The sequence below is a fragment of the Magnolia sinica genome, chromosome 11, assembly GCF_029962835.1.
Source record: "Magnolia sinica isolate HGM2019 chromosome 11, MsV1, whole genome shotgun sequence".
NCBI classification, from domain to species: Eukaryota; Viridiplantae; Streptophyta; class Magnoliopsida; order Magnoliales; family Magnoliaceae; genus Magnolia; species Magnolia sinica.
The window spans coordinates 19,267,301-19,533,627 of NC_080583.1; the positions used below are offsets into that span (position 1 = coordinate 19,267,301).

The 266,327-nt window shown below is 39.4% G+C and overlaps 6 protein-coding genes, 3 long non-coding RNA genes and 1 other non-coding gene across 11 annotated transcripts; 3 read left to right on the top strand and 7 right to left on the bottom strand.

Annotated features, from left to right (window-relative positions):
- Positions 1 to 13,663: 13,663 nt before the first annotated feature.
- LOC131218046 (KH domain-containing protein At4g18375-like) lies at positions 13,664 to 14,742 on the bottom strand. The gene is made up of 2 exons (XM_058212728.1): positions 14,201 to 14,742; positions 13,664 to 14,110 (listed from the first exon to the last, which is right to left on the bottom strand). The coding sequence occupies exon 2, from the start codon at positions 14,099 to 14,101 to the stop codon at positions 13,664 to 13,666; it is 438 nt and encodes a 145-aa protein (XP_058068711.1). The 5' UTR covers positions 14,102 to 14,110; positions 14,201 to 14,742.
- A 33,851-nt stretch (positions 14,743 to 48,593) lies between these two features.
- LOC131218288 (uncharacterized) lies at positions 48,594 to 49,217 on the top strand. Its single transcript, XR_009157612.1, has 3 exons — positions 48,594 to 48,687; positions 48,770 to 49,018; positions 49,129 to 49,217. It is a non-coding gene; the product is annotated as an uncharacterized LOC131218288 (long non-coding RNA).
- Positions 49,218 to 54,066: 4,849 nt separating this feature from the next.
- LOC131218901 (uncharacterized) lies at positions 54,067 to 54,998 on the top strand. The gene is made up of 3 exons (XR_009157915.1): positions 54,067 to 54,458; positions 54,591 to 54,623; positions 54,747 to 54,998. It is a non-coding gene; the product is annotated as an uncharacterized LOC131218901 (long non-coding RNA).
- Positions 54,999 to 65,445: 10,447 nt separating this feature from the next.
- LOC131219840 (small nucleolar RNA R71) lies at positions 65,446 to 65,552 on the bottom strand. The gene has a single exon (XR_009158482.1). It is a non-coding gene; the product is annotated as a small nucleolar RNA R71 (small nucleolar RNA).
- A 6,627-nt stretch (positions 65,553 to 72,179) lies between these two features.
- On the bottom strand, positions 72,180 to 223,855 carry LOC131218898 (protein pleiotropic regulatory locus 1-like). Of its 2 annotated transcripts, none has more exons than XM_058213776.1 (17): positions 223,650 to 223,855; positions 223,370 to 223,394; positions 206,691 to 206,814; positions 189,182 to 189,263; positions 188,985 to 189,053; positions 187,219 to 187,306; positions 185,427 to 185,519; positions 179,056 to 179,119; positions 178,437 to 178,522; positions 178,222 to 178,323; positions 177,929 to 178,012; positions 168,363 to 168,423; positions 168,224 to 168,290; positions 168,001 to 168,078; positions 164,897 to 164,961; positions 163,831 to 163,908; positions 72,180 to 72,718 (listed from the first exon to the last, which is right to left on the bottom strand). In XM_058213776.1, exons 1-17 carry the CDS (start codon positions 223,781 to 223,783, stop codon positions 72,546 to 72,548), a joined length of 1,473 nt encoding a protein of 490 aa, XP_058069759.1. In that variant the 5' UTR covers positions 223,784 to 223,855; the 3' UTR covers positions 72,180 to 72,545. The 2 variants fall into 2 exon arrangements, with proteins under 2 accessions (XP_058069759.1, XP_058069758.1); XM_058213775.1 differs by lacking the exon at positions 72,180 to 72,718 and adding an exon at positions 163,067 to 163,739 and having other exon boundaries at positions 223,650 to 223,854.
- On the bottom strand, positions 73,512 to 77,410 carry LOC131218900 (protein pleiotropic regulatory locus 1-like). The gene is made up of 4 exons (XM_058213778.1): positions 77,311 to 77,410; positions 77,172 to 77,238; positions 76,949 to 77,026; positions 73,512 to 73,923 (listed from the first exon to the last, which is right to left on the bottom strand). The coding sequence occupies exons 1-4, from the start codon at positions 77,393 to 77,395 to the stop codon at positions 73,806 to 73,808; spliced, it is 348 nt and encodes a 115-aa protein (XP_058069761.1). The 5' UTR covers positions 77,396 to 77,410; the 3' UTR covers positions 73,512 to 73,805.
- LOC131218899 (uncharacterized) lies at positions 197,005 to 198,029 on the top strand. The gene is made up of 3 exons (XM_058213777.1): positions 197,005 to 197,172; positions 197,312 to 197,442; positions 197,565 to 198,029. Exons 1-3 carry the CDS (start codon positions 197,019 to 197,021, stop codon positions 198,012 to 198,014), a joined length of 735 nt encoding a protein of 244 aa, XP_058069760.1. The 5' UTR covers positions 197,005 to 197,018; the 3' UTR covers positions 198,015 to 198,029.
- Positions 217,523 to 222,236, bottom strand: LOC131218902 (uncharacterized). The gene is made up of 2 exons (XR_009157916.1): positions 221,994 to 222,236; positions 217,523 to 221,888 (listed from the first exon to the last, which is right to left on the bottom strand). It is a non-coding gene; the product is annotated as an uncharacterized LOC131218902 (long non-coding RNA).
- A 14,871-nt stretch (positions 223,856 to 238,726) lies between the features above and the next one.
- On the bottom strand, positions 238,727 to 240,750 carry LOC131218903 (uncharacterized). Its single transcript, XM_058213780.1, has 3 exons — positions 240,452 to 240,750; positions 240,058 to 240,104; positions 238,727 to 238,980 (listed from the first exon to the last, which is right to left on the bottom strand). The coding sequence occupies exons 1-3, from the start codon at positions 240,660 to 240,662 to the stop codon at positions 238,852 to 238,854; spliced, it is 387 nt and encodes a 128-aa protein (XP_058069763.1). The 5' UTR covers positions 240,663 to 240,750; the 3' UTR covers positions 238,727 to 238,851.
- Positions 240,751 to 253,024: 12,274 nt separating this feature from the next.
- On the bottom strand, positions 253,025 to 253,982 carry LOC131218289 (uncharacterized protein At2g29880-like). Its single transcript, XM_058212948.1, has 2 exons — positions 253,709 to 253,982; positions 253,025 to 253,624 (listed from the first exon to the last, which is right to left on the bottom strand). The coding sequence occupies exons 1-2, from the start codon at positions 253,955 to 253,957 to the stop codon at positions 253,265 to 253,267; spliced, it is 609 nt and encodes a 202-aa protein (XP_058068931.1). The 5' UTR covers positions 253,958 to 253,982; the 3' UTR covers positions 253,025 to 253,264.
- Between the last annotated feature and the right edge of the window lie 12,345 nt (positions 253,983 to 266,327).

Here is a 266,327-nt window from a genome sequence, read left to right on the forward strand (position 1 = left end):
CTTGAGTCGAGTCGGACTCACCCAAATCAAGGGTCAATCAGCCCGACTAGCCCTAGTTGGAGGCAACTTAGGAGCGTGACTTATGTTATCGGGCTCGATCGGGTCCAAGCTTTTAACCATGTACTCAATCCTTTACATGTAACAACTCGGCCTAAGTCACACCGAGTGAACTCGCCTGAGTTTTTAAATAATTCTTGAAATTCAACTGCAACAAGTTTCTACTTTTTTTAAGGAAGCAAAATAAAATAGGGAGATATTTGATACTCTGGTGGCATATGATACTCAGGAACTTAGAAATGGACATGTGGCATATATTAATCTCATCTAAACAGCCTAAATTTTGGAACCCAATGTCGTTAAGTTACAGTAGGAAAAAAAAAACACACACACACACACACAGGTTGGTTGAACAATCCTAACTCCTGATTTGTGGACACTTTTTTGAAAAAATGCTATCAGATTTTTTTTCATTTCTAGTTGTCCATTGCATGTCCAATAATTTAATATTTCTGTAATCCAATAAAAGTAATTTTTTTTGTTCATGATACATTGAAACTGTCGCTCATAAAGTGGACAATTTATTTTGAATTATCTATATGCCCTGCCTGAGTATCATCCATCACACTATCAGAGTATCAAATGTATTTTTAGAATAAAATATTTGGAAATCAGAAAACATGGGAACTAGTGTCCCTTTGTGTGGGAACAAATTCTATATCACTCAATAAAAACAAGTGAGTCCTTTTCCTTCTTTAGACAATATCTTATTAAAATTCATATCAGTCTTCCATAATCCTTGTTTAACAATGACTGAGTGGACTGCTTAATCGCCTCCGGTGTGTCGTTTATCCTCTGTTTTGCTGCGTGAGCCGACAACCATTGATTTCATCGCTGTCATTGGTTCGCTGTCATTGGGAATTAAGCTAGACTAGGAGATACATCGCGTATGGCAACACAATCAACCGTCCATGTTGTAGACATATTTAGATAGCTTATCATTCAAATTTTAAACTGATTTAGTGATTCTAATATCTTATTAATGAACATTTGTCTGTTTAATTTAGACCATTAATTGATTGTTTTCAATCTAACCATCCATCGTATTTAACTATCAGTCAAGTTAAATTTTAAATTGATGTAATTTTCAGTTTAAGAGCCATATCAAGTCTAGCTGGTGATTTGAAAAGTCTAGTTTGAGTTTATTACATGACAGAGACATTTTTTATATACACCCATTTCAAATACCATGCCATGTATAGAGTATTGTTAGAACAGATTAAGATGGTCTTTCTAGATTATTTTTTTCTTTTTCTTTTATTTTTTTAACTATATATAATTTATTTATTGTATTGAGATATATATATATATGCTGAAATCCAATTCAACAAGCTATGTTCGCTACCTACCTCAGAGTTCAGAGAGGAGACCTCGGGAGTGCTTGATTGACAAGTGAAGCTGAGCCCACCCTCAGCCCCAGGCCGAAACCCGTCTCAGCTCCTAGCCTCTATCTTTGTCAACAACTAGTCAAGGACAGAGGCTTGGGATTGGAAGCATCTTAGTTCGAACACCTAAAGCCCGAGGCCGAAGCTATATATACACATTCCGGACGCTGAACTGAGAAACTTCCTTACGCAGACATGACCGGATATCTCGCCCTCAAATACGCTCCTCTAAGATACGATACTCTACATAATCCCTAAATTACGTTCGAAATCTCCACGATCACAGTATCCAATTGATTGAGTAAATCGTGCTAAGATTAATGGACGCAGATCACCTAATACGCAGATATAAATATGAGAGGGCCTCATTGATACAGGTACACAAAATCTCGCCCCCTCTCTCTACATTCAACTTAGACCCAGATTCCCTTGACCTGACTTAGGCATCGGAGGATCCCCTGGCTCAGCTAGGGTCTCCTTTGTTCACCACTTATGTAGGACCAGGGTTCGTCGGAGGTTCACCGCATTGAGTAGAGGGTAGTCTAGATTTTGACCTCAACATTTTTTGGCGCCGTCTGTGGGAATCTGATACGAAAGGTCAGGTTCCTATTCTTAAGTACAATGGTAAAAGGAAAGAAGAAAGCCGCTCGAGCACCAGCTTCGGTTCAAAACCCTCCCCCGACCCAAATCCGAGTTCCATCCGGAATCCAGCAACTCGGGTTCCAACGAATGCCTCGGTCACCTTGGCCCTGGCACCAACAAATCTCCGTCATGAGTTGGAGAGGAAGAGGAGAAGGAGAACTCCCGAAGTAGAAGACATCCAAGCGATAGTGGCTGAAAACAAAGATCCGTGGAAAACACAGTTTGTGGAACTCAACAACAAGATTCTGACGCTAGAAAAGAATCAACAGTCATCATGTGGAGGCTTATCGTTCATGGATGCAGATCTAAACAGCGACGAACACGATGATATGTAGGGGGTTTTCAATCACACTCACGGGATCTGCTCGAAGTTGGTATCGCCAGCTCAAGCCCAATTCCGTTGATTCCTTTGCAGAACTCAGCCGATTATTCCTTACCCAATTCATAAGTAGTAAGAAGAGTCAGAAACCGAATACTCATCTGTTCACCATCAAGCAAGAGCCTAAGAAGTTATTGAAGGACTACATCACTCGTTTCAATGAGGAAGCATTACAGGTGGAAGACTACGATAACAAGATAACACTCTCTGCAGTATTTAGCGGTCTTGGCTCAGCTCATCACCAGGGCTCAAAAGTACGCTAAAGCCGAGAAATTCTCCAACACCTGCAAAAATGTTCAAGTAATAGAGCCGACTGACAAAGGGAAGAGGCCAAGGAATGAGGAACCTTAGTCATCTGGCAAAGGGCCAAATGATCGCTCTCCCTGCGATCGTCGTCCAAGCAAAAAACCAAAGGGTAAATTCTGTTCCTACAACCCCCTCAACATGTCTATCTAGCAAATCTTACTAGACATTAGAGGGCAAAAGCTTCTGAATTGGCCTGTTTGCATGAAGGCCAACCGAGATCATCGCAACAAACGCAAGTATTGCCATTTCCATTGAGATCATGGCCACAACACAGCTGATTGCATGGATCTCAAAGATGATATTGAGACCATTATTTGTAAGGGTCATCTACGTCGGTATACCAAGGAAGAGAGAACAGCTCGAAAAGAAGAGCGAGAGCAGCCGAATAACACCGCAGAAGAACCGACCAAAATCCGCACCATATTCGGTGGCTCATCTCGTGGAGGAGACTCGAACAGGGCTCGAAAAGCTCACTCTCGAAAGTCTGATCTAGAACACTACATCGACATAACCGAGCGACCGAGCAAGGAACTCCGGGTTAGCTTGTGCAGCCTAACCTTCACGGAAGATGATGCGCGCGGAATCTAGATCCACACGACGATGCCATAGTGGTTACTATGACCATAGCCGACCACAAGGTGTACTACATCCTAGTCGACACCGGAAGAAAGACAACATCAACTCACCCTCATGGTAGATTTCCTCGTTGTCAATGTGTCATCAGTGCACAACGTCATTCTAAGCAGACCTTCTCTCAATGCAATAAGGGAAGTCGTCTCCACCTATCATCTGATAATGAAATTTTCCGCCGAGGGCGGAATAAGCTACCTCTGAGGCGATCAACGCAAGGCTTAGAGATGTTACACGATAGAAGTGAAGAAAGGGTCCGTGAAGCAAGCGTTCACCGTCAACGTCCTAAATCCCAGAGGACCTACAGATGATTCATCTGTGGAAGACCTGGAGAAAGTACCGCTCAACGAGGCAGACCCGAGCAAAACTATTCAGCTCGGGACGTCATTAAATTCTAAGCAGCGGTCCGAAATGCTGACTTTCATGCGACAGCACAGGGATATCTCTGCATGGTCGCATGGAGACATGCCCGATATCTCTCCCGATGTCATGGTTCACAGGCTAAATGTAGACCCGGATCACAAGCCAGTGAAACAGAAGAGAAGGTTGTTTGACGCCAAACGGTATGAAGCCATAACCGATGAAGTCTCTGTATTGCTCAGTGCAGGCTTCATAGAGGAGGTACATTTTCCTGATTGGATTGCAAACATGGTCCTTGTTAAGAAAGCCAACGGAAAATGGTGAGTCAGCATAGATTACTCGGATCTGAACAAGGTCTACTTGAAGGATAGCTTCCCATTACCTCGGATCGATCAGCTGGTGGATCTGAACAAGCCTTTCACAGGAAGTTCTTGCGCTGGGAACATAGGTGGGCCCCAAGGTGATGTTTTTGAGAAATCCACTCCATTCATCTATTTTGTGAGCTCATTTTAGTTTGTAATGCCAAAAATGAGTCATATCCGATACTTAGATGGGCCAAAAACGTGAGTATTGAATGTCAACAGTTGAAATATTCATGTTGCCATAGAAGCTTTGAATCATGATAATATTTGTGTTTTCATTTCATCCCAATATGAATGATGTTATAAACAGTATAGATGTCATATAAACATCACTATCGATGCCAGGAACGTTTCAACGGCAGGAATTTCCCTATACACATTTTCCTTTAATGCAGCCCACTTGAGTCTTGGATCCTGCTCAATTTTGGTTTCAAGTCCTAAAATGATCTCACAAAACAGAGGGACGGGGTGGATTTCTCACAAGCATCACGGTAGGCCCCACCTAAGTTTCCAGCACAGGAACTTCCTGCGAAAGGATGTTGTAGAGGAAATCCGCGTCTGGAGCGTCAGTACTCGTCTTCGCACAACACATACCTACAGGCTACAGCAACTATATAATTGGTGTGTGGTACTGAGTAAACTCTGTTGGGGCCCACTGTGAATGCATGTGGTTTATCCACTCCGGATCGGATCGGATCGAATCCATTCGGATAGGGTTTCAGATCGAATTGGTTCGGATTGACCACGATTCGAACTCGATCCGAAAAACATTTGGATCTAAATGGCCCAACTCGATCCGCACTAATCCAGGCCATCGGTTCGGTTCGAATCGAGTCGGATCGACCAAAACGGGTCAGACATGTCCAGCTCTACTTGGAGGTCCTAAAACCAAAACTCAAACCATCAGGAGAATCGTAGCAATGGGGTCCTTACTTTTGCTCCGGTGGTAGACCCTCGGGGGTTTCAACACCTAGTTAAGGGTTCAAGTACCCATAGCTGGTGAAATCCCACTACGATGTGAGTGTGTGGGGTTGTGTGTGCATGTGTTTAAAATAATTAAAATAAATAAATAAATAAATAAATAAATAAGAACAACAACAACAACAACAACAAATGCTACTAAAGGACTTCTGGGAAAATAAAATAGGTAGTTTTAACAAAGTCTATCAATTTCCTCTTAATATCGAAAGAAAAACCCATAATCCAAGGGTTAGGATTGCCGTGGAGTTTGAGACAAGAGCCACCTAACGTAAAGGATTTTTCAAGCATTTATGATAGATATTATTCAATTGATTTTCCTTTTAGGTATATTCCTTGATTTTCATTAATATCTTTTCTTGTATACATACTGGACATCTCTATATAAACTCTATTTGGAGTTAAACACAAATATAAAAAATCATAAGAAAATTTTTTAAATTATTTTAAGTTATCTTGGCATCAGAGTGGTTCCTTTGGGCCATTTTTTATTGACTTGTTTATTCCTTGTGATTATAATCATCGACGTCTAGAGATTGCCTGTGCGCACAGTTCACGCCATCTTTGCCCAAATTTGGTTGTGTGCACCACCCAAATCCACTCGACCCAAATGAAGACTCAATCAAGTTGTTCGAGTCAATGCAACCCAGATGATTGTCCAGCTGAGTTTCATTTTCAAGTTTTTGAACTAAGCTCCTTGTATTAGAACTAGGGTTGTACATTGAGCCGAGTCAAGTCGAGGTGGGCCAAGCTCGGCTCAACTCGTCCATGCTATACTCGAGTTCGAGCTCGAGCTTGAGCTCGCCCTCAAGCTCAACATTGAAGCTTGGCTTGTTTGCCAAAACTTTCGAGTCAAGCTAATGGTTCAAGTCAAGCTAATGGTTCAAGTCAAGTCGAGTTTACCTCAAGTCGAGCTATGCGAGTTCTTGGAGAAATTAGGAGAATGAGAAAAGGAGAGAGATAGAGAGGGGCAATAGGGCAGAGAATTGAAATGCACCATGGTCGAACTCAGTTCAAATTCAACTTGAGCTTTAGAAAACAAGCTTGACTTGCCCTGAGTCAGCCTTTCAAGTCGAGTCAATCCGAGCTTACTCGAGCCAAGTCTAGCGAGCCCTGACTCCTGTAAAGCCCTAGTTGGAACATTTGCAATATTATAATATTCTGAAACACTTTAACATGACATAGTGTCATAACATTTAACATGCATATATGGACCAACAAAACAAAATAAGCTGATGGGTAGCATTCAATTGGCGAAATTCCAATAATCCCACGCTTGGGATCTTCTCGTTGATGCAATGTGTGAATGGTGATCCATCATGAACGGTGGAGGTTGGTGAGATCCAAGCCAAGGTTTCCAAAGCTACTGACCAATGTTCTTGAAGTGGAATGTTCACATGCAACATACTGTATGGAACTCCACATCATTGTCACCAATATAGCCTAGATTAATCAGAAATATTTGTGATGTCAACAATTTTGATTAAATGATACTAACATGAATTTTTTCAAATTTTAATCCTTTTTTATTTTTACAAGTACGAAATTATCATGATTTTAACAAAAAACACTTAAGTAAACTAATTTAGTTTATAATTTATGAAGAAAATTTTATTATACATATCAAATTTACTAAAAACCTCTCCTTGACTCAAAAGTACCGAAGTAGTACTTTTTGAGAGGGAAGCTACCAGAGTACCCCTAGGGGTTATTATTTTATTAAGGTAATAAAATTAGAATGGTGACCACCGTTCCACCGTATTATATATATACCACCGTATTTATATATATATATATATATATATATATATATATATATATATATATATATATATATATATATATATATATATATGGAAAAGGTACTATACACTCGACCGTATGGAACCATTCCATAAGGTCGGGCGTTGTCACCACCTAAGCCGTTGGTAGGGAATCGATGCCATGACCTCGGTGTTAAAACTAGGTATCTTTCACTCAGTCTACCACTCGACCGTATTATACCTTCCATAAGGTTGAGTGTTGACGGCACATTATTCGTCGGATGGGAGATTGTATAGAGAAACTGTAGAAGCAACATGTTATTAAAATACCCCTCCACTTTTATCTCTCTCACGCTTATTTTCTGTAAAAAGCCTTGTGCTAGAAACTTAGGTGAGGCCTACTGTGATTTTATTTTTTTTGTGAAATCCACCCCATCCATCTATTTTTTTCATATCATTTTAGGATAAGAGGCCAAAAATGAGCCGGATCCAAGATTCAAATGGGCCGAAAATATGAGGATTGAACGTCCACAGTTGAAATATTCGTGGGGCAATAGAAGTTTTAAATTAGGATAATATTTGTGTTTTAAGTTCACCTCAGTAGGAATATTACTATGAATGGTATGGAAGCAATTGAAACATCACTTTCAACCCAAAGAGGTTTCAACGATAGGAATTTCCCTACCGAGCTTTTCCTTTAGTTCAGTCCACTTGAGCCTTGGATCTGGCTCATTTTTGGCCCTATGTCCTAAAATGATCTATAAAAATTGATAGACGAGGTAGATTTCTCACAAACACTAAGGTTGGCCCTTACCTAATACTGTGTCAACTCTAGAATTTCTCAATGATAAAAGTTCAATTCATGTTGTTTCCATCCACTTCGTGCGCGGATTAGATACCGACAGGTTGAGTAACTAGACTGGCTACTGAAGTTACGTCACCAAGTTCCGTGAGCCCCACCATGATGTATGTTTTATATCCACACCTTCTATGCATTTGGAGATATTATTTCAGGGCAATATGCAAAGAATGAGTTAAATCCAAAGATCCAGTGGGCCCAACACAAAAAACAGTGAGGATAGTGACACCCACCATTAAAAACTTCTAAAGGCCACAAAAGTTTTAAATCAAGCTGATATTTGTATTTTCTCTTATTTCATGTCTTTTTAAACTTTTGAACAGGTTAGATTTCAAATAAACATTATAGTGGGCGTTGGGATAGTTTCAATGGTGGGAATCACTCTCCCCACTGTTTTCTGTAGTGGGGTCCACTACTGATTTTTATCTGCTTCAATCTTTGACTCATGCCCTAAAATAATATCTCAAAATGGATGGATGGTGTGGATATAACACATACATCATAGTGGGGCCCATAGAACTTGGTGACGTAACTTCAGTAGCCAACTCACTACTCAACCTGCCAGTATCTAATCCGCGTACATCCACTTAAACGCGGATTGTGTCCTACCCCGCTCGGACGGATTAATGGTGTTGTGGGGCCAACGTGATGTAAGTGTTTTATCCACGCTCGTTCAACAATTTTGTCAAATCATTTTAATAAATGAACCAAAAAATGAGGCAGGTCCAAGGCTTAAGTGGACTATAAGGTGGGGATTGAACGTCTACCATTAAAAACTGCTTGCGAGCTGGATAAGTTTCGTATCAAGTTGATATTTGTGTTTTCACTTCACTCACATCTACATGACCTTATGAATATATTAGATGGTAAAGAAACATAACACTGGCACTTAGAAAGAACGGTGAGTGTCATTATCAGTGCAACCTCCTTTTTCGTGGTCCACTAGAGTTGTGGACTTGCCTCATTTTTAGGATAATAACTTAAAACGATTTGAAAAAATCTTTTAACAGCGTGGATAAAACACTTACATCATGGTGGGCCCCACAAAGCCCTGCTCGGGTGGATTACTGTCTATGCGGGGTAGGACACAATACGCATACTATTAAAAGTCGTAATGGACTCGCTAGACGTGGATTCTATGGACAGGTTACGTCACCAAGTTATCTAGGATCCACCATAAATGTATGTGTTATATCCATACTGTCCATTCAGTTGGAGATATCAATTTAAGGCATGAGACAAAGAATGAGCTAAATCCAAAGCTGGAATGTACCCTCCATAAAAAACAGTGGATAAAGTGACGCCCACCATTAAAATTTTTTTAGGGCTACAAAAGTTTTCGATCAAGCTTAAATTTGTGTTTTCCCTTCTTTCATGTATGTCTTAACTTATGAACAGGTTGTATCTTAGATAAACATCATAGTGGGCCTCAGTAAGGTTTCAATGACGGGTGCAAGACTTTTGCAGAAAATATACGAGAGATAAAAATTTTACCATCCGAAGAATAACATGCCACCATCACTCGACCTTATGAAAGGTACAATACGGTCAAGACGTATAGTACCTTTTCCCATATATATATATATGTGTGTGTGTGTGTGTGTGTGGTGGGAGGGGGTGATGAAAAGGTACTATACGCTCGACCGTATTGTACCTTCTATAAGGTTGAGTGCTGGTGGGATGTTACTTGTCGGATGATGAAAATTTTAAACAAATCAGAAAATTTTATAGGGCCGCAAGTAATTTATGTGCGAGCGTTTCGTTGTTAGAAGATCATGTGCAAGGATTCTGTGTGGGGCCCACTATGATGTTTGTGAAAAATCTAACCCATCCATCCATTTTTCAAAATCATTTTAGGACATACAACCAAAAATGAGGAGGATCCAAATATTAAATGGGCCACATGCAAGGAAACAGTGGGGATTTAGTGACCACCATTGAAACATTCACATGGCTACAAAAGTTTTGTATTGGTTTATGTTCGTGGTGTTTTCAATTCATATCAGTGAAAATGACCTTATAAATGGTTTGGATGGAATATAAACACCAAGGTGGAGCCTAGGAAGGTTTCAACGGTAAGCATTTCTTTCCCCACTGTTTCATCTCGTATGGCCCACTTGAATTTTGGATCGTCCTCATTTTTGGTATAATGTCTTAAAATGATATCTAAAAATGAATGGACGAGTTGAATTTCACACAAAGATCACAGTGGGCCCCACACATAATCCTTTCGCGAATCTTCATGGGAAAGGCTTTAGTAGGAAATCCGCGTCCCTGGTTTGGGAAACGGACTGGCTACTCCCCTGCAAATGGCCAATGGCGGGTGGTAGGTGTTATGTGGGCCTCACTATGCTGTATGTGTTTCATCTATGCTGTTTATATGTTTTTCTAGATCATTTTATGGTAATGAGACCAAAAATGGAGTATATCCCAATCTCAAATGGACCACATTACAGGAAACAATGTTGAATGGGCATTTACTATTAATTTTTTTTAGGGGGGCATAAAAGTTTTGGATCAAGTTGATCTTTGGTTTTTTTCCTTCATATGGGTCTGTATGACCTAATCAACAGATTGGATGTCAAATAAACAGTACAGTGGGCCTTAGGATGATTTTAACCGTGAGCATCACTCTCCACACTTTTTTCTATGGTGGGGTCCACTAGAGCTTTTGATCTGCCTCATTCTTTGGATAATGCCATAATATGATCTCTCAAAATGGATGAACGGTGTGGATATAATACATACATCATGCTGGGACCCACAGAACTTGGTGACGTGACTTCAACTACTCAACCTCTCATTAGATAATCCGTGTCCCACTTCGAGAAGGAAGCAGATTGGCTGGTGTACCACACACCAGCTATATCACTGGGGTATTAACATTAACAAATTTTGTGGGTCCCATCATGAGGTATGAGGTATGGGTTATATCCAAAACGTCCATCCATTTAGCAAGCTCGTCTTAAGGCTTGAGCCTAAAGATAAGATAGATATAAAGATCAAGTGGACCACACTGCAAAAAGCAGTTGAGGATTGAACGTCTACCATTGAAACCCTTTTGGGGTCACAGAAGCTTCCGATCAATATGAAATTTGTTTTTCCTCTTCATCTATGTATTTGTGATCTTATTAATAGATTAGATGGAAAATAAAAGTTATGTAGGCCCTATGAATTTTTAACGATGAAAATCATTGTCCTCACTGCTATTTTTGGTGTGGTCCATTTGAGCTTTGGATATGATTCATTTTTTTGTTTAATGGTCTAAATTAATCTCGAAAAATGGATGAAGGGTGTAGATATAATAAATAAATCATTGTGGGGCCATGTAACTTTGATCTCCTTTGAACCGTTCGTGCAACTCGGAGCTCGAGGAGCATCGGCACTTGTCTTCAAGCAACACGTATCTACACCAGTTATATAGCTGGTGTGTAGTACACTAGCCAATCCGCTTCCCTCCTAGACGGAAGGGGCACTACAAGAAATTTCACTTTTACCTACGAAAAATTTCGTAGGTAAATGATATTATTTCGTAGGCAAAGAATTTTACCTACGAAATATTTCGTAGGTAAATTCGTTGGTAAAAAGCCGTGGCTAAAGACTTTTACCGACGCAAAAATGTCATCGTTGGCAATGGGAAGACTTTTACCAACGAAATTAAAAACTTTGTTAAGACTTTAGCTACGAAGTGTTAAAACTTTTCCCTACGAACATTTCGTAGCTAAAAACTTTGTTAAAACTTTTACCTACGCACATTTTCGTAGCTAAAAACTTTGTTAAAATTTTCACCTACGAATTTTTTCATAGGTACAAACGGTGTTAGGACTTTTACCTACGAGCATTTTCGTAGCTACAAACTTTATTAAAACTTTTAGCTACGATATGTTTCGTAGGTACAAATTGTATTAAGACCTTTACCTACGAATGTTTCTGTAGCTATAAACTTAGTTGAAACTTTTACCTACGAATTTATTCGTAGGTACAAACGGTTTTCAGACTTTTACCTACAAACGTTTTCATAGCTACAAACTTTGTTAAAGCTTTTACCTATGACATGTTTCGTAGGTACAAACTGTATTAAAACTTTTACCTACGAACGTTTTCGTAGCTAATAACTGTGTTAATACTTTTACCTATAAAATTTTGCGTTGGTATAAACGGTGTTAAGACTTTTACCTACGAAAGGTTTCGTAGGTACAAACTGTGCTAAGACTTTTTACCTATGAAATTTGACGTAGGTAAAACTGTTGATGAAACTTTTACCTACGAAATGATTCGTAGGTAATAAAATGTGAATGAACCTTTTACCTGCGAAAAAATTCGTAGGTAAAAATGTCGATGAAACTTTTACCTATGGAAATTTTCGTAGGTAAAAGTCTCTTTTTTTTTTCTTTTTTTCTTTTTTTGTAAAAATTCTTGTTATACACCTGTTACAATATATTTCATTATATTCATATTTCCATTTTTTCAAACAAACATAAACTACATCCATCCAAACACAAATCACATCCATACATACACAAATAGTCTTATCCACATTACATTCATCCACGCACAAATACATATAAGTTTAACATTCTTATATAAAATAAATCATAAATAAAATATGACAAATCACAAAGATGAAGGCGGAGGTAGTGGGGCATCGATGGGTAAGCGTGCAGCAAGAACCTGTAATATCTCCTGCATCCGTCGCTCATGCTCCACCCGCATATCCTCCATCCTCCTCTCTTGCTCCTCTCTCTACCTCTCCTGCTCCTCCTTTTGCCTCTCATGCTCCTCCCTCTGCCTCGCCAGTTGGTCTTTGATCTCGTCAACGGTGCCCCGTAGATGTTGAACCTCTTTCTCTACGATATCAGCTCGGCGTATGACGCTCTCGCCAGCGACGGATCGGCTGGATGCAACTCTAGCGGGTGCCATAAGCTTGGCACCATGGCCAAGCCCACGCACATATCCAGAACGTGTGCCAAGCACCTCGCTCAGGATCTCTGGCTCACTCCGCTAAGTACCATCGGGAGTGGGCTGACTGCGTATGGCGTCCATCGCCGCCTTTGATGAAAACATGAATTTTCATAACAAATAACATTATTATAATTCAATGCAATTAAATTTTACAATGTAACAATTTTTACCCAATTCTCGCTAGCTGTAGGATGTACCCAAGATCCCGTCGCCTGCCGATAATGAGTCTCTCTATAGAAGTCTACTGGTTCGGGCTCCTGTCCAGTGACGGAATCTCGCTACACAATCAAAATGACAATAGAGCTAATATAAATGCATGGAAAAATATATCAACTTAATAATAACCAGTAACTTCTTACCATGTCGCGACGAAGTTGTACAAATGACTTTGAACCAGCTATATGGTTCACTTCCAACTTTCCCCTGTTCGCAGAATTTATTTTTCTCCTCTTCTGAACACATTATTCATAATATATTATTATTAATTACGAATTTAATTGTTACCTTAAGATATCGTAAATATGTAAATATTACCTGAAAAGACTCAGACGAAAATCTCTCACAGAGTATCCGCCAATCGTCAATGGTCACGTGCGGCGGTGCGGTCAATACGGCCTCCTCGAGGCTCCTGCACTGCTTGTACCACTGGTGTAAATCACTGCGGTACTCCTTAAACCGCTCCTTGATCATGTCATCGACGGCATGGGAAATGTACGGAACACTCAAATCCAAGATAAATTTATCCTGTAATTTTGTAAATAATGGATTAAGGTAATAAACTTATTAAGAAAATAACTTAACCATAAATTAAATTTTACAAAATAAAATTTAATTTACTAAATTTTACTGTAAGGCGCTGACGGATGTGCTGCCGCACATCATCTGTCACGTCTACCCAACTGGGGGTGGTGGTAGGGATCAAAGATCGACATAAGACACCGACCTCCGATGTAAACAACCTGGCATTGTCCCCAACAGGTCTAAGGCATTCCTGTAATTTGACGAGTGCCCATGTCGACATCTTCTTCACCCGCCACCTCATCAGCAACAAGCCTCTCATGTATCCTGAAGAGAGCATCCTGGGCCGGGCAAACAAAGTCACCACTATCTTCAAATGCATTAGTTTCCTGGCTTGAACTAAAGATAGTTACAACGCGCTCCTCACAGCCCGGCACAGACTCGCCAATCCTGATCTTGGATTGGCTCTCCTGCCTCAATTGCTTAACAATCTCGCCACCCCTCCCGATGATGCTTCCTATCTTCCGCCCAGGACACAAGTAACGGTAGACAGTATCATCTGGTCCCAGAGCATATTGTTCTCGCTCCTCGCCAGGATTCCTTCTCTTACTTCCACCATTGTCGGAATAGTCAGATTGAGAGTGGGATCGTTTACCATAGTTATTTCTTTGTCCAGCCATTCTAACTTACTTCTGTATCAAATAATTGATTTATTAAAGTCACATTTAAAAGGTAAAACAGTACATAAAAATACGCAGAGGTCTACTTAAGAGCTGTACATAGCTGATGAATAAAACCTCCTAGAGCTATACTCGAGCAAGTAGGGTACCAATCATATCACTGCAATGCATACCGCAAGCCAGATCTGGCTCTTCCATTTTATAGGTCACCCTGGATATCTACCTTTACACCAAAATCAGGCAGCTCAGCTCAGCACAGCAGGCTGCCCACATGCATACAGAAAGAATATACAGTTTTGAAAAGGCTGACCGACAGTCCACATTCAACTTAAAGTGTGGTCCGCCCAGTCAACATGGTGCCCTCGGGCACAAGGTCAGCTGCCCAGATATTGCACGTGTGTCACAGCAACATATGTTCCTGGGTTGCATTTGTACCATACCTGCTCGATCAGCATTTCCATTTCCTCTTGAGGAAGAGAATAGCAATGATGTATTCACGTTGAAAATACATAATAGAATATCTAAGTTCTAACTAATACAGAAGATAAACTCAGTCTTCAGAAAAAGATGGAGGATGGTAACAACCCCAATGTGTTGTGTTGTGTCGCACTACGGACCACCCATATTTTCTAATAGATGTCCCTTATAAAATGGAAATTGTTAGATCGGACAGCATCTTGTGGATTTCTTCTCAATGTTAAAAAGAAAAAAGAAAAAATAGCAACAACCTTTTGTTACTAATTGCATAAAAGAAACCAACTTCATCAATAATGAGAAATATTTACTTATCTAGACTAACATAATCACAAATCCAATAGTGCATTTTAGAAAGGGAAGAAAGAGAGAGGGATGAAAGAAACAAAGACATTCCGAATCTAAAATGTAAGATTAGAGGAAGGGGACAGAAAACACTAGATTCCATATGCATCTTTACATAGTAGCAATTAAAGCTGCAAAGAGTTCAAAATATAATAGAAGAACGAGATTTACCTTTGAGGGTTTTCCACAAACCCTAGAATGGAACCAGAGAGGGACGGAGAGATAGAGAGTCTCTCTTCTTCGGACACATGTGCTAGGGCTAATGAATGGGAAGTGAATATATGTTTACAGGGGCTTTTGATTGTTCTAGGGTTTTTTACTGCATTCCTCAGCTACAACAGCTCATCGCACTTGTACCACTGCATGTGCCGGGATGCGCGAAACTCGGACCTATTTTTTAGCCCAATAATGTCTCTCTTGAAAACAGGCTAGGCCGGGCTCCAGCACGGGCCTAACCAAGCCCAAACCATAAAGCAGCACCTAGAACTAAGCCCAACCCTTGACAAGCCAGAACATATAAGCATCAGCCCCAGCCTAATATGTATTCGGCTAGCACAAGCCCAGAGCCCCGTCCCATGGCCGCCAATCAGCCGATTAGCATCATCTATTCCATGTGAGAGCCATGACCAACTTTCAGGTAGAATTTTTATTAATGTTTATATGATTTATTAAATAGTTATGATTGTGCAAGGATTCTATTAAGGATGATTTCCTACTCCCCTCTTCATTAATGAAGAAAATTAGGGACATGTCCGAGGCGCCCTTGTCGCGGGACATGTTATAGAGAAGTTGTCACGCCCCGAACTCGGAAACCGGGCTCACAAAATTCCCGATCACCGAATCCGGTGCCGACAGCCTCCGTAGAACCCCATTCTCGGATCCCGACACCCATTTACCAGGTTCCGATCCTGGGATACTACAAGGAGGGTTTCAAATCATTAGTCTGATTCATAATGAGCATAACAAAAGCATAACCCACAATCAATAAGCACAAGAACACCACTACAAAATCCACTATGATCAAAAACTTTTTAAGTACAATACGACTGAAAGAAAATAAAATACAATGTAACAAAAGAAACAGAACTCCAGAAGCTCGGCTGCACGCTCCAACTACAACGAGACTATGGCTGCGATTGCTGGCGTCACCCGCACGCATCAATCGTGCATAAGCTTATGGAAAGCTTAGAGGGTGGTGTAAGTGTGTGCGCAATATAAACGTGCTCAAAATGCAAGGTCAGAGTGATGCGGAATCATGGTGATGAGCACATGAATGCAATCAGCCGTACAAGGCTATGCGGTGCAAGATATGAATGCTATCGGCCATAACACGGCCATGCGATGCAAGATGCAACTCAAGCATGCCAATCCTCAACATGTATCAATACAGTTCTCATTCGGATAATCACCGGGGTCCAATACACTCCAAATGGCACTGTCGCTCTCCTAGCCGCCCGCCCAAGTAAGCGTAAGAAACCTCACTATCCGCCGAGCCAATAGTCTGAATACCTATCGGTACGTCGATAGCGGACCCATTCACGAGCTGGTCAAACTCGGCCTAGTATTGCCCCCTACCCTCGGGCGAGTAAGGCCACACTCCATTCCCACCGACCACGCCACCGTGGGAGACGCGGCCTCCAGGTATTCGGCCCTCGCGCGCTCATCTATCCACCCGGTCTCGACATCGGAGTCATCCACCGGTCCCAACGGGTTTAGGGATTTTCACCCAGAGATATCTATGGCGCCCGTATGCTAAAACTAAATATTTTCAGTCTCCAATCCTGCCATCCACGATGTATCTGTGGAGGCTATGGCCCTGATGTCGCTAGGGCACATAGTAACTATAATCACACAAATGCAAGTGCATGAGTCACATTATCAGTCATGCAATAATCTCGTATGTACCATGCACTTATATGGGGCAACTCCGCCTATCAGGGAGCCCATAAACAGTCTGCCCAAAGGCATATGCTATGATCGGTCACTCCTCACGTCAGGCATACATATGATGCGAATGATCATGAACCATGGATCTATACTAAACATGCATATAGGGATGGGCTCTGCGTATCACAGAAATGGGCCTAGACGGCCTGCAGAGTATAAATATGAACCTATCAGTGGCCTTAAGGAGTATGACAATGCGGACATTTAACCAACATTGTCCTTACAATGTGGACGTCAAACCAACATTGTTCCCAAGGCTTAGCCCGCCATAAAGCACCATTACACAAACCATAGGAAATCACACATTGCAATGGACTAATATACATCTCATTGGGCCTCGACCCATAGTTCTCAGATACATTAAATGGGCCATCTCCTATGGGCCTTATATAAATCAAGTGGGCCGCATTAGTGGGCCTTATGTACATTGCAATGGGTCATACTCCATGAGCCTTTGAAAACATCACAATGGGTCTCGTAACATGGCCCTTTATATATATCAGAGTGGGCCTCGACATCGGGCCACCAATACGTCGAATGGGCCTAACCTCATGGGCCTTATATATATATCAAGGTGGGCCTCCCCAATGGCCAGAAATACATCAATATGGCTCCACCACATGGGCCTAGGGCCCACCATAATATGTATTTGAAATCCAACCTATTCATAAGGTCACTTGGACCTTGGGTAAGGCCCACTGAAATGTTCATTTGAAATCCAACTTATTCATAAGGTCACACGGGCCAGGGAGGAGGGGAACAACAATTTTCAGCTTGATCTGAAAATTCTGTGGACCCAGAAAGGGTTTCAATGGTAGAGTTCAATTCGCACTTTTTCTTGTGATGTGGGCCGCCCGAGCGCTGGATTGACTGATTTTTGAAGGGGGTCCATGTCAAATAGTGGCCCACCAAATGGGCGGTGTGGATACAAAATATACATCATGGTGGGGCCAACGGATGGAGCCGTGGGTCCCTGCCTCTTGGCCGCTAAAATATTTTTTTTTTTTTTTTTTTTTTTTTTTTTTTTGTTTTGGGGCCCACCGAGATGTGATTCACAATCCAGCCCATTCATTATGTGGGTCTCATCTAAATGACCGTATAGACCAAGTTTAAGCAACATCCAAAACTCAGGTGGGCCCTGCCAAATGATTTTATATGTTTTAGTATGTCTTCACATGATTTTCAATGATGTGGCCCACCGGAGTTCCATATACGATTGAATTTTGGATAACGGCTGAAATATGGGGACCCATCAAATGCAGGTGTTGATGACCGAGATGCACCAAGGTGGGACCACACTGGGGGCCGTGAGCCCACTGTCCGTACGGCATGGCAGCAGCAGCGTCAGCGCTGCTGCCTCCCTTCTATTCTTTTTTTTTTTTTGAAAATCCAGTTGTTCTACGGTTTTTCCTGGGTGGGGCCCGCTTCAGTACAATCCACTCCCTCCATTGGTTTCTGTGGCTTGATACCAACCCATAGAGTCTAATATTGAGCTTTTTCAGATGTACAGGAGCATCAGGGAGCAAATCAAAGGTAGGGACACTGTTTCCTATGGTACGGCCTGCCAGAAAATGGGATCCACTTCATTTTTCGGCTCAACGCCTAAAATGAGTTGAGGATCAACATGGACGGCTCGGATCTTACATATACATCAAGGTGGGGCCTGCATGAGTGGCCCACCACTCCTTTCTTCTCCCTTCTTTTTTTTTTTTTTTTTATTTATTTAAACAGTCCATTGTTGCAACGTCCAGCGTCCAGGGACGCTGGACGGTTGTATATATTCACAAAAAATGTGGTGGGTCCCACGTGAATGTGGCCCACCAATATATATATATATACATATACATTTAATGTTTACCTTATATTGTATATATATATATAAGTACTTATTATATTATATATTATATACATAAGTATATAAAATATAACATACATATATATATATATATATATATATATATATATATATATATATATAAAAGATGCATTGGACCCATCCCAACAGTAGAGGGTGCGGATCATCACCTATAATAGAGTGGGCCCCACAGTCTGATGTAGATGGACGGGGGAGATGTAACACCTATCGGTGGGATCCACACCATTACAAAGAAAGAATGAGAGAGAAATCAAGAGAGAGATACACGGTGAGATAGAGGAACCCCGCCACTATGGGCCCTCTTGATTAAATCACATACATCCAAATGGGTCCCACCAACAAGTGGGCCCTAAAATTTAAATTAATGGAAAAACACCCACCTTATCTTCCTTCTCCTAGCTCCCTTGGACACCTTAGCTCCTTACCTTCACTTTTAATGGAGATTGATGAAGGATGAATGGTTGAGATTGGAGATGAGAGGGTGGGCCACACTTGAAGTTGAGAGAGGAGTGTTGGATGAGTGAAATTTCTCATGGGATTTGGAAAATTTGCTAGAGAATGAGAGGGAGAGATAGAAATAATGGGTGGAGGGATGGGTGGAGTGATGGTTGTAAGAAAGAAGTGATGAGGGGTATGGTTTAGTTTGAAATTGGTGGAGAAGAGGGATGGTTGAGGTTGAAAATGAGAAAAGAGGAATGGTGAGGTGGAAAGATGGTGGACTTTTGGAAAAAGAGGGAATGGGTGAGGTACTTTGAGGTATGGTTGCATTTATGTTTAATTAGTGGGACTAATTGTGTAGAGATTCCCTCGAAATCCACAACGCGCGGTGTTTCTTCGGAATAAACGCTGATCGGCATCTTCTTACCTGGGTATCGGTTCGGTGCGCAAGTCACGGCGTTGGAACCGCGGCGACGACGCGATCACCAAGACATAAGTTTCGGATCGAGCCGACGTCGGTGTGCGGGACCTGGCTTAAGATCGTGCGCAAATACCGAATACGGTGCGAAGGTTGCCGGAATTTGACCGGAAGGACCGCGGAAGCTAATGAAATGGTACGGATTAGGGCACGGGTCTTACAGAAGTTGTAGTGGATCATGACTCTTATTTAGTGATTGCTAGTTGTAAAGGGAAATAATGTAATATATGTGGTGGACACATCCTTTGGATACCATACATCGGTTTTAAAGACATGTTGCAATCTCGTGGTGCAATCTCGTGGTCTATCACATGGTATAGACAACAACGATTGCTTGTGCGGGAAAATGATGTTTTCCAATAAAATAGACAAGAGGTTGTACAATACCTTTAGATTCTCGGCTTATTTTATGATGTTGTGTGTGGGGCCCGCCGTGATGTAGGGTCCAAATCCACTCCATACATAAGGTGCATCTCTTCAATTTAACACCGTTTAATAAAAATCAGGCCGACCCAAAACATGTGTGTGTCACTCCACAGGATAAGGCTGGGACATTGACACCCACCATTAAAACATTTCAGATTGTGTTTGGGCTCCACCGTGTTTTACATATGCCATTCAACCCATGAATAAGATTTATCCCATCCGGATGAATGAGTACTCCAAAAATCAGGCCATTTCAAAACTGAGGTTGGCAATACCACTTGGTTTTACAGGTTTTGGGTATGATTTTACATGTTGTGGCCCCACCAATGCTTTAGATTGGTCTGATTTATTTGGATCTAAAGAGGACGTGAGGATTGCATATGATGGAAATTTCGGTGCCGGCACTTATCATTGCATGATGCCATTTGATGAGTCCAGTTCACAAGATAGACCAGATTTCTCTCTGAGATAAATTGCTTACTGCACAACACAACTTTTAATGTGTAGAACTTCTTCATGCCCACCATGATTTTTGTGTTTGATTCACACCGTCCAACAATTTTCTAAGATAATTTTAAAGCATGATCCCAAAAAGGAGTTACATCCAAAGCCCAAGTGGACCACACCACAGAAAAAATAGATTGATACAGTCCATCCATTTTTTTCTCATATCTTTTAGGGCATGTGACAAAAAAAGAAGAAGAAAGGGACTGAAGTGAATTTAAAGATGATGTATGTCTCACGCCCTATTCAATTTCAACGCTCACTCACCATACGATCAGGTCAGATCATGAGGAGGTGGGCCTACCAAGCCAACTGAAAATTGTAATTCCTCTTTCATTTTTCTAAGTTGAAACTCAAGTGAAAATATATGTACCTGAAAAATCTTCACTCCCATGGACTTGAATTCCTGTAGTAACTCTAGCCTGGATTGTTATCATTGAAGGGGAGAGGATGCGTGAGAGAGAGAGGGCCGAGAGAGACAGAGAAAGATAGAGGATGCGTGAGAAAGGACCGAGAGAGAGAGATAAGCGAGGAGTCGCTGATGAAGACGAACGGACGCGGATTTCCAATTTTGCACAAAATTCTGTGTGGGTCCTACTTAGTTGTTTGTGTGAAATCTAACCCCTCTATCCATTTTTTAAGCTCATTTTATGACGTGGGACCAAAATCTAGGAGGATCAAAAACTCAAGTGGGCCACACGAGAGGAAACAGTGGATATTTAGTGACCACCGTTGAAATATTTATATGTCTATAAAAGTTTTTGACGATATAATTTTTTTGGTTTTTTCACTTTATCTGAGTGAAAATGACCTTATAAACGGTTTAGATGCTGTAAACGGTTTATATGGCATATATACAGCAAGGTAGAGCCTAGGAAGGTTGCAACGGTAGGCATTCCATTCCCCACTGTTTCATCTCCTATGGCCCACTTGAGTTTTGGATCCTAGTCATTTTTGGTAGAATAGCTTAAAATGAGGTCGGAAAACAGATGGACGGCTTTGATTTCTCACAAACATCGCAACGGGCCCCACCTAGAATCCTTGCGCCGGAAGCCATGCGAAAGGCTTCCGCTGGAAATCCGCCCGAGGCGGATTGGTTACTCCCGCTGGCACCGGCCCTGTTGCTGGTGGTCGGTACTTTGTGGGACCCACCATGATGTATGTGTTTCATCCATTCCGTTCATCCATTTTTACAGATCATTTTAGGGCTTTATACAAAAAATTATAGAGATAAAAATCTTAGGTGGACCACACCATAGGAAAAAAAACAATGATTGGATATCTATCATTAAAATCCTCCTAAGGCCCAGTGTACTGTTTATTTGACATCCAATATGTTGATTAGGTCGTACAGACCCAGATGAAGGGAAACAATAAAAATCAGCCTGATCCAAAACTTTTATGGCCCCCAAAACATTTTTAATGTTCAACGTTCATTCAACACTGTTTCCTGTAACGTGGTCCGCTTGAGATTGAGATATACCTCATTTTTTCTTTCATGCCATAAAATGATCTATAAAAATAGATGGACAGAATGGATGAAATACATAAATCATGGTGGGGCCCACAAACGACCGACAAGGTGTCAAGGGGAGTAGCCAATCCGTTTCCGTCGCTGTGACAGTGGGCGTCTCTTGGACGCCCTACGTCAGTGACGTCACCAAGTTTTGTGGGTCCCACTATGATATATTTGTTATATCCACACCGTCCATCCATTTTGAGATATCATTTTAAGTCATGATCTAAAGAATGAGGCAGATAAAAATCTGTAGTGGACCCCACCATAGAAAACAGCGGGGATAGTAATTTCCACTGTTGAAACTATCTTAAGTCCCACCATAATGTTTATTTGAAATCCAACCTGTTCAAAAGTATAAAAATACATGAAATATGAGAAAACACAAATATCATCTTCATATAAAACTTTTACTGCCTTTAGAAGTTTTTAATGGTGGGCGTCACTGTCCCACTGTTTTCTGTGTGCTGGGGTCCACTAGAGCTTTAGATTTAACTCGTTCTTTGGATATTGCCCTAAAATGATCTCTACAAATGGATGGAAGGTGTGGATTAAACACATACATCATGGTGGGGCCCACATTGGCTAGTGTCAGGAGAAGTAGCCAATATGTTCCCCTTCTTTGTAGTGCGGTCCATTTAATCTTTGGATATGATTTATTTTTTGGATAATTCTCTAAAATGATCTCGAAAAATGGATGAACAGTGTGGGTTGATCCCAAATTTTCGGTAAATCCAAAACTCAAGTAGACCATGCCACACGAAACAATGTGAAATAATGATTTCCACCATTAATACCTTCCTTGGGCCCACAATAATGTTTATTTGTCATCCAACCTGTTCATAATATCAAAAAGATATGAATGAAGAGAAAACACAAACATCGGCTTGATCCAATACTTCTATGGCCTCCAAGAATTTTTTCAATAGTAGAGGTTCAATCACACTATTTCTTGTGGTGTGGTCCACTTGAGCTTTGGATATGATTCCTTTTTGTTCTTTAGATCCTAAATCATCTGTTAACATGGATGAACAGAGTGGATAAAATAAATAATTAATGGTAGTCGCCACAAAGTTAACTCAGGGTAATTAGTAAATCACCTAAATAGAGTGGAGAGGGGTTTCCTTTCATAATCATATATTGGGTTAACCTAAATGTGATTCAGATATCCAACCCACTCATTATGTGTCCCACTTGGATGAGGGGTCAGACCACATGGGCCCCACCAAGTTCTTTTATATTTTTTAGGATGTCTTCACATGGTTTTAGATGGCATAGCCCACCTGAGTTTCGTATACGGATGATTCTTTACATATCTCATAACCTGAAGGGGACACATTAAATTCATGGTGTTGATGTTCGACACACATTATGATGGGGCCCACAAAACTTACATCAACACTTAGGTTCTCATGAGGTCAATAAAGTTGGTCACAATTTTGACCAAAATATTTGCCCCATTTTACCTGTCTGGTCTATTCACTCTATTTTTCTGATCAATACTCAATTTCACTAGTTATTCGTTCCGATCAGGTTACATATGAAAAAGATATTGAGCATACAAGATTGATCAACAATTTTAATGAAATTTGATTTAAACATTTAAAGTTATTTACTCTTCAATCTAGACTGATTAGATTTTCCAAAATTGGTTGAAGGTACAATTAGTGGATGTGCCTAATAATTTAGTAATTTTTTTTTCATACCTAAATTTTAATTTCCATTTAAAAATAACATTTTTTTATAAAATGTATATTTTTGAAAACATTTTAACAAAAAAACATTTTTATTATAAATTATTTCAAAAAAAAAAATAATACAAATTCTGAATTTTTATTTTCAAATTTTCAAAATATTTTCTCAATAATTTCAAAATGCCAATTTTCTTTTCTTCAAAAGCATCATTTTATTTTCAAAATTTTTCTCAAACATTGTTAAAATTTTAAACTTCTCAATATTCTTTTTCATATGATATTACAAATCATTTAAATATTACTTTTTAATTATAAAAAACATAAAAATTTCCACTCATATGATATAAAAACTATATATATGAGTAATGCTCACACACAACTAGTTGGACAAATCAAATTGGTCCAACTAGCTGTGCATTTAATAGCAAAAAATTACTTTCTATCCCAAGTGATATACCACATGTGAGATCCGTAATATCAAGTTTTACATAAGTATGATAGAAATTATATGTCAAAGATCCGGCCTGTCCATTAAATAAGGCATATTAATTATATTTTATCTATTAAAATTTAATAAACGATCATCATCAATGAAGCCACAAATACAAGTTAAATGTATACGGCTAAAATGAATTTCTAATATCTCCATTTTTTTTGTAAATAGATATCATACCATTAATCATTAAAAATAATAATTTATGTCCTTCACACGTTTAAAAGAACTCCTACCTAATTAATGGACTAGATTTCATTTACATTTACTACATGCATAAATATATTACATGTGTGCAACTTCCTAATTCATCCCATTTTCTCTTGAAATCCATTGCCTATTTTGGATATCAACTAATGTTAATAAATCCACTTCAACCATTAAGATGACACACTAAAAATCTATGCCTAATGTCCAAAAATTAGGGGCATACGTGATTCAAGTGGGCCAAACCAATGAAAATAGTTTGGAGAGTGAGTTTTACTTGCACATTGTTTTCAATCATGTGGTCCATCTGAACCATAGATGATGCTGATTTTTTAACCCATGGTTCTAACACCGGGTGACTCACAGGATGGTTGGGGTGGATTTCACTTTAACACTAAAGTGGGGCCACCACTGGTGTCTACTTTTCCTCTTAAAAATAACTTTTCTTAATATTAAATAGCATTAATTGGTCCTTGAATTCATCAACTAGTTGGACGAAAATGCAATGTCCAACTAGTGTGTGTGAGCATTTCTATATATAAAATAAAAACAAAGGATTATTACCAATGGCTTCTTTTTGTCGGTAAAAACATTAGCGACGGTTATCTGCCGTCGGAAAAAATTTAAATATTTATTTTTACCAACGTGGGAACCTTTTCCCGACGGTTTTAGTTTGTTGGAAAAAACTGACATATTTTGGCGGAACCTTTTTCCGACGGTTTTAGTTCGTCGGCAAAACTGTCATTAGCGGGAACCTTTTTCCGACGGTTTAAGTTCGTCGGCAAAACAATCATGCCATGGTAGGAACCTTTTCCCGACGGTTTTAATTCGTCGGCAAAACTGTCATACTTTCGGCCAAGGCGGGAGTCTTTGGTCCCTGGCGGGAACCTTTTTCCGACGGTTTTAGTTCGTCGGCAAAACTGTCATACTTTCGGCCAAGGCGGGAATCTTTGGTCCCTGGCGGGTAACCTTTCCCCGACGGTTTTAGTTTGTCGGAAAAATTAACATGCTTTGGTAGGAACCCTTTTCCGACGGTTTTAGTTCGTCGGTAAAACGGTCATGCTTTGGGCTACAAATTTATGGGATTTATTCCGACGATTGATATCCGTCGGAAAACATATTTTTACTGATGCCTGTCCATCGATATTTACATCCTACCAGATTTTTTCCGACGCTTCAAGTCCGTCGGGAAAACACCGTTACCAACGACTAGTGCTTTGCGTTGATTATAAAATTGTATAGGACTTTTACCGACGATTGATGTCCGTCGGTAAAAACACATTTGCCAATGAAACTATTTCATCGGTGCTAACAATGTACCAGATTTGTGCCGACGTTTCATGTCCGTCGGGAAAAACACATACCAATGACGATGTATTTAGTCGGTAATTAGATCATACCAGATTTTTGCCGACGGTTTATGTCCGTCGGGAATAACACTTTTACCTACGAAAATTGATTTTTGTTGGTAAAAGAAAATTTTTCGTATTTTTTTTTTCAAAAAATAAAAATAACCATTACCAATGAAAAGTTACGTTGCTAAAAGTTTACTTTTACCTACGAAATTACAATTTTCATCGGTAAAAGTAGACTTTTCCCTACGAAATTAGGATTTCGTAGGTAAAAGTAAACTTTTACCAACGAAAATCATTTTCGTTGGTAAAAGTCCTTTTTTACCTACGAAAAAAAAAATCGTAGGTAAAAGTTTCGTCGGTAAAAATCCTATTTCTTGTAGTGGGGATTGCTCAGCTTACTAAGAAAACTGTGTGAGGTCCACCATGATTTACAGATTTTATCTTCTCCGTCCATCCATTTTTCCAGAAAATTTTATGACTTGATCCTAAAAATGAAGTATATATAATGTTCAAATGGACCACACCGCTTGAAACAGTTGAATTGAACTTCTATTGTTGAAAATTTCTTAGGGGCCACATAAGTTTTGGATCAAGCTTATATTTTTGTTTTCCGTTCATCCATGTATGTATGATCTTATGAACAGGTTGGATGACAAATAAACATCACTATGGGGCCTAACAAGGTTTCAACGGTGGAAATCATTATCCCCACTTTTTCCTAGGCAGGATGGACTTGATCTTTGGATATGCTTTAATTTTGGGCTCAACCCATTAAATTAGATGGAAAAAACAGATGGATGGCATAGATGAAACACATACATCATGGTGGGGCCCACATAGCACCAACCACCCACCATCGGCCGGTGGCAGGGGAGTAGTTCCCAAACTCAAAACCCAGGGATGCGGATTTCCTGCTAAAGCCTTTCCCATGAAGATCAGCGGAAGAATTTTGTGTGGGGCCCACTGTGATCTTTGTGTGAAATCCAATCCGTCCTTTTGTTTTTAAATATTATTTTAGGACATTATGCCAAAATTGAGGAGGATCCAAAATTCAAGTGGGTCATACAAGATGAAACAGTGGGGAAAGGAATGTTTACCGTTGAAACCTTCCTAGGCTCCACCTTGGTGTTTATATTCCATCCAAACCATTTATAAGGTCATTTTCACTGATATGAAATGAAAACACCATGAACATAAACCAATACAAAACTTTTGTAGCCATATGAATGTTTCAACGGTGGTCACTAAATCCCCACTGTTTCCTCTCATGTGGCCCATTTAATATTTGGATCCTCCTTAATTTTGGTTGCATGTCCTAAAATGATTTTGAAAAATGGATGGACGGGTTGGATTTATCACAAACATCATAGTGAGCCCCACACATAATCCTTGCACATGATCTTCCAACAATGAAAAGCCTTCACATAAATTACTTGTGGCCCTATAAAATTTCTGGTTTGTTTAAAATTTTCACCATCGGACAAATAACGTGCCACCAGCACTCGACCTTATAGAAGGTATAATATGGTCAAGCGTATAGTACCTTTTCCCATATATATATATATATATATATATATATATATATATATATATATATATATATATATATATATAGGTTTCAAAGCATATGCATCCAACCAATATAATTACACTGATGAAAAATCTTTCTCATTTAATCACAAAGTAGGCTCCACGTGTATTTTAATGATTCTAAGTGATGTGCATTATTGTTCATGGTGTGTCTTATCTTATTTTAGATAAACCAATAAAAAAATTTCTTCCAAACATCACGGCCGATTACAACTATTAGACGGGTTGAATAGCATAAAAATGTCATCCGGCCAAAATTCTCCACCTTCCCACTCTCTACATAAAAAGTGTAGAGCATGCATTATGGTATTTCACCACTCAAAAAGCACTCCTAAAAATCCTTACAATTTATATTCAATTTATTTTTTTTATAAAGAAAACATTGGTAATTTATAATAAATATTTTAAATTTTTTATTTTCATCTATGCTTTCACCATAATCTTGTGAGAAAATGTTAAAATATGATAATCTCCAAAAACATCCTCATGCCAAGAAATGGTCATGAATGAGTATGTCTTGTGGTCCACATATAAAACTATTTAGTAATTGATAATAAATATTTTAAATATATTATTTCATCTATGCTTTCATCATAATATTGTGAGAAAAATGTTAAAATCGGATAATCTCTAAAGAAATTCTAGGCCAATAAATGATCGTGAATGAGCATGTCATATGGTTCACATATAAAATTATTTAGTAATTTATAATAAATATTTAAATATTTTAACTTTAGTTATGCTTTCTCCTAATATTGTGAGCACATGTTATAATCAAATAATCTCCCAAGAAATTCTCAGGCTAAGAAATTGATGAGAATGAGTATGTCATGTGATCCACATACAGAATTATTTAATAATTGATAATAAATATTTTAAATATTTTATTTTCAGCTATGCTTTCACCATAATATTGTGAGAAAAATGTTAAAATCTGATAATCTCTAAGGAAATTCCCAAGCAAAGAAATTGCATGCCGAGAATGAGTATGTCATATGGTTCACATATAAAATTATTTAGTAATTAAAATAAATATTTTATATTTAGTTATGCTTTCACCATAATATTGTGATAAAAATGTTATAATCAAATAATCTCCCAAGAAATTCTCGGGCTAAGAAATTGGTGAGAATGAGTGTGTCATGTGGTCCACATAAATTTATTTAGTAATTTATAATAAATATTTTAAATATTTTATTTTCGGTAATGTTTTCACCATATTATTGTGAGAAAAATGTTATAATCTGATAATCTCCAAAGAAATTCTTGGGCTAAGAAATTGGCGAAAATGAGTATGTCATGTGGTCCACAGATAAAATTTAGTAATTTAAAATAAATATTTTATTTTCAGTTATGCTTTCACCATAATATTGTGAGAAAAATGTTATAATCTAATAATCACCAAAGAAATTCTCCGGCAAAGAAATTGGCGAGAACAAGCATGTCCAATGGTTCACATATAAAATTATTTAGTAATTTATAATAAATATTTTAAATATTTTATTTTCAGCTATACTTTCACTATAATATTGTGAGAAAATGTTAAAATTTGATAATCTCTTAATAAAAAATGAGTACATCATAACGTCCACATATAAAATTATTTAATTATTTATAATAAATATTTTAAAATTTTACTTTCAGCTATGCTTTCACATAATATTGTGAGAAAAATGTTAAAATATGATCATCTCTAAAAGAAATTCGCAGGCCAAGAAATTATGGAGAATGAGATATGTCATATGGTTCACATGAAGTGCATCCACGCGTGCCAATGTGTCCCATCTTCTGCTACATACAATGTATGTGTAACATTTTAAATATTTTATTTTCAGTTATGTTTTCACCATAATATTGTGAGAAAAATTTTATAATCTAATAATCTCCAAAGAAATTCTCTAGTAATTTATAATAAATATTTTACATATTTTATTTTCAGATATGTTTTAACTATAATATTGTGAGAAAAATGTTATAATCTGATAGTCTCCAAAGAAATTCTCTGGCCAAGAAATTGGCGAGAATGAGCATGTCTTATGGTTCACATATAAAATTATATATTTTTTAGTAATTTATAATAAATATTTTACTTTCACTATTATATTGTGATAAAAATGTTAAAATTTGATAATCTCTTAATAAAAAATGAGTACATCATATCGTCCACATATAAAATTATTTAATAATTTATAATAAATATTTGAAAATTTTATTTTCAGCTATGCTTTCACATAATATTGTGAAAAAAATGTTAAAATATAATAATCTCTATAAAAAATTGCGGGCCAAGAAATTATTGAGAATGAGATATGTCATATGGTTCACATGAAGTGCGTCCACGCGTGCCAATGTGTCACATCTTCTAATACATCCAATGTATGCGTAACATAGGCGCCAACATGATGATCCCATAAAAAAAAATAAAAAATAAAAATAAAAATAAAAAAATCTAGACCCTTGAATTCAACAGACATGCGTGGCCCTTCCTGATGCATTTTGGCTGGCTCAATTTTTATGACCGTTGTTCGCGGTGGGCCCACATTTTGGAGGCGGCTAGGTGTGAATGCAAGTACCACGTACCTTTTCCTCATAATTTTAAAAAAATAATAATAAAAAATAAAAAATACTGGAATATTTTTCTAGATAAAATGCCCATTTCAGCTTTCAATGAATATTCAAGGCCAAATGCATGTGCCCATGGGCCCAACATGGCATGTTGATGTAGCACCACCACATTAGTAATCAATTCAGTACTTTGAAAAAAAAAATGAAAGATGATAATGTTCATGAACCAGTTGTACCATCCAACAATGCACGTGCTTCCCCATCCAGAGCCATCCAATCAATGGACCATAGCCACAATTATCAAATTATATTAACCTTCCTTTTATTGACTTTCTTCTTCTTTTTTTTGGGTCGGTGTGATTGGACAGTTAGGAATATCTAATTAGAGTGATAATTTGATTATGGCCCACTTAAGGGGTGGCCTACCAATGGATAGAATTCAGACACATGGACAGTGAAGATGGGCTATACACTGAGTTTTAATGTATGTACACAGTCTTCTATGCACAGGATCATCCAACCTATAAGTATGAGTGGGTCTAGAGATGACAGGACTTACTGAGTCAACTTGATTGACACGACTCATAGACCAGACTCATTGGGTCAAATGAAAGCATGGTCTATGACTCTTTGCTTCTACTATCTTCACCACAAGACTAGTAAGACTGGAAGTTGAGCCGGTTTAACCCGTCGGACATTGGGTTGGGCTCGGACAGGATGTATGGGGTTCGGTTTCAAGCTTGGAATATACAAACACCAACTTGATAAAACTTGAGCCGGGCTTGGGTTAAGCTCTTGGGTTGCTCGACCCAATCCGAACCCAATGTATGAGTTATTTATAGATTATAGTTGAGTGTGAATCTTCTATGTTAAAGGCACATGAAATTCTAATGCCTTCTAGTCTCATTGGTCCACGCCATTTCTGATGACTCAAGCTAAAAAAATACATGACTTCTCTCTCCCAAACAGATCATGTGTTGCATAACATGACTTTTAAAGTAGTTGTCATATATTTTAACTTGCTTGTTTAGAAAAAATGAAGATTTTTGCGATAAATAACTATATATATATATATATTCATTCGTGTGTACAAAAAATAAGCCGACATATAATAGATTAATGTAATAACGAAAAGAGCTAATCTATCCACCCGATCAAGCATGCTTGGGTTGAGAATTTCTGACCCAAGGTTGGGTTGAGTTGGATTAAGGTTGAGGTATAAGAACCTTGGGTTGGGCAAAGGCCCAAGGTTGGGTGCCAACCCGCCAAACCTGCCCGACTTTCTGCCCTAAAGACTAACACTCTCATAGTGCTCCTAGTTGCATTATAACACTTGAACATTCCAATAAATTTATCTATACCGTCCATTAGATTCAGCATAGATTTCATGGGCTACCATAAAATAAGGCACCAATCTGATAGTCTAACCGTCTGATCATTAGCTTTAATATGGACAGTGGAGACCATTTACACAGAAATAGGTCCAATCAATATATTTGTCGGGGTCCATCATATATTGCTTATGATTCCAAATAGTCACTTTTGTTAGGTAATCCTAACCATTCCATCCATGGCACTAGAAAAGAATGGCTAGAGAAAGGGATGGATTGGATCGGTGTGATTTATTTATTTTTTTCAAAAGGAGCCCATTAAATGTATTCTACATTTTATAGACGGTTTAGATCAGTCAATTGGACTGTCCAAGTGTAAGATGCTACTAGGAGCACTATAACTTACAGTACTCTATGCGCACTGGAGCATTTCTATCATTTAATTATTAAGTACCGAGTCAAGTAAAGAATCGTTCGAGTCTTCGACTCAACGTGACTCAAGTGGGCATGAGTCGAGTCACACCAACCAGACAATAGGCGTCACCATCAGACCATTGGTGACGGTGGTGGGCCTGGACAGAGATGGGATGACACGACATTCACTATTTAAAATCAAGGGCTCTAAATTCAATTATCTTAATTGTCATTATCATTGAAATCAAATTAATTAATTAGACCGTAGGATTGGGTACAAGGACTTTGATCTATATTTTACATGAAGTTTGTCAGCATGCATTCCGATGTACCATCATAGTGTACATCAAGACTTTAGCCCTTGGATCCCAAGTCATTATCCAATGATCCAAACCGTTTATCCAATAGTTCTCACCCTTGATGGACAAGAACCTAAGAAAAGGATGGGATATTTAAAATGTTGATCATTTGAATCTTTTCTTTTAAATATAGATCATCTCCTTGTCTTTAAAGATTAAATAGTTGAAATATTTAAATACGAGAGACTTTTTAGTTATTCATCATCCATGGTGACGAACTACATATAAACAATTTGAGTCATCATAAAAACCCCGATCCAACGCAGAGGGTCTTTTAAAATATCTGACAACGTGGAAGAATCTGATTGTGTTGGATTTTATTTAAAGACTTTTAAGTAATAATACAGGACAAATAAAAATATTTTATTTAGTTTAAGGAGCCCTAAAGAAGAGGGAATGTCTATAACATCTCTCACGCAACCACCAACTCCCACCCCAACCTCCAAAAAATCAATTAAAAAAACTAGCCCACCATTCATTATTTCATGCGGTGCGGTCCACCTGTTGAGCCGATCGCGAAAGGATTTTTTTGGCGAGTGATATTCATGTGAAGCCAACCATTTGGACGGGTAGGATGTTGTCGATACATACGGACGTGGATTGCATGCCGGCACTGCCAGTAGCCAGTCACTACCGGACGGTACTCTGTGTCCCCCACCGTGATGTATGTTTTTTTATCCATGCCGTCCATCCATTTCTATGGATCATTTTAAGGCATGATCTCAAAAATGAGACAGATCCGAATGTCAGGTGGACCACACCACAGGAAACAGTGGTGATTTAATGCCCACCATTAAAAACTTCTTGGGGGCCACAAAAGTTTTGCATCAAGCTGATATTTGTGTTTTACCTTATTCCAGGTCTGTGTGACCTAATCAACAGGTTAGATGGAAAATAAACATTACCAGGTGCCTTAGGAAATTTTTAATGATAGGGGTTCAGTGATCACTTTTTTCCTGTGGTGGAGTCCACTTGAGATTTAAGTCTACCTTAATTTTTTGGTATAATGCTCTAAAATAAGCTTAAAAAATGGATGGACGATGTGGATGGAACAAATACATCATAATGGGGCCCACGGAGCACCGACTGACTGCTGGTAGTGACACTATGCAATCCGCTCGGCACGTGCAATATATGGACTGAGAATGCAGCTTGCAAGACATGGCAAAAGCGCCGTAGAAGCTGTTGTAAAAGGGAATTCATTTCATTATAATAGCACATTTGCCACACGTGGGAAGAAGGGTGGAGGAGAGATTGAGTAAAGGTAGTTATTTGATACTCTGGAAGAGTATGATCCACTTAGAACTTGCACATATGACATATACTACTCAGTTTTAATCAATCAAATCGTTGAAAATGGGTCGCAGTTCAAAAATCATGATCTCTGCAGTCCTTGTTTCTAATTGGCGGACGGATTTTTGGTAAGTTCATGCTATACCGTGTGTTAAACGTCCACCAATCAACTATTTATATAATGAAATCAGAATAACTTTTGGTTGTGTGGCCCACCTTAATTATGTCTCGCAATTTGAACGGTTTAATTTCAGTAAACCCAATGATTGTGCAGCAAATATCATGCTCCTGCAGGCTATCAAAGATTTTCTCATCTTAGAAATAGCTAATTTGAATATTAGAGATACATGTACACATGCATCAGAGACATGAACTTGATTTTGATACTAGGATGCCTCAAAAGGAGGGCAATCCCATCATCAAGTGCCACGTGAATTTGAGGGTGTAGGGTAGCTGTCTATTGCTCTCTATGGTGGGCCCACGTGAATTTGATAGTGTAGGGTGGCTGCCTATCGTTTTCTATGGTGGGCCCATGTGAATTTGAGGGTGTAGGTTGGTTGCCTATTGATTTTATAGTGGGCCCACACGAATTTGAGGTGTAAGGTAGATGCTGTACACGAACTGAGTCAGATCGTTAGCTAGCTGGACTCAACTCGAAAAGGCTGGATTTAACTTGGTTCGAAACTAAGTTCGGTCGAGCTGCGTTGTTTTTTTATCTCAAAAAAATTTCAGGCTGGGTTTGAGCTTGACTCAACTTGGATTGAACCCCAGCTCAAAATGAACTCAGATCGAACCAGTTTAGTGACTCGGTTATTTTGATATTGATGTTGCTTATCAAGTGTTCAATGAAATGAAAAGCGTCAGCAGGTGGCGAGATGGATATGAAATAAATACCCTTGTATCTTGATTTTGATGTTGTTTAATGATGTCTTTGATGAAATACGTGTAAATTGTTACTGTTTTTTTTAATACGGTAAGAAAATTGAAGGTGCACTTCTTTTGTTTGAGGAAATGGCACATGGGCTCGATTCCAGCTCAAACTGGCTCGAGCTGCAAACCGAATCAAGCCGAGTTGGCCGGTCAGCCTTGACCGAGTCAAGCCAAGTTTAAGCTGGAGCTAGGTAATGGTCGAACCAAGTCAAGTTGTGCCAAGCTTGACGCGATTCAACTCGTGTACGGCTCGAGTGTAGGGTGGCTGCCTATTGTTTTCTATTGTGTGGCCCATGCTAATTTGAGGTGCAGGGTAGTTGCCTATTGTTTTATATGGTGTGGCCCACCTTATGGTTTTATTAGGCTGATATTTTGGGTATCCCATCGTCATAGCGTGGCATAATTATTAGACGGTAGGATGCCATGCACTTGCCGTGTGTCGACTGCGTGATATATCGTAATAGTCCATTACATATGAGAAATGATGCAGTGCTTTAGTGCACTATGAATTAAAATGCTCCCAGCTTCAGTGAAAAGCTGGACAGTCCAGTCAATCGACCTGTACCATTCATTAGATTCAGCATATACCATACAAAAAATCACACTAATCAGATGACTGCTTTTACGTTCTGGGAATATCCTGTGCCATTGGATGGATGGATGGATGGTCGGTATTCCTTCATAATAGAAAGTGTTTAAAACGATAATGGGGTCCAACAAATGGACGGTTCAAGTTGTTGATTGGACCAACTTGTAAGCAATCGTGACCATCATTTTAGAGGATGTTGATTGGATATTTAAAATTGTCCGATCCCATCATGTTGAATGTGTAACTAACGTAATGAACAGTCGAGATCGATCAATCAAATTATCCAAGGGTCCTTACATAATAGGATCAACCCTGATCTGAGTATCAATCATGGTGAGCCCGTATCTACCTCGCCACTGTCACCTGCTATTCCTCCGTATCATGTCAAGGCTTTTTTGTTTAGCCTTGGAAGGTTACAGTAGTTGGAATTATTAGTAAATAGTATCTTCGCGCGTATCTTTTTTCAATTCTTCGCTCCTTGTTTTCTTCATTTTACTCAATCACGCCATTGGCGTGCTAGCTGCGTGTGATGTGTACAAGCAAGGGACCGTGTGATGCACGGTGCATATGCCATGGTGAATAATCGATCGGGTCCATCCATCCATTGGGCCAGACAAGGATGGCTTAAATTTCTAAAATATATTAGAGGTGGTGCGCTCATATGGTGTGGTTCTAGGCTTCCGTGGGGTCCACCTCAACTTTATACTCGATCAACACTGTTCATCGTGTTCTCCCTGTCATGGTCATGATAGAAACAAAAAATTAGATAGACTCAAAACTTAGGTGGGCCACCATGCAAAATCATGCATGAGAACTCTAAATTCACGTGGTGTAGTCAATCTAGGTTTTGGAGTGACCTGATTTTTAGTACATCCCTTCATCTTAACGGGGAGCCTCTCATGAATGGATTAGATGGCATATAAACAAGAAGGTGAACCCCACAAACAGTGGAGGAGATTTCATTGGCCAGGAGCTGGCGGTTGTGGACAGGTGGCAATGGAGGCCACCTGCCGTTGCACGTGACTCAGGAGGAAGAGTGCCACCCACTATCTTTATTTTAGGGTTGTCAACAAGCCGGGCCTGAGCTATGTCTCAGCCCGGATTTCGAATGTCTTAGGCTGGGCCGTTGTGCGAGCTTTATTCAAAATTCTGATTTCTAGGCTCGAGTTTGGCCCATTAACACCCCTTAATTCATTTTCCTTGAGCACGTGGCCTTCACCTCAGGACCGCGTCCCTCCCATTGGACAACGAATACGTGCCTCCTCGGTATCCATACCCTTCAAGTCATGTACCTGTGGCCTGACTAAAGGCCGACGCACTTGCACCTTCGAGATAGGCTGCACTTGCGTTCTTAACTAACAGGATAGGTACTGTCGCCTCCATTCAGTGGATTGATATAACGTCTCGGAAAAATCCATACAAAGGCCCGAGTATCACCTTAGGCAGAAATCACTAAGGACTGAATCCTTTAGAAATTAGACGAAAGTTAATTAAGTACTAAATTGAATTGATTAGTAGATTAGCTTGAACTGCTTTCTATACGAACTGTAAGGTCGAAAACCAGTAAAATCGCTAACTCTACATTACCTAAAAGCTTAGGATCGATCTCAAAACCCAGTTGCTCATGGGAGCACATTGAAACCCCATATCGGACTTGGACCGCGCGTCATAAGTCCGATGACCCCGAAACTATACGGTTATGACCGCCTTACTGGGCTTGACAAGCATAGCAGGAATCGAGTCTAAATAGTATCCAAAAACGCACAACTTGAGCCTAGAGCGAAGTGTGTGAGAAACACGAATATCTTTAGAAAATGAACTCAAACCTAAGTGAATTGGGCCATTCGCTTGCAGGTCAAATTTAAGGTTTCGGACCGTCAGATCTTGACCCAGCTATACCTTTGGATCAGGAAAATTTTCCTGCACCCATTGGCATACTTGTGGCCCTGATCGAATAACGATGACCGTTGAACTGAAACGGGTCTTCTACGATCGATTCACTTATCCGATCGGACCGAAATCTTAACCTGACATAGATCCATTGTCAGGAAACTTTCTCCGGACCGTATGCAGGTAATGGACTTCCAGATGAGCTCCATTGGCCCGAAACAGCCACCCTTTGGCTATACCCTAAGTATACCATGGCCCTGGGGCCATTTACAACACTTCTGTGCGTATAAAAGGGCCTTAATCCACCCCTCTCTCATTCCATACGAATTTCCTCCAAACCTTAGGAGAGAGAAGAGAGAAAAGAATAGAAAGGTGTGAGGAGAAGAGTGAAGGTTAGGGAGATCGAGGCGGTGGTTCTGTCATACAACTACACGCCCTAGATCGCATCTTTGCTACGCCACTCAACTCGTTTCGACTATAATTTGGGTAAGGAATCCTAACCCTAATCTCGTTTTAGGAATCCAAATAGAAAAATATATGAAATAGCTAACTTATCTCAATGTATAGGTACCCGTTATTCCGTATTCGGGAACATAAGATTCAAACTGAGTTCGATACGAGTATACCGGTGCGAACTATAAACGTTTAGGTTATGGTTTTTAAGGCTTTCAATGTCAATTAATGATTTATGACTGACTTGATTTGCTATCACATATATTTAGATGTGATGTTTCCCGTATATTACACATATATATATGAACTATGTTGAATATAACGCATTCCATGTGTTTGTTGAAATGTTTAAGTAAATATAGAATCATGATTTGTGCTTGCCATGATTATTGATTAAGAATACATGATTGTTGCATGGGTGGCAACTCCTTGTGAAAGGATTTGCTATAATATATGTTATAACAAATTTATTACATGTATGTTGATATGTATAGTCTAAGTGTTTGACAAAATGCCTGAATGAGAAAATGCTTGTTGAAATGTATTTAATGAGGGTGTTGAGATAGGATTCTCAATTACCTTATCTATAGTTACAGTTTCCTTCATGTAACCTATCGTACTACTACGTGATTTATGGATGAAATGCCTATATATGACAACATGTGTACTATGTGTTTGTTAAAATGCTCAAATGAGATTATATTTGAATTGGTTGTCATATGCTACTTGACTATCACATATGAATGCATATTGTGTTTGAGTATAATTGGACTAATACGTAATCCAGGCAATCAGTAACGGTTTATGATCAGTGGCCTAACTAGTTCGTCACAACGGATACGTTCGATAAATCCGAGTCATACGATGATTATCGACAGTGGTTAGGCCATGAGGAGTGCGTATGCACTCCATGTCGACTAATTCAACATACGCTCGTACCAGTCAAACTTGTCATGTAACCCGATTGGCCTAATGTATGTTCACCATGTATGCACGCTACTGCTTGAATATAAGATACCACTTACCAATGAAAAGCCCGTTTAACCTTGGTACCACGATCCACTAAGACTCATGAGCTGGGCATGGTGGTATGGGATACCGTGGTTGAGCTACCATGGTCGAGCTGTTGGCCTACGCTAGAGTGACGAGCCTCCCCATAGTGACCAATGAGCAACCCAAACTCGTGAGCCGAATACGGTGGTATGGGACACTGTATTCGAGCTGTCGGCCTACGGTAAGGTGACGAGCCTTTCCGGTAATGACCTCAATTATAAACTAGGCCTACACCGAGGTGACGAGCCTCCCGTAGTGACCTAAACTTGCCTGTCCACTGCTCTTAAATTAGGGGTAACGTTGCCCTATAACTTACCTATCGTATGTGATTAACTAGGATTGACGACCCTAGATGGATCATTGTTTGGGTATATGATATAAAGGGAGGTACCTTAGCTTCCCGAATCTGATGTATGAATAATCTTAATTAAGAACTCGGCTAACGCGATCATGCACCGCATTGCATGTACCTTTGGCATAAAAGAGTTCAGTGAGAGTAGCATGTGCGACCGTGAGATGGTATCGCTAAGGGAGTGCAGCCGAGGGCATACATCATTATAGCATATCATTCCTGCATTAACAAGAGTACTTAGGACATGAGTGTTGTACTTCTTTATCATTACTGCTTGATTGAATTGATAACATGTTAATCTTTACCTTATAGTACCACTGAGTTAATCACTCACTCCCCTCTGGGACGGTGTTTTAAAACACCAACTAGACTCTGTTTTAGCTGCAGACAATGGTGATGCTTATGAAGCGGAGCCTGAATTTTACGACAATGAGGAGTTCTCCTATATGCAGCTATCAGACGGGTCTATGTAGACCATGTGCTGATCGACGGGATTACAGGGATATGAATTAGCTGGACATTACACTTTGTCATTTTGTATATTTTGGAACAAATATGTATATATTGAGCCTGGTGACATGATCATACTCTAGGGGTTTATAACCACTTATATACTTTATATATCTATCACAGTCTTCCGCTTGCTTAATTTAATCATCTTTGTAGTATGGTATGCTGATTTGGTATAATCTCACTCCTGTTTAATGTACTAATATGGACAACATTTAATCATCATTATCTATGTTGCATAAGTGATGCGTTGGAATTCGAGAGTTGAGCTTCTGCTCGACCCCCAATTTTTGGGGCGTTACAATTAGCCACTTACCCATGCTTCTTCTTATGTAGAGCGGTCGCGGATAATTTCATAGCCAAGGTGGATCAGAAAATGCACTATCGGATATAAAGATGATTTGGACTGTCACAATTTAAAACGAAAGTATCTCGTAAACTGGAATGAGTTATCATACATAAAATATATGATTTTAGAGTAGGATGAGATACTTTAGCCACCCAACTCTGCTAGGCCAGGTTGCACAAGTTGGATTCACAAAATACCATCAGACTAATGGTAGTTTCTCTATTTTAATTCCGTTTTTTCTATAAATAATAAGTTTTAGTTTGATTATAACTCTTCATCCATTGGGCTTTAGGAGTTGCGCCCAATATGAAAAGTGCTTAGAATAATTAGGAAAACAACGTGGTGAAGCCAAATAGGACACTTACTATTTTTTACCGAAAACACTTGCACACTAGTAGACATCACAACCATCCATAAATAGTAAGTTTACTATTTATAGTAAGTTGCAAATTATAGGAGTTTTAGTTGTAATTTGTTTCTTAAATTTCTTTCATTGCTTAGTATCCTTATTTAAAGGGTTGTGAACTCGTTTATTTCATTCATCAATCAATTTCGAATTTTATAGAATTTATTTTCTATTTTCTTATTCTTTTCCTCGTGGATTCGAGGAGTCTCTGTGAGGAGTCCAGAGAAGTTCCCTGGATTCAGAACAGTTATCCTCTTGAGGAAAATGGTGCTCCACTTCACGTCCTTCCCTATGTCAGTTTGTTATCAATGCGAGGCTTTTTCACAGATATATATCTTCTAACGACGGGTCGGGCAACAATCTCATAGATGGTGCTCTAGGGAATTTACCTTTAATGGCGGCAGCTTTCGAAACGGTGCAGTGAGAGAATCGGAAAGCCATGTAAGGGCTACAGGCTTCCATCGATTGCATAGCGGATTGCATAACGAAGGCCCTAAGGCAGCTTCGTGTTCATGGTGGTAATCCACTACAGTTATTACTGGAACTCCTAATTACCCTGATCGCGGGATTATACCAGTAATGAACTAAAGCATCATTCCTGAGGAAGAAGGATCCAGCGATGAGGAGGTCGACGACATAGTCCTCCAATATCTCAAAGAAGGTGGCGATCTAGTAGATCGGACAGACCGGGAGTTCAATATGAGGGTTGATATTCCTAGCTTCAATGGACAACTACACATTGAGGATTTCATCAATTGGCTTTCTAAAATTGAGTGATTCTTTGACTATATGGACATCGTTGAAGTAAAAAAGGTCAAGCTTGTGGCCTACAAGTTGAAATACGGAGCTTCAACTTGGTGGGAACAACTACAGCATTAGTATATTACAAAGTTGTTAAGATTTGTTATATATGATATATTTATTGTGAGTGTCACCTGACTATTGTTACGGAAGATTCATTTATTATCCTTTTAACTTTTATTATTCCAACTATACCCAATCAAGTGAAACTTTTAGTTTGAACTAATAATAACCATATTACCCTTGTGGCAATTAATTTATATAATGCTAGTTTGGATCTTTTAAACTATTAATGACTGTGCATGTGTGAATATTCTCCATAAATGAGATAGCACACCTCTAAGTACTCTTCTCTATTGCATTTTGGTTAAGCGTGTAATATTAATTCAAGTATCAGTGATATTATCGATAATATCCCTAATATTATTTGTATCTCGAACTCGGCGATATCCATAACATTAGTAGTATAAAAAAATTTCAAGTATCAATGAGCTAATGTATCACCAATGTTTTTATAGTGTAAATTCCAAGTGTCACTTGTGTCACTAATGTATTAGTGATATTTCGATAATAGATAATATTTGTTAATGTATCGATATCGCCAAAAATCTGTTTACTAAAAGAAATCATCACAATTATTTTGTAAGTACATGGAAATATAATAAAATATATGCTTGTATGTGTGTATGTATGTATGCATGGATGGATAAATTGATTAAGGATGAATGTATGTATATATGCATGTATCAATGAATGGTTGGATGTAATAATCATAGTAAAATTTAGGGTTAAACATACATTTTTTTACATTAATCCATCCATTAAACCTGACACTTAACCATTATATTAACTAGTTATATTATATGTCTGTATCTCTAGGCATCCAACATTTATCTATCCATTGATTAGCCAAGCATTTATTCATCAAATTTAATTATTTACTCCATTAATTATTAAAGTATTAGACCATCTAACGGTTCATTTACCAATCCAACTATTCAATGACTTATCCAATCATTCATCTAATCATCCTCACATTCATTTATCTTTCTATGCATTCTTTTTCTATTAAAATCAATCATTCAATCACGAGATCATTTATTTAACCGTAATCTAGTTGGTAATTATAAATTTCGACCGTATATATACAATAATAACTAGTTTCGATCATGATCAACCGTTCATTTTCAATTGCAACACCATTTATTTTTTTAGATGTTTTGTAAATTTTTATATTATTTTGTTATTTATTTTTACATGAAATCATCTCTCACGCAACTCCCTGTGAATATCTTTTATTATTTTGTTATTTTATTTACATGAAATCATGCTATAGCTGCTTTTTTTTACATACTAGATGAAGTTAAACTTTTGATCGTGTCCAATCTAGACAATCTTGTTGCACTACTAAAAAAATGATCAAAGGCTACGGACTATGTTAGCTTTTGGCTATGGATATAAACCGTAGCTAAACTGCTACGGCTTAAAACCGTAGCTAAAAATCCCCAAACCGTATCTAAAAGCGACCACCTTCACACGTCCGTCCAACCTACATAGCCCCTTGAGGGACTCTACGAGGCCCATTAAAATTTGTGTCCTCCATCTAATACGTCTATCCATTTTGAAAAATAATGTTAGGGCAGGATCCAAAAAATGAAGTAGATCGAATGATCAAGTGGACCACACGCTAGGAAACAGTGGAGATTAATACCTACCACTGAAAGTTGGTGTGGTTTAATTGGACAAAATGTTTGTAGATTTGTTGGGCTCATTTCCTATAAAAAAATTACAAAATTAATGAATGGAGTGGATTTGTCAAATGCATCAAGATGGACCCCACAAATAGAATAAAAAATCCATCCGTCCAGATCCCACCAAACGTGTGAACGCCGAGGGGTGGTTTCGGACGGAGCAATAGCTACGGCTTTATGGACTTTTAGCTACGTCTTTAGACCATAGTAGTTCCGTAGCAGGTACAAAATGCGGAAAACCGCGCTCCTTTTTCTTTTCCCCCTCTCCCAGAATTTTATTATTTCGCTCTCAAGTTCGTCCCTTTCTCACTCACTCTCACGTCCGTCCCTTTCTCTCTCACTCTCAATCTCCCACTTCTCTTTTCTCTGTCTCTCTCGATCTCCGGCACCATTGTTCCTGTCCCTTTCTCTCTCTCTCTCTCGATCTCCCGCACCATTGTTCGAAACAGAAAAATCATCATCGGCATTTCTTAGATTGCATTGTCAGAGAGGATTTTGGTATGCGTTCTTCTCTCTCTCTCGATCTCCGGCCCCTTTTCTCTGTCTCTCTTGATCTCCGTCACCTTGATTCATTGCAAATCAAGCCTCATCCCAATTTATTGGATGATGAGGCTTGGATGATGATGAGATATGCTGCAATAAGTCATTGGACTGTAGTAGTCATCCAACCAATGGCATGAGAAAGGAACTGTTCACTCAAGCAAGAAGCATTGGTTGACGGGCTGTTGAAGATAGAGCCTAGGGAGTGGTCATGGGATGATCAGAAATCCAATGGTGGGATTTCAAAGTGGGATGGGTTAAAAAATCAAACCTCAATCATAGCAAATGCCATGCAAGGATAGAAAGTTCTTTGTATGATTACCTGTTGCCTGTGGAGCCTTTGTTTCTGAATCTTAATTGCACAAATGGGTTTTCTGAATTTTTTACCTATATACACTCATGGGGTGGCACACCAGATCAATGATTTCAATTACTAGAACTCATATGAAGTGTTCTATATAGTATTTCTCTTTATTTCAATTACTAGATCAATGTTTTCAATCACTTGATTTCAATGAATATGAAATTTTTGTGGAGTTGGTTGTTAAAACATGCAGGGGAGTTGGTTGTTAAAATGTCAATGAGATGTGATTTTGTGGAGTAGTATATTTTCAGTTTGATTGTATTCTCTCTCTATCCGTTGATGGAATATACTTTCAGGGTATATTGTTGTTTGATACTCACAACAGACTACTATTTTGTTTGATGATGCTAGAATATTAGTAAAGGGTATTGATGTCAACACCTAACCTGATTGATTTGCTTACCCTCCATTTTCCATTTTGGGCATTCTAAAGAGTACATTTGTGGTAATATTTCAAGACCCAAAATTGAAAATAAGGTGCAGCTAAATCAATTGGAACAGGCGTTAATAGCGCCTCCCTTGGTTAATCCAATAACCTGCAATTGATTGCTTTCTTTTAACTCAAAAGGAATGCCATAAATTTATAGTAGCCGCATGAATCCCTACTTTTAAGGTGCTGGCCCACTTCAACCACTCATGGTCCCACTACCTCTTGTTGCAATTCCTGCTTTCTTTCATTTCTGGTAATTAAATCACATATATTCAACTCAAAGAACTTTGCTACGTCAATATAGTAGTTACACAATTACAATAGATAGCTTGAACAGGGAACTACAAAAAGGGAACTACGATTTTAAGTTTCTTTAAAACAGAAACAAGGAACCAAAGAAGCAAAGTAGGTGTGGAAGCAGGGAACCATCTGTTTCAAAATGTTGTCAAGTATAAACAGCTAGGAAGCAGGAGCAGCACACTGTGTGACTGTGTCTAAAGCGAGAGAGAGAGAGAGAGAGAGAGAGAGAGAGAGAGAGAGTTAGAAGGATCCTACAACTCAGGAAAAACACAACAGTGCAGCATTTTGAGTTTATTTTGAGTCGAACATCTTTGGAATCTTTTCTGCATTCTTTCTTGCTAGAATTGTTTTGGCCATAACCAATTAATTGTGTTGTAGGTCTTCAAGTTGTACCATCCATTGGCCTTGAGAGATTTCTTGATAAGCACGACCTACCAATAAATTAAGGTCTATTTGGTTGACGTTCATCTGGCCAAGCTGACAAACAACATTCTTATCAATGAATTGTTTGATGCACCGTTGAATTCTTGATAGAAAACACTTAAAAGGGATATTCAGAACCTTTCCTTGAAATCCTTTATAGAACCTTCCAGTCTAACCATTTCCATCAATTTACTTGGAGCCTCAACTAATAATACAACAATGGTGGTGGCCCGCACTGGGTTTTAAGTCTTCAAAGATCTCTTTTCATGGCAACGAAGGAACTTTTGCCTTGGGTAACTTGTTGTGCTTGTATGGATGCTAATAGATGATCTTTTTTCATTGTATATTAATAACAACAATGAACCATTTCTGACTAGCATTTTAACTAAGTACTTCAAAACTCTTTGGTGTTTTAGTTGGTTTCAAATCAAGATCATAGATGCATGTGTTTAGAATTATATTCGCGAATGAGTGAAAAATACTTATTAATTATTTTTTTAGTAAGGTGCAGGTTCAAAAAGGACCCTTTGGTTAATCGAGTTTCGCCTGTAATGGATAGGGAGTGGATAACACTAAGTTTTTCGAACCCATGTTTTATTTCTGGAATGAGAAGTTTTTTTAAAGTTTGCGCGAGATCACCTTCCTGGTAGAGAAACCATTTTTTGTCCATGCACCACTTGCAGATGTGCACGTTTACCGATTTCTTATGATGATTTGGAAATACATCTAATGAAAAATGGATTCGATCCAAGATATAGGGTTTGAAACATGCATGGTGAGCATGTATCACCTGAGTGCACTGAACGTGCATCAAGTTCCCAACAATGCCATAGTGTCCCAAACTTAAATGATGTTCACAACACGATCGTTCAAGAACTCGGTGGTAATAACCTAGATAAATTTATCCAGGATGAGCCGAACGTGACCCCTATAGTCGAAGGCGAATTTAGGGAAAATGAACGTAATGATTTTGAAGCAAATCTACAAGAAGCAATGACTGAGCTATACCCTGGGGCAGAAGATTTCACCGTGCTGACTTTCATTGTACAGCTTTTTAAATTAAAGGTGAACCATGGATGGAATGAAAAAAGCTTTACAGAGCTCCTTCAACTGCTAAAGAAGGTGTTACCTTCTGGTAATAAGGCCCCAACTAATACCTACCAAGCGAAGAAGATTATTACAAATTTGGGTCTTGATTATGTGAAGATCCATGCTTGTCCAAATGACTGCATCTTGTACTGGAGAGAGCATGAGATGAAAACTAGTTGTCCAACTTGTAACGCTTCTAGGTTCAAGACAGAAATGGATGATGACAGAAAACAATTTCAAGTACCTGCCAAGGTGTTAAGGTATTTTCCATTAACACCAAGGCTACAAAGAATGTTCAGTGTGCCATGGTTGGCGAAAGAAATGTCCTGGCACTCAACCAGGAAATTGCAACATGAAAAGATGGAGCATCCAGCTGATTCTATTGCATGGAGGAATCTCGATGATAAGTATACGGATTTTTCAGCTGAGTCTCGTAATGTTCTATTGGGTTTGGCTACAGATGGGTTTAACCCATACGGCACTTATAGCGCTTCATATAGTTCATGGCCCGTTATGTGTGTGACGTACAACCTTCCACCAAAGCTTTGTATGAAACCTCAATTTACTATATTGACTTTGCTCATTGAGGGACCGCGACAACCGGGAAAGGATATTGACGTTTACTTACAACCATTGATTGATGAACTTCAAGACTTATGGCAGAAAGGGGTCATGACGTTCGACGCATACCATGAAAGCAATTTCAATATGCGTGCAGTTCTACTCTAGACAATCCATGACTTTCCAGCATATGGCAATGTTTTCGGTTGTAGAACCAAGGGTAAATATGGTTGTCCTGTATGTGGTCCCAACACAGATTCCTTGCGACTCAAGTATGGAAAGAAACATGTTTATATGGGCCATAGACGGTGGTTGCTAATGTTGGACCAGGCTAGAAAGGACACAAGTGCTGGCACTTACAATAAGAAAGTGGAGATATGACGACAACCGATCCGTCTGGATGGGATTGAGGTCAAAAGACAAACTGCGAACCTCAATATGCGGTGGGGGAAGTCTAGGAATAAGAATAGAAGGGGTATTGATGGAGGCCGACAAGAGCTAACCGATGACGTTGAATCACCGTGGTTCTTCAAACGGTCTATATTATTTGATCTGGAGTATTGGAAAGATATTCCCGTGCGCCACAACCTTGATGTTATGTATGTCAAGAAAAATATATGTGAAATCCTTATCGCTTTGATGTTGAACACGCCTGGCAAAACCAAGGATGATGTTAATGCGCGCAGGGACCTGAAATGGTTGGGAATTAAGAAGCGTCTATGGCTGAAAAAGAGCAATGGCAAGACGATTTAGAAACAAGGTCCTTTCTGTCTAAGAAAAGAAGAGAAAAAGCTTTTCATTCAGACTTTACATAATCTGCGTGTTCCTATTGGTTTTAGTGTGAACTGGAAGACCATTGTAATGGAAGATTACATGGATTTAAAGGGAATGAAGTCTGCGGGCTGTGGTGCAGATATACATGTAACTATTAAAATAGAAAGTGCAGACTCCACACCAAATCTGCATTCTATCATTTCTACATCTGATGGGGTAATCAACTTAATCATTCCATTGCCAATCTTAAAAAATGTTGTTAAGTTTAAAAAATATTTATCTTTCTGTTTGAACAAATGCTTGTTTCTTTTGTACTGTCTTAGTTATCTTTCTGAACAAATGCTTGTTTCTTTTGTACTGTCTTAGATATCTTTTCAGAGGCTATTGAACAAGCACAGTGGAAAGCGAGCTACTTGGGAGTATCCATTTGCTGTGGTTGGTGTAAATATCACATTCATGATCATGCAAATGCTAGATTTGAACTCCCATAAGAGTCATCTCTCTCTCTCTCTCTCTCTCTCTCTCTCTCTCTCTCCCCTTCCCTCCCTCCCTTCCTCTGTGTGTGTGTGTGTGTGTTCATGTGTGTGTTCTTTGTGACACACACCAATAGGTCCCAAGCCTAGGTAAATTTGGACGGTTGGTGTCAAATGGGCAGCTCAGCATTCTTAAGAAGCTGACCCGAAATAGCTGAGACAGCTATGATGATGACACACATATACATATACGTGGAATGAGTGTTTTTCCTTTTTCTTTTTTCTTTTATGTAATTATTGCCATGGATATTAGTAATATTCTCAAGGCATTGGTATCATCATATCATGATCTTGGTATGAGCACTGCATGAATAATGTTGTGTTCAATTCATTGCTATCTGAATCTGGGTTCCGTTTTTCATGAAACCAAAAATGGCAAAAAACAAAAAAGAAAAGAAAAGAAAAGGACATGGCACCAATCTCTGCATCAGTGTTTGTAAATGAATCTGTCATAGCCTATAAACTTGAAATTCTATGGAATGTGTAGCTACCTGATTGAGAACTTGTCACTAATGATGGCTTATATATATTTGCAGCAAAACGAATCTGTCACTAATGATGGCTTTCAGGTTAGACAGAAGTGTCTATGGCCCTCAGACCTGAGAATATGTTTTTATACGTGGGGCAGGCCTGTGAGATTTATTTATTTTTTCTAGTTACGCTGTTTGTCGAAGATCCTGAAATTTGATATGGTTACAGGAATTTGCAACCCCAAACAAATCATTGTTCCAAAATTGAAAGCCTATGAAGGTAAGTTGTGTACACATCCCTTTTGTACATAGCTATTTACTGGTTAGCTTTGTATCCTTGCTAGGTCTAAAAATGAAAGTATTGGCTATGTGCTGTAGGTAGGATCTGCTACACTCGACACATGGCTTCTAGAACAGGTTGCATTTATTCAAAGTAAGCATGCAGAACACTTCTCAGCCTTCTTTATGAGCTTTTTAATTACCGCAAATCTGCCTACCAATGAGGACAGCTTCTTAGCCTTCTTTATATTGATTTTAATATTGGTCTTACTCTTTTGGTTGTATGCAACAATGGGAAATGAGAAGTCATAGATCAGATTACTTTCTTGAATTTCTCTATTTTGAAGTTTTGTAGCTAAAAAACTTTATTTTTTCCAACCGAACTATAGGAGATTCAGGCAAAAAGAGCTCTTCAGAACTCTGTATTTCCAGCTGTAAGCAGAGTTTGGAATTTTATTCTGTGGAAAATAGGATTTTTTTTTTAAGACTTACAATTCCTTTTCCCTTTTGAAACAGGCACTGGCAATGAAGAGGTGGAGTACAAGCCTCTCCCTGGTGGTTTAAGAAATGGTACTAAAAAAGAGACTAGGGCATCTGGAGATGCAGAGGTGAGTTTATGTTGTTAGTTGTATTCCCATCTATCTAAGTTGTTGGAGTAATTTCTTGTAACCATCCCAAGTCCCAGTTCTTAAGAATGTTTATTGGAATGACCTCATCCTTTTTGTCTCTGTCTGGATTGCATTCCTTGCACTACAGATTGCCAAAGTGAGAGCTCTACTATGCCTCATTTTCATGTTCAAGTGTGGTAGATTTTCCTGTATTGTGTTTGTTAGAACATGAGCAAACCGATCAGTAGCTTGACCTGTTTGATGCAGCATTACACGGCAACCTGTTCGATAGCATACTGGGTTTTGAACTTATTGCAGGTACGATCTTGCTCTGATCCTTGGTTTACACACATTTTTGAAATTACAGAGATGTGGTTACAAAATTTAAGTACAGTAGTTATTTGATTTAAAAGAATTACATTGTTTACATTTGGGACAACAGATAGGAATGTTATCTCTTTACAGTTAGTTTACAAGAATATGTTATAGTTTGTTTTCCATAATTTTTTAGTACTTGGGCCCCATTTAACTTAACCTGCATATTTTCTGACCGAGCAACTCAAAGAGTTTTTAAGATTACTTTGATAAGAGATGAATGCTCCTGAGAAGCCTGGTTTTTAATGTGTTGGAGTATCAAACGTCTGTCTATTGATATCTCTCAGATCCTAGTTGTGTTGGGGTGTCTCTACGTGAGGTAGTTAGCTTATATAAAGGTAGAAGAGTAATCGCAAATTTTGTGGACCTATGAGTAACTTGAAAAAAAAAAACAAAAAAAACAAAATCAGGTCTAACATTGTGGACCTATGACTAACTTGAATTTTAAATGGGTAAAAAGAAAAAAGAAAAAAGAAAAAAGAACCATGATCCATTTAAAACTAGATCAGTAGTGACCCTGATCCACTTTGGACTGCTTGACTGTAAGCAAATTTTGTGACCTTATGAACAAGTTGGATGGCAATTAGCCATCATAGTAGCCCTGTGAATGTTTCAAGGTGGGTGTCATTATCCCTACTACTTCCTGTGGTGTTGTCTACTTGAGCTTTGGAATTGCCTCATTTTCTGTTTCATGTCTAAAATGAGCTTATAAATTAATGGACGGCTCTCCATTCTCATTTTTCTCATGCCTGCATTAAGAGTAATAATAGCACACTAAGAGAATGCCGCCTCTCCATTCTCATTTTTCTCAGCCCTGCAACCCAAAAGAAATTAGCAACATATCAGTTGTTTGGATGTGCCAATCTATGAGAAAAAGAAAACACAAAAGAAGTTCTGAGTACTTCCTGACAGCTACTTCTTGAAACAGTTCACAATAGAAAGCTGAGGTGCATACAGCTAATTAGTTTAGAGGATATTCCACAGTGGGATGTGAGAGTTCTCGAAACTGCAATTAAGAGAACCGAAATTCACCATAATCCATGGGCTGCAATCTATGTTAAGCATATCTTCATGTCTCTGATGCCCCACAGAGCTTGTACATGTTGGTGTTCATAGACAGAATAAAAGATCATAGACTTGTGAAGGAAATGTTAAGGCCCTTTTCGTCAGAGGCCTGAAAATGAGTTCATCCCATTTTAGTTAACAGTAATTATGTATTACAGGTCCTGATCTGTAATACATAATCACTATTAATAAAGCAATTACAAAGCAATTATATTGCTCTGATCCTTGAAACGACAAGCCATAGGTCAACCGTATGTGTTCATGCAATCCACAAACCAATTGGCACGTAAACACGACAAATGTTTGACCAGCTTTTATAGCTTAAGACACAAAGGAAAATACTAAGATAGACTAAACCACAATCCTTTCAACACAAATGGGACCGATCACAAAGATAACTAAAGGACCCATGAAATCATTTGGATGCATGCCCATTGGGACACATGTGGTCCACCAAATTGACTAGACAGTCCATTGGTGGGATCATGGCACACTTTGTACTGCACTAAGACTACAACAAATGTCATCATCTCAAACTACTTGTAAGATGGATTGATAAAATTCGTATCAGCTCACAAAGCTTTCACCCATGACCCAACATAGGGATGATGGATATCTTCTAGAACAACAACCCAATCAAAAGACTGAGATGCTGCAAATGAAGATCGCTTATATTGTTGACATGATTTCTTTTTGCACCTTGCCGATTGGGAATGTTTTCACCCTATGGAGTTATGAAGAAATATATTCTCTAACAATGTCATTGAGTGAAGAGATGGACATCCTAAAGGTATCACCCATTCTAAGGACGATGTATGCACCATGTGGTTGTAGGTGAAGTCCTTCCTAGAATGATGGAAAACCTTCAAGAAGACCTAAAGAATCCTTAGATCAGGATCCTTTTAAAGAATATTTCAAAAACCATGCCATAATGAATGATTTGACCCAATTAGACATAATCAACAGTATAGCCCCAAAACCACTTGACTGGCATTCTGCAAATGAAGATCCTTTATATTGCGAACATGATTTCTTCTTGCTGATTGAGAAACCCTATGGAGTTATAAAGATATAAACTCTCTAACAGATTCATGGAGTGATTAGACAGATAACCTAAAGGTTTCACCCATTCTAAGGACAACGCATATCATGTCATTGCAGGTAAGGTCCATCCTGAGATGATGAAAATACTTGTAGATCAGGACCCTCTCAAACAATATTTCAGAAACCATGGCAGAATGGATGACTTAACCCAGTACATAGTACCAAATGTCTAGCCCCAAAAAAGAACCATGATCCATTTAAAAACTTAAATAGGACACAAAAGTTTTTGATCAAGCTGATATTTATTTTTTCCATTCTTTCATGTCTATGTTAACTTGTGAATAGGTTGGATTTCAAATAAAAATCATGGTGAGCCTTAGGAACGTTTCAACGGTAGGCATCAATCTCACCATTGTTTTTTTGTGGTGGGGTCAACTACATAGTTGGATTTGCCTCATTCTTTAACTCATGCTCTAAAATTAAATCTCCAAATAGATCGGTAGTGACTCTCGCTATTCAACCTATCAGTAGCTAATCTGCGTCCAAGTAGGATGCAGATTGGTTGGTATACCTCACACCAGCTTGGGTCCCATCATGAGGTATGTGTTATATCCAAATCATCCATCCATTTGGCGAGCTCGTATTAAAGCTTGAGACGAAAAATAAGCTGCAAAAAGCAGCGGGGGATTGAACGTCTACCATTGAAACCCTTTTTGGGGTCATAGAAGTTTTGGATTAATATGATTTTTTTTCCCTCTTCATACAGGTATTTATGACCTTATGAACATATTGGATGGAAAATAAACTTAAATAGGCCACAGAAGTTTTGGATCAATATGTTTTCACTTCATCCAATTGGGAATGACCTTATAAACAGTTTGGATAGCATATAAATATAAGGTGGGCCTTATTTGAAGGTTTTGTTGCTATTGGGGTTCAATCCTATACAACACAGTGACAATCTTCCCTCTAAGAGGAATTGAGGGCCTTATGATGATATTTTAGTTTTTTCTTAAGTATTTTAGTTTATTTGAATTAAATATAATGAGTATATATATACCTTAGGTGGGAAAATAGCTGTGATGCTTTTCGGGCAGAAAAGCTGGATGAAAATTGCTTAGTTTGTCCCTGGCCGAACTCAAGTTCAATGTAGAGAGAGGTATTTCAAAATAATTTCCAAAAAATTTAACCTGACTAATTGCTTAAAACCATTAGTTACTATTCTGCCCCTATCTTTGATATACAAATTCTCTCATTCTTATTAGTAGTAGCTGAGCATTTTAAAGTACTATTCTAATACCACAAATAGTCGAAAGGGAGGCACATGCATAAAAAACAAGGGTTGTAGGATTCATTCATATTATATATATATATATATATATATATATATATATATATATATATATATATATATATATATATATATATATAAGAACGAACCATTGATTTGACTAAATTGCAGAGTCTTTACTGTGGTGACAGGTGGGTCAACACTCTGGATCCATCTTTAAATATGGAACCATGGACTGAGGAAGAGGACCCTAAACTGAAAGCAACAATCGTTGAACATGGACATTGCTGGTCCAAGACACACCACTTCTTTTTTCTCTTTTTGGGTTATGCTGTATCAGCAATTTGGCCGGTCTAGATTGCGGGACAATTATCCCATGTGTATGATTGAATAGGAGTGGCAATGGCTGTGGTCCAGTCGTGTATGGATAGGGCTTGGTCCCCTTGGTTATTATTATTATTATTCTGTATTTTTGCTCTGCAGATTCTTGAACTGCCAAGTCGTCCTTACTTGTTGGTGTCCAGTTTCATGCTGAATTCAAGTCGAGACCAGGAAAACCTTCCGCACTTTTCTTAGGTATTGTCTCTATTGGCTAGTAATCCTTGTAGTAAGTAAATGACAAAAAATTTGTTGTTTCTTCAATTGAAGCATGTATTAGTTGAAGTGCATGCCTCCATGCAGAGTGAGATGATGTCAGAATTGCTTGACAATGTCTTAGACAATGATGAGGCTGAAGAGGAAACTGAGGAACTGACAAACCAGGTAAACTTCGCCTTTATTTAATAATGGAATCTGCTCTATGGAGCTAACCCAAAAAGAAGCTGTTCTATCAAGAGATATCCATCTCCTGTAGGTATTTGCTGCTTCTTTTTCAACTGAATTGAACTACGGTTTGTGCTGGTTTTTCTTTTACCTTTTTTTTTTTTTTTTTAAATGCTAGGAAGTGATACATCGGCCAGTCCCAAGCCCAGGTAAGGGAGGACTGATGGCAAGTGGGCAGCTGCTGTGACTTGCACAAGTGGAGATGCTTCTCCAGATTGTAATTGTGTACTGAAACTCCATATATCTTGGGTGACAAACACCCTTTCTGAAAATGGACAGTCAAGTAAGTACTGTGTCACATGCACTAGAGAGTACCTCTTCAATATTCTGATTCATGGTAATGTCACTGTATGTGTGTGTGGGAAATGTTCCTATAAGGTCGAGCTTGACACCACGAGTCAGTGGTGAAAATAGGCCCGACTAGAACTTGTCAGCCCTTGAAATGGGCGAGTCATGACTTATTCATCGACGGAATGAGTTGGTCCGAGTCGGCCTGTCAAAGACCATGCACGTCTTAGAGTAGAAAAATGCACTAGCAAAGATTTGAGTTTTATTGTTTTGACAAGATTATAATCCTTTACTGGATATTCACATTTCTTATTTTTTTTCTTTCTTTTCTTTTTGGTACTAAGAGAATAAAATTGTGTTTTCAGGTTTGCTAGCGACACATGTACGGCTGGGACTGTTAGGAGAAAATATTCATTGGTGATAGTTTGAAAAACCAACTTCTCTTTTGATAGTTGGAAATTAATGTATGCATGGTTGTTCGTGAGGATATATCCACTACAACACAACGAGTGCACTGTCATTATCTTTTAGCCACTTTCTATACAGCACACCATACTGAATTTTGAATTGCAATTTGTGCTGCTATGGTCTTTGTTTTTAGTATGGTGTAGAAGGACAGACGAGCTTGTTGATGGCTTGGTTTTCATGTTCATTTGGATAGGTTTTGAAAGCCATTGGAGTAGACCCCATCAAGGGGTTTATAGATTTTCAGGTGTTGGCTTGAGTTGCAGTCTACTTTGTAATTACCGTGACTCTATTCGTCATTTTTAAACTAAGGAATTTGGGTTCTTGATGGTTTAGCTAGAGCTTCATTCTGGATCTCATCTTTATTATGTTTATGCAGGTGGTGGAAAATGCAAAAATCTAGGCAGAAACGGTATGGATTTTTTTTTATAAAAAAATAAATCTGGTCTTTTTTTAATGGCCAGAGAGAGTTCTATATTACAATGGTTCTTTTAACTATATAGTTAATTTCATTTTTTTGCTGACATTGTTGTAGGTGGCAGCCATGATACGATTGGATATGAGTGAATATATGGAGCGGCAAAGAAAGTAGTTGGCAAGATTAAAGTGGAAGGTTAGTTTTCAATGGTATAAACCGAATTTCATGATGTTTGGTGCAACCAACTGCACCCTATGCTACACTTATTTTCATTGGTACAGAAATTGTGAGTAATAGTCTATCTTAAATCAGACGTTAAAAAGTCCTAAGCCATCTTAGAACATCTCAGGTTGTGTTTATGTTTGTATGAGTCCCGACTTTTGAGTTTTGGAACATCTAAAGTTTGAAATTTTCATTATAGGGTATTTCTCTGTGCTTGTAATGTAGTAAAATCCACCATTACTTACTTGCATTTGTGTATTGTATGTTAATATCCCAGTACTCTCACCTGCATTTATGTATTGTATTTGAAGACATGTTTAGATGTATCCTAGAATGAGAATGAAATCGAGTATGCATCAGCTGGTGCATATTCACTGGATTGGAGCTGTTTGGCATGATTCAAGAGGCTGATATTGGTGTTGGTATCAACAACATTGAAGGCATGTAGGTTTGTTGTTCCTACAATTAGGCTGCCCATATATCTTCCTAACTATAAGTCACATGTCATATATTTGAGCCATGCTCATACTATAGGATCTTGGAAGCTCTACAACAAGGAATAACAAAATCGCTAACTCTTAGATTAATTTGAGTTACTTGTATCCCACATATATCAACCATCACATCTTGCAAAAGTTGTTATGCCTGAAAGCTACCTCTGTAGAAATACTTTACTGGTAAATATATCCCTTGAGTTTGTGGATGATGTGATTATGACAATATATCTCATGATTTACAAGATAAGCCTATATTTTCCTCATAAAATGAGCTTATGGTCCAATTTGCTTATAATTGATTGTTCCTCAATACAAGTCTTTAATTACAGGATGCTCTTGGTGGAAATTCAAAAACAACATTTATTGCAAATGCCAGCCCATCTATTTGGTGTGTACCTATTTTCCTAGAGTTCTCTAATTTACTTTTTTATTTGTTTCATATTTAGAATTATATTTGTTTTGTATTGTGAATCACAAAGATAATTGTTTCCGTGCTTGGTTCTAGCACAAACCAGTCCATTCATCTAGTCTGCTCCAGGTTTTACATCCAGTCAGCTTTTAAGGTTCTTTGGGTTATGCCTTGTTCTTTGCGTTAGTTTTTCATGATGTGGCGTGGTGGTTTCCCACTTTCCCTCTTCTTCCAAGAAATGGAAATGGTGTAATTTAGTTTTGTTGTTCATTTATTCTGTTTTGTTGTCTTATATGTAATATATTTTTCATGATGTACTCCACTATAAATTATAGCTAATGCCGAGTTCTTCTTCTTTGCAGATGCTTTTAGACAACCAAACAAGCTGTAGTTGTTCATCAGCCAAGCAAAAGTTATACCCAAATCTTGCGTTGTGACTTTGTATTATTTGTGGAACTTAATGTTGTGTAACAGTTTGATTAAGTTTGTTTTGAAAACTTTAACTAGACTGTTGTAATTGTAATTGATTGAATGAAGGATTGTAATTGATTCATTATTGAATGAATGATTGTAATTGAATGAATGAAGGATTGTAATTGATTCATTATTGAATGAATGATTGTAATTGAATGAATAAATGATTATGCAGGTGGTAATTGAATGAATGATTATAATTAAATATTTTCTTAACAGTGAGCATTAGCTACGGCTATTAACCGTAGCCCTTTGTTGAAAACCGTAGCTCATGCTAAATTCAGTTTTTTGCTACGGTTCTCTTTCTACTTTTAGCTACAGATAAAATCCATAACTGTAAGCAGTTTTAAACTATGGAAAATATTGCTACGGATCTAAGCCGTACCTATAGTTTTATTAGCTACGGCTATTAACCGTAGCCTTGTATCTAAAAACCATGACTGTTGCTAATTTCAGCCTATTGCTACGGTTCTTGGTCTACTTTTAGCTACAGATATAATCCGTAGTTGTAAATACTTTAGTGCTACAGAAGCAACGGCTACAGATTTAATCCATATCCACTACATCTATGGCTACGGATTTGATCCGTAGCCATAGCCTTTTGACCTATGGCTAAGCACCAATGGCTACGGTCGTGCTACGGATTTTAACCGTAGCTATATACTTTTAGCTACGGTTTTTATCCGTAGCCTTTTCCCTATTTTCTAGTAGTGTTGACTCACGCATAGGATGATGTACACCTTGGATCGTGATCAATCTGGACAATCTTGTGGATCCACACATGAGATAACATACACCTTTAATTGTGTCCAATCTGGAGAGTCTTATGAAACTACACATGTGCCCAATCAAGATAGTGGATTGGATTGAAAATGTAGGTTAACATCTCACTACCCAAATCTAGACTCTTTAATTAGTATTTCAAGATACTAAAAATGAACCATCATCTGATGTCTAAAAAGTTGTAGATTTGGACTGTTCATCTGGCGATCATCGAGGACACAATATGTCCATCTATTGCTGATCAATTTTATTCTCTTTAGGTTTCATGATTTTTTTATATTTTCTTACGAAATTAAATGGTTATTTATCTTTTTTCGTCTAATAGTATTTGTGTAAAATGTTATTATATATGCAAAATTATCCAACCGTAAATTTGTTCATTATGAGCAGATGGATGGACATTGTAATTCGTTTATTAGGATTATATATTAGGCATCTGAAATATCACATAATTGAATCATCGGATGGGCGTCTTTCAGTTACCAAAATGAACCTTAAAATAGATACACAACACAACCTAATTAAACCTCCAATCTGGCATCCACGATTACTAAATCTAGACACTAAGGTCTTGTTTAGGCAAATGTGTTAGGGTGAAATACGAGGGGTAAGATTGTAAAATCGACCCCGTTTTCATCCCTTACACATTTGGGCAACCCCGTCATCCCTTCCATCTAATCCATCCAAATACGACTGTCAGAGGAGAGGGATTCGGATGATCTGGCGTTGGGGACCGAATGGTCTTTCGACGACTTCTTGAGCCCATCCCGCAGTGATAGAGGACCTAGAGTACAGACACCGCCGAATTTGAAATCCCAGCCAGATGAAGAGGAGATGTTGGCTAGTTATGGTGAAAATGGCTAAAAGATTTGGTCGAATTATACCGCTGCAACTTGCATGTTTGGATGTGGAGAGAGAGAAGAGGGCTCCTTCTTCTCAAATGACAACCAGTGAGAAAATAGGTAAGCCCCTTCATGAGACCACATGATTTAGGATTTTTTCACGAAATTTCAAGTGGACCACATTACAAAAAATCATGTTGAATGATTGTTGGTGGTTAAAGCTCAGGTTGTGGGCCATAAAAAGCTTATGATCGACCTGTAGTTGATTTTCGTGAATCTTAGCCTTTTTTACCTAATCAATATGGTGGATATCAAATAAAAGGAACAGTGGGATTTTTAATAGGTGTTATGGATTTAAGATGTTTTTTCCTGTACTAGGGCCCACAGCGAATGTATGCGGCTTATCCACGTTGTCCATCCATTTTTCCAACCGGATTTGAGGCATTGAGTTGAAACTTGAAGCATATCAAAAGCTCTACTGGAACATACCATAGGAAAGACTCGGAATAATGATTCCCACCGTTGAATTCTTCTTAGGACCCATAGTGAGATTTATTTGTCATCCAACATGTTCAGAAGATGTCAAGGACATATATGAAGGGAAGAAATCAAATATCAAATAGATCAAAAACTTCTGTAGCTGAAAAAAATTTTTGCAGAGAAGTTCAATTCATACTATTTTCTGTGGTGTGGTCCACTTGAACTCTAAGTGTGCTTCAGTTTTCGACCGAACACATAAAATTATCTAATGAAATGGATGGACGGACTGGATAAAGCCCATAAATCACGGTGGGTCCCACATGACATCCGTACAGTGGGTGAAGTTGTAGGGAGTGACGCCGTTTCTGAAATCCAGTTGAATCCCATAGGAAATCGAAACAACCCCATATGAGATAACCCTTGGGATGGTTGCAATCCCACAAAACCCAAACACTTCACCGACTGCGCATGGGATAGAGGTGTACACCATATGCAATCGACAATCGACTGCAACTCATAAATGCAGGTTCAGACGTAATTCCATCCCTTGTAATCCACTGTAATTCATGCGGCCAAACAGGCCCTAAAATAGTCTAACAAGTGAATAAAATCTGGACCCCTTAATGGTCTTGTATATATATCAATTAAGTTTAAACTTCTTAAAGTCCAGCTTAACTGAGTTCAATAGGCCACATGTCAGCCTATCTTGATGAGTTAAAAACATTTTCAAAGTTGTCATCCAATGGGGCTCATAAGTCTGTCCAAAATGGATAGCGTTTAAGGCCCACAAGCTATCCAGCATGTGGGCCCAGACATGTTCATTTTTTACCACTTATGGGACCCCAACCCCCGTATAAAATAACATCTTCTTTAGCAATGCTTGGGATCAATTAGACCCTGATCATGGACCATGAAAATATGTTAGATTGGGTAGGGACTAACCCATAAAAACTTGTTTGTGATGGGTAGGTTTAAGCCTACAAACTTGGGTAGTTTTAAAACCGCAATCATGTAAAAGATAAGCCTTGTTTGAGTAATTAAATTGGGTCACACTTTAGACATGTGTACCTAAGTCGAACCTCAATCGGACAACCAATTCAACCCACTAAATGGCCCAATCATGCTAGGCTGATCCAACCTACTAAAAGGACCATTGTGTAAAACAAGTCTGAACCACTCATAGCCATTAAGAGGAGTTCAAATTGTCCAACTTTGGACATCGTGCAAAGACCTAAATCTAACAAATTACTTAGTGTTATATGTTCTTACATACTTCTTTACATCTTGTAATTTTCATCTGCAATGTACCGATTAAAATATTTAAAATTTTGGACCTTTAATGTCTACAAAATAAATTCAAACTTAGACCAATAAACAAATCCACAAAAATATACTTTCAAGTGGATCATGTTTGATTATTATAATTATATAATAAAGATTTAAATATCATCCCTAAACTCGATCCATTTGCGACTATTTTTGGACACTACAGAATCCTAAAACCATATTATTTGTTGATTTACATTTAATGTACAAAAGTATCCTTTATCTATATATGTTCATTCATTTATAATTTTTTCGAAGTCCTAATCTAGTAAACATGTATTTTTATATTTGTATGCAAATATGCCTGTACAGGCTTTTAACGTGGCATTAGATCTATAAATAAATGACGAAAAACTTGGCATTGATTAGATATTTTATAAGGATCATGGGATTATTTTTATCAAAGTTACATAGCATATTTTAAAAATCTAGAAACTATTTTAGAACACCAGAAAAATAGGTGATGCGATCAAGTCCCTTAAGTTGAAAGTCTCTAAAGCATAAAAAGTAGGGGCAACTTAGACCCCTGAGTTAAAAGTCCATGAACCCCAAATTAGTACCATTTTGACGTTCATTAATCATGATCAATTGGGTGAGCATATTGAAAAGTGCAAAATACCAACTACGCAAGTCGGGTAGAGAAGTAGCCTGACTAGCTAACATATAAATGGCTCCCCTCATTGATTGAGGATAGCTAAGTGAGAACATTGAAGAGTGCAATAAATCAACTATATATTTTTTTGTTAGCTTGTTAGTACACCCACTGTCAGTTCACACTTCACTGTTAGCCACCCCCACTAGGGAATCGATACCAATAAATCAACTACATAGGTCAGGTGATATGTAAGAAATGTTGAAGCCAGTTGTTGGCCATGGTGTTCAATGCAAATCTATCATATTGATTATTGTGGCGAACCCTCCAAGCATTTTTCATGCATCTATGCTACCATAGCGATGCAAAATATATATATATATATATATATATAATAAAATAAAAAGGAAAGGAAAGAGATCACTTTCTTCTTCATGAGCATGCATCCTTAAATTTATAAAGAAAAAAAATCTTTCAAAATGAAACTATAAGCAACCAAAATTTTATATTAAATAAAATACTCCTAAAAAGTAAACATTGCAACTGTAAATAAGCGTAACGCACACCGAAAATCCAAATTCAATTAGACTGGACAATTTTTCAAAAAATAAAAATAATAAATAATAAAAATTACAATGATTCTAAAATCTCAATCAAAATTGTAAAATAATTATAGTGACATAAGTTATAACACTAAAAATACTCAAACGGGCAAAAGGAATCGACAACCACAAAACTTAATAAAAGTATGTTCTGACTTAGGACAAAAATAACCTAGTAAATGGCATTTTCACAAAATTCATCAAAAGCCTATAAAGCTTGTCGAGACATTTCTAATGATATATTATGAATAAAAACTCATAACAGAGTAAAAAGTTATACTCATTAGAACCCATGGTGTACAGTACTTGACTGTTCTTACCTTAAAATGAACTTTTCAACCCTTATTTCAATCCAAATTACCAATAAATCCTTCTTTTGCAAGCTTTATCGGCTTTCCATAGCTCAACTGGCAGACTAAGTGGAGATACCTCGTTTCAACACTTGAGGTCTTGGTATCGATCCCTAGCGGGGGTGGCTAACATGGAGTGTGTGTACTGACATGGGTATGTACTAATAAGCTAACTCAAAAAAAAAAAAAAAAAAAAAAAAAAAAAAAAAAAAAGAGCCTTCTTTTAATCATTTTGCATCACTACCCATGCTTTATGGGACAAAATGTTGGGCAATTAAGGAACAATATGTTCATAAGATGAGTATAGTTGAAATGGGGATGTTCAAATAGATGAATTGCAAAGTAAGAAAAGATATTATTAGAAATAAATGCATTCAAAAGAACTTACAAGTAGCACAGATAAGTGTTGAGGGTCAAATACTGCATATTAGACCCCGATTATTTCCTGAATTTAAAAGCATGATGCCGGTTAATGACCTGATTTAATCGTATTTGTGATGCAGAGTATGTTTACAAGCATGGGCTGGAAAGGATGTTAAAAGCATGGATTTAAAGCTCAGGCATTACCAAGGGCAAGGGACGGACTCCAGGGGACAAAGATCGAAGAAATTACACGCCAGGGGTCCGAGAAAATTGAGAAACTGAAGCTCAAGTGGCCTGAAAGTCAGCTAGATTGCAAGATCACAAAGTTTCCACCATCCGCTTGGTTCGAAACTTCATACATGGCCTGAGGACCATAAATTAACCGTACACGTCGAAAATCAGCCATTGGATCTTTTTGGAAATGTCCCAACGGATAGATCAGCCCGCAACTTATCAATCTGGGGCCCGCCTAATATCTTGAAATACTTCAATTTTGGTGTCAACCATTTAAATCATATGGCAACCAGGTTGGACGGAGCTGATCTCTCATATACATCAGCATGGGACCCACATGTGCATTGCACATGTACAGCATGGGTGCACCAGGCGTGCACGGAAACTCCAGGACGGTCAAACCGTCCTGGACTCGAACTCTTTCACAAACAGAGAAGGAAACAATCTCTGTTTTTCTTTCACGCGCAGCCGACTGCGGGAAGTAGCAGTAGGCCACCATCATCATGGATTTAGATGATCCACACCGTTCATTCGTCCAGTGGGGTAGTTATAACCCTCATCTAAGTAACCTTTTGGTCCCATGCAGATGCAAACACGAAGATCGATGCACAACATAGGATGAACGGTGAATTGAGTGAGTACAATGGGCCGCACAAGAACCTACGAAAACTACTCCTCCCCGACTGTTTTTTTGCCAGTATTTCAATGGACAGTGTGGATTTCTCCATAACTATCAAGGTGGGGCCCACCGACCATCACAGAAAGATCCGCAAAGCTCTGTTTCGCGAAAGAGCTTGTGGTTTTCCTTTGTGGGCCACCACCGTACACTAACGGTATAATCCGGACCGACCATCAGGAGTGGGCTCAGAAATCAACCAAAGTCTGATCAATTCCTTGCAACTATGTAAACGATTAAGAATGCGAAGACTGGATACTTCTGCCACGTTGATTAGTGGTGTGGTCTACCCAAAGCTCGGATCCACTTCGAAGCTGGAAGATTGGCCTAAGTAGACCTTATGAATCTAACTATCGACGCTGATTCACTGGAAGATCACCAAGAGTGGCTCCCACGAGGTCCAGCGCAGCTGCCGTGCGCAAAGCCAGCGTCCGCAAGTTCCGGACGCTGCCCCGGCTTTTATGGCCCATTGAATGATCTTGGAGGTGATTGGTTGAAAGATCGACACCGTCCAAACTGTTGGGAGGGAAATTTAGACCCTTCCCAAGTTGACGGAATGCCCGGACGTGATCGCATGCTAGTCCAAATCTCATCCAAACACAAACCGGTCTCGCGGTTTTGCTGCGACAGAAAACGCTGCTGTGCGTAAGAAATTCTGATTTTTCTCAGCGTAAGCAAGGTCGATTCCCTGCAACCGACCTCCCCACCATCTTCTCTGCTTATAAAAGAAAGAGAAGAGAGAGAACCGGAGGGGGGCGGACGTCAGGGAGCATTGGAAGAAAAGCAGAGGCAGCCGTGTGAAGAAAAGAGGAAGGCGGGGACGTGGAACTTGGCTGCTGGAACGTAGAGGCTAGAGGTTTCTTTCCTTGTTTTTTTTCTCTTTTTCTTCTTTTTTCTTTTTCTTCTTATTCTTATTTTAATTTGTTTTTTTTCAAGAGATCCAGCCCATCCATGTCTGGTTGAACCTCTTAGCTAGGGCTAAGAGGTGAAGCTTGTAGTCTGATGGTGGAAACTTAGCTTGTGCCTATTGTTTAGATGGACTGATGTTGATTTTAGTTTAAATTAAAATGAATACTTTCAGTTATCTTTAAGGGTTTGTTGTGACTGAATTTATAATGGATCTGCGATGGTTTTGAGTATTTCTTTTCTCTTTTTATGTTTATGAATTCAGGAAGCCCTGTTGTTCATCATTGTTCCATGGGCATGGTAGGATGACAGTACCCTTCCTGAACTTCATACATTATTGGTTGGTTGGTAATTAGTTTAATTCTGTTGTCTACTTTGTCTCCTGGGCATGGTTTGGTGATAGAATCCATTCTAATTCATATACCTGTCATCTCTTGAAAACTATATCAAAGAAAGTCTAGTTAATTTTCATGATTTTTGAAGCAGGTATAAGATCTCCCTGATCTCTACAAGTGGATCCTCTGAATCCCTAGTTTCCTTCCTCTGAATTCCTTAAGTTTTACATTAATCTCTCACCATTATTCATCAATTTACATTTGAGTTTGATTGCATCTTAGGCTAGTTCTATTTCTACCTAGTTTCAGGAAACGTACAAGTTTCAGTCCCTGTGGATTCGACCTCGGTCTTACCAAGTTATTACTACATCACAACCCTATACTTGGGGAGTGAACAAGTTTTTGGCGCCGTTACCGGAGACTGATGGCTACGTTTTTCTGAAATTAATTAGTTTTAGAATTAGGTTAGGATTAAGATTTTACTTACTTTAGGATAAAAGTTTTTGTTTTATCTTATTCTATTGTTTTTAGAACTTAACCTGTTTTCCTGTTTTATAGGATCCTGACATAAGTTTCTAAATTGGTAATTTCTTCCTAACCTCTCTACTTTTTCTACTTCTTAGAATTAGGGTTTAATTTTTGAAAATTTTTAATCCTAGTATTTTTCTATTTTTAGGAAGTAGTTTATTTTTAGAAACTTTCCTCTTTTGTTTTTAAGTTTCTAATTTTAACCCATTTAGAATCTAAACTTTGTTTCCTAAATTCACCTTTAGAAATTTTCTACTTATAGAATTTTTGTGTAAAAACTAACCTTCCTATTTTGTAGGCCTTTAAGATAGAAATTTCTAATTCGGTAAGCTCCTTCCCTACTTTCTATTTTTTTCAATTCTCTTTTAGTAATTTACTTTCTAGTTTAGGACTCTCCTAATTTATTTTAGAAATTTTCACTTTCTTTTAGGAATTCTTTCTTTTAGAAGCTAGTTCACTTCTATCTTTCTTTTAAAGGATTGTTCGTCTCTTTTTAAAAATCTAACTTATTTTATTTTATTTTGCAGGTTTTAACTTAGGACTCCAATTTGGTAATTTCTTTCCAACTCTCTCTTTCTTTCCAGATTTTCTTTTCCTTTCTTAGGATTAGGTTTTTAATTGAGGGCTCCGAGTGTTTTCATGCCCAAGTGGGCCCGTGACAACACTCGACGTCTCTTGACTGAAGGAGGATTGGTTGAGGGGTTGACTATCCATCGCAGGACTAGACACCGCTTGAAATTCCCTGAGTTAACTGAAGTTATGGCTGAAGACCAACCTCCTCTACCTCCACCCAGGGTGGAGGATACCCAAGATGAAAATGAGGTGCAACAGGCACCCCCGCCTCGTACTTTACGAAATTATCTACAACCGGCGGGAGTGAGTACGCCCTCATACATGATTTTCCCTGAAAACACAGGACAAATGGATATTAGGCCAGGAGTTATCCAACTCCTTCCCAAATTCCATGGACTTGAATCAGAAAGCCCATATTTACATTTGAAAGAGTTCGATGAGATTATAGCTACATTATGTTTTCCTAATGTATCTGAGGATACAATTAGGCTGAAACTCTTTCCTTTTTCCTTAAAAGAGAAAGCTAAGACATGGTTATATTCACTGCGTCCTAGATCCATTAGCACATGGAACGACATGCAGAGGGAATTCATAAAAAAATTCTTCCCACATCATAAAACGATTACCCTCAGAAAAGCGATCATGAACTTTGCCCAAAAGGAAGATGAAACATTCTTCCAATGTTGGGAAAGGTTCAAAGATTTGGTCAGTTCATGCCCACAACACGGATTTGAAATGTGGCGCATTACAAATTTTTTCTATGATGGACTGACATCTTCCATGCGCCAAATGGTCGAGACGATGTGTAATGGAGAGTTCATTAATAAAGATGTCGACGAGGTATGGGACTACCTCGACAGTCTGGCTAAAAAAACACAATCTTGGGACTATTACCCAAAGTCGAACACCACATCTAGGCCGACTCAATTAAAGGAGAAAGGTGGATTATATCTCTTGAAAGAAGAGGATGATCTCAAGTGTAAAGTGACTACGCTCATAAGGAAAGTTGAGGCCATGGAAGGAAAGAAGGATAAGGTCGATGAAATTGTTTGCGGCATCTGTGATTGCAACATTCACACAACTGAAAACTGTCCTACAATACCCGCCTTTCGAGGAGTGTTGAATGAACAAGTCAATGCCGTAAACAACTATCAAAGACCTTTTACTGGACCTAACTCCAATACATACAATCCTGGCTGGAAAAATCATCCAAACTTTAGTTGGAGGAATGGACAAACGGCGACCCCTCCAGGTTTCTTCAATTAAAATCCAAATCAAGTAAAACCTCAAGAGGAACCGGTTCAAAATCCCATACAAGAGCTGGCTCAGGCAATGCGGGGAATTACAGATTTTATGCAAAAGATAGATTCTCGTATGACGGTTATAGAAAAGGGGATGCTTCCTGCACAACCTCTCCCCAATCCTAAACCGCAGTACGAGATTAATCATCCCAGCTCTTAAAATCAAATGGGGCATGCTAAATCCATCACCACTCTTAGGAGTGGGAAGATCATTGATAAAACTCTTCCGGTTAGACCCGAAAAACCTCAAGAACCAGAAAATGACAATAATGATGGAGCTAGTGATGCCCCACAAAAATTAGAACCGGAACTTCTAAAGAAGCCAGTTGCTCTGTTCCCCCAACGGTTGGTTTCACCAAAACCTCTTTCTAACTCTCAGGATATCCTAGAGGTGTTGAAACAAGTGAAAGTCAACATTCCTTTACTTGATGTCGTGAAACAGATTCCTTCATATGCCAAATTTCTGAAAGACTTATGCACGACCAAAAGACGGAAAATTATTCAAAAGAAAATCTTCTTGACTGAGAAAGTAAGTGCCATCCTGAAGCAAGACGTGCCGCAGAAATTCAAGGATCCCGGTAGCCCAACCATATCATGTGTAATCGGGAACCATCGAATTGATCACGCACTTCTTGACTTAGGAGCGAGCGTCAATTTGATTCCCTACTCAGTATACAAACAGTTAGGTTTGGGTGAATTAAAACTCACCCTAACCACACTACAACTTGCTGATCGCTCTGTTCGTGTACCAAGAGGGATAATTGAGGATGTGTTAGTCCAGGTCGATATATTTTACTACCCTGTAGATTTTATCATCCTGGACACTGAACCCATCAATAACATGAGCACTCAAATTTCCATCATTCTTGGTCGTCCATTCCTTGCCACGTCAAATGCAATTATCAATTGCAGGAATGGTGTCATAACTATGTCTTTTGAAAATTTGACATTGGAGTCAAACATTTTTTTCAATAACGGCAGCAATTCAGAGGATGATGACGATTTCCACGACATTAACATGATTGACTCTTTCGTGGAAGATACGACACGGCTGCTTCTACTTTTCTTCCAATGCTCCCTGACGTCCGCCCCCCTCCGGTTCTCTCTCTTCTCTTTCTTTTATAAGCAGAGAAGATGGTGGGGAGGTCGGTTGCAGGGAACCGACCTTGCTTACGCTGAGAAAAATCGAAATTTCTTACGCACAGCAGCGTTTTCTGTCGCAGCAAAACCGCGAGACCGGTTTGTGTTTGGATGAGATTTGGACCAGCATGCGATCACGTCCGGGCATTCCGTCAACTTGGGAAGGGTCTAAATTTCCCTCCCAACAGTTTGGACGGTGTCGATCTTTCAACCAATCTCCTCCAAGATCATTCAATGGGCCATAAAAGCCGGGGCAGCGTCCGGAACTTGCGGACGCTGGCTTTGCGCACGGCAGCTGCGCTGGACCTCGTGGGAGCCACTCTCGGTGATCTTCCAGTGAATCAGCGTCGGCAATTAGATTCATAAGGTCTACTTAGGCCAATCTTCCAGCTTCGAAGTGGATCCGAGCTTTGGGTAGACCACACCACTAATCAACGTGGCAGAAGCATCCAGTCTTCGCATTCTTAATCGTTTACATAGTTGCAAGGAATTGATCAGGCTTTGGTCAATTTCTGAGCCCACTCCTGATGGTCGGTCCAAATTATACCATTGGTGTACGGTGGTGGCCCACAAAGGAAAACCGCAAGCTCTTTCGCGAAACAGAGCTTTGCGGATCTTTTTGTGATGGTCGGTGGGCCCCACCTTGATAGTTATGGAGAAATCCACACTGTCCATTGGAATACTGGCAAAAAAACAATCGAGGAGGAGTAGTTTTCATAGGTTCTTGTGCAGCCCATTGTACTCACTCAATTCACCGTTCATCCTATGTTGTGCATCGATCTTCGTGTTTGCATCTGCATGGGGCCAAAAGGTCACTTAGATTAGGGTTATAGCTACCCCACTGGACGAATGAACGGTGTGGATCATCTAAATCCATGATGATGGTGGCCCACTGCTACTTCCCGTGGTCGGCTGCGCGTGAAAGAAAAATAGAGATTATTTCCTTCTCTGTTTGTGAAAGAGTTCAAGTCCAGGATGGTTTGACCGTCCTGGAGTTTCCGTGCACGCCTAGTGCACCCATGCTGTACATGTGCAATGCACATGTGGGTCCCATGCTGATGTATATGACCAAAATTGAAGTATTTCAAGATATCAGGCGGGCCCCAGATTGCGTTGGGACATTTCCAAAAAGATCCAATGGCTGATTTTCGACGTGTACGGTTAATTTATGGTCCTCAGGCCATGTATGAAGTTTCGAACCAAGCGGATGGTGGAAACTTTGTGATCTTGCAACCTGGCTGACTTTCAGGCCACTTGAGCTTCAGTTTTTCAATTTTCTCGGACCCCTGGCGTGTAATTTCTTCGATCTTTGTCCCCTGGAGTCCGTCCCTTGCCCTTGGTAATGCCTGAGCTTTAAATCCATGCTTTTAACATCCCTTTCAGCCCATGCTTGTAAACATACTCTGCATCACAAATACGATTAAATCAGGTCATTAACCGGCATCATGCTTTTAAATCCAGGAAATAATTGGGGTCTAATATGCAGTATTTGACCCTCAACAATAAGTAATGAGATAAAGGGAAGTAAACTTAGATAGTTTAAGCAATGTACTAGTTAAACTAAGTCGGTGCAAGTTGAATGCTTACAATGATAAAATGAAGGCCAAAATGACATGAGCAGAGGTATGTAGTAAGCAAAGACTTGATAACCTATGATTAGGGCGGAAATGCAGAAGGGAATTCGTTGGATCCATAAATACATGACAAAAAATTTGGTATTGATTAGATATTTTATAAGGATCATACGATTATTTTTATCAAAGTTACATAGTATATTTTAAAACCCTTTAAACTATTTTAGAACACCGGAAAAATAGGTGAGGCGATCAAGTCCCTTAGGTTGAAAGTCCATAAAGCGTAAAAAGTTAGGGCACCCCTAGGTTGAAAGTCCATGAACCCCAAATTAGTATCATTTTGTCCTTCATTAATCGAGATTGATTGGGTGAGCATATTGAAAAGTGTAAAATACCAACTACGCAGGTTGGGTGGAGAAGTAGCTTGACCAGCTAACATATGAATGGATCCCCTCATTGATCGAGGCTAGTTAAATAAGCACATTGAAGAGTGCAATAAATCAACTGTTTACGCAAACTAAGATGTAAGAAATGTTGAAGCCAGTTGTAGTAAAGTGGTCGCGGCATTCAATACAAATCTACCGTATTAATTATTGTGGCGAACCCTTTAAGCTTTCTTCATGGATCCATGCTACCATAGCAATGCACAAAAAAATGAGAAGAGATCGCTTTCTTCTTCATGAGCAAGTATCTTTAAATTTATAAAGAGGTAAAAGTCTTTCAAAATGAAACTATAAGCAAACAATTTTTTCTATTAAATAAAATACTCTTAAAAAGTAAATATAACAATTTTAAATAGGCGTAATGCGCACCCAAAATCCAAACTCAATTGGATTGGACAATTTTTCAAAAAATAATAAAAATTACAATGATTCTAAAATCTCAATCAAAATTGTAAAATAATTATAGTGACGTAAGTTATAACACTAAAAACACTCAAACAGGTAAAAGGAATCGACAATTACAAAACTTAATAAAATTAAGTTTTAACTTAGGACAAAAATAACCTAGTAAATGGCATTTTCACAAAATCCATCAAAAGCCTATAAAGCTTGTCGAGACATTTCCAATGATATATTATGAACAAAAACCTCATAACAGAGTAAAAAGTTATACTCATTCAAACCCATGGTGCACACTTGACTGTTTTTACCTTAAAATGAACTTTTCAACCCTTATTTCAATCCAAATTTTCAATAAAGCCTTCTTTTATTCATTTTGCATCACTACCCATGTTTTATGGGACAAAATGTTGGGCAATTAAGGAACGATATATTCATAAGATGAGTGTAGTTGAAATGATGTTGTTCAAATGGATGGATTGTGAGGTAAGAAAAGATATGATTAGAAATAAATGCATTTAAAAGAACTTAGGAGCAGCATGGATGGATAACGAGATAAAGGGAAGTAAACCTAGATAGTTTGAGCATATACAAGAAAGATTAAGAAATGTACTTGTTAAGACTAAGTCGGTACAAGTTGAATGCTTATAGGGATAAAAGGAAGGCCAAAATGACATGAGCAGACGTAGTAAGAAAAGACTTGATGACCTATTATCTAACTGAAGTTATAGGTCTTTGATAGAGTATCGGGGCAGAAAGGTAGAAAGGAATTCATGTATCCAACCTCAATTAGTTGTGACAAAGCTTAGTCGACAATGACCATGATGATCAGCTTACAAATGTATTAGAGGGAGAAATAGTGACTATTCAACCTTAACAAATGCGACACTCATGAATGATCTAGATCATGCAAATTCTTGGGGACATCATATGGACTATTTCCAAAATCACACTGATCAGGTAAAGCTAACCATAGTGAGTGGTGCTAATACCAAGGGAAAATCAGTTGGTAAATACCACTAAATTAACTATAATTTTTTTATTATGATACAAGAATAATTGGGCCGACAATTTAGACGGTCTAGATTGCCAATAACTATGCTCTATGTGGATGGCAGAAATGTTAAGGTGTGAAACTAACACAAAAGTCCAGTATTTTTCATTTTAACCACGGACTTGACTCGGGTGAGAGGAATCCCCGTAGCCTCAAGTTTTGTAGGCCCATTGTGATGTTTGTGTTATATCCACTTTATCCATCCATGTTGCAAGCCAATTGTAGAACATGAGTCCCAAATTGAGGGATATACAAAGCTCATGTGGGCCACGCCACAGGAAACAGTAGAAATATAATTTCCCACTGAGCGTTCAATTCCTTTAGTTTCTTGTGGTGCGGCCCACTTGAATTTTCGAACTACCTCTTGTTTGGGATCACGTCCAAAAATTATTTGGCAAAACGGATGCGTACATGACACAAAAATCAGGGTGGATGTACATTGACAACAGATGGCTGTAAGCCCTGGTAAGCAAGTCGTGTCCCTCAACCAGCATGCAAAAGCAAATCGCCCCAAATGCGTTTCCTACTGAATATTTGTGGCGTCCATGTGGGAGACTTGAAAAACAAACATGCTTACACAAAAATACTTCACATCCCTGACTTAAAAACTGTTCTTTGCTCCAAAAGATGCAACCCAACTGTACATGGCCCCAATCTTTGAAGAAAGCATGTTCATATTTTAGGAACCACTTTCCGAGTTAGATCTTGCACACTTGTGCTATGCAAGCACGTGCCAGAGCTCACCTCTTCAACAAATGCTCCTGCAACAACATTGGATTTGCCAACAGAAAAATGACTTTTGTGGAAGGTTCATCCAACACCAAAATGTCAAAATCCATGAACAGCCTATACATACATCCAAACACAACATCTTGACAGACATGTCCCAGGATCAAAGAACCATGGACACATCCTGCAACAACATTGGCTTTGCCAGCACCAAAATGACTTCTGTGTGGAAGGTTTATCCAACATCTAAATAGACATGTCCCATCAGTTCATGTAAACAAAGTACCCCTATCAGATGGTGGAAATCAATGAATGGAGATGTGGACTATGGACATTTCCCTGGCAAGATTTCCAGCTGAGTCTCTTGGAAACTCGGTTCTGGGTCTGACTCGATCCTGACTCAAGAAGACTCATCTATTCAACTCCGTAGGACTCGTGCCAAGTCGCTCAGCGAGTCGTAGCGAAGGGTGAGAATCAAGCCCACGACCTGTCCCACATGACGCACGCTCTTAACCAGAGGGCAACTAACAATTTTATAACTCTTTCTGTTTGAACAAAACTACACAGTTTTAACTCTCTGACATCGATTGGTAGCACTTTAAACTGTAATTATAAAATATCGAGTCGAATCAGGTCTAGTCTTCAAGTCAATCCAACCTGGCTAAAAAAAAAAGAAGAAGAAGAAGAAGAAGAAGAAGAAGAACATAAAGCTATCCAATTAAAATCCACACTTTGGTGCTAAAAGAATTCCCCAAAGCATGCTTTTTTACACTTTCTCCATTCATGTTTTCTCAAACTCTGATAGCAATTGGTTCATTACTCTAATTAGCGATCCAGCATGGCACACTCCTCACTCGTGGCATGTTTTTAAGATCTGCATCATTCGTCTTGTCAGCACCAGTTGGCAGGCCTGATTTCCAGGCCATGGTGCATACACTAGGACTCAACTGATTAACGTCATGGATCAAGCACATGACACCATGAAACACATGGGGAGAATAACCGTAGATCGCTCTGAGTACAATACCGTTCGGTGTAAAACAATACGAATATTGCAGACTTGGAATTGCTCTTTGACAGATCATCAGAAACGGTGGAGATCCTTCGGTGGCTTGAAGTTGAGAGGATGGGTTTCCGGAGTGGCCATTTCATCTTGTTTCCACATCTTGATTGTCTTGTCAGCCTCACATGTCACCAGCCTTGAACCTGTAACATCATACGATAGAGCATAGATTCCAGCTTCGCTGTCCAAAGACCCTGCGATAAAACATGCAAAGATTTATTGGTTGCCGCTGCAGGAATAGTAGCAATATCAGAAACTAGCGTCTATGTGTAGTATGATGTATACCAGGCTGTACGATCGTCTGGGACTGCTGGAAGTTATGGCCGCTCTTCTAATCCCAAAACCACATGCTCCCATTGACACCTTCGAAAAAGCAACTTCACTAATCATAGCAAGAAAGTTATCTGCTTGCGAATAAGAAACATCAGTGGGCTTCGACTCTTGGGCACACATGCTAGTGGAACACGTGCAAGAGATCTGGTTCATTTATCAGGCATTCTCCCTTTGGCAGAGAAAATCAAGCCAGTCCATTTAACAGGTGGGTTGCATGTCCACAAAGAAAATGGACAGTGTGGCTCACCTGATGAGCAGAGTGACCTGATTTTTAGGCCATGGGACCATCTGATGAATGGCCCAATTCTCGTGTATTGCATTTCTCAACATACAATGACAAGGTTTAGTGTCTGTAGACAGTTCTGCAGTGTCAGACAGCGACCCTGGAAGAATCAGTGTTTGAAATATCATTGTGTACCATATACTCCTTGGGCAACACCAAGACATGGACTACCATCTTTATAACCACTACTTGCTTCATTTATATAGGCTTTTTGTTTGATTTTTTTTTTTTTAAAGGCTACAAAATTTAGAATCATTAAAATTGGCTTCCTACGAGAGAGATTTTAACGTGTCGCATGATTTTAAAGGTCCTTTCGTCCTCATCGCCATGTCCCACCTTGGTTGGACTGGCTTGGATGCCTTAATGCCTGTCCTTACTCTAAACCCAGATTAATTAGGAGGTTAGCTGTTACTTAATGAAATGAAAGTTCAGCAGTCAAGGCTCGATCCCAAGGCCACTACTGTGCTGATTCCTTGGATTCTCATAATTCTAGCATAAGTATTTCCAGCTGGAATGGATCTGACCAGCAGTTGGACCAAAGAGCCCAAGGAAACAGGTTAAGGTACGGTCAGGGTTTAAAATATTATATTTGCATTTTACTTTGATTGCATAATCCAGTTATTAGACTTAAGATTCAGTGAGCCCTGATATCACAACCCAGTTGGTCAAACCACTTCTGTTGATTCCAAATCAACGGCGTAAACGAGACTCAGCTTGCCTCCCGTTGCCATCACACTGTCTTCATTGACTTTCATGGAATTTATGATAGTTTTCTGCTGGGAGCTGCAGAAAGAAAATGATATTAGAGTCCTAGGCAAATGCACAACAGTTTTTTTGTTAATTAACATAAACTTTTGATGAATATTATATAGGCGAGAGCACATTAAAGGAAGGAGCAAAGAGTCCTATGCATAAAACCAATCTTGTCAGACTATCTCATTTAGGGTGTTGATTTCATTTACTTCTTATGGCACATCCACAACTTTGAACATAGAAAAAATGAAACAGTTTGCTTAACTCAAACTTGACTCAGTTCTAATCAATTCGACTCGGATCAGGTTCACTTAATATAAATATTTATATATTTAAATAAATTATATATATTATATATTATACATATTAAAACCCTAAAACCTAAACTCAAACTCAGCTCATAGGCTCGAACTGGAACTCAGCTCGAAAGATCGAGCTCAAGCTCGGCTCGAACTCGGCTCTACCTGGCCTGAACTGCTGACCGAGCCGAGCCGAGCTGTCCAAGTCAGGCTCGAGGACCGAGCCAAGCCAAGTTCGAGCTGGGTTAGACTGCTGGCCGAGCCAAGCTCGACGTGGTTCAACTGGTGTACAGCTCTAAGGGTCAACATTAAACTGAAAAAATGACAAAGCTCGGTGGCTAGGGTCTCCAACTTGAGAAGATTTTTAGGCAACGGCCCACAGCAGGTAGCATCAGACCAATGGTCTAGATTACTAAATGAGAACACCACTTGTATAAACTGAAACCAAGTGCACTCTACACATCCTTGGTTGAGGATCCTATAATTTCTTAAAAGAAACTCACTTTAGAATATCAAATATGAACTTTAGATCCAGAACAGCTTGAATGCATGAGAACACAAGTAATGTAGCATTCATCAAACTCATGTTCCCTATTTCATTCTAACCTCTAAATCATGAGCCACTCTAATTCAATTTCTGGTACTTCTAACCATTGAAATAAAGGAACAATCCTAGGAGATTCCTGTCAGTACACACCAGTGCTTTTATCTGGACAAGTTGTTATTCCAAATCTTCAATATTTGTCCATGTAACTCGGATAAAGGCATCATGTGTTGGACATGGACATGTGTGGGTGTTAGACGTAGACATGGGAATGAGGGAACCCAAATCCCCAGGCAGCCTTACAATATATAGTGATATTTAAAAAAAAAAAAAAATGTATCTAATAAATTTTAGTTCATAAATGCATAAGATACGGAAAAAGCATGTGAATGACCCATAATAAATTGGACTACACAAACAGTACATAAATACTAAGTTAGCTAAAGGCCACTGGGTATCATCTGACACCCGAGTATGACATTTTAGTAAATGACTTCCTAAAAGTGTGCACAAGGGTACCGTCTGCATGCTTAGCAAGTATTAAGCCTCGAGATGAAAGGATGAGCATTCTGTCATTCTTAACCTACTTCGTCACCACTTTTACATCATCTCTAACCTTTTATCTTTGAACTATAGTCCAAAGGTATTACCAACCGAGACGATTATGGATCCAGCAAGGAGCAATGAGTAAACTAAGGAAGCTTCAAATGCGGGAGAGATCCACAGGTTTTTGGGGAGTTTCCGCAGCTATCATCATGATGTCATGCTGATGTTGTTCAGACCTTGATTTTGTCCAAGAAACAGATAGGGAAACATAAATGTATATTTTGATGCTTTCAGGTTACTCAACAGGCATTTGCAACATGTCTAGGTTTGAGTTTCGGAACTTCCAATTAGGGAAACAAAAGCTTCTTTTCTGCCTACTTAAATAGACAAGTTGGAATTAGCTAGGCCCGTTTTAGGGCTGTTTTCCAGGGCTGAGAATAAGACGAATGTTCAAAATATTGGTATCGTGTCACGTATCACATCCTTGGAATACAGATACGTATCAGTTATCGCATGGGATATATTGTTTGTATAGGATAATTTATCACTCGTTTTGGGAAACGTGGGGAAACATTGGGAAAATGTCTAATTTTTCAATGAAACTTCAGGGATTGTTAAAAATGACCTTAATACACACTTTTAAATCATAATAAAAAAAAAAAAAAGTGCACATGATAGGTTTCCTTTGTATAGGGTCCTAAGCTGTAAGTTGTCTGACTAAACTAAATGCAACTATATTCAAATTAAATGCATAACAATTAGAGTATATGTCATGATCATTTCATTGAATACTCCTAAATACTTTGAAATTAGTCTCAATTGACAACTAATTGAAGGGAAATTTTGAAGAAAGAAACCTAATATTTTATAAGTTTTTATTAATTTTTAATTAAAAAATAATTTTTATTTTTTGAAAATTGACAATGACTTGACAAATCAGTAGATTGGCCCTCATACGTGCTTGATTTCATGTTTGGAGTGCAACATCACAAGTAATTTCGGAGAAATTGGGAAATATTCGAATTTTTCCTAATTTTCTCCAAATCGGACCACCTACACCCAAATTTTGAAATTTGAGTGTATGTGATAATCATTTCATCAAATACCCCTACTCAAATTTAGCCTCAATTGACAGTTGGTTGAAGGAAAATTTTGAAAAATACATGGAGAACATGAAAAACCTTTTGATATCGAAATCAAAGCTCCAACTCCATGATTTTTCATTTGAAACATGAAGAACTAATGGATTTGTAATCATTTGACACTGATTTAACATAATTTCAACAAAAAAAAAATAATTGGAAAATGAAAATGTTCATCGGATCAAACATGTGGGATGTATCGGCACTACTAGTGTGTTTCGTATCGCATAGGCGGGATACAAGATATATCGTGGGATGTATCAGCCACTATCGTCGATATTTAAAACATTGAATAAGACATATCAAGGGGTAAAACAAACTAGCTTTTGGTAGTTTTCTACATTTTCTTTTCAATATTCGCTTTATGCTTCTTTCAAATAATCAAGAAACCAATGAGGGAATGATCAATCACTAAATTATTGAAAACAATGAATATCATTTAAGAGCTCTCAGGGTCCAAAAGCAAAGACATGCACAAGGATTTCCCAAAAGGCCAAAACTCATCCAGTTTGGTGGACACTTACAGCATATTATGCAGAAACTCTCCTCGAGGAAGGTTGAATTTCTTTATGTTGTCTGCTGATGCAGATGCAAAACTGTTCCTGATAAAAAGACAGATGAGGTTGATTTCAGGAAGAAGCCACAAAATCAAAACACACAAATAAGTAATTCAGCCAGCATATATCAACATAACTTCAAAGAAAAGGCACTCTAAAATATTGCAAACAGAAGAGTTCAGACTCATACTCTGTAGGATGCTGTGCCATTGCTCGAACAGATTTCTTATGATAGGTAAGGGTTAGCATTGATTTCCCTGCAAGTAGGCATCAAACTGCCTTAGAGAAGAATTTGTGGAAACAAATCGACCTCTAGAACCCATACTTACCACCTCTAAGATCCCAAAACTTAATGGTTGTGTCATGAGAGCCAGTCACCACCTGAGGATCCTGTAAAGTAAAAACATTTATCATGTTGAATATCAATGATAACAGTTACTTCTATAGTAAACACTAATTAAAGTTCTAAGGAGCTTTACTATTCAAGAAAGAAATCAAAGGAGCTTCTTGCGATACTAACACTCGTTGCGTAATATGAGGGTGAACCAGTCTGTTTCAAAAGTAGGGGACTAATACACCCCGTATCAGCACCAATTTAACCATAAAGGGCACATATCAAGAAAGGAAGGAAAAATAAATAAATAAATAGACAGCTTTACTCTAGTTTTTTCACTTGATCCTTCATTTCAACCATAGAGAAAGCTTAAAAACTCATTTTATACTAGATATGGGTGGGTTATGTTGGGGAAACACAAGATTTTAGTGATGTTTGATGAATTGAAGTGGGATGAACAATTTTGGGAAAAATTAGAAGAAGAGGAAAACTATCTTTTCTTTTCTTTTTCTTTTTTTATCTTCTTTTTATTATATTTCATTGTAATGTAACCCTAATCTATCAAACCATGTTTGATTTGTGTTTGATTAGGGCCTATTTGGTTGACTTTCAGCAGGTCAAGCCAACAGACAGCAATTGTGTCAATGTATGGTCAATACCCCATTGGATGCATGTTATAAACATTAAAAAAAAAAAATGATACTTTGGTATTTTACATTTTTCCTCTTTTCCTGATAATTTTTCATTTTTTTTTGGGCAAAGAAAATTTTCAGCTGTCCAATACACCCCGTATCGTATCCTTTTTTGGCCCAGCCAATACGGTGACTGATATCATTATTTATAACCTTGCATTGTAGCCTTGTCCCATCTATCTGGATCGGATCCATGAATCATGTTTTACCAGTCGTTCATGCTACAGCCCTATCCTCAATAAGCAAACAAGCCTTAATATCCCATATCACCAGCTCAGTCCAAGTCCTTCCGAGTCTTCCTCTCACCCACTTTTCAAGCCCTTCAACGCAAATCAGTCTTCCCCTCCTTAACGGAGATGTCTCTGTGCTTCACTGCTCTCCATCATTTTATCTCTTATTGTTACGACTCCTAGGCTGCTTAAAACGAGCTAATTCCTAGTTCTACTTACCTAGTTTTCCCACTACTCAACATCCTCGTCGCTGCAACACTCAAGTCTCTCATTCTAACGGTCGGACACTTTGCCCCATATAGCATAGCCAGTCAAAAAACTGTCCTATAAAATATTTTCCTTAACGTATATAGGCATGAGGTGACTACACAACGTTGAACTGACGCGAAATCAGTCCCCAATTTGAAAGCACAATGATTTCAAGATAATGAGATTCTAACATGAATTGAGGGAGTTCTAGTCGATTTACAGGGTTGTGATGGGATTCAGGTGTACTTGAGCCATTATTAATATTTTATTAAAATTGATGGTTAAGATTAGAATTAAGGCTAGGATTAGATTAGTTATCTTTTGCTTTATGTAAAGCATATATCAATACAAAGAAGAGGTTTTCTTCCCCAACCAGTTTCCGGCCACTCCCTAGCGATGCCTGAGGTGGGTGATTTGCATCATGGTCTGGTTCCAGCCAGGTTTGAAAACTAGGGGTGCCAGAATTTAATTAGTTGCCTGCGAATTGGTGGGCTTCATTTAGAGTTGAAGGTTAGGTGGGGTGGGGAACAAGTTCCAGCTCCTTAAAGAGAAGATCAAGTGGTGGAAAGGGTAAATTTTTTGGAACAAGCAATGAGCAGAACTGATTAGCCCAAGCTAGCTTTCCAACTCTAGGTCCCAACATGTATCAACCATATGACTGTTGAGGCCATGACCACAATCACTACCAAAATTTGTGCCACGACCAACCCAAGTATCCCGCCTCTAACACGACCTCCCCCCCGCTAGATGCATACCATGATTCAAACCAATTAGATGATGAGGAACCCCATGTGATCATATTAGTTGTACGTTAAACTCTGGAAAATGTCTCTATGACTTACGGGATCTCACTTCCTCTAAGAATCTAAGCTCTCATGGGTTCAAACCCAGGTCGCAGGTTAGAGAGAAATTTGGCGACACATAACTCCTTCCTTTGCCTTTTCATTGTCTCAATGTTTGTTGACATTAGTTGATACACATTCAATTCATCCCACATGCCCCGCGGGACAGAATAATACTCTCCCCACCATCTCCCTGGTGGAATGAAAATATATTCTATAGAAGCTCGTATATACGACTTAGGTTCTTCACACCCGAATAAATCACCTTCAAGTTATCTCAGACTCCTTTGGCAGTCTTGGAGAAGATAACATTCTCACTAATATGTGGCTCCATCATAGATTGGAATATCAATATCGTATTGACCATTATGATCGTATCGTATCCGTATCGGTCGATTACAATACGCAAACAGGTCCGTATCGGCCCGCGGCTCTAGTTGTTCTCTCTCTCTCTCTCTCTCTCTCTCTCTCTCTCTCTCTCTCTTCGTTTTCTCCTTTTGATTTCTTTGCAAAGAGGGATTTTTTCAGAGGCATTTTCAGATATGTTTTAACTATAATATTGTGAGAAAAATGTTATAATCTGATAGTCTCCAAAGATATTCTCTGGCCAAGAAATTGGCGAGAATGAGCATGTCTTGTGGTTCACATATAAAATTATTTAGTAATTTATAATAAATATTTTACTTTCACTATTATATTGTGATAAAAATGTTAAAATTTGATAATCTCTTAATAAAAAATGAGTACATCATATCGTCCACATATAAAATTATTTAATAATTTATAATAAATATTTCAAAATTTTATTTTCAGCTATGCTTTCACATAATATTGTGAGAAAAATGTTAAAATATAATAATCTCTATAAAAAAATCGCAGGCCAAGAAATTATTGAGAATGAGATATGTCATATGGTTCACATGAAGTGCATCCACGCGTGCCAATGTGTCACATCTTCTAATACATCCAATGTATGCGTAACATAGGCGCCAACATGACGATCCCATTAAAAAAAAAAAAAAAACCCTTGAATTCAACGGACATGCGTAGCCCTTCCCGATGCATTTTGGCTGGCTCAATTTTTATGACCGTTGTTCGTGGTGGGCCCACATTTTGTAGACGGCTAGGTGTGAATGCAAGTACCACGTACCTTTTCCTCATAATTTTTTATTTAAAAAAAAAATACTGGAATATTTTTCTAGATAAAATGCTCATTTCAGCTTTCAATGAATATTCAAGGCCAGATGCATGTGCCCATGGGCCCAACATGGCATGTTGATGTAGCACCACCACATTAGTAATCAATTCAGGACTTTGAAAAAAAAAATGAAAGATGATAATGTTCATGAACCAGTTGTACCATCCAACAAATGCACGTGCTTCCCCATCCAGAGCCATCCAATCAATGGACCATAGCCACAATTATCAAATTATATTAACCTTCCTTTTATTGACTTTCTTCTTCTTTTTTCTCCGGTCGGTGTGATTGGACGGTTAGGAATATCTAATTACAGTGATAATTTGATTATGGCCCACTTAAGGGGTGGCCTACCAACAATGGATAGAATTCAGACTCATGGACAGTGAAGATGGGCTATACACTGAGTTTTAATGTATGTACACAGTCTTCTTTGCACAGGGTCATCCAACCTATAAGTATGAGTGGGTCTAGAGATGACAGGACTTACTGAGTCAACTCGATTGACACAACTCATAGACCAGACTCATTGGGTCAAATGAAAGCCTGGTCTATGACTCTTTGCTTCTACCATCTTCACCACAAGACTAGTAAGGCTGAAAGTTGAGCGGGTTCAACCCGACGGACATTGGGTTGGGCTCGGACAAGATGTATGGGGTTCGATTTCGGGCTTAGACTATACAAACACCAACTTAATAAAACTTGAGTCAGGCTTGGGTTAAGCTCTTGGGTTGCTCGACTCAATCCGAACCCAATGTATAAGTTACTTATAGATTATAATTGAGTGTGAATCTTCTATGTTAAAGGCACATGAAATTCTAGTGCCTTCCAGTCTCATTGGTCCACGCCATTTTCCGGTTACTCAAGCTAACAAAATACATGACTTCTCTCTCCCAAATAGAACGTGTGCTACATAACATGACTTTTAAAGTAGTTGTCATATATTTTAACTTGCTTGTTTAGAAAAAGTGAAGTTTTTTGCGATAAATAACTATATATATATATATATATATATATATATATATATATATATATATATAAATAACTATATATATATATATATATATTTGTGTGTACCAAAAATAAGACGACATATAATAGATTAATGTAATAACGAAAAGATTAGCATATATCCACCCGATCAAGCATGCTTGGGTTGAGAATTTCTGACCCAAGGTTGGGTTGAGTTGGATTAAGGTTGAGGTATAAGAACCTTGGGTTGGGTAAAGGCCCAAGGTTGAGCGCCAACCTGCGAAACCTGCCCGACTTTCTGCCCTAAAGACTAACACTCTTACAGTGCTCCTAGTTGCATTATAACACTTGAACATTCCAATAAATTTATCTATACCGTCCATTAGATTCAGCATAGATTTCATGGGCTACCATAAAATAAGGCACCAATCTGATAATCTAACCGTCTGATCATTAGCTTTAATATGGACAGTGGAGACCATTTATACAGAAATAGGTCCAATCAATATATTTGTCAGAGTCCATCATATATTGCTTATGATTCCAAATAGTCACTTTTGTTAGATAATCCTAACCATTCCATCCATGGTACTAGAAAAGAATGGCTAGAGAAAGGGATGGATTGGATGATTGGATCGGTGTGATTTATTTATTTTTTTCAAAAGGAGCCCATATAATAGACGGTTTGGATCAGTCATTTGGACTGTTCAAGTGTAAGATGCTACTAGGAGCACCATAGCTTATAATACTCCATGCGCACTGGAGCATTTCTATTATTTAATTATTAAGTACCGAGTCAAGTAAAGAATCGTTCGAGTCTTCAACTCAACATGACTCAAGTGGGCATGAGTCGAGTCACACCAACCAGACAATAGGCGTCACCGTCAGACCATTGGTGACGGTGGTGGGCCTGGACAGAGATGGGATGACACGACATTCACTATTTAAAATCAAGGGCTCTAAATTCAATTATTTTAATTGTCATTATCATTGAAATCAAATTAATTAGACTGTAGGATTGGGTTCAAGGACTTTGATTATATTTTATATGAAGTTTGCCAGCATGCATTCCGATGTACCATCATAGTGTACACCGAGACTTTAGCCCTTGGATCCCAAGTCATTATCGAATGATCCAAACCGTTTATCCAATAGTTCTCACCCTTGATGGACAGGAACCTAAGAAAAGGATGGGATATTTAAACTTTTGATCATTTGAATCTTTTCTTTTAAATATATATCATCTCCTTATCTTTAAAGATTAAATAGTTAAATATTTAAATACGAGAGACTTTTTAGTTATTCATCATCCATGGTGACGAACTTCATATAAACAATTTGGGTCATCATAAAAACCCCGATCCAACGCCGAGGGTCTTTTAAAATATTTGAAAACGTGGAAGAATCTGATTGTGTTGGATTTTATTTAAAGACTTTTAAGTAATAATAAAGAAGAAATAAAATTATTTTATTAAGTTTAAGGAGCCCTAAAGAAGAGGGAATGTCTATAACATCTCTCACGCAACCACCAACTCCCACCCCAACCTCAAAAAAAATCAATTAAAAAAACTAGCCCACCATTCATTATTTCATGCGGTGTGGTCCACCTGTTGAGCGGATCGTGAAACGATTTTTTAGGCTAGTGACATTCACGTGAAGCCAACCATTTGGACGGGTAGGATGTTGTAGATACATGCGGACGTGGATTGCATGCTGGCACTGCCAGTAGCCAGTCAGTACTGGACGGTACTCTGTGTCCCCCACCGTGATGTATTTTTTTTATCCATGCGGTCCATCCATTTCTATGGATCATTTTAAGACATGATATCAAAAATGAGACAGATCCGAATGTCGGGTGGACCACACCACAGGAAACAGTGGTGATTTAATGCCCACCATTAAAAACTTCCTGGGGCCCACAAAAGTTTCGCATCAAGCTAATATTTGTGTTTTCCCTTATTCCAGGTCTGTGTGACCTAATCAACAGGTTAGATGGAAAATAAACATTACGATGTGCCTTAGGAAATTTTATGGAAAATAAACATTACGATGTGCCTTAGGAAATTTTTAATGGTAGGGGTTCAATCATCACTTTTTTCCTGTGGTGTGGTCCACTTGAGATTTAAGTCTACCTTAATTTTTTGGTATAATGCTCTAAAATAAGCTTAAAAAATGGATGGACGATGTGGATGAAACAAATACATCATAATGGGGCCCACGGAGCACCGACTACTGGCAGTGTCACTATGCAATCCGCTCGGCACGTGCAATATATGGACAGAGGATGCAGCTTGCAAGACATGGCAAAAAGCCAGTAGAAGCTATTGTAAAAGGGAAGTCATTTCATTATAATAACACATTTGCCACACGTGGGAAGAAGGGTGGAGGAGCGATTGGGAAAAGGTAGTTATTTGATACTCTGGCAGAGTATGATCCACTTAGAACTTGCACATATGGCATATACTACTCAGTTTTAATTTATCAAATCGTTGAAAATGGGTCGCAGTTCAAAAATCATGATCTCTGCAGTCCTTGTTTCTAATTAGTGGACGGATTTTTGGTAAGTTCATGCTATACCGTGTGTTAAACGTCCACCAATCAACTATTTATATAATGAAATCAGAATAAATTTTGGTTGTGTGGCCCACCTTAATTATGTCTCGCAATTTGAATGGTTTAATTTCAGTAATCCCGATGACTGTGCAGCAAATATCATGCTCCGGCAGACTATCAAAGATTTTCTCATCTTAAAAATAGCTAGTTTGAATATTAGAGATACATGAACACATGCATCAGACACATGTACTTGATTTTGATACTAGGATGCCTCAAAAGGAGGGCAATCCCATCATCAAGTGCCACGTGAATTTGAGGGTGTAGGGTAGCTGTCTATTGCTCTCTATGGTGGGCCCATGTGAATTTGATAGTGTAGGGTGGCTGCCTATCGTTTTCTATGGTGGGCCCATGTGAATTTGAGGGTGTAGGGTGGTTGCCTATTGATTTTATAGTGGGCCCACACGAATTTGAGGTGTAAGGTAGATGCTGTACACGAACTGAGTTAGATCGTTAGCTAGCTGGACTCAATTCGAAAAGGCTGGATTCAACTTGGTTCGAAGCTAAGTTCGGGTCGAGCTGAGTTGTTTTTTGATCTCAAAAAAATTTCGAGCTGGGTTTGAGCTTGACTCAACTTGGATTGAACCCCAGCTCAAAACGAACTCAGATCGAACCAGTTTAATGACTTGGTTATTTTGATATTGATGTTGCTTATCAAGTGTTCAATGAAATGACTTGTTAAAGTGTCAGCAGGTGGCGAGATGGATATGAAATAAATATCCTTGTATCTTGATTTTGATGTTGTTTAATGATGTCTTTGATGGAATAAATGTAAATTGTTGCTGTTTTTTTTAATACAGTAAGAAAACTGAAGGTGCACTTTGTTTATTTGAGAAAATGGCACATGGGCTCGATTTCAGCTCAAATTGGCTCGAGCTGCTAACCGAATCAAGCCGAGTTGGCCAGTCAAGCTTGACCGAGTCAAGCCAAGTTTAAGCTGGAGCTAGGTAATGGTCGAGCCAAGTCAAGTTGTGTCAAGCTTGACGCGATTCAACTCGTGTACAGCTCGAGTGTAGGGTGGCTGCCTATTGTTTTCTAATGTGTGGCCCACGCTAAATTGAGGTGCAGGGTAGTTGCCTATTATTTTATATGGTGTAGCCCACCTTATGGTTTTATTAGGCTGATATTTTGGGCATCCCACCGTCATAGCGTGGCGTAATTATTAGACGGTAGGATGTCATGCACTTGCCGTGAGTCGACTGCGTGATATATCGTCATAGTCCATTACATATGAGAAATGATGCAGTGCTTTAGTGTACTATGAATTAAAATGCTCCCAGCTTAAGTGAGAAGCTGGACAGTCCAGTCAATCGACCTGTACCATTCATTAGATTCAGCATATATACCATACAAAAAATCAATCAGATGACTGCTTTTACGTTCTGAGAATATCCTGTGTCGATTGGATGGATGGATGGATGGTCGGTATTCATTCATAATAGAAAGTGTTTAAAACCATAGTGGGGTCCAACAAATGGACGGTTCAAGTTGTTGATTGGACCAACTTGTAAGCAATCGTGACCATCATTTTAGAGGATGTTGATTGGATATTTAAAATTGTCCGATCCCATCATGTCGAATGTGTGACTGACTTAATGAACAGTCGAGATCGATCAATCAAACTATCCAAGGGTCCTTATATAATAGGATCAACCCCGAATCTCATTATCAATCATGGTGGGCCTGTATCTGCCACGCCACTGTCTCGTGTTATTCCTCCGTATCATATCAAGGCTTTTTTGTTTGGTTTTAGAAGGTTACAGTTGTTGGAGTATAGTAAATAGTATCTTCGCGCGTATCTTTTTAAAATTCTTTTATCCTTGTTTTCTTCATTTTACTCAATCACGCCATTGGCATGCTAGTTGCGTGTCATGTGTACAAGCAAGGGACCCAAGACTCAAGTGGGCCGCACTAGAGTAAAAGGTGGGTAGGAAAATTCCTACCGTTGAAAATTTTCTGAGGTAGAAAGTGATGTTTACATGACATCATACCGTTAATAACGTCATTCATACTTGGATGAACTGAAAACACAAATATTAGCCTGATTCAAAACTTCTGTGGCCCACAAATATTTCAACTGTGTACCTTCAAGAATCACATTTTCGGTTATTGGCATGCTAGTTGCGTGTCATGTGTACAAGCAAGGGACCGTGTGATGCACGGTGCATATGCCATGGTGAATAATTGATCAGGTCCATCCATCCATTGGGCCAGACAAGGATGGCTTAAATTTCTAAAATATATTACAGGTGGTGCGCTCATATGGTGTGGTTCTAGGCTTCCTTCCGTGGGGGTCCACCTCAACTTTATACTCGATCAACACTGTTCATCGTGTTCTCCCTGTCATGGTCATGATAGAACAAAAAATTAGATAGACTCAAAACTTAGGTGGGCCACCATGCAAAATCATGCATGAGAACTCTAAATTCATGTGGTGTAGTCAATCTAGGTTATGGAGTGACCTGATTTTTAGCACGTCCCTTCATCTTAATGGGGATCCTCTCATGAATGGATTATATGGCATATAAACAAGAAGGTGAACCCCACAAACAGTGGAGGAGGTTTCATTGGCCAGGAGCAGGCGGTTGTGGACAGGTGGCAATGGAGGCCACCTGCCGTTGCACGTGACTCAAGAGGAAGAGTGCCACCCACTGTCTTTATTTTAGGGCTATCAACAAGCCAGAAAGCGTGGAAGGTGAGCCCTCAAGATCTGACGGTCTACATTAGTTTTGGAACCATTACAAAGCAGAAGAATAATGCTCCAAAGGCCCACCTATCTACTACTGGAGCAGATGGATCTATTCACACCTCTAATCCTACGGTATAAGTGGCCCCGGATTGCGATATATGGATTAGATCGTCCCAAGGACAAGCCAAAATGGACAGATTACTGTGCACACTATATCTTTCTGTATACTCTCAGTATTTCTTATGATTGGTTAAGCTTTAGGAGAGAAAAGCTATCCCTTTATATAGGAAAGGAAGGAGATAGGATGAGACCAGATTATCCGATCTTCTCCCTTTCTCCTATCCAAAATCAAATTCAAAATTGAATTTGAAATTTAAACAGAAAGGAAAAAGCCGGAAGAAGCCTAAACATATGGGAGCCACCCACTAGTGATTGCTTACCAATGGGCCCCACTGGCCTACGTCTAACATCTCCCACTCAATCACATTGTGGGATAGGCACAAAAATTTGTCCATCTAACTCGCCTAATAACAATCAAAGACCAAATATCGCAATTAAAAGAATCAGAGGCGTAAGACCGGCTGGATCACCATAATCTTCTCATAGGCGCTTAAGTACTAAGTGACCACCTAACTAGTACTCAATAACCCAAGCTTTACAATGCCTGTCCTAGTCCGCATGACCACACCGGATGAAGTTAACACCCAGTCAGGAGTACTTGGCCAACATACGCACTTATCCAACTTATCGAGTTATTCTAAAAACTTGATTTTTCATAAACTTCGACTAAAACTAATTCAAAGCAATACTCATATACATACTTATATATATAGGGAAAAGGTACTATGCGGTTGAGCTCATGGGAACTTCCCATGAGGTCGAGCTATATGGGCCCCACCGTGATGCTTGTCAAATTACCCCATCAGTCAGATGCACCATTCCATTGTGGGCCTAGGTTTCAAAAATCAAGTCAATCCATGACTTGTGTGGGCCACACCACATACAGAAGTTGAGAGGGGCTACCCTCCATTAAAAAATTCATAATTATTTGTTGGGCCCACCGAGATGTGGTTTGTAAATCCAGCCCATCCATTATGTGTGTCCCAGTTAGATGAGGGTTAAGACCAAGTTTCAAATGCATCCAAATTTCAGGTGGGCCCCACCAAGCGTTTTTATATGTTTTAGGCATGTCTTCACATGCTTTTAGATGGTATGGCCCACCTGAGTTCCGTATACGGCTGATTTTTGGGATATCCCATAATTTAAAGGGGACCCATCAAATGCACGGTGTTGATGGTCGACAAGCATCACGGTGGGGCCCACACAGCTCAACCTCATGGGAAGTTCCCATGAGCGCGACCGCATAGTACCTTTTCCTATATATATATATATATATATATATGATTTTTAAGAAAAATATTGTTTGCAAAAGTCTAATAAAAACAAGTCGATACTGCCGGCGGATAAGTCTTCAAGTGCGTATTTATAGTTCTAGAAACTTGGTGTAGTTATCACGGGATCTTCCCCACGCAGATGTGTAATTTGGAATTAATCAAGTCGCTTTCCTAGCGTAACCAAGTCTGGCCAATCAAGGACTTTTCGTCATAGTATATTAAAGTAGCGACACTCAATCTCATCCTCATATACACAAGAGGAGGGTAGCTAAGGACACAAAGAGTCACCTACGGGACTAGCTACTCGCACGTTGAAATGATTAGATCGAATCAAAGCAATCTGTAGGTAAAAAGTCCCCGCTCGTGGTTATAATCCACGTCGTAAAGTAGACAATACTAGGTGAATGTCGAGTTTACAATATGCAGGTCATTCTACATAAGGTATGACTCATCTCATAACCTCATAACCTGGCTTTAAATTCAGGCCATAACATTGATCGCATGTAAAGGAATGGTGCAATTATGTTATTCGACTTTATCAGTCTCATCTTCAATCTTTATAAGATTGTAGGCGGATATGACTCACTCATATCCTCATCCTTTATTATTCAAAATAAAGAGAAGTTCATGCCTCAGTGTATGAACATGGACCCAAATGTACCTCTCTTGTACATTTAAGGTTGGTCAACCCGTGCGAGTGGGTGACCAGCCTGCCGACAAAAATAGAAATCCTATATGATCTCAAAATAAATGCTGATGATCTACTTACCTAGTTTATATTAGTGTTCAATACTAAATAAATGGAATGTGTTATTCATTAATGAAAGATCAAAGGTACTACAAAATAAGTACATCAGTCAAGCTTTCCTCAATCCCATATCCATGACGTGAACCTGAAATAGATCTCTAGCTATAGGTTTCGTCATGGGATCAGCCAACATCTCCTTAGTAGGAATGTATCTGAGGGCGGCCTTCTTATTTCTCACTTGATCACGGACGTAATGATACTTGATCTCAATATGCTTAAATTTCTGGTGGTGTTTAAGGTTCTTTACCAAGTCAATGGTAGAAATATTGTCTATCTTCAGTGATATAGGCTGACGAACACTCGGTACAACACCCAGACTCAATAGAAATCTACGAACCCATACACACTCCTAAACTGCAGCACAACATGCAATATACTCGACCTTCATAAATGAAAGAGCTGTGGATGTCTGTTTCTTACTCGACCATGAGATAACTCCTCCTCCGAGTAAGAATACATATCTTAAAGTAGACTTTCCCTCGTCGGAGTCATTACCTCAAGCAGCATCAGAATATCCTTTGAGTTCGAGGCTTGTGCCTTCATAACACAATATTAGGTCTTTTATTCCTCTGAGATAGCAGAATATATGTTTGATGGCTTGCCAATGAGACTGTCCCGGGTTACTCTGATAACGGCTGACTATGCCAACTGCATAACTAATATCCGGTCTGGTACAAAGCATAGCATACATTAAGCTCCCTACTACACTTGCATAAGGTACTGAGGACATAGCCAATTTCTCAGCTTCAGTCTGGGGACATGATTTTCTATCTAGCTTGGTAGCTTTATCTATAGGGGTTTCAACAGCTTTTGAATTTTCTATCCTGAACTGCCCTAAGATCTTCTGTATATAAGTGGCTTGAGACAAGCCTAAAAATTTCTTATTGCGATCCCTGATGATTTTTACCCCAAGAATAAAGTTGGCTTCACCAAGATCTTTCATCTCAAAGTTTGAGAATAACCAATCTTTAGTCAATCTCAATAATTGCATGTCATTATTAGCTAGCAGGATATCATCTACATATAGAGATAGTATCAGAAAAGATCTTATAGACCATTTCATGTATACACAATGATCTTCTTCACTCATCGTGAATCCAAAAGTGGTGATGGCCAAGTGGAACCTCATGTACCACTGTCTTGAAGATTGTTTTAGCACATAAATAAATTTCAACAACTTGCAGACTTTCTTTGAATGCCTTTTGTCCACATAACCCGTGTGTTGTTGCATATATATCTCTTCATCTAACTCACCATTTAGGAATGCGATCTTTACATCCATCTAATATAACTCTAAGTTTAAACTTGCGATAATGGACAAGATCATGCGGATTGAGGAGAACTTTGCAGGTGAAAAGGTCTCCTCATAATCAATGCCTTCTTTTTGTGTAAAACCTTTAACAACTAATCGTGCATTATACTTGTCCACTGTACCATCTGCCTTTCTTTTGATCTTTAGTACCCATTTATTACCTATTGCTTTGCGATTGGAGGGCATATCAATAAGTTTCTAGACTTTATTCTTTTTCATGGAAGCGATCTCTTCGTCCATAGCATTCACCTAATCGGCCGAGTTAAAAGATAATAATGCATCCTGATACGAAGCAGGTTTATCATCATCAACCTCAATGCAAGAAAATATTTACCCCTCAATATCAAAGTATCTTCGGGGAATCAATCATCTTTCGCTTCGACGTAACTCAGGAGCCTGCTAAGATGTCCTCCCACTGTCCTGACAAACTATAAGAGCATCATCATCTTGAGAAGTAGAACTCCCATTCTCTTGAGATACATCGGGTATTTCAAAGAGTTCTATTGGAACCTTTTGCTGCATTTGGCTCAGGTATCTATCTTCAACGAAGATCACGTCCTAGGATTCTATCTCAATCCATCGTCCATGGTCCTCATAAACTAGAACGTATCCCTTTGAATGCATAGGGTACCTTATGAACACGTATTCAATGGTTTTACTATCAAGTTTACCTCTATGCGGAGTAGGTAGCAAAACATATCCCAAAGATCTCCAAGGGCATAGGTTGGCTAGAGAAGGAATCCTCCCAGACCACATCTCATATGGGGTCTTAGGAATGGATTTGGATGGAACTCTATTAAGGACATAGACGGCTGTTAACAATGCGTCTCCCGAGAATGTGGTAGAGAGATTGGCTTGTGTCATCATCGATCTAACCATGTTTAATAGTGTCCTATTCCTTTTCTCTGCAACACCATTTTGTTGTGGAGTGTAAGCCATTGTGTACTGCCGAACAATTCCAACGTTTTCACAATATGATTTAAACGTTTCAGATGTATACTCACCACCTCTATCAGATCGAAGGATTTTAATCTTTTTCTCAAGCTGATTTTCCACCTCAGCTTTATATTTAAGAAAACAACCAAAAGACTCAGATTTGTGTGAGATGAGATACACATATCCATAATGCGAGTAATCGTCAATGAAAGTAACAAAGTATTGACATCCATTTTTGACATACATTGAAGGGTCCACAGATATCTGAATAGATTATCTCTAGTGTCCCCTTAGACTTTGCCGCTTTGGAAAATGGTTTCTTCAAAGTCTTCCTGAACACACAATATTCACAAAATGGCAAATCAACTTTGTATAAAGAGTCTAACAGACTAAAATGTACTAGTCTTGTCATACGATCCTTTCCGATGTGACCTAACCTCGCGTGCCATTTTTGATATTCAGATACTACAATTTCATTCGACATAGCAGATAAAGCAAGAGGTGCATTATTACAATTTACGTCTAGAATAAATAAATCTGAAATTAAATTTCTCCATGCAAAGATGAGGTTATTCAGTCTCAAAGAAACTCTTGTCCCAAAAAATTAAATATCAAAACCATCAAATAATAACCTAGAAACAAAAATTAAATTCCAATGCATCCCCGGTACATAAAGAGCATCATGGAGGATTATTGTTCACCTTATGCGCATACGGAGATGATAAACGTCAATCCCTAGTACGTCTTCAACAACATTATTTCCCATATAAACCTTATAACTTCCCTTGGCTATAGGCCGAAATTCCTCAAGTTCTCGATGACTCCTGTCACGTGCTTTGTTGCGCCTGAATCCAAAATCTACTCGTTAGATATAGTATCAATGGATAGGATTTCAGAACAAATGCGTACATATTAAATACTTAGTGACTTAGGAATTGCCGTCTTTTATGCGCATATTGATGAGCATAGTGGTCAGAATTTTCACAGACAAAGCAGACTATATTTGTCTTTTTCTGCTTCTTCTTTATATTCCCCTTCTTGAGATTTGGAAGAGGTGTTGTGGTCTTCTGTTCTTGGTTATTTTTTTCGCCTTCTTGCGAGCTTTAAACCGTTTCTTGTTAGCTTTTCGCTTATGGGTTTATGCTACAAAGGCCTTAGCCGAACCTGGCTGAATTGCATTCATTTCAACCTCACGTACCAAGTGGCCACAAAAGTCTCTGAATGTAGTTATAGAATCAGTATGGTTCAGAATTCTTTTGATTGGGGCCTAAGATTCAAGCAAGGAGCGGTGCATGACTATAATTTTTTGATTTTCAGTCAATTTACACCCAACATTCCCAAGGGCACATATCATTTGCTCTATCTTATGGATATGATCTTTGATGGGGCAGCCGACTGGCATCCTATACTCCTGGAATTCTAATTTCATTGCCCGAACTCTCGCATCTGACTTCTGTGCATAGGCATTCGTTAGTGCTTCCTAGATTCCTTTAGTGGTTTCATGCACTTCATACGTAGGTATGAGTTCTTTGTGCATAGTGCTAAAAAGAACATTACGAGCTGAACGATCCTGTTTTCGCCACTTATTGTAGCGAGTTATCGCAACCCTATGTTCTTGCAAATTCCCATTTTCAGCCAATATGGGTTCCTCTTGAACTTCATCGAGTGTATGCGATATATCATCCTCGTCCAGAAGGCATCGCACCGCGCAGGACCAATCTTCATAGTTGTTACCGTCGAAATGTTGTCCTTTTAGTTGTTCAGCGATTAATGCTTTGGTGGCCATCTCTATATTGCATAAGTATCACTACTTAGCCATGATCTAAGGTACTGTAAGACCTGTATCCTAGTTCGTACTGTTCCGTCGACTCCCGCGATCCTTCCCTTCGAATTTCGGCAACCTGCGACGTATAATCGATATTTACGCGCAACCTATGTCGTATCCTGTAGATTTGAGTCGGCTTAATCCGAGACTTGTATCATTGCGACCGCACCGTCGTCGCGGTTCCAACGCCGCGTCTTGCATACCGATCCGATACCCTGATAGGAAGATGTGGGCCGGCGTTTATTTCGAAGAAATACTATGCTTTTGCAATTCCAAGAGAATCTTTACAACATGTCTCATCAATCAATCAATCACCTGATGTCAAGTACAAAGCAACCCATGCTTTCTTTCTCCACAAGTCAAGCAACCACCAAGTCAACTCTCTCTCACCCTCTCTCTTACACAACCATACATGTCAAGTACACATCACACATCACTCACCCTTTCACCCATCACACTCATCCCTCACTTCTCTTACAACCCTTTCTCTCTCTCATTTCTCAACACAACTCCCAAGCTAGCAAAAAAATGCACGTCCAAGCTCTTTCATGGGAGAAAAGTGCATGTGTGTGGTCCACTTTTCATCCCAAAAATCCATCATCCTAGCCCTTCATTTCTCATCCTCTCCATCAAAGTGAAGCACAAGGAGACCGGCGTTCCAACGGACCGAGAAGATCGATCGGTGGGTGCTTCTATAGGCTAGTTTTCATGTTTTTATGATGGGCCAAGTGAGGCCTACCGATCAATGGCATGAATCTCACTTTGGACCCTAAGATGTGGCCGATGGCCCACCTCGATCTTCATGATCATTCCATGATGGGGCCATTCTTCATGGACCCCATCATGATGTTTATTTTTTAGCTTGAAAAGGGGTCATCTAGACCTTCTATTTCGGTGGAGAAAGGATCTTCACCATTGGTTTTGATCGGTGGGCCCATTTGAAATGGGACCCACTTGATGTATGTAATAGATTATGCAAGGGAGGGCCCATAGTGCCGGGGTCCCTCCATCATCACGTATCTCTCTTTCTCTCTCTCTCTCCCCTTCTTTTTCATGTTTTCGTGTGATGATATGGACGTGTGGCCCACCCGGATGGACCCCGCGATGAGGCATGTGTTTTATCCAAGTGATCCAAAAGTGGGGGCCCACTTTATGTATTGTATCCACACTATCCATCATTTGGTGGCCCACCTGAGCAAGACCCACCTTGCTATATGTATTCTGCACAGACCGTTCATATCCAGGGACGTCCCTGGACGTGAAATGAAAACACAAATATGTGCTTGTTTCAAGCTCTTGGGAAGGGCCACTTGTATAAGCCCCATCTTGATGTATGTTTGTAATCCAAGCCGTCCATTTCATTCCTTAGATCATTTTAGGCGTTGAGCCGAAAAATAAAGCTGATCCGAATTTCTGATGTGCCATAGCATAGCAAACAGTATTTTCTACCATTGAAATTTACCCTGATATTTTTATATGCCGAAACACATCGGATATTGGACTCGTTTGGACGGTCATGAGCCATAGAGTGCAATGGATGGGCTGGATTCAGCTGATGTGGGCCCCACGTATGAAAAACCCCGGGATTTCAGTTTTTCACAAGAAATAAAAAATAATAAAATAAAACATACAACACCAGCATTGCTGCTGCTGCTGTCAGAGGTGCAGGCAGCGCCTGCTGCTGGCTGGCGGATGAGCAAGGACTCACGGCCCCCAGTCGTGGGCCCCTGCTTGAAGTGGGCCCCCTCCAAAAAATCAACCACATCCAAAGCTCAGGTGGCTCACATCAGAGGAAACAATGGGATTGAACGTCTGCCCTTGAAACCCCTTTTCTGGGCCACAGAAGTTTTGGATCAAGATGAAATTTTTTTTCCTATTCAGCCAGGTCCATGCGACCTTATCAACGGTTGGATGTCAAATAAACATTGTGGTGGGCCCACGTGGGACCCACAGAGATGTATGTGTTTCATTCCCACCGTCCACTGACCGTGGACGGTGGAACCCCTCCTTGATTTATGTGTTCTATCCACACCATCCACACTGGACGGTGGGACCCACCCCCACGTGTGGGACGGTGTGTGTGTGTGCAGTGTGTGTGTGTGTGTGTGTGTGTGTGTGTGTGTGTGTGTGTGTGTATTAGATATAATATTGTATTATATTATATATAATATTGTATATATTATATATATTATATGTAGATTATATATTATGTTATATATAATATATACTTGATGATGGGCTTTCATGTGGACCCCCACCATGATGCATGTGATGTATCCAAGCCATCCAGCCCCTTTGAAAGCTCATTTGATGGCATGAGCTAAAGACTAAGTCAAATCCATAGTTCATGTGGACCCCACCCTTGATGCATGTGTTGCATCCAAACCGTCCAACCACTTGGCGAGCTTGTCTTAACAGGCTTGAGACTAATAATGAATCAGATCTAAGGCTCAAGTGGACCCCATCATTGAAAATAGTGAGGACAGTGACATCCACCGTTCAAACTTCTTAGGAGCCACATTAGCTTCCAATTAAGCTTATATTTTGCTTCCACTTCATCTAGCTCTATGTTAACTTATGAATTGGTTGGATCTCAAACACATCACGGCGGGCCACTCCGTGATATGAGCATCCATTGAGGCCCACTTTGATGTGTTTTGTGGCCATCTGTGAGGCCCACCTTGATGTACTTTATGGCCCATCCGTTAGGCCCACTTTGATGTATTTTTATGGCCCAATCGAGGGGCCCACTTTGATATTCATGTGACTCATCAGGATGTATCTTTGACCCATGAGCGGGGCCCACTTGTTGCGCGTTTTGAGGCCCAGGTGCAGGGCCCACCTATCATGTATTTTGGAGCACATGGGTGAAAGCCCATTGTGATGTATTAGGGTCCATGGGTTGCAGGCCATTGTGATGTAATTGGAGGCCCATGGGTTACGGCCCATTTGATGTATTGTAGGCCCATGGGTCGAGGCCCAATGGGATGTACATAAGGCCCATTGTAATGTGATTTCACCATGGTTTATGTAATGATGTTTATGGCGGGTTGTGCCTAGGGAGCAATGTTGGTTTGACGTCCACATTGTAAGGATGATGTTGGTTAAATGTCCGCATTGTCGCTCTCCTTAGGGCCCATTGATAGGCCCATACTTGTACGTGTAGGCCGCCTAGGCCCATCTTCGTTGCGAGGATAGTTCATCACTTTATAACATGCTTAGTATAATTCCATACATCATGTCATACGCATCATATATATGCTTGATATGAGGAATGTTTGATCATAGCATAAGTCGTTGGGCTGATTACGGGACTCTTTATAAGACGGAGCGCCCCACATGAGTGCATGGTACACGTGAGATTGCTGCATGATTGTACGGTATGACTCATGCATCTCGCATATGTGTGACTTGATCATTGTATGCCCTAGCGACATCAGGATTGTAGCCTCCACAGGCACATCATGGATGGCTAAATGAGAGACCGAAAATACTTGGTTCTAGCACTGTGGGTACTTAAGATGTCCTTGGGTGAAAATCCCAGAATCTCCGAGGCCAAGAGGTGCCCCAACGTCTAGACCGAGTGGAACATGAGCGCCCGAGTACCGAATACCAGTAGGCCGCGTCTCCCACTGTGTCGTGGTCGGTTGGGAGGGGGTATGGCCTTATCCATCCGAGCGAGGGGGCTATAAGCTAGACTGAGTATGACCAGCTCATAAATGGGTCCGCTATCAACAAGCCGAGTAGGTATTGGCAGACTACTGGTCAGGCGGATAGTGAGGTCTATTCCGCTTGCTGGGCTATGCAGCTAGGGAGGAGGCAGTCGATGTCGAGTGTAATAGACCCTGGTGATTTTCCCAGAGAGCAACCGTACTTATATGTGGACTTATTGAGCAGGAATTGCATATCCATTCATTCATTCATTCACTATCCACTCGGGCTGGTGGTGCGTAACTATTTGTTACGTATACCTTCACATGGCCAGGATTTCGGTTGGGCACGCGACTAACCTGAAATCAGGAGTTTACCATATTGAGTCGGACTATCTAAATTTAGGAATGGGAATGGTTTGGATAGAAGTCCCTTGTGGTGGATCCCGTAGCCTGCGATACTACGTACTATCATCCCGACTTCACATTCCAGCATGGTCATTTCATTCTCACCGCATATTACATTGCATCTGCAGTACTTAGAATTTTTTGTTACTATGTTTTTGCACTTATATAGCTAGATGAGGTTGATGGTATTCATGGCTCGTCAGGATTTGCATATTGCATTGCATCCTCAGCATCTGTTATTGTCTTTTTATGTTTCGCATCGCATGGCCTTGGTATGGCCGATAGCATTCATGCCTTGCATCACATAGCTTTGGTACAGCTGATAGCATTCATGGACTTACCGCATATTTTCGCATTACTCTGATATTGTATGATTCATGATCTTGTCAGTATTTCCGCTTATTCCGATGGTGTATGATTTACGGGCTTTATTATATACTTGACACTTACCTTACACACACTTTCACCACCCGCTAAGCTTTCTATAAGCTTATGCACGATAGATGCGTGCAAGTGACATTAGGTTGCAGCAGCGTTGAGCTTGGAGCATGCAGCGGTCTTCTGAAGTTTTGATTTTCGACATATGTATTTCTCTTTCAGCATTGTATTCAAATATTTATATTAGTGGATATATGATGATGATGTTGCCTTCGTGATTTGAGTAAACTTGTGGTTATGCTCCATATAAAAAAATCATACTGAAAATCCTCCTTGTAGGATCCCAGGATCGAAATCTGGCGCATGCGCACTGGGAGCCAAGAATAGGGTACTATGGAGGCTGTCAGCACTGGATTCGGTGATCGAAAATTTTGTGAGCCCGGTTTCTGAATTTAGGGCGTGACAGGTACTAACCCTAATCATCAGCATTTCTACGTGTTATACAAATTTTTAGAGTATAAAAGTAGTCAACACATCTTAACGAGATCTGAAAGTCCACATACCCGAATGGGTGGTGTAGAACAATCAAGTTCTCTTTTTAAGATGAAATTGATGCTTGTATAAAATTATAATTGTATAACGTGCAACCTTCCATTACTTGGTTGCATACATCATTTGGTGGAGGAGAATAAACTCCCAGTCAGGTTATGCACAACCTTTCTAACTAGGGAGCATTTAAGCACTAAATTATATATTTTTCCAATGAAAAAATAAGGAGGGCTTAGATCTAATCATATCAAGCCTAATTATATCACACATATAAACATTATCATCAGAAAAAAATATATATAAAAAGTGTTTAAATGTGAAGAGAGTTCAATCTTCACTAGTGATCATGTCCATTAGAGATGGATCCGATCATTACCGTTAATGATCATTGTTGATGATGGATCCTGTCATCAACATTAATCATCATGGTTTATGATCGTTTTAATCACTAATTCTCAAAGTAGATTTTATCTACACCATCTTTCTAATTTGCTAAACATCAGTATCATTTAAACTGTAGACTGGAATATAAAGATTGTACTACTTTTAATCAACTTGTTGGGTCATAACTGTACAAGGAGTCAGACCGTGGGCTGTCCATTGATTCCAGTGGTGTGGCCCCTGTGATGATGAGGAAGCCATGATTTTATTTCACTTGATCTTTGGTGGGCCAAGAAAAATAAAATAAAATCATGGTGGCACTACAAGAAAAGTACTGACATCCTACACAAGTGGCATGTAGTTTGTTGAAAAGGTGGCGGCTGTATGAGTACATGCATATCAAATGGAACATGTGCACTTTAGAACATCATGAGGTTATGTGTGGTTGTGGAACACGTGTACGAGGTTCAGGCCATTTAATTAGGTGGGTCCCAATATTAATGCACCTTTACCCACAAAAAATGTCCATTCCACTCATCAGGTTCACTGTGTCCCTATGTGGAAGTAAACACGGATGCGTGAAAACTAAGACATGGCCTAAATCTAGTTTAAGAGTTGTGATCCATGCTCGTGAACAATAAAGTTCATTTACACGTCATACATATGCCAGCATGGCACAATAGTTTTAAGATCCAATACATCCATCAAAAACGGCAAAACTATATTTATATGCTAACCCAAGAATCAGATTGATCCATTTCTCCAACCGTTAGCGTTGTCTGGTGAAAAATAATTAGCTACATGTAAAGCATATATAAAAGGGGATCATCTATCTGATGCAAGGAAAAATTCCGCATCAGATCCTTCACAAAACATAATGTTATTAAATGGTTGAGATCCTCAAGTGCTAATGAGACATTTTACCAAGTCTGGTGGATGAGATAGGACCGTGATATCAGACTGTGTGCACATCACGCTACCAGAGTATCAGAAAGCAGAACCGTGAGATCACACTGTATGAAAAATAATCAGGGCTCACCTTCCATGCTTTGATACCACTGTCGCAAAGCGTAGAAGGTGAGCCCTCAAGATCTGATAGTCTACATGAGTTTTGGAACCATCACAAAGTAGAAGAATAATGCTCCAACGGCCCGCCTATCTACTACAGGAGTAGATGGATCTATTCTCACCTCTAATCCTACGGTATAAGTGGCCCCGGATTGCGATCTATGGATTAGATCATCCCAAGGACAAGCCAAAATGGACAGATTACTGTGCACACTATATCTTTCTTTCTACTCTCAGTATTTCTTATGATTGATTGCGCTTTACGAGAGAAAAGTTATCCCTTTATATAAGAAAGGAAGGAGATGGGATGAGACCAGATTATCCGGTCTTCTCCCTATCTCCTATCCAAAATCAAATTCAAAATTGAATTTGAAATTTCAACAGAAAGGAAAAAGCCGGAAAAAGCCTAAACATATGGGACCCACCCACTAGTGATTGCTCACCAGTGGGCCCCACTGGCCAACGTCCAACACCTGAGGTATGTCTCAACCCGGATTTTGAATGTCTTAGGTTGGACCGTTGGGCCAGCTTTATTCAAAATTCTGATTGTTAGGCCCAAGCTTGGCCCAATGACACTCCTTAATTCATTTTCCTTGAGCACATGTATACAAGCCTTCACCTTAGGACCGCGCCCCTCCCTTTGGACAATGAATATGTGCCTCCTCAGTCTCCATATGCTTCAAGTCATGTACCTGTGGCCTGACTAAAGGATCACGCACTTGCACCTTCGAGATAGGCCGCACTTGCGTTTTTAACTAACAGGATGGGTACTGGCACCTCTATTCGGTGGATTGGCCACTTGCCCATGCTTCTAATGTAGAGCAGTCGGGGATAATTTCATGGCCAAGATGGATCAGAAAATGCCCGATCGGATATTGATATGATTTGGACTATCAAAACTCGAATGTATCTTGCAAACCAGAATGAGGTATCGGACATAAAATATATAATTTTAGAGTAGGACAAGATATTTTAGCCACCCAACCCTGCTAGGCCGGGTTGCGCAAGCTGGATTTGCAAAATACCATTAGACCAACGATAGTTTCCTTATTTTAATTCCATTTTTTCTATAAATAGTAAGTTTTAGTTTGATTATAACTCTTCATCCATTGGGCTTTAGGAGTTGTGCCTAACATGAAAAGTGCTTAAAATAATTAGGAGAACAGTGTAGTGAAGCCATATAGAACACTTACTATTTTTGGCTAAAAACCTTGCACACTAGTAGACATCACGACTATCTATAAATAGTAATTTTACTATTTATAGTAAGTTGCGAATTCTAGGAGTTTTAGTTGTAGTTTGATTCTTAAATTTCCTCCATTGCTTAGTATCCCTATTTAAATGGTTGTGAACTCGTTTATTTCATTCATTAATCAATTTCAAATTTTATAGAATTTATTTTCTTTTTTCTTGTTCTTTTCCTTGTGGATTCGTGAAGTCTCTGTGAGGAGTCCAGAGAAATTCCATGGATTCAGAACGATTATCCTCTTAAGGAAGACAGTGCTCCACTTCACGTCCTTCCCAACATTAGTATGTTATCAAAGCGAGGCTTTTTCACAGATCTATGGCTTCTAACAATGGGTTAGGCGACAATCCCATGAACGGTGCTCAAGGAAATTTACCTTTAACGACGACAGCTTTCAAAACAGAGCAGCGAGAGAATCAGTAAGCCATTTAAGGGCTACAGGCTTCCATCGATTGCATAGCGGATCATATAACGGAGGCCCTAAGGTAACTCCGTGTTCATGGTGGTAATCCACCTCCAGCTATTGCTGGAACTTATAATCACCCTGATTGCGAGATTGTACCAGCAACAAACCAAGGGGGTGTTTGGACGGTAGGAATAGATGGCATTAGGTGGGATGGATTTTTTAAAATGTAATGATGGGCTTTGTCAGGGAATTATCTCAATGCCATGGGTTTTGTAATTCCATCGGATCCTGTGCCATGGTGTTTGGATGGCATGGGATTGAAGAGTTTAGGGAACTCCCATTCCACATGATGTTTGGATGGAAGGGATTTTACAACTCCCATCCCATAGGATGTTTGGATGGAAGGTTTTCTACAACTCCTATCCCACCGGATGTTTGGGTGGAAGAGTTTCAAATGTCCATCATAACATATTCTTTCCTATTTTTAAGATGATCATCATCATCATCATCTTTGTGACGAGGGCTCACCTTTTTAACAGCCAAGATGTCCTACACAGGAATTACAGAGATCTTGTTAAGCTAAGCAAGCTATAATTGTATGCGATCATCCAAGATATATATGCTTATTATATGAGACATATGTTTATTATATGAGACATAGGTAGAAGATTGAATAGCAATGATCATCCAATCCAACTTTTTGGGGAAGACTTATGCACGTGTGAAAAGGCAGACAAGTGTGGTTGCCCACTTTGAAAAGTACATTTCCCTGTAATTACTTTCCTCTATTTGTGAAGATCAAACCCATTAAAATTCAAATTTAGGTTGGATCAGGGTCAGGTCCAGACAAAAATAGTCAACCCATTATATAGAATAGGTTGGATCAAGGTCAAGTCCAGATAAAAATAGTCAACGCATTATATAGAAAATCACAGTTGTGCGTTTAAGCATAAATAATGATACATACCATTCATCCATCAGTGGCTAACAATTTTGATGATAAAAATAAAAATGGAAAGTGGTCCAGACACAAAATGGTCAGGATAGTTCCATTAGTGTCATTTCTAGTATATTCTCCATCTTGCACGGTCCAGATTGTCACTAGCAATGAATGGATAACCATGCTTTAGATAGAAAGAAAGAAAGGAAAAAAAAGTATACTTGAATCAGGATCTACCTCTTTTTTAAAGTAATGTCCCAACATAAGTTGGCAAAACTAACGGACGGAGTGGATGGATGTAGCGCGATGGGTTACATAGAGCTTCCGCCCACATTCATTCCATGTAGGCAGGAGTTACAACAAAGCCACATCCTCCTATAGCGCGCGCACACACACAGAGACTTCACCGAGCACGGGGCTCACCGAGAGGCACATCCATTGCCTCTCTCACCATTTAAAGATGGTTTGGCAAGAATCAGCCACATCGTCATACTGAAAGCATTTTTATAATATATCCCATTTTGAAAGTGGGTGTTGTGATACCCATCCTCACAGCTTATAGATAGTGAAAAATATGAGGGTACAGATTCTCGCTGAACACTGATCGCATCCACCTATGCAGTAATCAGAATCTACAAGCAACAAATAATCAAAAACTATAGTCAGTCAAGTTCTTTTTTTTCTTTTTCTTTTTTGCATTTTGATCTTAAAAACAACAGAGAGAGAGAGAGAGAGAGAGAGAGAGAGAGAGAGAGAATTGAATGCAAGATAAATCAGATTGAACATATTTTCCAACATTCAAAAGCTCCTGATGTCTCCATGCAGATGTAATTAATAGTTATGTAAAAGTCCACAAGTAGTTATATTACAGTCCATAACATATTCAGCGCAGTGACATGAGCTAAATAAAAAGAACCAAAATAAAAATTCTGAATATGAACTTTACAATAATCACCGCATCATCGTTTCCATTTTCTTCAGCACATTCTCTGTATGCATTAGTGACACCTGTGGATGGTGAACTACAGGTCGGTCTTAAGGACCGACGTAGAGGATGACTAGTGCTATTCTCATTGCAATGCTCACTACCTTTCAGCACTGAACTCTCACGACCGTCTGGAATTTCATCTCTTGGTACGTTTGGGGAGCGACTTCTCCGACAGAAAGCTGACCAATCTATAGATGCTTCCACAATGGAACTGTAACCACGAAAATGTGCCCTGGAATAGCCATCCACCTGTGCACGATACTCTTCCCAATCATAATATATTCTGGGTCTATGACCAATGAATACGACATATACCTTCTTAGCCATCTGCACATTATCAGACCCAAACGAGCAAATATCAGGATAATTATAACAACTAGATTATAATTGTATATATTTGTTTCCATATATTCATTAGAATAAATCATATAACTAGGTATATTACATTCATTAGAGCACCAAACTCTTCTTTGGAATTTTAAAAACATACATTTCCCTAATGATAATTGGAACACCTGCAAAAGATATAATGCATAAATGTTGTAGAAAAGCATATGTTTAAAAAGAGATTTCAGATTGAGCTACATGTCAAACATCCATGCACAGCATAAAGCCAAACCATAAATAATTCAAGGATTATAGTTATTACATGTCCTCAACATCCAAACCAAATATAAAAGTCGATAGTTTAAACATTTCATCTTCCAAGCTGTTTTCACATAAGGTATCTGTCAAGAGCATAAGACGCTAGCACAAGTGTCTACCAAGCTTGCATCATATATAAAACATTCAAAGTCATGGATCTGCACTACCAACATATATAAAACATCCATCAGTCTAACACACTGTTCATGGCCCACCAAGCCGAAATCACAATGATCAGATGCACATAACCATTTAATTGATGAGTTGCAATGTAGATACTCCAATCAAGTAATCATTGTTAAGCCTTATCCCAACTAATTGAGGTTGGCTATATAAATCCTTTTAGGCCATACGGCTTTGTCAATGGCCACAACTTCAGCTCAATACACCTGGGTTCTGACGCTGTGTGAAATTGGCCAACCACCAATTCGACCCTCTAACCCATAAAACGACATGATGGTGGTATTTAAATTAATTTCAAGTGCAGAAAAATCATGAGAAAATCAGAAGAAGAAAAAACTAAGGAAATTTATCATGCCATTGTTCGAAAAGTAAGAATTTGAACTCGGCTCAATTGACCCCCTTAGTCAAAATTAGGAACATCGACCAGTGGACTCAGCTTAGTTGTATATGAATTTAAAATTAACTAAAAAAATAAGATGTGAAAAATGAATCTAGTGCCTTCCGAAAAAACACGAAAACAAAGGAATTGTTCTGATATAAATTAAAGAATCATGGCTTATCATATTATTTTATCATAGATACAAACATAAAGATTTTTTAAATCTTAAAGAAAATATATAATACTTGATAAATGATATGATATTATGGCAGGCTAATAGTGATGGGATGGAGACATAAATAATTGAGAAACGACAAAGCCAATGTCTCACACATAAAAATGAGTTGATCAAATTTTAGTTAACAAAAATTTATGTATTAGAGATCTTGATCTCAAATACATATTCTCTTTTAATATGAGCTCCTTGTCTTTAAGAGATCAAGATCTCTAATACATAATTACTATTGGGTATAATAAAATTAACTCATTTAAGAGATCAAGATCTCTAATAACCATTAGTCACTTGTCTCAGATTGGGTATAACTCGATGTAGCTAATATTTACTTTGTTTATTCATTTGTATTTAGCACTACCATGACATTTTTCTCCTTTTCAATTCAAGTTCTTATTAATTTTCAGCAAAAAAAAATGGAGTACATAAAATAAAATGTCCTGATGGGTGATTGCATGCCACTAAATGATGGTTAACTGGATCTTGATTATTTACGATTTTTAGGCAATAGCCCGTGATAAAGTTGCTCATCAGATCAACTATTCTGATCAATATCCCAGCATTATCTACATGAGGTTGGATGCAATACAAAGCTTTGCAAGTTGAGCTTAATAGATAAAATACATCCAAATGTTTCTAAATACAGCATCTAAGTGCATCTAAATACGTTTTGCGAAAGCGTCCAATTTCATCCAAGTGAAACATGCTTGGATAACGAAGTACGTCTAAGTGCATCTAATTACAGTTTGTAAATGATTCTAAGTTAGGGTTGACTTCTCCTTGAGGGATGGTAGGAGTATCCGTTTTTGGGATGTAAGGATGTGAGAATCACTGTATTAAATCTGCTCTTATGTATATTACATATCCCTGTATAAAATGCTAGTATATATCACAAATAGAATTTAAAATGATTCCAATGAAATTAGCATTTACGCCAACATACAGCCATTTTTAGAACGAAAAATTCTAATCAAATCAGCATTTTCCCCCTCTTTCACAGCCAATTTCAGAACGCAAGATCATCTACATGCAACATACCAAGTTTTGAGGATTCCCTTGATTCAGTTCAGGTAGTTGGCCACACCATAAACACCGATCATCCACTTCCCACCTGTTAGTAGTATGGGTTTGAAGAAAAGGGTCAACAGACGGAAAAGGGTAATGAAAATAAAAAATAGAGAGAAGAAGGAAAATGGATACCTGAGAGAGAAGACGATTTGAGCGGAAGTCCCTCTTCCCCCACCTCCATTTTTATGGTCCTCAAATCCCCTACCTGCTATAGCTGTTACCCCCTACAAGCTTTTCCAGGCAGGAGTCACGTCGGCCATCAGAGCAGGACGTCTTGGCAGGTGATCTGAGAAGACGGAGATGGCAGGGTCAGTGAAGGAAATCCGAGGCGGGATTTGGTGGGATTTGCTTTCATCCCCTCCACTCGTTTGTAATCATGTGCATTTGACGGCACTCCTCTTCAATCCCAAGCACAATATCCAATAAAATCCTTCAATACCGCCTTGAGCCTGTTGCCAAACAACTGGTGCATGGAATAGTGGGATTTCGAAACCCACTCCCACGTATGCCCACCCAATCTCACTGTCCAAACACCCCCCAAAGGATCATTCTTAAGGAAGAAGGATCCAGCAATGATGAGGCTGGCAACATAGTCCTCCAATATATCAGACAAGGTGGCGATTGAGTAGATCAGACAGACTGAGAGTTCAATATGAGGGTCGATATTCCTAGCTTCAATAGCCAACTACACATTGAGGATTTCATCTATTGGCTTTCTGAAATTGAGTGATTCTTTAACTATATGGACATCCTTGAAGTAAAAAAGGTCAAGCTTGTGGCCTACAAGTTGAAACACGGAGCTTCAGCTTGGTGGGAACAACTACAACATTAGTATATTATAAAGTTATTAAGATTTGTTATATATGATATATTTATTGTGAGTGTCACCAAACTATTGTCACTGGTGATTTATTTATTATCTTTTTAACTTTTATTAATCTGGCTATACCCAATCAAGTATGCGGAACTTTTAGTTTGAACTGATAATAACCATATTACCATTGTAGCAATTAATTTATATAATGCTAGTTTGGACCTTTTAGATCATTAATGACTGTGCATGTGTGAATATTCCCCACAAATGAGATCACCCACCTCCAAGTACTCTTCTCTATTGCATTTTGGTTAAGCGTGTAGTATTATTCAAATATCAGTGATATTATAAATAATATCCCTAATATTATTTGTATCTCGAACTCAGCGATATCCATAACATTAGTAATATTAAAAAAATTCAAGTATCAATGAGCTAATGTGTCACCAACATTTTTTATAGTGTAAATTTCATGGGTCACTTATGTCACTAATATATTAGTGATATTTCGATAATATTTGTTAATGTATCGATATCGCCAAAAATCTGTTTACTAAAAGAAATTATCACAATTTTTTTGTAAGTACATAAAAATATAATAAAATATATGCTTGTATATGTGTATGTATGTATGCATGGATGGATAAATTGATCAAGGATGAATGTATGTATGCATGTATCAATGAATGATTGAATGTAATAATCATAGTAAAATTTAGAGTTAAACATGCATTTTTTGCATTGATTCATCCATTAAACTTGACACTTAACCGTTAGATTAACTAGTTATATCATATGTCTGTATCTCTAGGCATCCAAACATTTATCTATCCACTGATTAGCGTGATCAAGCATTTATTCATCAAATTTAATCGTTTGCTCAATTAATTATTAAAGTATTAGACCATCAAACGGTTTATTTACCAATCCAACTATTCAATGACTTATCCAATCATTCATCTAATCATCTTCACATTCATTTATCTTTCTATGCATTCTTTTTCTATTAAAATCAACCATTCAATCACAGGATTATTTATTTAACCGTAATCTAGTTGGTAATTATAAATTTTGACTGTACATATACAATAATAAGTAGTTTCGATTATGATCAACCGTTCATTTTCAATTGTTTATCTTTTTAGATGTTTCGTAAATTTTTATATTATTTATTATTTATTTTTACATGAAATCATCTCTCATGTAACTCCCTTTGAATATATATCTTCTATTCTTTTGTTATTTTTTTTTACATGAAATCATACTATAGCCGCTTTTTTTTTACATAATAGATGATATTGACCTTTTGATCGTGTCCAATCTAAACAATCTTATAGACTCACGCATATGATGATGTACACCTTAGATCGTGACCAATTTGGAGAATCTTATGGATCCACATATGAGATGACGTTCACCTTTGATTGTGTCCAATCTGGAGAGTCTTATGGAACCACACATGTGCCCAATCAAGATAGTGGATTAGACTGAAAATGTGGGTTAACATCTCACTACCCAAATCTAGATTCTTTAATCAGTATATCAAGATACTGAAAATGAACCATCATCTGATGTCTAAAAAGTTGTAGATTTGGACTGTTCATCTGGCGATTATCGAGGACTGAATGTGTCCATCTATTGCTGATCAATTTTATTCTCTTTAGGTTTCATGAATTTTTTATATTTTCTTATGAAATTAAATGGTTATTTTTCTTTTTTCGTCTAGTAGTATTTGTGTAAAATGTTATTATATATGCAAAACTGTCCAACCATAAATTTGTTCATTATGAGTTGATGGATGGACATTGTAATTCGTTTATTAAGATTACAGATTAGGCATCTAAAATATCACATAATTGAATCATCAGATGGGCGTATTTCAATTACCGAAATGGACCTTAAAGTAGATACACAACACAACCTAATTAAACCTCCAATCTGGCATCCATGATTACTAAATCTAGACCTTAAAATAGTCTAACAAGTTAATCCAATCTGAACCCATTAATGTTTATGTCTACATATCAAGTTTAAACCTTTTAAAGTCCAACTTAACAGAGTTCAATAGGCCACATGTCAGCCTATCTTGATGAGTTAAAAATATTTTCAAAGTTGTCATCTAATGGGGCTCATAAGCCTATCCAAAATGGACAGCGTCTGAGGCCCACAAGCTATCCAGCATGTGGGCCCGGACATGTTCATTTTTTACCACTTGTGGGACCCCAACCCCCGTATAAAATAACCTCTCCAAAAGCAACACTTGGGTTCAATTAGACCCTTATCATGGACCATGAAAATATGTTAGATTAGATAGGGACTAACCCATAGAAACTTGTTTATGATGGGTAGGTTTAAGCCCGCAAACTTAGGTAGGTTTAAAACCGCAATCATGTACAAGATGAGCCTTGTTTAAGTAATTAAATTGGGTCACACTTTAGACATATGTACCTACCTAAGTTGAACCTTAATAGGATAACCAATTCAACCTACTAAATGGCTTAATCATGCTAGGCCAATCCGACCTACTAAAAGGACCATTGTGTAAAACAAGTCTGAACCACTCATAATCATTAAGAGGGGTTCAAATTGTCTAACTTTGGACATCGTGCAAAGACCTAAATCTAACAAATTACTTTGTGTTATATGGTCTTGTATATTTCTTTACATCTTGTAATTTTCATCCGCAATATATCGATTAGAATATTTAAAATTTTGGACCTTTAGTGTCTAGAAAATAAATTCAAACTTGGATCAATAAACAAATCCACAAAAATGCACCTTAATATAGCCTAGCTATACATCCTAGAGGGGGGGTGAATAGGACGATGCCAAAATAAAAATTTAACAGCGGAATAAAAGAATATGATAACCAAAATAAAATAAATCAATTCACAATGCTGAAATAAAAGCAACCTCAATAAACAAGAATTGAGAGGTTGATACGAATTCAGTTCTAAGGACAACCTTACACTATAAAAACTAAGAGTTTATGGTAGGACAACCTTATTTCTAGAACGTCCTTTGTATCAAAAACTCAAACTGGAGAGGAAGAAATAAATAGCAAGGAATTAAAATAAATTGCAGGAATTTAAATCTAAATTATTACAACATTCCCACTGTGCTTTGAAATGTAAATTTTACAACATTCACATTCACACATACATTCCACAAATCTTAATGATAAAAGATATAAAACTTAAGCAAGCATTCAAACCACAAGACAAAGAATTATAGTGGTTCGCCTGTGTGTACACCAACTGTTCAACAACAGCCACACAAAATGCTACTCCACTCCTAATATCCTGACACAGGGGATATTAGCGTTCACTAACAAAATAGGTTTCACGGGTTCACCTAAAACCTTCACAATTGTATCTTTTTAACTTGGGCTTACACAATCCAAAAACCCACACTATCTGAGTTTTCTGGCTCTCATCAGATAACCACACAATGAAATTTTTCTGGCGAATTTCAAACAAAAATCAAAAGAATAGAAATTTTACATAAACGTAAAATACATAGATTTCTCCTTTCGTAGCAACCCGGAAGAACCAATTGGAGTAGAAGTTCGAATCAACGTTCAATGTCCAATACTCACTTAAAATGGTTCTAATTTCTAATTGATTTTAAATTAAATCAAATGGGCGTACCTATATTTGATTTTGATTCCAATAAGGAGGAATACAGCAATTCCTCTTTTCAAATAAAATTGGAATATAGAAATAAAATCAAATAAACAAGCTAATAAAAAGAGAATATTAACTATGCACAACGTAGCTTAAAATGAACACTAACTTATCTCAGAATGGAGCTTTGATTTTCTTAAAGTGAGTTCTAAAACTCTGAGATTCGTGTTCAATTTATAGTTGCACAAATCACGTCTACGACTGGTCTTGAGAAAGCTTCGACTGGTGGTAGCAACAACGGCATTTTGAAATTTTAAGCGCGATCTTAAAAAACTGTTCTATGACTAGTCATAGGGATTCTACGACTAGTCGTGGACCACCTACGACCAGTCGTATCTGACCCAGGACTGGTCGTAAGAAACATGATTTGAACACTGTAGTTCGAGTCGTAGATACACGACCGGTCGAAGGTCGAGTCGTGACCCTCCTACCACCGGTCGACTAGTTCTCAGGACTGGTCAAAGCTCAACCAAAAAATTTTAAAAATCTTCAACAACTTAGGACTGGAAGAGGAATTTTTTAGAGTGGACGAACTAGTGCTAAGACTAGTCGAACAAGGTCTAGGACTAGTCTTAGAATAGACCAAAATCATATATAAAGATTCATCTTGAATTATGTAACCAAAATGACCTACCCTAAGGTCAATCTAAGGCCTATCATACCTGGATCATTAAGTATGAATATTGAACTTCATTCTTTTCAGATAATGGTTGACCTTTGAACCTTATGAAGCTTGAGATCTCTACTTGATGTAGCTTGATCTTGAGATCTTTTAAAGCTTGAAATTAAACTTCATCTTGAGTTGCACTTGAGTCTTGAAATTTACTTGAGTCTTGAAGTGTTTATCGATGTAGCTCTGAACATTGATGTTTACAGAAGTTGACAAAGTACATGGCTTGACTTGACTTGAAGTAGTTCGTCGTTCTTGACAGAAGCAATGTCTTTATAGAGTCGATGCGATGTCTTGAACAATGTCTTGAACATATGTATATCATCATACAAACACAAGACACAGATAGAGTTTTGGCACAATAAAATTTGACAACCAAAGGAGCATGAGACCATAGCACTTACAATCTCCCCCTTTGTCAAATTTGTGACAAAACACACTCCAAAAAAAATAAAATAAGTACAACATGTTCAACAAAGAATCATGCACCAGTTTTCAACAAAGAATCATGCACCAGTTTTAGCAGACAAACTAGCACACATATACATCTATACTTACTCCCCTTGAGTAGCAGCACTCATAGATATCATAAAGAAAATGCTACTCAAAAGGCTACTCACAGAAATAGCAATCCATAAGCAAAAGCACAAGCCTTCTCCCCCTTTTTGCCACAAAATGACAAAGGAAGAACAAATGAATAAGAATAATAAACAGGAGAGTAAAGTATCCAAGATATGAAATAAGGTGCATAAATCCATAGATCATGGGCTCTTCAAGTCCAAAGACAAATAAAAATAGTTTTACAAACTTAACAAGTGCAGAATAGTATTAAAGTTATTACAGACCAGCAGATAGAAACTTTTAGTTAGATCAAGAAGATGGAGCAGGATTAGATGGATCTATTTTGTGTAAACCCTTAGCAAGGCGCCGCATATACTTGCGCATATAAGCAAATTGAGTTGCTTGGGTTACACGAATTTGAGCTACCTCTTCCTGTAGAGAATGCAACCTCTCATCAAAATAGAAGGCTGATAATTTGGATCATTACTAGAGTCAGATTCTAGTTCATCAAAAATATCATTCATATCAGCATCATCAGGAAGATTGCCAGCATCTTCCGCTTCATTCCCAACTTCAGTACCACTACCACCAACATCCACTTGGCTAAAGCCAATCCTAATTTCATCTTGTTAATATTTGTATTGTTAAAAATAAGATGATGAATAGGGGCCTCTCCAACAGGCATAGCCACGAGGATGTGAGTAGCTAAAACAGTCATAAGATAGGCAAATGGAAGATCACTATGACCAGGATGGATTCGAAATTGAATGATGGAATGACAAATTAAAGAAGGTACAGATCTTTACACCAGTAATGACACAATGCAAAACACGAACCATAAAGGCAGTTAGTTCTGTTTTGTTACCAGACCGCGGATACAGATTTGAGATAAAGATTCTATGAAGAACCATGTATCTGGGTAACAAATACCTTAAGGGGAGCGCATTTCCTTTATAGGCCCATTGCACTTCCATATTGCATAAATCTCTAGTGAGCATCTGTTTTTCTGATTCAGAGGGTTTTTTAGATAATGTATGAATGGGAATACCCTCATCATTAACAGGAATTTTCATGAGACCAGCAATTAAATGTCGATCTACTTCAAATAGACCTTCTCTAGTATCAATTTTAAACTTTAAATTCTCATATGAAAAATCAAAGATGCATGCTGTGAGACCTGACCCAAGTTCACATGTGTGCATTTGTTTGTGTGAGTATGCATCTCATGTATTTTGGTCCCGCGGTCCTACCGGTCAAATTTCGGCGACCCGCGACCTTCGGATAGTGAATGCGGTCACCCTCGAGTTTGGTCACGTAGACCCGACTCGGATTGACCCAAGACCTATGCCATTGCAACTGCATCGTCGCCGCGGTTCCAGTGCCGGGTCTCATGCGTAAATCCAGCGTGTTCATCAAAAGTTATGGGCCGCGCATTATTTGGACCGTTGATTGCATTTTTTATGGGACCCACCTGATTGCACATTTCCCCATGTGCACTATTCCCCATGTAAGCCACCTTTAGGCTAACAATGATGGCTTCTTTTCTCAAGAAAACCATGATGAGATTAGCTTCTCTAGACAATGATGAGCCACCCTATCCCATGAGCAATGATTATTTTCTCTTTTCAAAACTCATCTTTTTCTAAGAAAGCAATCATTTCAACCTTAGAAACTCTCTCATCTCCCTCTCTCTTTCTTCATTTCTCTCTTCTCCTCTTTGCAAATGTCCTCCATTGCTGAATTTTTCCAGCCCTCTTTCCTCTTCTTTCCCCCTAGATCTAACCATCAAAGATCCATCATCACCATTGAACCTCCTTCCTTGTAGCTTAAGGAGCATGGTGGTTGAAGAATCTTGAAGATCTAACAAGTGGGTGAGCATGTAGGATAGATTGCATGATTCTTATTGTCATAGATCTTTTGTTGCTTCATATGGAGAGTGTAGGACTCACCACATCAATGGTGAAGGTCCACCACTCCTTGGATAAGGTCTTTTTAGCCATCACTTGCATGCATGTGATCTTGATGGGGTCATTCTCCATGGACCCCATCTTGATGAGATTTCCTTTATTCTTCTCTTCTCCACTTTCTATGGTTTGGATGTAATGATTATGTGGCCCACCTGATGTGCCATGCAACCAGAATTTTTAAATTTTGGGACATCCAGGCCCAAGTTGTTGGACACCCAGGCCCAACTGTGCTGCCTAGTTTTGCTGCTTGATTTGGAAAGCCTTTGGGCCTGATTTTATGGATTTTCTTGGGGAGGTACTAGGCTTGGGAGTTGTGTGACACATCAGGGTGGACCCCACCTTGTGGAATCGATGATTTATTTCCCATTTATTAATTTTTTTTGGGCTGATCTAGACAGCAACATGTTGCTGTCCAGATTGCTGGAATTTTTTTTTATGTTGTAATGTATGTGTTGTAGGCCTTGTTTGTGGTCTCCTTTTTCCTGATTTCTTAGACTTCTCTTTGAGGTGTGAACCCCACCTAAAATTATGCTAAACCTCACCTTCAAATGTCCCTATTTGATCACCCAAAAGGGTGGGCCAAGGAGGGTGGACGGTCCAGATTTTCTGGACTGTCCAGCCACACTGTTTGCTGGAAAATCATAAATATCAGCCTGATTTTGAAATGGTGGGCCACCTTTGTGGACCCCAACTTACTGTATACTTGTATAGGAAGGTTGGCCTTACATTTTTCCAAATTTACATAGACCTAGGCCCACTCAAATGGGGTGCTAAAGTCAGGGACAGCAGCATTGCTGCAGCAGGAAAATAAAAATCTGGACCTTGCTGTCCATAAATTGCATGAGTTAAATAAAATATTTTTACTATCCCAAAAATCCTAAATTTTTGTAGGGAGGTGTCCCACCCACAGTAGGACCTATCCACAAAATTTCAGGGCCAAGAAATCCTATTTGGGCATCCAAAAGGGTGGGCCAACATACTAGACTGCCAGAAATTTCTGCTGTGCAGTCCAGCAGCATAATCCCATAAAAATAATATTAAAAAAATAATTTCTAAGAAGGTGGGCCATATTTCTGGATCCTACCTTGTTTTAGGCTTGATAAGGGACCTTGGGTCTAAATTTCAGGAATTTTGGAGGCCCAGAAACCACCCATTGGATGGCCCAAATTCAGGACAGTTATATTCCAGCAATATTTCACCTTGGACAGATTGTATTTTTTAAATTAATTTAAATACTTTTGAGTATCCTAAAATTATGAAAATTTACAGGGATGTGGTCCACCCATGGTAGGACTCACCTACAAATGTTTGGAGCCAATGGAGCCCTGTGTACACCGTGGCAAGTGCTGGAATGGCTCACCACGTTCAGGTGTCCCGATTCACCAGATTTTCTTGATGGTCTGTTTTATTTAAATTAATTAAAATACTTCTGACCGTCCAAAAATCACAAAATTTTGAGGATTCATGGTCCACCTATGGGAGGACCATCTTATAAATTTTCATGGCCATCGGGACCCTGTACTGATCGTGGTGTGGCCTGCAAACTTGGGTCAGTTTTGGGCCAGATACTCAGGCCCGTAGGACTACCCACCACGGGACGCCCCTACCTTGGGCGGTTGCTGGGCCTGTATTCCAGTGGTATGGCCCACTTCTAATGTGTGTTGTGCATTCCCCTCTCATCCGGTGGGACCCACTGTAATATGTGTGGGTCACCATGGGCCAGTAACCCATCTGAATTAAATAAATTTCTGGATTCCAGCAGGCCCAGGAAGTGGGTGGGCTGGAATTCCAACAAGGGGCCCAAATTTGCTCCATAGTGGATTATTTTGGAGTTGTTGTGGCCCACCAGATTTAAGGGAGTATTGCACACACTCCTTGCCTTATTTCCTTATATACTTTTGGGCATAATTAGTTCCTCTTAAGGCCCACCTTTCTGGTGATGTTGGGGGTTAGCCTTAACTAGATTTTTGGTAGTTTGTAGGCCCAATGGGCTGGAAACCTATTTCTTGAGCCGAAGATCGTGTAGGGCCTGACCTTATTGTTTCACGGGCCCAACGGGCCATCTACAGGCTGACCGTGTGTATTTATTAGCCGTGATGCCCTCATGAAATGCTTAATTACGGGCTGACTTGTGGGGCCCACATAAATGTATATTGTGGAGGGCCTTGCTAAGTCTTTGGGCTGATGTGGCAAGGCCCACACTGTTAGTATAGGCCTTGCCTATGTGTATTCTTAAGTTTATGGGCTACCCTCAAGCCCACCATAATGTATGAATTGGATGACTTTTGTTTTGGGTCATTTCTTTAGGGCCCATTATGTGATATAGTATATGCATGTTTGTGTTAGCAAGTAGGCATTGTGGACTCAGTTCTTTTGGATAGGCCCATTGATCTTGAGCCTATACTCTCCTATCTATTGTGAGGGGCTTAGGGGCAATGATACACAAGAAGTCGGGCCCTTGGCTGCCCATTAAACTGACCCTGTACTTAGGCCAAAAGTGAGGCCCAACTCACTTGTGTTAAATGTGAAACTTGCCCATGTAAATGAATTACTGGGCTGCCCATGAAGCCCACCACAATATGTGAAATTATGACCTTTGTGGTTGGGCCCAAACCTTACTTGAGGGCCCACTATATGGCCTATGAGTTGGGCTTGGTGTATGGCCTACTAGTCCACACATTGCTTAGGCCTTAGATCTTTCATTATATGGGTAGTGGTGAGCTACCTCTTGGAAACCAGTTGAGGTTGGATGTCCTCCTGGGTTATCCTAAGGTAAGCTCATAGGTTTCTCTATGGGTGGTTAAAGGCCCACTATAGACCTTAGGCCATTTATTTAAGGCTCAATGTGCATGTATGTGGAACCTACCTTAATGCATGTTTGGTCCAGGCCGTCCAAGCCTTGGATCGCCCGATTGTGGAAGCACTCTCTGCCTTGGGTTGCTGCTGGACTCACAATCCAGTAGCAGGCCCACTTGATCTTTTCATGATATATACACACTCTCCATCTGGTGGGGTCCCCCAGTGAGTATAGTTGGCCTTCATGAGATTATTTCCACATACTCAACTAATTTCTGGACCTTAGCAGGCCCAGGAAGTCAAATGGGCCAAAAGTTTATCAAAGGGCCTTCGATGTACAATTTTATGGTTACAACTTTATTTGGCTCTGGGGCTCACCATATTGAGAACTTGTGTACGTGTTACATGCTTATGCTTTCTTATAATCCTTGGGCTTAATCAGTGCATTCTTTTAGGTCACTTTTAGTGATCTTATGAGGACCACCATCTTAAGATCAGAATTTTGGGACATCCAGTGAGCCTAGATTGGGCAGGGACATCCCAGCTTAGCCCAACCATACATTGGGCCGACTTCCACCATTTTGATGGACTTGTGGGCTGAGGTAAGGATAGTATTGGGCCCTTGGTTGCCCACTTAAATTGCTAATTATTGGGCTGATGTAGTGGGGCCCATTTCATCCAAACTTAAACCTATTTTTGGGCCGTATATTGTGTACGCGGGCTGCCCACCAAGTCCAACTTAATGCATGGATTCTATGGCCATTGGGAATTGGGCCTTGGGCCTTAATTCCCCTCTTAGAGCCATGTTGTTAAAAGTGATATTATATCTTTTTATGGCCTATTATGAGGAATATATGTATGTGGTTACTTTTATTTCTATCTTAAATGTAGGCCTTGAGCCTTTTATCCATATAGTTCATGGTAGATATGCCTTTTTGGAGAATGGTGGTTAAATGTCCCCATTATGGACCCCTCTAGGTCTGATTGTATTTAAAAGTGATTGGATACTTATCTTAGACAGTTGCTAAGCTCATTTCTATATTACTTAGACCCGTAGTTGTATGCTTAGTCTTATGGGCTACCCTAGGTAAATGGGCCCCCACTAGAGGTGGGATTCCTTATGGATATTGTCTAAGTACCTAGTCTTGGTTCCTTCTTGGATAGGAGGAATGTAATTTACTTTGTATATCGCCGCATGATGCGCCTAGACCCATCTTCATGACCCATGTGCATCATTGTATGCTTGGATGACACTGTGTGTGTGGTTATGATTGTGTCATTGGGCATTGCATGCTGTCTTCCCGAGGGACGTAACATTCCCTCTTGAGCATGTTGGATGCTTGGAATTGATGCATAGTTGATTGTGTGATTCATGCATCTGGCATTGCATAATATATGAGCATTATCACCCTTGCTTCATCAGGGTTGTAGCCTCCACAGATACATCGTGGATGGCCATGTTTGGACACCGGAAATGTTACTTGAGCATACTGGGTGCATAGGATGCCCATGGGTGAAATTTCCAAAACTTCCATGGTACCAAGGATCTGCTCCAACGCCGTGACCGAGTGGAATATATGAGCGCACGAGGGCCTTATACTATTAGGCCGCGACTCCCACTGTCGTGTAGTCGGTTGGATAGGGGTGTGGCCTTACTACCGATGTAAGAGGGCATTGCTAGGCCGAGTCGACCGGCTCGTGAATGGGTCCGCTACCGTCGCCTGGTGATTGGTTGTCCACAAGGGGGTAGTGAGGTCTCTTACGCTCGTTTGGCTATGCGGATCTGTAGAGCGGCAGTCATCCAGCAGTGTAACGGACCCCGGTGATTTCCTTATGATTGGAAATATACTTGACATACGGTTTGGTTATGAGCACTGGCATTACTTGCATCGCATTAGTATTGGTTATGTAAGCCCCTTCATGCATTGCCTTGGTATGGCGTCCAGTACTCATTGCATCATATTCATGATAAGCCTTGGTAAGGCTAGTGATATTCTCATTGAGCATGTCTCCTTCCTGTATCTCCTATTATTCTTCTGTGCACTATTATCACACACTTACACCACCCTCTAAGCTTCTATAAGCTTATGCACGATTGATGCGTGCAGGAGATCCTAGGTAGGCGCCAAAGTAGCAGAGTTTGGATTAGAGCTGAGATTGAGGACCCAGTATTGCATCCTTCCTTTCTTTCTTCTATTATCTTATGTATGTCCTTTTGGACCTTATGTAACTTGTAAAAGTTCAAATTCTTAGTGGATTTTGTGATATGTGCCTTTTTTTATTCTCAGATTTACTTGTTATGATCTTGAGTATGCTCGTATTGGAAATGGTTATATTGTTATGAAAATCCTCCTTGTAGGATCCCAGGATCGGAGCCTGCTTCAGGAGCCGAGAATGGGGTACTACGGAGGCTGTTGCGGCCAGAACCGGCCATCAGGTTCCTTGTGAATCCAGTTACTGAGTCTGGGGCGTGACACATGCTAACATGAATTGAGCAATAGACTGGTATGCAGGCCCACCCCAATGTAAGATGGTATCCCAACTTACGGATTGGAGTAGAGGTAAGATACCAAATTGAGCAATGTGGTTAAGATCAACTGGACGTTCAACGATGAGATTCGCATACGCAAATCCCGTACATCGGATGGATCATTTTCGGGAGACCGAAGATGGCATTGTGTGATAGGAGTTGATCTAGAAGAAGATGGACCACGGGAAGATTTCTTTTTTCCTTTAGGATCCATTTGCAACACCAGATATAAGAAAATAACTAGATTCAAAAAATATGGAATGGGTTTTGATAGATTAGATTTTTGAAAAGAAAAACCCCGATCTTGCATTGAAAGACCAAATAAAGTGCACAAGAGTGAAAAATGAAATATAATAAGATTCTACAAGAAAAATACAAAAGAACCACTAACCTTGAAGGGAAATGATGATGGGTTCGACCGGTCAGGCTTAGGCTCGTTGGAGAGTGAAATGGAAATGAAGAAGAAGAAGTTTTTCCCCAATTTAAAGTGATTTCACGAGTTCCACAACTGGTCGTGGATATACACAACCGATCGTACCAAGACTGGTCGTGTATACTCACAACTGGTCGAGTACCGGCCAAAAATTGCATTTTACAACTAATTTTAAAATTCAACCAAAAAGATAAATAAACATATATATAATATGATACAATAATGTAAGAATATTTAATTTAAATTGCACATACCAAGATCAAACTTTAATTTATTAAACCTACTTTTGTCAAGCAGTTTAGTGAAAATATCCGCAAGTTAAGTCTCGGTAGGAATATATTCCAATGATATTATTTTTTCTTCCACTAATTCACGAATGTAATGATACCTAATGTCAATGTGCTTGGTACGTGAATGCTAGATTGGGTTTTTAAAAATATTTATTGCACTGGAATTGTCGCAATATAAAACCATTGAGTCTTGTGTAATTCCATAATCGCTTAACATACGTTTCATCCAAACAAGCTGAGTACATGCATTTCCAACTGCAATGTATTCAGCCTCAGCAGTTGAGAGTGATATAGAACTCTGCTTCTTGCTAAACCAAGAAACCAAGTAATTTCCAATATAAAAACAACTACCACTGGTTGATTTTCTATTATCAATATTACCAACCCAATCAGCATCTGAGTACCCAGCCAACTGAACACTAGTATCATATGGATACCAAAGACCTAAATGCACAGAACTTACAACATATCTAATAATCCTCTTAGCAGCAATTAAATGAGATTCTTTAGGATTAGACTGATATCTAGCACAAATACTAACACTGAAAGCTATATCAGGTCTACTAACAGTTAAATAAAGCAAACTATCAATCATGCTACGATACAATTTAGGATCTACATCTTTACCTGTAGAGTCTTTTGAGAGTCTTAAAGATGTACTCATGGGAGTATCAAAATTCTTATCATTCTCAAATCTGAACCTTTTAATCAAGTTCAAAGCATACTTGGTTTGAGAAATAAAATTTCCATCAGGTTGTTGTTTTACTTGCAACCCTAGAAAATAATGTAATTCCCCAACCATGCTCATCTCGAACTTAAATTTCATTAAATCTACAAACTCAATAGTCATGTTAGTACAAGTTGATCCATAAATAATATCATCAACATATATCTGAACCATTAAAACATTATTATTGTATTTCTTAACAAAAAGCATCTTATCGACACTGCCCATTTGAAAATTATGTCTGAGTAAAAACTTAGTCAATTTCTCATACCATGCTCTGGGAGCTTGTTTTAGACCATAGAGAGCCTTTTTAAGATGGTATCATGATCAGTAAACTTAGGGTCTTCAAACCCTATAGGTTGTTCAACATATACCTCTTCATGTAAATCGTCATTCAAAAAAGCACTCTTTACATCCATTTGATAAATCTTAAATTTTTTATTGCATGCAATGGATATAAAAAGTCTGATTGATTCAAGGCGAGCAACTGGGGCAAAGGTTTCATCGTAATCGATGCCTTCAATTTGAGTGTACCCTTGTACAACCAGTCTTGTCTTGTTTCAAATTATATTTCCAAGTTCATCAGACTTATTTTTGAAAATCCACTTTGTTCCTATAATGTGTTTATCTTTAGGTCTAGGAACGAGATACCAGACATCATTACGAACAAATTAATTAAGTTCTTCCTGCATGGCAACTATCCAGTTTTTATCAGAAAGAGATTCTTTTACGTTAGCCGGTTCAATTTGGGATGTAAAACACACGTATTTATATATGTCTTTTAATTGTCTATGAGTGCACACACCAGTGAGAGGGCTTCCAAGAATATGAGTAGTTGAATGATCTTTAACAGTCCTTAATTCAGAATTAACTTGATTTGATGAAGTATCAGGTTTGTTAATTAAAAAAACTTCATCATAATCTGGACTAGGGGCAGGTGTATTCAATTGATCATTAATGACCACATTAATGGACTCTTGAATTACACCAGTCCTGTTATTCAGTATACAATATGTACGACTGTTTAAAGAGTATCCTAAAAAGATCCCTTCATCACTCTTAGTGTCAAACTTTTCCAAATTTTCACAGTCACATAAAATATAGCACTTGCTGCCAAAAACTTGAAAGTATTTGATAGTAGGCTTCTTATCAAACCAAAGTTCGTAAGTCGTTTTATTATTAGATTTACAAGTATAAACCCGATTAATAATATAGCAGGCAGTATTCACTGCTTCAGCCCAAAGATTTCTAGGGAACTTCATACTATTTAACATTATGTTTTCCATTTCTTGAAGCACTCTATCTTTTCTCTCCACAATTTCATTTTGTTGTGGTGTTTCGGGCGCAGAAAATTCATGCGATATTCCCTAATCGCTACAGAACTTTTCAGAACTGCTATTTTCAAACTCATATCCATGATCACAACGGATCTTACTGACATAAGAACCTTTTTCAATTTGGATTCGTTTGATGATCTTTTTCACTTCATCAAGGGTTTCTGATTTGTCCCTTAAAAACGTAACCCAAGTGAATCTGGTATAATCATCTACGATAACCAAGATGTATTTTTTGCCACCTCGACTCTCCGTTCTAGTTGGTCCTACAAGATCTATGTGGAGCAGCTCAAGTGATCTTAATGTGGCATTGGAGTTCACCTTTTTGTGAGAGCTCCTAGTTTGTTTACCATACTGGCATTCACCACATATTTTGTCTACTCTTTGCAACTTTGGTAGACCTTTAATTAGTTCTCCTTTGCTCAATCTGTACAAATTACGGTAGTGTACATGTCCAAGGCGTTTATGCCATAATTCTGTCTCCTCGGTATGGACCATGTAGCATTGTTGATTAGATGAGCGACCATCGCTTACAATATAGCAGTTTTCAGAAGTTCTGCGACCAGTTAATATTACAGAACCCCTTTTGTTTATGATTTCACAACCTTGATTGAAAATTTTCACACTATGGTTGTTATCGCATATTTGGGATATGCTTAACAAGTTGTGTTTTAGCCCCTCAACATATAAAACGTTCTTAAATAAAGAAAGATTATAGAGTTGAACCGTACCTTGGCCAATTATCTTACAATTGCTTCCATCACCAAAAGTAACCACTACAAGAAATATGGTTTTTACCGACGAAACTTTTACCTACGAAAACAATTTTCGTAGGTAAAGATGACTTTTACTGACGAAAATCTTTTTCGTAGGTAAAAGTAAACTTTTACAGACAAAATATAATTTCGTAGGCAAAAGTCATCTTTACCTACGAAAATTTTCGTAGGTGAAGGCTGTAAAGGGTGTTTTGACTTGAAAATTTACTTTTACCTACGACATTAGATTTCGTAGGTAAAAGCCATCTTTACCTACAAACACTTCCGTAGGTAATGGGTGTTTGAAATTTTTGAAAAAATAAAAAATTGAAAAGTTTACTTTTACCTACAAAATATAGTTTCGTAAGTAAAAGTCATCTTCACCAACCAACCATATCATAGGTAAAGGGTGTTTTGCATTTTTGAAAAAACAAAAAATTGAAAAGTTTTCTTTCACCTACGTCATAGAAGTTCGTAGAAAGTCATCTTTATTGATGACAATTTTTATAGGTAAGTAATATTTTGATTTTTTGAAAAACCTAAAAGTGAAGAGTTTACTTGACTTTTACCTACGAAACTTTCCGTAGGTATAAATATAATTTTTCATTCCAACTTTTACCTACAACTATTTTCGTAGGTAAAAAACTGTTTGGGACCGTTACCTACGAAATGTTTCGTAGCTAGAAATAGAATATTTAATTTAGAGTTACCTAAGACCTTTAACTACGAAAGTTTTCGTAGGTAAAAATATAATTTTTCTATAGTAATTTTTAACTCATATGAGATTTTTACCTACGACTATTTTCGTAGCTAAAAAACATGTATGACACTTTTACCTACGAAATGGTGTGTAGCTGAAAATATTATTTTTAACTTGAAGCGTTTACCTACGGCCATTTTTGTAGGAACCTTTCGTAGGTTAAAAACGTACATGAGGCATTTACTTGCGAAATGTTTCGTAGGTATAAGTAAATTTTTAACTGAGCTAAGCTTTTTACCTACGACTATTTTCGTAGCTAAAAAATGTATAGGACGCTTTCACCTACGAAATGTTGCGTAGGTAAAAATATCAATCCTTTGCCTGCCTACGAGATGTTTCGTAGGTAAAAAACGTGGATAATATTAAACTCTTGCTCTTTTTCTTCACCTATTACAATATAGCTCTTCATATTCTTCCTGATATGCACCTGTTATCTAATATATTTCATCATATTCACATTCACATTCACATCCATCTAAACCCACAGATATATACTATAAAAAATTTTTAAACAAATTTCTCAACAACTTATCGTTATGCTTGAGCAATCAATACAAGAATATACAAGTAAAATCATAAAACCAAAGATACTCAACAACTTATAACTTCTATTGAGAAAATAAAGTTCACTAACTTGGAAAACAAAACAAATTGAATCAAGCAACAAGCACAAACACAAGTAAATATGACTAACCATCCAAGTCATCCAGCATGCACCTATACTGCCCATGAGTATGTGTATCAAAGCCAAGACAGGTGGATGTGCATAGACCAGCATCCATGCATGCATCAGAGGAGGTGTTGAGATGCTTCAAACCATCAATCTGTTTTCATCTCTAAAGGTGTTGTTTGCTCTCTTATTGGATGACAAGCCTTTTCCAAATGGTCAAGAAGAAAGTGACAAAGAAGAAAACCCTCATAACATTTGGGGACTAGGACTGGCTATTGTCAGCGCTATGATTTGCTCTTTGGGGGATGATCCATCTTGTATCGATATTGTGGAGAGCATGATTCCTTACTTTTTCGAGAAATCGTATTTGATATTATTCTATCTTTCCGCACCAGACGTCCCGACTGACGATCATAGCAAGAAGAGAGCCCGAACTCAGAGGGTACTAACCTCTCTAACAGCACTGAGAGAAACAGAGAACACCCTCATGCTTATCTGCATGCTCGTGAAACATCAGCACTCATGGAGTAAAGCCATGAAAGAAATGGATTCACAACTAAGAGAGAGAAGTATTCATCTTTTAGCTTTTATAAGCAAGGGACCTCATCGCATTGGAGAATCTCCACGTAGGACTGCACCTCTCTTATGTCCTCCGATATTAAAAGAGGAGGTCGAATCTAATGGAAGACCACCATCCATTGACAGCAAACATGGTTGGTTTATTCTTTCTGCTCTTGGTTGTGGGTCTGAAGCTCCCATCTCTTCAGTTTCAAGCATGGCCCTGTCTCTCCCAATCAAGGATCGAGCAAATGGAAGAGCTGATTCAATCCATAGAACATACTTCACTGATTCTGTTGCTATACAGATCTACAGAATTGCTTTTCTTCTTTTGAAGTTTGTGTCTGCAAGCTATGGCAGCAGCTAAAAGGGCAGAGGAGGTGGGATTCATTGATCTTGCGCATTTTCCTGAGCTTCCCATGCCTGAGATTCTGCATGGCTTACAGGTAAAATGATAGCATGCGTTCTTCCAGTACCGGTAAGGTTGCATGTGTTAAAATTAATAGGAATGCAGAACGGTTGAAAATACAGTGGCATGGTGCGCTTTTGCACTTAATGTAGTAGCAGTGGACATTAGCTTCTGCCTTAGAGGAAGCAGTTTGAAGAAGTGAGATAACAGGGCAGAAAAGTGGCTATAAGAAGTGGACTACTGTGATGGTTGACCTCCATTTTGAATTGGTGGTGACTCATCCTCACACGTGGCATTCATGTGCATCTATCCATACCATCCCGTAAGAAATGTTGTGTATGGATCATCTCTCTAAAATCACCCTGATCAAGAAATCTTAACCATCCAATTGATGGATGCCAAATGGAGGGTTAAAAGTAAATTGGTGAATGGTCCAAATTCCAAGGGCAAAAAGATGGTTACAGTGATATTCTTAGTATAACTTTTGGTTATGTGGTTCAGAGATTTGAACACTCTGGATTACCTTGAAACTGTCATGTGTATGGTTGAAGAGTCACCACCATTTTTTGTTTCTTTTTTCTTTTTTTTAAATGGTTCTGAATTATCACAGCATCCAGCTCGTAAAAAGTAGTAGCTTTCCAAGTAATGGCTCCACCTCGTAATTACCCAAGTGCTCTTTATTTTGGTTTGTAACCCTTCCATGTCCTTCAATAATGCATAGCTTAAGCAATTTGAGAAACTAATTGCATGCAAATTTTTTTCCCTACTTCTCATGATACATGGTAGAGATTCTAAAATGGAACCAGTTCATAAGAAATGCGTCCAGAAACCAAACTTTTTAAAAACAGCCTTTACTGAATTGTTTCTGGATGCATCAGGACATGAAAAGTCTTCCGATGCAGCCATTCCTTACTATGGGGGCTTATGGTCCAAGTTCTCCAGACCATTGGTCTGATGGGCCACACCATGGATGGGGGACACTAAAATTCTTGAAATTTTAAAGTCCCTAGCCATCCAATATTTTTCCCTGTTTTTTTTTTTTTTTTTTTTTTCTCTGAAATTCCATTGTATATTCTCCTAAATGGAGACCATTGATCAAAGTGCAAGGATTTCCAGCAACTCAACATATGTTTCAGAAAGCCTCCATATAAGATAAACTGAGAAATATAGACACAAAGATGGAAAAGAGAAGAAAAGAAAACCAACATCAAAAAATTCCATAGAAAAGAAATTAAATAAATACCAAGGACAGAAAAATTAATTTTTTTTTATTAAAAAAAGGAATATAAATAGAAGAGGCATTGATGAGACAGAGATGAAGATTCAGAAAAACAACCCAAAGGATTCTGATGAATTGACTTTATTGGACTGAAATAAATGCTATGTACATCAATGGGCAACTACCCTTGTTGGCTAATCGTATTTCATCCTTGATGATTTCCTTCATGACCATACCCTATGAAGTGGCAATTCATACACAATCCATAAACCCCCAAGAGAAGTGATGGCCAAATGAGGTAGTACATCTGATGAGGAACAAAAAATGGAATAGTACACAAGAATTACAAGGGTAACCAATAAGCGTTTAGAATTCCAAACAAAGAAACAAAGGTTTACTACTGCATAAATATCTTTTTCGGCTCGAGAAGGCAACCATTACTAACTTTCTAGCCAACAACTTTTCAAAGCATTACCGCTTTCAACTGGGATAGGTAGTGGTTGAGTAGTGCATGATCCCCAGCGTTCTTTGCAGCCACAGCACCAAGGGCACACACACCAGCCTGACCACAGATGAAGACATGTCTGCATATATAAAGATGCACACAGTAAGCAGCAAGATGATAATAGTGCAATACCCGTCAACATCCACCTTAAAAACAAAATGCTCCTTCTAGAGGCTCCTTTCACGCACAATCCACAGCATATCCCAAGATCGTTTGTTATTACACCATATAGTCACCCAGGCAATGCAGATTTTTTATTTTATTTTGAAAGATCAATGCAGAGTTTTTCAATGATTTCTCATACTAAACATTCTTCAGAATCATTTTAGAGATAGCCTGGAAATTGTACCTATGCAAAGATTCACATCAATCGAGTAAGATAGGTGAAAGATATAGGAAATTAACTAAGAAAAAGGAGAACACAAGTACCCTGATTCTCGTGAAGCAGTATCACAAGCCCTCACAATTTCAATGCAGAGATTGAGATCATTCTTGTTCTTGGTGACTTCATATGCTTTGAAAAGTAAGAATGCTGTCCCAAGGGAGCCAGTGTAGAGAGTGAAATCCCTAACACACCGTCCAGCCCGTACCCAAGTCTCCTTCACAATCTGAAAAATAAATAGGTAATGGGAATGATGTAAAGGCAAAAGTCACCAAGCCTTGAAAGTGAATCCATTTTTCAGCACGAACCAATCTCAAGCTTTTTATGTCTGCATTCAACGAAAATGTGACCATCTAAATAAGAGGGTCACTAAGCCTGCAGGCATCAATATGGGTATTTTAATGTGCCATCCTAATTTGTCCTATATATGCCTAAAAGTTGGAAATATGGAGGGATGTTTCAGAATCTAAAGTTTCAAAAATGATGGGATAAAAATAGAGTTTGTGGAATGCAATTTTAGCAATTTTAGTAATGATATGAGTGCAAAGTGAGGAATTAATTAAGATTGATTGCCACAAGGTAACCCAAAATGACCATTTCTGACATCTCGGGTCAATAATTCATGACGACAGAGAGATTGAGAAGAATGTTGCTCATTGAATTAGAGAAGGTAGATGAAAGAGAGATGAGCTTCAGAAGTTTATGTGATCCCTGCATACCAATCAAAATGAAGGGGAGATTTTATAGGACAGCTATCAGATCAGCCATGCTTTTATAGAACAGAATGTTAGACAACAAAATGTTTATATAATGTGTAGCTAAACAAGGATGTTGAGATAGATGAATGGCAAGGCAACGAAGGATGGAATTAGAAGTGAATGCTATGACCGAAGAATGCAATTATTGCAATTTAGAGTCGTAGACTCACTGTAATTTTTGATTACATGGATGACCCAACAGATTGAATTATTGCAATTATGTTCAACTGAACACCCATATATCAAATGCTTTCCACACACACAAGAAATGAATGTAAATATTCAGCTCAATCAAGAGACGAGGATTTTTTAATAACATCATATTCTTGCAATCAACTATGTGCATCCAAACAAATCATCCATGACAAGAATAAAAGCAGCTTGCTTTTCAAGTACAAACCAAAATGGTTTAATAAAGTTCCTTTGCCTCTACTGGACAGGACGGCGGAGCCTCATTCTTGAACAATAACACTCTATTGGAATAACCTCCTCCTTGAACAAAATAAATTGCTGGCATACCAATTAAGCCACATTCTGTTGGTAAGTTTTTTCTTTCTAAAACTGCAATGTAAGCAAATCTGAACATTCTCATGCCATCAAAATGATCCATAAGCCTGTATTTAAATTGAGAGCTTTTTTTTTTTTGTCCATAAGCCTGTATTTAAATCCGAACAAAATAAATTATTCTTCTAATGGGCTGAGCCAAACACAGTTCAATTGAATTGTGCATTCAAATGATCTCCATGTTGAAACCACCTTACACTCAGTTGGAGTCAAAAGAAACATAACTGCATTTTGTGGGCTCTGTCCTCATTATAATAATAGGACACATTTTCATCATTTAAAATTGAGTGAAAAGCTGCACTTGTGGCTATACTAATTTGTGATTTTGGAATTTCTACTCTTAGTAGATTTCCAAAAATCACAAAATGGGGATGTTTTGTGTTGTATTAGGAAAAAACAAAAGACTTCTTTCAAATCCACATGAATATTATTTAACTGTTTTTGGATTTTCTACTAATAGTGTAAGAGTAGAAATCCAAAATCACATATTAATGTTCTCAGAGGCTAAGCCAAACACAAGCTAAACTGATTAATGGTTCCTTTTTTCTTTTCTTTTTTGAAATGTGAGAACACACGCACTCTTACACCCCCATGCACACTTTCAAGAGTACCCCATGGAAAAGTTTCGAAATGAAACACCCAGATCAGAAATTATCCATATCCGATTTTTGTGGCCATCAACATGAGAATCCAAACAAGGGTTTCTCATGAAACAACTGCTGGAGAAAGATAAAACCTAGAACACTTGACGTAGTTTACTAGTTACCTTTCTTTTGTTTTCTTCTCTTTTCTTTCTTTTTTTTTTTCTTTTTTTGTATCAAAGTCACCATTTCTAAATGTGGTAAATGTGTATGAAATCCGAAACAATCATCCAGTGGCGTTGCTTAAATGGACCATATATACCCATAAAAACAACAAAAGACCCATAAAAACAACAGAAAATGAAAAATACCCAGATTATAATTAATCCAGTAACATTATCTCAGCACATTCCAAATACAAAACCCATAAAATGAAGCGGAACAAATTCATAGCAGTAAAACATTAAGTTTCAGTAGATAAAGAGATGTTTGCTCACTACTTCGAGGTTCTAGCCCCACAGGCACCTCCACATGTGGCTATGCATGCTAACTGGGCACGTGCATATGACATCCAGGCCACGTATCAGGTGGAAAACGGTGTAGATTATCCAGCGAAAAGCCAGTCCAGAAAACCACTCAGGCCAGCCACAAATGAACAAAAACATTGGACAGTCATTTTCAAGGCCACCAAATCTGCCTATTCCCGTGCAGCTGACCTGACAGTTGAATAGCTTGAGTTTCTGGCTAGATGATCTACACTGGTTCACACGTGATACATAGATAACATTTGCCAGGTTGGCATGTGGAGCCCCAAATAGAGGTGCATGTGGACTAGTGGAGGATACATGAGGGGTTAGCAAACCTCCAGTCTCAGGTATGCTGATTGAAATTGATTTCATCATGCATTGAGGACATAATGTTCTTGCATGATTACTTGCTGATGACAGGAGATTCAACTTGGCATATAAAGATAATAGATACAAACATCGTCGGAGTCCTTGAAAAGCCCTCATGATGACAGTTATAAACAACAATGTAAAATTCAAAATCAAAGGGCACTTTCTACCAATTATCTTGAAACTAGCACTGATAGTTAACAGTAGAATTAATCCAGTTCAATATCTGCACCATAAAATAAGAGTAATCCACCAAATTTGGCGAATGAATCATTGAAAGATAAATGATAGACAACAAGGAATTATTCCAACAAGAATGTAAAAACATTGGTTGGGTAGAGTAGTACAAAAATATGCACCAACAATTAAAATCTATGTATCTAACAAGTAAGAAAATTTTATTCAATACAAAAATCATTCCATACTTATAGTTTTCTAGTAATAAAAACACTCCAGATGATATCAAGAATTAAGGGTCAAATACGGACAACACGGTAAAACATTTAAGGGATTAAATTCAGTAAGAAATTGATGAAAGGAGTAGTCCATATTCAAAGCAAAGGTCCGGGTGTGGGCTCCACGAATCAAAAGTGAAAACCCAATCAAATCAACAAATCCAGGGAAGTTTATTCAATTGAGAATCCAATGCTAGCCATCTCAACAAAATTCAAGTAAAAACAAACTAAAAATGAAAGAAATTCCAACCACTATTCAAATCATATATGCAAATCTGAAGAGAAACATCACGAAATGGATCTAAGATTGAAGAAATTGCAACCACTATTCAAATCACATATGCTCAAGAAGACTACACCACATAATTTGTAAAATCAGAAATCCCTAATTCTGGTTGGATCCTCAGATCCCCAAAATCCTCAAATCCCTAATTTGTAAAATCAGAAAAACCCCAATTCGGGGTCCACATTCAAATCTGTAAGCCCTAAAATCCCCAAATCCCGAAATGAGGGTCCTCATCAAATCAAAAATCCATAAATTAATAAATCCCCAAATTCCTAAATCGGCATTGAGAGAGAGAGAGAGAGAGAGAGAGAGAGAGACCTCACGTTCGACAAATCCCTGTCAACCGAGCTTCAGAGAGAGAGAGAGCGAGGGCGTGCGTGGGCAGGGTCTAGCTACTGACAGGTTGAGAGAGAGAGAGAGAGAGAGAGAGAGAGAGAGAGAGAGGAATAGGGCGAGAGAGAGAGGAGAGGGGAACGCGGATTAGTTAGAGAGAGAGAGAGGGGGGGGGGGGAGGTTCTTGCTGGACGCTGGACGCCGGACGCGGATTAGATACAGGTTTGAGTAGCGAGTTGGCTACTGAAGTGACGTCACCAATTTCTGTGGGGCCCACTATGATGTATGTGTTGTATCTACACCGTCCATCTATTTTGAGATATTATTTTAGAGCGTGACCCAAAGAATGAGGCAGATAAAAACATGTAGTGGACCTCACCATAGAAAACACTGGAGAGAGTGATTCCCACCATTGAAACTATCCTAAGGCCCACCATAATTTTTATTTGAAATCCAACCTGTTCAAAAGTTAAAAAAGACATGACATAAGGTAAAATACAAATATCAGCTTGATCTAAAACTTTGGTGGCCTTTAGAAGTTTTTAACGGTGGGTGTCACTGTCTCCACTGTTTTCTGTGCTGGGGTCCACTGGAGCTCTGGATTTAACTATGGATATTGCTCTAAAATGATCTCTCCAAATGGATGGAAGGTGTGGAGTTAAAACATAGGTGGGGCTAAAAAATGAGAGGTATATAAATATCAGGTGGACCACACCACATGAAAACAATAGTGATTGGATATCCATCATTAAAATCCTCATAAGGCCCACTGTACTGTTTATTTGGCTTCCAATTTGTTTATTAGGTCATAAACAGGAAAAAAAGAAAAAACAAAAATCATCTTGATCCAAAACTTTTATGGGCCCTAGAATGTTTTAAATGGCTGACGCTCATTTAACACTATTTCTTGTAACGTGGTCCATTTCAAATTCGTACATGCCTCATTTTTTGTCTCACGTCATAAGATGATCTTTAAAAATAAATGGATAGCATGGATTAAACACAAACATCAGCTTGATCTGGGACTCGAATTGGGTAGTGATGGCCCTTACCATGGGGCTCGTCCAGATGTATGTAATTGGTTGCAATGGCAGGTGATTGTACATTTCCTAGTGTTATATCCTACTCGAGATTTTTCGTCTCATATCATGACATTAACCAGCAAACATGTGTGATATGGATTTTACAATGCCATTGCAATGGCCCTGCAACGACTTAGTTACACAGTATACCTACTTATATGCTCCATGATGGCTCCACACAGAGAAGAAGTTCGAGGAGTCTACTTGCATCAAAAATTAAAAAGATAAAAGTACTTAGTTGCAAATCAAATATAGGGCACATACGATAGCCTATAAATGAAGTTAAATGGAAAATGAAAATGGAGGTAAATGAATTGGGAATAAATGACTTACTAGTTGTGTTTGGATGGGAGTACATGAAATGTGTTGGTGCTGTTTTCCAACAGACCGTGGCCAATATAGGGGACTCTTCGATGCTTAAGTCAATATCGAGGTTTTATAGAGTATGGTAGGATCTCCAAAAAAGAAATATTAGTCAAGTATTTAGGGTTTCTCAGTGAACGTATCTTGGATAGTGGGAGGTACCTATATATTTATAAGAGAACCAGAATACAATTTCAGGAGGACTCTCACCTGATATGTTGGCTGTAATTTGGGATGTCCGTGAGATGAGTGGTTCTCAAGATCGTCGGGATCCGATATTATCCTCTAAAGATCTTAAGTGGGATCTTTTAGGATGTTCAAGGATATCCCAGATCTCGGTGGATGTTCCATTAACACTGTTTCTTGGGGCACACAACAGTGGATGTTCTATCAACACTGTTTCTTGAGGCGGGCACACAACGGTTTTGGATCAAGCTAATGGTTGCGTTGTCCCAAAACCACGTTTGTGTGACAATAATTCAATGTGGCCCACTGATGAGCAAACTTGGCCTGGGCAAGTTCATGATGTGGTATCCCTGATTAATGTCCTGGATCTTCACCATAAATGTATCTTTTAAATAATTTTTTTGAAGGTGACTGAGCAAGACATGGTGGAAACGTTCTTCCGTCCATTTGAGATGTGTGTGAAGTAAGGAGATGAGATGTGTGTGAAGCAAGGAGACGTTAGCAACATCATGTGCTCTTACAACCGTATCAACGGCATCCCCACACGCGTGCGATCCAAAACTCTTATCTCAAACAATATGAGGAGATTGAAATCTTCGCAGGTAATGTTGTTTTATTTATTTATTTTAAACTTTTTTTTTAAAAAAAAAAAACAAGAAGTTATGTTGGTATTTTCTTATTTCAATCATATAAATGAAAATTGTTTTAAAATATCCACATATAGCTACAAAAATCAATAATTATTAATTTTTTCCACTTAGTTAATTTAACTAATAAATTTCTACTAGCTATTTTGTTAATCATTGCCTAATATATTAGGCATTTCTTTGCATGATCTAATCATTGTGATTTTTTCAAGAGCATTGCCCATTATTGTATGGAATGAATGGAAAGTCCACGTCAAATATTGGATCATCCAAAATGCTCAAATCAACTAATTGAGAAATTGGGTATGATCTATCCATGATGGGGAATAAGTCCAATGGTCTAGATCAACAAACTATTAGACCTATATATACAAAATTTTAGCACAATTAGGTCATGGGAACTCCCCATGAGGTCAAGTTGTGTGGGCCCCACCATGATGTGTGTAAAACATCAACACCGTGAATTTGATGGGTCCCCTTTAAATTATGGTATATCCCAAAAATCAGCCGTATATGGAACTCCAGTGGGCCATACCATCTAAAATCATGTCAAGACATGCCTAAAACATATAAAAGAACTTGGTGGGCCTCACCTGAAAATTGGATGCGTCTGAAACTTGGTATGACCCCTCATCCAAGTGGCACACACATAATTTATGGGCTGGATTTGTGAACCACATCTCGGTGGGCCCAAAAGATAATGAATGGGCATTAGGATAGTTTCAATGGTGGGAATCACTCTCCCCGCTGTTTTCAGAGCTGGGGTCCACTACAGATTTTTATCTCCCCCATTCTTTGGCTGATGACTTAAAACGATATCTCAAAACGGATGGACGGTGTGGATATAACACGTACATCATAGTGGGGCCCACAGAGCACCGACCAGCATCACTGGCCAAACGGTGTAAAACGCACACTGTGCGCAAACTAAACCCCAAATTCGTTTTCCCGGTCTCGCTCCGATTTTCAGATTACCGAAACGATTTTCCCCCTCTCGCTCTCATTTCTTCCCCCTCTCTCGCTCTCATTTTTGGATTACCGAAACCCTAAAACCCGATTCTAGCTCTCATTTTCTCCCTCTCTTGCTCTCATTTTCGGATTCGAGAAACCCCAAAACTCGATCTCCATTTCGGGCGAGATTCCGTTTCCATTGGGTGCTCATTTCAAAGGTTTTAGTTTCTCATTTTTTGCATCGGAAGGTATGCGATTCGCACCCTCTCCTCTCTCTCTCGCACCCTCTCCCTCTCTCTCTCCGTTTCTCTCTTCCTCTCTCTCTTTCTCCCTCCATGTCGAGGTAGACCACACCAAAGGTAGACCACACCACAGGAGACAGTAGCGATTGAACGCTGACCATTAAAAACTTCCTAAGGCCCACTGTAATGTTTGTTTGTCATCCAGCCTGTTGATTAGTCACATAGACCTGGATGAAGGGAAAACCCAAATATCAACTTGATCCAAAACTCCTGTAGCCTGGAGAAGTTTTTAATGGTGGGCATTCAATCAGCACTGTTTCCTATGGCGTGGTGTGCATTCAAACACATACATACTTATAATGTATTTTTTGTCAGGAAGATAATATGTCATGTATCTCTACAGATAGAGCTTTGCTAAGCCCACACAAGTGTGGAATAAAGCTAATGCACAGCAAGTTAGGTGTTTCCCAGTGTAATGGTTGTGAAAGATCCACCCCTTCATCTGTTTTTTCAGCTCAGGTTCACCTGCCAAACTTATTGTACAGCTCAAATTGTGGGCCCTACTACTAATCTGCTGTCTAAAGGACATATCTTGATGATTAAAATGAATAATAGTCACTATCCCAATTTAAAGATAAATGGTTAGATGGTAAACATGTCGAGTATTAAGTAGTAGTGTCCATGACGAACATGCCATTGTCCAAAGATAGGTCAATCCTATCATAAAATGGGACACACATATGTTGAATCTGGAAATTTATTTTTTCGGTAATTACATGTTCATCGTTAGCCCATCCTCTTAGTGGTCTGGACTTTGCAGATGCATATGGTCGATTCAGGTGTGCTTTAATAATCCTTTCTATCTCACCTCCTATTTGGATTTTGTTTTCAAATTATAGGATGAGGGTTTTAGTGTGCTGCCATTCTTTTGACATGGTGCCATGTTGTCACAGGAAGGTCATTCTCATGGGCGCCAAGTTGTCATAGGAAATTCATCCTCATGGGCCTAAGTCATGGACTTGACTAAATTTACGGTAAGTGCTTTCTATTGTAAGTGTCATCTGCAAGTCTATTATGCTGGTACTAGTCCAACTGAAGTGGATCAGTTCTGAATGTCCTTGTGCCGATCTGGCTACCTGTCTCCAACATTTTAGCAATCACCATGGACGTGGATTACTTTCAGCTGGGGCTGCAATGGATTTCAGCACTTGTAAGGTGCAGACGTACTCTCTTTCAGAAGAGCACTTTGTTTTTTCAGTAGCAGTTTCAATGGGAAAGTTGTAGCAGGGGAATTATGCAGTGTTATTGATTGGGTGGAAAAAAGTGGTTTCAGAGATATTGGCATATTACATATGAATTTGGTCTGGAGATATTGGCCATTGCATGCAAGCTTTGAATCAGTTTTGTTGGAATTTTGTTCTATTGTTATTGATTTGTAGCTGTTAATTTCACATAATTATTCTATCATAATGTTCTGTTTTCTTCCACACTTCTTTTGTTCCCAAGCTGATAAATCAGGTAGTTTGCATGTCCCGCTTTCCGTCCCGAAGCTGGGTAGTCGTGTAGGATTGGTTGATGCTTGTTTAAGTCCTATAACCATGCAAGATTGCAACAATTTTTATTTTAGTTTTCTTTTGGGAATGACAAAGAAGTGAAGATTTTGGTAACTAACATATGAAATATAAGTGGAATGTAAAAGATTTCGAATGTAGTAAACTCACAAGTGAGTTATGAGAGGGTTCATATGCACATGATGAGTGTTGCCAACTCTGTTGCTGGTGAAACAGTTGAGATGGAAATGGCAACTGTAGACTGGTTTCCTTGTCTTTGTAAATAAGACAAGATTAATTCATCCATTCTCTCTCTAAAGCTGCTTGCAAGCAATGTTGATACAGTTCTCCTGCAAATAGAATAGAAAAAAAAATCATGATTTTAAATACCCTTCAATACAACCCAATATGAGCTGAGCCAAATCACAAGTAATGTATCAGTGTTCTACCATTTACAGTAGCCAAGTAATAACTAATGTTTGTGTAATTTGTAATTTCATTGATCTTCTACAACTAGTTGCAGATGAATAAAGATTTACTGGAATAAATTTATCAGGCCCACGGAGAATGGTAAATTTTGGGGCTGTACTTATAAGTTCTTACTCTAACAATTTTGGGCTTACAGTTCTTTCTTTTTTTATTTGTTTGCAGATGAAAGGCTTAATCTGAATTGCCCAACCTGTGGACCCGACTTCAGATATGGTACATCACAATCAGATTAGTTTGACATCATGATTTCTTATTAATGGGTATTTGTTTGTTAAATTGGAACTATTGATTTTCTTAATTTATCTTTTTTTTTTTTTTCATTTAAACTCTCTAATAGATGTCCAAATCTCATGTAGACACTCTTGGCTTGGAAAGCAAGGTTGCGTGCTAGGGGCCATTGAACAATCCCCGCTTCAATTGATGAGCTTTTCCGTGTTGAATACGGACCACTAGATGGTGATGTTTGGTTGGACAAATTAATTTTATTTTAACAGTTATACAAGGTGAAGTGATGTGGAATATGGTTGGACACATTAATCTCTTGCTTGTATTCTTTATTTTGGTTTAACTTAAATTCTGATGCAGTCCATGTGAGCCCCACTTATCTTTTGGTTTCAGAGTTCATTATTGCAATACAGGTACTGCCTCAAAACTCCTTTGCATTATATGTCACTGTTCATGAAAAATTGATTCATGGTCCTTCTAAATCTGTTGTAACTCCTTTGGAATAATTAGCTAATTGCTTTGGTGCAAGCAGGACATGGAATTACTCAGGCATGATTTTGGGGTATGTCAATTGTTTTTTTTTTTGGATGTGGTCACTGAAAATCTTAATTTTTTCGACCCATTTCACAACATTAGCTGGAGCAACTACGCAGAGTGGATGTCATGCAAGAGTGGATCATCTTCTTCAAATTGAACATGATGTAGTTTATTCACTACAAGAAATAGGATTTTTACCGACGAAACTTTTACCTACGATTTTTTTTTTCGTAGGTAAAAAGGACTTTTACCAACGAAAATGATTTTCGTTGGTAAAAGTTTACTTTTACCTACGAAATCCTAATTTCGTAGGGAAAAGTCTACTTTTACCGATGAAAATTGTAATTTCGTAGGTAAAAGTATACTTTTAGCAACGTAACTTTTCATTGGTAATGGTTATTTTTATTTTTTGAAATAAAAAAATACGAAAAATTTTCTTCCAAATTTTCTTCCAAACAACAGAGAGAGAGAGAGGAGAAGAGAGAGAGAGAGAGAGAGAGAGAGAGAGAGAGAGAGAGAGAGAGAGAGAGAATTGAATGCAAGGTAAATCAGATTGAACAGATTTTCCAACATTCAAAAGCTACTGATGTCTCCATGCAGATGTAATTAATAGTTATGTAAAAGTCCATAAGTAGTAATATTACAGTCCATAACATATTCAGTGCAGTGACATGAGCTAAATAAAAAGAACCAAAATAAAATTTCCGAATATGAACTTTACAATAATCACAGCATCATCGTTTCCATTTTCTTCAGCACATTCTCTGTGTGCGTTAGTGACACCTGTGGATGGTGAACTACAAGTCGGTCTTAAGGACCGACGTAAAGGATGACTAGTGCTATTCTTATTGCAATGCTCACTACCTTTCAACATTGTACTCTCACGACCGTCTGGAATTTCATCTCCTGGTACGTTTGGAGAGCCACTTCTCCGACAGAAAGCTGACCAATCTATAGATGCTTCAGCAACGGAACTGTAACCACGAAAATGTGCCCTGGAATAGCCATCCACCTGTGCACGACACTCTTCCCAATCATAATATATTCTGGGTCTGCAACCAATGAATATGACATATACCTTCTTAGCCATCTACACATTATCAGACCCAAACGAGCAAATATCAGGATAATTATAACAACTAGATTATAATTGTATATATTTGTTTTCATATATTCATTGGAATAAATCATATAACTGGGCATATTATATTCATTAGAGCACCAGACTCTTCTTTGGGATTTTAAGAATATACATTTCCCTAATGATAATTAGAACACCTGCAAAAGATATAATGCATAGATGTTGTAGAAAAGCATATGTTTAAAAAGAGATTTCAGATTGAGCTAAATGTCAAATATCCATACACAGCATAAAGCCAAACCATAAATAATTCAAGGATTATAGTTATTACATGTCCCCAACATCCAAACCAAATATAAAAGTCGATAGTTTAAACGTTTCATCTTCCAAGCTATTTCCACATAAGGTATCTGTCAAGAGCATAAGACGCTAGCACAAGTGTCTACCAAGCTTGCATCATATATAAAACATCCAAAGTCATGGATCTGCACTACCAACATACATAAAACATCCATCAGTCTAACACACTGTTCATGGCCCACCAAGCCAAAATCACAATGATTAGATGCACATAACCATTTAACTGATGGGTTGCAATGTGGATACTCCAATCAAGTAATCATTGTTAAGCCTTATCCCAACTAATTGAGGTTGGCTATATAAATCCTTTTAGGCCATACGGCTTTATCAATGGCCACAACTTCAGCTCAATACACCTGGGTTCCGACGCAGTGTGAAATTGGCCAACCACCAGTTCGACCCTCCAACCCATAAAACGACATGATGGTGGTATTTAAATTAATTTCAAGTACAGAAAAATCATGAGAAAATCAGAAGAAGAAAAAACTAAGGAAATTTATCATGCCATTGTTCGAAAAGTAAGAATTTGAACTCGGCTCAATTGACCCCCTTAGTCAAAATTAGGAACGTCGACCAGTAGATTCAGCTTAGTTGTATATGAATTTAAAATTAACTAAAAAAATAAGATCTGAAAAATGAATCTAGTGCCTTCCGGAAAAAAATACGAAAACAAAGGAATTGTTCTGATATAAATTAAAGAATCATGGCTTATCATATTATTTTATCATAGATACACACATAAAGATTTTTTAAATCTTAAAGAAAATATATAATACTTGATAAATGATATGATATTATGGCAGGCTAATAGTGATGGGATGGAGACATAAATAATTGGGAAACTACAAAGCCAATGTCTCACACATAAAAATGAGTTGATCAAATTTTAATTAACAAAAATTTATGTATTAGAGATCTTGATTTCTAATACATATTCTCTTTTAATATGAGCTCCTTGTCTTGAAGAGATCAAGATCTCTAATACATAATTACTATTGGGTATAATAAAATTAACTCATTTAAGAGATCAAGATCTCTAATGACCATTAGTTACTTGTCTCAGATTAGGTATAACTCAATGTAGCTAATTTTTGTTTTGTTTATTCATTTGTATTTAGCACTACCATGACATTTTTCTCCTTTTCAATTCAAGTTCTTAATAATTTTCAGCAAAAAAAAAATAGAGTACATAAAATAAAATGTCCTAATGGGTGATTGCATGCCACTAAATGATGGTTAATATTGGATCTTGATTATTTACGATTTTTAGGCAACAGCCCATGATAAAGTTGCTCATCAGATCAACTGCTCTGATCAATATCCCAGCATTATCTACATGAGGTTGGATGCAATACAAAGCTTTGCAAGTTGAGCTTAATGGATAAAAGTACGTCCAAATGTGTCTAAATACAGCATCTAAGTGTGTCTAAATACGTTTTGTGAAAGCGTCCAATTTCATCCAAGTGAAACATGCTTGGATAACGAAGTACATCTAAGTGCATCTAATTACAGTTTGTAAATGATTCTAAGTTAGGGGTTGGCTTCTCCTTGAGGGATGGTAGGAGTATCCGTTTTTGGGATGTATGGATGTGAGAATCACTGTATCAAATCTGCTCTTATGCATATTACATATCCCTATATAAAATGCTAGTGTACATCACAAACAGAATTTAAAATGATTCCAATAAAATCAGCATTTACGCCAACATACAGCCATTTTTAGAACAAAAAATTCTAATCAAATCAGCATTTTCCCCCTCTTTCACAGCCAATTTCAGAACGCAAGATCATCTACATGCAACATACCAAGTTTTGAGGATTCCCTTGATTCAGTTCAGGTAGTTGGCCACACCATAAACACCGATCGTCCACTTCCCACCTGTTAATAGTATGGGTTTACAGAAGAGGGTCAATAGACGGAAAAGGGTAATGAAAATAAAAAATAGAGAGAAGAAGGAAAATGGATACCTGAGAGAGAAGACGATTTGAGAGGAAGTCCCTCTTCCCCCACCTCCATTTTTATGGTCCTCAAATCCCCTACCTGCTATAGCTGTTACCCCTACAAGCTTTTCCAAGCAGGAATCACGTCGGCCACCAGAGCAGGACGTCTCGGTAAGTGATCTGAGAAGACGGAGATGGCAGGGTCGGTGAAGGAAATCCGAGGCGGGATTTGGTGGGATTTGCTTCCATCCCCTCTACTCGTTTGTAATCCCGTGCATTTGACGGCACTCCTCTTCAATCCCAAGCACAATATCCAATAAAATCCTTCAATACCGCCTTGAGACCGTCGCCAAACAACTGGCGCTTGGAATAGTGGGATTTCGAAACCCACTCCCACGTACGCCCACCCAATCTCACCGTCCAAACACCCCCCAAAGGATTATTCTTAAGGAAGAAGGATCAAGCAATGATAAGGCCGACGACATAGTCCTCCAATATATCAGACAAGGTAGCGATCGAGTAGATCGGATAGACTGAGAGTTCAATATGAGGGTCGATATTCTTAGCTTCAATAGCCAACTACACATTGAGGATTTCATCGATTGGCTTTATGAACTTAAGTGATTCTTTAACTATATGGACATCCTTGAAGTAAAAAAAGGTCAAGTTTGTGGCCTACAAGTTGAAATGCGGAGCTTCAGCTTGGTGGGAACAACTACAACATTAGTATATTATAAAGTTATTAAGATTTGTTATATATAATATATTTATTGTGAGTGTCACTTAACTATTGTCACAGGGGATTTATTTATTATCTTTTTAACTTTTATTATTCTGGCTATACCCAATCAAGTATGTGGAACTTTTAGTTTGAACTGATAATAACCATATTACCGTTGTAGCAATTAATTTATATAATGCTAGTTTAGACCTTTTAGATCATTAATGACTATGCATGTGTGAATATTCCCCACAAATGAGATCAAACACCTCTAAGTACTCTTCTCTATTGCATTTTGGTTAAGCGTGTAGTATTATTCAAATATCAGTGACATTATCAATAATATCCCTAATATTATTTGTATCTCGAACTCGGCGATATCCATAACATTAGTAGTATATAAAAAATTCAAGTATCAATGAGCTAATGTGTCACCAATGTTTTTTATAGTGTAAATTTCATGTGTCACTTATGTCACTAATGTATTAGTGATATTTTGATAATATTTGTTAATGTATCAATATTGCCAAAAATCTGTTTACTAAAAGAAATTATCACAATTTTTTTGTAAGTACATAGAAATATAATAAAATATATGCTTGTATGTGTGTATGTATGTATGCATGAATGGATAAATTGATCAAGGATGAATGTATGTATACATGTATCAATGAATGATTGGATGTAATAATCATAGTAAAATTTAGGGTTAAACATGCATTTTTTGCATTGATTCATCCATTAAACTTGACACTTAACCGTTAGATTAACTAGTTATATCATATGTCTGTATCTCTAGGCATCCAAACATTTATCTATCCACTGATTAGCGTGATCAAGTATTTATTCATCAAATTTAATTGTTTGCTCAATTAATTATTAAAGTATTAGACCATCAAACGGTTCATTTACCAATCCAACTATTCAATGACTTATCCAATCATTCATCTAATCATCTTCACATTCATTTATCTTTCTATGCATTCTTTTTCTATTAAAATCAACCATTCAATCACAAGATCATTTATTTAACCGTAATCTAGTTGGTAATTATAAATTTTGACTGTACATATACAATAATAAGTAGTTTCGATTATGATCAACCGTTCATTTTCAATTGTTTATCTTTTTAGATGTTTCGTAAATTTTTATATTATTTATTATTTATTTTTACATGAAATCATCTCTCATGTAACTTCCTTTGAATATCTTCTATTGTTTTGTTATTTTTTTTACATGAAATCATGCTATAGCCGATTTTTTTTACATAATAGATGATATTGACCTTTTAATCGTGTCCAATCTAAACAATCTTATAGAGTCACGCATAGGATGATGTACACCTTAAACCATGACCAATTTGGAGAATCTTATAGATCCACACATGAGATGACGTTCACCTTTGATTGTGTCCAATCTGGAAAGTCTTATGGAACCACACATGTGCCCAATCAAGATAGTGGATTGGACTGAAAATGTGGGTTAACATCTCACTACCCAAATCTAGATTCTTTAATCAGTATATCAAGATACTAAAAATGAACCATCATCTGATGTCTAAAAAGTTGTAGATTTGGACTATTCATCTGGCGATTATCGAGGACTAAATGTGTCCATCTATTGCTGATCAATTTTATTCTCTTTAGGTTTCATGAATTTTTTATATTTTCTTACGAAATTAAATGGTTATTTATCTTTTTTCATCTAGTAGTATTTGTGTAAAATGTTATTATATATGCAAACCTGTCCAACCATAAATTTGTTCATTATGAGTTGATGGATGGACATTGTAATTCGTTTATTAGGATTACAGATTAGGCATCTGAAATATCACATAATTGAATCATCGGATGGGCGTATTTCAATTACCAAAATGGACCTTAAAATAGATACACAACACAACCTAATTAAACCTCCAATCTGGCATCCACGATTACTAAATCTAAACCCTAAAATAGTCTAACAAGTTAATCCAATCTGAACCCATTAATGTTTATGTCTACATATCAAGTTTAAACCTTTTAAAGTCCAACTTAACAGAGTTCAATAGGCCACATGTCAGTCTATCTTGATGAGCTAAAAACATTTTTAAAGTTGTCATCTAATGGAGCTTATAAGCCTATCCAAAATGGACAGCGTCTGAGGCCCACAAGCTATCCAGCATGTGGGCCCGGACATGTTCATTTTTTACCACTTGTGGGACCCCAACTGTGAGACCCGACCCGAGTTCGCATATGTGCATGTGTGTGTGAATATGCATTCCGTCCATCTTGATCCCGCGGTCCTACCGGTCGAATCCTGGCAACCCATGACCCTTGGATAGTGTTTGCGGTCATCCGTGAGCCCAGTCGTGAAGACCCGACTTGGATCGAGTTGAGACTTATGCCATTGTGACCGCATCATCGCCGCGGTTCCAACCACGCGTCTTGTGTGTCCATCCGATATGTAGATCGTAAGTTGGGTGCATTTCATTTTCTAAGTCTTTGATCATGATCATGTGGCCCACCTAGGGGTAGTGCACAGATTTCTAGGTAGCTCCCATCTCTTAGAACTATTTCCAACACACACACACTACCTAGGCCTTATCCCTACACCACCCATCTCTAAAACACCACCCACTAACCTAAAAAGCCTACTAACCCTACAACATTGTTTCTAACTCCCTATTGCCATGATTTCTCTTCTCTATCCAAGGTAAGAAACTCATGATTACTTAGCTTAAAAGAGATTTTTCTCTCTTTCTCTCTCATTTCTCTCTCTCTTCTCTTCTTCCCTAGCAACCTTCCTCCAAAAATCTCCAAATTCTTCAACCCTTTCTCCTCCTTTTTCCTCTTAATCCATCAATTGAAAACCCATCTCATCCATCTATCTTGGTTCCTTGGAGCATTTGGAGCTTGGTGATCCAAGTTTTGGTGAAGATATTTAGGTGGGTGCTTCTTTATTCCATGCAATATCCTTTCCATAGTGTAGATCTTCTTCTTCTTTCATTCGAAAAGTGTAGGACCCACCAATCAATGATGGAGATCCTATACAATTCCTTGGATGTGGCCAAATGGTCCATCTTATGCATGCATGTCCCATGCATGGGATTTCCTCTTGATGGACCCCATCATGGAGGGTTCTCCACATTTCATAACTTGATGGGTCATCTAGACCCTTGCATCATGGTTGGGATGGTATCTCATCCATTCATCTCAAGTGTAGATCATGCATGATGAAGATCCATGGTGAAATATAGATGAAAATGCAATGTATGGGTGTGATTGTGTTAGGGAAGGCTCAATAGTGACGGAGCCTTCTCCCAATGGCCGGAATATTTTTATTTCTCCTCTCCTACCTTTCCTATGATTGCTGATGATGCGTGTGGTCCACTTGGTGGGCCTGGATAGTCCAGAAAAGTCCAGCTAGGGTGGGACATCCATACCCGCCTACACTATGGTTGGGTGTCCCATTTGCTGACCTTTATTGATGCATGCAAGTGTGGTAACCTTAGGATTTGTTTTGGACATTTGTAGGGTCCACTAGGGAGGGCCATAGCACCTAGTTCTTGGAGTATTTTCTCTTTTTATTTAACTTATATAATTAATTTTATCCAAGTACATATTGCTGTCCAGAATTTTCTAGACAGTTTCTGGTTGATTTTGGACCAGATTTTGGGACTATTTGGGAGATTATTCATAACCACCAAATATAATTTTCTAAAAGGTGTGGATCTCATCTTAATGTCTTTCAAAGTTCAGCCCCATCTGACATTCATTAGGGTCCCAAAGGTGTAATCCAAGTGAGGTGGACAGTCTGAATTTTCTGCACTGTTCCAGCAGCAATCCACCCTGGACAGGTTAGAATTCTAAAATTTATTAAAATATTTTTGGGTATGTAAAAATTATAAAAATTTACAAAAAGGTGGATCACCCATGGTGGGACCCGCCTACAAAATTTTGAGGCCAATGGACACCTGTACACACCATAGTGATGGCTGGACCGGCCCATTACAACATGTTATCCAGATCAGTCCGATTTTCAGGATAGATTGATTTCTTTAAATGAATTAAAATATTGATAGATGTCCAAAAATTCTGAAATTTTTTGAGGGTGTGTCCCACCTATGGTAGTGTCACTCTGTAAAATTTCAGCTCCAACGGACCTCATTTGGGCATCCAAAAGAATAGGCCAAGATAGTTGGACTGCCAGATTTTCTGCCGTGCAGTCTAGCAATATGCCTTGATAAAACCATAATTCAAAAATATTTTCTCTAATGGTGAGCCACCTTTTTGGGTTACCTCTCATTATATGCATGATGAGGGGCCTTAGCCCTCAATTTCCAGAGTATTAGAGGCCTTGGACCCACTCCAATGGAGTGCCCAAATTTAGGACAGCAATATGTTATAATTATGCTTGGCCTTTGGGCTGAAATTTTGAGGAGTGAGGCCCACCACATTGTGAAGATCTTAGAGGGAATAATTTATACCTTTGGTTCCTTAAATGTTGGGCTTAATAAATGCACTTTTGAGGCCCACCACAGTTGAATTTAATTGGGTCCATGAATGTAGCTAGTTGTTGAACTCTTTAGGCTCAATTGGGCTAGGACTTTCCAGATAGGCCCATTGAACTCTTGGGCTATTTTTACCATACTATTGTGTTGGGTTAGTGGTCCGGATTACACAAGTAGATGGGCCCTTGGTTGCCCACCAAATCAACTTTAATACATGGGCCAGGTTGTAGGCCCAATTTACTTGACTAAGAGCATGACATTTGCCCATGTGGTTTGAGTAATGGGTTGCCCACTAGGCCACCACAATATATGGGATTAGTGGCCTTTATGTTGGGCCCTAACCTTTCTCCTATGGGCCCATAGTGGTATATATGGGTTGGGATATGTGTGTTTCCCTTGGACCCATGTTCTGGATAGGCCTTGGGCCGCCCTTTTTAAAGCCCAACATGAGTGTTTGTGGTATGATTATGGTTGCCCGTTTCTTATTTCTGATGTTGCGTGGTCCTTGAGCCTTGATCCATGATCAATTAGAGATGGGCTACCTCTTGGGGACTAATTGTGGTTGGATGTCCACATTGGTGGCCCTAAGGTAGGCCCATAGGCTTCTATGGGTGGTTAAAGGTCCACCATAGACCCTTGCTAGGCCCGTTTCATCTAATTAGGCCCATACCATTGTTCTCCTTAGTCTCGTGGGCTACCCCAGGTATATGGGCCCCCACTAAAGGTTGTATTCCTTATGAGGAATTGGTTAAGTACCTAGACCCTTCATGGTTAGGTAGAGAGTTCATCTTCACCTCATTAGCACCCCTATTCATCTTCATGGCCCACTCCCATACGCATCATATGCATGCTTGGTTGAGGTGCGATTGGTCATGGTTGTGCCATTGTGTAGGACATGTTGGTATCTCCCCGAGAGATGGATGCTTGGGATTAATGCATGGGTGATTATGTGATTCATGCATCTGACATTGCATAGCTTGTGGATATCCGCCCTTACTTCATCAGGGCCTTACCTCCACAAGGGTATTCGTGGATGGTCGTATGTCTGGACATCGAAAATATTAGTTAAGCATACCGGGTGTATAGGATGCTCATAGGTGAAATTTCCTAAACTTTCATGGTACCAAGGATCTGCTCCAACGCCGTGACCGGGTGGAATACATGAGCGCACGAGGGCCTTATACCGTTAGGCCGTGACTCCCACTGTCATGTAGTCGGTTGGATAGGGGTGTGGCCTTACCTACTTGGTGTGAGGAGGCATTGCTAGGCTGAGTCTGACCAGCTCGTATATGGGTCCGCTACCTTCAGGCCTTGTTGGTGATTAGTTGTCCATAAGCGGGTAGTGAGGTCTCTTACGCTCGTTTGACAGTGCAGGGTCTGCAAAGCGGCAGTCATTCAGCAGTGTAATGGACCCCGGTGACTTCCTTATGATTGAAAATGTACTTGACTTATGGTTTGGATATGAGCACTGACATTACTTGCATCGTATTAGCATTGGCTGTACAAGCCCCCCCTTCATGCATAGCCTTCGCATGGCACCCATTACTCATTGCATCGCGTTCATGGTAAGCCTTGGTAAGGCTAGTGATATGCTTATTGATCATGCTTCTCTCCTTATACCTCCTACTATTCTTCTGTGCACCATTGTCACACACTTACACCACCTTCTAAGCTTCTATAAGCTTATGCATGATTGATGCGTGCAGGAGACTCTAGGTAGGCGTCGTAGCAGCAGAGCGTGGAGTAGAGTTGAGCAGTGAGGACTCCAGTGTTGCTGATTTCTCTCTCTTTTCCTTTTATTCTCATGTATATCCTTTTGGACCTTTTGGATGATGTAAAAGTTTAAATTTATAGTGGATTTTGCGATGTGTGCGTTTGTTATTCTCAAATGTACTTGTTGATTTTGGGTGTGCTCGTATTGGAAATGATTATACTGTTATGAAAATCCTTCTTATAGGATCCCAGGATCGGAACCTACCTCAGGAGCTGAGAATGGGGTACTACGGAGGCTGTTGCGACCAGAACCGGCAATGGGGTTCCTTGTGAGTCCGGTTACCGAGTCTGGGGCGTGATAGGAGTTGCTATCAGAGCATAGCAAGTAATTCTGGAATGACTAAGGATAACATCGTAGGTCCGCCAAGAACATGGGACAAGTAGTGTCCCAAAATCCTTCCTTTCGCTCCGTATTGAGCCTATAATTGTCCTGATTCCTTGCATCGTCATTATTTTGTTGACGATGCCGCGTGGACGTGGCACCCATGGTCGTGGCACTATTGGTCGTGGCACCCATGGTCGTGGTGCCCGTGGACGAGGCACCCGAGTTACCCATCCTACTCGAACACATCCTGCTCCCATTGTTGAGGATCCGATTCCTGAGGTCCCGATCCGGCCTGTTCCTTCAGTTGAGCCCGTAGCACCCGTACCTCCAGTTGTTCCGGTTCCCCCCACCTATTCCCCCTCCTCAGCCTGCTGTTCCAGTTTCAGAGGCTCCTGCTTCGCCGGTCGCACCCGTGCCTCCGCCTGAGGGGAGTGTCGCCCCTGCCTTTCCGACAGTACCTATAGGAGCTGAGCATTTCCAGCAGTTGATGCAGCTTGTTGCCACCGCATTGCAGACCCGTCAGCCTTCTACTGTTGAGGTTTCTGGGCAGTCTGACTTACCGCGTGCTTGTGCGATAGCTCGAGAGTTCCGGCAGCATGATCCCCCGAGGTTTAGTGGTGACCCTGACCCTTCTGCCACCGAGGCTTAGCGCACTGAGGTTGCGAGGATTTTTTACACTAGTCAGTGTCCTGGGGTCAGAGAGTATCCCTTGCGACCTATCTTCTTCAGGGTGAGGCTCGTCATTGGTGGTCATCTGTATCTAGGATGGTCAGACCTCAATTTGTTTGGACATGGGAGGAGTTCGTAGTCCATTTCGACCAGAAGTTCTTCCCTGAGCATGTTCAGATCTAGCGGGCGATCGAGTTTGAGACCCTAGTGCAGGGTGATATGACTATATCTCAGTATGAGGCCCATTTCTTGGCCTTGTCTAGATTTGTTCCTCATCTCACTAGCGATGAGAAGATGAGGGCTCGTCGTTTTGTGACTGGTTTGCGTCCTGCCCTTCGCAGTCGTGTGGTAGGGCATTGTTTGGAGACGTTTGACCAGGTCTTCATTGGGCACTAGTTTATGAGGAGGACTGGGTTATGACCAAGAGGTCGAGAGAGCAGAGTTCCGGTGGAGACCAGAATAGGAGAGCACCATCCGGCAGTTCTAGGCAGCACCGTCAGCAGAGAGGGAGGGGCAGGTCAGGATTTCAGCAGCCTACGGTTCAGACAGTAGCTTCATCATCATCGTCAGCACCATCTTCTGGCTCCTTTTTTTGTGTATGCTTTGGCTGTGGACAGGCCAGGCATCGGAGGGGTGAGTGCCCTCTCCCCATTCAGCAACAGAGGCCACCGCAGTTGCCTCCTCCTCGTCCTTCTCAGCAGCAGCAGAGAGCTCAGCTTCCACCCGCCGTTCCTAGGGCTCCTCCTTAACAGCAGAGGCAGCCAGGCAGACCTCCTCAGCAGCGACAGCAGCAGCCGCAGCACCAGCTGAGGGGATATCCGCATGTCCGGTCCCTAGGTCCAGTATGTATCGCAGCCCAGCAGGCACAGACTCAGGACCCTCAGTCTTCCGGGTTACTTCCCCTACCAGCTCAGGGCCGCTTTTATTCTGTGCAGCAGACGCCAGGCCAGGACCCGCAGTCATCGACCGATGGAGTAGTCGAGGGTATTCTTCTTGTTTCTTCCTGCATTGCTCATGTTTTATTTGATTCTGGTGCCTCTCATTCTTTTATGGCCGAGCAGTTTTGCCAATCGACCAGTATTCCATCGGAGTCCGTGCCTGAGGCTTTGACAGTTTCGACTCCCATGGGGAACTCTATGATGTTGACCCTTCGCTGTCCTTCTTGCCCGGTGTTAGTGGGTGAGATGTTCCTTCCTGCCGATTTGTTCATGATGCCGATGTCAGGTTTTGATGTGATTCTAGGTATGGACTAGCTTACAGAGTATGGTGCCATCTTAGACTGTGCCGCGAGGACGGTTACGTTTCACATTCCAGGCTTGCCAGTGTTCCAGTTCGTTGCTAAGCCCAGAGGAGAGTCATTATCTAGTTTCTTGGCTTCAGTCGTTGAGGATTCTATGGCAGAAAGTATTGAGCCGCTGCCAGTTGTTTGTGAGTACCCGAATGTGTTGCAGGAGATCCCGGGTTTACCTCCACGTCGGCAGGTGGAGTTCCAGATTGATTTGGTGCCCAGCACTGCGCCCATCTCGAAGGCCCCCTACCGGATGGCACCGTTGGAGTTGAGGAAACTACAGGAGCAGTTGGATGAGCTTCAGGAGTTAGGTTTCATTCGTCCCAGTAGTTCACCTTGGGGAGCCCCGGTATTGTTTGTGAAGAAGAAGGATGGTTCGTTGCGACTCTGTGTAGATTATCGTGAGCTCAACAGAGTCACCATCAAGAACCGATACCTGCTTTCCTGTATTGATGACTTGTTCAATCAGTTGCAGGGTGCACAGCATTTTTTCAAGATAGACTTGCGTTCTGGTTACCATCAGATTCGGGTCCGAGAGGAGGACATTCCGAAGACAGCTTTCCGGACACGTTATAGTCACTTCGAGTTCCTGGTCATGTCGTTTGGACTGACCAACGCGCCCGCTATATTCATGCAGCTGATGAATGAGGTTTTTCGGCCGTTCCTTGATCAGTTCATGGTGGTATTCATTAATGATATTCTTGTATATTCGAGGACTCGAGAGGACTATGCTGAGCACCTGCGGATTGTGCTTGAGACCCTCCGTGCCCACCAGCTGTATGCGAAGTTGGAGAAGTGTGAATTTTGGTAGGAGGAGATGAAGTTCTTCGGTCACATGGTGACGAGGGAAGGTGTCGCTGTGGACCCCTCGAAGGTTGATGCAGTGCGTCCGAGATTCGCAGCTTCCTTGGTTTAGCGGGATATTACCGACAGCTTATTGATGGTTTCTCCCGTATTGCAGCACCGCTGACCCGGTTGACGCGGAAGGGTGTCGAGTTCGTCTGGAGTGACGCTTGCTAGAAGGCATTTACGGAGTTGAAGGACCGCCTCACGTCTGCTCCTGTTCTCACTATTCCTTATGGGAGTGAGGGTTTTGTTGTTTTTACCGATGCCTCCAGAGTTAGCTTGGGTGTTGTACTGATGCAGCATGGGAAGCCAGTGGCGTATGCCTCGCGCCAGCTCAAGGTCGATGAGCTGAACTACCCCACTCATGATTTGGAGCTCGCAGCAGTCATCTTCGCACTGAAGGTGTGGAGGCATTATCTATATGGGGTCAGGTTCAAGCTCTTCTCAGATCATAAGAGCTTGAAGTATCTATTTTCGCAGTCCGAGTTGAACCTGCAACAGAGGCGATGGATGGAGTTGCTGAAAGACTATGATTTTGACCTTCAGTACCACCCGGGCAAGGCAAACGTGGTGGCGGACGCGCTCAGCCGCCAGCCACAAGGCTTGGTGGCACAGATGATGGGGCGTGAGTGGCAGATGCTCGAGGATGTATCAGAGTTTGACTTTGAGTTCGGTCTGCAGTCTTCCATTGTCCAGCTTTCGAGCTTGTCGATTCAATCCTCCTTAGTGGCCAGGGTGATCAAGGCTCAGCAGACGGATGAGTCACTTCAGGAGTACCGAGCAGAGGCCGCATCCATGGAGCAGTCAGACTGGCAGATTGGTTCCGATGGTGGATTACGCTTCAGAGGCCGATTATGTGTCCCAGACGTCCAAAGTTGCGTTGGGATCTGATGACCGAGACACACCGATCGAGACTTACTATCCACCCAGGCTCCACGAAGTTGTATCGTGATATGAGGAGGCAGTACTTCTAGCATGGGATGAAGCGCCAGATTGTGAGTTTTGTGGCCGAGTGTGACACATGCCAGCGTGTTAAGGCCAATCATCAGAGACCCCCTGGTCCCTTGCAGCCGTTGAGCGTTCCAGAGTGGAAGTGGGAGCATGTATCGATGGACTTCATCACAGGTTTACCGAGGACTCAGCACAGTCACGATACCATCAGGGTTATCGTCGATCGTCTGACGAAGTCGGCCCATTTCATTCAAGTACGTGCTTCCTGGTCTATGGACCGGTTAGCGAGGATATTCATTGAGGAGATAGTGAGACTGCACGGCATCCCAGTTTTGATCATTTCAGACCGAGACTCCAGATTTACGTCTCAGTTTTGGAGGAGTTTTCAACAGGCATTGGGGGTCACTTTACATCTCAGCACCGCATATCATCCGCAGACGGATGGGCAGACCGAAAGGGCCAACCAGATCCTTGAGGATATGCTCAGGGCTTGTGTGATCGACTTTGCAGGCAGTTGGGATGATCATATGCGCCTTACCGAGTTCGCATACAATAATAGCTATCAGGCAACTATCGGCATGGCTCCTTTTGAGGTACTTTATGGCAGACCGTGTAGATCTCCTAGTTGTTGGACCAAGGTTGGAGAGCGTCGTCTCTTAGGTCCTGAGCTTGTGCTGCAGACGTCAGAGGTTATTGATGTTATCAGGAAGAGGATGCACACAGCTCAGAGCCGGTAGAAGAGTTTTGTTGATCGTCGGCGTCGACCCCTCGAGTTCGCAGTCGGGGACATGGTGTATCTCAAGGTCTCGCCTATGAAGGGCGTAGTTCACTTTGGTGTGAAGGGCAAGCTCGCCCCGAGATTCATCGGACCTTTTGAGATTACCGAGTGCATGGGCGATGTGGCCTATAGGCTTGCCTTACCTCCTGAGTTGTCTGCGATCCATGACGTGTTCCATGTTTCTATGTTGCGGAGATGTGGGTCAGACACTATTCCTGTAATTGATTGGCAGCCACTTGAGGTTCGTGAGGATGCTTCCTATATTGAGCAGCTGAATCGTATCCTTGATCGGAAGGAGCAGGTCCTCAGGACCAAGGTCATTCCCTTGGTGAAGGTGCAATGGGGTCACCATTCTATGGCCGAGGCGTCTTGGGAACGCGAGGTCGAGATTAGAGAACGTTATCCCCATTTATTTGATGATTGATTGATATGACTGTTTGTATTGCCTTCCTTATATGATGATTGCTATATGATGGTAGTGTTTTGTCTTTTATTTTGTCTTAAATTGTTCAATTTCGAGGATGAAATTTCTTTGTTGGTGGGGAGAGTTGTGAGACCCGACCCAAGTTCGCATGTGTGCATGCGTGTGTGTGAGTATGCATTCCGTCCATCTTGATCCCGCGGTCCTACCGGTTAAATCCCGGTGACCCGTGACCCTTGGATAGTATTTGTGGTCATCCGTGAGCCCAGTCGTGAAGACCCGACTTGGATCGAGTTGAGACTTATGCCATTGTGACCGCATCGTCGCCGCGGTTCCAACCACGCGTCTTGTGCTTCCATCCGATGTGTAGATCGTAAGTTGGGTGCATTTCATTTTCTAAGCCCTTGAGCATGATCATGTAGCCCACCTAGGGGTGGTGTGCACAGATTTCTAGGTAGCTCCCATCTCTTGGAACTATTTCCAACACACACTACACACACACACTACCTAGGCCCTATCCCTACACCACCCATCTCTACCCACTAACCTAAAAAGCCTACTAACCCTACAACATTATTTCTAACTCCCTATTGTCATGATTTATCTTCTCTATCCAAGGTAAGAAACTCATGATTACTTAGCTTAAAAGAGATTTTTCTCTCTTTCCCTCTCATTTCTCTCTCTCTCTCTTCTCTTCTTCCCTAGCAACCTTCCTCCAAAAATCTCCAAATTCTCCAGCCCCTTCTCCTTTTTCCTCTTAATCCATCCATTGAAAACCCATCTCATCTATCTATCTTGGTTCATTGGAGTATTTGGAGCTTGGTGATCCAAGTTTTGGTGAAGATATTTAGGTGGGTGCTTCTTTATTCCATGCAATATCCTTTCTATAGTGTAGATCTTCTTTTTCTTTCATTCGGAAAGTGTAGGACCCACCAATCAATGGTGGAGATCCTACACAATTCCTTGGATGTGGCCAAATGGTCCATCTTATGCATGTATGTCTCATGCATGGGGTTTCCTCTTGATGGACCCCATCATGGAGGGTTCTCCACATTCCATAACTTAATGGGTCATCTAGACCCTTGTATCATGGTTGGGATGGTATCTCATCCATTCATCTCAAGTGTAGATCATGCATGATAAAGATCCATGGTGAAATATAGATGGAAATGTAATATATGGGTGTGATTGTGTTAGGGAAGGCTCAATAGTGACGGAGCCTTCTCCCAATGGCCGGAATATTTTTATTTCTCTTCTCCTACCTTTCCTATGATTGCTGATGATGTGTGTGGTCCACTTGGTGGGCCTGGATAGTCCAGAAAAGTCCAGCTAGGGTGGGACATCCATACCCACCTACACTATAGTTGGGTATCCCATTTGCTGACCTTTATTGATGCATGCAAGTGTGGTAACCTTGGGATTTGTTTTGGACATTTGTAGGGCCCACTAGGGAGGGCCATAGCACCTAGTTCTTGGAGTATTTCCCCTTTTTATTTAACTTATATAATTAATTTTATCCAAGTACATGTTGCTGTCCAGAATTTTCTAGACAGTTTCTGGTTGATTTTGGACCAGATTTTGGGACTGTTTGGGGGACTATTCATAACCACCAAATATACTTTTCTAAAAGGTGGAGATCTCATCTTGATGTTTCCCAAATTTCAGCCCCATCTGACATTCATTGGGGTCCCAAAGGTGTGGTCCAAGTGAGGTGGACTGTCTGGATTTTCTGTACTGTTCCAGCAGCAATCCACCCTGGACAGGTTAGAATTTCAAAATTTATTAAAATAGTTTTGGGTATGTAAAAATTATAAAAATTTAGAAAAATGTGGACCACCCATGGTGGGAACCACCTATAAAATTTTGAGGCCAATGGACACCTGTACACACCATAGTGATGGCTGGACCGGCCCATTACAACATGGTGTCCAGATCAGTCCGATTTTCAGGACAGATTGATTTCTTTAAATGAATTAAAATATTGATAGATGTCCAAAAATTCTAAAAATTTTTGGAGGTATGGCCCACCTGTGGTAGTGTCACTCTGTAAAATTTCAGCTCCAACGGACCTCATTTGGGTAGCCAAAAGAATAGGCCAAGATAGTTGGACTGCCAAATTTTCTGTTGTGCAGTCTAGCAATATGCCTTGATAAAACCATAATTCAAAAATATTTCCTCTAATGGTGGGCCACCTTTTTGGGTTACCTCTCATTGTATGCATGATGAGGGGCCTTGGCCCTCAATTTTCATAGTTTTAGAGGCCCTGGACCCACTCCAATGGAGTGCCCAAATTTAGGACAGCAACATGTTATAATTATGCTTGGCCTTTGGGCTGAAATTTTGAGGAGTGAGGCCCACCACATTGTGAAGATCTTAGAGGGAATAATTTATACCTTTGGTTCCTTAAATGTTGGGCTTAATAAATGCACTTTTGAGGCCCACCACAGTTGAATTTAATTGGGTCCATGAATGTAGCTAGTTGTTGAACTCTTTAGGCCCAATTGGGCTGGGACTTTCCAGATAGGCCCATTAAACTCTTGGGCCATTTTTACCATACTATTGTGTTGGATTAGTGGGCCGGATTACACAAGTAGATGGGCCCATGGTTGCCCACCAAATCAACTTTAATACTTGGGCCGGGTTGTAGGCCCAACTTACTTGACTAAGAGCATGACATTTGTCCATGTGGTTTGAGCAATGTGTTGCCCACTAAGCCACCACAATATATGGGATTAGTGGCCTTTATGTTGGGCCCTAACCTTTCCCCTATGGGCCCATAATGGTATATATGGGTTGGGCTATATGTGTTTTCCTTGGACCCATGTTCTGGATAGGCCTTGGGCCGCCCTTTTTAAAGCCCAACATGAGTGTTTGTGGTATGATTATGGCTGCCCGTTTCTTATTTCTGATGTTGCGTGGTCCTTGAGGCTTGATTCATGATCAATTAGAGATGGGCTACCTCTTGGGGACTAATTGTGGTTGGATGTCCACATTGGTGGCCCTAAGGTAAGCTCATGGGCTTCTATGGGTGGTTAAATGTCCACCATAGACCCTTACTAGGCCCGTTTCATCTAATTAGGCCCATACCATTGTTCTCCTTAGTCTCGTGGGCTACCCTAGGTATATAGGCCCCCACTAGAGGTTGTATTCCTTATAAGGAATTGGTTAAGTACCTAAACCCTTCATGGTTAGGTAGAGAGTTCATCTTCACCTCATTGGCACCCCTATTCATCTTCATGGCCCACTCCCATACGCATCATATGCATGCTTGGTTGAGGTGCGATTGGTCATAGTTATGCCATTGTGTAGGACATGTTGGTATCTCCTCGAGAGATTGATGCTTGGGATTGATGCATGGGTGATTATGTGATTCATGCATCTGACATTGCATAGCTTGTGGATATCCGCCCTTACTTTATCAAGGCCTTACCTCCACAGGGGTATTCGTAGATGGCCGTATGTCTGGACACCAAAAATATTAGTTGAGCATACCAGGTGCATTGGATGCCCATGGGTGAAATTCTCAAAACTTCCATGGTACTAAGGATCTGCTCCAACACCGTGACCAGGTGGAATACATGAGTGCACGAGGGCCTTATACCGTTAGGCCGTGACTCTTACTGTCATGTAATCAGTTGGATAGGGGTGTGGCCTTACCTGCCTGGTGTGAGGAGGCATTGCTAGGCTGAGTCTGACCAGCTCGTAAATGGGTCCGCTACCTTCAGGCCTTGTTGGTGATTGGTTGTCTTTAGGTGAGTAGTGAAGTCTCTTACGCTCGTTTGACCATACAGGGTCTGCAGAGTGGCAGTCATTCAGCAGTGTAATGGACCCCAGTGATTTTCTTATGATTGGAAATGTACTTGACTTATGGTTTGGATATGAGCACTGACATTACTTGCATCGCATTAGCATTGGTTGTACAAGCCCCCCCTTCATGCATAGCCTTGGTATGGCACCCATTACTCATTGCATCGCGTTCATGGTAAGCCTTGGTAAGGCTAGTGATATGCTCATTGATCATGCTTCTCTCCTTATACCTCCTACTATTCTTTTGTGCACCATTGTCACACACTTACACCACCCTCTAAGCTTCTATAAGCTTATGCACGATTGATGCGTGCAGGAGACTCTAGGTAGGTGTCGTAGCAGCAGAGCGTGGAGTAGAGTTAAGCAGTGAGGACTCCAGTGTTACTGATTTCTCTCTCTTTTTCTTTTATTCTCATATATGTCCTTTTGGACCTTTTGGATGATGTAAAAGTTCAAATTTATAGTGGATTTTGCGATGTGTGCCTTTGTTATTCTCAGATGTACTTGTTGTGATCTTAAGTATGCTCGTATTGGAAATGATTATATTGTTATGAAAATCCTCCTTATAGGATCTCAGGATCGGAACCTACCTCAGGAGCCGAGATTGGGGTACTACGGAGGCTGTTGCGGCCAGAACCGGCAATCAAGTTCCTTGTGAGTCCGGTTACTAAGTCTGGGGCGTGACACCAACCCTCGTATAAAATAACCTCTCCTTTAGCAACACTTGGGATCAATTAGACCCTGATCATGAACCATGAAAATATGTTAGATTAGGTAGGGACTAACCCATAAAAACTTGTTTATGATGGGTAGGTTTAAGCCCGTAAACTTAGGTGGGTTTAAAACCGCAATCATGTACAAGATGAGCCTTGTTTAAGTAATTAAATTGGGTCGCACTTTAGACCTATGTACCTACCTAAGTCGAACCTTAATAGGACAACCAATTCAACCTACTAAATGGCTCAATCATGCTAGGCCAATCCGACCTACTAAAAGGACCATTGTGTAAAACAAGTCTAAACCACTCATAACCATTAAGAGGGGTTCAAATTGTCTAACTTTGGACTTCGTGCAAAGACCTAAATCTAACAAATTACTTGGTGTTATATGGTCTTGCATATTTCTTTACATCTTGTAATTTTCATCCGCAATGTATTGATTAGAATATTTAAAATTTTGGACCTTTAGTGTCTAAAAAATAAATTCAAACTTGGATCAATAATCAAATCCAAAAAAATGCACCTTGAAATGGCCTAGCTATATGTCCTAGAGGGGGGGTGAATAGGACGATGCCAAAATAAAACTTTAACAGCGGAATAAAAGAATATGATAGCCAAATAAAATAAATCAATTCACAATGCTGAAATAAAAGCAACCTCAATAAACAAGAATTGAGAAGTTGATACGAATTCAGTTCTAAGGACAACCTTACACCATAAAAACCAAGGGTTTATGGCAGGACAACCTTATTTCTAGAACGTCCTTTGTATCAAAAACTCAAACCGGAAAGAAATAAATAAATAACAAGGAATTGAAATAAATTGCAGAAATTTAAATCTAAATTATTACAACATTCCCATTGTGCTTTGAAATGTAAATTTTACAACATTCACATCCACACATATATTCCACAAATCTGAATGATAAAAGATATAAAACTTAAGCAAGCATTCAAACCACAAGACAAAGAATTATAGTGGTTCGCCTGTGTATACACCAACTATTCAACAATAGCCACACAGAATGCTACTCCACTCCTAATATCCTCACACAGGGGATATTAGCGTTCACTAACAAAATAGGTTTCACAGGTTCACCTAAAACCTTCACAATTATGTCTTTTTAACTTGGGCTTACACAATCCAAAAACCTACACTATCTGAGTTTTCTGGCTCTCCTCAGATAACCACACAATGAGATTTTTCTGGCGAATCTCAAACAAAAACCAAAAGAATAGAAATTTTACATAAACGTAAAATGCCTGGATTTCTCCTTTCATGGCAACCCAGAATAACCAATCGGAGTAGAAGTTCGAATCAACGTTCAATGTCCAATACTCACTTAAAATGGTTCTAATTTCTAATTGATTTTAAATTAAATCAAATGGGCGTAGCTATATTTTATTTTGATTCCAGGAAGAAGGAATACAGCAATTCCTCTTTTCAAATAAGATTGGAATATAGGAATAAAATCAAATAAACAAGCTAACAAAAAAAGAATATTAATTATGCACAACGTAGCTTAAAATGAACACTAACTTATCTTAGAATGGAGCTTTGATTTTCTTGAAGTGAGTTCTAAAACTCTGAGATTCGTGTTCAATTTATAGTTGCAGAAATCACATCTACAACTGATCTTGAGAAAGCTTCGACTGGTCGTAACAACAACGGCATTTTGAAATTTTAAGCGCGATCTTAAAAAACCGTTTTACGACTAGTCGTAGGGATTCTACGACTGGTTGTGGACTACCTACGACCGATCATAGCTGACCCAGGACTGGTCGTAAGAAACATGATTTGCACACTGTAGTTCGAGTTGTAGATACATGACCGGTCGAAGGTCGAGTCGTGACCCTCCTACGACCGATCAACTAGTTCTCAGGACTGGTCGAAGCTTAACCAAAAATTTTTGAAAATCTTCAATAACTTAAGACTGGACGAGGAATTTCTTAGACTGGACGAACTAGTGCTAGGACTAGTCGAACAAGGTCCAGGACTAGTCTTAAAACAGACCAAAATCATCTATAAAGATTCATCTTAAATTATGTAACCAAAATGACCTACCCTAAGGTCAATCTAAGGTCTATCATACCTGGATCATTAAGTATGAACATTGAACTTCATTCTTTTCAGATAATGGTTGACCTTTGAACCTTATGAAGCTTGAGATCTCTACTTGATGTAACTTAATCTTGAGATCTTCTAAAGCTTGAAATTAAACTTCATCTTGAGTTGCACTTGAGTCTTGAAATGTACTTGAGTCTTGAAGTGTTTATCGATGTAGCTCTGAACATTGATGTTTACAGAAGTTAATAAAGTACATGGCTTGACTTGGCTTGAAGTAGTTCGTCGTTCTTGACAGAAGCAATGTCTTTATAGAATCAATGCAATGTGTTGAACAATGTCTTGAACATATATATATATATATATATATATATATATATATCATCATACAAATACAAGACACAGATAGAGTTTTAGCATAACAAAATTTGACAACCAAAGGAGCATGAGACCATAGCACTTACACACCTTCAAGTGGATCATGTTTGATTATTATAATTATATAATAAAGATTTAAATATCATCCCTAAACTCAATCCATTTGTGACTATATTTGGACATTACAGAATCCTAAAACCATATTATTTGTTGATGTACATTTAATGTAAAAAAGTAACCTTTATCTATATATGTTCATTCATTTATAATTTTTTCGAAGTCCTAATCTAATAAACATGTATTTTTATATTTGTATGCACATATACCTTACAGGCTTTTAACACGGCATTGGATCCATAAATAAATGACGAAAAACTTGGCATTGATTAGATATTTTATAAGGATCATGGGATTATTTTTATCAAAGTTACATAGCATATTTTAAAATTTTGGAAACTATTTTAGAACACCGGAAAAATATGTGAGGAGATCAAGTCTCTTAGGTTGAAAGTCCATAAAACGTAAAAAGTAGGGGCAGCTTAGACCCCTGAGTTAAAAGTCCATGAACCCCAAATTAGTATCATTTTAACCTTCATTAATAGAAATCAATTGGGTGAGCATATTGAAAAGTGTAAAATACCAACTACACAAGTCGGGTGGAGAAGTAGCCTGACTATCTAACATACAAATGGCTCTCCTCATTGATCGATGATAGTTAAGTGAGCACATTGAAGAGTGCAATAAATCAACTACATTTTTATTTTATTTTTTTGTTAGCTTGTTAGTACACCCACTGTCAGTTCACACTTCACTGTTAACCACCCCCACTAGGGAATCGATACCAATAAATCAACTACATAGGCCAAGTGATATATAAGAAATGTTAAAGCCAGTTGTAGTAAAGTGGTCATGGTGTTCAATGCAAATCTATCATACTGATTATTGTGGCGAACCCTCCAAGCATTCTTCATGCATCTATGCTACCATAGTGATGCACAAAAAAAAAATGGAAAGAGATCAATTTCTTCTTCATGAGCATATATCCTTAAATTTATAAAGAGAAAAAATCTTTCAAAATGAAACTATAAGCAAACAAAATTTTCTATTAAATATAATACTCCTAAAAAGTAAACATAGCAACTGTATATAAGCGTAACGCACACCCAAAACCCAAATTCAATTAGACAAGATAATTTTTCAAAAAATAAAAATTACAATGATTCTAAAATCTCAATCAAAATTGTAAAATAATTATACTGATGTAAGTTATAACACTAAAAACACCCAAATGGGTAAAAGGAATCGACAACTACAAAACTTAATAAAATTAAGTTCTAACTTAGGACAAAAATAACCTAGTAAATGGCATTTTCACAAAATCCATCAAAAGCCTATAAAGCTTGTCGAGACATTTTTGATGATATATTATGAACAAAAACCTCATAACAGAGTAAAAAGTTATACTCATTCGAACCCATGGTGCACACTTGACTGTTCTTACCTTAAAATGAACTTTTCAACCCTTATTTCAATTCAAATTGCCAATAAAGCCTTCTTTTATTCATTTTGCATCACTACCCACGCTTTATGGAAAAAAATGTTGGGCAATTAAAGAACAATATGTTCATAAGATGAGTGTAGTTGAAATGAGGTTATTCAAATGGATGAATTGCAAGGTAAGAAAAGAATTATTAGAAATGAACGAATTCAAAAGAACTTACGAGTAGCATGGATAGGTAATGAGATAAAGGGAAGTAAACTTAGATAGTTTGAGCATATAGATCAAGAAATGTACTAGTTAAGACTAAGTCGGTACAAGTTGAATGCTTACAAGGATAAAAGGAAGGCCAAAATGACATGAGCGGAGGTAGTAAGCAAAGACTTGATGACCTATTATCTAACTAAAGTTATAGGACTTCGATAGAGTATCGGGGCAGAAAGGTAGAAGGGAATTCATGTATCCAACCTCAATTAGTTGTGACAAAGCTTAGTTGACAATGACCATGATGATCAGCTTACAAATGTATTAGAGGGAGAAATAGTGATTATTCAACCTTAACAAATGCAGCACTCATGAATGATCCAGATCATGCAAATTCCTGGGGACATCATATGGACAATTTCCAAAATCACACTGATCAGGTAAGGCTAACCATAGTGAGTGGAGCTAATACCAAGGGAAAATCAGTTGGTAAATATCACTAAATTAACTATAATTTTTTTATTATGATGCAAGAATAACTGGGCCAACAATTTAGACGGTCTAGATTGCCAAAAACTATGCTCTGTGTGGATGGCAGAAATGTTAAGGTGTGAAACTAACACAAAAGTCCAGTATTTTTCATTTTAACCACGGACTTAACTCGGGTGAGAGGAATCCCCGTAGCCTCGAGTTTTGTAGGCCCATTGCGATGTTTGTGTTATATCCACTTTATCCATCCATGTTGCAAGCCAATTGTAGAACATGAGTCCCAAATTGAGGGAGATCCAAAGCTCAAGTGGGCCACGCCACAGGAAACAGTAGAAATATAATTTCCCACTGAGCGTTCAATTCCTATAGTTTCTGGTGGTGCTGCCCACTTGAATTTTCGAACAACCTCTTGTCTGGGCTCACGTCCAAAAATTATTTGGCAAAACGGATGCGTACATAACACAAAAATCAGGATGGATGCACATTGACAACAGATTGCTGTAAGCATGCGAAAGCAAATCGCCCCAAATGCGTTTCCCACTGAATATTTGTGGCGTCCATGTGGGAGACTTGAAAAACAAACATGCTTACACAAAAATACTTCACATCCCTGACTTAAAAATTGTTCTTTGCTCCAACAGATGCAACCCAACAATACATGACCCCAATCCTTGAAGAAAGCATGTTCATATTTTAGGACCCACTTTCCGACTTAGATCTTGCACACTTGTGCCATGCAAGCACGTGCCAGAGCTCACCTCTTCAACAAATGCTCCTACAACAACATGGGATTTGCCAACAGAAAAATGACTTTTGTGGAAGGTTCATCCAACACCAAAATGTCAAAATCCATGAACAGCCTATACATACATCCAAACACATCATCTTAAGAGACATGCCCCAGGATCAAAGAACCATGGACACATCCTCCAACAACATTGGCTTTGCCAGCACCAAAATGACTCTGTGTGGAAGGTTTATCCAACATCTTAACAGACGTCCCATCAGTTCATGTAAACAAAGTACCCCTGTCAGATGGTGGAAATCAATGAATGGAGATGTGGACCATGGGCATTCCGCCGGCAAGATTTCCAGCTGAGTCTCTTGGAAACTCGGTTCTGGGTGTGACTCGATCCTGACTCAAGAAGACTCATCTATTCAACTCCGTACAACTCGTGCCAAGTCGCTCAGCGAGTCGTAGCGAAGGGTGAGAATTAAGCCCACGACCAGTCCCACATGAAGCACGCTCTTAACCAGAGGGCAACTAACAATTTTATGACTCTTTCTGTTAGAACAAACTACACAGTTTTAACTCTCTGACATCGATTGGTATACCTAGCATTTTAAACTGTAATTATAAAATATCGAGTCGAATCAGGTCTAGTCTTCAAGCCAATCCAACCTGGCTGAACATGAGCTTTTGGGTTTTTGAACTATGTTCCATGATGGCACCATCAGATGAATTGTTTATTTTGACCTATATAAATAAAACACTTACATGGAGACAAATAAACGATATAAAGCTATCTTTTACAGCACAAAAAAAGAAGAAGAAGAAGAAGAAGAAGAAGAAGAAGAAGATAAAGCTATCCAATTAAAATCCACACTTTGGTGCTAAAAGAATTCCCCGAAGCATGCTTTTTTACACTTTCTCCATTCATATTTTCTCAAACTCTGATAGCAATTGGTTCATTACTCTAATTAGCGATCCAGCATGGCACACTCCTCACTCGTGGCATGCTTTTAAGATCTGCATCATTCATCTTGTCAGTCGGCAGGCCTGATTTCCAGGCCATGGTGCATACACTAGGACTCAACTGATTAACGTCATGGATCAAGCACACGACACAATGAAACACATGGGGAGAATTACCATAGATCGCTCTGACTACAATACCATTCGGTGTAAAACAATACGAATATTGCAGACTTGGAATTGCTCTTTGACAGATCATCAGAAACGGCGGAGATCCTTCGGTGGCTTGAAGTTGAGAGGATGGGTTTCCGGAGTGGCCATTTCATCTTGTTTCCACATCTTGATTGTCTTGTCAGCCTCACATGTCACCAGCCTTGAACCTGTAACATCATACGATAGAGCATAGATTCCAGCTTCACTGTCCAAAGACCCTGCGATAAAACATGCAGAGATTTATTGGTTACCGCTGCAGCAATAGTAGCAATATCAGAAACTAGCATCTATGTGAAGTATGATGTATACCAGGCTGTACGATCGTCTGGGACTGCTGGAAGTTATGGCCGCTCTTCCAATCCCAAAACCACATGCTCCCATTGTCACCTTCAAAAAAGCAACTTCATTAATCATAGCAAAAAAGTTATCTGCTTGCGAATAAGAAACATCAGTAGGCTTCAACTCTTGGGCACACATGCCAGTGGAACACGTGCAAGAGATTTGGGTCATTTATCAGGCATTCTCCCTTTGGCGGAGAAAATCAAGCCAGTCCATTTAACAGGTGGTTTGCATGTCCACAAAGAAAATAGACAGTGTGGCTCACCTGATGAGCAGAGTGACCTGATTTTTAGGCCATGGGACCATCTGATGAATGGCCCAATTCTCGTGTATTGCATTTCTCAACATACAATGACAAGGTTTAGTGTCAGTAGACAGTTCTGCAGTGTCAGACAGCGACCCTGGAAGAATCAGTGTTTGAAATATCATTGTGCACCATATACTCCTTGGGCAACACCGAGACATGGACTACCATCTTTATAACCACTACTTGCTTCATTTATATAGGCTTTTTGTTTTTTGTTTTTTTTTTTTTTAAAGGCTACAAAATTTAGAATCATTAAAATAGGCTTCCTGTGAGAGAGATTTTAACGTGTAGCATGATTTTAAAGGTCCTTTCGTCGTTCTCATAGCCATGTCCCACCTTGGTTGGACTGGTTTGGACTCGAACTGGCTGCCTTAATGCCTGTCCTTACTCTAAACCCAGATTAACTAGGAGGTTACCTGTTACTTAATGAAATGAAAGTTCAGCAGTCAAGGCTCGATCCCAAGGCCACTACTGTGCTGATTCATTGGATTCTCATAATTCTAGCACAAGTATTTCCAGCTGGAATGGGTCTGACCAGCAGTTGGACCAAACCGCCGATGGAAACAGGTTAAGGTTCGGTCAGGGTTTAAAAAATTATATTTGCATTTTACTTTGATTGCATAATCCAGTTATTAGACTTAAGATTCAGAGAGACGTGATATCACAACCCAGTTGGTCAAACGACTTCTGTTGATTCCAAAACAACGGCGTAAACGAGACTCAGCTTACCTCCTGTTGCCATCACACCGTCTTCATTGACTGCCATGGAATTTATGATAGTTTTCTGCTGGGAGCTGCAGAAAGAAAATGATATTAGAGTCCTAGGCAAATGCACAACAGTTTTTTGATAATTAACATAAACTTTTGATGAATATTATATAGGCAAGAGCACATTAAAGGAAGGAGCAAAGAGTCCTACGCATAAAACCAATCTTGTCAGACCATCTCATTTAGGGTGTTGATTTCATTTACTTCTTATGGCACATCCACAACTTTGAACATAGAAAAAAATGAAACAGTTTGCTTAACTCAAACTTGACTCAGTTCTAATAGATTCGACTCAGATCAGGTTCACTTAATATAAATATTTATATATTTAAATAAATTATATATTATATATATTATATATTATACATATTAAAACCCTAAAACCTAAACTCAAACTCAGCTCGTAGGCTCGAACTCGAACTCAGCTCGAAAGATCGAGCTCAAGCTCGGCTCGAACTCAGCTCTACCTGGCCTGAACTGCTGACCGAGCCGAGCCGAGCTGTCCAAGTTAGGCTCGAGGACCAAGCCAAGCCAAGTTCGAGCTGGGTTAGACTGCTGGCCGAGCCAAGCTCGACGTGGTTGAACTCGTGTACAGCTCTAAGGGTCAACATTAAACTGAAAAACTGACAAAGCTCGGTGGCTAGGGTCTCCAACTTGAGAAGATTTTTAGGCAACAGCCCACAGCAGGTGGCATCAGACCAATGGTCTAGATTACTAAATGAGAACACCACTTGTATAAACTGAAACCAAGTGCACTCTAGACATCCTTGGTTGAGGATCCTATAATTTCTTAAAAGAAATTCACTTAAGAATATCAAATATGAACTTTAGATCTAGAACAGCTTGAATGTATGAGAACACAAGTAATGTAGCATTCATCAAACTCATGTTCCCTATTTCATCCTAACCTCTAAATCATAAGCCACTCTAATTCAATTTCTGGTACTTCTAACCATCGAAATAAAGGAACAATCCTAGGAGATTCCTGTCAGCGCACACCAGTGCTTTTATCTGGACATGTTATTCCAAATCTTCAATATTTGTCCATGCAACTCGGATAGAGACATCATGTGTTGGACATGGGCATCTGTCGGTGTTAGACGTAGACATGGGAATGAGGGAACCCAAATCCCCAGGCAGCCTTACAATATATAGTGATATTAAAAATAAATAAATAAAAGTATCTAATAAATTTTAGTTCATAAATGCATAAGATACAGAAAAAGCATGTGAATGACCCATAATAAATTGGACTACACAAACAGCACATAAATACTAAGTTAGCTAAAGGCCACTGGGTATCATTTGACACACGAGTATGACATTTTAGGAAATGACTTCCTAAAAGTGTGCACAAGGGTACCGTCTGCATGCTTAGCAAGTATTAAACCTCAAGATGAAGGGATGAGCATTCTGTCATTCTTAACCTACTTCGTCACCACTTTTACATCATCTCTAACCTTTTATATTTGAACTATAGTCCAAAGGTATTACCAACCGAGACAATTATGGATCCGGCAAGGAGCAATGAGTAAACTAAGGAAGCTTCAAATGCGGGAGAGATCCACAGGTTTTTGGGGAGTTACCGCAGCTATCATCATGATGTCATGCTGATGTTGTTCAGACCTTGATTTTGTCCAAGAAACAGATCGGGAAACATAAATGTATATTTTGATGCTTTCAGGTTACTCAACAGGCATTTGCAACATGTCTGGGTTTGAGTTTCGGAACTTCCAATTAGGGAAACAAAAGCTTCTTTTCTGCCTACTTAAATAGACAAGTTGGAATTAGTTAGGACCGTTTTAGGGCTGTTTTCCAGGGCTGAGAATAAGACCAATGTTCAAAATATCGGTATTGTGTCACGTATCACATCCTCGGGATACAGATACGTATCAATTATCGCACGGGATATATTGCTTGTATAGGGTAATTTATCACTCTTTTTGGGAAACGTGGGGAAACATTGGGAAAATGTTGAATTTTTCGATGAAACTTCAGGGATTGTTAAAAATGAACTTAATACACACTTTTAAATCATAACATCTCAAACAAAAAAAAAAAGTGCGCATGATAGGTTTCCTTTGTATAGGGTCCTAAGTTATGCGTTGTCTGACTAAAGTAAATGCAACTATATTCAAATTGAATGCATAACATTTAGAGTGTATGTGATGATCATTTCATCAAACACTCCTAAATACTTTGAAATTAGTCTCAATTGACAACTAGTTGAAGGAAAATTTCGAAGAAAGAAACCTAATATTTTAATAAGTTTTTATTAATTTTTAATTAAAAAATGATTTTTATTTTTTGAAAATTGACAATGACTTAACAAATCATTAGATCGGCCCTCATACGTGCTTGATTTCATGTTTAGAGTGCAACATCACAAGTAATTTTGGAGAAATTGGGAAATATTCGAATTTTCCCCAATTTTCTCCAAATCGGACCACCTACACCCAAATTTTGAAATTTGAGTGTATATGATAATCATTTCATCGAATACTCCTAAATACTTCAAAATTAGTCTCAATTGACAGTTGGTTGAAGGAAAATTTTGAAAAACACATGGAGAACATGAAGAACCTTCTGATATCGAAATCAAAGCTCCAACTCCATGATTTTTAATTTGAAACATGAAGAACTAATGGATTTGTAACCATTTGACACTGATCTAACATAATTTCAACAAAAAAAAGGATCGAAAATGAAAATGTTCATCGGATCAAACATGTGGGATGTATCGGCACTACTAGTGTGTTTCGTATCGCACAGGCGGGATACAAGATATATCGTGGGATATATCAGCCAATATCGTCGATATTTAAAACATTGAATAAAACATATCAAGGGGTAAAACAAAGTAGCTTTTGGTAGTTTTCTACATTTTCTTTTCAATATTCGCTTTATGCTTCTTTCAAAAAATCAAGAAACCAATGAGGGAATGATCAATCACTAAATTATTGAAAACAATGAATATCATTTAAGAGCTCTCAGGGTCCAAAAGCAAAGACATGCACAAGGATTTCCCAAAAGGACAAAACTCATCCAGGTTGGTGAACACTTACAGCATATTATGCAGAAACTCTCCTCGAGGAAGGTTGAATTTCTTTATGTTGTCTGCTGATGCAGATGCAAAACTGTTCCTGATAAAAAGACAGATGAAGTTGATTTCAGGAAGAAGCCTCAAAATCAAAACACAGAAATAAGTAATTCAGCCAGCATAAATCAACATAACTTCAAAGAAAAGGCACTCTAAAATATTGCAAACAGAAGAGTTCAGACTCATACTCTGTAGGATGCTGTGCCATTGCTCGAACAGATTTCTTATGATGGGTGAGGGTTAGCATTGATTTCCCTGCAGGTAGGCATCAAACTGCCTTAGAGAAGAATTTGTGGAAACAAATCAACCTCTAGAACCCATACTTACCACCTCTAAGATCCCAAAACTTAATGGTTGTGTCATGAGAGCCAGTCACCACCTGAGGATCCTGTAAAGTAAAAACATTTATCATGTTGAATATCAAAGATAACATTTACTTCTACAGTAAACACTAATTAAAGTTCTAAGGAGCTTTACTATTCAAGAAAGAAATCAAAGGAGCTTCTTGCAATACTAACACTCGTTGCATAATATGAGGGTGAACCAGTCTGTTTCAAAAGTAGGGGACTCATACACCCCGTATCAGCACCAATTCAACCATAAAGGGCACATATCAAGGAAGGAAGAAAAATAATAATAATAATAATAGACAGCTTTACTCTAGTTTTTTCACTTGGTCCTTCATTTCAACCATAGAGAAAGCTTAAAAACTCATTTTATACTAGATATGGGTTATGTTGGGGAAACACAAGATTTTAGTGATGTTTGATGAATTGAAGTGGGATGAACAATTTCGGGAAAATTTAGAAGAAGAGGAAAACTATCTTTTCTTTTCTTTTTCTTTTTTTATCTCCTTTTTGTTGTGTTTCATTGTAATGTAACCCTAATCTATCAAACCATGTCTGATTTGTGTTTGATTAGCACCTATTTGTTTGACTTTCAGCAGGTCAAGCCAACAGACAGCATTTGTGTCAATGTATGGTCAGTACCCCATTGGATGCATGTTATAAACATTAAAAAAAAATAAATAAATAAATAAATTGATACTTTGGTATTTTACATTTTTCCTCTTTTCCTGATAATTTTTCAATTTTTTTTGGGCAAAGAAAATTTTCAGCTGTCCAATACAGGTCCAATACACCCCGTATCGTATCCTTTTTTGGCCCAGCCGATACGGTGACTGATATCATTTTTTATAACCTTGCATTGTAGCCTTGTCCCATCTATCTAGATCGGATCCATGAATCATGTTTTACCAGTCGCTCATGCTACAGCCCCATCCTCAATAAGCAAACAAGCCTTAATATCCCATATCACCAGCTCAGTCCAAGTCCTTCCGAGTCTTCCTCTCACCCACTTTTCAAGCCCTTCAACGCAAATCAGTGTTCCCATCCTTAACGGAGATGTCTCTGTGCTTCACTGCTCTCCATCATTTTATCTCTTATTGTTACGACTCCTCGGCTGCTTCAAACGAGCTAATTCCTAGTTCTACTTACCTAGTTTTCCCACTACTCAACATCCTCGTCTCTGCAACACTCAAGTCTCTCATTCTAACGGTCAGAAACTTTGCCCCATATAGCATAGCCAGTCAAAAAACTGTCTTATAAAATATTTTCCTTAAGGTATATAGGCATGAGGTGACCACACAACGTTGAACTGACGCGAAATCAGTACCCAATTTGAAAGCACAATGATTTCAAGATAATGTGATTCTAACATGAATTGAGGGAATTCTAGCCAATTTACAGGGTTGTGATGGGATTCAGGTGTACTTGAGCCATTATTAATATTTTATTAAAATTGATGGTTAAGATTAGAATTAAGGCTAGGATTAGATTAGTTATCTTTTGCTTTATGTAAAACATATATCAATACAAAGAAGAGGTTTTCTTCCCCAACCAGTTTCTGGCCACTCCCCAGCGATGCTTGAGGTGGGTGATTTGCATCATGGTCTGGTTCCAGCCAGGTTTGAAAACTAGGGGTGCCAGAATTTAATTAGTTGCCTGTGAATTGGTGGGCTTCATTTAGAGTTGAAGGATAGGTGGGGTGGGGAAGAAGTTCCAGCTCCTTAAAGAGAAGATCAAGTGGTGGAAAGGGGAAATTTTTTGGAACATGCAATGAGCAGACCTGATTAGCCCAAGCTAGCTTTCCAACTAGGTCCCAACATGTATCAACCATATGACTGTTGAGGCCATGACCACAATCATTGCCAAAATTTGTGCCACGACCAACCTAAGTATCTCGCCTCTAACACGACCTCCCCCCCGCTAGATGCATACCATGATTCAAACCGATTAGATGATGAGGAACCCCCATGTGATCATATTAGTTGTACGATAAACTCTGGAAAATGTCTCTATGACTTATGGGATCTCACTTCCTCTAAGAATCTAAGCTCTCATGGGTTCAAACCCAGGTCGCAGGTTAGAGAGAAATTTGGCCACACATAACTCCTTCCTTTGCTTTTGCATAGTCTCAATGTTTGTTGACATTAGTTGATACACATTCAATTCATCCCACATGCCCCGCGTGACAGAATAATACTCTCCCACACTATCTCCCTGGTGGAATGAAAATATATTCTATAGAAGCTCATATATAAGACTTAGGTTCTTCTCACCCCGAATAAATCACCTTCAAGTTATCTCAGACTACTTTGGCAGTCTTGAAGAAGATAACATTCTCACTAATATGTGGCTCCATCATAGATTGGAATATCAATATCGTATTGATCATTATGATCGTATCGTATCCGTATCCGTCGATTACAATACGCAATACAGGTCCGTATCGGCCCACGGCTCCAGTTGCTCTCTCTCTCTCTCTCTCTCTCTCTCTCTCTCTCTCTCTCTCTCGCCTTTTTTGTTTTCTCCTTTTGATTTCTTTGCAAAGACGGATTTTTTCAGAGGCATTTCCGACTAGATCTAGGTCAAATTCGAATATCAAAACTTGTTTTTTTGCATCAAATCAAAGAATCGAAGCCCCTGAGCCCAGTTTTACAAAATATAGGATAAAAAAAGTAAAAGAATTCCTTATGCAGGACACATGATTTAATGCTAGCATGCAATGTGGAGATTATGAAAGAGTCCATAAAGTAATTCAATTAACAAAAGATGTTAATCCACCAAGTAATTAAGAGTAAACAATAGGCGATAAAATCTAATTTAACCTAAATCATATGCCCGCATGCTAAGGAATCACATAAACCAATTAAAACTAGGCCCGATGGAAGGATAGAACTTCCAATTTAGCATAGGCACATTCCACAATCGAGGGACACATTTGTAGGTTTTATTATTAGGGTTAGGAAGGGGAAAATCTGAAATTTGAAAAATTAAGGTTCATGGCAATTGGGAATTTTAGAATTAGGGTTTTTTAAAATTTGAAAAAATAGAAAATTGGGGATATAGGGTTTAGGGTAGGGTTATGGATGGGAAATCAAGGGGTTTTTTTGGGGGAAGCAAAGGGAAATCAAAAGATTGAGTGGCTGTCCATGCGGTTAGCCTAGGGGCTCATACGTGTGGGTCGTTGGCTAGGCTTTTTGGGTCCTCAATGGTTGATTTCGGTTAGAGTTGGAGTTGGATGATGAGAAGTTGAAGAAAATATGATTTGGATGGTCTTGGATAGGAAGGGAAGAAAAGAAATGAAGTTTTTGAAAAAACACCTCTTTTGGATAGAAATGAAGAGAGAAGGAAGACGATAGATAGAGACCTCGCACCTCCGTTGAATGGGGAATGGAATCACACCACACCCAAGCTCCAAATCACATGGAGTATTCTTCAAATCACATGAAGAAAAGAAAACACGGCTTCTTTTTTTTCAAAATAATGGCATTAGGGCTTCACATATCCATCTCTCTTTTATAGTCTCGGAAAAAACCTTTTACAAAAAGACGCTCTCAGATAAGATTCTCAACATAAAGACGTTTAATAAATTAAAAGTTGTTCCTAACTCCCTAATCTCAACACAAATATAAGGTATACCAAAAATAATTAAGCATGTATACAAACTAAACAACTAAACTATTTCGTGGCCCATGGGGGTCCACGATCAAGATGTCCGATGATAATGATCCAACTGTCCGATCATCATGTCTACCCAATCCAACGGTCCGATGTGTCTATCAAGCTCCTATATACAATCCACATGCATCTTCCCAATATAGGGTCTTCAAAGATGCATGAACAAGCACGTGGGGTCTTCAACATAGCTAGGAATGTGAATTGGGCCAAGTGGGCCCCTAAACATAAGGAGAATGGCTCAACCCTCCTCTTGTATGGTGCTCGAATGTCCTCGCCAATTCTTTTTTTGTGTTTCGATCTGGAATCATATTGAATAATAGTACAAACTATTTCGATCAAATCTTGGCTAATTTGATCCAGATTTAGGGTGTTTTCCTTCTTTTTTACACAGGTATTTTTTGAAATTTTTTGAAAAAAGTTTTAAAATTAGTTTTCTTATGATTTTTGTTATGATCCTTGAAGAGTATCAGAAGATAGGATCTACTAATTTGCTGAAGATTTGGGGGTCTTTCATTTTTATTTTTTTATTTACACAAGTATTTTCTAAATATTTCAAAAAGAAATTAAATTAGCTATTTCCATGATTCTTGAGTATTAGAAGACTATGAATCCAATGATTTGTTGAAGATTTAGGGATTTTGCTTCTTCTTTTTTTTTTGCAATTTTTTATTTGCATAGTGTTTTTTGAAAATTTCAAAAAGAAAAAATTTTAATTTAGTTTTCTTTTCTAATTCTTGTTATAATGCTTGAGTATTAGAAGACTATGAATCTACTAATTTGATGAAGATTTGGGGGGTTTTCTTTTCTTAATTTCTTTTTCATTTATACAGGTATTTTCTAAAAATTTCATTAAAAAAATAATTGTTTTTTTTCTTATTCTTGTTATGATGCTTAAGTATTGGAACTTAGAAGACTGTATCTAATCATTTCACACATGCATTGATTTTATTTTATTTTTATTTCTACATTTTTTCTATTTTCAAGTTGATGTTTTTGGGCATTTTCTAATTTTTTTAAAAAAATAATATTAGTTGATAGACAATCATATTTGAAATATATAATATCAATTTCTAACATAAATCAACAATTTATACCCAAAAAAAAAAAAAAACATCAACACCACACCTAATAGTAGGTCAACCCATTGGGACAGCATTCTCACCAAAGAATGATCCAATACACCATTGAATACATGGTCAAAACACACACAAAAATGATAGATTCTTGAATATTTTTTCGCTTTTTTTTTTTTGCTTTAAAAATAATAATAATAATAATAATAATAAAATAAAATCTGATCGATAGGGGCCGATATGGCCCAATACGGCCCCGATACCGGTACGCGACGTTGTATCGTATCATTTTTTTACTAGGCCAATACACCCGTGAATACTGACATTTAGAACCATGGGCTCCATACCGTTCCACAACAATGCCCTAATTTGGGCATCTTCTACTACCCAGTCATCATAATCTATCACGGTTTCATCAGGTTTAGGGGAAGTTAGATATTTCACATTTCCCTTCCCTGTCATAAAAAACTACACAAATGTAGCCCGTTGTAGATAGTTTATTCTATTCAATTTAATCAATGTGATTTGGAGGGACATCAACTCACATGGAGACTATTATTCTTTGATTCGGTCTTGGTATCCTTCTTAACAAAAGAACTTTGAATACACATTAGAGGAAACTTTCAACTAAATTGGACGTCACATAGTAGGATGTATATATCCAAAAACACAATAAACTAGATCATTACCTACTTTCTGGCTTTCATCCATACACTTTTTCTTCGATATGTACCATCAACAATCTTCGCACATAACTCTTGTCTTCAACTCTGACCTTAACCTTCAGATTTGACCGTAGATTCAATTGTAGATGAGAAATGGCCCTCTTTGGCCTATCACATAGGTGCATAAAAGTGGATCTTAAACGCCTTTGTTAAACATGATTGCACCACCCACCAAATGGTGGTACAACAAGGGAAAGGGATAAGGTTAGGTCAGCTCTAAGCATGTTAGGGCGTCTCCAAAAAGAGGAAAGATATATATATATATAAAGAAGAAGAGAACGGTGGAGAGGAAAGAAGAAGAAGAAAGATGAGAGGAAAGAAGAAAAGAATGAGTGAGGGCTTCAACCCTTACACGCCCCCCACTTCAAATTTATTTAGCTCAAGCTCGAACCATCCCAACCCATTTAATTGTAATACGGTCAAGCTCAACTAACCCACCCAACCCAACCCTAAGTGCTCCAACTTGTTGTTTGTTGGCACTTCCCTGTGTCTAAAGTGGTGTGGTTATTGCTCCTTCAATAGTCCTTCATTAGTACTGATCAATTTGAAAGTGCACCAATTTGACAATTAGCGTGAATTAAGAGTCTTATACTCAAGTGAGCCCCAAGAAGAACAAAGACTGAAGATTTAAAGAGTTGAAGTCTTCTTATTCAAGACAAGGTAAGAAAGCCTCAGGACCTCGCCAAACCCTAAACCAAAACCCCTCAATCATTGCCTATACTATACCAAAATCATCTAGGAAAAACTATCTTTAAGTATGCCAAAATGCTATGAGATTTAACGTCTGAGTTAAAAGTTAAACTCTGAAAACAGACATGTTCAATGGCATCGAAGTGCCATCAAAGGCAGCTCGATGGGATCGAGCATTGAGGTCCAATTGTCCAGCAAAAAATCAAGAATTAACTGGATTTTATCGATGGCATCAAAGCCAGTTCGATGACATCGAAGACCTCTTTAATAGCATCGAACACAGCTTCGATGGCATCGAAAAAGAGCACCATTTGTCCAGTAAGCAAACAAGGAAAATCTGGATTTTACATATGGCATCGAATTTAAGCTTTGATGGCATCAAACTTAACTTCGATGACGTCGAAGAGGTGCTCAAACTGTCCAACAAGAAAATCACATAAATTCTTAATTTTACTGATGGCATCAAAGGACCCCTTCGATGACATCGAAGGCCACTCAATAGCATCAAAATTGGACCCCAAATTGTCCCGCAACCTCAAGTCATAAATTCGGATGTTTACGATGGCATCGAACCAGCCTTCGATGACATTGAAAGTTAGTTCGATGGCATCGAAATTTGAACTCAATTTGTCCAGCAACCTCATTGTCAAAATTCAGATTTTTGCGATGGCATCGAGCCATCCTTCGATGACATCAAAGGTCACCCAATGGCATCAACGGAAGATCAAAAAGTGCCCAACAACCAACTTGAATATTTTGTTAAATTTAGAGATGGCATCGAAGGAAGTTCGATGACATCGAAGGTCACTTCGATGGCATTGAAACTGACAGTTTCCTACCCGTTTTTTTACCAATGGAAATTTATTCTATATATTTGTGTGATGTGTTTCTTGGCAATTTGGAGAGTTATTGAGAGAGCTTTGAGAGAGTTAATACCCATCTTCTCAAGCTCTCTTTCCTCATAGAGTTCATCATTCAATCCTTGTCTTCAAGGCAATCATTGGAATATTCAAAGCTTGGATTGAACAATGAACTCCAGCATTTATTGATGCTCTATCAACCACTTTTATTGGTAAATCTATATGCTAGCAAGCATTGAATGCTCAGCCATGGAGATTCTTACTAGTTCTTAAAGACCAATCAATACCTAGTTAGGATTCACCAAAACCCTTGACCCATCAACCTCGGCATCTACAACAGAGCATCGTCACTCGGTTGCGGTACAAGGGAGCTGAAGATCCTTCATCGTTGAGAAGATCATCATCAAGTGCTTAATAGGGCACACTCACTTATAGGTAAGTACTAAGAGTTCATTTGTGTCTAAAAACCATTCCTTGTGCAGGATTGGGTTCCCAAACTCGACAAGTCCCAAGCATAGCCTCCAACGGGAGAGTACGTCGTGTTGTCCTTGTGTAGGACTTCTCAAGTTCTTGTGTAGGACTTCATAAGACCTTGTGTAGGCCATCGACGGATGGAAAACATTAACCTTCTGTAGGTTGTGAAGGTTTATGGTGAACCTCATTTAAAAACATCTAAATAGTGAAATCCGGCATACTCTAGGAGAGAGTGGGTCAGCCGAGAGTGGAGTAGGCACATAGCCAAACCACTATACATCGTGTGCATTGTGGTGAATGTTTTAATTCCGTATTTGTGATGTTTGACTGTAATGCCTGTTAATGCACTATATGGAGGACTCGGATCAGGTTGGGCTACACCCGAGCCCAACACATTTATATAAATGCGCTATTTTTTTGCCTTAGCCCCCTGACCCACAATCCAACCCTACTTGGCCCTAACCCATGTTGGGAGCAGGTCGGACCACTTGACCCATGGGTCGATTCGACCCATTGCCACCAATACCTCTAAGAAATCATTTGCCACCACAAGCCATTTTAACTCTTGTAACAACACCCTTGTACATGTCTTTAATGATGTCAATATTTCCTCTCTGGACCTATTTCCTCATCATCGCACACCACATAACCTTTGTAGGTACCCCATTGTATACTTTCTTTAGTTATATATAAAAAAACTAATAAAAAAATGTCAGTTCCTCTTCTTCTATACTTTTTCATCAACTTTCAAAAGAAGAAAATAGCTAAAAATTGTTGAGCTTTGGCATGAAGCCAAACTAATTTCATAGTATCATCGTTCTTGCTTTCATCCTAGTTCCACCACACTTTCCCAAAGCATCAGTATAACTCATAACTTCGATACATCGACAATTCGTGCAACTTTGCACTTGCAAATAGGTATCATGGTGCCTCATGTCTACTCATTGGGCATCTATAAATTTCTATTGCAAAGATACTCTGGTTTCGCCCAGAGTCTTCCACACCACCATTGGTATATCAACTGTCACACAAGCTTTGCTTACTCCTCATTGTTTTCTTATATCGTTATGCATGAATCTTCATTTTAACAACTTATAACACTTCTCTCCCGAATCGTTGCCTTTTACTAGAACCCTCTACTCCTCGCTAATAACATGTAATATGGTTTATATATCTCTACTTTTCCACTGCCTCAATTTTGCCAGTTTGTAGACATCTTTCTCTCCCTCTATAGTGCATGATATATTGTACAAGTCATCACACATCTTACATTCACATTACTTCTAGCTTTCTTTGCTTCCTTTTTAGCACTTTTATTTCTGTTTTCATCATTTATAGTCCTCTGTCTATCCTTATAACATGACACTTTTCTTGCTAATATCCTCTTGTAATTTATACTCCACGACCACATTGTGTGCGATTTTGCCTTCAGACTTCTCAAGCACGCCCTTTTATATGGATTTCCTCAAGCATTTCCTTTGACATTTGGTAAATACCACCATCTACACCTCCCCCATGGCTCTGCTTCTAAGTTATGTTTCCCTTCTTCTATCACTTTTGGGCTTCTCCTTGGGATAGCAAGAAATCATTCCAACAAAAATATTTTTAGGAATAAAATCGAGTCACATTTATCATGCATGGGGCTTTAAAACTTAAAAAGCTTTTTACGGGCCTGACAACAGTGTTTTGCTGAAATAAAATGTTTGTGGTCATCACCTCTACAATCTTTAGGTAGAGATGATCCATCAATTAGGAACTTCAAGATGTTATGGAATTTTCCACCAAATAATGCAAAACATTAAGATCAGAAAAATCTTAAAATCACACTTAATAACATGCTACACAGTGCCAATTACCAGTACACAGACAAAACAGAAACTAAATGTTAGTAGTTAACCAGCTACAAGACTAAACACAGACAAAGATAATTAGAATATATGGGTTAGTTCAAGTCAAATCTACTAAAAAGTCAGAAAAAAGAAGAGAAATAACGACTACTTCATGCCAAGGCCAATCATCAAAGTTCCATAAATGGTGAGATTTGCATACCGTGGGACGAGTAAAAACTGAGCAAACAGTGTTATCATGCCCAGAGAGAGCAAAAACCTGGGTCTTGCTTCGAATATCCCAAACCTGAAAAATCAATTAATACAATCACCTTAAAGCACAAACAATCCTCTTTCAGAGCTTAAAACAAAGTCCATATGAATCCCACACACACACACACACACACACACACAAAAAAAAAAAATTGTAGTTCAGAGGAGTCGTTTGAATTTCAATAAGCAGGTCATCATGCAGAAAATGATTTATATTCATAATGATTAAGGTAAATTTCATACCCGACAAACAGAATCACGCCCCCCAGTAAGTAAAATGTCAATAGTAGGATGAAGAGCTAAGCAGTAAACACCACTTAGATGCCCATGATACGACCGGATGACCTGTACAATCAATGAAAAAGAATAAGAAAAAAGAAGCCACTAGAAACAAATATCTCTATAGAAACCTTAAAACTAAGAGGTCCACATAGCTAGAAATGGAGGCAACAGCCAACCTTGTTTTGTTCAAGGTCCCAGCATTTAACTTGTTTATCATCACCAGCAGAGAACATATAGGTATGGTGTTGGCTCACAGCAAGACCTATAAAATGGAAGCACACATTCATATCAATCTGATGCCTGATTCACAATAGATCACAAAAGAACATGTCATGGTGTGTCAATACATGAAAGAGAAACAATGTGATCATCAACCTGTTTGATACAGTATCCACTGATTATCCAAGAGGAGCATGTTTCAGTGATCCCGACCATCAATCTGATAGGACACTGAAGATAGCTGATAACCATACTCTAAATCTCCTTGAATGGATAATACCAACCTTTCAATCGCGGCTTGCAATAGACAGCCTAGAAAAGGCAACGTACGGTACGGATTCAACAGAAAAAAGCCAAAGATCAGATGGCTAGGACCTATCTGTGAGATTTTTATTTTTTTATTTTTTTTTTTGAAAGGCACCTTATAAGGTGGGATGCATCAGATTGATAGCCTGTATCACCGAACTATGCCCTATTTGTACAAACTCAAGACCTTAGGGAAATATACATGTACTCCTTTGAGGATCATATAATTCGCCAGACAAACATTTCTTCAATTAATGGAAAGGAACTAACCTCGTATCTGTTCAATGTGCCCCGTTAATGTAAGCTTTAGTCGTCCAGTTGCTACATCCCATATCTTGATAGTCAAAAAAAAAAAAAACATTCAGAAGCTGCTCTCCAGAAAAGGCAGATAAAGGGGACATCGTTCTCTGCTTAAAAAAAGGCTAGCAAGCAAAAATGATTAGGAAAAGAAAATGAAAACATCAAGAGGTGCCCAGAAGGACAAGAAGTTGGATATCTTTAGAAGTATTGTTGGTAATCCTTAAATGTTGGGACCATTACAGACACCGTTCCCTGTTTCTTTTCTCAATTATGACTTCATTTACATATCTGATTATTCCTTTTTTACAATCAAGTATCTGATGATGTTATTGGCAAAAACCATCATTGCTTAAGACTTCATCCATCAGTATAACAGATTTAACCATTATGAGCATAATATAGTGAAAACAATGTAGAAATGGATGATTTGTTTGGCTACAACTAGAAGGTTGCACAAGTTATTATTGTATTTCTTTTATAATTAACAAATTTGCAAGAGGGGCACAGATTGTCGAATACAGAACTAGTGTAAATACTCCATTAGCTAGAGAATTGCATACCTTGTTAGCATCTCACAGTATGACTGAATGTAACCTTGAGGCATCTAGTGGCCTTGAGTCTTCCTTATTTGCATGAAGTGTAAAGGGAAAGAGCAGTTTGGTGCTAGGGTCAAAATGTAAGTGCAAAGCCTAGAAAGTAGAAGAGGAGTGTGAGTAAGACGCGTGACAAGCACCTTGGCAGAAGTACCCTGCAATTAAGAGCACTAGACAAATAAGTGACTCCATTGATAATAGTCACAATTTCCATGGATCCTAACTGCTCTACATACTACCCAGAAATGATGATTAGACATTCAACTCCAACAAAGAGATTACCCCCCTTCTATCTTTCAGAGAATATCCCCTTCTAAGAGTGCTCAAATCTTGCCTTCATTTCGGTCCTAGGTCCCAATAAGGCCCAAAAGCCATCACTTCACCCTTCTGTTATCTAGACTGCCTTATCATCTGTCTATGGGCTGCAGCTAAGTTCCATCAAAGTTGAGCATCAGAGAGGTGTTTTCCATCCTTCACATGCTTTTCCATTCTCAACTACAATAACCAACTTCCAATTCCAGTCGAAATCATGTGCCATTATACCCTCAATGGGTCATGACTCAATATTCCTTCCTAGGCATAGCACAACAGATAATATCAGACTTCATTATTTCCTTCAGCTTCAACATAGGTGCCGTTTCATCCCTAAAGGCTTTATAGTTCCTCAAATTCCCCAGAAAAGAGAGAAAGAGAGAGAGAGAGAGAAGGGAGCGGTTCACCCTATATTCTGTTCATACAACTGCTAATTTATCAAGGGAATAAAAAACTACCACGTGGCAGAGATTTAAAAAACTCCTTAACACCCATGCCCTTCAAGCCCGTAGCTCAATCGGAGGTGCCCTCTGCTTCACTATTAAGGCCTCAGGATGGCAACTAACTATTAAAAAACAAGAACTCTCCTGCCATTGAACAATAGATGGAAAGGTGCATCCCAGAATGTTCCCATCCCTGGACACCATGCATTAATTGCAATTTGAATTCTCCTATGTGCATCCATAGTTGCAGAAACCTTCTACCTGCTCTCTCACACTTCATAATCCCTCTCCTGCTCCCACTCTCACTTCCCAGGCACGCATGCTTACGAGCATTTTGAGAACCACCATTTCTCTGCTACCTCTTCTACTCATGGTCAGTGTAATTGTACAACAAGATAAGACAAACAATTTTGAAGTCACGGAAGAAGCTTTTTCTGATGCAGACAGGAGGGTTTGAAAGCAAACACTTTGTGTGATACCTAGGCATTGTGAACGTTGTTCTAAATGGATGTTACTTCTATGGTTGCTCATTTAGCAGATTAGTTTCTCTCAACTTGATTGAGGGTACTGTATGAATTCACAAAGAATTCATATTTACAAGTATAGAAAATTGTGGGGAAAAGTATTCTTGAGTATTCTGGCATTTTAGTTCCTACCTCTTGTAACCAATGGGAGGTTCATCTTCCTATGTTATCTTTGTTGATGTTTACACTCCTCCCACTAGGATTTATCTAAAGCACCATCCATCACAACTATGGTGCATCGGTACTGATTTTTCTCTATATGCTACCACCATTTTTTATTTTTGGTTTGTGTGTGTGTTTGTGGGGGGGGGGGGGGGAACCAAAAGAAGTCTTTTGCTCATAATTAGTAGGTCAATACATATCCACTGTCATTTGTAATAATCATGCCTCGAATGTGATTCTCAAATATCAGGTCCACCTCAACAGAATCACAGAGACGTCTCATTCTTTATGATTCATAGTGCCTCTCCTGAGTTTGGGTTCTACTTCTAGCAACTCAAATATCTGCTTTTTAGTTGTAAGTTGTAACTGAGACTGTATCCTTTATCAGCTAAAATCATCTGCTGCAAAATTTTCATCCTTACAAACATTAGAAAAGGCAACTGAGATGGTTTACTTTGACTCCCTACTCTCCTCCACCCATCTCACAGAGCTCTTATGCTAGCTGCCTGAAGAATCCACCCATAACATTAGCTGGATCTCCTTTAATAATTGTGAGAGGGGGCCTGAATCCAAAGAAGTTCCTTGAGACCCTGCCATAGTGCACATATTTCAACCTCATTTTTTATTTTTTTATTTTTTTGAAGGAAAAAAAACTCAACGTCGTTGAGTCAGCAATTCCAATGGGGCCAGCAAAAAACCTCAAATTTTCCCTCGATCATCATGAGCCCCCAGAACACCCATCAAAATTAGGATTCAACATCCCACTTGATGGTAGACCAAGATTGACTGAAGTCAAGCTTCCCTCTACTCTCCACCCCACCCACCCTACAGTCAGCAATCCCAATGGGGCCAGTAAAAACATTTCGAATTTCCCCAATCATCCCTAATTATGCCTCCCATCCAACGTATTCAAAAATGGTTGTGCAATGGCCAGTAACGGTGGGATCCATTAGGTAACTTTACGTGTTATGGAACCCTAACGACCGTTACAGAAAAAATGGCCCACAACGGCCATTACAGGGCCGATACGGGGTTTTTTTTTTTTTCTTTTTAATGGTCATAACGACGGCCCGTATGGCCGTCTCATAACAGTAACAACAGAGGCCATTATTGAATACATTGCTCCAATACCTGTCGAGGACATGGAACATCAAAATTAAGCTTCAACGTCCCACTTGGCAGTTAGACCAAGATTGAGTGAAGTCGGGGCTTCCATCCCCTACACACATACACAACACCATCGCATGTCGTCACAATTAACCCCTTTCAAAGTCTTTAGGATTAAATGAGAAGATCAACTGTTTGGTGGCCATCTCAGTGACTTGACAGATGTTTTTGTTTATACACTTGTTCTACAAAGCCCTGTAATCACAGTTCCTCCACAAACAATCAGATCACAGGATGAGCCAAATGCCATCCCTTTCCAATTTGTATCTAGATTTCCAAGCTTCAAGAAGATTGCTAAACGCTTCTAGCATCACCCAGGCCACACCAAACAAACTCAATATAGAGTGCCACACTCAAAAAGAGAATCTACAATGAGAAGTATCCCTTGGTTATGGTAAACATCAAAAGGGAGCTTGGGCTTATGATCGTGCTACTCACCATCTTAGGGTCTCTCATCGTGTCACCTTTCTAGAAAGATTGCCATTCTACTAAAAATATATCTTAGGTTTTTCTTCCAATTCAATGATGGATCAGCCTCTTTAATTTCTTTCTCCGTTAACAATATTTCTAGCACTCACAGTAGCTTCAGGGACCCGTACTTTAGCTACTATCACAGCTATCAAAGAGCAAAAGACAAACTAGAAGCTGGCACTACAACTTCAAGTGCCGACTTCGAAATGATCCCAATTAAATCATATTTATGCACAGAGATGCCAACATCAAGAGCCATCACATCCCAATCCAAATTTTGGGAAGAAGAACTCACAAGTCCATGCTCCACACAAAGCCAAACCTTCATTGGGATCTTATAAAGCCCCCAATAAAGATAGAGGCGACTTTCTGTCTAGGACCAATGAAGCCATCAGACTTATTCGGTAGCATGTAGTTAAAACCACATCACCCAAAATATTTTCAAAACCTTCATATTCAACAACAATGCTCTAGCAACCTCAAGTAAATGAGGGTTCTTACATTCGTCAGATACTACATTTTGTTGTGGTGTGTGTGCACATGAAATTTGCTAAATAATGCCATGAGGTGAAAGATATGAGTTGAACTCATGAGATAAATATTCCCTAGCATTATCTAAACATAGAACACAAACCTTGGAATTGAATTGAGTGTTTGCTTCCATACGAAATTCTTTAAGACAAGAAAACACTTCTGAGCAATCTTTCATTGAATATAGCCATTTCATATGAGACTAATCATCCATAAAAATAACAAAGTACTTGAAAACAGATAAACCAATAATATGAACTGGACCCCAAATATCAAAATGTACTAACTACAGAGATTTATCACTTCTCTTGTCCACATGAGGAAGAAATGATACTCTATGGAGCTTACTCAACTCACAAGCCTCACACTCTAATATAGACAAATGTGATAAGCCAATAACAATAGAGATTATTGAAACTACTTAAGGAGGGATGACCACGCCAGGAATGCCATTGATGAATAAAGATAACATAGTCCATATATTTCATGCCATCCACCAATCATTCTCCTTGACTTTAGGTCCAGGGATTCACAATGAGAAGAACAAAATGTGATAGAACAATTTAAGGATTTGGTTAGCTTACTCATTGGCAATAAACTCAAAGGGAACCGAAGGAGATTGAAATACTATCTACTAATATAACAGAAGAAATGGATTACGACTATACTAACTGAGACGATACACTATGGCTACCGGTCATACGATTGGAAGCTCCCGAATAATTAACCCAGGGAACACTATCAAACAATGAAAGACACAATACCTGACTGTGAGAGAGTAGTTGTGAATGATGGTGCATGAGTGGAAAGATCCTTCGGAAGTCCGACATATTCCTCAGACAGTGTAATTGTATCACCTACAGTGTTGGGCTTAGAAAACGAGGAGATAGGCCTGTAGACATAACCCTCGATGTCATCATCAAAAGAGCGAACCTCGTTCACCCAAGTAGGGTTACCAATAAGGTCCCAGCACGTCAGCTATATAATTACTAAGACCACAATGAATGCACAGCCAATTACCAGGATCACGACTGCAGCTACCGCCAAAATCTATATGACATCCTCCTAAATTATTTCCACATCTAAAGCAACCTCCTTATGAATCTCTACCACCAAAACGGCCACCGCAACAATGACTGCCACCAAACTTCACCCATATCCTATACCGGATGCAAAAACAAATGTAGAATGACCTGACGAAGGTGAACTTTGTACATTAACCAAAGACTAAACAGAAGTGAATGCCTCAGCTATAGATGGGATCTCACAGCCTTTAAGGAACTGAGCTCAGCAAGGCTCGAACTCAAGATGAAGAGCAAAGAGGAATTTAGCAACACAGAACTTCTCTCTACCGTCTCATATCTCATAATCAGTAGACAGTGGCTGGTATACGTTCAATTCTCCCCACATGCCCCACAGGGCTAAATAACACTCTTTAATGCCCTTATCTCCATGTTAAAGAGAGAAAATATTCTGTTACTCATAGATCGAAATTAAATTCATTTCCCCAAACACCTCTCTTATATTATTCCCAAGCTTCCTTTGTTGTCTTGAAAAAAGATAACATTAGATTAATGTGAGGCTCCATATTGTTCCAAAACAACACTCTAATTCGAGCATCCTCAGCCACCCATCTTCATATTCTATTGAACTTTCTTTAGGCTTGGAAGAAGTCAGATACTTTAATTTTATTTTTCTCGTAAGGAAAACCTCTCTACCGATGTGGCCCACTGCAAGTAATTTGTTCCATTGAGCTTAGTCGATATAATATGAAAGTTCAATCGACTCAAATGGAGACAAAAGACTAGTGTTGGCTGCATTCTTGATATCCATTAATGTAGGCAAAATAAAATACACAAGGGAAGAACGTTTAACTTTAACTAACCCAACACGTGTTCCAAAAAATCATGTATACCAACAAACCCAATCACTTGATAGCACTACTTGATCTAAAAACACATACACTTGTTCTCTAATCCTTGCAAAATATTTTTAACGAAAGAAGATGAATCAAAAGTAGAACTTGGTTTCAATTTTAATTCAGCAATGGTACACAAACAACTAAAGCACTATCAGCAATGGTACACAAACAACTAAAGCACTATCTTCTAAGGTATTGTACTTAAGAGCTTAAAAACCTTTATGGTGCGGTCTGCAGACCCAGTACAAAACCATGTATTGCTTGGATCAAATGCAATGGACCTCACCCATCCCAAATGGCCACTAATAACCTACAAAAGATTAAAGAAAGAAGATCAGATATCAATTATTGTTGGCAGATTAAATATGTTTTCTTTAAACATTGGCAGATTAAATAAATAACCCAAAAGATGAAAGATGTGTAAGTCAACACAAAATGAAAAGCAGCTGATGATCAACAGAAGAATTATTCAACCGCCATGCATATAGTAATTCAAGGTATCCTGTATCGGTATCGGTTGGCGTAACGGTGGCTCCAATACCGATACGGATACGGGGGTGTAACGACGATACAGGGGCATAACGGCCCGTAACGGTGCATTTTTTATTTTTTTTTTGCCAAAAAAATATGAAAAAATATGGATTAAATCCGGAATATTCTAAGCATTCTAAATATGCATTCATTTATAAATTGGAACATGTTTATGGTGGTGTAACGGACTACTCTTTGGTGAGAAGTTGTATCGGACTGTCTGATGAATTTATGAACCAGATAACCTGAATTTGACTACAAAATTCATATATTTAATTTTCTAAATATATAATTTATATACTTAACAATTTGATATCATTTCTCCTAATAGTTCTTTAAAAAAATGAAATTAAATTCAGGTAGATGACGTTGCCAATTTGGGGCTGACTTGGAGGACCAATCCATGCCCCAAATCAACCTCAAATTCATGCAATTTATTGGCATTATCCCACTTATGAATTGGTGGACATTTATTGGATAGTGAATCATGAAAAAAATCAAAAGGCCTTATTTTAAAAAATAAGCGTCCACAAATAAACAATTAAAATTATTCAAACAATTTGATTTTGGCATTGTGAGTTAGCAAATACAGTTCATAATTCAATTGGTAAATTTTAAGTTAATACATGTCTCGTGTACAATTTTTTAAGGGCCCGAATTAGGCGGGACTCGGATTGTGAAGTGTAGCACACGAGTGTCAAAGTTTTTTGGGCCCCACCGTGATGAATGTGTTATATCCACACCGTCCATCCATTTTGCCAAATAATTTTAGGGCATGAGCCCAAAAATGAGGTAGATCCAAAGCTCAGGTGGACCGCACCATAAGAACAACAATAATTAAACGTCCACCATTAAAAATTTATTGGGGGCTACAAAAGTTTTAGATCAAGCTGACATGTGTGTTTTCCCTTCATCCACATCAGTGTGACCCAATTAACAGGTTAGATGGAAAATAAACATTACAGTGGACCCGTGTAACAAAACAGTGCACATGCACTGTTCAGCGTGCACCGCAGAACACAAAATTTAAAAAAAAAAAAATTAAGTGCATGGCTGTGAAACAGCCACACAATCCATTCCGTTTTTGTTGCCGAAAATGAAAAAGAAGAGAGAGGGAGGGAAACTGAAAAGAAAAGAGGGAAAGAAGAGAGAGAGAGAAGAAGAAGAAGAAGAATCCGCAGCAGCGGCCGCAACCGCGGCAATCCGAGAAGAAGAAGAGGAAGAAGAAGGAGGAGGAGAAGAAGAAGATGAAGGAGAAGAAGAAGATGAAAAGAGAGGAAAAAAAAAGGTTTTTTTTTTCTTTCTTTTTTTCCTATTTTCTTTAGGCCCGTAACAGCCGTTACGGTCACAAAATCGCATAACGATGTCAGCCGTTACCGTTATGTATCGGCCGATACGGCCGTATCGTAACGGATACAGGACACCTTGTATAGTATAGAACTAATGTATCAAACAACTAAAACACTCTTCTGTAATACCCGATAGTTCTTCCATGGTGCATGCCAAACTGGACGAGGCCATTTGCTTGGAATCCTTTCAATAATAGCAGCGGTCGATGATTGATGCCTAGCAAACAATGAAAGAAAAGTGAGAGGAAACTACTAGAAGACCAACTCTTTTCTAAGAATGCATTGTTATATTGCCTAAAAAAACAATAAAGTGAACTGATGCTGTTGTAATTAAGTAACAACCAACCAGAAATTGAAAAACCTAATTTGAATTTTACAAACTAGAGTTGCCAATCTACAAAGTAGAGAAGGTACCCCCATGTTTAGTTGCTACCACTGAGTTTGGAATCAACAAAGTAGAAGTACAAGACTAAAAAGTGTATGCTCAAACCATTTATATTTACATAATAGTCGTTAGCATGGATTTTGATAACCAACATGATCTATTTCTTTCTGCATTCACCTGGGATGTGATTCAAATGAATGCTACAACAAGAACCTTAAACGTGGTCACAAGCCTAAAAGAAGAGGAGATCTGCTGGGTTGCTTCAACCAAACTGAATCAAAACCATGCCAATTGCCATAAATGGAAATTCCTATTATCTCAAGAAATTTAAGAAATGCAACAACTGCACCATCTCAAGTTTCCTAATGTTTAACTCCTGATTGGTTCAATCAATCAATACCACTCAGTCATACCAAGCCCGAAGGGCCAAAACCAAGTTTTGGGACTGAAATAGATCCTCGCGAACATGCCTTAAATGCGGGTGATTCAGATTCGACTGAGAGGGAGAGAGAAGTACAGGAAATGATGGTCTGGCTGCGGGTTCCCTTGGCAGCAAACCACCACTGGATGTCACAGTATCACCCCAGAAAAATTTTACCTAATGACTTTCTTGCCATTTTGCAGGAGATATAAGCATGAAAGCATGTTAGTGGCAACATTGTTCTAACTTGTAATGATTTATAATCATTTATCGAGTGATGATAATTGGATAACTTTATGAAAAATAAAAAGACACGTGGATTACTATAAATATATATATATATATATATATATATATATATATATATATATATATATATTTAAAAGATGAGAATTTTATTAATGAAGGCTGAAGCCAAAAGGAACTACAAATCAGACCGAGAAGGAAGAAATCTCGCCTAGAACCTTTAAGACTAAAACCCACCCCATTACAATCGACTTAGACTTTTAAACACCCTCTACAGGCCCACTGCGGTTCCTAAAACATTGGTTATTTCTTTTTTCCCAAAGGAACCATATGACAGCCTCCTAAAAAGTGTGCTATTTTGTTGGTAAAGCATCATAACATCATAACATCGTTATGATTTCTTTCACTTTTTTCAACACGCTAATTTGTAATGAGTTTTTGTCATGTATCGAGTGATGTCATGTACAATCAAATAATAATTATTAGTGTTATTTTGTGTCTTTTTTGTACTTTAAAAAAAAAAAAAAAAAAAAGGAAAGTATTCATAGCATAATTATGATTTCTTTTTTTCCCAACATTCCAGGACCTAACCATTTCATATGACTTTTTCTTTCCAATAAACGTCAGTATAACAAGCCTAGTTCTAAGCATTCAAGAAGCAGGAAATATCCATGGAAGTAGTTGCTAGGCAAGTAAGCTTACAGAATTTGATTGAATAATGGAGTTCAAACACAAACAAATCTTTGCATTTTACACAATGAATGGACCCCAAGGGAAGCATAGAAAAGGCAAGAAGTTGATTGGCCCCAAGGAAAAAGCATAGAAAATGCAAAAAGTTAATACCTTTCAGATGTTCCAGGAACAGACACTATAGGCCCAGTGGCACTTTTACCTGGCACACCTGCATCATTTCTGGCAAAAATACAACTAAGCCAACATTCCAATTGGATACACAACAATGTGGAGCATGTTTACATGGTCCATCCCAATAATAAATTTACAGTAAAACGAGTTGCAACAGGAAAGAATAGCAAGCATACGATGCTTTTGGCTGCATAGTCGGAGCAACAATAATAGCATTCCGACCCTCTGCTTTTTGTGCATCTCTAGAATCTTGGCTACCTAGAAAGAATAAACATGATGCATGACCAGGTTAAAAAAGGTGACAATAAATTGACCTTCTAAACACACAGTGAATATGACATGAAAACTTGAGTCTTCATAGGATCATAGGAATTCATTAAGACATGCATGCAAGAATACGGTGACAAGGATAGAACAAGGACCTAGGTATTTGTGGACATCTAAAAATGCATTATGGTGATAGTTACCCACAAGCTAGTATCACCTTTGCACATTTAAAAAAAAAAAAAAAAAATTACACATTTGATTATCCGACTATCAGATTGGTCGACATCTATTGGAAAGAAATGAAAAATATTCAATCAGTCATTTCAACAAACAAGTGCCCACAAATAGTTGATTGTAATCAATCCATGTGATAGACTATTAGATAGCAGTTTATTGGAGTCAACCTATGTAATGGTCTATCACATAGCATCCATGGGAGTCCCAAGCCTGGATAAAGGAAGGTGGCATCAGGTTGCAAGATGATGTCAAATTTTTGCCATAACTTCAACCATGAACCCGGATAATATGACATTCTTAAGGTTTATGATGATCTTTACAATAGATTGGAGACAAGAGGTGAGAAAGACGTCTTCAAACTTGCAAATTGAGAGAGACAGAGTATCATGTTAGATGCATTAAGAGCAATGATTGGAGGGTATTAGTCAAGCCCAGTGCGATCAATGAAATAGAAGCTATTTTCCAAACTTGTTAAATGCGAACCACTGAGAGACATGGGGATAGAAGGAACCATAAATTCAAATGACATTGAAGACCATAGATACTTGAGTAGAGAATTAGGATATCTAAAGTGAAAAAAGCTTTAAGAACGATGAAAATAGGAAAAGCCCTCAAACCAAATGGTATACCAATAGAGTTTTGAAAGTGTATGAGAGATATTGGGTTATTTTGGTTGACAAAGGTGTTCAACAAGATTGTAAGGTTGAAGAAACTGCCAGATGAATGAAGGAAAAGTACTACGGTACCTATTTATAAGAGTAAAAGAAACACATAGACCCTCACTAACTTTTTTATGATTAAACGTATGAAACATACCATGGACCTTGGGAGAGTGATTGAGCAAAGGCTAAGGCATGAGACAAATATCAGAAAATCAGTTTGGTATCATACCAGGGAGGTCTACCACTGAATCTATTCTCCTATTTAGATAATTGATGGAGAGATATAGGGAGAGGAGGAAGGATCTCCACATGGCCTTTATTGACTTAGAAAAAGCACACAATAGGGTACCTAGAGAGTTGATTTGGGGGGTGTTGGGAAAGAAAAGAGTTTCAAGAGGATATATTGATATGATTATATATGTGTGAGGGAGCACTAACAAATGTGAGGACCATTAGTGGAAAGACAAGTGAGTTTCCAATTACTGTAGGCTTACACCAAGGATCGACATTGAGCATGTATCTTTTTGCATTGGTTATTAACGAGTTAACGAGGCATTAACAAGAAGAGCTCCCATGGTGTTTTTTGTTTGTAGATGACATTTTTTTTTTAATGATGAGACAAGGATGCTCTAAAATCTAAAGGTTTCAAAGTTAGTCAAACTAAAACAAAGTATATCGAATGCAATTTTGGCAACTATAGGACTGAAAACAAGGAATTAGTTTAGATTTTTTTTTTTTTTTTAAACTTTCATAATTATATTCCTAATCCAAGTCCTGGGAATCCCTAAGCCATTCGGTGGCTGCCATTACAAAAGATGGGGCAAATATTACACAAATTAGGGACTGGATTGATGAAACCTGCAGGTTGTTGCCGGAAATGTATACGCTCAAACCATTCGGCTTCAACGAGGTCTTGATGAGTTTGCAGTTGGAGATTAGGGTTGATCTCCTACTCATAGCAAGAGTGCTTCATGAGGACAGACCCATTCTTCATATTCGAAGATAGGAGGAACATTCAATATTTGGATACAACAAGGCATGGTTCTTCATTTGGGGGATCCCGATTGAGTTGTGCTTTTCAGATTTCTATGTTTGTTGCTTCTTGCATAGGTGAAGTGCCACCATTAGATCCGATGACGGAAAATGGCGAGGAAGTGGGGGTGGCTAGAGTTCGCATAAGAAAGAAGGAGCAACGAGACCCAGAAATTGTGTCGCTAATTATCAAAGAGAGAGGTGGAGATGTAGGTTTACCGAGAGCTGGCAAAAGGCATTCAGCTTCATTGAGGAGCTTATTGGAGATTGCAAGAGGCAAGGGAAAGGCTAGGAAACCATGGAATCTGGGACAATAGGGGTGACAAAGCACATATTCGATGTTCCGCAGGAATTCCAGACATTCAGAACAATACGTGTACTACTTTGATTGGCAAGAGGTAGTTGGTGAAGATGGAGGGTGAACACGGAGAGAAGCAGGGATCGATGTGTGGCCTCTCTAGTGCTGCGGGTGCTCCAAGAGATGAGTGCTCCCCGAACCGCCTTTTCAATCTTGCTTCGGATCTCGACCTGTCCCTGAACCATATCGAATGCGCCAAGCATATTGCCTATGCGAAAGCTTCGAATGACACGTGGCGTTGGGGTAAGGAAGAAGGGGACATGTGTCATGTTGATTTGCTTCGGGATGACACGCGTCGATTTGAAAGAGGTATAATGGTGATTGACCGTTCATTTGTCGCTACAATGGATTCAGACGATGAAGATTCTCTGGATGTTGGCACACGTCTCTCGGATAGCCATTCCTATGGAGAGTGTGCGGCAGTAAATCTCGAACGCTTGGCCCATGTAAAATATAACTTCACACGCACATTATCTTTTAAGTATTTCGCCCATGCGAAAGGCTTTCACTCGCTCGACTCAAGCCTGAAGCGGCTATATAAAAGAAGACCATTCAAGCTCTCAAGGCAATCTCTTCTCAGGGGGGTTCTCAACAACAGTTAGTTCAATGTGACTCCTTCGAGGAGGTGGCCCTGGTGGCCTCTCCACGAGGACACGATCTTCACCAACTTGGATTAGAATTGGTTTTTTATTCGGATGGTTCTCTAAAGGTTAGGTCTGTGGGGGACGTTGAGTTGTGGGACTATGCCGAGACAGATCTTGGAGGGATGCTAGTGGAAGCTCAACCGCTGGACAAGGCCCTGCTCGAAGATGCAATAATTGTTACTCCGCTCTGCGCTGAAAGGGTTGCTAGTGTCTCGTCTACCATATGTGAATTCATCGGGCAACCAAATTCGAGGGAACGGTCAAGCAACGAGGCGATAACAGAGGAGCAATTCCAGTGGATTAAAGACATCCTGGTCAAAGTAGGGGTATGGTGGGTATGTCATATGGAACAAGGGATGAGGATGTTTACAATTTTTACCATTTTGTGCAAGCCAAGGCAAAACAACAACACCAATCTCGCCAAAAGTTGAAGACCAAGAAGGTTCCCAAGGGCTGGAGAGAGTTGATGGGCCTGGAGTGCTCCATTAATTATGGGGAAGGCCATCAGTGGTATGCTTGCCAAAGGGGTTAAGAATAGGATGTTCAAAGGATTTGATATTCAAGGGGCCAACATCCAAATATCCCACCTTTAGTATGTAGATGATTTGCTTCTCTTTTGCGAAGCTAAGGAAATGTTGGTAAATAATCTTCGGAAAATTCTGGTCTATTTTGAAGCCATTTCGGATTTGAAGATTAATGTGGCCAAATCAAAAATGCTTTGATGCACGATGGATAATCTAAACTATAATGATGTGAATGAATTAATAAACAGATTATTTGAGTAAATCAAAATATAAAATATTGCCAATATATCACAAATCTAAATAAATCAAGTAATCAACTATGCTCAAATTCAAGGCCACATCACAATCTCGTAAATGGATCTTAAGATTATCGATCGGAAACAGCCCAATGGAAGGTAGAACTTCCATCTAGCATAGGATTCGATCTAAATCTGAGGATTCACTTGCGCTTTGTTAGGGTTGGAAAGAATTAGGGTTTGGAGATTTAAGGTTTACGGAATTTAGGAGATTAGGGTTTGGAATTCTAGGCTTATGGAATTTGGGAGATTACGGTTTGGAATTCTAGGTTCTAGGGTTAGGCTTTTAGTTTTTAAAGGGGAACGATCAAGGACCAAAAAGAGGGAAAGAATGAGGGAATGGGTATGGCCGTACGGCCGTACGAACAGGGGGGTCTGTACGGTTGAGGTTTAAAGGGTTTGGGGATGGTGGGGATGGGATTTGGGTTGGGGAAAAAAAAAATAGAGAGAGGGAAGAAGAGTGAAAAAAAAAAATACATTTAAGAGAATGAAAAAGAGAGACAGAGAGAGAGAGAGAGAGAGAGAGAGAGAGAGAGAGAGAAGATAGTTGGAATTACTCCATGGCTTCACACCAAACTCCAACAAAGGAGGAATTTTGCTCCAAAATAAAGCAAGAAGAAAATTTCATTCAATAGCCAATAATCCCTGGACTTTACACGTCCAAGCCTTATATGCTCTATTTAGAAAGTTTTTACAAAAACACCCTTAATACTATTTAATGTCGAAAACAACCCTAATATCAACTAAATCATAAAATAAGCCAAAATAATCAAACTAACTAAACAAAATTACTAAAACTAGAGTCCAATATGAGTCCATGATCAAGACGACCCAACGATCAAAATGGTCCAACGGTCAAGATGGCACATCATGTGAAATCCAACAGTCCGATGCGAAATCCAATGGTCCGATAGATATATCTAATCGATCCAATATTTCAATACCATTGTTGTCATGTGCGGTCGCATATGCGAATATGCGATCGCATATGCGCATATATTTGGCCCGATCACATATGTGGCGGTGGCATATGCGATCCTTGCACATATGTGATCGCGTATGCCACATGTGCCAGCATATGCGATCGCATACTGGCCAACGGTCAGATTTCTGACCTTTTTTGACTTTTTTTTTTTGAAATCCGGATTTTTACTCCATATATATGCATTCTAAGCATTCCTACTTACAAAAAAAGCTCAAACTCTCTCTCTATTCTCTATTCTCTTGCTACATCCTCTCTTACTAAGCACTTTACATTTTACAATGTACATTCTACATTCCATCCACTCCTCTCCATCCATATTCCATTTCCATATTTCTTTTCTTTTCTTTCAACTTTCAAGAATCAAGAGGGTATAACAAGAATCAAGATTCAAGAATCCAAGATACATGATACATAATACATGATACATCATTCATACCATCCATATTCAAGATTCAAGATCAAGAGTCAAGACAAGAGTCAAGAGACTCCTCACTCCTCTAGTCCTCTCCAATCTCCATCCACTAAGTTTTCTAAGTTCTGACTTCTAAGTTTCTAATTCTAAGTTTCTAACAACTTCTTTCTATCATTTTTTATATAAATATATTTTGTTTGTTAATTGATTTGTTAGTTGTTACTTACTTACTTTGTTAATTGTTAGTTGTTATAACTTACAAGTTTGAAGTTACAGCTTACAACTTACAAGTGACAAGTTACAACTTACATTACAGGACTACAAGTTACATCTTACAAGTTACAACTTACAACTTACAAGTACAAGTTACAACTTACAACAAGTTACAACAAGATTTCAAGATTACAAGTACAAGACTACAAGTTACAACAAGATTTGAAGTTGGGAACCTCTTTTAGATTTGTTAGTTGTTACATTTGTAATTTTACTTTTATTTGTGTGTAAATCTCTCTCTCTCTCTCTCTCTCTCTCTCTCTCTCTCTCTCTCCCCCTTCTCTTTCTACAAGTGTAAGTGTGTAACTCAACTCTCTCTCTTTTTCTCATTTTCTTTTCCCTCTTATTCTCCCTTTCTACAAGTGTAAGTGTGTAAGTGTAACTCAACTCTCTCTCTCCCTCTTCTTCTCCCTTTCTAGTTTCTACAAGTGTAAGTGTGTAACTGTGTGTGTAAGTGTAACTCTCTCTCTCTCCCCCCCAAGTCCCATCTCTTTAGGCTCTTTAGTCTTTACTCGTACTTACTCTCTTAGTCTCTTAGATCTACTTCTTTCTTACTTCTTAGTTCTTCTTCTTATACTTCTTAGTCTCTTACTTTACTTTTCTTTTTATTTGTAGTTTACTTTCTAGTTTCTAGTTAGTAGCTAGCTAGTTACTTTTTAGTGCTAATAATACACACACACTACCACTATCCACCATCATAATGTCTTCTTCCCAATCTTCCTCTTTGAAGCCCAAGTCGAATGACCCGGGTTGGAAGTATGGGCACTACCGTAGTGCTACCGAAAAGACTCACATAGTATGTGAGTTATGTGGGTTTGTGAGTTCCGGTGGCATTGCAAGGCACAAGCAACACCTTGCACATTTACCGGGGTCAAATGCAAAAGCATGCGACAAAATTACTCCAGAAATCCGAAAGGAGATCGTGGAGTATATGGAAAAACAATCAAGAAAGAAATGCGATAATGCCCTACGTCAGGAGGAATATATGGAACAAGATGCATATGAAAATATAAATGTAGTTAATGTAGATGAAGCTAGTCCCACTCCCCCTACTTCAACAGGCCGGTCTAGACCACAAGTACAACCATCGAAAAGAGCCCGAGGGCATGGGCCCATAGATAGATGGTGTAGACCACACCCCGAGGATGTGGTCGACTAAAGGGGTAGAGGGAAAGGGCCGGCTCAAACAACTTTAGAAAACCGGTATAAACAAAAAGATAGGAAAACCACAATTCAATATATTGCTAAGTGGTTTTACCAAACCGGCGTTGCTTTCAACGCCATTAAATCGAAAAGCTTCAAGGTAATGATTGAGGCTATAGGTCAATTTGGACCTGGGCTTAAACCTCCTTCATATCATGAAATGAGGGAGACATGCCTAAAAACTGAAGTTGAATATACACAATCCTTCATAGCTGAATATAGGGAATCATGGAAAATATATGGTTGTTCACTAATGGTCGATGGATGGACTGATAGATCCAGTCAATCTCTCATTAACTTTTTGGCAAATTGTCCAGCTGGGACAATGTTCTTGAAGTCAGTGGACGCGTCGGGCCATTCACACACAGGAAAATATTTGTTTAACTTACTAGATAGTGTAGTTGAAGAAATAGATGAGGACTACATTGTACAAGTAATTACAGATAATGCAGCCTCGTATGTAATGGCCGGTCGTCTTCTTATGGAGAAGAGGCGACATTTATTTTGGACCCCCTATGCGGCCCATTGTATTGATCTTATGTTAGAAGCTATAGGTCGATTATTTATAATCGTGATTGCAAGGGCTAGAAAAATCACGGTCTTTATGTACAAACACACCCTTCTTCTCAGTCGAATGAGAAAACAAATTGGGGGTAACTTGTTACGTCCAGCAGTCACCCGTTTCGCTATAGCCTTTTTAATACTACAAAGGCTACATGCAAAGAAATCAGAACTTAGAAGCTTTGTAGTGTTGGCCGATTTTACAAGTGGGCCTTGGTCAAAGAAGGATGACGGGAAACAAGTTCAACAAACAATTCTTTCTCAAAGTTTTTAGACTCAGGTGATAAAGGCGCTAAAATCATCCGAGCCCTTAGTCTGTATGTTGCAATTGGTGGACGAGGATGAGAAGCCCGCAATGGGCTACATATATGATGCGATGGAGAGGGCGAAAAATAAGATCATGGACCATTTTAACTATAGAGACCGTGATTACAGGCCAATTTTAGATATTATAGATAGAAGATATGGCAGCCAAATGTCATCCTCATTGTATTCGGCTGCTTACATCCTTAACTTAGTCTGTTTATTCGCTTCTACTGATCCAGCAGAAGCACTAACTATGCATATGGTTGGATTTATTGATGTCTTGGAAAGAATGATTCCAGATAGAGGAGAACAGGACAAGATCTCAACTTTGTTGGACTTCTACATAAAAAGTGAAGGGATAATCTTAAGGGATATCGTAATAAGACATCGGACAATGAAATTACCCAGTAAGTACTTCTATGAATGAATGTTACTATGTTAGTGTAGGCATGTCAACTGTGTACTGAACTCTTACAAAAAGTTTTTCTACAAAGTGTCTCTAAGAGATCTAACGATTCTAACCTATACTTAAACTGTTTTTCTCAGCTGACTGGTGGGCTGCCTATGGAGTGGACCCGAACAGGAAGGATCCAGCTCTAAAGAAGCTGGCTATGAAGATTCTTGGACTCACGTGTTCTGCCAGTGGTTGCGAGCGCAATTGGAGCACGTTCGAGTCGGTAAGTAAAAGTTTAGACTGTTTAGTAATTGTTTTGTTTTTTTGTAAACTTTAATTTTTTAGTAGCCTAAGCTAAATTAATTACCTAAATAGCTAATGCCAAATGCGCTTTCTTTCTTGCAGATTCATACCAAGAAAAGGAATCGCCTTGAGCAAAAAAAGCTCAACGACTTGGTTTTCGTTCAATACAATCAAAAATTGCGAGAACGATTCCAAAGTAGGAAAGAAAAGCCCGGCTTCTTTGACCCTATCTGTTTAGATGAGTTGGATGCAGATAACGAGTGGCTCGTAGAGACGGAGGACCCGGTATTTGCTGGAGAGGATCTGACATGGGCACAAGTTGAAGATGCCGCATATGGATCGACACCTGGTGAAGGTAGTAGTACCACTCGAAGGCGAAGGACGAGGAGAAGCCGGGGGGCGAGTAGTAGCCGTCAACCCGTTGATGAGATTAAGGAGATTGGAAAAGGAGAATGTGATAATAATGATCAAATTGAAGATCATCCACCATTGGATGTTGATGAAGTATTAGTACGTACAGATGACGAAGAAACGGAAGGAGAAGAAGTGTAAGTGGAAGAAGGAGAAGACTCGAATGATGATGATGGTGGTGGTGGTGGTGGTGGACTTGGTGGTGATGTGCCACAATGGATGCTAGATCAATGTATATCATGATTATTGATTAATGATTAGATAAATAATAAATTCATAACTGCTTAATTTTGTTTAATGGTTGTCTTGTCTCATAAGTCTAAGTGTGCTGATGTTGTCGATTGTTTGTTGATAACTTGATATTGAATCATTGATAACTTGATATATTATGTATTGTATTTGTATCACTATCATGAGCATGTAGTGTTGCATGTTGAATATGGATATTTGATATTTCGTATTTCATATTTGTTATTGTTATTTGTTAAATGTGAGTATGTAACTACTAGTACTAACTAAAATGTTAATTGTTAATGTTAAGATCATTTAAGAAGTTAACTATATTGTAATTTGTAAATTACTAAATTGTAAATGTATGATGCATGTATCATGTATGGAGTATGGTTTTATTTTTTTAACTTAAATTAAATGTATTTCATGTCCCAATGACATATAATAATTTATTTTGATTTTTCTGATTTTTTTTGAATTTTTTCTGATTTTTCTGATTTTTTTTAAATTTTTTGAAAAAATGCGGAAAAATATATATATATGCGACCGCATATGCGATTGTGAGATCGCATATGCGCACACGCATATGCAATCGCACAGGATCCCATATGCTATTTGACAACCTCTCAACTAAGCAGCCCACATGCATCTTCCCAGTGTGGGGTCTTCAAACGTGCATGATCATGCATGTGGAGTCTTCAACTTGGCTAGGAACTTAAATTGGGCCCACTAGGCTCCATATAATGATCACCTAGCCATAAATAAAGTGGGGCAGCACTCCTCTGATAAACTCTAAAAGGTGCTTGCATGCCCTCATCATGCATGGAGTGCACGTTAGTGGGGATGATCTTGACCACTTCGCTGGCATCTTTGGGTGTAAGATAGCCTAGACAAGTTCCTTCCCCACATTATTCCTAGGATTGTCGGTATGCATTGGAAAGCTTGTTAAGCACCTTTGGATAGAGTAATAGAAAGAATTGAGAGAAAGTTCGCCTCGGGGAAGTGTCGCTACTTATCTTCAGGGAGGCGGCTAACCCTTTTTAAGTCGGCATTTTCCAATATGCCCGTTTACTTCTTAACTCTATTCAAATGCCCCAAATCAGTGGTGGATAAGTTGGAAATTTTGAGAAGGAATTTCTTATGGGAAGGAGCATGCAATAAAAGGAAGTTCCATATAGGGGTGTACACCAAGTCGAACCGAGTCGAGCTGGCCTCAGCTCAACTCGGCTCGGCCAATAGCTGAACCCAACTCGAACTCGGCTCGGCTCGGTCCTCGAGCCTGACTGGCCAGCTCAGCTCGGTTTGGTCAGCATCTCGGGCCAGTTCGAGCCAAGATCGAGCCGAGTTCGCTTGTGCAGCATTTTCACAAACACATGGACTGCACCTTCAAAATCTCACTGTATGTAAAACAGCAGCAGTGGTTTTACAGATATTTTATCAAACACCTTCTAAGCAACATAAAAATCAAGAAAAAAAGGGTATTTGTTTTATATACATACCTTCCTTGCCACCAGCCATACTTCATAGAGTCATTTCATCAAACACTTGGTGAGCAACATCAATATCAAAGTAACCGAGTCACCGAACTGGTTTGATTCGAATTCGATTCGAGTTGGGTTCAATCCGAGTCAAGTCGAGCTGGGGCCAGCTCGAACTCATTTTCGAGTCGAGTCGAGCGAGCTAACCGAGCTAGCTTGGTTCATGTACACCCCTAGTTCCATCTACTTAGGTGGGATGACATGTACAAACCAGTTAAAGAGGGAGGGGTTGGCAATAAACCGTTGTGGGTTATGAATACTACCCTCCTTAGGAAATGGGTTTGGCGATTCAGGGAGGAAGGAAGGCTTTAGAGACAGGTGATAGCTGGCAAGTATGGCACTCAAGAAGGCGGGTGGTTCGTAAGAAACTCCTCAATGTATCGAGCGTCAACAATTTGGAAAGAAGTGGCTAATACTAAGCACTTAGTGAGGAGGGGGATTCTCTTCAAGCTTGAAAGGGGTAACAGTATTCGTTTCCGAACCGATCGTTGGTGTGGTGTTCATACACTCCAACATCTCTTCACAATGATTGCCCACCTTGCTCCAGATAGGTCGATTATAGTGGCAGATTGTTTCTCTATCGTTGAGGGATCGGTGGTATGGGCCCCGCCTTGCAGAAGGAACTTGTTAGAAGATGAGATAAACGAGATTTCTGAGCTTCTAGGATTCCTTAGTAATGTTCAGCCCGAGGTCCTCGAAGTTGATTTAATGTACTATCCTAGGATGAAAGATGGGAGATCGATTACATATTAATTTCAGCAATCAACATATAAAATCAAGCATGTCCTCATAATATATTCAGAAATTCACATTTATAACATGAAGATCCTAGGTTTTCACATACGCGGTGCATGAAAATATAGACTAGTTCAAAGGTGGCCCGCTTGGAAGTAGGGACTTCCAATCTAGCATGGGTAGTGCAACAACCACTTGGATAGATAATGATGCAAGCAAAATTCTGGTTTAGGGAAAGTTTCACAAAAATAAAAATAAAAACAAATTCAGATTTTGATTAGGGTCTTAGATTCATGGATGGAAATTTAGGAATGGGGTTTTAGGGATTCAAAGGATCTAAGGTTTAGAAGGTTGTAATGGAAAGGAAAAGAGGAAAATAACAGAAGAAGAATACCTTTCGAAGAAAAGAGAGGAAGAATGTAAGAAGAAAAATATCCTTCGAAGAAGAGGAAGAGGAAGGATGTACCTTGGGGAATCCACCACCAAACAAGCTTCTACCCTTCCACAATTCAATTGGAAGGGAGGGTTTCTCACAAACCCTAAAAAACCTTAAAATACAATGAGGAAAATTCATTTACTCAAGAGAGCTTCTCCCTTTTTTCTTTCTTCTCATTAACACCACTAGGGTTTGAACCCCCCCCCCCCGGTGGCTTTATAATTAAAAATTCAGCATAATTACAACTATGCCACTCACTTAAGTGAAGTGGCCCACAATCCAAAATAAGAAAAACTAAAATATTTATTATCAATCTCAACCATCAAATAAATCATAAAAATAACAAAAAACATAAAGAAAGCAATATTAAAGTCCAAGGGGCCCAGATCAGGAAAATTTAGTGGCCCGATGGCCTGATCGACAAGATCCAACAGTCATATCGACACGAAATAGAAACCTTATAACTAAAATGGTCTCCTAAGCAAGCATCATCCCAAAGTAGGGTCTTCCTGACAATGTGTTCCGTATCTGTTACGATACGCCCGTAAAGGCCGATACGTATAGGTAACGGCCATGACTGTTATGTGATACAGGGGTGAAACAGGACAGTTAATTTTTTGGGACCGTATCGGCCGTAAAGGTCGTTACAAGGCATAATGACCGTTACCCCCGTAACGGCCACCCCCCCCCCCCTCTTTTTTTTAACTTTTCTCATCCCAAAAACTCTCCTAGATCATTTTGCAATAGATTTCGACCACTCTTACTATAGTTTTTAATATTAAAATCATAGATTGAAGTGATTTGAGCGTAGTTTTTAATATTAAAATCATAAATTGAAGTGATTTGAGCGAATAGAAGCTCCAATGGCCCCTTTTTTTTTTTCAAAAAATTGAAAAAGTAATATTTATGCAATTTTTCCTATTTTTAGTTTTAATGCTTGATTGTGATGTGTAAACATTAGATACACATAATCATGTTCACAAATTCACTAGACAGCCTGATACAACACTCCCACCAAAGAGTGTACCGTTACACTACCATAAACATGTTCGAAACAAAAAATGAATACATATTTGGAATATTTACACTATTCTTGATTTTCTAAATATTTTTTCAGAATTTTTTGGGCAAAATAAAATTTTCAACCGTTACGGTGATTGTAGCAGTCGTTACGACCCCGTATCGGCCGTTACAGCCGATACCCGTATCGATAACGATGGTGACTGTTACGGCCACCGTTACCGATACGGAATACCTTGCTTCCTAATGCACGTCCAATGCATGTGGGGTCTTCAAAAAGGCCCGACATGCCCCATCTGGAACTTGTCTCCAATCCACAAAGAAAGTTACGCTGATGTGGGTGGTCATCTTCGTCTATGGTACACCCGAGTAGGTCTTTTGATGTCCCCATCAAGAAGGCAACAAGGATGGAGGCCCCTAAAAGTTGGTTACAAATAGGAAGCTCGACCGCGTGAGCTAGACAGTTAGGAAACCTTTACTGGCCTAGCACCCTACCCTCTTCATCAAAGGTTACTAGAAGGGTTGGCTTCCCATCAACTTCTCTAGGGTGTTTGGCGAAGCCGGAGCAATAATGGATGTGGTGCTACCAAGTGATAGATATACGGGGCAGCTAGGGGATTTGCATTTGTTCGGATGAGCTCGGAGGAGCTTGCTAAAGTCGTAAAGATGTTGCATGGAGAGCATTGGAGGAAGGAAGTTATTCGTATAGACGGCACGATTGGGTCTTGAACTTAACAATAGGGAAAGCAAGCCTCTCTCAGGAACAGAGAGCTCGGCATCATTGCTATAGGCCTCGGAAGCTGCATAGAAACAACTGATGTTATCGCAACCCTCGTTGAATATGAGAGTTGGTCCATTTAAAGAAGCAGTTGTGGGAAATTCCACCCCAGTTCGAGCCCCTAACAGCAACCCAAAGGGAGCAATAAAAAAGCACATAGTTGAAGAAAAGATGGTCGTGGTCGAGAGCGATGGGAGGGAACGGGTAGTCCACATCGATCAGGAGGTGATTTCCAAGTCTTGGGAACCTCTAAGCCACTCAATGATTGCCATTATAAATGAAGGGGCAAACATCACTCAGATCAGGGAACGGCTCATTGAGTCATGCAAGTTGATGTCAGAATCATATTCGCTCAAACCGATAGGTTTTAATGAGGTCTGGATTAGATTGCGGCCGGAGGTGAGGGTGGACCTTCTAATCATGGCATGAGCTCTTCATAAAGACTGCCACATTGTGCATATTCGACGTTGGGAGGAACATTCAATGTTCGAATATGACGAGGCTTGGTTCTTCATCCGGGGGATCCCTCTTGAACTATGCTTTATGGATTTCTACATTGTTGTTGCCTCCTGTTTGGGTGAAGTGATGTTAGATCCGATGACGGAGAATGGGGAGGAAGTGGGGGTGGCCAGAGTTCATATAAGAAAGAAGAAAGAACAAGGAAATCCGGATTCAGTGACGACGACCATCGAAGATAGAAAGGTGGTGATGCGGGTGTAGCAGGTGGCGGCAAAAGGAATATAGTTTTGTTGGCGGAACTTCTGAAAGATGCAGGAGACGAGTGGGAGCGGGAAGCCATGATTTTCGGCCAGGCGCTGGTGACGAACTACAGGAGCAATGCTCCGCTAGAACTCGAGAAAGCCGAAACATTGCATGCGCTAATCGGATTGGCAGGCATATGGTAGTGGAGATGGAAGGCAGCGGATGACGACACGTAGCGATGGGTGGGTTGTAGGAGCACAAATTGGGATAAGTTACTCCTCGAACCTCCTTTTTTAGACTGGTTCGAACCCCGACCCTCGCCCAAGCAAGCCGGATTGTGTCAAAGCTAATGCCTTTTTGGCGGTTTCGAAAGACACGTGTATAGCTCGAGAAGCGGAAGGGGACTAATGGCCATAAGAGATGCTTGGGGTGGACGGGTGTTGAAAAGAAAAGGATTTAATGCCAATCAGTAGTTCATCTCTCGCAACAATGGAATCGAACGATGATGACACTTCAGGCTATGACACATGGCACATTGATGATCGTGACTCTACCGATGGAGAGGCCACTAAAGTCGCACAAGGAAAGCATGCGGCAGAGACATCTCTCAAATGGTTGGCTCATGGGAATAGTAAGCTGACATGTGTGGAATCTTCTAATTACGTGACACGTATCAGGAACCCGCTCGTGTGAAGTCACCCTGACTTTCTTATATCAAAGAAGGCGCTTATTCGTAGCCCTAAAGATGATTTCTTCTCAGGAGGGGACCCGAGGAGCTACACAAGTGCGATACAGGTCCTCGAAGGAGGATGCTCCGATGGCTTTCTCACAAGGAAGCACCCTATATCATCTTAGAGACGAATCAACCCTCAACTCGGACAGAGCTCAAGGGGTAAATTTTGAAGCGGACGCAGAGTTTCGATATCTAGGAGACTGATATCGGACGGATGCTAGTGGAAGTTCGACTGCGGGTAGAGAATCTTATGAAGGAAGCCATGGTTGTGACTCCCTTGTGCGCAGAGAAAGTTAGAGAAAACTCGACTTCTGTCAGTACATACAACAGGGGGAGGCTCGTGGTAAGCTCTAAGGATCGAACAAGCAAAGGGGTGATCGCAAAGGAACAATTTCAATGGACTAAAGACGCCCTGGTCAGTGTAGGGGGTCTGGTGGGTATGTCTTACAGTACGCAGGATGGGGATGAATATGATTTTTGCCAATTTGTGCAAGCCAAGGCGATACAACGACATCAACATCGCTAGAAGTTAAAGCCCAGGAAATCCCCCAAGGGTTAAAGAGAGTTGTAGAACTTGGAGAGCTCCATTAATTATGAGGCTGCAGGCAATGTTCAAAATATCGGTATCGCGTTACGCATCACACCCCTGGGATACAAATACATATCAATTATCACATGGGATATATCGATTGTATTGCGTAATGTATCATTACTGTTGGAAACATGGAAAAACATTGGGAAATTGGTCGAATTTTTCAATGAAACTTCAGTGATTGTTAAAAAAGACATCAATACATATAAATCAAAACATTACAAAAAACAAGTGCACATAATAGATTTTCTTTATATGGGGTCCTAATCTATGCGTTGTCTAACTAAATTGATGCAAGTATATTCAAAGTCTATTCATAGAATTTATAAATGTAAGAAGACATGTGGAAACACAAGCAATACGTTCAAAAGAAGAATCACTAGATCAGGTTACATACATGTTTGGACACAAAGATTGCAACAGATTTGCGAGAAATTGGAAAAAAAAAAAAACCAATTTTCCGCAACTCGGCCCATCTCCTCCACATCTTAAAATTGAAGCTCCCAATCCATGGTTTTTCATGTAAAACATGAAAAATCGTGGATTTGTAATAATTTGACACTAATTTAACATGATTTAGAAAAAAGAAAAGAATCGAAAATTAAAAATGCTCACTGAATTGAACATGTGGGAAATATCCCACTACTTACGGGTTTCGTATCACATACGTGGGATACAAGATTTATCGTGAGATATATCGGCCGATATCGTCGATACTTAAAACACTGGTTGCAGGCAAGGGGAAAAGGGCGAGATTAGGGAAAGGCGGTAATCAATGATAATTTTGTCTTGAAACGTTAGTGGGATGGGGAGCAGTGTAAAGAGAGCTCAGGTCAAGCAAATGTGTAAGAAGATGAAGGTTGACATTATTGCAATTCAGGAAACCAAGCTACAATCGGTGGACAAAGGTACGATTAATTCTATTTGGGGCTTTAGCAATGTCAATTGGGTCTCTCCCAATGCTTTGGGGGCAGTTGGGGGTATCTCGGTTGCTTGAAAAGCTGTGTATGGAAGAGGCTAGATGTTTTTTTGGGTTCTTTCTCTCTCTATGTTGCTAGGAGATGTTTCATTAGGTTTTCAGTGGGTGTCCTCCATTGTGTATGGCCCCTGTAGAAATGCTATGCGGGATCAATTCTGGGCAGAGTTGGATGGTGTCAGACATGTGGTCGTTTTCCTGGTGTATTGGCGGGGACTTCAATGTCAACCGTTTCTCCTACAAAAAGCTTAATGGAGGGCGGGTGACAACTGCTATGGTGAGATTTTCTGACTAGGTTGGAAAAACTCACCCGGTGGATCTCCAAAATTTTCACTAAAAATTCCACTTTTGTCTCCATGTTTCCCTCAGTCAGCAAGACATTTCCAAGTATCAGCAATATCGATACATGTTTTTGTATCCCAGCTAGTTATACGTAATGATACCGATACTACAAACATTGGTCCTAATATACAACATTAACTAACGGTTAAAGCAATTATTTCTAGTTGGCCATAGGCTTTGCATGCTTTGGCCTGCCTAAGGCTTGCAATGGCATGATTTTAAGGTCAGTATATCTTGATGGTGTAAGCCACCTGATGGAAAGCTTGGATCTCACACGTGCATTTCAGATTGGCACGTGTGCATGCATGCAAATTGGCATGGCTCCACATGGGCCTCATTGCTAATTAAACCCCTATCACTTGATTTGAATCCCCAGTAAACGAGAATTACACAGGAAAAAAAAATGCTTTTGGTAGGCTCTTCAGTGATTTCGCCCAAAAAAAAAAAAAAAACTATTGACTTCCAGTCAAAGGTTATTCTACTACAAAAGTTAATAATTTTGGGGGAAATGGCAATCATCATAAGCAGAGAGTTATTTGACTAAATTAACCCTAAAGAGAAAGTCATTCCACTGGTTTTTGCTTTAATAAATAGTAACAACAACAACAACAACAAACATGCAAGACTTATTAGCATTTTACATGCACAAGTACCAAGCAGGAGAAAAATTAGTTGAATATCAAATATATTGCATTAGAAATGTGAAAATTGAATTAAGAGAGTATTAGAAGTACCTTGTAGACCCAAAACCTCAGGAGTAGTGGCATCCTGATCACCTTGTTCATGTGGAGTTGTGCTGGAATTTTCCTGAGCAGGCTGAGTAGACGAGTTTCTTACAGCCCCATACTCAGCGTGCAACTTCAAAAATAGTCGCGTATGAAGTTAGAAAATGTAATGCAGAATCAGCAATTGTAAAGATTAGTACCCGAGAATTATCAGAAAAAATAGCCAGAAATATCTGCAGAATAAATCTTAACATCATAGACTTGGGTGACACGGCTATGATGATGGCAATGACAAGCTTCTGTGATCTTGAAAAATATGCTAACTCCAGCCAAAGACCAATTGCAATCACCCAACTAAAGAAAGGTAGCCTCACTAAAAGCATATTTCTTTTTTGTAATAAGAAAATTAATAATAACGAAGATTATTTAAGAAGAAATACGGCACGGTAGAGATCAAGAATCACAACACGCATTATAATGGAGCCCAGATTGCTCTAGTATAGGTGCACAGTTTAGCACTCAAATATCATATAAAGATCAAAATGAGGATCAAATATACTAATACAAGTATACATCATGACAAATAAAACTGATCCACCTTTCACGAAAAAAAAAAAAGAGCAATAAAATTGACCCATGCTCTCAAAAACACATACACACACCATATTATGGTCTGCACCACCACGAATTTAACAGGAGGGCCCTGTCTTGATTGGCAGGACCATTGGATATGTGAGGGCCACCTTTGTTTCCCATGGCCCAAAGACGATTTCACTTTTTTTCTGAAAGGCAACAAAACATCTTAAGAAAATTCTAAAAGGATATAGAAAGGGAACAATCAAGAATTGGAAGTAAGGTGTCTTCAAATCGAACAACATAGAATCCTAATTCCTAACCACAGCTATCCTCAAAGAATAACTACAAAATTACGCCAACAAAAACCAAAAGAAGAACTTGGAAAGACAAAAAAGATACATACATACATACATACATACATACATACATACATACATATATATATATATATAAACGGGGGGCCTTCATGATCACAGCCCATCTATGATCTCCAATCTTACTCTCCAAAACACTTCCTCATTTAGTCTCCAACAATATTTCCAATAATTACATATCCAATTTGACCTATGGACAAATATGCAAGCATACGTTTCATACTTGTTTGAGTAATAGCAATGATATTCCCCAATATAATGCTAAGAATAGCTTGGATTTCTAGAAGAAGATGTCATTCGTTTGATGAGAAAATCTGGGAGCCTAAGTTGATTTCGGAAGCACCTCCGATTCCACTCAACCCATATCAACCATAATCCTGCAAGATTTAAGAGTCTTAACATGATCATTACTTCCTAACCAAGTCCGACTCCATAACATGCTAGGGAAAAAAAAAATCTCCAATCAAGTTTGGCATTACCCAGTTGTATTGAACTAGCTCCAACAATGAGGCCCAGACTACTCTAGCAAACCTTCCGAAGACCAGAAAGCAGAGTCATCATCCAGGAAAACTTCATTGTTATGCCTCTACATCCCTCGTGCCACACCCTATAGAACTCAAACAAATGGGGCATCACCCAATCCACCTTGAAAAGATGAAAAAACTTACACCAAACAATCAGCGAGAAGCTGCAGTGCATAAACATTTGGTTGATCAACTCCGGATCCATAAGGCACGGGATACACACATTTGGGATGACAACTCATCTATTCTTCAAATGATTGAGCGTGAGCACCTTATCCATCTCAAATAGCCACACAAAGGCCACAATCCTTGGTTGGCATGTACTTCCATATGAGGGCAGTTAGACCCAACTCTGTAAACACTGAAAGTCCATTGCTAGACGAACAGGACAATTTCACAGAAAAACAACATTATCTACTGGCCTTCTGATGCAAGGACATGTGATGGCCTAGCTGTAGGTGCATGTATAAAGATTCAAGTAATAAAATAAGGCAACTAACTGTTATCAATCACGTCGATTAAGCAAATCTCAACACAGAGATGAAAGCATTCCATCAAGATCATGCCACTTGGTATAGAATCACATAAACAGTAAAAAAATGAAGGACTTGGGGATATGAGGATATCCCGGATCTAGCATAAGCCAATCCACAATCAAGTTGGGATTCGATTCTCCTAACTAGCCATCCCTCTTTTCCGTTTAAGCCAAAAGGGTATATCCAGAGAGGTACAAAAGGGATAAAAAAGAGAGATGGGTTCGAGATGAGAGGGAGTACGAATTCTAGGGCATAAAAATAAAATTAAAAAAATAAAAATTAAAAAAAAGACAGTTGATACTTACCTTTTCTTGCACCTTGAATATATAGAAAGAAGGACAATCTGAAACCAGGTGGAATCCTCAACACCCAAGGGTCAATCCTAAAATCCTAATCTCTTTGGTAAAAGAGAAAGAAAGCATACAAACTTTTATTCATTCAATAATAATAAAATAGGGTTTTCCCCAATATATATATATAAGACATGGAAAATGTAAAAGTGACTAAAGCCCCTAAAAACAAGAAAAATAACAAAAAAAAAGGTGCACTAAAGCCCCAGAAAACAAAGAAAAGAATAACAAAATGCCTAAAATTAAAAACACCCGCACGACAAGGTGTGAAATTCGCCCCATGGGCCTGCGGCCAGAGTGCAGTCATACCGCTCATGCACTCATAGCGAGTCAGAAAATGGGTCCAATGGACCCGACGTCCATCCACATAAACTCCTCTGCTCCAGTACTCTATCAACGATGCCTCCTCCTCTGGTAAACTCTAAAGAGTGCACCATTGATGTCCACTCACCTTCCAACTCCACTTATTCCTCTCCTCAAGCAATGGTCCATAGCTATCCAAAATAGCTATAAGGCTAGTGGATCTTCAAATTTTGCTTCACCAAGGTCTCTACAGAAGTTTGGAGACCACACTTGTTGGCTATTAATTGGGAATAATGCTGAGAGATCATCACATCTCTCACAAGAATCATCATGTACAACTGAGGAAAAGCAATGTAAGAAGGTCTGTCGCCACACCATTTGTCCTCCTATAATTAAACACAAGAGCCATTCCCTAAAGAAAAGACAAGTTCCCTTCTAAAGGTACTTTACCTTCTACCCACACAGTATTTGCTCGAGAATTCATCCATCACCATCTTCCTCCTCAAATCTCCACAGCCACTTGTCTAACAGAGGGATGTTCATGAATACATCTCCTTCGGCTTGTATACATCTCCCCACTCCAGCAAATGGAATTTATGCCTAGTTTCCACTCTTCTCCACCAGAATTCACTTTAGATCCTTTCCAATAATGTTGACTAGGCAATGAAACATGGACATAATAAATTGGAATATATATCCGCCCCCAAGGGATAGATATCTACTCTTCCAGGTAGAGTTTCCTTCCCACACTTTCTACCACCTTTTCCCAAAGATGTTTAGAAGGCTTTTACACCATGAAGGGGAAGGCTCAAAAGATGGGAGCTTTCCTGGCTTACATCCAAAGATATTAGCTCAACATCCATCTCATTTCCTCCTTGCTCGGCCAAATACCCATCATTTCACTTTCTAGAATGTTGATTTTTAACTTGATATTTCCCCGAACATCACAAAATCATTCGTTGGTTATCCACATGAACATTATCAGCATCACAAACTGCCTTCTCAAATTACAACTCAGTTCTTGGAACTGTCTTCCAAAGGCCAAAGGAGAAATTTTACCATCGTTCAAGAATGGAAAGATAAATATTAGAATACATTAACCTAACCTTCTCAGATTTGCAAGCTAACAGCACCTTTTTTTGCTCATTGTTTCTAAAATCAATGACGCAAGAGACCAATACAAGACCTCAGAGGATTCCCACTGCCACACTGATTTGGAAAAGGCTAGTTTCATTAAGTGCGCCAATTCAACCCTTGAGTCTATCAATGCAGCTTACCTCAGCCAAACAAGGTGGTGACTACTTAATGCAAATGGGTAAGCGACAGGCCTATCTGGGTCACGATTTTCCTCATATCTGGAGCAACAATTGCTATAGATCATACAAATTTTAATTACCATCTGATTGATTTCATGGGCCACACAATGTAATCTAATTGTTGATCTCATCAGAATTATCATCAGACCATGGATATTGTCCAAAATCATTGATTCAAACAATATGGAGGATTGGATTTAGCAGATCTTTGATCAGCCATCTTGTGTGGACTTCTAGTTGCATCACTACTTTTACATTCTTCAATCATCCACAAGCAAGGCAAGAAATTTCCCTGTTGACCAGAGGGTCCCACAATGCACACGAGCTGACATTTATTGGCTTAACAAAAACTGACCAGGTCCTTCAAATTCTTTATAGCATCAAGGTACGGACACTGTAAAATGATAGTCACCAGAAGTCATGATACTCATGACCCTTCCACTTAATGAAGCTTTGGATCCACCATGACTGGTGAACAACCTCTATACATCTTTGTATGCCATTAGCTACTCTAGCAAGAATCTTTATTGAAGTTCTTGAACTATTGGTTACTTTTGTGAGAGAACCGAAATTTTATTAAGACACCTGCAAAAAAAATGAGAAAAGAATACAATCCATCACCGGGACCCAAAAAAAAAAGATACAAAAAAATTAGCACCCTTTGTTGCATTAACATAAGGAACCCAACCCAAAAAGAAGACCCTTAACTTTTCTACTAATCCCTTCCACTATAGAACTCCCGTTCCAAAAGCAACAACCGTTTTGATCCCCTCGAACAGACCAAAATAAAGTCATAATAATAAGTCTCCTCATAGCTCTCCCAAATTTCCCTACTCCATCCCCATGACAAGCCCACGGGACGTCTTCAACTAACTTCAAAATCACCCAATCAGTATGAAAAAATACAACAAAATACTCCCACACTTTACAAGCAAATGGGCAATGAATGAAAATATGATCACTCGTCTCAGCATTCTCCATACACGCATCAAACAAATATTAGGGATGACTAAGGATCTCCTTTGAAGACTGTCAACAATAAAAATTCTCTTTCTTCATACTAGCCATACGAATACCGCAACTTGAGGGAGACTCCATAAAACCAATGATGAAATGGATGAGGAGGACCAGGGTTACAAGGCGACTCCTTAATCAAACGGAAAAATGAGCGAACAGAAAATCTACATGAGCAATGAGCGAACCAAATCATCGAGTATTGTTCTTGAGATGAAGCAGTTATACTCTTCAGACGATCCACTAATCCAGCAAACTCCACAATCTTCTCATCCTCTATACAAGGTATCCCGTATCGGTTACGTATCGGCCGATACGTAACAGTAACGGCAGTGGCCGTTACGCGATACGGGGCCGTAACAGGGCACCCCCCCAATTATGTAGCTGTAACGGCCCCGTAACGATCGTTACAAGGCGTAACGACCGTTACTAGGGGTGTACACGAGTCGATCCGAGTCGAACTGGGCTCAACCTGGCCCGGCCCGGTCACCAGCCACATCTAGCCCGAACTTGGCCCGGCCCAGTCACCGGACTAACATGTCCAGCCCAAATTCAGCCCGGTCAGCAATCGAGTGAGCTCGGGCCGAGTTCAGGCCAATTTCAAGCCTGCTCCATCTACAAAGGGACGGACGGCGTTCTCACTTCTCTTTCTCAAATGATTAGGATAAAGATTTAGGATATATATATATATATATATATATATATATATATATATATATAAACGGCCAAGTCAGGCCAGGTCGAGTCGGGTTTCGGACCGAGTCGGGCCGAACTGGGACATGTTTGAACTCGGCCCGAACTCAGTTTCGGGCTGAAGAAAATGGCCCGTCTCGGCTCGAACTCAGTTCCGAGTCGGGCCGAGTCGAGCGAGTTAATCGGGCCAGCCCGGTTTGTGTACAACCCTAGCCGTTACTACCTCGTAACGGTCAAAAAACAGCCTCTTTGTTTTGCTTTTTAAGGTCTGTTTTTTCACTTTTTTTGAAACTTCTTTCTTCCAAACTCTTCCTAAATCATTCTATTGCTATTTTCGACCACTCTTAGCTTGATATTACAGATAAAAACAACTTATATTAAGGATTTTCTTGATTCGAAGCTCCGTGGGCCATTTTCCAAAATTTCCTTAAAAATAGACATTTATATTTTTTATTCAATGTTTTGTTGTTTGAATGGTAGAATATGATGTGTTAATCATAATACAAGATATTAATGTCCATTTTACAGATTGTTGTTGTCATTTTATATTTTTTTATAATTTTTTTCTATTTACGCACTATTTTCGGCCCTTTTTTTAAATTCGAAAAATCATTTTTTATTGAATGTTTTGCTGTTTTAATGGTAGAATTTTATTTTTTTAGAGGAAACTTGCAAATTCATGGTAGAATATGATGTGTTAATCATAGTAGAATATGATGTGTTAATCATAATAGAAGATATTAATGTGCATTTTACAGATTGTTGTTGTCATTTTATATTTTTTTATAATTTTTTCTATTAACGCACTATTTTCGGCCCTTTTTTTAATTCGAAAAATCATTTTTTATTGAATGTTTTGCTGTTTTAATGGTAGAATATGATGTGTTAATCATACTAGAACATGTTAATGTCCATTTTACAGATTGTTGTTGTCATTTTATTTTTTTATAATTTTTTTCTATTTACGCACTATTTCCGGCCCTTTTTTTTAATTCGAAAAATCATTTTTTATTCAATGTTTTCCTTTTTAATGGTAGAATATGGTGTTAATCATAGTAAAAGATATTAATGTACATTTTACAAATTGTTGTTGTCATTTTATATTTTTTTATAATTTTTTCTATTTACACACTATTCTCAAAAATAGTTATTTATACTTTTTATTCAATGTTTTGTTGTTTTAATGGTAGAATATGATGTGTTAATCATAATAGAAGATATTAATGTCCATTTTATAGATTGTTGTTGTCATTTTATATTTTTTTATAATTTTTTTCTATTTACGCACTATTTTCGACCCTTTTTTTAATTCGAAAAATCATTTTTTATTCAATGTTTTGTTATTTTAATGGTAGAATATGATGTGTTAATCATAGTAAAACATGTTAATGTCCATTTTACAGATTATTGTTGTCATTTTATATTTTTTTCTATTTATGCATTATTTTCAACCCTTTTTTTTTAATTTGAAAAATCATTTTTTATTGAATGTTTTGTTGTTTTAATTGTAGAATATGATGTGTTAATCATAGTAGAACATGTTAATGTCCATTTTACAGATTGTTGTTATGATTTTATATTTTTTTTCTATTTTTGAATTAGTGACTTTATGTTTATATTTTCTTATATTGGACAGGTTTTGGAGCTTCTTAGGGTTTAGAACATAAAATCATCTTTATTGATTAAATTCTAAAAACTGTATATAAATTTAGAATAGCGAGTAGACTCACAATCTCACATAGACATGGGTCATATCTAATCTATATCTAGTATCTGCCTAAGGAAATGTCTGAGTCTGGCCAACAAGTGAGGATATTGGATGGCAACATTGTCAGAGGGTTGGTGGTACTGGGCACCAAATGAAGTGCAACTATTGTGATAAACTAGTAACTGGTGGAATTACCCATCTCAAACAATATTTGGCACATCGAAAGGGTCAAGTTGCGGGATGTACTCCCGAAAGAGAAAATGATTTTAATGCAAGCCAATCTGGATGAGTCGAAGGGTAAAAGTGCTGCTAGACAAGAAGAAATATGAGATTTTGGACGCAGCTCTATAGGAGGAGTTTATTCCTGAATATATGGGCGTTCGTGATGAAGATATTATTGATTCTGACGAAAATTCAGATCGGAAATTAACTATAGCTAGGAGAGAGAGCTTGCGTCTAGCTCGTGAAGAGGAAGAACGTTGCCACATGTTTGGCGTGAGTGGGTCAATACGTGATACAGGGCAGTGGGAGTGGGAGTGCAGCTGAGAGTGCAACTGCTTCTACAGGTGGGGGTTGGGGGGTAGGTTTAGTGGGTTACAACGTGTGTTCGGGAGCCGACGACAAACATCTTCACGTGAGGCTCCTATACATTTGGATGAAGAAGTAAATGAGCCTAGGAGACCCTCTGTTGATCCAATCCTATTTAGGAAAGAATCAACTAAACAAAATAAGATAAAACAAATGTGGAGTAGAACTTCCGTTGAGAAGCTAGGTAGGACAGCAGCAAAGTTATTTATACATGCCAACATACCTCCTAACACGGCCAATTCTCCATATTGGCAGGTGGTAATTAATGCAGCAGCAGAAGCAGGTGTAGGAATTAAAGCTCCCATGGCTAAGGAGATTAGGGAGAAATGGACAGATGCAGAATATGTGGATGTAAAAACATACGTGGCAACCTTTAAACCTATATGGCAGGCCAGAGGATGCACAATCATGTGTGATGGTTAGACTGGCCCAACCAGAAGCAGCGTGATCAACTTCATGGTGTACTGCCACTTAGGAATTATATACCACAAGTCAATTGATGCCTCAAAAGTAACAAAAGATTCTAATTATATTACTGGACTAATGGATAAAGTTGTGGAAGCGATTGGAGAGGAGAATGTAGTGCAGATTCTGACGGATAATGAAGCATCATATAAGCTTGCAGGACATGAGTTGATGAAAAAGAGACCACATCTTTTTTTGTCACCACGTGCTGCCTATGATATTGATCTTATATTGGAAGATATTAGGAAGAAGAAGAATGTTAAGGAAATGGTCGAAAGGGCAAGAGAAATGACGACGTTTATTTACAATCGTAATCAAGTAGTCGCAATAGTGAGAAAGTTAACGAAAGGACGAGAGTTGTTGAGGCCTGCGGCGACTAGATTCGTAACAAACTTTATAGTATTAGAGAGTTTATACCAGCATAGGAGAGAGTTGAGTGAGATGTTCGCTCCCCAAGATTGGCTCAACACAAAACAACAAAACATAGGCAGAAGACATCAAGGACACCGGTTGAAGTTGCGAACATCATACGGGATAATAAATATTGGAAGAGGGTCAAGTCGATCCTAAAGGTGATGGACCCACTAATGAGGGTACTCCGTCTTGTTGAAATCGATGAAGCACCTACTATGGGCTTCTTATACGATGCCACAGATAAGACAAAGTTGGCAATTCAATGTGATTGTAGAAGGTGAGAGTCTTATTGGAGGATAATCGACAAGAGATGGACAAGACAACTCCATCACGATCTTCATACAGCAGGTTACTACTTAAATCCTATGTACAGATATGCCCAATCATTTATTGCGGATGATGAAGTTCGTGTCGAGCTAAAGAATGTGATAAAGAGATTAGAGCCTGACTTAGATATGCAAATAAAGGCGTTGAATGAATTAGATACATTTGGAAATCGCCTGAGTAGCTTTGGAGATGCTCTTACACAACATGCAGTATCTAGGTTACAACCGGCCGAATGTTGGATTAATTTTGGAGAGAGTACAAAGGCTTTCCAAAAATTTGCAGTAAAAGCTTTGAGCCACACAACATCTTCTTCTAGCTGCGAAAGGAATTGGAGTTGTTTTGCAGTTATTCATTCAAAGAATAGGAATAGATTGCAGACTAGGACATTGGATAGACTTGTCTTCATGCACTACAATATAAAGCTAAGAATGCGACGACATCATAAGAGCATTACAGCTACTGATGACACGGACTACTATCCAATAAACTTGGACAATAATTATGATGAGGATGACCCGCTTCTACCTTGGTTGGAAACAAGGGAAAAGAAAATTGAAAAGGATAGTGAAGAATTGAAAATTGATGACCCAGTAATACGCACAGCGCAACAAGAGATTCGTGCAGATGTAGACCCAGTAAAAGGGACAGCTTTTTATGCCAAGTACGGCTCAAGATCAACAAAAGAGTATGAGCAGTGGTAGCGTGACCGTGTCGGATGATGGTGATGATGACCCCCCTGCCCATGGTGCTGGCACTTCTGGTGTTGCTGAACACACTATACAGCCGTCTATAGATCGCGATGCCGATAAACATCAACAAGGTAGTACACGAGGTTGGACTTATGAGTGTACCGAGTCACAATACAGCCAGCAGGAAGAGGATAGGTTTAGTGGTGCACCGGGTCCGGGAGGTTCGGAACATCAACAGGCTCATGGTCCTGGTTATTATGATAGATATTCTTATGGTCAATTGGATTATAATTATAGTTATAATGAGCCTGTTCCATCACATTCATGTTGGAGTAGTCCTCCCGATCCATATCCATATGATTATAGATATCCAGATCCAAATCCAAGTTACTCATCACAGCAGACGCACTCTCAATCTCAAGATTCTCAACAGCCTGAGTACGGGCACCAGTATGACTATTCGATGGGCACTGGTGGATATCCTTACTCGGGGTCGGAATCGTTGCCTAGTCAAGATCAATAATCTTCTGGTTTCGTTGATCTAGTATTTCCTTATGGCACTAGATATTATGGATATGCAACACATCCACCTATTGGACAGTCTCTGCCTGATGATGACAATGACGATGATGTGGAGATCGAGTAACCGCAAAAAAGCTGATTTTCATTTTGGTGGTGACTTGTGATTGTAAGTATATATTTGTATTAAGGTAAGCATTCGCAGCAGACAACTCACAGCAGTATTATTGCAAGCAACCAAGCACACACTTGACACTGCCGAACTTGTATTTAAAATAGCTCACCTGACAACCAATCAAGTTACAGGGAAGTATGTCAGACACTACTATTTTTAAATAAATAAATAAATAAAAATTCTTGACTTGAGGATGACAAGTCACGGGACAGGAATCACAGTCACAGCCATAGGTATGTTAAATTGTTAATAACTTAATATTAATATAGAATAAATTACGAAAAATAATTGCAAACACCTACACATGTAAGATATTTTCATATTACATTCATTCTAATATATCTATCATTGATGGTAGATAGTTAGAAAATTAAATATATTAGTTTTGCAGTCAAATCCAGGTTGTCTGGTTCATAAATTCATCAAACAGTCCGATACAACTTCTCACTAAAGAGTGGACCGTTACACCACCATAAACATGTTCCAATTTACAAATGAATGCATATTTGGAATGCTTAGAATATTCCGAATTTAATCCATATTTTTTTGGCAAAAAATAAAATAAAATTTGCACCGTTACGCCCCCGTATCGCCGTTACACCCCCATATCCGTATCCATATCGGAGGGCACCGTTACGCCAACCGATACCGATACGGGATACCTTGCCTCCATATTCCTACAAAAAGGAGGATTCCAAATGACAGAACCACCGGAAAGAGAATAACAACATACTACAAAGATGAACCAATCCAGAGTGAGGCAAGACATTCTTGGAAAAAGATCTTAAAGCGCCCAATCTCCACACCAAACATCCACCTAGAAACGGATATGATGCCCATTCACAAGCAAAAAAGGCGATCCCTCTACAAAACATATGCTCCGTCGACGCTATCACTTTCCAAAGACTACAGGCTCAGTAGAGAGGAGATCTTCACATACCAACTTCCATTCCATACTTGCTAACTATAATCTCCCTCCATAATCTACCCAATTCGATTCTGAATCTCCAATGCCATTTCACAAGAAGCGTCAAGTTCATGGATCCCAAATTTTTTAAACCAACTCCACCTACAACAATCGGCTTGCACACCTCTTCCGATCTGAGAAGATGAACTTCCTTTCTTCCTTGGCCCTTTCTAGAAAAATCTCTTCTCGACTTTGTTAGTTTGTCCAACACCGATTTAGCACATTTGAAGAGACATGTGAAGAACAGTGGAATATGAGAGAAAGTCACTTTAATGAGAGTCAACCAACCTCCCAAGAAAAGATATCGGCACTTCCACCTCGATAACTTCCCCTCAAATCTTTCAATACCTTAGCCCAAAGGTGATTTGTTCGCTTCTTGATACAAAGGGGCAACCCTAAATACGCCGAGAGGACCACCCCCTTCTTACAGCCAAAAACAGTCGCGAAACATGATAAGTCCTCATCGGTCACATGAATTCCCAACATTTCACTTTTTGCCACGTTGATCTTTAGCCCCGAAACTGCTTCAAAGCATACAGTAACTTTCCAACAATTACCCACTAAGACCACATCCACATCACAAAACAAAAGAGTATCATCTGCATATTGGAGATGGCTTATTTGAATCTCATCGTCAGAAACCTTGAAACCACTAATTAAACCATTCTCCTCCCCCTTTATAAAGCATCTTGCTAACCGCCTCCCCAATTACAATGAAGAAGTAATGAGAAAAAGGATCCCCTTGTCTAAGACCCTTGAACACCTTGAGGAAACCTTTTGGCGACCCATTGACCAAGATAGAAAAGGTGAATTGCACGCATGACCAAATCCTACCCCTCTCTACTTTCGACCATAACACAATCTATCAAGCATACAATCTAAGAACTTCCAATCCACATGATTGTAAGCCTTTCTATTGTCAAGCTTGCAAACTATCCCACTTTTCCTCTCCCAGTTTCTGGAGTCGATGCATTCATGAGTAATACGAGCACTTTCCAAAATCTATCTTTCAGCAACAAAGGGTCCTTGATTCTCGGCAATAATCTTCAAAAAAACTCCATGAAATCTTAAGGCAAGGACTTTGACAAGAATTTTTATAAGGGCTCCCGATAAGACTAATGGACCTAAAGTCTTTTAACTGCTTCACCCCGTCTATTTTAGAGGAATAAGAGCTATAAATGATGCCCCGAGATCATTTGATAGACTACTTTACTTGAAGAACTCTGAAATAAATTCCATCACATCTCTTTTGATCAATTTGCCAAAATCTCTTAAAGAAAAACATGGGAAAACCATCAAGTCTAGGGGCCTTATCTCCACACATTGAATAAAGGGTGGCTTTAACTTCTTCCTCTGATATCGGCGTTTCAAGAGAAGCAGCGTCCTCACTCGACAACTTTTGGAAATATACATTATCAAGCCGCGGCTTGTTCCATTAGTCACAAGTTAACAACTTCTTGTAGAATTTAATGATAGAATCTCATATCTATCCCATATCCGCAATCCTCAACCCGTCCACAACCAAACTATTAACCCTATTTCCATGCGCCTGAGCCTCGCTATGCTGTGAAAAAAGCGAGTATTTATAACTCTTTTAAGCCACACTGCTCTTGATCTCTAACACCACTTAATTTCCTCTTCTTTTTAGCATAACTCAAATATAAGGCTACTCTCTTATCTCTTTCTTCTACTGATAAACCATTGACCTCCTCTACTAAGTCCAAATCATGAATATCCTTCACTATTCTATCAAATTCTGCCTCTCAAGCACCAAGCGCATCCTTCTTCTAATCTTTAATCTTATCTTTCAAAAGCTTGAATTTTCGACATATCCTAATCCAGCAAAACCTTCTACTACCAAAGGGGCCCCCCAACCAGCTATAAGCGCTCGTAACCATCAATTTCCAACCAAGCTAGCTTGAACCTAAAAGGCTTTAAGCCTCAATTCTCTTCAACCACCTCTAGCATGATTGGGCGACAATCAGAAATTGGCTAACCATCGAGAATTTCTCAAGTCAAACCACAGATACCAAGAATCTATCTAGCCACGAGAGAATAGCATTCTCTTGACCGTTGAACCATGTGTATTTTGCATTGCCCAAAGGAAGATCTACTAAGTTGTGCCTATTAAGCACTCGTGACAAAGAATGTGTTTCCTCCACGCGCGTTAGGGATAGAATGAGAGCAAGAGAGGCTTGTGTCCCATCCTCTCCAAGTGTCGACATAACATGAGTTCCAGTAGCTATACTGCAACCATCTTGATGCCACATGTGGACCGACCACCAAGACTTCTCCACTATCTGCATTAAAATCGATCCTTGAATGGACCATCGATGTGATTCCTTAAGCAAACCCCCCTCTCTCCAATTGCCACGTCACCCGAGGATACCACCAACAAGGCACGTGGTGAGAAAAAGATAGGTTCGAAAGCGGAGCCTATAGCCATTGGAAGGTTCGGAGAGGTGGGATGCATTTATGATGCTCCCACAGACCTCTCCCCCACATGTCGATCCGGCATTCTCCCTCACCCACTTACTTTCCACCAATGGAAAGCTTGCACACAAGAGGCCCTTCGTCCAATACCGCTAGAGCAACTTAAACATGCTCTGTCTCCCTTGCTGGCATCCATGGCTTCCGACTGGATTTTTGGATTCCTATCTCATCCAGATTTCCGCCCATCTAAGTGGTTACCCCCATTTTTCCTCTCTCAACCCTTAACTCTAATCTCACATCCTCGACGGCAATTTTCACAGCTTTTGGACTTGTCATAGCTCCCTTCTTCTTCACACAAACCCGAGCTACCCTAAGCTCATCCCCATCTTCCATTGCGACGTTGATCGCTACTACTTCACCTAGACATAAGCTAACTGCTACAAATACTTCTCGAAACCAAAGCTCTAAAGGGATTCCCCAAATTAAGAACCATACCCCTTCACTACCAAAAAAGAACGCTCCGACCATTTTCTTATCTACTTAATTGATCTATCCCTGAAAATGGCTCCGACAATCAACGCTTGATCTAAGTTCAACTCAGGACAAACACATATCCAAGCCTCTTTTGACTAGATTGGTTTAACAGTGTAATCAACATCTGCCAAACCACAAAAATCTTCCACCCATCTCTTGTTCTAGGAAATGGTGGCATCTTCAAACGTTACAAGCATACTCCGGGCCTTGTCTATCACTTCCAACCTGATGCAAACCACATGACCTTCATTGGAATCCTCCGTCCCTATCCACTTCACCTCCTCTGTTCTCCCCTCCCCCATCGATTGCTACACATGCTTCTTCCCAACCATTGCATCTCTGAAGGAGATAGAGCCTTCTCTCCGGACATTGTTGGATACCCTTTCTCTCTTTGAAGCTCCCCCTGCTCTCCTTCCTACTTTTGCCCTTTGTTCTCCTCTATTTTGTTTCCCATCCCTCTCCCCTTCCCTATTCTTTATCTCTAGTCCAAAACAAGCCTTCTGAACCACAAGTTTTTTACTCTAAAACTTTCACCATGCAGCAACTTCACAGCTCTCGCCACCTCCTCTAGCAAGCTCATTCAGACGAAGCAAAACCATAATAAGCCGCCAAGACCCAATCGCGAGGTATTATCACCTCCATGACATTACCCGCCCTAGCAAAGAGTCAAAGGGCCCTTGAAAATTTGATTAGGAACCATCCCTTAGGAAAGCTAGCGGATGTAAAGGATCGAAAACTCTGACAACTCCTTATGCCTTCTTCCTTTCTTCTCTGGTTCGGGCTTCTTCCTTCTAACTTCCATCCAACCACCCACCTCCCCTTCTTCCAAATTCTCTACCCTTATGTCACTTCCTATAGTTACTCCCTCTTCTCTCTCACCCTCCTAACTCCCTTTGGATACTACCCTTCCAATTTTCTCTAATGAAATACCATACAGATTGTTTTTTAGGCAAGCCAATACACGCTCTAAAACTGATATTTTGGATCTTGCTTTAGAATTAAAAGAGACCTCTCAATTTACCATTAACGTGGGGGAACTTGTGGATTCTTCTCCCTCTACAGAAAGAGAGTTCCATGTCCAGGCCCAAGCTTGAAATTTAGACCAATTTCTAGGGCGGGGGCAGTGAAGAATGGGCCCGGCTAGTCCAATCATCAAGTGGGCCACCATTATGCATAAAGAATTGACAGTTTAAAGGCACTTGTTAGCAATGTCATTCAACGTTCATGTGTAGTTTAAAGACACTCAGTGGCTCCAAGCACGGTCATGTTTCAATGATCCAAATCGTTCATATAATGGGACTCGTTGCGGTAGGGCTGTCAACGGGCGAGCGTCGGGTTGGATTCAGCCCAGATTTTGAACTATTTGGGCTGGGCCTGACAGGCTAGACTTATTCAAAATTTTGATTTTGCTTGGCCCGAGCCCAATCCATTGACAGCCCTAAGTCACGGATGATGCATTCCCCTAAAAATATTTTTAGATTGGAGTATTTCAAACATTTGATCGTTTAATCTTTTCCTTGTAGGACCAGCCTTGGCCCTATGGCCTCTTCAACCTGGCCAGGGCCAAGGCTTATGGGACTAGGGTGGGGGCAGGGCCAACCCAACCCAGGCCAGCCAGCCCTAGCCCCCCTAAGGACCTAGAGTCTTGTTGTTCCTCATCACAATGTGGTCTCCTTTCGACTTCTACAACCTTTGAACTCATCAGTAACAGAGGATTGGACTCGATTCCGCGAACCATCCCCTTCATTTTTCTTCATGATGCTTCCCACATCTTTATAAGAATCTATCATCTGATATCAACCAAGTGCATCCCTTAAATGCAATGATACCTCCTCTTTCTTCTAATCGTGTGATTTACAACATCGAGAAAAGGAAGATGAGTCCAGGTAAGGAACAGGGGAGGCGGTCCTAAACGTCATGCCTTACAGCCATAAGATGTTGAAGCTACCCATATTAGGCCCCATGTTATTAGGCAAAGGGCCTAGATCAATCCCACCAACTTCCTACGTGGCAACATCCATTCATGCATATGCATCTTCAAAATTGCTAGAAGACCAGCACCATTCAATTGCTACACTGAGAGTTGAGAAAAAGAATAAAGAAAGAAAAGGAAAAGAAAAGAAAAAACGAAAGGCGAAAACACCAGCATCGATGGAAAGAACAAATCAATAAACAAAACTGACCTTGTAACTGATCCGTATCTTCTTACTGCCAAGAAAAAAAGAAGTGAAAAAATAAATCAGTAATTAGAAATCAAGCGTAGAGAGAGACGAATCGAGTTGGACGGGAGATGGAAGGGAATAACGAAAGCATAGAGATTAAAAAATAATAATTTAAAAAAAAAAAAATCCAACAAAGTAATTACAGAAATCGAGAGAGAAGACTAGGGTTCTGAGAGAGAGAGAGAGAGAGAGAGAGAGAGAGAGAGAGAGAGAGAGAGAGAATAAGAAAAAAAAAAAAAACCTTTCAGAGTCAGGAGGAGGGTATTGGGAGTGGAGTGGGGAGAAGAAGTCGAGAGCGCGTTTTAGGGATTTGAAGCTCAGCTTCTTCAGAGACTGAGGCTCGACTGGCTCCATGGCTGTTGTAGCCCCCGGCATTTCAGTTCCCCCCCTCTCACGAGAAGAGAAGACCCGACGCGGAAGAAGCTATGCCTATACTAGAGAGAGGACCCGACTCGGAAGAAGCTATCCTGTGCAACACCTGTTCTTGGAACACCCAAGCTCTGCGTGGCCCACCAGGTGTATGCGTATAATCCACTCCGTCCATCGGTTACCATCCTCGATCCTAGGGCTGCGCTATGGAAATCAGCTGGATCCATAATTCATGTGGCCGCACCAAAGGATCAATGGGGATAGGATGCCGTAGGTTTGTATGGGCGATCAACATGGTATTTATCTTTCATCAAACACGTTAATCAGATGTGACTCACAATGATAAAGTGGAAATACAAATATCAGCTTGATTGAAAACTCAGGCACGCCACACCACGTGAACTCGGGGGTTTTTAGAGCAATTTTATGTTGTTTCCATTAATGTGGCCATGAAAGTTTTGAATCTATTTTATGTTTACGGTCCAAATAATTATTTTAATGGGGTGAATGGAGTGGATTTCACATATATAAGATGGCTTACTGTGGACCCATTTGTCTTAGGGTGTGTTTGGATATGTGTATAGTATTGTATTGCATTGTAGGTCAGAACTATTCAAATATATGCCAGACAAAATCTAATATCCATCTAAATTTGTGAAAGTGAGGTGATCATTTGAATTATATTATTGTAAGAAGAATATACAACCCTAAAGTACTAAAGCCGATTTGTTGGTGGGCGCTGGAAACTCATCAAGGGTTCGTCGATCGTATCCAGGGGAAAAGGTGTTGCACCCTTTATAAGGTAAGTGTCGATGTGTACAATGGTGGGTTAAACGCAGCGGAAGATTTAGCTACTGACATGTAGCACGGGCATCTAGGCCACATGAGTAAAAAATAGCTTCAGCTACTAGCGAAGAAGTGATTCCTTTCAAAAGTGACAGGTACACCTCTTAAAGCATGTATTAACTGTTTATCAAGGAAACAGCATAGAATTTCATTTGTTAAATCTGCTTCCCATGTTAATAAAATGCATACATTAGATTTTGTTTATTTTAATATTTGTGGTCCTATGAAGACAAAAACCTCGAGTGTGACATTGTATTTTGTCACTTTTATATATGATGCATTTAGGAGGGTTTGAGTTTATGCTTTGAAATCCAAGGACGGGGTCTTTGGTGTGTTTAAAATATTTCATGCTATGGTCGAGAGAAAGAGACAGGTAGATCACTAAAGTGCACCCGCACTGACAATGGTGGTGAATACATTAGTGACTTCCATGAGTATTGTAAGTCCCTGGGTATATGGCATGAACAGACAGTTCCTAAGACCCCCCAGCATAATGGTATGGCTGAGCGAATGGATCACAATATTTTAAAAAGAATCAGATACATGTTATCCCATTCAAAGTTGCCCAAGACGTTATGGGGAGAAGCAATGCACACGGCAGTGTATTTGATAAACAGATTTTCATCAACCCCGTTTAATAGAGAAGTACATAAGAAGATGTGGACTGGACAAGATCCATCATACAGTCATCTCAGGGTGTTTGGATGCAGGGCATCCGTTCACATACCAAATGACGAGAGGTCCAAGCTCGATGCGAAGATCAGGCAACGTGTGTTCTTGGGGTACAGTGATGAAAAATTCAACTATAGATTGTGGAATCCGACCGAGAAGAAGCTTGTCAGGAGCAAAGATGTAGTCTTCTTTGAATATCAATGTTTAAAAGACATTTGTAAGCCAGAGAAAACCCAGTATATTTCGAGTGAGCTAGAGGACTCAAATCCAATTATTCCTTCTTTGGTGCCTGATAACGGGGGAGTACATCGAGGTGCAGAGGACGAGGGAGTCCTACAGAAGATGGACCTAGGGAGCAGCCCCCACTTGATCCACCCGTTGACCTACAGGTGAGGAAGACATCTAGGGACAGACATCCATCCAAGAAGTACTCGCCGCATGAGTACATGCTCACTGATTTGGGAGAGCCAAAAGATTATTCTAAGGCCCTAGCCGACGAGCGTAAGGGGGAATGGTTGAAAGCTATGCAAGAGGAAATGAAATCCTTGCATAAGAACCACACCTATGATATGGTGAAATTGCCTAAGGGCAAGAAAGTTCTGAGCAACAAGTGAGTGTTCAGAAAGAAGATTGAGCAAAAGAATTCACAAACGAGGTTCAAGGTCAGACTTGTGGTGAAAGGGTTTGGTCAGAGGAAAGGTATAGACTTTGAGGAGATATTCTCACTAGTTGTGAAGATGACATCCATACGGGTATTGCTTGGGTTGGCGGCTAGCATGGATCCGGAAATAGAGCAGTTAGATGTTAAAACTGTCTTTCTCCATGGTGACCTAGAATAAGAGATCTATATGCATCAACCAAAGGGGTTCGAAGTCAAAAGCAAAGAGCATATGGTGTGTAGGCTTAGGAAGAGCTTGTATGGGTCGAAACAAGCTCAAAAGCAATGGTATAAGAAATTCGACTTGTTCATGTTAAAGCATGGATATGATAGAATGGAATCGGACCACTGTGTGTTCACGCACAAGTTCTCAGATGGTGATTTATTAGTTTTGCTATTATACGTTGATGACATGCTTATCATGGGTAAAGATATCAAGAAAATTGACAGGCTAAAACAGGAGTTGGGCAAGTCGTTTGCAATGAAAGACTTGAGTCTGGCTAAACAGATCGTAGAAATGGAGACACCCACGGCAGAAGCAGTAGAAAGATTTGGTTGTCACAAGAGCGGTATATTGAGAAAGTCCTAGAGCAGTTTAATATGAATGCAGCGAAGCCGGTCAGTACTCCACTGGATGGTCACTTCAAATTGAGCGACAAGCAGTGTCCAAAGACAAAGGCAGAGGTAGATGAGATGAGAAAAATACTCTACGCATCAGTGGTAGGAAGTTTGATGTATGTTATAGTGTGTACGCGCCTAGACATGGCATATGCGGTTGGTATTGTCAGCCGGTATCTTACCAATCCTGGCAAAGAATATTGGACAGCGGTGAAATGGATACTGTGGTATCTAAGAGGCTCATCCAGGTTGAGCCTATGTTATGGTGATGAAAAACCTGTGTTAAAAAGCTACACGGATGTAGATATGACAGGTGATATGGACTCTAGGAAGTCTACATCGGGATTCATGTTCACGTTTTTAAGGAGAGCGGTTTCTTGGCAGAGTAAGATACAGAAGGTCATATCATTATCGACGACAGAAGGCGAATACATTGCAGTCACAGAGGCATATAAAGAGATGCTTTGGATAAACAGGTTTCTACAAGAACTTAGCTTGAAGTAAGAGCAGCACGTGGTCTATTGCAATAGTCAAAGTGTTATATACTTGAGTAAGAATCCAAGTCAACACTCCAAGTCGAAGCACATAAAGATTCGGTATCACTGGATTAAGGACACTTTGGAATATAAGGTGTTACAGCTTGAGAAGGTCTACTAGGATGATAATAAGTCAGACATGATAACCAAAGCATTGTTCATGGGCAAGTTTGAGGTTTGCAGAAACTTGACTGGCTTGAAGAAGGCAAATTCTTCCTGAGTCAAAAAGGGGGAGATTTAATGAAGTTTTCCTCCTCAGTTCAGAGGAGAGGTAGTGCAGTACGGATGTCTGAAATCTTGTTTCACTGCACTGCTCGACTAGTCGAAGGAAGCTGCCTGACCAATCAAGGCTCGCTCGACTCAAAGTCCAACAAGCTAGATTTTTTTACCTCGACCAGTCGAAGGTCATGCTTGACCGGTCGAAAGGGGTCCTTCGACCAGTCGAGGGTTACGCAGATTATGTGCGGATTTTGTGCAGACTGCGTAAATTTAAAGTGGATTCACAGAGGTGCGGAAAAGGATTTTTCTAAACTATAAATAGAGGTCCCTAGGGCTATTATAGGGCAGGCTAAGGTGTTTTCACGACTAAGGTGAGAGAGAAAAGAGAGAGAGGAAGCTTGTGGAAGGGAAGATTCTACTCGTAGAGGTGATCTACTGCGCAGTTGACGTCTCAACACTTCTACATCCTCGTGATCGGTGAGATCTCTCCGTTTTTATTATTCTCTTATTGTTCATCCACTCTTACATGAGTGAAGAAGGTTTGATCGAAGTGGTGTGTGCTTGTAATCGGTTGTAACGTTCTACTTCATAGTGAATTGTTGCTCTGGACTAGGTCCCGTGGTTTTTACCTCTTCGAGGGTTTTCCACGTAAAATCTCTTGTGTCGTGTGGTTTGTGCTTTGATCTATATCATTGCTTTATTATATCCCATAATTCTAGTGTTTTGGGAGGTGAGATCCTAAGGTGGTTTGTGCAACGCTCCCAACAACATGTTTGGTTTGATTGAGATATGGGGCTATTATATTTGACCAGAGTCTTCTCTAGTTAGTTATTCAGATTCTACAATTGACTAGACCTTTTAAAAATGTTAGGAGAGAGATGCAATTGCAGTCTAAGTTCAATAGTCGCTGCTTTAGGAGCTAGAAAGCAAATGCATATTTGGTTGGATGTATTTCAGAGGAATTGCAGTGTATTTTACATTTTGTAAACATTAATTGCATGCTACCGGAATTTGTGATAGAAGGGATGTTGTATGAAATTCGTAGCAACAACTTTTAGGCATGGAAAATGAGATGGACTTTCTAGTTCCCACCATGATATATATGTTTTATACACGCTGTCCATTCATTTGGCTAGATCATTCCAGGGTATGCCTCCAAAAATGAGATAGATCCAAAGCTTAAGTGGACCACACTATGGGAAGAACATTTAAATGGTTAGTGTTCAATCTCCAGTATTTTATGTAGTGTGGTCCACGTGATCTTTGAATTTGCTTCATTTTTTGGCCCATGCCCTAAAATGATCTATACCAATGAATGGATGGAGTGGATATAACATGTAGATCATGGTGGGGCCGACTAGGCTTTGGCTTTGAATTATCATGAAATTTGATCGGGGTTAACTACTCTCTCACTTTCAAATGCATTTGGTGTTGTTTGATGTATACATTTAATATTGATTTGAGAGAAATTGCATGAAAACACATGTAATTAGTTGGTACTATGAGGTCAACCTCATTGGAACTTCACATGAGGTCTAGCTGTGCAGGCCCCACCATGATGTGCACTGAACATCAATACCGTGCATTTGATGGGTCGTCTCTAGGTTATGGGATATCCCAAAAATCAGCCATATACGGAACTCAGGTGGGCCATACAATCAGAAACCATGTGAAGGCATGCCTAAAATATATAAAAGCACTTGGTGGGGCCCATTTGAGTTTTAGATGTGCTTGAAACTTGGTCTGCCCCTCATCCAAGTGGGACACACACAATGGATGGGTTGGATTTGTGAACCACATTTCGGTGGGCCCAATAAATGATTATAAATGTTTTAATGAGAGGTTAACTCCCTTCAACTGTTGTATGTGGTGTGGCCCACTCAAGTCATGGATTGACTTGATTTTTAAGCATGTGGCCCACCATGGAATGGTGCATCTGACTGATGGGGTAGATGTTCGACACACATCATGGTGGGGCCCACACAACTTGACCTCATGGGAAGTTCCCATGAGGTCCGTGATGTGTGTCAAACATCAACACCGCGCATTTGATGGGGGTCACCTCTAGGTTATGGGATATCCCAAAAATCAGCCCCATATGGAACTCAGGTGGGCCATATCATCTAAAATCATGTGAAGACATGCCTAAAACATATAAAAGCACTTGGTGGGGCCCACCTGAGTTTTGAATGTTGCTGAAACTTGGTATGACCCCTTATCCCAGTGGGACACTCACAATGGATGAGCTGGATTTGTGAACCACATCTCAATGGGCCCAATAAATGATTATCAAGATTTTAATGGGAGGATAACCACTCTCAACTGTTGTATGTGGTGTGGCCCACCCAAATCATGGATTGACTTGATTTTTAAGCACATGGCACATGAGCCACCATGGAATGGTGCATCTAACTGATGGTGTTGATGTTTGACACACATCATAGTGGGGCCCACACAGCTCAACCTCATGGGTAGTTCCCATGATGAAGACCTCATAGTACCATTTCCATATATATATATATGAGAGAGAGAGAGAGATATGCTCACACACAACTAGTTGGACCTTTCAATTTGGTCTAACTAGCTGCGCATTAAATTGGTGAAAAATCTCTTGTTGTGAATTTCCCAAAGAAATTGTGTATATTATATCCTACTTAATAAAGATGGGCACACATGTTAAAGTTATAGACCGTTTATCAAATGGGACCCATGGATACAAGTAAAATTTGGACTCTTGTAATGCATTTTTAACTGTCCAAATTTCTCTTATAACTATTTTAACTACTAATTAGAAAATTACACACACACACACACACACACACACACACACACACACCCAAAATATGATTACAAGGTACTATATTTGTTCAATGGATTGGATACCTTACATTTTTTATCCATTATCTGAATAAATTACACTTGTACAACTCCAAACTATGATCCCTCTTATTGGAAAGGTAGCCTCTCTCTACCCATTCAGTTATTACTCTCTCCCTTGAGATTCTCTCCAACAATAACAACTACGTGATCCATTGTTACATTGAGGGTCCAAAAATTATGCTGACACATGATTTAGGTAGGGCTACACTTAAAGCAACAATTTGGAGGGACCTCTACTGTTAATTTTTATGGGGTCCGCTGTTATGTTTATATAAAATTTATTCCAATCATTACCTAAATCATAAAAATTCATACCTTGAAACCAAAAATTAAGCCCATATATAATTTATGTAAGCCATACCATTTTAGATAGTTTGAATGGTAGGCATCCCCATAGACAATGTTTCCACTCATGCGGGCCACATAAATCATGAATGTGGCTGAGTTTTTATTTTTATTGGTAAATCTCTGTAACACACCATATAATAAAAGTGGATTTTACATACAAGTCAATGTGGGCCCATCCTAGCCCACCCCCTATTATTCGCATGGCTGGCGTGCAGCCTCTGCAATCCCATGCAAACGGATACATGTATACGGCCACTAGTCTCCATGTCACGAGAATAATGATGTGGTCTCTAGCAAATGGTGTATCTCTCCTTGATTTATATGTGAAATCCACTCTGACCATAAGGTGTGCCATAAAATGTTAACCATATGGTAAAAAAACAAAATCAGCAACTTTTATGGTTCAGGTAAGTTGTACAGGTGAAAATAGTATGAACGGAGACTGTCACCATCTAAACTTTTTTAGTAGATATGACACACAAATCATGAATGGCCCTAATATTTGGCCCAAATGTATAACTTGTCAAAATAAATCTAATATTTGGAGTGGATATCACATAAACATTATGATAGGCCTAGTAAAAAATTAATGGTGGACATCCTATCAAAGTTGTTTTATTTTTTCTAGCCTACTTAAATTGCATGACAACCTGAATTTTGGGATCTAGACATGGCTATATTTGACTTAATTGAGAGTGGATTGTCTGTAAACATCACTATGGGCTTCACAAAAATCAAGGGTTGACGTCTACCTCTTCCACTGCCTCTTGGTTTGGCCTACTTAATCACAAATCTATTTGTATTTTTAGCTCTATGGTTAAATTTCTACCATTCACATGATGGTTGGAGTGGATTTCCAATGCATATCACGATGGGACGCCAAGCCCACATTTCCTCCGTGCTGTTTGGAGAGAGATTTTTAAGCTATGCTTTCCTTCTGAAAGGAGAGAAAAAAGGAGAGGCTTAAATGGTGAGAGAATAATAAATGATGGTGAGAGAATAATAAATGATGGGAGAGAAAGTGAGAGCAGAGCCTTGTTTACGAACTTTTCTGCCTATATTTTAGGAGTTTTACATGTGTGATGCATTTGTACGATAAGCTACACGTGTTCTAAATCTGGTCTGTTTATCAAGCAGGGCACCTATTGATAATACGATACACTAATTTTTTTTCTCTCTTCTAATCTATAGTTGATTAGAGTAGCACTCTTTTAGGAGAAATTTGGAGTGGTTAGAAATGCGTTATATTAATTTAAAATTTAACTTCCATATGTGATTTAAATAATTAGTATATTTTAATAATTTTTTGTAAATAACATCTAAGTAATGGGTCCTATTTGATGAACGGAGAGGATCTTTAATACTTATTACCATCTTACTTGAGTAGGACATTGTATTACATCATCTCCTACGAAGAGGCATTACAAGTGAATCAAAATACACATTCTTGTTATTTAATGCACAGGTAATTGGACGAAATCAAAAGGTCCAACTAGTTGTGTGTGACCATTTCTCATATATATATATATATATATATATATATATAGAGAGAGAGAGAGAGAGAGAGAGAGAGAGAGAGAGAGAGAGAGAGAGAGAGAGAGAGAGAGAGTAATGGTCTCCTGCGAACTATCTTGCAGGATATCTCGGTGCGGTCCAATTCCCATCACAAGAACACTTGTGCGGGCACAAATTAACTAGCTGCTACTAAATTTGTGGCCCCACTATAATATGTGTTGTATCCATGCCGTAAATAAGAGGACTTAAAACTCAAGTGGGTCGCACTAGAGGAAATAGTGTTTTTAATGACAGTTGAAACATTCTACTGGCCATAAAAGTATTGTATCAACCTAAATTTATTATTTTTTTACTTCAGCCAAGTGGGAATAACCTTATAAGAGGTTTGGATGACATATGACCATCAAGGTGGAACCCAAAAAGGTTTCAATGATAGGAATTTCTTTCCCCAATTTTCCATCTAGTGAGACCCACTTGAGTTTTTAATTCTTCTGATTTTCAGCCGCATGTCATAAAATGAGCTCGCAAAATGGATGGATAGAGTGGATTTCTCACAAACATAGGGGTGGGTCCCACCCGCCATCCTTACACAGGAACTCCGCATCGGAGGCCTCTGTGCCACGCGGATTGGCTACTGACAGCGAGACTGCTACCGAAGTTAGGTCACCAAATTCTATGGCCCCACCATGAAATAAGTTTTGTATCCATACCGTCCATCCATCTGGAGAGATCATTTTAGGAAAATATGCAAAGAATGAGTCACATCCAAAGCTTCAGTGGACCCCACCACAGAAAACAGTGGGGAGAGTGATGCCATCGTTGAAAACTTCTAAAGGTCACAAAAGTTTTCGATCAAGCTTATATTTGTATTTTCCCTTCTTTAATGTCTTTGTTAACTCTTAGCCAGGTTGGATTTTGAAAAAAAACATAATGGTGGGCCTTAGAAAGGTTTCAACCGTGGGCATCAATCTTCTCGTTGTTTTCTATGGTGGGGTCCACTAAAGCTTTGGATCTGACTCGTTCTCTAGTTCATGGCTTAAAATGATATCTCCAAATGGATGGACGCTGTGGATACAACACATACATCATAGTGGTGTCCACATAACTTGGTGACATCACTTCCGTAGGGAGTCTCGTATCTAATCCGCCTCTACCTTGTGCACTCCACTTCCCTATCCTCTTGGTGGGGCCATCATGGTGGGGCCACATCAATAGAGTATTTAGGGTGGGGCCATCATGGTAGGGCCACATCAATAGAGTATTTACATCTGGAAAATACAAATATAAGCTTGATCTCCCCATATGGATGGACGGACGGCATTGAAACCTTTCTAAGGCCCACCGTCTGGAAAATACAGTTATAATATCCAAAGATTGATGCCCACGTTGTAACTTTTCGAAATCCAACATGTTCAAATGTTAACAAAGACATTAAAAAGAAGGAAAAATACAAAATATAAGCTTGATTGAAAACTTTTGTGGCCTTTAAAAGTTTTTAATGGTGGCGTCACTCTCCCCACTGTTTTCTATGGTGGGGTCTTCTGGAGCTTTGGATGTGACTCATTTTTTGGATATTACACTAAAATGATTATGAATGGACGGTGTGGATACAAAACATATATCATGGTGGGGCCACTGAGTCTGGTGACGTAACTTCAGTAGCAGTCTCGCTGTCAGTAGCAAATCCACTCCCGCACGGTGGATCCGACCCGATCAGACCCGATCCGACCCGATCAGAACCGAACCGACGGCTTGGATCGGTGCAGATCAAGTAGGATCAATCAGATCCAATCATCTTTCGAATCGATGCCGGATCGTGGTCCATCCGAACCGACTCGACCCGGAACCCGAACCGAATGGATCCGACCCGAACCGATCCTACCCGATTCGGAACGGGTACTTACTGTATATATAACTTTTAAGTTTTTTACCCTCATACTTTTACCGCTCTTTCTTTCCGCTCTTTCTTTCTTACCCTACCTATCGAATGAATTTTTACCCTCTTTCTTTCTAACCCTACTCGTTAAACGATCCTCTCTTCTTCTAACCCCAGAGCAACAAGTCCGGCCGTCCCTCGATCCTCTCTTCTTCTAAACCCACAGCAACGAGTTTGGTCGTCCCTGATTCAAAGAAGACAGGTATGCTTTTTTTTTTTAATTTCTTTTCCCTAAGTCCATAACTGAATGATTCTAAACCCTAACCTAAGTCAGAAAATCAGATCTACTAGGTTGGAAGTTAGAACCATCATGGGTTCATCTGGTGCAGAAATCAACCCTATATGCTCCTCAGGTGGGCCACACATGAGAACAATGTGTAGCCATTGATAAATAGAAAAATGTAAATGTGGTCCACCTGATAATTCGATATGGAATTTTTACTTATAAGGTGATCATCATGTTGGTGCCAACCTATTGGATGGTTTGGATGCTGTACAAACATGAAAGGTTGAAAGTTATCTACTAGTTGTATCGTAACTTACGGTCCAACCCGCTGGACTTAAGACCTATTGTATATGTAATTATCAGAAATTGGATTGCGTACTGAGTTACACCTGTACGCTTTTATCGTACTAAGTAAACTCAGTTGGGCCCACTGTGAATGTATGTGGTTTATCCACACCATCCATCAATTTTTCCTGTTAATTTTAAGGTTGATCCCAAATTTGAAGTAAATCCAAAGCTCAAGTGGACCATACCAGAAGAAACGGTGTGGAATAATGATTTCCACCGTTAAAACCTTCCGAAGGCCCACAGTAATGTTTATTTGTCATCCAACACGTTGGTAAGATTACAAAAACATGGATAAAGAGAAACCACAAACATCAGCTTGATCCAAAATTTCCGTGGCCTCCAAGACATTTTTAATGGTAAAGGTTCAATCACACTGTTTCCTGTGGTGTGGTCCACTTGAGATTTTTATATGCTTCCGTTTTGGGCTCAAATCCTAAAATTATCTGTTAATATAGATGAACGGAGTGGATAAAATACATAAATAATGGTGGACCCCACAGAGGTTACTCAGTACGCAATCCGCTTCCAACGTAGCTAATCCGCGTCCCTCATGCCAGCTGCACTGACAGGCTGTACGTGTCGTGCGAAGATGAGCGCGTACGCGCCTCGAGCTCCGAGTTATACGAACGGCTCAAATGAGATCAAAGGTACATGGCCCCACCATTGTATCCACGCCGTCCATCCATTTGGAGAGATCATTTTAGAGAAAGATCCAAAGAATGAGTTAAATCCAAAGTTCCAGTGGACCCCAGCAGAGAAAACAGTGGGGCAGTGACGCCCACCATTAAAAACTTTGAACAGCCATAAGGGCCCGTTTGGCCGGATGGAAGGGATGGATGGTATTGGAAGGGATTGGAAGTTAAATCCTGGGATTGGCGTGCCAAACAGAGTCGGTGATATGATCCCAATCCCATGGATCGTAAGACAATCCACCGACAACACCATCATTACCTTTAAATCCCTTCCAATCCACCCTAATCCGCTCAAACCACCCTAATCCGCTCAAATTTGCCTGATGTGTTTGGTTGAGGGATTCAAGGGATGGGAAGGTTTAATCCCAGGATTGGCGGGCGTGCCAAACAGATCGAGTGAAATCCAGGGATATGGCAATCCCATGGATCTCAAGACAATCCACTAACAACACCATCATTACCTAGAAATCCATGCCATCCACCCTAAGACCATTCAATCCCTTCCATTCCACCCGGCCAAACGGGCCCTAAGAGTGTTAGATCAACTTGATATTTGTGTTTTCCCTTCTTTCATGTCCTTTTTAAATCTTGAACAGGTTGGATTTCAAATAAACATTATGGTGTGCCGTAGGATAGTTTCAACGGTGTGAATTACTCTCCGCATTGTTTTCTATGGTGGGGTCCACTACAAATTTTTATCTACTTCATTCTATGGTTCATATTCTTAAAATGATATCTCAAAATGGATGGACGGTGTGTATACAACACATACATCATAGTGGGCCCACAGAACTTGGTGACGTCACTTCAGTAGCCTAATCCACAGCCCAGCTGTTCATACAACTTGGAGCTCGAGGAGCGTTAGTGATCGTTTTCGCACGACACGTACCTAGGGCTGCTTATATGGTGTCAATTAAGCGACGTTTTTTTCCTTTTGTCACATTGTTAAGACACCCGATTGATAGATTCTACTTGAACTCGAAACTTCTTTGGGAAGCCATGAGACGTGGTAGCTTGCGTGAGCTTGTGTGGGGGCTGTCTTGAATTTTTGGTTCATCCACACCGTCCATCAGCTTTTCCATATCATGTTAACAAAGACATTAAAAAGAAGGAAAAATACAAAATATAAGCTTGATTGAAATTTTTGGTGGCCTTTAAAAGTTTTTAATGGTGGCGTCACTCTCCCCACCGTTTTCTATGGTGGGGTCCACTGGAGCTTTGGATGTGGCTCATTTTTTTGGATACTACACTAAAATGATCTCTCCAGATGGATGGACGGTGTGGATACAAAACATATATCATGATGGGGCCACAGAGTCTGGTGACGTAACCAGGGTAGCAGTCTCGCTGTCAGTAGCGAATCCGCTCCCGCACAAAGGCCTCTTGCGGGGAGGCTGAGTTCCCGCGCAAGGATAGTGGGTGGGACCTACCGCTATGTTTGTTAGAAATCCACTACGCCCATCCATTTTTCAAACTCATTTCATAACATACAACGAAAAATCAGGAGATTTAAAAACTCAAGTGGGTCTCACGAGATGGAAAATTAGAGAAAGAAATTCTTACCGTTGAAACCTTTATGGGCTCTACCTTGATGTTTATATGTCATCGAAACCACTTATAAGGTTATTCCCACTTGGATGAAGTAAAAACACAGTACAATTAGGCTGATACAATACTTTTATGGGCAATAGAATGTTTCAACGGTGCTAGCTGAAAACCCGTTGTTTCCTCTAATGCGACCCACTTGAGTTATGAGCTCAAAAAATGGATGAAGGGAGTAGATTTCTCACAAACACAGTGGTGGGTCCCACCTACCATCCTTGTGCAGTAACTACCAGCAAAAGACTTTCCTAAGAAATCCCGTACCGCAATAACCGCACCAAGTATTCTGCAGTATGGTTTGCAGGAGACCATTAATATATATATATATTAATGGTCTCCTGCAAACTTATATATTATAGTTAGATTTGGCTTTAGTAAATGGATATGTGGGATTGTAGACAATGAATATTCATAGATTTAGAAATCTCGTACTAAAATCAAACTTGAGAGACTTTAAGTCTATGTATTTCTCAAGTCCCTAACTTTAAGTCCCCACCATTTAAAGATGGTAGGCGAGAACAACACAAGGACTCCAACAACGACAATTGAGAGTTCGGCCGTAGCCCTCCCCACTATTTAGAGATGGTGGGTGGGATTGGATTAATAACACGATGAAGCACAGCCTCAATATGCAAGGTGCACACCAAGGAGCTGTTTGGATGCACAAAAAGCTATGTATATGTACAACACATGTCCCACACCTCCTATGCAGGTTATGCAGTGCCACAAGAGTACTTGTAGTATAATATATCCTTCAAGCACTTAAAACATGAAGTGGTGGAACATGTGTGGAGCATAACATTTTCACACATGTATATTGATTGACACATGTGACATATATGAAATATTTAAAGATTGATGGTGCACATGTGACACATGTGGGTGCTTTAATATGAATGTCTAAAAACAGGAAGTGGATTAGGTGTTACCTAGGAAACACATTAGCTAGTGAGTGTTACCCTTACTGTGTGGGGCCCACCATAATGAATGTGTTGTATACCAGCAATGCCATCCATTTTTTCCACTCATTTTAGGACGTTATCCCAAAACTTAAGCAAATCCAAATCTTTGGTGGACCACACCAATGTAATAAGCAGTGAATGACCATTAAAAGCTTTTCATAGGCCATAAAAGTTTTGGTTCAAGCTGATCCTTGTATTTCCCTTCATCAAGTTCTGGTCAACCTTATCAACCAGTTCGATGTCAAATAAAAATTACAGATCTTCTTATGGTGGGACCTAAAAAGATTTTAATGGTGGGCGTTCAATCACCACCATTTCCCATGGTGTGGTCCACTCGAGATTTGGATCTGCTTAATGTTTCGGACCACGTCCTAAATGGGCTGGAAACATAGATGTATAGCGTAGATATACAACACATCATCAAAGTGGGCCTCACAAAAAGGGTAACACCCACTAAGGTGTTATTCGAGTCACACCTAATCTACTCTCTTATAAACATTTGGCATAAAATATTATGCTTTTACATGCATCATTTAAGACATTCAGCATATATGTCGATCCACTCTTTTGAATAAGGAGACCATTCATATTTATGATATATGGTGTCATCTTCATCTTTTTGTGTGTAAAAAGTTGCTTGACAAACCACAGCATGTCTAACACATGACTTTGTGTGCATCAAACAGCCCCTGAGAGTTCAATACACAATATCTCCAACCATTTAAAGATGGTCACGGGAAATACAGGAAGCATTTCAATATGAAAATTTTCAACGGCCATTTTTAAAAAACAGGAAGCCTAAAATACAGTGTGTTTTAGGATTCCCGTTTACTATTACTGGATGGTGGAACATTTGTTCGCCCCACACCTTTGTCTGAGCGTATCTGATGCTGTTCATGAACTTCTATGGTAGATTGCACACACTCCGCAAAACTTCTCCACAATACAAGAAGAAAAATAACAAATGTTCATTAGGTGGTATGGACACCAACATCCCAAATGCAATGAAAGTGGTATCATTTATTAGTTTGAAGCCACTCGAGGATGCCCTTCTCCGACTCCGATAACTCTGTCTTCCCTTTCACAGACCCTTCAATGAATCCAAAATAATCCTTGTAGTTGCGCTTGTAGTATTCTTCAAGCCTCTTTCACAAATGAAGAAGAAAAAGCTAGTCAGCTATCATTAGTTGGGTTTTGATAGAATGTGAGCTATAGATATATGATTGTCCAAACAGAAGATGAGAGTTGCGTCAGGTTGACAGGTAGCTGACATCAAACTTATGTCATAACTTCCACATGAATCCGAACAATATGAGAATGTGAATATGCAATGTACAAAAAATAGGACAGTATACTCATCATGTCAGCCGCACATGTATGCTGAATTTGTGCAGTTGGACCTTCATTTTTCTCATGATCAATATTATTTTTAGTACATGGCACGTGGACAGTGTATGCCACTTGATGAATGGTCTGATCACAATTGCATCCATGCCATCCAACGGTGAAAACAAATTGCATCAATGTTGGCGGCCCACGTTCTTTGGAAGACCACTTTAATAGTTGATAGTGAAATTAAACAGAACCCACCATTCACACTAGAGGTGGCAGCAGGTTGGGTGGGCATGTTCGGCCCTAGCCAGCCTCCCTGAGATCGACCAACCTGCTGGCTGTGGCTCAAGTCATTTTAGCCCAACCTGCATGCTAAGTGTTGGTTACATTCTCCAAAGGATTCTTTTCGAATAGGTATTCTCTGCTTGTTGCAAACAGAAAATTATTATTTATTCGCATTGTGATTGATCTACATCATTATTAAAATTGTCATCAGCGCTACCTTAAATGCAGTATGTGATGAGTACCCGGTGGTAGACTCTGAGGAGTTTCAACACCTGGTTGAGGGTCGAGTACCCATAGGTGGTGAAAATTCTATATATATGTGTGTGTGTGTGATGATGATGATGATGATGTGACCTAATTAGATTACAATAGGCAGAAATTTTCTGTTTATCACAAGTAGGGGATTCAAATTCTTTTCCTAAATGTTCCAATCAATACTGTTTAGGCTCGGGCTTGGGTCCGGTCAGATGGGGCCATGGACCTTATTGCGTCAGTCCATGATCAGTTTAGACCCATACCTTTCAAGTAGAAAGAAAGGGTGCACCTATCAAGTGGGGTGGGTGTAGATATCAATTAGCTAAATAGAGACCTTATCCCATGCCTACCTCCTTGTCATATTTCCCCTTGTTCTCCTCCGATTTCTTCAGATATTCTGTTCATTCAACAGCCTTCCCATAAGATATGAGTATGCAAAATGCGTAGCCGCCCATTCACCGTGTTCTGTTGGATGGGACCCACATGACTATATGTTCAAATGATCCAACGGTCTTGGATTTTTAACGATTGCACGGATTGATGATTCCGACCATCCGATTAGCAGCTTTCAAATGGACGGTTAGAAACAAAAGTAGCCAACAGTTTGGCACACAGAAGGAGAATTTTGTGGACTAAGATGTCCATGCCATGATGGTTCCATGCGGATCGACCGTTTGGATCGTCCGGACACAGACACGTGCCGCCCACCCAGCGAATGGGGCCCACTAAGAATGTGAAACTTACTTTGAAGGAGGGCCTTCTTTGAGTCGGGTTCTGGAACTGTTGTCACTGATCCGAGCAAGAGGATAGAAAGAAGGCTCCTCCTCCCTACATCTTTCATCAGAACCGAGCTGGCCAAGCCGTTCGATCTTCTGCTTTCTCCGCAGCACAGGACATGAGAGGCTGAGATGAGATACTTCTTCGTCGGTATAGTGGACCCCACAGCCAGTGCCATGGACCCGATAGACCAACGGCTCTCCTTTCTACAAACTTTCTGTAGCTCAACAGAGGAGTTTAAGCCCGGCAGTGCATGAAACAAGCATAGCCACGAATTTATGTAGATGAGGTGCTACCGTGTGGAACCCGTATCACCACAACATGCGGTGGTACCGGGATGCTGTGGGGCCCACGTGAAATTTTAAAACGATCCACACTGTCCATTATGTTCTTTCCCTCTTTTTCACCGTAGAAACCAAATCTCAGGTCGATACAGAAATAACAAGGGCCACGAAGCAGGTAAAAATGTAAAATCATTTTTAAGACCTCTGAATTCGCGTGTTGTGCCCGATCTTTGTTTAAAATGGCATCATTTCTGGTGTGTTTCCCAATCCTAGTCTTTTGCATCTGATGAACGGATTGGATAGTATACAAAAACCGCGGTGGGCCCATAACGATGGAAATGTTTCAACGGTTCAACGTACCCTCCAACCATTCCTTGTTGGGTGGCCCACCTAAGTTTCTATTTGGGCTGATTGTTACTTGTAAAATAAGATCAAAGGGCGTATCTAAGGGACGGGTTGGATTGGATGCACGGTCGACGAGGCACCACCGCAGCCCGATACCCTGACAATTCGAGATTCTCCAAGCAAACACCGGTTAAGGATCACGCGATGATGAGCAGCCAGAAATAAATCATAAACAAGTATGTATAATTTTTTGAGGAGAAAAACTCATTCAATAATTAGAATTATTATGAAATTGAAAATGAAATGTATAAGAGATAGATAAATTTACAGTCAAAAAATCCTTATTTTCTTAACCCTTAAAAATATTTAAGTCCTGATTATAAAATCATAATCCCATAATTACACCCATATATAAATAGCATAATATCCAAAATATGAAACTAATCGCACAATTAAATAAAATTTCGTGTGCAGTTGATTTAACCATCAATCAATCGACATCAATCAAGAGTCCTCGATCAATCGAACACCACATGTTTGATCGCTCGAACATGCTCAAGATGGTCCAAAGATATTACGTGTATTTTCCGAACATTTTCGATTAATCAATCAACCTGACGGTTCGATCGATGGACCAGACAGGTCGATCGATTGAGACTATCCAAAACCGTCCACAAACCAATCTATATAATTCAGGGTTCACTTGATCAATCGACCTTGTTTTTCAATCAATCAAGACATTGTTCCATATACAAATTAAAGATATCCACCATGGTTTTAATCATTATGAATCATTACTCCAAGCTCCATCTCTAATCTCCTCTGTCATAGCTTCACAATCTCCACAATTAACCGGCATGGCCTCTTACTGAAGCTTGAGTTCATTCATCTATGCATCTGTCCTGTCATATACTGAGCTTCGGTTGTAGAAAACGCAACAACAAAATGAAACTTTAACATCCAACCGATCGCTCCACCTGCTAATATAAATAAGTAACTGGAAGTAGACATTACGTTATCCACATTTCCTGCATAATTTGAATCCATGTAGCTCATAAGTTTTTCGTCTGATTTTTGAAATGTCAAGATGTAGTCCATTGTATTTTATAGATAATAAAGTAGTCATTTCTCTACCTCCCAATGTTACTTGATGGAGTTTGACATGCATTTGCTTACAACATCGATTGCATGTGAAATATCAGGTCTCATAGAGACCATGGCATACATTAAACTTCCAATTGTATTGGAATATGTCACATGAGACATATCTCACTTTTCTTCATCTGTAATGGGACATTATTCTGAAGAAAGCTTGAAGTGAACAGTATGAGGTATGCTAATTGGCTTAGCCTTGTCAATCATAAACTTCACCAATACTTTCTCAAAGTACTCTGCCCGAGACAACTGTAACGTCCTTTAAATTTCTGTACTAGACCTTACAATGTCCAAGAGCACTAATGTCATGAGGTCATACTGACCCAACTAAATGCCCTAATTATATTAGAATTGGCGGATTTATGACAATTAAAATTGAATACCCATTTTCTGTTAATTGTGAATAGGTAGTGCTATGAACTTAAATAACTGAAGCACTAATTGTCCAGCATGAGAAATCTCATGGCTTAACTTACGCTTAACTTATTCTAGAAATGCCATGATTAGCTGAATTAGCTTTATACCGCTTGTTCGGGGTTCACTAAACTCGAAACTATAGAAAAATATCCGTCTTATCGAGCTTGAAGTCCATCTTAGACTTCAAGCCAAGGTCACGTCTAAAATCACTCAACTTGGCTTGCAAGCCAAGAACATAGAAGGTGTGAATGCCCTTAATAATACTATGAACTTAAGTTAAATGTCTCATTCCACACTTTGCCAAAGTCGTAAAATTTTGACCATTAGATGACAATCAAACTTAAGACACTAACGTAGGTTATTACCTAACACATATCCGTATAGTCACGGCACTAATCGATTATCAGTTGTCGTTGAGCTAAATTGGGACCTTCTCCATTGATCGTTGCATTTGATTATCAGAGTGGTTATGTCCAAACGTAGATCTCTGAGTGGGGCACTTATCTCATGGCATAGATCAACTCATACACCATCCTATGCACCCCATTAGTCAGAAACAACATTCCATAGTTTTAATATAACAAATATTTAGCCATTAGAGTCATTTGCACCCTTTCTAGTACTATAAATAGTCCATTATGTCAACCCCTCCCCTCCCCTCTCCCCATATGAATTTGTGCCTTAACATTGGGAAAGAGAGAGAGAGAGAAAGAAAAGAAGAAAAGAGAGAGAGAGAGAGAGATCAGAAGTGTGAAGGTTTATGCAACTTCACCATTTCATCCCTTCAATCACAATCTTAGTCGCACTCGGATCCATCGTTAAATCCTTTCCTTCGATGATCGGAGGTAAGAAACAAATCCTACTTTCTGATGTATGTCCTCCTGGGGTTGATTACATAAATCTTACAATAGCTTGTGTTATTCAGGTATTGGTGGTTTTTCCTAAAACTCTAACCCCTGAAAGTGTTTGAAGTTGGGCGAAACCTTTCTAAGGTGTGGACCATTCATTCTAGGTTTCCTTTTATCAACCCTTAGGAATCTTAGTTAATGGGTCCATGTTGTGGAGAGGTTTTTGTAAGTTAGTATCGTTAGATTTCATTTAATGTTACAATTCTTATCATTAATTACTTTTGATTGTTAACATGCTTGATTAAATGCCTGGATGAATGAAATTCATGATTTTAAGGTTTGTGCATAACTTTGATAAATTGGTTAGTGATTATCTTGCTTACTTGTTTAATAAGTATAACTACTATTGATGTAAGACAACTTGCAAATGTTTAATTTAGGAGGTGTCCTGCATTAGGTCGACCACTCCAGGCTTATTCGATTGACCAGGTTAAACATGAACGACCGATAGTAGCTGGACTACATGGAATGCTTTATACCCAATGTTAGTTATGTTGGGGTTCTCCTATGTCAAGCAGATAAATCTAATGCATGGTTAATCATTATCTATTTATAGTGTCGGATAACACTCGATTAAATCTAGGATACCATTGTTCCCCTTAAATGAGTCAATTCATAATCGTTAGTGTGCTACGATCCTACCAAGACTCATGACCCGACTATGGTTGTATGAAACGTTGTATTCGAGCTGACGGCCTATGTTGGTGTAGCGCCCTAATTTCGTGTAGCTAATTATACGTAAACCTAGACATATATACCTACATCGTAAGGAATACAACAAAAATTAAACGTAATGAATCTGTATATATGGTAGAAGTAAATAAATTTTGGGGATGAAATTTTATTTAAGGGGGATAGATTGTAACACCCCGAACTTTTCAATACCCGACTATTGAAATTCTCGAGTGTTACCATGAAATTTAACTTAGTATGTACATGTGTATGATACCAATTTAACTATCCTAACCTTACACCTATTTTTCAACATGAATATAACCGTTGGGAATGATCTTCATTCATAAATCGAGTCATCTGACCGTTCATTTTAAGATAGGACCATCATATATCTAAGCATCCTCACTTATCCATCATAAGCAACCGCTCAGTCAAATATTCACTGCTCGATGGGGACATCTGACCGTCCATTTTTATTTTTGACCACCCAATCTACATCCGTTTGTACATGCATCGGATTGAGATTCTGATCCGTTCATCTGAATAGGCCTAACCCACCATCAAAAGTACAATGCAAGAAACTCACACATGCGGACAAGTCACTCGAAGCTAATGGTACCTATGTTCTACCTTTGATTATTCTAAAAATCTACTTGTGTTCATCTGTTTACAAAACTGACCATACACCCACCTACATACATGAGCAAAGTACTAACCATCAAGTTTTCATATTTTAGCATGTCATCTGACCGTTTATCATATTTGAATCGCTCAAATGAGTTGTTCAAACATCAAAATAAATTATTGAGTTCGAAGATCTTATGGCACATGACCAAACTACCGGATAATGTTTTAATTAGATGTATATAAACGTTGCATTAAACCTCAGAGTAATATAATCCATTAAAATGGTATCTTGGTCAGCTTTAAGCGATTAACGCTCAAATTAGGTGTCAAAAAGAGCATAAAAAAATAACAAATATTGGTAAAGTTTCATCTCATTTGCACGGTGCAGTTAGGAGGTACGGACGATAGAAAGGAGAACGACAAAGTTGTAAATAAAAATCCAAAATTCATACACCCGTCAACATCGTACGTCTCATGTTTTCATGGAGGTTTTAACCTACAGTTTCATTCATACGTTTTTGCAAAATGTGGCCCACCCAACGCTCAAATTTGCTTCATATTTGGGCCTATAGCCCACCAAGACCTACGATAGCCAATGAATGGACTAGATTTCATTAAACAAATTATCACAATAGATCCCACTTGGCCCTCGACAATCATTCGCAATCCATCGAGCCTGCTAACAGCGTCCAAAACCAAAATGGAAGCTCCTTCCACTTTCAATTTACATGCAAGATAGAAACCTACTCCGTTTCCTTCTCCCAAAGGCAGCATGACCCATGGATGATCACTGTCATCAGATCTTAGCCATTCATAGGTCATTTAAGCCCAAAAACAACCAGCAACAATCCCACTTGTGTTGTCTTCTATTCTTTTTCTATTCCTTTGCTGAGTAGGGCTGTACACAAACCGAGTTACCTCAGTTAGCTCTGTTAGCTCGCTCAACTCAACTCGAAAAAGCTCGATTTAACTCAGTTCGAAATTGAGTTCGAGGACTGAGCCGAGCCAAGTTCGAGTTGGGGTCAGCTAGTGGCCAAGTCGAGTCGAGCTATGCTAAGCTCGACTCGGTTCGACTCATATACACCTCTATTATCGAAACACCGTTTCAAACTGAAACTAAGAATTTATGAAATAAATTTAGATCATCTAATCAAACTCCATAAGTCTTAGATTATTAATTCCAACCCGACTATTCAAGAATAATTGGAATTAAAAACAGGGATTGCGTGGTTTGCATCACATGTGGTGTAATAGCCACGACATTCTATCAACCTTTGATTTTCAATGCCCACAAGTTCCCTGTGGCCCATCTGAATAATCAACAATGATCATCTCAAAGAGAGACGAACCAAAACCAAATCGGCCATTAAAAGCGACAATCATCTTCCTCGTTAAAATGATGATCATTGATCGTGGAGGTTACACCATTCCAAGATCTAATCCATTCATCTAATGCCCCATCTAAATACCTATCATCTCTTAAATTATTGGAGGGAAGGAACTCTCAATCTATATCACTGATCAAACCAAATAACTAACAGAGCTACCGTGCGCAAACATGCCCAATGCAAGTTGTTGTGGTAACAAAACAAGGAATCGTCCTTCTTATGAGTTTCTTTTTCTAAAACTATAAAAAGGACCCGCATGAAAGGGAGAATTACCACAGGCCGAAACATCTGGCAGAATCTCTAGACACACTCGTGAGGAGGAACTTCTGCACGCTACACGATGCACTGACTCTACCTTCAACACGGGATCCATTCAGAGGATCTATAAGAACACCACACCATTCACTGAGTAGCAAGTAACAAAGAGAAAAATAGGGAGGAACGAGAAAGAGAGAGAGAGAGAGAGAGAGAGAGAGAGAGAGAGAGAGAGATGCTAGTTGTTAGGGCCTATCGGAGTAATTCCGACCAGCCACTAACAGAGGAGGAGCTCGGGCATCGGAATGAGTTAATCGAGAGCGAGTAGATCGAGATCCTAGGTCATCCAAATCTTATATCCAGCCCTCTAAGAGAAGAAAAAGAAAATGAAGGGTTAAGAGCGACTTAACAGGTGAGATCCGTTGGATATGGGTCATCAGGATGAAACAAAAGAATCGAATAAGGTAAGACAACCATCTCTTTAATTAGGTAGTTACGTTTCAAATTAAATCATTAAGTTTAAATCTAAACATCAATTGTACCCTAGTTAAATCTTAACCATCCAAACCATGTGATTTAGGATAAAAATTGCATCTGGGCACATAACTTGGTACTAAAAGATTATACTATTGAAGGTGAGGGTTTTTCCTTTAAAATTTGTGATTGAATTGATTTAATTATCTTGTTCTTACATGCTTCGAGTTTTATTATTGTGAATCGTCACCTTATGAATGACTGTTAGATAATTTAAATCATCACATTATTATATTGTCACGCAAGTATCATTTTGGAAATCCCACCCTAGTGATCGATATATCATCATGGACATAATGTGTTTCAAGTAGTGACCCTCTTGGTCAGCATGTAATTCCATGAATTTTGGGTAGTGATGTACAAATCATTGTAAGTAATTCACAATACGTGTTACATCACTTCCGGATTTGGATGTCGCAAATAGTCGCTCCATGAATAAATTGTGTCACGTAATTCATCCGATCCACATGTTATGCCGCCTTGAGGTGTTCACATAAATTCACGTTAACGTTGGACACGCCGACAAATCTCCGTATTATGGGATGCTGGACGAGTCGGGTATTTTTGAATTATTTTTCACATTGTGATGATTACTGAGTGTGATGGACCACTCATACTTTCCTAAGCATGCATTTCATGTAGAATGTTTGCACATACCGATACCACTTGTATTTGTAGAGTATGATATATATCAGGACCTTTTATTATTCTTATGAATCACTTGAATCATTGTAAACTATAAAGAATGACCACCACTATGAGTAAGGCATTGACCCTCTTCAACCATATAAATATTGCAGGTGAATCACAAGTTGATGATACGGACGATAATCATTCTATAGAAGATTCTTTCGAATAAAAAATAAGGATAACACTACGAATTGTTTTATTTATTTTTCATTGCAAATTTTGATAATATAATAAGTTCCCATTGAAAGAGCATTAAAAAATTATTTGTACGCTTTTTAATATAATAGAATAATAAATAAGTCGATTTTATTCTCGTGAATGGTTACCTTTGGGAATGTAATTGGACGTGATTTATCTTGATAAAAAAAAAAAACAAGGTGCGATTTTGAAGCATCCATTTTTTACATTATTAACACTCGAAATTCATGGGCATAAATATATTCTCGGGCCATAAAAAAATCAAGATGTTATAGCTGGGGTCTAGGGTGACAAGCCTCTCCGTAGTAATCATTGAGCAATAATAGAGGCAAAGGGCCTACCATGTATATTGGAATAACGTGATGAACCCAAATTTTGATCAAGGGACACGGGTGTAGAGTCACTATGACCAATACGAGTCTCGTGATCGGGTTAAGACCTGTGATATAATAGTGGTACCCGATATTTTCTAATATGCTACTTGAATAAGACTTAATAACTACCGGACTAATCATGCAAAACAAATGCACTTGTTGCTAATGCTAGTGACAAGCCACATTACCTTAGGTTGGGTGTTATGTGAAATAGGCATTAGAGTCGCACGATGAGGGATTGTTGGCATTTTATTAAATAGGTGTTGAACTCTCTTATTGAGGGAATGTTGGATTATAAGAATTATACATTATCTTATAATAACATTCATGCACCTAAAAAGACTAGATAGAAAATATTTGTTTATCTGTGCTATCATTACCTTCACTAATTGAGTTGATAATATGTGCAACTTAGAATAAATGGTACCACTAAGTTGATCGCTCACTCCTATTCTAGGACGGTGTTTTAAAACACCAACCTTGTAGATGCATGCATAACTAAGGCCAACGCCTTGGAGGACGCGTACATGGACACGGAGGATGAGTTTTCATACTTTTAGCTCTCTGATGGACAACTCTAGCTAGCTTGCCTCGTGGCTAGATTCAATGAATGTTCTTTTTATTGGATAAACTATATACTTGACACATTTTCTCTTTCTTCTAAAACTGTATATTGGGCCCTAACTATGGACCCCACACTTTGAATAGATGTATGATTTACATTTTAGACTTGTTACTTTATATTTGATACATTTATTTCAGAATATTTTACACTATTTTGTTTAGTTCTATGATTGCTTGGATATCAGGTTAGTTGTACAAGGAATTCACACTTTCACAAAGTAAAAGTGACACTCGGAATATCGGAGATTGAGTTTGTGCTCAACTCATGAAATTTGGAGCATTACACATGCTCCTTTCCCTATCTCTGTATATGTTTATGTCGAGTATCCTCTTTATAGCCCACAAATCTTTAATTTTAAATGTTCTTAATAGCTGAGTTTTTAATAAGTTGATTTCTGACATGATATAGCTGTGGATAAGCATATCATCAACATATAATACTAATAGAATGAATTATTCATCACTCAGCGTCTTGAAGTAGATACATTGATCATATTCACTCCTGGTAAACCACTTAATCACCATGAAAGTATCAAACTTCATATACCTTTCCCTAAGTAACTGTTTTAGGCCATACAATGACCTCCTTAAGATGCAAACTTTATTTTTTATCCCTTAAATTTTGAACCCTTTCGGTTGTTTCGAGTAGATTTTCCCTTCCAATTTCCTATGTAGGAAAGTAATATTAACATTCATTTATTCCAGTTCAAGGTTTTGTAGGCAACCGACGCGAATTTCTCACTGAAGTTGACACATTCTTTCTGAGTATATCCCTTTGCAACTAGTCTCGCATTCTACAAGTCATGTTTCTTCCTATAAATCAACTTGTACCCATCCAGTACTTCCTGGAAGGTAGACGGATCCCCATCATCCGTAATTAAGGCGAATACAATATTCGAGTCATCTATGTATCTTGCCGGTAATTTGTGATTTTTCGGTAGATTTATCCTCATAGGTGGTTGCTGAACATGCTCCTTTACATCTTGTTACGGCTCCGATTTATCCTACGTTTCACCCTTATCGATTTCAACATCAATTACTGTTGACCTTTTTTTCTTTGTTTTCTCCCTTACGGAATAAAGAATCCTCATCAAATCTTATGTCACGGCTAATCGTGATCTTCTGTGTGACCCGATCATACACATGTATCCCTTCACACCATCATCATAGCTAACAAAGGCGCACTTTTTTACCATTTAATATAACTTATCTCTTTTAATTGACGGTACATGAAAGTAAGCATCACAACTAAATACTCACAGCCTTGAGTAGTCTGCATCATGACTACTCCACATATCCTCAGGAATTTTACAACCACTTGATGTCGATGGAGACCCAAATAACAAATAAAAAAATCAATTCAAAGGTGTAGGTTTATCACTCAAAAATAAATCAAAACAAAGAAAATGTCTCCTCACCCTATTCCATTCATGCTTAGGTTGTTCGAACGGTACTCTGGCACGAAACCATTGGTTGGGTATTTTATGCGGGTTGTTCGAATGATGCTATGGCACAAAACCATTGATTGAGTATTTAATGGGAGTCGTTCAAACAATAGTCTATCACCTCCATTAATTCTCACTAGTCACTACGGGGAGGCACCACCCTAGTGTAGGCCGAGAGCTTGAATATGGTATCACATACCACCATGCTCGGTTCATGAGTCTTTATAGGATCATAACGTATAATAATTATAAATTAACTTAAATTAATAGTAACATTGATATCCCAAATTCTATATAAAAAAATTATATAATCAACAAGCATAAGAATGATTAAACCCTATATAAGACCGATGTGATCAACTACGGAGGACCCCAGACAAAACTAGTGTTGGGTGCAAAGCATCTCATGTAGTTCCAGCTACTATCAATCATCCATGTTCAACTTCTATTGGTTGTATAAATCTGAGATAGACGCTCCAAAGTAGGCCACCCACTAATTTAAATAATTTGTGAAACTTGGTCCAGCATACAAGAATTCAAATTTATCAACTACATAATTATAATCACAAGGAAATTTTTAACCTTTAGGGCCTGTTTGTTTTTCTATTTCACGGGCATTTACAGTTTCCCTAGGCATTTATTACATGCTCACGGAAATGCATGGGGTTTGTAACTGGTATTTATCACGGAATCCCTTGTTTGAAAACAACTGGCGGAAATGCAAATGCAGATAAGCGTGTTTGGTTTTTTTGGCGATCACCATGGTACGGAGATATCGTCTATGGATGTGCGGCAGTCCCCTAATAATTGAAGTGACGTCACAGGCATGATATGTAGGCCCACCATGATGTACGGTATGTATCCATGCTGTCCATCCGTCTGGATAGATCATTTTTAGGGTAATATCCAAACACTGAATCACATCCAAAGCTTCAATGGACCCTACCATAGATCGAGGGGGGAAGAGTGACACCATCATTAAAAAAATTTGAAGGTTAAAAAGGTTTGCTAGAACATTTCAATGGTGGTCAACAGTGGCATCCGCTGATTTAAGTGCTGAGGTCCACCAAAGCATTGGGTCTGCTTAATTCTCCACCGATATGAGGTGAAACAAAATGTCCAATTGGATGGACGTTGCAGATACAACACATGCATTATAGTGGGATCCACAATGATGTGACGTCTCTTCAATAGCGACTGTTGCTACTCAAGCCCACAGTATCTACTCGCCGTGCCCCGTTCAAGTCGTCCAGTCCACTTGGGAAGATCATCAATATGGCGCGTTCATTCCATTCAAGTATTGCATTTTCAAAATCATAAAAACACTATCGATCAGTATGGCGTGGTCATTCCATTCAAGTATTGACGTCACAATAGTAGTGGGGTCCAGTTGTGTGGGGCCAACAGAGATGCCTATTGTAAAATCCATTCTGTCCATCAGTTTTTCAAGACCGCAATATGATAGGAAATTAAAAAACATGATTAAATTAAAAGTGGAGAAGACACCTACCTGATAAAACATCTACTATCATAAACCTACTTAAAACACAACTGCAACTAAGCGCAAAAAGCCACACTAGCCACAAATTCAATGTCCAAAATTGGAGAAGACACTGTACTCCCTACCAACATGCACATTTTTAAACATCTACTTCATGTTCAAAAACAGTACTACTTATAAACGATAAGAAGAACCCAACCGAAATAGGATAATCTAAAACTACAAAGTCCATATCAATCCGTCCACTGCGGTCTAGCGCCAATACATGACCTGAACGGTGATAATGAAAGCCAGATAACCAACGATTATCCGAAACAGTGCTGCAATTGCATCTGGCGTATCTTCCACAACTTCTTGATGTTTCAGTATGTAATCGGTGTACGGACTGAAACAGGATGGTCTCGGCGCAGTAGCTGGAGGGATCATGTAATTGGTGGTGGGATACAGTCCACTGTTCAACGTAGGATTATCCTCTTCCTTCTCGTTTGACCGTACAGGTACACTTATACGCTCCAAAGACTCACAATAAGCTGACCAGTGAAAGAACGCCTCCGACGCAGATTTGTAACCCTGGAAATGAGCATTTGAGTAGCCATCAACATGCTCCTGGCACTCTTCCCATGAATAATACACCCCAGGTCGCCGTCCATTGAAAACAATATAAATCTTTTTACCCATCTGCACATGTAACGAAATAAAGCATACTGTAATCAATCAAATGGTATTACTGACATAACATATTCATATGAATAATCGAAATTTCTTTCCAACTATAGAAGAAATCAACATTGTGTAATTAGCCCATCATACCTAGAGAACAGAATCACATATAGAAGCACCTATCAAGTTATCATATACATCGTGCACATCAAACATGCACGTTGTTCAACTTAGTTACAATAATCCAAAAGTATGCACGTGCTTACTAGCAACGTGTGATATGTTACCCAAAAGTGCGACAAGAAACATGTAGAAATCTCCAAAATTAACTTATACAATTTCAAAAAGTATTATAGTTAAAAATTGTCTTAAAGGCAAAGCCTACGTTTAACTGCTTCCTGCCAGTCAAACTAGGCAAAATATTTATTCATACTTGGGGTCCACCCCCATCAAACAGCATCCTTATGAATGATATTCTCTTCTCTTTGGCAAAGTTAAGGAAGGAGGCCCCATACGCTTCTTCTTTCGATAGCAACTTTGTCGCCCATAAGACCTCATCATTCGTAAGTCCCTCTAACTCCTCCAAAGCCGGTATAATTTGTGACATCCGACCAAAGTTCTTACCCTTATCGATTGAAATAGCAATTGACTTCATGGCACCCCCAATATCAACCATACCAGTGCCAATCATGTCAACAGGTCACTCCCCCCTCGGTCTCTTTTTAGAATTAACTGTGGAATTCGTGTTGCCGGATGCATTCGCATGCTGTGTCGGACTCGGATGAGGAATGTTGTTGCCTCCAGGGCTATTGTCAGACCAATGGATATGCGGTGCATCATCGCCAAGATCTTCAGAAGATATTATGTTAATATCATCATTCAGATCAACAGTGTGGTTGGATGACGCATCTGTATCTCTCCGTCGAGGAGTGGTTGCACAGGGAGGGAAGTTGCCAGTGGCACATGATTTACTGGTAGCCCTGTCATTTCCGAAAATGAAGTCGAGATCATCATATCTGGGCATGGGTTTGCCACGGAACTGAGCAGCATCTGGATGAGACTACACACAATACAAAATAAGTTCAAGTCATTAACATCGCACTTTGTATGATGAGATATAATATAACTGGTAAACGAGTATTACCTTAATATAGTCCATCCACACTTCATCTGATGCCACGACGATTAGTAGGTCTGGGTCCCACCCAAAACCAGATGCACTCCGCAGATCTTTGACAGTGAAGAAAATTTTTTTTACTGTACGGATGCGATTCTTTACGTTCGCGTTAGTGACCTTGAGGCCTAACTTCAACAACATATTTTCTGCGATTCCTGTAAATGATTCTATTTTGAAGCCAGCACCACTTCTTCTTCTGGAAACGACTAGCTCCATTAGTCCGTCGATGAGGATGTCGTCCATGTCATCCATCCACTGAAGAACACCTCCATAGGACTGTTCCTCAATTCCACTGTTCAGTGTATGCTTCCTAGGTGATCTCCATGGGATACTACTAGGTGATCCCAGGTGATTTTTGGTCGGAGTAGATAGGCCGGATCGTCTATTCGATGACATGGACCTACTTCAGTCTACCTCAATTTGTGAGAAGATAAATTATGAATACAAGTTTAAAACATTAATCTACCCCATGGTTAAATATTATGAACTGAATCGTAGACTGTTCAATAAAAGATTCAAAAAAAGAGCTTGCATATTATATATATATATATATATATATATATATATATATATATATATGGAACAGTCGGCATTGGTGATCTAGTTGGGTCATTATTGAACGTTAATCCAAAAACCATCGGTGATGTTCGTTTTAATACAATGTACTTAGTTTGTTCGACTCACTGGATGAGCTCCGTTCCACATTATGGACGCTATTTCATCGCGTTTTCTGGCCCACTCATCTCTTTCTTGTGGAGTGACATTCAAAAGCACACGACCTTCATCGAGGACGGATACTTTTGTAGGTGATGGGGTCACACCATCGGCATCACAACTTGATGACCCCTCAACATCAAACATGTCATCGTCTCCAAATTGAATTATGAAGTTGTGTAACACACAACAAGCTAACATTATCTTCACTTGAGTTTGTACAGGATATTGTGGAACAATCTTCAGAATTGGGAACCTGGCTTTCAAAACTCCAAAACATCTTTCAATTACATTCATCAGTTGTGCATGACGATAATTGAATAACTCCCGAGCATTGGATGGTTTCCGACCAGTACAATACTCATTGAGATGGTAACGCACACCGCGATATGGGGCCATGAATCCAGGTGAGTGTGCATATCCTGCATCCACTACGTAGTATTTACCTACATTTTGAAAATAATTTCTCAGCAATATCAATTCTTGTTCATTTGATGTTATAAAACCATCAGAGTACTTGATGTCCATAGATTTACCATGGGGTATTATGAAAGGATCGCTTGAGTAAGTCAAAACACTTTTCAAAACATGTGCATCTGATGCGGAACCTTCCCACCCCGCTAAGACGTAAACAAACTTCATGTCGAACTTGCAGGCTGCCATGACATTTTGGGATATGAATCCTTTCCTATTTCGATAGACAGCACTATCAGTAGATGGTACAAAAGAAGGAATGTGTGTCCCATCTATCGCACCGATATAATCCTACGTTAAACTTATCATACGTTAGGTGATATTGACATTTGTAATTTGAAGACAAAGGATCGTCATCAACTGAAATTAAGATATGTTATATCATACCTGAAAGTATTGAGCCCAATGTGGGTTCGATGATATCTCCACTGCGGTCTCTATTGTAGGGAGTGTAACGTAATCTCCATATAAAGAAACGACTACATCCAAGACTCGATTAAAGTATCGGCTTATTGTTTCGCCTGACCTTATAAAATGATGTCCAATCACTCAGTTCCGGACATTGTGACTTAATGTATGGAGGAACATGACAAGTTGTTCTTCCATACTTACATGCTTCGCATCCGCCAACAGACCCTTATCTCGTAAAATTGAACAAAGATTAAAGAACGTAGTCTTTTTCATCCTTAGTTGCGAAACACAATCAGTCTCCCTTGCCCTAATAATCCCGTCGATAATACGGGCATGGTCATAATCAGCAGACCTTGGAGGGTTTCGAAAGAGGTAAGTGCGACAATACTCCCCAGCTGCTATTGCAGCAGATCCCACAGCCAATATTACTGTAAAAAATTTCAAATCTTCATCCGTCCAGTCGCCCCAGCCATAGTGATTCACCTCTGTTTATATAGGATGCATGTGAATTTGATTAGAACAATGACATGATAATTTTTGAGGATAACTAAAATTTTTGGGATGACTAATTATATTGTTGACCATGCTAACTGTAGTCCATCTGCCCATCTTAATATATTAGTTTATGGATAGATATTTGATACTCCATTGTTTAATACTATAGGGTTTAATGGGGGAATAGCAACGTGTGATAACTATCCCACATCAATTTGATTTTCTAGCAGTAGGCCCTGTATATGGGATCCACTGTTTGAAGGGAGGGGATTAAGTTTATCCTAGGTAACACCATAATGAGTATTACCCTTATCGTGTGGGGCCCACCTTGATGTATGTGTTCTATATCCACAACGTCTATCCGTTTGTCCAGCTCATTTTAACAAGGGATCCCAAAAATTAAGCAGATGCACACCACTGGGAACAGTGGTGTTGATCTACATTAAATACTTTTTGTGGACCACAAATAGTTTTGGATAAAGCTAATATTTGTATTTTCCCTCCATCAAATCAATAATGTTTTCCTATTGTGTGGTCTACCTGAGATCTATATTTCTCTCATTTTTGGCATACTCCACCAAATAAAGAATTCTCAGATGACTGAGACATGTATAGATGTCAGATGACTGCGCCACTTGTATAGATGCCAGATCACATGGTGTGGCCATCTGTGCCATGTATTGGATTTAAGAAAAGGGTCATGACTCTTGGAACACTTGTCAGAGATCCACGTTTCTAGTAAGGTTTTAACGGTGGACGTTTCCATTCCCTATTTTTCATCTAGTGTGACCCACGTTAGATTTTCATAAGTCTTTTTTTTTTTTTAATATGCAAACATTAATGTGATCTTTCAAATCTGATAGATGGAGTGGATTTGTTACAAGAATCTCTGATTTTCTAGCACTTGCAATTATAGGAACAATGGAAAGGAGAAATGATTCTTGTTTGATGCCACAATATATATTAATCAGAGAAATAATAGTAAATTTCATAGCAAATAAAGATACTTTCTCAACAAATTTATAGCAAAAAAAAAAAAAAACAAGGTATAACTCAAAATAAAATTTTAAATAACAATGTAAAAGTAAGCAGAATACATTTAATTTTCAGATTTGTATAAGATACGAAATAAAAAATGAATTAAATCTTAATCTAAATCTAAATCTAAGGGTGTATTATTATCCATACTACTTGTGGTGTGGCTCACTTGAGCCTTGGATCTACCTCTATTTTGGGCTAATGCCTTTAAATGATCTGCAAAAATGGATGAATGGTATGGATAAAACACATACATCACATTGGGCCCCACAGAGCCCCTGCCAGGACGGAGTTCCATCCCTGTAGGGCTTAGCAAACCTCTATGGTAGGTGTGTGGATGGTTTTATACATAGTCACTTCTGAGTCCACCTAGCTGACTTTTGTGTGGCCCATATGTATATGTCTCATCCATTTGGTTCACCTATATTTATAGATCATTTTAGGGCTTCATCCCAAAAATGAGAGTGATGTAAATATTACGTGGACCACGCCAAAAGGAAAACAATAGTGATTGGTATCTACCATTAAAATTCTCCTAAGGCCCACTGTACTGTGTATTTGACATCCAAACGGAGTGATTAGGTCATACAGGCCCAGATGAAGGGGAAGATTCAAAAGATCAGCTTGATTCAAAACTTTTATGGCCCCAAAGGGTTTTTAATGGTCAATGCTCATTCAACACTGTTTCCTATAACGTGGTCCATTTTAGATTGGGATATACCTCAATTTTTGTATTATACTATAAAATGATCTGAAAAAATAGATGGACGGCATGGATGAAACACATACATCAGAGTGGGGCCCACAGAGCATCGACCCCCTGCCATTGGCTGGTGGCGGGGGTAGTAGGCAATCCATTCCCCCTGCAATGGCCCGTCTTCTTCTGGGAACATTTCAACAGCTTTGAGTGGCCCGTCTTCTACACCGTGCATCCATTTTTTCTTATCATTTTAGGGTATTAAGCCCAAAAAATGCAGATCCAGAGCTCACGTGTACTACACAATGGGGATTAAACTCTTACCGTTGAAAACCTCTTGCCAGCCACAGAGGTGGAAGACGTAGTTGATATTTTTGTTTTCTATTCATCCAGGTAAATATAACTTTATTAATAGGTTGGATGAAGGCAAAACATCACTGTGGGACGTAAAAAGGTTTCAACGGTGATGGGTTTCTCAACGCTGCTTCATGCGGTGTGGTCCACTTGAGACCAAGATCTTCCACTGATCTTGGGTTAAAATGAACCATCGGTGGAGAGGTTCGAACTAAGGTGGATAGTAGGTGATAGATTCTCACACCACATACCTGAGTCTGCGGTGGAGAGGTTTGGACTAAGGTGGTCGGTGCTGGACGTCTCTACCTCGCGACCGGCCGGGTTCCGAGGAAGCACGACAGGTGAAATGCACCGAAAGTAAACCTGTCAATAGGAAGAAGATAAGTCCGGCGGGATTGCAAATGCAGGGTCTGCGAGTTCGAAGATAAGAGAAATTCATCATATCGGAGGAAGAAGATTTGCTGGAATACGTACCTGCAAAGGAGGTTTGCGCGAGACACACCTCCATTTGAGATTTTCCACCGATATATAGACGAGGCGGTGCGTTTGTATCGATGCTCTTGCAGACCACAGAAATATCTGAGATTTCCCAGCGAATCCCCCTCTATTCGAAATGGGATTTCCCTTCTTCCCAATGCACGCCGTCTTTCCGTCACTCAAACAAGGGAAGTGGTCATTATGACCCAAATCACAGGTGTTTCACCCAACACCACGAAAACAAACATGCCCTTAGGGTACACAAATTGAACACATGTATGAATTAATACAATTCAACCAACATCAACACAATCCGACCTATATAAATACATAACAATTGAATACATGTACAATTCAGTATAATTCAATCTACATTAGGACAGTTTCATCTGCATCAACACATAACATTCTACATCGAAGAGTTCTAATATTATGAATTTTATATCAATCAAGCATTTCATCAAGCATGTTATTAACCAAATAGCAAACAAACAAATTTAGTCATCTAAAACGACCGGTAGAAGTTTAAAAGTAGATTTTCACCTTAAAGTAAAAAATGGGTTGAAAATTTGAGAAAAACACTCCAAACCTAAATTAAAGTACAAGATTATCATTAATGATATGGATTTAATTTTAATTAAATGTTAAACAATGGACTAGGGCTTACCTAACTCGATTAGAATAGTTCCTTCCGGTCAAATTCCGGCAACCTTCGCACCGTATTCGGTGTTTGCGAACGATCCTAAGCCAGGTCCCGCACACCGACGTCAACTCGATCCGAAACTTATGTCTTGGCGATCGCGTCGTCGCCGCGGTTCCAACGCCGTGACTTGCGCACCGAACCGATACCCAGGTAAGAAGATGCCGATCAGCGTTTATTCCGAAGAAACACCGCGCGTTGCGGATTTCGAGGGAATCTCTACACAATTAGTCCCACTAATTAACCATAAATGCAACCATACCTCAAAGTACTTCACCCATTCCCTCTTTTTCCAAAAGTCCACCATCTTTCTACCTCACCATTCCTCTTTTTCTCATTTTCAACCACAACCATCTCTCTTCTCCACCAATTTCAAACTAAACCATACCTCTCATCACTCCTTTCTTACAACCATCACTCCACCCATCCCTCCATCCATTATTTCTATCTCTCCCTCTCATTCTCTAGCAATTTTTCCAAATTCCATGAGAAATTTCACACATCCAACACACTCTCTCAACTTCAAGTGTGGCCCACCCTCTCATCTCCAATCTCAACCATTCATCTTTCATCAACCTCCATTAAAAGTGAAGGTAAGGAGCTAAGGAGTCCAAGGGAGCAAGGAGAAGGAAGATAAGGTGGGTGATTTTTTCATTATTTAAATTTTAGGGCCCACTTGTTGGTGGGACCCATTTGGATGATGTGATCTAATCAAGAGGGCCCATAGTGGCGAGGTTCCTCTATCTCACCGTATATCTCCCTCTATCTCTCTCCTTCTCTCTCTTTGTAATGGTGTGGATCCCACCAATATGTGCTACATCTACCCCGTCCATCTACATCAGACGGTGTGGCCCACTCTATTACAGGTGATGATCCACACCATCCACTGTTTGGATGGGCCCAATGCATCTTTTTATATGTATATATATATGTATGTTATATTTTATATAATATATGTATATAATGTATAATATAATATGTATTTATATATATATATATATATAATATAAGATAAATACTATATGTATATGTATATATATATTGGTGGGCCACGTCCCCGTGGGACCCACCACAATGCTGTGAAAATGTAAATCGTCCAGCGTCCCTGGACGCTGGACGTTGCAAACAGTGGAGTGTCATGTGTGTGTGCTTTAAAAAAAAAAAGAAGGGAAGGGAGAGGTGGGCCACTCATGTAGGCCCCACCTTGATGCTTGTATGTAATCCAAGCCGTCCATCTTCTTCTTCAGATCATTTTAGGCGTTGAGCCGAAAAATGATCTCAATATGAGCTGATGGTGGGCCATAGCATAGCGAACAAGTTTTCTACCATTGAAATCCATCCCGACGCTTCTGTATATCAGAAAATTATTCAATATTGGTCTTAATAGACTTGTATCGAGCCGCAGGGGCCAATGAATGGTGTGGATCTTACTGAAGCGGGCCCCGCCTGGAAAAAACTGTAGAAAAACGAATTTTTCAAAAAAAACAAAATAAAGAAGAAAGCAGCAGAGCTACTGCTGCTGTTGTCAGCGCTACGCAGGCGCTAGACATGGACGGGCGGACGGGCATGGGTCACGGCCCTCCTGTGGGCCCCACCTTGACGCCTTTCGACCATCCAGACCATGCATTTGATGGGTCCCCTATAAATTATGGGATATCCCAAAAATCAGCCGAATCCGGTACTCAGGCGGGCCATACCATCTAAAATCATGTGAAGACATGCCTAAAACATATAAAATCGTTGGTGGGGCCTACCTGAGTCTTGGATGCAGGTGAAACTAGTTCTGGATGGGTAGAACAGTGGGATACACATAATGGGTGGGCTGGATTGTGAATCACATCTCGGTGGGCCCCAAAACAAAAATATATATATATAATAATAAAAAAATTTTAAAGTGGCAGCACTGCTGCTGCTGCAGCGACGAGCGGGCGGTCGCTGGGGCCTCACGGCTCCAGCTGTGGGCCCCCACGGTGATGAGTTTCGATCATCAACACCGAGCATTTGATGGGTCCCCTTTGATTATGGTCTGTCCCCAAAAATCGGCCGTATACTGATCTCAAGTGGGCCACACCATCCAAAAATCATGTGAATATATGCCTAAAACATATAAAATTATTTGGTGGGGCCGACCTGAAATTTGGATGCGGTTGAAACTTGGTTTGGATGGTCAACCAGGTGGGACAAACATGATGGGTGGTGGATTTGCAAATCACATTACAGTGGACCCCAGGTCCACGTGACCTTACAAACAGGTTGGCTGGCAAATAAATATTACCGTGGGCTAGGCCCACGTGACCCTATCCACGGGCTGCATGGCAAATAAACATCCTGGTGGGCCCCCTGGTCCCGTGACCTTATGAATAAGTTGGATTTCAAATGAACATTTCAGTGGGCCTTATCCAAGGTCCAAGTGACCTTATGAATAGGTTGGATTTCAAATAAATATTATGGTGGGCCCTAGGCCCATGTGATGGAGCCATATTGATGTATTTCTGGCCGTTGGGGAGGCCCACCTTGATATATATATATAAGGCCCATGAGATTAGGCCCATTCGACGTATTGGTGGCCCGTTGTCGAGGCCCACTCTGATATATATAAGGCCCATGTTACGAGACCCATTGTGATGTTTTCAAAGGCCCATGGAGTATGACCCATTGCAATGTACATGAGGCCATTGATGCGGCCCACTTGACTTATATAAGGCCCACATGAGGCAGCCCACTTAATGAACCTAAGGCCGTTGGGACGAGGCCCAATAAGATGTAAATAGGTCCATTACAATATGTGATTCATGGAAGGCCATTCCTTGGGAGCGATGTTGGTTTGACGTCCACATTGATAATGTTGGTTAAATGTCCGCATTATAGCTCTCCCTAAGGCCCACTGATAGGCCCAAACTTGTGGTAAGTAGGCCGTCTAGGCCCATCACCGAATCCGGCACCGACAGCCTCCGTAGAACCCCATTCTCGGCTCCCAGCGCTCATTCGCCAGGTTCCGATCCTGGGATGCTACAAGGAGGATTTTCAACATCAGTTTGATTCGTAATAAGTATAACCAAAGGCATAACCCACAAACACAACCAAAAACTCCATCACATTCCCACTATAATCAAAAACTTTACAGGTAAAATGAGCGTAAGGGAAATACAATGAAGATAGACCAAAACTCCAAAAGAAGATCAGCCACGCGTCCAAGCCTCAGCGCTGCTGCGATCCAACGTCACCTGCACGCAACGGTCGTGCATAAGCTTATAGAAAGCTTAGAGGGTGGTGAAAGTGTATGCTCAAGGTGATAATGTAGTCATGCAGTATCAGAGTAATGCGGAACATGCTGATGAATGCTAAGAATCCCATTAGCCGTACCAAGGCCATGCGGTGCAAAGAATGATGTCGGCCATACCAAGGCCATGCAATGCAGAATGCAAGTCAAGCATACAAATCCTCATCTAAGTCCACATGTCAATACGGCTCAAATCTGGAATATCACCGGGGTCTAGTACACTCCAAGCCAGATTGCCGCCCCATCGCGCGCAATAAGGTGAGTGGAAAAGACCTCACTATCCGCCTGCCAACATCGGGCTCGGCTCGTCAATAGCGGACCCATTCCTCGAGCTGGTCAGACTCAGCCTAGCATTGCCCCCTACTCTCGGGCGGGTAAGGCCGCACCCCCTTCCAACCGACCACGACACAGTGGAAAGCGCAACCGTCTGGTAATCGGCACCCAGCGCTCATGCACCCACTCGGTCTAGACGTTGGAGCAACCTCCTGGTACCATAAGGGTTTAGGGACTTTCACCTAGGGATATCTATCGCACCCCATGTAGAAAGATTTCCGTTGTCCCATCTGGCCAACCACGATATGCCTGTTGAGGCTATGGCCCCGATGTCGCTAGGGCGTACAAAGGACAATATCACACAATGCAAATGCATGAATCACACTACCCAATACAGGAATCCTGCGCGTATCGTGCGCTCATGTAGGCAACACCCCCTGTACGGAGCCCCTAAACAATCTGCCCGAAGGCTATGCTATGATCAGTCATTTCTCATATCAAGCATACGTATGATGCATATGATCATGAATCATGAAATTAAACATGCTATATAGGATGGATGATGTACATAACGAAGGTGGGCCTAGACGGCCTACGCACGAGCCTAACAATGGGCCTTAGGGAATGTCGAATGCGGACATTTAACCACACTATACTTGCAATGTGGACGTCGAAACCACCATTGCTCCCAAGGCATAGTCCCGGCGTAAACATCATTACATAAATCATGCTGGGATCGTACATTGCAATGGACCTTAGGCACGTCCCATTGGGCCTTAAATACGTCAAATGGGCCATATCATATGGGCCTTGTATTCATCAAGTGGGCCACATCACTGGGCCGCACCAATGGGCCTTATGTGCATTGCAATGGACTATAAACTGTGGGCTTTAGAACGTATCAAATGGGCCTAATCTTATGGGCCTTATGTGTATCAAATGGGCCACACCAATGGGCCCCAAATGCACATCAAATGGGCCTTAACACATAGGCCCCAATATGTCTTAATGGGCCTTAAACCATGGGCCCTTAATACCTCAAATGGGCCTTGACCCATGGGCCCATAATACATCAAAGTGGGCCTCAATTATGGGCCATAAGTAATTGAAATGGGCCTCACCTAAATAAGTACAATATTTATATATATATATATATATATAATATAGTATATAATATACATATAATATTACATGAACTATAATATTATATATATATATATATATATATATATATATATATATATATATATATATATACATATATCTATATATATATATATACACATACACACACGCACGCAGCACAGTGGGCCCACACACTCATCACAGTGGGCCCACACACTTATAACAGTGGGCTACGTCCACCGTCCAGGCGGACGGTGGTGGTCAAACATATACATCCATGTGGGCTCCATGTGGGGCCCACTGTAATGTCGATATGCCATCCAACCGGTTGATGAGGCCACACGGGCCTAGGTGAAGGGTGAAAAGAAATTTCACCCTGATCCAAAACTTCTGTGGACCCCAAGGGAATTTCAAAGGTAGAAGTTCCATCCCACTGTTTCCTTTGATGTGGGCCACCCGAGTCTTGGATCAAGCCGATTTTTGGGGTGGGCCCACGTCAGGTAATGGCCCACCCGATGAACGGTTGAGATAGCATATAGACATCAAGGTGGGGCCCACGGTTACAGCCGTGAGGGGCTGCTGGTACGCCCGTCCGCCCGGACGCCGCTGGCGCAGGCAGCGCTGCTGCCTTCTGACACACAGCAGCAACGGCTGCTGTGTTGATTTTTTTCTTTCTTTTTTTTTTTTGAAAAATCACAGATTTTACAGGTGGGGTCCACATCTAGTGAATCCACACCGTCCAGTGTTCTTCTATGGCTCACTACGAGCAAAACAAGTCCAATATTGGACATATTCCAGTGTACAGCCCATCAGGGGAGGTTTCAATGGTGAAAACCACCTTTTGGTATGGTATGGCCCGCCTGAAGGTCTGATGGATCCCTTCTTTCAGGTCAACGGCTAAAAAGGGCTTGGGAAGGGAATGGATGGTGTGGATTTAATACATACATCAAGGTGGGGCCTACATGAATAGGCCACCCCAAAACTTTGGAAAAAAGTTGATATTTGTGTTTTTCCCATTTACACGTCCAGCGTCCAGGGACGACGCTGGACTGTCTGGACATTTGAGGTGGGCCTGATCAGGTGGGCCACCACTGATGAGTGGTGTGGGTAGTACACATATAAGGTGGGCCCCACTCAAATAAAATACTTACTACATGGTGGGGTCCATTCAAGCGGGCCATACAACCTTATCATCATACAACAAGATAAAAATAAAATAAAATAAAAATAAAACAAAAAGGGAGAGATATAGAGAGTGAGACCGTATGATGGAGGGACCCCGGCACTATGGGCCCTCCCTTGCACTAAATCATACATGAAGTGGGTCCCATTACAAGTGGGTCCATGGAATTGAAATCCAACGGTGGAGATCCCTTCTCCACTAAAATAAATGGTCTAGATGACCCTAAACATGGAAGGAAATAAACATCATGTGGGGTCCATGGAGAATGGCCCCATCATGGAATGATCATGATGATCCAAGTGGGCCATCGGCCACATCTTAGGGTCCAAAGTGAGATCCAAACCATTAATCGGTTGGCCTCACTTGGTCCATCTTAAAAAAATGAAAATCTACCCTATTAAGACACCCACCACTTGATCTTCTCGCTCCCTAGGCTTCCTTGGTTCCTTGAGCTCCTCTTTGATGGTGGAAGATGAGAAATGGATGGTTGAGATGAGAGATGAAGGGGGTGGGAAAGGTGGACCTCACAAATGAAGTTTTCTCACCATGGGGGACTCATGGTGCTCTCTCTTGGATTGAATTTTTCTTTTGAAAAAAAAGAATAAGAGAGATAGTTGTAAAGGGAGGGAGAGAGAGAGAAAGAGATGGGTGATGGAGTGATGGGGGATGGTTTGGGTTGAAATTTGTGAAAAGGTGTATGGTTGTTGTTGAAATTAGGAAAAGAGGAGTGGTGAGGTGGAAAGAATGGTGGACTTTTGTAAAAGGTGGAGATGGGTTGTTGTACTTGAGGTATGGGATGCTTTAATGGTTGATTGATGGGACTAATTGTAGAGATTCCCTCGAAATCCGCAACGCGCGGTGTTTCTTCGGAATAAACGCTGATCGGCATCTTCTTGCCTGGGTATCGATTCGGTGCGCAAGTCACGGCGTTGGAACCGCGGCGACGACGCGGTCGCTATGATATAACTTTCAGACTAAGCCGACGTCGGTGCGCGGACCTAGCTTAGGATCGTGCGCAAACACCGAATACGGTGCGAAGGTTGCCTAAATTTTGACAGGAAGGACCGCGGAAGCTAACAATACGGATTAGGACACGGATCTTACAGCCCAAACTTGTGGTAAGTAGGCCGTCTAGGCCCATCTCCATTATACTTAGAACCCATCTCTTATTACATGTTTAGTATAGATGCATGATTCATGATCATTCGCACCATATGTATGCCGATGTGAGGAATGACCGATCATAGCATATACCTTTGGATGGAGATTGTTTATGGGCTCCTGATAGGCGGAGTTGCCTCATATAAGTGTATGGTATATACAGGGCTGTTGCATGAGTGATAGTATGATTCATGCACTTGCATT

Excerpts from the sequence above, each read along its gene's own strand:
- LOC131218046 (XM_058212728.1), bottom strand. The coding sequence starts at position 14,101 with ATGGCTGGACAAAGAAATAACTATGGTAAACGATCCCACTCTCAATCT.
- LOC131218900 (XM_058213778.1), bottom strand. The coding sequence starts at position 77,395 with ATGATAAATGTTTTTACTTTACAGGATCCTCAGGTGGTGACTGGCTCT. Across the intron at positions 77,239-77,310 it reads GTTTTGGGATCTTAGAGGTG|GGAAATCAATGCTAACCCTT; the intron begins GTAAGTATGGGT and ends GCCTACTTGCAG. Across the intron at positions 77,027-77,171 it reads ATGGCACAGCATCCTACAGA|GAACAGTTTTGCATCTGCAT; the intron begins GTATGAGTCTGA and ends TCTTTTTATCAG.
- LOC131218899 (XM_058213777.1), top strand. The coding sequence starts at position 197,019 with ATGCATATGGTTGGATTTATTGATGTCTTGGAAAGAATGATTCCAGAT. Across the intron at positions 197,173-197,311 it reads TCGGACAATGAAATTACCCA|CTGACTGGTGGGCTGCCTAT; the intron begins GTAAGTACTTCT and ends TGTTTTTCTCAG. Across the intron at positions 197,443-197,564 it reads ATTGGAGCACGTTCGAGTCG|ATTCATACCAAGAAAAGGAA; the intron begins GTAAGTAAAAGT and ends TCTTTCTTGCAG.
- LOC131218898 (XM_058213776.1), bottom strand. The coding sequence starts at position 223,783 with ATGCCGGGGGCTACAACAGCCATGGAGCCAGTCGAGCCTCAGTCTCTG. Across the intron at positions 223,395-223,649 it reads CCTCCTCCTGACTCTGAAAG|TAAGAAGATACGGATCAGTT; the intron begins GTTTTTTTTTTT and ends TTTTCTTGGCAG. Across the intron at positions 168,079-168,223 it reads ATGGCACAGCATCCTACAGA|GAACAGTTTTGCATCTGCAT; the intron begins GTATGAGTCTGA and ends TCTTTTTATCAG.
- LOC131218903 (XM_058213780.1), bottom strand. The coding sequence starts at position 240,662 with ATGGCACTGGCTGTGGGGTCCACTATACCGACGAAGAAGTATCTCATC. Across the intron at positions 240,105-240,451 it reads AAAGAAGGCCCTCCTTCAAA|AATATCTGAAGAAATCGGAG; the intron begins GTAAGTTTCACA and ends TTGAATGAACAG. Across the intron at positions 238,981-240,057 it reads AGGGGAAATATGACAAGGAG|AGGCTTGAAGAATACTACAA; the intron begins GTAGGCATGGGA and ends CATTTGTGAAAG.
- LOC131218289 (XM_058212948.1), bottom strand. The coding sequence starts at position 253,957 with ATGGAGCTAGTCGTTTCCAGAAGAAGAAGTGGTGCTGGCTTCAAAATA. Across the intron at positions 253,625-253,708 it reads TGTGGATGGACTATATTAAG|TCTCATCCAGATGCTGCTCA; the intron begins GTAATACTCGTT and ends TATTGTGTGTAG.